At 41.4% G+C, this 272,775-nt stretch overlaps 1 protein-coding gene across 12 annotated transcripts; it reads right to left on the reverse strand.

Moving 5' to 3' along the window:
• Positions 1-6,205: 6,205 nt before the first annotated feature.
• cacna1g (calcium channel, voltage-dependent, T type, alpha 1G subunit) lies at positions 6,206-238,694 on the reverse strand. 12 transcript variants are annotated; one of them, XM_019255526.2, is made up of 40 exons: positions 238,082-238,694; positions 237,868-237,952; positions 236,933-237,250; positions 155,254-155,365; positions 139,615-139,748; positions 124,569-124,666; positions 109,184-109,343; positions 105,545-105,824; positions 104,855-104,947; positions 103,802-104,708; positions 102,569-102,969; positions 88,761-88,912; positions 87,397-87,582; positions 84,271-84,385; positions 82,154-82,309; positions 78,449-78,514; positions 69,631-69,724; positions 68,533-68,714; positions 67,675-68,007; positions 66,617-66,796; positions 66,082-66,182; positions 62,542-62,665; positions 58,137-58,205; positions 55,883-56,067; positions 48,685-48,811; positions 47,221-47,346; positions 47,013-47,102; positions 46,667-46,859; positions 44,963-45,013; positions 28,954-29,105; positions 27,381-27,490; positions 24,991-25,121; positions 22,474-22,544; positions 21,003-21,081; positions 20,497-20,618; positions 18,588-19,016; positions 16,960-17,112; positions 11,457-11,661; positions 11,053-11,222; positions 6,206-7,481 (listed from the first exon to the last, which is right to left on the reverse strand). In XM_019255526.2, the coding sequence occupies exons 3-40, from the start codon at positions 237,241-237,243 to the stop codon at positions 6,462-6,464; spliced, it is 7,668 nt and encodes a 2,555-aa protein (XP_019111071.2). In that variant the 5' UTR covers positions 237,244-237,250; positions 237,868-237,952; positions 238,082-238,694; the 3' UTR covers positions 6,206-6,461. The 12 variants fall into 12 exon arrangements, with proteins under 12 accessions (XP_019111071.2, XP_019111073.2, XP_019111074.2 ...); XM_019255528.2 differs by having other exon boundaries at positions 68,533-68,711; positions 237,868-238,694; XM_019255529.2 differs by having other exon boundaries at positions 66,626-66,796; positions 237,868-238,694.
• Positions 238,695-272,775: the final 34,081 nt, after the last annotated feature.

The raw sequence follows: 272,775 nt of genomic DNA on the forward strand, positions 1-272,775 counted from the left end.
GTCAACTCCCATACAGCATCTACAGTTTCATCTACACATTTTTCCACATATGCATATATACATACATACATACATACATACATACATATGGGCTCAACGAATTTCACTCTTTTGATACTTTCATAGTATTTATACAACATGTAGATCATAATAAAAAATGGAAATCTCACTCTTGGAACCTTTAAAACTTTGAACAGTCCTGCACTGCCAGTTCTTTCCTTCAAACCGCAGACAGTGGAGGTGTTTATGTGAAGGTGAAAGTGAGCTATTTATAAATGTAGTTACATGTTTGACTCATATTTGACAGGCGATATTTCACAATCTAATGTAGAATGCAAAAGCTGGTTAATCTAGTAATTGAATCCAAACGATCCTGCCACATGAGCAGTTGGGAGGAGCAGACATTTAGTTTGCCTTGTTTTGGTGGAGTAAAAACCTCCTCTGGTCTCTCCCTTCTCCACCTACTGTGGCCGACATCCCAGAGGTCTTCTGCCAAACACTGACTTATGCTGGTAAACAAGAATGTCTTGTGTTAATGCCCATCAGTCATTTGTTTTTCCATGCCTCGCTTCTAATTGCGTCACTAATTTCCAGCCCTGTTGCCCAGGAGAAAGAGTTTTATTTTGAAGGTCGTCCACCATCTTAATTTGGTTTAGTGAGGCTGGTGCAGTGTTATTCTGCCTGTTCTCGGGGTGCAGAGGAGGGTTGAATAACAAGATCACAGATGAAAATGAGACATTCGATATAGACAGGGAAGCTCTAATCATAAAGACCTACAGCGTTCAAAAACAAACATGATACAGGCGTTCAGAATATTCCCTGCCGTCAGCCATGAGATGATGAAATGAGAAAATAAAAAAGGACCAAGACAGGTGAAAGAAAAACCAGTTGGGAATGTAACTAAAGACAACAAAAAGAGTGGAAAAAGTGAGAAAAGAGGCACACATAGAAGAATCAGTGACAGTGAATGTAATAGTTTTTGAAATTGATGTTTTGTTTGGTTGTGTCTGACAGTTTATTGAGTATATTCAAAGAAAGGGGTGAGGGTGGAAATGCCAGTCTGGACCATTATTTAATATATTCACCAACATCTGGGATTGGTTTGTCAAAGATTTCAGACTATTTCAAAACAAAGTTAGAGAACTACAAAACATAAGTGATTCCAACTTCTTTTATCTTGCCTAAAAAAGAATGGGGGATAGTATAACCCATACTTGTAGCTTTAATTTCTTCTTCTAAGTGCCTACTGGGGATGTGGGGGAGGTTAAAAAGTCGCTCATTAACTTGTAAGTTCAAGAATCAAAACACTTTGAACACGCCTTCTCACTCTCTGAGCATCATCGTTCACCTACAGGCAAATCTTGAGCCGTTAGAAGTTAAAAAGCACACATTCACACATTGTTACTGGCAAAAAATAAATAGAAAAATCTACATTTGCATTGCAAATCTCCTGAGGATATTCTCCAGACAGGGCAGCCCACAGTGAGCTGTCAGTGTCTAGTGTCGGCTTGCATCTGAGTGCTTGCTGTTGCTCATTTATATGCAGAGAAAACTAGACACTCCTCAAGAGTCCCTTAATGTTTTCATGCATTTGAACAGCTGAATGTGTAGATGTGTAATTTCAATTTTTGCACATTTATCTTACTGAACTTAAATTCAAAGTAGATTTTGTATGGATGAGGACTCAAGCAGTTTTTATCTGTTTTTAAACCCAATGAGGCTTTGCTTGGCACACAAACTGCAGCAACACCGTGCTTGTTTGCAGCTGTCCAGTTCTGACTGTTTCTGTTCTTCCTCAACTACAGAGAGTTTTTAGCCATGCTAGCAGTGCATCTGAAAATGACATCATCTGTTTGGATGGACAGTGCAACACTTTAGTTCAGGCTGAAATATATCAAATATTTGAAGGATGCTGTGATTGTTTGTTTCACAGATATTTTTCATCTAGTGCCACCATTAGATCAAAATAGTGCTACTAATGCTGACAAGCAGCAACCTTGGCTGTGAAATTAAGCCAATTCGGAAATGTCAAAAACTGCAGTTCCTTGAACGGCCACTTGAAGCTGGCTACAGAACAAGTGAATCTCCAAAGGTTCACAGCAGAATTAAACATGTTTACAGGCTGGTACTCTATAGCTAATTTCACCATCCATGACAGCTGTACTAAGTCTGATATTGCCTGTGTGTGCTGATACAGGTGGCTGGTTGAAGCAACCAGGCATCATTTAGCCCGCCTCAAGTCCACGATGATCCACTTCTTTGCTCATTTTTAGATTCGAGGCAGGACTGCCAAGGTGGCAGCAGACAGAGTCACCATACTCTTTACAATGTCTCTTCTAAAAACTGTGGCTGACGTCACGGATACACGTCCATGTTTTATACAATTTATGAGTGCCAATTAGCAAATGACAGCATGCTGAAAAGCTAAAACTACAACTAAACTAAAACTAAGGTGGTTAACATGGTAAATGGTAAATATTATACCTGCTGTCATCAGCATGTTTGCATTTACATTTGGCTGAGCACTATGCCTATAGATGCTGATCTTATTCAGAGCTACAAAAATGTGTCCCGACAAAATAAATAAATAAAATAAATGTTAAATGCTACATATATCAAAGCTGAATAAATATACACACACAATTCTGTCAAGCAACACTTCACTGAAAATACATCGTTTGACTATATACAGATTGTAGACTTGGCTAACAGTTTTGAAAATATTGTCGCTTGGTCCTTTGCAGAGGATGAGAGCTGCAGTTAACTTGGCTTTGCAGAAGTTACAGCCCGGGATAAAAGGAAAAAAGAAAACTTTGTAAACCAGCTGCAGAGAATGAGTATCTGTGACTCTGTCTCCACTGGAATCCAGTGCAGTGCTGTGAATTCAAGCTGACGTCCTCTGTAAAAGATCATAACACAAACTTTTCAGAGCCACATTTCAAGCCTTTACATGTTGAGTAAAGATTTTCACTTCAAGAGTTTTATATCAATTATTAATTTTTGCCTGAGCAAGTGAGCACTTATTACTTATTTTCATTTGTTTATGCACGACTGCTCGCACACTGAGAAATGATTTAAAAAAGCTTATAACAACAAAAAAAGTAGAGAATACTAAAATCTTGCAAAAAGGAAAACAGCTTAATTGTTAAAATGTTACAATGATAAAAGTTGTATTTTTTTATAATTGTATTTTGGTTTCATATTCAGTAAATTGGATATTATTTCAGGATTTATGTATAAGGGCTTTGCTGTTGCTCAGTTTTGATAGTTCCTTAGCACAATGCTAGTTTGAATCACCAAGCTGCTTATTAGGAGTCTCTGTGTTATGGTTGTGCATTTTAAGTAAGTGCATTTTAATATAATGAGTAGCCCACACATATGCACATGCACACACACACACACACACACACACACACACACACACATGCATTCCTACCCTACCAACAGTGGACTGTGATTGTGCACTGACTAAGTGGTGACTGGTGTTTCTGGTCATTTTAAAAATACAAAAATAGAACATCATATTTTGTTTTAACATCTAATATGATATTACTTCAATTGTGCTTTTTAATTGTATTTTTTTTTTTAAAGAAATTGTCAAGTGGGGACAAGCAGTCCGAGTTCTATCTATCAAAGAGGGGACCTCCATATACTACAGTGTAACTATCTGTCTCCATTCTTTCACTGAATGAGAGTTTATTTACTGCAAAGATTTTCTTTGTTTCTTTCACACACAGTGACACACATATTCATACAAGCTCCAATGTAATAACATAGTGTATTATAACATATGTATTACATTTAAGTCATAGAAGTCATAGAACTAAGCTCCAAGTTATCCAAAAAATAAATACACTGAAATCTGAAGGTAATTGTTTTTACAATACTTTTTTTTTTTTTTTACCAGTTCTGCTTTCTTTCTTTCATCTTCCCATGAAACATCAGTGAAAACTAACATACCAGTGAGCTACTTTAAGGGGGGTTGCTTCTAAATTCTTCAGCAGCAGGAGCTGCTCTAAATGATATCAATGTGTCATTATCACTGTTTAAAGCTGCTTTGTTTCTTTGTTTCATTTTCACATCATTATGTGAGTTTCCACAGACAATTGTTTATTAACGACATGCGCCTTAGGAGTTCTTTCTGTGCCTGCAGAGATGTTAGCACTTTCATAATTACGCATGGAACATGATCTAAATCAATCTTATGCATTAAAGTCTGTCCAAATATTTACACTTTGAAGAGCATAAACAAATACAGAGCTCAGAACACTGTGGGTGAGCTCTAGTTTGTGTCTTTAGATTTGAATACATTGATGAAATGCTAATTTGTATAAAAGATTGTTTATATGCTACTGTACTTGTCATGACATCCCACACTGATCATTAACAGCAGAGATGAATATTGTATTTGAATATAATAATATATATAGTGGCTCTTGGATACGTCCTCCTCTGATCAGGTTTGTGTTGCCATGTTTTTTTAATGCTGTTGTTTGTGCTAAACGCTGATGGGAGATTTTAGGCTGCATGACAACACTGGTGCTGGAACATCCGGAGTGAGAGCTCAGAATGCAACGGGTGATACATCATTCTCACTGCTGTACAACAATGCAATTATACATATTTGAATGAGATAGTTAAAATCAAAACATGTAAAGGTCATAAATCATCTTTGCTGTTACAGGGAGGAGAAGACGGAGATGCTGTTTCAAATGGAGGAACCCACGAGACATCAACTTTGATCTGATATACAGCCAAAGCTCTTTACCCTGCTGCTTGCTGATAACAACTGACAAATAGTGCAGAAATGTTAAAATAATGCAGACTGTGTGGAGCAATCATTATTGTGCACTGACTTATCCTGAAGGAGTACAACTGATTTTGGAGAAGGTTTGTCAGGGCTACATGATGACAGCAGAGATGTCTCTTGCTGTAAAGTGTAGACAAAGTTTAGAAAGGTGGAGATGAGACACTGATACAAAATGAACCACTGGGGAAACCAAACCCTTATCTTGGTTTGAAGATGTTATGCGTGATGCAAGGGGTTAACAGAAGATGCCTATGGTGTAGATTTTGATTAATAGTTCAGTGTTGGATTTCACCTGCTGATCCTGCAGCAGGACAACTCTTGATGGATGTATCATGGGCGATCGTGTTGAGTTCTGTTTTAATTCATTCAGCCTCACACTCCTAGAGCTCACATTGGAAAGTCAAAATCGATCTTGGCTCAGCTTCATCTGTTGTATTAATGATACATCATTCATACAGGTGTAGACTCTCTATGCCCCACGATTAAAAACAACATTTTACTTACCAAGACGTCCATGGAAAGATCAGCTCTGTCTCATGAGGTCAAATTTATTATGCATGTGTGTTCATGTGAACAAAAGAGTTGTGTGTCTGCAGTGACAGTCCATTGTTCACTCAGATCAAATGTGAGGAATGGACATCAATCTCTTGTCCAGAGGGATAAAATCTGCTGCAAACACACCTGAACAACCCGACAGCCTGAACAAAAAGTGGGATCATCATGTTCTAAGAAGATAAAAAAAAAAGAAGAAATGAACAAAGACTGTATGATCAATTTGAAATGTTTTTCTTAAATACTTTGGAGCAGACTGAGACACCCAAGAGAATCAAGCAATCAATAAAAAAAACTTCAAGTGGAGACATCATTTTCCTCTAACAATCAAACCCACGACGGTCTAATGCGTGTGCTTAAAAATCCAAGCTCAGTTTAATGACTTGTTTTTTTTATATATATATTTATATATTTTTCCTACAAATACATGGTTTTCAGCACTTTGAAAAACGTTCACTTTCCTCAGTAAACCAAGAAAGCTAGAAATATCCTACAGTGAAAAAAAGAGACAAAGACAAACCATTTTGACAAAAAAAAAGAAAGAAAATCACAAAAAAGACATTAAAATAACGATCAAATGAAATTAAAAAAACAACATCCTGTACAAACACTATGGCCCAATAATTTAAGAAAATAGTGTCTCTAAAACGTTCATATTGCTTTGTACCTCCACTGACCGGGCAAAGCCCACCCTGTGTGACACCAGGCAGTCCAGATAATGACCACAGAGGGCGCCAAATCCTAGGTGCCGATGTCACTCCAGGTTTTGGGGTCAAGCTGCAGCCAGTGGCATGCAGGCGTAGCAGAAGAGAAACAGTCACGTCGGTGTTGTTGTTCCACGTGTTCTCTTCTTCTCTGGTTGTTTTGGCAGTAACAATACAAAGACAAGGGATGGTCACACTACTACAGTACTGTACTCCTTATGAAACCAAGGATGTTTTTTACTGTTTCTTGTAGTTTTACCATTATTACTCTCTACAGCATTATTACTAGAACTATCACCATCACAGATACACAGAGTGCATCATGTGTTTGTGTGTGTGGAGGGTTCGTCTGGCTGTGTGCGTGTGTGTGTGTCTGTGTGTTGGAGTATCAGTGTTCAGTGCTCGGAGCTCGTCTTCTCGAAGGAGAAACTGGGAAGAGTCAATAGCTTGGGGTTGGTGTTGGGGTTTGGCGAGCCTCCATCCTGTCCAGAACCCTCTCCAACTCCAAGGTCAAAGGAGTCCTTGGAGTCGCTGGAGGGCGCTCTCCTCCTCAGGCAGGTGTCCCGGCTGGGTAATGGAGGGGGCATCCCCAATCCCCCGAGCCCCATGCCCCCAAGTCCACCCATCCCCGGGTAGAGGCCAGACTGAGGCTCTACTCCGTCGGGCGGGTCCACCGAGATGCACGGAGGGCTCATCTTCTTCTTGCGTCGGGGTGAGGGCAGCGAGGTCTGAGTTGGGGTCTGGCTGTGGATCTGCAGGCTGTCTGCTTGTGACACGAAGCCGGAGGAGGTGGAAGTGGTGCTGCGCTGGGGGCTGGACTCCACCGAGGAGCAAACCTCTACAGAGTGGCGTCGCGGGTCGTCCAGCCAGGAGTAAGGGCGGGGGCGGGGCAGGAGGACGCTGCGGCCCTGCGTGTCGACGCTGTGGAACCTCTTCAGCTGCCTCAAACATGGATTCCGGCTTTCCTGGCTGTCCGCGTAGCTGCTGTAACCCTCGTTACCGCCATCACCACTGTCCTCCGCCATGATATCGTCACTGCCTGCAAACCCTGTGCACGTAATGAGGGACACTTCCTGATCCACCGAGGCTTCCTCCAGTTGGTGCGGCCTGGCTGGTAAGGGCGGAGGAGGCAAGGAGGAGGGGGACGGGGATGAGGAGGTGAGGCAGTGCTGGTCGTGAAGCTGGGTGTGCACGCTGGTGGGGCGCGAGGGTTTAGGGGAGGCGCCTGGTGTGGCGGGGACCAGGCAGAGAGCAGGTTGCTGATGATGATGGGAGCAGGGTGAGGGAGAGTTTGAGGAGGAGGAGGAGGAGGAGGGGGATGGAGGGAGGCTCAGAGAGGCCACATTCACAAGTCCTTCATTGCTCTCCCCTCCGTCCGAACACAGGGCCTCCTGAGAGTCAGTAGACACCGCAACCTGGAACACGGGGCATGGAGGGAAGAGGAGAGCAGGTGGGATGAAATATTTAGGAGAGAGGGGTGAAGAGGAGGAGGTAAATATGTGATGAGAGGAAGGGAGGGGGAAATGGAGGAGATCGGGGGTATGGAGAGGATCAGGGAGGATGAGAGGGGGAGACTAGTTAGTGTGAGGTGATGAGGATGGAAAGCAGCAATCTGGGTCAAAGTTCACAGTGTGACCGGCCTCAGCCCTCTCTGCACTCTTCACTGGTGGCAGCGAAGGAGTTAAATTGAACTTACAACAATCTTCCATGAATTATATGATGCCAACACACTGCTGGAGCAAAGTTGAGCAAACAGCATTTGGTGTTATTATTAAATGTGTTCTTTGGTTTCGTTTCTTTAATTTATTGCACAGTGCTTCTGTCGAGGGAGAGACATTTTTCTACATTCACAGCTGAGGGGAATAAATGTTAAATCCCCTCCGCCTCCACTCAGAAATTAATTACTGTCGTGGCGTCACTTCTTGTATATTTGAGCTTCACTGTGCAGAATGATGTATTTACACCAGAAGGCTGTTTTCACGTTCGTCTGCTGAAGGGGGGAAAGTGCATGTGCATACCAGCAGGACTTTGTGACATCACAGATAGTTTAGAAGCCAATCGTGATCCAATATGCAACCCGACACAGAGAGTGGACAAGTCTTAGATCTTGTGTACAGCAATTAAACTTTGGAAATCTTTACATACTGGTAGATTCTGGATCTTTTAATGAGGTAGAGTCACTTCAACATGTTTTCACTAAAAACAAACTACAAATTAATTGAACTTTTTGTTTCAAACCCAAATCATTATTTAAAGCAGACTATTTTTAGTTTTACATGTCTGGAAGGAGACAAAAAACACTCCTCTTAACATCATAGTCATGAATCTTTTAGACAAAATGACTTTGCTTTAAGAAACCTTCACCTAAATATAGACTTGCTGCATTTTTCTGTCAATCATGGCTCAATTTACTAGATCATAGACGTTTCTGGATATTACATATCAACTGAATGTGTACGCTGCTTTTTTTTTTTTTAGTTTACTCAGTTGACTGAGCGCCGGCTGACACAGTGAACTCTGAGCATGACCACCTTTAACCTTTGACCATTCACACAAAACCCTGCAGCACAGTTTCTCAGTTAAATTTACAACCAAATTGAGATCAGAGTTTCCATGCCGTCATCCTCACCTCTGAACTAAAACCGTCTGCAGGGTGTGAGGCCAACAGTCAGAGGGTAAACATAATAAATGTAGCTTCTGTTGGAGAGGAAGGGTTAGTAAGCACAATGAGTGCCAAAACTCATAAATTGTCCTCATGAACTCATGACTTGTTCCTCATGGACCACAAACTGTGGAGAGGATATGAACAGTATTTGAATTTAATTGCGTTAAATCGGGTCAATTCAAACATCTTTAATCTATAGAGGAAACAAGGCATGCATGAGTTTTAGGCCACAGCACTTCAAAATGTTTGGAATCATGAGTTTCCCTGCATGAGCCTGAATGGTGTGACCACAGGGACACCTAGTGGTCAAAGATATCACAACCGGGCTAGGCCAATCACCAGCCACGGCAATACAACACCAAGTCACTACTAATAACAGTGCATACTGGAACAATACTTTTAAAAAAAAGATCACCCTGTCAGACGTTTTGAAGCAAAATCGGGTTAAGTGCAATAACTACTGTACTCTGGTTAACAACTATGTACGTTTCAAGCACTAAAGCTAGTCAATAGAAAATTCACAAGTGCTCTATCACTGTGGTACTGTGTGTACAAAATGGCCAAATGCATATGGACAGCACTTGCTGTTCTGTAGCAATCCCCTGAGTTGTATAGTTTGTAGTGTAGTAAGTGCACTGCATTGTGGGAAAACCTCTCAGCCAAATAACATCTGCGTCTGGCTTCAGTACATTCTATCACTTGGCTACCGAATAATCCACTGATGCAATGCTACACCTAGCTCCTGACACTTGCAGAAGAACAGAGAAGAGTTCATGAACTCAAAGTTCCTTCAGGTAAAGATACCTGACAGAGAGTTTTAGATGCTTTGTGGCTGATGCTTAGCAGTAGACCAAAATCTAATGAGTGACAAAAGAAAAGGAGGAGGGATGCCTGTGTGTGTGTGTGTGTGTGTGTGTGTTAAGTCAGTCTGTCTCTTGGAAGATGAACATGGGAGTCCAGTGTTTCTGAAAGGCCCAGTGGTAGCTAAAGTCCACTGTTTGTGGCTGTTCAGAAACAGGAGTATCTGTGTTTGAGCAGTAGCTCAGGGTCGGGCGGCTTTTGGGCCCAGCTGAGCTGAGGTCAGAGAATAACAGATACAGATATGGAGCATGAGCCAGCAGATAAAGTTAGAATACCAGGAATACCAGGAAGAATGGGAGAAAGAAGAAGAGAAGAAAAGTGGAAATGTTTAGAACATGCAAAGAGGAAAGAGATTTAAGAAAGTTCTACACCAATTTTTATGAGCGACACAGTCTCAGGACCACAACTGGGGAGAAAATGTAAAGTTTTGATTAAAAAAACTTGAAATATTTGAAGACAAAAGTTGTTGTTTTCATGAGAACTTCTATAAGAAAGAGTGAGTTCATTATAAAAATAAAGTCGTCATTCGCTGAGTCTCAGCAGTAAGAGATGGTAGGATTACTTTAGCAACGGAAATGTCAGAAGATATAACAACAACAACTGATGCCTGTAAAAGCCTGTGCTTTGATCACTGTGCTCTTGGGCTCAGCTGTCTGGAGGAAACCAGCCAGTGCTTCAACACACGCCCAGTTATGTCAGCGGTAGTAAAACCAAAATGAGCCAATCTGTCAGGAAAGGGGGCAAACATACTGCTGCTGTTTCTTAACTTAAAGATATTCAGAGACTTATTTTTAATATCATTACATAACAAGTATTTGTAAACACAATATATGCATGCATACAATGGTTTACATTTTGAGTTGTGTACAAGAATAATTGTACAATGTTACGTCATTGGTGAAAACAAAAACTTATAAAGTCAGAAGAGTTAACCTCAGATCGTTACAGCCTTCATTTGGACATTTACAGTAAGCTGATAAGACTCGCCTGGAATTATACTGATATTTGAATTTAAATCTTTCTTGTGATATTCCAACTCGATTTCTGAAATATGACATTATTATTTTGAAATATAATTTATGATGACTTTATTCTAATCATAATAAATGTGTCTTTTTCTTCTTTTTTTGTCTGCTTTCTTAAAATATTACAACTTTTTTCTCAAAACTTTTTTTGTTTTTTTTCCCCAACAGTGGCCCTAATACTGCTGTAATTACAACCCAACAGGCTTCACTTTCACCAAACACTCAAGAAGATGTTTCAAATGAGCTTTTTGTCTCTGCTAGAAAGTGCTTCACTTGAAATCAGCCTCTAGCGTTTGGTATGGATTAAAACCTCCCCATCAGGGGGACTAAGTGACACCTGGTTGAGAACCACAGACATAAAAAAACACACAGCGCAGGTACAGACAGGGGGATACTGTAAAAGTGAAAATGAGAAACAGTGATGGTTTTAGTCACCTGTCTGCGGAGCGTGCGGCTGAGCGTGTGTGCGCGTCTGGGAGGGGGTAGTCGTGGTATGCTCTCCGAGTCTGAGTGGCTATGGGGGCTGATGGGTCTGAAGAGGTCTGTGGGAACAGCCAGCTGCTGGGAAAACTCCTCCGGTTGTGAACGCACCGATCCACTGGAGCCTGCACACAAACAAGCACAGTATGATGGGTAAGTAACAACAAAACACTTACAGCTGGCGTTGATACACAGAGCAAATGAACTGTATCTCCATACAGCCATTCTGTTCAAATTTCAAGGCCTCTCATTTCTGTCCTCTTCCTAATGAGGTGTTTCAAATCCTGGATCAAAACAAACAAATACTGTGGTGTCTTAAAAAACAGTAAATCACATGTTCTGGTTTCACTTCACATTACCTGATTGGGCCCTGTGGGTGCCCAGTATGTGCTGGGGCCCCTGTGACTGTGCTAGAAGCTGTGCTGGAGTGGCGGGTTGGCCGAAAGGTTGCGGGGGGAGAAACATGTAGCTGTCGTTGGGCAGGGAGTGTGTGCGTCCCACTGTGGGCTTCCTGACACTCAGCAGGTTGTCCTCCAGTGGCTCCCCGGGGTCGAGCTGCTCTGTCTGGGGGAAAGAGAAGAGAGTCAGGGTCGTCCCTCCTGGCGTATTCTTTAACTCAAGCATCTACACACACCTTCTGACACATTCACAGCTGATATCTCTCTAAGACACAAAGAGACAGTAGTCATCAGCATACACAGAAAACAGGCAGGATCTTTGCATGTTGGAGCTGACTGACGCAGAGCTGCCACAGATCACAGAAACAAGACCGTGATGGGTAGAAAATTCCAAGCACTTTTTAAAAAATCTGTGTCTTGTGTCCGTATTCACCTTCTGAAGTCAAGTAACTTTACATAAGCCCGCTCTGTGATTGTGTGTCAGCTGAGGCAGTGTCCTGCAGCCTGAACCATTACAGAACCAGTTCACATTCATCACAGAGCTACTGGAGCTCCACCAAACACATGACAACTCAGATAGGAGTGAAAACTACAACTCCAGTGGACAGAGCACGAGTACAAACACAGAAGAGGACCGATAGGAAAGGATTACGAGAAAAGACGTGGACTCACATGTAAAGCAGATAGGAAAGAGACAGAAAACTGAAGAAAAGAAGAAGAAGGAGGGAGGACAGAGAGTGAGAGAGAGAGAGAGCTCAGAGAAGACAGAGGAAAGAGAAAGAAAATAGGTAAGAGTAGAGGCGAAGGAGAGAAAACTTCAAACTGGCAGGTGAGGAGGCGCACTACTCTACTGGACTGGACTGGACTGGACTGGAGAATAACACACATTAGGCTGAAAAGGTGGAATGAGAAAGAGAAGACAGAGTTGGGAGCACATGGTTAGATTCGCCAGGGGTCTTTCAGCGCCTCTTGTACTCCTCTACCTCTTCCCCTGCCTCCTTTTCTTTGTATTTGTCCCAGCACAATCTGATTAACAGTGATTCCATGTCATGCGCCGGCCGGGTGTTCTCTGTTTCTGACAGATGGAATATAAATTGATCCCACACTGCATTTCTGGCCTGCGTGGGCCAAGGTTACAGTGACCCTCTCTGGGGGGAAGACATGTGACTGCAGAGAAGTGATGTGATCATTAATGAGTCAACCTGGTTGTTAATTATACCCTGACAACCAGATGACATTCAATTCATTTTCAATTTAAAGGAAGATGTCCTTTTCCACAAAGTCCTCTGGGACAGGCTATCATAGAGGGATGTATCGATTCATTCTGGTGAGGATGTCTCTGTGCATGACGACGTGTCCTGGTGTGAGAGAATAATAATGGAGGAGGTGTTGACAAAGAAGTGGAGTAGCGGTGTTCCTTCCATGAAGTTCATTACTTTCTAAATCAATACCATGAGAACTTAATGCAGCTGACTCACATATTGTTGCAATAAATCAGTGTGTGCACTCACACACTGATTCATGATAGTTGGTCAGACTGTTTACCCTCAGTTATGAATGAAGTGTTCTAATATATGACTTTAATTCATGCCAACGATATCAGACTCATATTCAGGACGAATATGTGAATTTATGTACAAGTACACTGGATAACACTTTATTTTATGGGTCTGTAATTTCCTGGTAATCTCCTCAGAAGTTTCCTGGAAAGAATGATGTAACCTGGAACTATTTCCAGAGAAAATAGAGACTAAGTTCTGATAAAGTTAGAGAAGCTTGGTGTGTTTGTTTGTAAGCAGCAAAAGGCACCATTATATGTCAAATGAATAGTTATAATTTTTTTTTTTTTTTACTGTCTCCACTGTCACTGTAAATAATAACAAATCACACAGTTCTTTCCAGGAACTTTCCTATAACTTTACAGCTACATATGAGAAATTAAAGGAAACTATTTGACCTGTATAATAAAGTGTTAACATATTTTGATATGTATCTGTATCTGTAAATGTCTGAGCCCCCCTCAGTGGTAGGATCAAAAAGACACCTTGACCCCTTTAATTCCTGATTATAGCTGCCACTTTGTAGCTTTATTTAGAGCTAAATGTTTAGCTAAATGCTAAGCTGACTTTATAGATTTATTGAAAATAGCTGACTGCATATGAAAAACTTTGATTGGGGTGGTGAGAGGGAATCAAAACAATAACAGGTCTGAAAAAGGAGCTAAAATAACGTTCTAAAGCTCAGTAGAGCTGAGTTGGGGATGACTTTCTATGGGTTCATTAGGAGCGACAGGTGGGTATGTGCTCCATTATCAATATAAGAAAATGATAATAGCTGCTTGAAATGTTTCAAATTGTGTTGGGACTATGGGTGCAAATTAACTGTTTAGCTAATTTAGCATCCCTAGTGTGTGGCAGTAGTGGGGGGACAAGAGGCTTTGGAAGTACCCTGGGAAAGGAAACACTACAAGAAACTGCAGAGGGAAAGAAAGAGATGGAGAGAAAGAGAGGAACTGTCAGTACATTGCATTCCAAACTGGTTAGAAAGAGGGGGTTAAAATCGTCGGGGGCCGAGTCGTCTGTCAGAGCTAGGGACCAGGATTTCTCAGAGGCCAGAGACAGAGCTTCCATCTCCGCTAGAGGGATCTGGGCAGGGAGAGACAACGGCTTGTGAGCAGAGAAAACAAAACGCACACTTCGTGCACCACAACAAAAGTAAAGACGCTACACACAGAAAAGACCTGTAGCTAACAGGAAAATACATGTTTGAAACGACACATAAAAAAACTGGAAGTGTGCAGCAGAGCGGAACAACAAGCCAACATTTATAGAACGCACATGTTTTCTCACCTGTAGACATTTTAAACTGGATTGCTTGCTCTTATTGCAGTGAGGTTAACAACAGCAACATATTGTCAGGGTACAGACACACAACAAAATGTTACACGTGATGCAGATGAGACAGCCACACTCTCACAGAAACACACAATTAAACAGGAAGAGGATTCATTTACGTAGTATGAATTATAATAGTGGAGGCTTGATGTTGAAACCTGTAAGTGCCTATAGCAGGGCGTAAATATAGGCAGCACATGGAGAGAGTGACAGGCATGTCGCCAGCCTCAAGTGACTGTTCGAGGAACTGCAGTTTTTAGCACTTTCACATTGTCTTCACTTTGCAGCCATGGGGACTGCTGCTTGGTTCAATATCAAGTCACAGCTACATTTGCTAAATCTAAGATGCCAGTTTTGAATTAATTCACATCACTGAACTCTGGATCCTCGAGCTCTGCAGAGTTTTCAATCTTGCAGTGTTTAAAAGCTTTGAGCACCGCTGGCTTCTGTAAGAGGAGCTGCTGTTCATTTGGCCTCGTACGTGCTTAACGGGGGGAAATGCTTTCTGACAGGCAAATGGGCCATCCGAGCAGACAGGGGCACGGGGCCGAAACTGAATGGAAAACATTTCTGCTAACGTATCAGAAGGAGAGAGGTGGCCTATGGCGTCTGATAATGACATCTCAAACCCATTTAAAGCTTTTAGAAGATGGGCTTTAGCGATGCTAATGTAATTGGTCAACATTTGCCTTCAAATGAGGGAAAGAGGCACCCAGATGCATTATTCAGTGACTCAATGATCCACCGCGTATTGATTGAGCCATTACTCTGCAGACTGTGTGTGCACGAGTGTGATCTCCTTGCTTCAGGAATGTCTTTGGTGGGTTATCGCTCTGCTGCGACTGTTGGCAAAGCAAAAAATTCACATACATAAAGACAACAAACATGCTGCACGCACATACAGACACACATAGATGTGTAGAAGAGACAGAGCAAACTCTTAACTGTGTCACTGAGGCTGCTGAACCAGACCAAAACCCTGCCAAGCATGAATGAATATAAGTGAGTGGAGACGTGAGCGGGGGGAATGAGATCATAGCTGAGGCGGGATATGACGCACTGCACTGTGGTGGGCAACAGGGCTGGTTAGAAAGGGAAAAATATTCAATGTGGAGGAATGCCAGTACAAAAATGGTAATGGCTGTAGGGCTGCACGAGATGTACAAAACATCACATTAGCATTCTCAGCAATCTTATGAAATGAACTTTTACGGACAGTGCGTACTGAATTCCCGCATCGCTAACATTGCGGGCCAGAAACTCTGTACTCTACAAATGCTATCCATCTTTAAGTAATTTAGTCTGGTATTGAGTCATAAAATTTCATTTTTATTAAAACAAGTGGTAAATTCTGCCAATAGTGGTGAGATAATTTCACCTGTTTTTAATCAAAATCTATTGTTTCAAGAATTATCTCCATACATGTGCAGTAATCTGCTTTACTTAAACGGTCAGTTCACCCAATTTAAAACGAGCAAACATTTTGTCTAATCTACTGACCCCTTTTTTGTGGGATCATTTCAACCATACTTTTAATAGTAGATCATAGAAGAATTCTGATAAATAAAAATAACTTTTGAATTTTGTCTTGTTTCTCGCTATAACTCTTAAATTCACCTGGTTAACCTTAGATTGTTTTTTCTTTTAGAACCAATTTGATTTCATACACGTATCTGAGGGACAACATGTAAAAGTGTGAAATGTTATTAGTCATAAGATGCTAAATGACAGACATAAAACATGTATAGTAGAAGTCGATATAAATATGTAATAAAATACTGCAAACTGAATCAGAAAAATAGCCACATCAACACGCCTAATTACTCAATCAATGCATCTAAATAATAATAATGTTTCTGCAAATCACAGCCTTCAGTTAACTGACTTTTCAATATTCCAGCAACACCAGCTTTTCAGTTCCAAACAAGATGACACAGTTTCCTCCATGGAGGCTGGTAAAATTGTGTTTTTTGCGGCTCACACTTCTGTAAAATGATATTTAAAACAACAACATCTCTCTGTGTTTCCACTGAACATTGGGGTAATCCACAGAACCGCCTGTGGAAAGTTTTCAAACGGACAATTTCTTTGGTAGAAATTAGTTCCAGCTCTGCAGATTATCCTGAGTGACCGAGACATTGTCTTTGATTGTTGCTGTTTCATCATTATTATGTCATTATTAAATGCAGTGAGCACAACTAGAACAACAACACATTATCATTCATCTGTACTGCATTGGGGTTTGGAGGCAAAAATCTTAAACAGAGTAGATACGACTAAGTGGGAAAATGTGTCCTTTTGTAATTTAGATGAACTGACTCTTCAAAGGCATTATGACTTGTTTTAATAAAGTCCCTGCATGAAAAGGGATGAAGGATATGGATATATTTTGCCTCATGTAAAAGAAGACTGTCTGTAACCTTTCTGGATTTTGTCTTTGATAAAATTACAGCACCAACTACTGCACAGCTTCCATTTTCCCATGTGCAACCCAACATGTTGGAGAGAAACGAGACCCACTGGACTTATGAAATGAAAAATATTAAGTCATCATTCTGCTGATTATTGACCTTCTTGTCGGTGCTGTGCTTGCTGGGCTTGGGGGGCAGCGCGTAGTAGTGGCAGATAGAACCAGACAGGTTGTCCATCAAACTCAACTCTCCCTCCATTGAACCCTGGATGACCAGGGAGACCGAGTCAAACTGCGCTCTCCGCTGGACAAACTTAGATAATGCAGAAAGGAAAGACAGAGCAGAGAGGAAGGAAGGAAGAAAGGGGCAGACGTTTTGGACAAAAGACAGGGACGGGGGAGAGGAGAAGACCAGACGTCAAGACAGAGACACATGAAAAAATGTGGAAAGACAGGATGGATCACAAAGAAAGAAAGAAAGAAAGAAAGAGAGGGAAAAAGACAGTCAATCAGATAGAAACAAAAACAAGACAAAAGACATCCAAGTAGAAGAGGTACAATATACATTAAACTGTAACTGTTTCACTAAATAACTAGTAAAGACTTTCCTGAAGTGCAGAGCAACTGAACAGCCAATTCAGGCTCTCCTGTGATACCGTCTAATCCCACATGGGGGCACTACAAGACTGCGGTAGAGCTGTTCTCCCACAGGGCTGTTATGTTTTGAAAGTGCAGCTGAGGAAGACGGATAACATCTTAGAGGGGAAATATAATGATAGCGAGACCTCTATTTCCTATCCCCAAAAAGTTCCCTGCAGTCTGGAAATAGCCGCTGAAGTGAACAACAAGGCCCTGCAGTCCAGCTTTCCCATGGCACTGTGACCTATCCACGACTGGCATGCCTCGAACGAGGAACAGCCACACACACACACACACACACACACACACACACACACACACACACACACTGTCATGCATGCACGCAAACTGTAAACCATCCTATTGTGGGTCAGTATGGGTTAAACAGAATAATAAATTTGCATTATCCAGATAATTTTCTGGACACTTGACATAAATTCTGACTGATGCAGTTCATATGAGATGATGTCAATATTGAAAACAACCTGTCAGTTATGCCCCTGATTTCTGGACACATCACATGTAAACATATCCATTTATACTCTGAAATGACGCCAGAACGTGTCGTGAATATGTCCTAATATGGTCATATCCGCCATACTTTGTTTTCATATGGATCATGGTTCGTGCATTAGGGGACATTCCTGCAAAGAAATCCATTTTTTCAGAAACCATCCAGAATGTGCTCAGCGAGGCCAAGAGAATTAACTAATGGTTTGGACCAGATTCAGAACTAATGACCAGAGACGTGTGGGGGGTCATCAGACGGGTCGCACAGCCTGGCCCACAGCAGGAAGTGACCTCGGAGCATCTGTCATGTCGTGCAGGATGCTGCGTGACCTTACCTTGACGTTTTCTGAATGTGTGCAATAATGTGAATCATAATGAATATATAATAGAATAATGTGATTAAGGCGTTCATATGCAGCTATAAAACCACTGACATGTGGCATGGGGTTATTGAAAGTATCCTTGGGGATATGCATGACTGCAACTAAACAAACTGCTGTTGAGTTTTACAAATGAAGTGATTGTTTTCATGTAAAGGCAGCTGATGATCATGTTGAAAGACTACTTTCAAAATCACAACCAAAAATGAACACATGTATATTCATAATGTACAAGAAACACACAAAAAAATTGTTTCACCTCCAGTGGGGTCTCCATGCATAAAGCAGGGTCATCTCTGATGTTTACAGAGTCTCTGGTTATATCAGCAGTGGGCGAGTCCATAGGACCGTCCCTTTCCTGCTCTCTGTCCCCTCCTCCGGTGGACCTCCAGGGGGAACCCCCAGAACTTGACCTGTCCATGGCCGGAGTCAGAGGGTTAAGCTGGGGTGATCGCGTCGCCATCTCTGCTGCTTCCGCCTGGAGCCTGTTCTCGAGCTCCAACTCGGCCTCCAGCTCAGCCTCCTCCTTTGCTTCCTTGTTGCTCTCCTCCAGGTGCTTCATCAGGACAGCAATGACGACGTTGACTAGGACAAACTGAGCGGTCAAAACGAAGGAGACGAAGTAGATGGGAGAGACCACAGTGTTGTAGCAGGTGCTGGTCTCATTGGCACAGTCCCTTAATGTGTCCTGGATAAAGCATGAAAACATGAGCACGTTATCTAAAGCTTTACCAGCTGACAGCCAAACACAACACTGATGATGGATGATTCTGGATTATGTTCAACAGCGACAGTTTTGAATGCCCAATGGCAATTTTTAGGCATATTAGCAGCATATCTTTAGGGACGGCAATGTCGGACAGTCCTGAAATATCTCCATAATGGAAGTACTGTCATGACAAACCACCTGAATTCTAACAACTTTTCATCTAGTACCACTATGATGTTCACATGAAATACAGTATGTTGCCCTAACCCCCGAAACCGGATTCTCTATGCTGTTTGTGAGTCTGGCTTCCGGCCAGCTCGAGATGCTTTGTGTGAATTGACAGTGGCTGCTCGCGGTGTCCATCAAAAATAGAACAGCCACGTATTCCCCACGGAGCCGAGCAGAGGCCCGCTTCTGGGATGCTTCGGAAACGGACCGCATCTGTGCCTGGTGGAATTTGGGGGTAAGAAGACTTTGGTGATGAACCTTTAATCAAGCCACTTGCTGGTCAATGTTTTTACTTATCCAGTGAAATATCTCAACATCTACTATATATATTGGTACATTTAGTGCAATAATTTGTGGGTGTCTCCTAATGACTTTGATATCTTATTTTCCCTCTAACCACTGTGAGTTTGACACTTTTACTTTTTAATTAAATGTGTCAGCAGCTGTTGAAAGCATGAATATTTTTCACATTTATGTCCCCCTCAGGATGAACTGTAGTTGTAGTGCTGTTGATCCCCTGACATTTTATCTTTGTAACTTTAATTTGTACTTTACGAGGAAATACCTGCACAACTTATGACATTAATATATATATTATACATTATATGTATACTATACATTTACATTATATCTAAGTACTAACATTAACATGTTGATGTTAGTACTTATCTGGTAAAGCCTCACAGAGCTACTAGCTGCTACTTGTATGGTTAAAGTTAAAAGGTAAAGATCATGATCGTCGTACAAAAAGCCCTAAAAATGGGACACTGAGTCAGTTCTCTGTTGTGAAAGTCGGATGTACTATTTTGTCCATCCATCACCACGACCTCCACACTCTCACTTTCTGCCTCATTACATAAAGGGCGCACCACTACTACTGGCACTGAACGCTGGCATTGGACTTAAGTGCGTTGCATAATCGTCCAATAGCAATGTGATTTGCAGGGATACTGGTCTGAAATAGAACATAGAGAGAAGACAAACAGCCGTATAAAAGTGTTTAAAAACTACAGTCTACACCAGACTACAGAAAAGGCTTGGATTTGCTATTTGGCCTTGGCTGACGGGAATAATGAAGAGGGACAGCGCCGATTTGTAGTTATCTGCAAAAAGAGGATAAGCTGTCTCCATAGATGACAAGTTTTCACCACCAGATCTCCCTCTTGGGTTTTCTCCCAGATGAAAGTGTTGTATGTGTATTCAGGACTCTGAACTGCAGTATTAGTTTCACCTTCATTATGCCATTCCAGTTGTCTCCTGTGGAAACTCTGAAGAGCAGCAGAAATGCCATCCCAAAGTTTTTGAACGTGGCGTAGCGCCCCAGACCTTCACATGGGTGGAGCTCATCGCAGACTGGGAAGACAAGGAGGTGAAGGAGGTGCATGGAGGGGATAAGGAAGAAGCCAGACGGCAAGAGAGACATAGAGGGAGGTTGACTTTGGTGGATTTTCAGCTGTCACAACATAGAGCTTTGTAATGAAATGATAATAGCGGTTATACTATTGTATTACTTACGAGCTACTAGCTTCAATTAGATATCAGTTAGAGAAATCAATAAGGTTTTTCAACAAAAGGTTTAAGAAAGCAATTAACATCAGACAGATTAAAACCACAGAGGGGAGAATTAAATACTTGGCGCATGCCCGTGCATTGACTGGTGTGTTTGTGTGTGTGTGTGTTAATCTTTTGTGTGGGCTTTGTCTGGTCTGTCTGTATGCATGGTGCATGTGTCCTTACTCAAGTCACCAAACAGCTCCACTCCCAGCGCTGCAAAGATAAAGAAGAGGAGCATGAAGAGAAGACCCAGATTCCCCACCTGCAGAGAGGCAACAGGAAAAGAGAGGGGTTAGAAGAAGGAGAGATGCGCCCGGCGAAACAAACCAATAACAAAGGACAACAAACAGCTCATACCAATGAGAAAATAAATGAAGCGCCGTGATGAAGCAGAAAGGAGAAAAATATAAATTATGATACTTTGTTAAACCCCACCCTGGACAGAGATTGTCCAATCAATAACTTAGCAACTGGAACTAGGCGCAGCAGGCCTGTTAAGCTTTGGACTTGTCTTTGTGCTGAAGCATCAGCATGGGGCTGTAGTAAGAGAGATGTGTTTGTTTGGATAGCAGTTCCTTGATTTTACTCTTCCCCAAACCAGAAAAACAAAACAGTTTTCAGACTGTTCCAGGATATACGACATTAACATTATCAGCTCTGCCCTGTTCTATTATCTATAAAGTTTACACTCCATCAATTTCAGCTAAACTTGTTATCCAAGATGAGATCACGGTTGTCAAATATGTTGGTTAGTCTTTTGTTAGTTACACTGCAATAAATACAAGAACAATTCAGTTCCTTTTAAATCGAATATTTATGCTAATGTTAGCTGTCATCTCAGCTGACAAAATTAAAATTAGCTCGAAATGAAAAGCTGCTTTTTGTTTGTATCAAGAATGCAATGTTTAAACATGACTAAGAATCTTCTGTGTAAAGCTGCCTCTGAATGTAAATTTGAATGCAAAGGAGTGACTCACACAAAGGAGTAAAAATGTGAATAGACACATGAGGTGCAGTTAATCCGTGGAGTGAAAAAAATAATTGGAAATAACAGCTTTCCTTACAGAGATGAGTCTAGGTTATGAAAATCTTTGGGGTTCTGCCTCTGCCACTGTTAATGCTAATCAGCATGTGCAACCTGCTCACACCCCCACAACCCTCTATTATCGGATTTATTAATTATGAAAACTTCTGACAAGCTCTAGGAGGAATTGGCCTGGAACAACACTCAATCTCTCTCCGGATGACAGACAGAGGCAGTATCAAAGAACGCTGTGAACATAGACTGTTATTTTCTCTCTCAATTCAAACACTGCTGAAGTTGTTCTAATTTACCAACGCTCCCACCTTCAAATCCACCCACTATTGTTCAAAACAAAACCTCAAGCTACATTCACTTCCCAATCTCTCTGCGGGGGGCTGGTTATGCACATACGGGTCTCTAGAGTTTGCGAAAAAAGCTCATGAGAAACAACAGCGCCCTGAAACAGAAGAATGTGTACAAAAAAAGAAATGCCTTTGGGATGTAATTTTGGGGACAGCTTCTGTGGGATGTGTTAGGAAGTGAAAGATCCACAGAGACAAATACAGATGAGGAAGAAAAAAAAGAACTGAGTGGCTTCTGTGGGTGTTATTAACAGAGTTGACAGTGTACCTGAGGCAGGGCTTGCATAACGGTGTCCAGCAAAGCTCTCATGCCCACCGCCATCTTCAAGAGCTTCAATACTGTGGGGACACACAGACATACACACAGAGAAAATGAAAAAGTGTCTTACCAATATTAAGATTCTTCAGTCTTACATAACAGGACAGGGACTTGTGCCATGATGCCTTCTGTGAAACTGAAGGGATATTTTCCAGACTAATCCTGCTCCGTTAGTGCTGTCACAGATTTCCTTTTACTGAACAACATTAAACTTTTAGATCGCCTGATTGAGGTCATATCTTCCTGATTGGGGTTGCAGTTTGATGAGGTCTCTGGTATGGCGACAGGTTACCAATGGAGGTGCATCAAGACTGATAGATAATGCATAATAATGAAGGGTAGAGATATACAAAAATGTGTTTTTTTGGCCTGGGCCAGTGACTTCCAGGAGACTATACTGGAAGTCAACCTTGACAGCGATGACAAAACTCCAATAAGTTGCTGTCCTAAGCCAAGAAAAAAAAGAAGTCAATTTTACATTTTTATGTTTATTCTTAGGTGTAGGATTAACACCACGTGATGTGTTCATATGTAATATTTGCAGTTTTTTTAACAATTGGACAAAGCATTTCTGCCTGCTTCTAGACTTTGTGTGAAACCAAGCTAACAGCAACAACATTTTTTATCTAGTTTTTTACTAGAAGCAGTTAAGTGTATTTTCCAAATGTAGAATTATCCCTTTAAGCAGGTGAATATTCTTACAATATACAGAAAATGAAAGAAAGAAAGAAAGAAAGAAAGAAAGAAAGAAAGAAAGAAAAGGGAAAAAGGGAGGCTGAACGACGGCCCATTCTGGCAAATGTCAATCACACTCCATCACATTGTACAGTGTGAAGAGTGTGTGCTAATACTGCAATCCATTGCAAGTTGGAAGTCAATAGTTCAGAGTTTCCTGATCTTACTGCATCCCAGTGCATCTAGTTGTGAAAAACTGGATGCCTGCAGCAAGTCTCTACTAAACTTTACACTTTATATGAGACAAGAGGAGTAGGCTAGTACAAAGATATCATTCAAGCCCAAATAAGCTGAATGACAATGAAAATGGCAACTACAAAGTCGTCACAGTCATTGCATATAGTAAAAATCTATAGAACTATATGTGCAACCATATTGCTATGAGGTCAGTTGAGTTTAGGACAGACGGATCTTGCCCGAGTGTCTGACTTAAATGATTGTTCTGTTGCGCTTTTCTGTGTCGGAGGTCTTTTTGTTCGGAGTCTCGAGTGCAATGGATTGCAGCATTGTAGCATATAATATGAAATGCATATTGTAATTACGCACAAAGGTCTAACAATCCAGACACGGCTATTGTTAAGCAGCTTAAAGTTTAAACAGCAGAAACATTAAGAGAAGATGGAACATTGGCGAGGATGATCAAATGTGATTACAACGGAGTCAGTGTGTGAAAGTAATCCAGCTAAATCACATCTACACGCTGTCTGAATGTGAAATGCACAGTGATGCCAGAAAGAAAATGGAGCCACTTACTGTACCAAGACACACACACAGACACACACCACGCATCACGTGTTTTCACTTGGTATCTATGTGACAGTAATCAATAACGACTTCCAGGCTACTTCTTTTATTACACATTGGGTGATCAGACCAAACAGATGAGCTCCCCTCTTGCCCATCCTATCTCCTCTTCTCTCAGCTCTCCTCATCTCTTCCTGCTTTCTTCCCCTCCAACCTTCTTTTATCTTTAATTGCCTAGACAAGCAATCAGCCTGAAGCACACGGGGCAGTTTAGCTTTTCCTCATCCTCGTCTTCCCTCCTGCCAAATCCATCCCGCCTCTTTAACTGGACCTTTCTTCTCCACCCTTTTTCCGACATTTAATTCTCTCTCTCCAGAAATGCTCCTCGTCTCTCCCACCCGCCAACGTACCTTCCCTCCATTCATTTATCTCTCATTATCCTCATTCACTTCATCTCAACTTTTTGCACTCTAGCATCAATTGCTCCTCTTCCCAACTTCTTTCCATCTTCTTCTAATCTATTTTCAGGTCAGAAGGTATTCATCATCCCTGCCTCTTTCTTTTATTTCTCCCCTCTTCCCTCTCTCCTCTCATTTATTCCCTCCATACCTAGTCTCAGTCTCTCACAGCTTAATTCGCTTACTGTCATAATGTGTCTTGGCTCTCCCCCACCCCCAGCTATCTTTCCTCACCTCTATCCTTTCTCTGTCTTTGTGTCTATTTTTCACCCTCACTTTGCTCCCTCTCTGTCCTGTGTTTGTCAGCTGACTGTGCTTCTCCGTGCCATCTGGTCGACTCACACCCTGCCTGATTCCTGCTGAGACCTGCCATGCAAAAATGACAAAGAGGGGAGTCCCAGGGACGTGGCTGTTTTACAAGGCGTCTTAAAAAGTACAGCAACGTGAAAGAGAACAGAGTGTGTATACGTATCTGTGAGAGAGTGTACCGGGGAGGGGTTGGGTGAATGGATGGATGGATGATTCATACCTCGTGCGATCCTCAGCACTCTCATGATGCGGATGATGGTGGGGTTGATAGGCAGAGAAGCCTCCTCGATCTTCTCCAAAGTGATGCCCATGATGGACAGCAGCACGATGACCAGATCCAGCTGGTTCCACCTGCACACACACACACACACACACACACACACACACACACTCATCAATTACTTACACTGACTTAGATAACTTCTGAAAGGTGACTGGCTGCAAAAAGAAAATGTCTGATGAGTCTTTTACTTCGCATAAAGAGAGGAAACAGCTCTCTTCAAAGGAAACAAAATCCACCTACAAGCACCTGTAAAGCTCATTATTTTACACTGTACACTTTACGGTTCTATCTGTACAAAAAACAAAGTGTAACAGTCAAAGTTGTGGTTTTACAGAGTGTGACATTTGCCAGACTGTTTCTTGGCCGGGTGCGGTGACTTTCCAGAATCTGTGCTGGTTGCCTGGCAACCTCACCTGACAAACTATAATGTGATATAATGATAAACATAAGGAGGCTATAATTTGTGGCTTTGTAGGTAGATTAGCTTCAAGAGTTAACCTGTTGTTTTTATGCTAAGCTAAGCTGTGGCGTCATATTGTGGTAGAGACATGACAGTGGTATCAATCTTCTCTTCTAACTTTCTTAAAGCTAACAAACGTTTTTCCAATTTAAGTAATTGGCTCACTAATTATTTTCTGTATTATTATTAATAATAATAATGACTTAATGAGGCCGTTTGTATTCATACAGGCCTCACTGAGAACCATCCACTGGAGCACCTCAGAAAAAGCTCATTTAAGCTCTCTGAACACTGCTTCATTAATAATTATAATAATAATAATAATTATTATTATTGCCTATTGTCATTGTAATTATTGTGTGCAGCATTAGTGAGAAAACATTGCAACATATGTAACTTCTGTTTTGGTTCGTTGACAACAGTAATGTATTTGTAAAATAAAACACACTTTTGTGACTAATAGATAAATCCTCTTTCACTAAAGGTTCCTCCAAAGTCCTGTTGCTTTAAATTGACTTGATCTTTTTTTTAACCGCACATGGCGACAATCATGAAGCCAAGTCTATGAAGCCACACTATATTTTTTTACAACCTTTAAAGGCAACGGTGGTTAATATTTGACACTCAAAAGATAAATTTTGTTTAGGCTTAGATTTTAGTGCTGTATGACTCAGAGATGTCAGAATCAAGCTCTACACAACTATCTAATCATATAAAGTTTAAATTTAACAACGGCCATTTTCTGATGCATGGGAGTGTGAAGACTGTTTCAGTGTTATGAGGCACATTAATTAAAAGCAGCAATGGTATCATTTCACTTTAGTATATCATAAAGACAGATATGGTACTCAGATCAGGAATAAGCAGGCTACTTTCCTGTCTAAACACTGTGACCTGACTTGAGATCAAAGCGTTGGGACCAGATCTAATTTTCCAGCCTCCGTGCAATAAATGTGCTCTGAACAAAGTGTTTGGAACAGAATGCTCGTGTAAAAAGTGAGTGAAGACAGTGGGTGGGTGGTCGTACTAATCAGGTTTGTCAATTTCCATTGCTTCTTTTCCACAAGCAGGTTTCTCTCTCTCTCTCTCTCTCTCTCTCTCTCTCTCTCTCTCTCTCTCTCTCTCTCTCTCTCTCTCTCTCTCCCTCTGTGAGCTCGCCAGTCACTCACGTCCTCATTAAGATACTCCAAGTGTGCGAATCAACACAAGAAAATCAACTTATATTTCAATGAAAGTTCTTGGCTTGATGTTGTGTTTATCTGTGTGTGTGTGTGTGTGTGTGTGTGTGTGTGTGTGTGTGATGAGGTAATATCAAACTGAACCACTGCCAAATCCAAAAAGGATAATGGTCTACTCTGGCAAAGAGAATGGACATGATGGAGCCCTTGGTGGTCAGCTCGGGTCCAGAAAACATGATGCCTCCACTGAGGTGTGTGTTAGTGTGTGTATTTATGCATATGTGATGTGTGCTAGTATACATTTGTGCTGTTGTGATTGTGTTGGTGCATTATTGTGTGGTTTGCAGCGGGACGCCAGGGATTTCAAAGCTATGAAATCATCTAAGGCAGCGTGTTTTATGGGTGTTTAATGAGGCCGTTTGTATTCATACAGGCCTCACTGAGAACCATCCACTGGAGCACCTCAGAAAAAGCTCATTTAAGCTCTCCGAACGCTGCCTCAGATTTTCCACATGACTCAGAGGTTAAAGAACGGTACCTTTAACCACCAATCTATTACAATATCACATCCACTAAAATGTCAAAACCTTGAACAGGGAGGTAAAGGTTTATTTAGGATTTCTTTCTGATCTGTGTCCAACATTTTCTCTTTCTTGGGAAAGCTTACAGCAGTAATTTAAACTACTGACTTGTCCTTGAAGAAACGCCTGAAGCCGAAGGCCACCAGCTTGAAGACGGACTCCAGAACGAAGATGAGGGTGAAGACGTAGTTACAAATCTTCAATGCCTCGGTTAGCTCCTGAGGGTGAGAGAGAGAGAGAGACGTGTTAGAGATTAATAAACTGCACATCTTAACAAGGCAGTAAAGCCAGTATTACATTTTGTGCTATCTTAGCAGAGTGAGCTGTGGCTTTCATTGCCACTCTTTCATTGAAATGTGTTGAAACTACACTGGAAGCCAATGACATGATCTCACCCTATTGCTGTTTTCGCTTTTTAAAAGGAAAACAATGGTTCAACTTGACTACAGTAAATGATTTGTTCTGGTGGTTATTTTTTGCTGTGTAAATATACAATTTTCCTGCATTTACAGTCTTCGCATGAAATACCAAATGGCCCATATTGTAAACTGTCCTCTTCTCCTGAATTAGCCATTCCATTAATAGATCGTCCTCCGCTCCTCCCTCCCTCGTTCTCTAAGAAAAGGCCATTAGAATCAAAGTGTCCATTTTAGCCTGTGGGAGAACTCGCATGTAAAAACTGACCTTTAGCAGCAAAGGGAGAGAACTGGTGGTCAACATGGATATCACAGTCCTCGCTGGTGGCAATTTGTCGACACACTGCTACTTCTAATTTATGATACATTACCACCTCCCACTCTACCCCATTCCAATCTACCTCTTAATCTCTCCTGTAACCTTCTATTCTCATGTTATACCCTGCTGCGCCTCTGTGTCTCTTTTTACTCTTGGAGTCTTGATTTTGTTGTACTTCCACCTCAAGGCTCTGATCAGGCAGGTGGCCAACAATATGTTAAAGTGATAGAAGTATTTCTGAAATGAGACAAATCCCAGCTGGATCCCCTGCCTGGTGTTGATTAACATATGGGCTATAAATCTTAAGTATCCAAACCAGACCTGGGTTATGGATCTGTATTTGGGTTTACCAGATGGGTGAGGTTTACCTAATGTTACCTTACATTTATAGAGTTTGGAGCATTGTTCTAAAACCCTTTTAATATGTTTTTCTCTTTTATTGACTCTGTATTCATCTCATATTTCTTGTTTTAACCTCCTTTTTATAGTAACCACTGCCTTTCTTACCAGACTTTTACAGTTCTTATCTGACATTTCTTTTTCTGTTGACCTGATCGCTTTTCTTGTGCTTGTTGAAAGACCTAGTAAGGGTGTTTTGAGAGCTTATTTTTCATCATTATCTGTATTTTATTATCATTGGCACAGCTCGTATACCTGACACTATCTGTAGTCCTCTGAAGCCATAAACCTGGTGTTCCAGGAAGATTAAAACATTCCAATGACATTAAATTTTAAAGGCAAATGCAGATGCTGATCTTTTTGAGAGCAAAGCCTTTAATAGCCAATATTGAGTATCTTTTAAACTTGGATCATTTTCATGCCAGAACAGTTTGAAAACATTTGCCATTTGCCAGAGTAAAAATGTCTTTGAAACATTTACAAGAAGTTAGGACAGTTTAGTCGATGTAGGGCCGACCCAGTATGCAAACAACCCCCCACATCTGACCTCAGGCTGCTGGTAGTGCTCCATGGACATGGCGATGACGTTGAGCCCTATGACGATGGTGATGAACAGGTCCAGGTAGTGGCTGGTGCACATCTTGTGGATGAGCAGGCGGGTGCGGGAGTAATCAGAGTAGTAGGGCTTACTCTGAGCTTCTGTTGGAAGTGGGAAGTAGTGGGGGTGGGGTGGAGGGGGTGCAGGGAGGGTAGGAGGGGGGAGGAAGTGGCGTTCAAAAAGTGAGATAGGAGGCAATATACTGGGACACTGTACAGTAGACCTGCTGTGCTGGGATGCTGAAGCTGCCTTAAAAAGAGATGTTAGTGAAACATGACACTTAAACATGTTAAAGTCCATCAAGGTGGTAAAAGAAACATCTAAAGAGAGATGTGAAGTGATTCGAAAAGAGGAAGGCGGATCAGATGATGGACAGAGAGGAAGAGGGACTCCAGCCGAGCCCTCCTGTGGTGTGCAGTCATGACTAATGAAATCTCCTCTGCTCAACAATTAACTCTCTGAGTGAGTGTGATGGAAGATAAACAGCACTGCTCCGTGTGTGTGAAAAAGACTCCACGGAGGAGGCTGCTGTCAGGACATTTCGTTCTGGAGATCTCTCGGTCTCTCTGACCGTCACGTGACTCGGCCTCCCCCCTTATTCCCTTCACCTCCCTCCCGTTTGGAAAAGAGCGTAACGCAGGAGAAGTTTTCCATACTCATCCATCACTTTGTTCCTCACCTCTTTTCTCCATCCGGAGAGGATGGATGGATGGGCTGGGAGTAAGGATGGAGAGGAGAGAGGAAGCTCGCCCCATCTATCACCTTATCACTCCATCAGTGAAGGAGAAGCTCGAGGTCACACGGGGAAGGCTTCACGCACACACACATGAACACACGCTTAAAAAAGGGAATGTCCTCTGGGTGTTGGGAGCGCTCCCTCTCTGTCCAATTAGCCCAGGTGTGCTTATGTGGTTGCAGCTGTGCTGGGCTGGACGGATTCCCACGAGTGTGTCGTGTGTGTGTGCAGTTTCATGGTGTGTTTCCCCATTGTAACAGAGAAACTCCACCCATGGATCAGGGAATAACACAGGAGAGCTGAGTAAGCAGAGTGTGTTAACAGACTACCCATCCATCCCTGATGTTAAACATGGACTGTATATCTGCATCTTTTGGGAATGAAATTTATCTCTTGGGATAAACCCTACCAGAATAATCTCAAACTATATGGTAAATTTAGCGTAATGCACATTTCCACAGCACATTTTTATGCACTAATTATTTTAATTCCTTCATCTTAGATGTTCTTTTATCTGTAAAATGATGCCCTGTGAGTGCCCTGAGTTCAAATTTTTAACAGAAAAACAGTTTTAGACAAGAGTGGAGTTAGAAAGATGTGTCAGTTTATCAGGCAGGAATACCAACAATATATCATCGATATCCGATGGAAACCACAGGTGACTCTCCTGTCTATGTCCACCTCAGTTGGTAAACTATCATTATTTAAAACTGTCCTACATGTTTCCACAGAGCACACTGACCCAATCAAAGAAAATTTACTGTTTTATATTAGCCATAATCGAGGTTAATGGCCATCTGACACTGACATGTATCAGGCTGACTCGGTTCAGAGAGATCACAGAGATTGTTGTTGTCTATCTTTGAATCAAAATTCAAAATGTTATTTATCCAAAACTACACTTCTATCTATTTATCCCATGTACATGATGTAACAAACATCTTTTCATTGGTCAATAATATTCTAAATGCTGACTGTAGACAGAAGAGAATATGCACATTCAATATTTAGAAAAAAAAGTCAAGATCATAAAAAGTGGAGATACGTGGTTTCATCTGACAGAGATGATATAAATGCTAACTACTTGCATTACGAGAAATGTATGATCCAGAAATTTTAGGGCAGATCAGAAAAAATTATAAAGAAAACATGAAGCAGGTGAATATTTAGTATTAAGGCCTGTGTCTAATATTAGCCTGTTTCAAGTAAATACCTCTCTGGTTCTGGCTACAGCACTGCAAATTGAAAACTTGTTGAGGTTTGGCAAAGGTCTGCACTCTGCTGAGTGCCTTCGCGTTGATTATTTCATATTTGTGTTCAGGGTCATCTTTGCTGAGAGCTAATTTTGCACCTGCTGGTAATTATTGATATTGACAACAGGGGAGACGAACCTGAATACTGGTAGTAGCGGCTGAACCACAGGGCAGCCAGTGCTGGAGTTTGAATGCTCCTGAACTCCTACGGAGATGTGCGTGCCAGAAAGTGAAAATAACGTGGCTTCTGGTGAGGCTGGTCTGGCTTTTCAAGCAAATGCAGGATGACATACTCAGTCACCTGCTTTGCTTTCCAGTGCCTCAGGTCTTGGACCGCTCTTCTGCAGCAACACTTCTTCATTTTGTCAGCTGCTTTTAATAAATGAGGCTATACTTTTGGACGTTTCACCATATGGCCCACCGAGAAGACAGTGATAAAGCAGGTTTAAAGCATCGCGGGTAAGTCTGGGCACAAGTCTTTGAATCAGGGCAGGTAGGTATAGCCCTTGTGGAATGCAACAGCTTCATTCACTGGGAGTTCCTATTTACGAGATCCTCCATCATATTTGGATGAGCAAACATTATTTTTACTCTGTTCTACTTACTGTCTGCAGGTGCACAGCGAGCAAACGTAGACAGAAACACCCACACATAGTAGCAATCCCTTCGTTTCGCCTCCTCCTCTATACTCCCTCATTCATCCAAATATGCTGCGAAAGAATTTGTTTACTTAAACTGTTTCACTTCCTAGAGATGCGTATCTGCTGTCCCATTAATTATTTAAAAGTAAAATACAAAAAAAGCTAGCTGAAGTATGCTAGTTTGGTTCATTTTCTCCTTAAAAAGTATTTTGAGGAAGTAAGTAAGCACTGCTCTGGATATTATGAATAGGGCAAGGAGGGCACGACCGGACGAGAGATGGGGGGATAAGGGAGGAGTGGAAGGAAGGAAAGAGACAGAAACCTTTTTGCTAAAGCTCAACTAGTCTCTAGAGGACAGGAAAAGGAAAGAAGGAAGGGAAGAAAAGGTGAAAGTTTAGGAAGCTAAATTACTCTGGGTGCCCCAACTCTCCTGCTCCCTCTTTCACTGCTCTTTTCTCCTCCACAGAGAAAAGAGGAGAATTGCTCTTAATGAGCACTAGATGCTTGTCCTGCTTTGAGCCCATGCTGGCATTGAAATGATTATTTTTTGTGTAGGGTAATGGACATGCAATCTCATGAAGTAAAGATCCTCTCCCCTCCTTCACTGATGTGGCAGCCTCCTCTCTCAGCTCTCATCATTTTAAAGAGGACAAAGATGGATGCAAGGGCACAGAGGGGTCAAGATCTGAAACCCTCTCTGCACAGGTCACGATGCCTGCCTGCCCTCTGCATCTCCAGTCTCATATTTGACACGTATTCTTTATACGTTTAACAGACCAACCAGGACAATCATCTCATGTGGAATTAGATCTCATTATGTTTGTTAAATATCTGGACTGTGCAATTTCATGAATCTATTTTATGTTTGCGACCCAAATTAAATACTTTTTTTTTGTGTTATTCTTAGGTGTCCCACAAAAATTGGCTGTTCTGCTCAACAAAACAGATTTTTGCAATATTTTATCTCCAATGTCCACTGGATTCAGCTGCATTGTATTGCGGTTCCATTGTGGCTGCATCTCCAATGTCCATTGGCTCCGTGGATGGAGCACTTTGCTTGCTGCTGTCTTTACATGGCAGGCCTAATTTTTCATCTCTGAAGTGTGACTTTCATTTTTTTTTAAATCCTACATTTATTGCCAATTGTCATCAATATTTAATGATGTTTTTCATTTGTTACTGAGTTTGGTTTATACAGCAAAACAAGCAAGTTTGAGAGAAACAGAGAAATAGAAGAAAAAAATGAGAACGTTTCTCTGCTTCGTCTCTTTCTCTTCATCCTCTTTTGAGGTGGAAAACAACAAAATGGCACATCACAGCCTTGACCACTCCTGGCTCCTATACTCTCCTGCTATCTGTGATCACCTACACTGACTCCTCTGGGGTTAGAACAATCACCCATGATTGCAAAAGCAACTGAGGGGGCCACTGACAGGACCCCAGAGGGTTAATACAGTGAGTAATATATAAAATTGATGACTTAACTGTGGCTCATAAAAACTACCAGCAGTCATTCCCAAGCCGCTGCACTGCATTGCTGATAAAATCATTATTTATATCATTATTATAAAATCACTGACATTTAAAATGAGTAATCACAGCCGGGGACAAAAGGCCACAAAGCTTCTTCTCTCCATTTTATTGAGACAATCTATTGTTGTTCTGCAGAAGCTCCAAGACAAACAAATTAGTGAGGATGGGAGGCTGAAAGAGAGAAATATGAATCTATAAATTTTACTGTTGCTGGCTACCTAATATATACTATGCAGGTGTAGGGTAGTCAGCCACAAAGTATATGTTACTACAGCTAAATGAGCTGCAAAACCAAATTAAATGTGGCAGCTGAATAGCAGACGTTCTGCTTCTGAAATGTTTCCCGAGGATACTGAAACAGAGACGGAGACACAACTGAGCCACAGTGTAACCAGAATCCAAAGCAGCTGGATTCTGTGGACATTTGCTCTTAGCATTACTGAATGACTGTAAGGAGATCTGAAACCCCAGATGAAAATCTGCCCGAGGTCTGTCAGACAAGAAGGCTAGACATTGTTAGAAAAAGAAGAACAAAAGACAAAATAATTCCCTGTCCAAGAACAACCCCAAGAGCCACATTCCTCCTTTTGCCTTCCAGTGGACTCACCTTACCCTTCGTGGACTCACCTTTGTGGGTGAGGATGTGAAGGGCTGAGGGTTGGGCTTATGGAGTTGCTTTTGAACGCGGCCACGCTCAAAAACATAATCCATACATTTCCGAGGCGGTCTTTGTTGGGAAATACAGACACAGTTAGGGTCCTTGGTCATGGGACCAATGAGTAAGAACAGCGCAGCAATGTGGCTCTAATGTGGCTGTGTGGGTTGGATTGGATATGTAGAGAATGGGTCTGGAACACAGTGAACCTACAACTGTCCAGAATGTGGTGATCATGTGAGGGTGTCTTCAGTTTGTGGAGTGGAAAAGGATGTTGTGCCAGCTACTCCGATGAAAAGGAAGCCTGACCATGAATCTCAAAACAACGAGACACTGCTATGACTTTGATTCCTTGGTGCAATGATTTCTGCTTTGCTGGATCTCCTGTTTATGTGTCTGAAGGCTCTATGGGTTTGGTTGCTCCGTCAGAGATTTACGGATGAGTGGAATATTGGGGTGAGGAGTGTGGATTGGAATGACTGAAAGGAATAGAGATGTAGGGATGAGAAAAGTTTTGATCCCACATGATAAAAAGAATGAGCAGGACGCGGGCCTTTAAAGCAGCAACAGTGCACTTTGAAGGTAAAAATCTGGATGGAAATGAGTAAAACGTCATGAGGAACACTTCACATTTCTAAAGCGGTAGTTTAGTTGGATGCGGCTGCTGCTTTTATGCCCTTGTCCTTGATGGTGAATGGCTCAGTAGTAAACCTTGAGACTCAGTGTCTGCCAGAAAAATGTGTCAGCCTTCAATGTCACGGACTGGATGTCCAATTTTTAAAATCCAGCAAACACTGAGTCCCAAAACAAAAAAACCCACAAAAAACAAACAAACAAACATTTATTAACCTAAACAGTTACTGTAAAACAATCCCAAAAAAAGGATTTAACTGGAATTCCCGAATGCTCTGCTGTCTTGCTTAGATATCAAACAGAGAGAAAGAGGCACAGATACAGGGAGAACACAGACAAAAACATAAAGAAGAGAGAGAAATGAATTAAACTGGGGAATAACAGAGAGGAGCAGCAGAGCAAATTGAGGAGTCCAGGAGAAAAGAGGCAAAGAAAACATGACATCATTCAAAATGACAGTGCATGATATCACACACACACACGCACAGACACATCGGCATCCTTTAACACACAAACACACATTGTGCTGGTTCACATGGTAGACTGACACACATCTTTCTGAGTCATACTTGAGCAGGATGGACCAATTGAAATGGGGGACTGAATGGTGAAGGCAAGCGATTGGACGGCGTGAGTGGAGGGCGGAGTAACAGGGATAACAGTGATGACAAAGTGCAGACCGATGACAAGCTTTTCAACAGTATAATGACACAGCATTTTATCCTTTCTCCTTTTGGGGAATCCATCCTTATCACCAGAGCGACAATATTAACACAGTCCATGTCAACAACTCACAACAGGAAAGAAGCCTTTCTTGGTAAAGCAATGGAAAACCCTTTCAGTGCTATCATCTATGGAAGCCATTGGTAACAAATGAGAACTAATCTATTCTGGTAAGTCTAAACTGTCTTCTGTCCTGTGTTAAGAATAGAAAAAAGGTATTCCCTATATTTCTTTGTTTACCTGGGAAACAGATGTTTTTGTCACAAAACCAAAAAAAACAACAACCTATTTTTACTGATTAAAAAGAAAAAAAAAAACTTAGATGAATGATACTGGCAAAACTTTAATAAAAAAGCAAATCAGAAAATGTTTCCCTAACTTGCCTCTCCAGGCTTCCATAATAAACCACACATAAACTAGCTAATATAAATCTTGCTGTCTATTTCACGCAATCAAATATAATCCCTCTAGTCTGGCGGTAAACATGAGAACATATTTTAAGATCACTGAAACCTACACAGACTAAACACCATTTACACGTAATCATATATGATTACATCAGAGTAGATTTTTCTGGATTCTAATAAAATATTGCAACAACAATTGGATTGATCGCTGTGAAATTGAGTAAAGACATCAGTGTCCCCATCAGGATGATTTGTACTACTCCGCAGCCTTGACTTTTTATTTACTGCCAGTGTGAGGTCAAAATCTTGTTGTCAGCATGTTATCATTTTAGCATTTAGCTCAAAGCACCACTGTCAGTAGAGTGTCACAGAGCTGCTAGCATACTACCATCATACTACCATCTCTCCTGTTACTTGACATTAATGATTCTGATTCCAGTCGTGAAAACTGAACAAATTTAATCCAAATCAAAATCCCTCGACACCACACGCTGTTAGATTTTATCTGCTTATTTCCAACAGCAACCGACCCAAACTGAAACAGAGGAGGTCCAACTTGGTCGGCTCAGTTGTGATGCCCAAATTGAAACCACAAACAGTCCAACAGTCTAATCCAACAATGCTTGTTAAGTCCAGCTTGATTTAATCACACACCCAGCTCATCTGCTACTTCAGCAATTGTACTGAAGGCCTGTTCCTAGATATACCACACAGTAGGCTAGCTTTTCATTTTGAACTCCATCACCTCTTGTACTTTTCATTACTACACTCAGTACAGCAGGGCAGTGCTGCTACAGCCTGTCTGCCACTCTGCTCAGTCCATGCTGTTCTCTTCTTGACATTTCTGTGCATGAAATATTTATAGAGAAAGTTTCCAACATGAAACATTTATAGCGAACGTCGTCGGGGCAGTTTTTTCTCCCACAAACTACTTACAGCTCTTCAGGCAGTCAAGTAGTTACTCTATGTTCTTTCACAGCAGTTAAAGCAATTATTAATGAACACTGCCTTCTGTGGAAATTAACGAGCTTTATTACTCATTCTATTACTTTTGATTTTCCTTTTCAGGCCTGTCAATGATTCTGCTGTCACCTATTCAGTACATATCCATCATCAGCCATTCAGGCCTCCATATTTATGGATAATTTAAAACATTTAATGTTTTCCAGGAGGCAAATGAGCTTCATTAACTTGTTTAATCGATGAAGTCACATTAATGCATCATGTTATTAAGTTTGATTTCAAGATACTGATCAGTTGGTGGTACATATCAGGAAACCATGACACCCACTGGCACATCCCAAGCACTTGTGCTAACATGGCTTCCAGGTGCCGCTAACCCCCCAAAAGTCATGAAAGATGCATCACATTTGATGCTTCACTTAGCACTGCTACCTACACCTCGTGGCATCAAACTTTTACGTGTCCCAAGTGGCATCTCTGAGACTATTTTGCAAAGGTTTGTCACCGTCGCTCATACTTTCTCTGTCTCCCCTATGAGTTTTCTTCCACTCCTCTTCCACTCTTATTCGCTCTCTGCCTAACGGACTGGTGTTATTAATTGCGTCTCTACGACGGAGGAGTAGAGAAAAGAAAGAGGGGCAATGCGAAACTTCCGTTAGATTCATCTCCGTTAGCTCTGACCCAGATACAGTTGGGATTGGCTTGTGTGTGTGTGTGAGAGAGCTAATAGATGAAGAACAGCTATTCATGGAATGTCAAGCTGCTTTGCATATACCCACACTTATGTTTTTTTGGATGTCTGTCTGTGTGTGTTGGCTCCAGGGTAAACCATGTGTGAGGAGATGATCCTCTTATCCTCGTCTTGTTGTTGACTGCTGGCCGTGTACTGACAACAGAGATTAACACCACAACATCGGAAATGACTTTGTTTACCCACCTCAAGGTGATGAGGATTTATGAATCTACAGTGGTCACATTGTCCACATCAGCTACTGACTCCATTATCTGCACAGGCGCTTTTTCAAATGGGAAAACCATTAAACATGAAACTGAAGTTTAAAGTGCTCATCCATTTTTTTACAGACTTTAAAACATGTTCCAGCTTAGCTTTAGCTTTACATTTCTTTTGGTGCACTTAAAAAGGTTCAAAAGCTTAGACATGCATTTGGCATTATTAAAGTTCATGATGTCTATGGTGACGTCTATAATAATCCTACATGTAGGGTGGCGTATTCTAATAAGGTTTAATAAGAGGAGACGTTTTAATCCTGTAATTCAAACAGCCTCTAAAATTGTCAAGTCATCACTTGTTTAATTCTAAATGTCAGTCTCTGTCATTTATATTAAGTAAAAAATGTATGCCAATGTGGAGTCAATAAATTACACCCAGTATAGAGAGATAAATATGATTGCTTACTGCAAGCTACTTGTAAATATATGACATAATATGCTTATTACAACAGGCAACAGATCAATCATCTCTAAAGTCAGCCATCTTCATTTAATCTTACTTAACTCTGCCACAGCAGGAATGAAGAACTCATACCTCATCTCTTTATCTCTCTTTATCTGCATATCACAATTGTCCAAAAATACAACAAAATCTGACGTGATTTTGTTGCAACATTTGTCATTTGTTGTGTGCATTGTAGCCATTTTTACAGTTTTCTTCTTTCCTGCCTACGTGGGTGAATTCCTACGTTTCCTACTGCCACCAACTGTTGATCATCAGAGTTGCGTGAAACAAATAGTAAAAATGTGCATCATGTGGCTCCATATTTATAAAAATGGTCAAAACTCTACAGGGTAGCTTTAAGCTGTTTGTGTGTTAATGGTTTAGTTTTGCAGTTTCACCACTTTCCATAAGGTAAAAAGATGCCACTTCCTTCTTTTGTCACACTACTAACATATGAGTGTTAAACGTGCTGTGTGGAGCTTTTGCTGGTAGTAGCTATGGAGCAATGTTTTAAGTCTGGATTCCTGTTTTGTTAGTATTTCATGCATAAAGATATGCTTTCTTTTTCTTTGTCTTTCTTCACTTTGGTTGGCGGTTTTGTACTTTTCCACCAATCGACAGCTGCTGGTGGGAACTAGCTGTGATATGTAGCAATGTGCCAGCAAAGACCAGAAAAGTTAGAAAGCAAACATACTGTAAATGCAAACAATGCAGGGTTTAGATTCATCCAGAAATGAGTTTTACGAGGAAGGAAATGCATTCAGCATATTTATTTATTCTCAAGGATACACACATTTTGGTGAGAAGTAATACTTTGTTTGTTTCTAAACCTTTAAGGTTGTGCTTCCATTGTGGACAGTCAACAGCAGGGAACAGACGTTGCTGGATTTTGAATGGGAAGAATCAGACGCAGACCAGTCTGTACTGTGCTTGAAATTTAAGTAGTAGAAAAGATGTGGTCCCACTATTTTGTCTGGCACCACTGGCAATAAGTACTTAAATATGTGACTTTCCAAAGCAACATGAGACCACCAACAGATGAGGGAAGAGGTTATGGTCTGTGGCCAAAAATAATTCAAGAGTAACAGTCTTCCCAGACTACAATATATATGAAAGTGTCTTCAGAAAGCCAGTGTTTGAGGTGTATACATTATTTTGTCCACGCACACGTGTTGTGATCGAGTGAATTCACGTGGGGGCTGACCCAGACAGAGCTGCTTGGACGACAGTGTTGATCTGCTCAGCCTGTTTGGAAAGTCGAGTGCCATCTGTTAACATGGCAGCACCACAGTTCTCTGACGTACAGGAGTACTCATGTCCCGAGGACACAAAGCAACATGTAATATAACGTAATGTACAGCGCACCCACAGGAAAGACAGCAGGAAAAAAGGACTGCAGGTTATATAAGTTCTCCTCTTTGTTCCTTTGTTCTGTTTGTTTCTGATGACTTCATTATCCTCTCTTCCTTTTCATCATCTCCTTGTTTACTCGCTCTCTCTGCACTGATGTTAAACAGCAGAACAAAAGTCACTCATAAACGCTTCTCTTTTCATATTTAGTTATCAGTATAATTTGTCCCCTGGCTCTATTGAGCAACGTAGTGAAGTGTCAACCTAAACAACTCTTATCTGACATGGTTTATATCATGCTTGCTACTTATTTCCTGCACTGCAGCTTTTGTTTTGATTTAATTGTGAACCCTGCCTCCTAGAAATTACACACATTTACTAGAAAATTGCAACAACATATGCGTTTAAAGGTAACATAATGCTGCTGCACAGTTCAGTACCATATCAACGCCTGGTAGTTAATAATTGCTGATCTAATCTGACCAAATCTACAGCATACAGCCATAATACAACAACACATCCTGCCACATGTCCAGATAAATGATATGCTTCATTGACAGAAGATAAAGTCGCCTGCACGTTCCTCACACATGGTTAAAAATACTTAAGGGTGGGACATTTTTATTCACTGTTATGGGCTTTGATTTATTGCACACTGTTTAGCTTTAATGCACTGACACACACATCTTTCCTCCATCAGAGCCTTGAAAGGTTTACAAAAGTAATATTACATTCAGAGAAATCAGAAACCCGCTGGTCCATGAGCCTGCGTGAATGACTATGATAAATTAAAACAAACATGAAGTTGGATAAAGTCAGAAAGAAGAGGAACACTGTGGTCTGGTTTAATAGTGAAAAAACAAAAATCAACATTTTGTTCATGTTAAACCGCTCTTTTCCTAATCTAAATCAAAGTGATTTTGTTGCCTGAAAACTAAACACACATGGAACTCAGAATATAAACCACGGTCTGTGGTGTTAAAGTCTTGCGTTTTGTACACCCACCATCCGCCCTGACCACCCGCCAACAACAAGACTGTGGCCCTTCGTTCTTTGGAAAAAAACATTCAAACCAAGCATAATCCTGGCAGCACTTAGACTTCCTACAAAACCTAACTGGCAAGACAAACAAGTATGACATAAACAGAATTTCTAGGAAACAGGGTTAGTTCAGTGGCTGTTTGCCATGGAAGGATCGAATGTCTCCTAAGAATGGTTATTTCTTCATAGAGCTCCCAAAGACTTTGAGTTATGGCATTAAAGGGATAGTTCGGGTTATTTGAAAGTGAGTTGAATAAGGTACTACAGTAGATGAGGGTCGGCATAACGCTGGTTTAGAGAGGCAGACCAGTATGGAAGCTAGGCAATGCACAGCTCTGGAGAGGGTCAACAACAAATGTATTTCACCCTGACATCAGACAGCCCTTAAAGAGGGGAAACCGAAGCGTTTATATCGATCTATGCTTTCTTCAAATCCACTTCATTGATAAGAAGCATAATTTCACCTTGCAGAGGTTTCCACTGAACCACTGCCTCGATCATTTAGTCCGTTTGTGTTGACTTTAAGAGTGTGCCGACCACTATGTTGTCTTTGGTGTAAACACGTTAGTTGGAGTGGTTCAATGCAGCCGTAGACTGTACATTTACATTTTTCTCAATGAAGTCTGGTGGCTTTGGAGAGAGTGATATAACTACATCACGGGTGTGAAAATGGGTAAATCCATTGATTACTTTGTGAATGCTTACATTACGCTCATGGATCTATGTTTCAAGCACTGGCTGTAAAAATACAGGTTGCGAGGCTTATATAGTTTTTGAGTGATACTGCTACTGCTGCACATAGCTGCCAACAGCCTATAGACTACTGCAAGCACACTGATAGCATCATTACCCTGATACAAGCTGCTGTCTGTCAAAATATTCAGCATGCCATCTTTCTGATAGCTCACTGAGGGAGGAAATAATATGAAACTATATTTACAATTTGCAGAATACATCATGTGCGTTGTGGTGTAGCTTCTCCTGATGTGCCTGTCGCGAGCAGCTGACTCAACACAACAAGTCGAGTCAAACGGAAAGACACTTCACATTGACATTAACCCTGAGGGGAACTAGTGCTGTATTGTGTGTCTGTTTGTGACTCTGTGTGTGTGTCAGAGTGCATGTATGTCTACCTCTGTGTATGGTGGAGATATTCTTTTTGTGTCTACATGATTACCACCATTCCTTCTTTCCTTATGTGTCTCTTTTCTTCAGTCCCATAGTGTGTGGGTGATTCAGCGCTGAAGTATTTTGGAGCGAGTTCAAGTCCAGTCACAAGTCTTCAGAAGCAAAGTCAGGATGCAAGTTCCAGGTCCCGGAAGGTGTTATTTAAAAAAAATTGATGGCATTTGAACATTTTTACTTTCAGAACTGTGTTAATGGTGATAAATCGAGAAGTCCAAATCCAACTTTCTTTCTGGCCTACAGTATCACAGCATAAAGTGTGTGTGAATGTCGGATCACTGGTTTCACAAAGTTTCACTTTGGACACAGACACATGAATCTGATATCAGAAAGGTTCTGATGGAGTATATCAAGCATTTTAGATCTTAGTTAAGATATTTTGATTTTTGGCAGCTATTTGACAGGATGAACTTTAATAACTTTAATGAACTCTTGATCTAGTAACATCAGCAGGTTTTAATTTGTCTAGTTTTTTTGGTTTATGACCAAATACCTGACAGTCCCATCAGCAACAGCTGCACTTTTAGTGCTAATCACCAAAATAAGGACGCTAACAGTCTAACACTAACATTATATCTGCAGCATCTTCACATTGCCATTGTGAATATGTTAGAATGCTGACCTTAGCATTTAGATCGAAGCATCGCTCTTTAATGGAGTCAAGTCTCAAAGCAGTTAAGTCCAAATCAATTCTTGTGTCCTCACTTTCATGACTTACGTCCAAGCTCTGGTGTGTCTTCATTGAGTGTGTGTGTGTGTGTCCATTTGTGTGTTGGTGTCATTCTACTCCACCCCTACTGTTATGTATCGCTTCTCCTCCTCCTTCCTCTATATTCAAAACCTTAATGCGCCTCCTCCATCATCTCCTCTCCTCTCTTTGTTCCTCTCTTCCTGCTAGCCTCTAGAAAGGGCTGCTTCAGTGCAGTGCACGCTAAAGATAAGAGTCCACACACAAACACATGGTGTGTGGCACGCATGCACTTCCACACACACATCTTATTCTCCGAGTGTTGACCACCCTAACACAAATATAAAAGTGACGCTGTGTTTTATGAGTGTGTTTTCTGTCCTTGGCACTTCTGTAATTACTTTGGGTAGAAATATCAAAATACTGCGAGTACTCGTGAAATGACACAAACCATCAACAAAGGGGTGTCGGGGTCCTGCTCACGTCTCAGACAGTCCAGACTGGGAGGAGAGGGGATTTGGGGATGGGAGCTGCTCCTGCATATTTTACAACCTGTTCTGCAACCATCTGCTCCCTGACACACTAACATATGCACACACATGCGCACACACACACACAAACTCAATAGCAATAGCCCAGTCAAGTCTACCTTCCAGGAATGTGCCCCTAGGTAACAGACACTGCACCTGGTAATATATGGGCAAGCAAAGACATAACCATGAGCGCACAAGCACTTTCATTTTGCAAAGTTAGGTAAGGGGTCATCACCATCCGACACACCTCACAGCAGCTCCCACCTAACATAACAATACCTTAAGTCGATCGTCATGGAAACAAGTTGCCACAGCAAACCGGTCAGAGCGTTCAGACCGCCCTGAGATGACCTTTATGTGCAACAAGAGCCAACTGTTGATAAAAGTATCCAACTGATGCACATCTAATAAACAAAAAGGATTGTTTTCCACCAAAGGAACTATTTAAGGGATCTCTGTAACTAAAACAAACTGTTTGGGACTTAAACTGTGTGGACTGCAGCTCATAAAACTAGATAGACTGTGTGACTTTAATGTATTGAGATTACATTTACATATTTTGGCACTGGGTGACTTAAATGAAGCTTTTAAATCAAGCAAAGACTCAATGGGAAGATAACAATGTTCGTGATTGAATTTCTGTGGTCCAGTGCCCTTTAATGGAGGCCGCTGACCTTTATCTTGAGCATGTTATTAGAGAAAGTTGGCAACACAGAGAATCTGCTCATCCAAGATGGCACCTGCTGTAAAGCCTGATCAATCTCTCGAATCTCTCTAGATTTGATTTATCGTAACAGCGGAGGGCTAAAGAAACAAGACGCAATGACAAAGAGATTATCAGAACTTGGGTCTTATTATTACAGCTTTGGCCATCATTTCTTTTGGTTATAATAACCTTTAATCAGAAAGTCACACAGGCAGTAGACACTAGCAGTGAGAGGATCAGAAAGTTCAGTTTACACACTTTCATAGCTCGACTTTCTTTACTACAAAACTCACCACAGTTGTTGGCCCTACAGTCACACTGTAGTAGTTATTTAGAAGCATAACATTTTGTTCACATATTCATGACTCCCCCAAGATGAATCGTAATAACATAACTTGACGTTTCATCCAGCTCCACCATCACATAAAAATATAATAATATAACTTGTTATTTATCGTTATTCCACTTTGGTTAGTTAGGTTAACTAAGATAGTTAGCTTTAAGTACTGCTGTAGTAGAATCTCACAGAGCTGCTAGCATGGCTATAAGGATGGCAACGTCAGTCTGTTGGTTTGTCCATCATTTCGGTTCAGACTGAAATTTCTCAACAGTCTCTGAATAGCCTATACATTTTAATGGTTCCAAAAGGACGAATTCCAGTGACTTTGGTGACCCCCCTGACTTTTAACATTTATGGGTGAATACAAAACTTTCCCAGGGGATAAATCCTAATGACTTTCATGATACTTTCCTCTCATCCCCTAATTTCCTCCACTGTCACAATGAGGTTGGCATTTCACTTTATCGAACACTATGGTTTATGACCTGCAAAACTAAGCTGTGCTTTGTGATTGGTGCTAATACCTAATGTTAGCATACTAACATGCTAAATTAAGTTCTGTACTGGAGCTTTATTCTTGTTAGAACCTGTCTGATAGCCTTACTGCTAATGTCTCTTGTCTTGTAACACTTTGTTGTAGCAATATCACTGAGTCCCAGATCTAAAATAGATACTTTGGTGAGTACATTATTACAACCAACAGAAAAGATAAAGCCCAATATTTAAAAAACTGAAATTATTCTCTAAATATCTCCTGAAAGAATGACCCTCTCCCTGTCTCACTGTGTCTCCATCTTTTCCTTGCCAACCTAACTAAACAAGAGACTTCTTTTTTTGGTAGTGGTGCAGAAGTGCAGTGCTGTGGACAGTGGATGGATCGCGGACGGTGTGGAAGAGCTGTGAAAGACAAAGCCACGACAGAGAAAGCAGGTAACAGCATGTCCAGAGGACTGAGGGCTGATGGGAGAGAGGCAGGGGGGTGGGGACGCAGGATGGGGCCCTACCTCCCGTGATCATTGAACTCAGAACCCCTAGCCACCATGGTGGGTGGTCGTGGTCGGTGGTGGTGGTGGGGGGTTAAAAGGGACACACAGAACATGCTGAAAACTCTGTACCTTTCAGTGTGCCTTCAGAGAGGGCCCAACTCACCCCCGGAACCAATAAATCTAGAGGAATGAGACCGTGTTAGTCAGGGAGAAGCAGAAGAAAGCAACGAAGGAAGAATGGAGAGTTAGAAACAGAAGAGAGTTGAAGAGAGAGAAAGAGGGAAAGAAGGATGGAGTAAGGCCAGAAGGAAGCGATGAAAGATTAAGCTGGTTTATGTTCCTATATTTTGTCTTTCCAGTGATTCTGAGTCCAGTTCTATGAATTAACACTTTTGTTTTGTAAGAATCAGGAAGTTGTTGACCCTCACACCAAAGTAGACGTTTGCAACCACCTTAAAACTGTCTTCCATTGGGTTACACCGGTGAGATGTCTCTTTCTATAAGCAGCCGTGCTTTTTGTGTGAATAAACTTGGCCCCTCTTTCACCCTGAACAGTTCTGTGTGTAAAAAAAGATTTCCTGGCAAAAAAAAAATATGAGCCAGAAAAAAACAAAGGCAAAAACACAACAGGGGAACCAACTTATAAATATGAAAGGTTTTGTGTGATTTCAAGAAAAAGAGAAGGACCTCTTGAGATATAAAGTGTACGTGTGTTGGACTGTTGGAGTGTGCAAAGGTCGGGGAGAGTTTCTCGATTGGTCGGATACCCTTGGCAGACGCCTCCTGAAAAAAGGAAGATCAATCTCCATCTGTATTTCTCAAGAGTTGGACGAAAACATTTGTATCGTCAAATGAAATTATCATGTCATATTGACGGAAAAACAAAGAGATCTTTTTCAGCTTTAAGAAACCAACGGTGTCCACTGCTCCTTGTAAAAAGTTAAAAAGAAAGTGCCTATGGATTACGTGGGAATACTGTAAGTATAGGCACTAAATTCACAAAAAAAAAGTCTAACGCTAGCAGATGCTAGCACTTGTGTTTTTACGTGTAGGAGGCAGTGGAAAGAATAAAAAATCAAACCAAGCAGTTTGTCACCAACTCCTATACAGCCGGAGGGGTGGGGGCACAGGCAGGGAATTATCTAACCCCTACAAATCTCCCCCAAAGTGATCTCAGAGCTTAGCTACGGGAAAACTAAGGGGAAACTTTCTTCCAGATTTTAGTTTCTCCCTGCCCCGGCGGCTGTACTAAACCACATGCAGAAGAGGGGAAGGGAGGGGGGTCGTCTCGTTATCGTTCAGGGCGATTAAATGATCAACAACTCCCCCTCCCTCTAGCTCTGTATACCCACCACCATGCAAGCCCCGTCTGTCAGCACTCACTGGGCATGCTCCAAGGGGCCATCCCAAGCACGGCGTCTACGGTAGACCAGGCAAGGTAAGGAAGGAGGGAAAGGTAGGGGTGGCTAAAACCAGTGGTCAGCTGTCTTAGCTCTGCAAACTGGCCAATTATGGAAGCTTTTCTTAACACCCAGCTTGATCAATTTGATGCTGGAGTTGAAGAAGAGCCTTCACAGTCTGTAGCAGAGTCTGCAAAGCCAGAACAGGTGACCACCGGACTGCAACAAAAACTAGCCGGAGGAAAAGAGGAGGGTTCTACCGCAGAGTAGCAACTGTAATTAATACTAGCTCGCTAATTGCGTTCTTCTGGATTCGGCCAAACCAAATCAAAAAGCAAAAAGGAAAAAAAAAAAAAAAAAGGCTCAGGCTCAAATCAAGCAGGACTCAGAAAGATGTGGAAAGACTACCGACCAGCCAGCTCCTTCTCCTTACTCCGTCTCTTTTTCTCCATGCGTTTCAGTCTCTTCTCCTCCCTGCGCTTGGCCTCCTCGGCCTCCTGGTGGCGCCGGCACTTGTGGAAGTTCTCCACCACCACGCCCACGAACATGTTGAGCACGAAAAAGGCCACGATCAGCAGGAAGGAGATGAAGTAGAGCAGCATCCACGGGTTGTAGTTCATTACCGGCTGAAACACAGAGGGAACAGTAACGTCTGACTGACTGCTAACAGATAGAATCAGTACATATTTTTGAGTGGATGGCTCTAGACATGTTCGACATATTAGGTTTGAGTATAGATATGTATGTAGGTGTGTGTGAGATACTTTGAATGTATTAACCTGTTGGTCAACTCCTACAGCGTCTAGTCCGTCATACATGATATCTACCCAGCCGTCTTTTGATGCCAGAACAAACAGAGACATCAAAGCCTGTCAGAGGGAGAGAGGAGAAGGGATGAAGTAGACTCCACATTGAAGCAGTTCAACAAAACATCTGTTTATGTATTTATCCATCAGAAATCTTCTTGGGGTATTTCTGAGGCCTCACCTGTCCCAGGTTGTCAAAGTTGTACTTGTGTCTGACCCATTTGTGGCTGGCCAGCAGACAGTCTGACTTGTTGGTGATGTTCCTCACATCTTCTCCTTGACAAACAAAAAACTTCCCCTTGAAGAGCTGGGGAGAAAAATGCAGACATGAATTTTATTTTACACTGTTACAACTAGTTACGGTTCTGTTCAATTATTTAGATGAAGTCTGTTCCCATGTGTATGTTGAAGTATTTAGCACACTCTCCTGCTTCACGGCTTTACAGTCACTCATTTATCTTCACTCAATGTTCAGATCAGCTGAAATGATTTTATGCAGCTTGACTCAAATCTTGTTTCAAGGTCTCAGCATTTTATAAATATTCATGAATACACACACATTCATATATCACAGATAAGTACATACATGTCATATAAAGTATATTTCCAACAAATCTTTTCCCAGTAACTCTACCCAATAAGTTATGTTCTTGGGTTGTTTTGCTTTTAACCGTGCACAGGAGAGCTCTACTCGAGCAACATCTCTGTATATCTTATCAAAAAAAAATTGTGTGGTGGTTTCCAGCAGTACAATTTGATGGTCTGCAGCTGAAGTTAAACCCCAGTGCTGAAATATCTCTGAGATGAGGCACCACTGCAAGAATCAGTCTCCTGAACACAGCAGAAAGAAAACAGCAGAAACTTTCCGAAAAAACTTGCAGAGTAAGATTTGTTAGCGGATTTTTCCAGTTTCAAATCCTAATGTTAAGCTAAGCTAAGCAGCTGCTGGCTGTAGTTGCATTACTGTACAAACATGAGTGTGGTGTCATCGTTCTCATTGAACTATCAGCAGGTTCAGTCACAAACCAGGCTGGGTTTCAGATTGGCTAAAATGTTGGACACGATAAAAATACAGCAATAGCTGCTTGATATAAAGTAAATAAGGAAGAACGGTAGGCAACTGAATGACTCAGTTGGCTCCATTTCAAATGTTTTCAACAGCAGAGTTTAAAGAATGTGCAGTGAATTCCATCAGGATGCTTTTAACAGCAGTGACAGCTTCCAATCACCGCCTCATGGTACCGTCACAGCCATTAACCCTTCATGACACTGCTTCATGTGGACAGATGGTTTATGGATATAAACATGCGGATGCTGGATAGGCAGGAACCTGAACTACACCAAGGGCAAATATCTCGTTGGTATAGATCTGTCCTTGGACTGTTAGTCACTGAATCTCTAGATAAGCATGTGTTATGAGTTATAACGTGGAGAGTGCACAGGAAAAGCCATATTTCTGCTCAGATTTCATGATGCATGTACCTGCAAGATGGGAATTGTGGTAATATTTGTCACATGTCAAACTGTTGCAGCGTGGATGCAGGAGGAGGATAATGTTTCTGTGTCAGGCTGCGGTCTGAGCTGCCTTTTTGTTTTCTCATTATTCCTGTCTTTGTCCTCTCGCCTCCTCACCCTCGCCTCTCACCTGTACTCCCAAGATGCCAAAGATAATGAAGAAGGCGCAGCAGATGACCACGATGTTGCCGATGGGCTTCAGTGAGGACATCAGGGTCTCAACCACCAGCTTCAACCCCGGGGCTCTGCTGATCACACTGGAACACAGCGTATAATAGGATTTTAGCGCACTGCTTGTGTGTGTGTGTGTTTGAGTGTGTGTGTATAGGTCACTTACAGTACAGTGCATACCAGATGGAGCAGAGACGCCTGCAGCGTTCCAATCCGCAACCCCAACACACCCCCAGGCTCTCACCCCGTCTGCACACACACTTCTACACACACACACACACACACACACACACTTTGTCTCTTTTTTTCTTTATGTCACACAGAACTATTGAAACCGAATACACTTGTTGGCTTAAAGACAAACCAACTTCTCTTTTTTTAAAAACACAATTTTCTCTCTTTCACACCTTCCTTCCCTTTCTGCAGTGGAGAAAACAGACACATCTAATTAAGCCAATGGACTGATGAGGATGTTTAATTAGTGCCAGCATGGCACCCGGCTCGGCACTGCACTGCAGCTGAGCTTCTCAGATGGGGTAAAACACACACACACACGTACTGCATAAAAAAAAAACCTGCCAATGCACGGACACTCATCTGCATGAGCTTTGACACAGCACACCAAAATCAGTATGATGTGATGGATAAGATTCAAAGGCCCGGAGCTGAAAAAACAAAAAACAATGCTACACAGGCAAACAGGCTGTCAAGATGATAATTTGCTGTGCCTTTGTCTGTCTTTGTTTGCATCATGTCTTTTCCCTTGAGCCGACGCTTGAGTGAAGGAAGAGTCGATAGCACATTAAGAGAAGACATGAGAAAATAAAGGAGCAGGGCACACTAAGGCTGCTGATCAATAACCCTGATCAGAGCATAACAAGCATAAAGCCACACCTCATCACTTCGCACCTCGCTGCCTGCCTTGATGTTCTATTGGAACCCCATGTTGTGCTGCAGTACCACCGCTGAGCTATAGAAGGTAGTATTGTTCAAGAGCTGCATCTGCATGTGTCTCCTTTCAGGATCGATGCAGTTGTGCATGATGAGAACATATTTGCATTGAATTTCTCTGCCAGGAAGGGATCTGAGTCCAGTCTGTTTGTCTGGAAAAGACTATGTTTTTATTTTAAAAGCAATTATGACACACAGTATCACTATACGGTGAAACAGAAATGCAAAACACTGCAAGGATCGGCTGAAGATGCTTGTTGAATCCATCTTTTTCTTTCTTTTTTTTTTGTAAAATATTTAGCTCCTGGTCTAGGCCAGCTTCACCCTTTCATCCATGCAGAACTTTAGAAGAAGAACTAGCTTGAGGGGAAAGAAAATAGCATCAAAGTGGAACGAGAAAGAGAAAGAGTTTTTGGGGAAGTCAGTGCGAGTTTGCAGATTCAACCGAGGACAGGAACACATCATTTGCAGCCGTTTTCCAGCTCCATCCCTCACATCGCACATTACAACAACAAAAAGATGCTTCCACACATTCCTGCTTTGCATATGAAAACCCAAAGTCGACCCCCTCTCCCTCTTTACATCATGTTCTCCTTTTGAGCCACTCTCTGACAAATATGCTGAAGTGAAAAGGCTTATTAAGGAGGGGAGACGAGCATCTTATTATGAGTCAATACACTCTGATGATGTGGTATGTGAAGGACACACTGCGATGGGCTCCTCTACATAAAGTCTATTTGCATACGACATGAAAAAAGAAAGTAAAAAGGACGAGGAGGAGCTGGATGGAGGGAGCCGGAGGGAGAAAAGTTGGCGTTCGCTTCTTCTAATCTACCTCTGCATAATTTCATCGCAGTTCACAGCGTGTCCTTGTTTTGTGTGCTATACAAAGGATCGGGAAGGAGTCAGCACCTGCGCGCACGCACCACCCATCTCTCTCTCCTCCACCGGCGTATCCCTCACACTTAGGAGAGAGAACAAGTCGGGCAATAACTGGCAGGCATGTTCCCACAGTGCAAACACTGGGTGTAATTAAGAGACGTGGGGGGATGGAAATGGGGAATGGAGGGAGGAGAGGAGGGCTGGTGAGTTGCAGGGATACAGAGGGAATAAAAAATGAGGCGGCTGCTGTTTTTTTTTCTTCTTTTACTCTTTGTCTAAAGTTTGTTTCTCGCTCCACCTTGCTGTGTAAATCTCTCCCCACTCTCCTACAGCTGTCCTTCCCCTTCAGCTGTCAAACTTCTCAGTGTTCTTGTGCCCGTTAGCGAAATGCTAATGTAAACCGTGAGCCAATGAATTCAGGGGGCAGCAAACACGATCTAGACATCTGGAAGAATGGTAATCGTGCGCTGGCTTAATTGGACGACATCAGCACTGACGTGTGGAAGGTGTCCAGAAGAAGAGTAAGAAAGCGCCTAAACTCCCCAACCAACCGCCTTGGGGTAATTACATCATCATCAAGTGACAGATGAGCTCAAAAGCTGAGCCGACGGGGGTCAACCACAGGGAGGATTTATTAATAAACAAACCCGGTTGCTGGCCATGACCTCACAAACGCCACAAAGCTGTTTAGATCAGTCTGCTGCGTGACACGCAGGCACAATTGATGGCTCCATGGTGGTGGGGAGGTGGTTGGGGTTGGGTTTCTAGGTTGCAGCTGAATTGTCGGAGAGGCGTAGGTGGCGTTGGCTGACATAAAAGTGCCATTTGGTGACACAGGGTACTAACTTTCTGGGCTTCCCTGAGGCCGGCCCTCAGCCTGGGTTGTAGGCTTGATGAATGACTGCAGGTGTGTGTGTGTGTGTATGTGTGTGTGTGTGCTGTTAAACAAAGTCGATGCATCATTCTGTCACACGCACAGACACACGCATGCTCGTGCACCCCTGTGGACCCTCTTCTCTTGTACTGCCGGTCATTAATATCTCTAATGAGAAACAGACACGTGCACGTACAGCACACAGAAAAAGTCACCCGCCTGCTGCGATAACACTCACGCAAACACACGTTACAGGAAACTCAAGAATATGAGGATGGCGGTGGCGCCTGCGTGAACCCCCACGTGCAGCGCACTGCCAGCGGGGAAAACACAGACAAGCTCATATTTAATTCAAACAGCCGGCGCGCGCGAAGAGCGGTGACAACGAGCTGATATTGAAACTGACACAGAAGCACTGTGGCTGATAAAGCTGTGACAGACACGAGGTTTGGGAAAAACTGTTTGGAACCTTTTTTTAATTTTTATTCATGCAGAAACAGCAAAAAATATTCTCACAGCCATGATAGCCTCGCTGTGTATTCCTTAATTTGGATTTAATTATGCATTTCTATGAATGACGAATCTAACAAGCAGAGAAAATGATGCATATGTCTCTTAATGTCTTCCTTAGAGAGTTTGAGTTGAACTGGATTTGTTTACACAGAAATGAGCTTGAATGGGCAAGAAGTAAACTATTTGGACAGATTATGACGAGTTCCTCTAAGGATGGAGATGACATTTTTGTTTTTGTTTTTGCAGACTGTATGTTTACGCATCATATTAACTCTGGGCTACAGGTCTGTCTTCATATGTTGATAGTTACAAACAGTTACTTAGCGTGTTTTGCGAGCATGACGTACTGGTGATGCTCTAAAATGCCGTGCCATGCAGAAAGACTTGGACAACACCAGATTTTAAACTGTATTTCATCATGGTAGCAAGTCCAGATGTTGGCAAATAGGGTTGATCTCTGAGGAACAACAGGACCAACAATGTAGCAACCATGACAGCTGAGTATGAGAGAGAGGCTGAGGTATAACTGTATGACTCTTTGGATTTTAATATCTTTTGAAGCAGCTTTTTGAATCACCATGAAGACCCAGTGAAAAGAAGTAAAACTTGTTAGACTCACCATATAAAAGTCATTTCTTGTAATCCATCTGATGCATTTGTGTCACTGCCGGCAGCTTGGGAGATACACTTTTGTTTCTCAATACCAAAAATCAAATCAATCAAAAAGGCCAAGAGAAATACTTTAGATGAGTTCACAAGGACAGAATATTCACCTGTCAGGGTTTGAGATATATATTTTCTGTTTCTAACTTTGCTTAACAACATTCCTTAGTTATGACTTAACGTCCAAACTAGTTAGGGTATGCCCCAAGTGATCAGCAGTTTTAGTGATTTAGTTACAAACTAAATAGTAGTTTCTAAGGTTCTAGTTTTGACTTTGACACCCTGACTTAGGAAAGGACTTCAGACACAACTGGTTCCACCCGGTACAAGGGGACATGTGAGATTCTGTGCCCACTGGGCTAACTTCCATACCTCTGTCCACAGTTCCTTCCTTTTCTTTCAGAGGCATCAATTAGTCACCAGCCTACATCTGGTCAAAATGGGCAACGAACAAACAGAGCCAACCATTTCAATGAATAGATGGGAAGAATTTGTAGCACCAACATGCCTGACTACACGAACGTTGCGTCCCCAAAGGTATGTTTGTTCACGACTTAAATAGAAACATTAATGGAGCCCCAGCAGTGATTCCACTCTGTGTTGTCTCTAACAGGATTTGAAGTACCTGCAGTAGACTACCAAGCCATGCAGTGTACCCACAGCAGCTCACTAATAGCATAATATGCTATAGCCTTAAATGCCGTGCCCTTCCTTTTGGGATGAAACTTAATAACTACCTTAAAAAATGTTTTTACAGGATTGCTTTCACGTAGCTCGTCTGCAGCCTCAGCAGAGGGACGAGCCAAGCAACCAAGCTCAGCTCTTTCCTCTGTCTTTTTCCTTTTTTCTTTCCATCCTCTCCTGTTCCTCCCTCGCTCCCTCAGTCTTCCTAATGCCATTTCTCTGTCTGCCATTTTGCATTTTTCTCAAACTGAAGACGACCCACCCTGGAGAAATGGTTGCCCTTCTTGCTCCTGAGAATATTTCTCCCCCAAACCTACAAAATTTGTCCAATTTTCACGCGTAATTGCTACATATTTTCTAATCTGACTTTAAAACCTTCCCTACTCGACGTTAATACAGCCTTCAGCCTTGCCGCCCCCTGAGGATTAAAAAAAAGGAAGGTCAAACAGCAAAATGGCTTAGAGAGAGAAAATTCAGCTTCAGTTGGAATCAGGTACTCTTTTCAAGTGCTCAGTTTGTCACAGTTGCACCAGATCTAATTAGAAAGGGCCTTCTTTGACAGCAAGTGTGCTCTCTAATGTCACATTAACATTTGCAGTTTTCTGCAGCACAGAGGCAAAACAAATTCTGAAGTATGCTGTGTGAAGTATGAGTATGACCCTCCTCCATCCCAGCACTCACTTGTGGGCTCTGAGTCTGTCTGAATCATCACTCCCCACTCCCTCTCAGTTTTCAGCTCCGCAGCAATCCTTTTCGTTACCTTACATAACATTTACACCGATGAGTTCAACACAGTGAGGTATACAGATTTCAAGGCGGCTGAGCTCTGATCAGCACCTTGTATGGGCAGACTATACACCCTCCCACTCCCGCTGGCAATCTTTAGGACACCTTCACCTTTCACCGATGGAAACAGGAACATTTGTCAGCACATTAAAACATTACATACATTAAAAAAACAATAAACCATTAACCTATGTCAACTAATGACTAACCTGCTACACAAAAAGTTTCAATCCCATTTACAACATTGACAAAGGTGTGTACACGGGTAATGACTCATTACATAATGAGCTCATGAAAGCAAAAACAATGTTAATTGAATCAATAAACACTTCATTTTTTTACCGAACAAGCAACTTATTACTTATCCTCTGAGAAAAACCGTACATGACTCATTTGTAGGTTTGTGGATGTTTCCTCCATCCCGAGCACAAAAGAGGTGCCTGACTTGAGAGGAGTGTGGTTTGCACGCCTGCGTTGATACGGTCTCTGTGTTGGAGGGCTTTATAACACACTCCCACTTAAAGCTAGTTGGGTTGGAATGACACTTACTCTGGTGGATCCTTCACGCTAATGAGCAAACGAAGTGTGAGTGAGTAAAGGGAGGGTTGTAGGGACCTCAGTGGACCTTTCCTATTAGGGGGAAGTTAATTTTGCCACTCCCCACTCTCTGCTGTGCTGAGCTCGGTGCTTCCATGTGTGGATTAACTGGGTCACAGCCTCAAATTAATATTCTACATTCACGTAGTATTCCACATTGGAGTTGGCTGGCTGAAGTGCAGTATGCATGATAGCTTGAACCGGGAAGTGAGTCTGTAAACATAGATGGATGTTTACAGCTGACAGTTTAGGTCAGGACTGTACCGTTCACGTTTGTTTGGCTAAACTGGAGAGTTTGTTTAAAACCTGTCTAAGTGTTTCTTGCCCTGCATGACTTTATGGCAACTTTGCAGCGTTCCCTGATCATTATTTAACGTGGTGAGTTTAGTGTTGCTTACAATAATGATGGCCAAAACTGAGAGCACAAGGCCCAATAGACCTAAATACACAGAAATGTCAAGCAGCAACCCAGTCCACATACATGACGAATCAAAGAGGGAAGTGAGAGTTAAAAAACGGGGGCAGAAGAGATCAGCTGTGTTTAGTGGGTAAATTTGGCGGAATGAAAATGAATATTTGATTTTCCTGCTCTTCCCGAGAAGTCTGATAAATATTCAAGCGAGGGGAAAAGCCTCGAGAGCTCCCCTTCACAAGATGACACGCCAAGCATGCGGCTGTGAGCATGCAAATGGCACACACGCAAGACACACACGACTGAAACCATGTCCAACCTTAGATACTCTTTCTCACACACACATTTGAAGATGTAGGTACAAATAGTCTCCAAATTGGTTATTTCCACCTTATTTCCGCTCAAATAAACATAACTGATCAACTGTGTACACGCTGACAATAACACACGCATGACTGCACACTAAAATAAATGCCTACACACACACACACAAAAATACACACACACAAAAATACACACACATCCACCAAAAAGCTCCAAAAGGTGGTACATGTCAGAGCTGAGAGAAAGCTGTTTGTTTACACCTCCGTCTTAAAACAAAGCATCCACATCAGGCGCTTTTTATCATCCTAGAACTCTGGGAAGACTCAGATCGATATATATTTATGGACTCTTTTTAATGTTGCCCACTAACTACCGTATATCTGACTTGTATAAGATCATATAGTATGAAAGGTAACAGAGTTTCAGGTGTGATTGTCTAGAAGTTTCGTCATCCCTGGGAGAGCCACTTACCGTAGCGGCCTCAGGGTCCTGAGAAGCCTCAGCACTCTGAGCATGCCCAGGATCTTGGTACCAGAGTTGGAGATGAGAGACACCAGGATGTCGATAACAGAAATCATCACCAACATCCCGTCCAGAATGTTCCAGCTGCTCCTCAGGTAGGCCTTTTCTCCGAAACACCAGCCCAAAGCTACGATCTGGACACACACAGGACATGGAGGGATGTTACTGGACTGATGACACAAAGAGTAAACTGCTGTGGTTCCAATTTGGCTTGGACACATTTGAGATTTTATATTAAGTCCAATGAAAATAATCCACAGAGTGAAGTAATCCAATATGCATTATTTTGCCTGCACGTTTTTTTTGCTCGTTATGAAGCCATCTTTTGTATTTATTAAGAGTTGATGCTTAATGTCCTGTATGCACAGCTTATTGACGCTGCAGTGTGATTGTTTACTTGGCAGTGAAGATCATAAAAGCTGCCAGCGTTTTCTGAAGCTCATTTCTAATTCTATAGGTTCCACTCATCTTTTATTCTGCCCATGAAGCAATTTGCATTCCAGAAAATAACAGAGACGAGCTGGCTTTGTGCTTTTTAGCTCAAACCTATCAAATCAGGACGACCATTTTTTCCTTCATGCATTTTTAAACACCTAATGTAACAGAAAAGATGAGAGAGACAGAAGACCATCTACATCAGTCGATGCTAATCAATGCATAACAGAGCGTACTGTATGTGAGTAATGTGGCAGAGGATCATCAAAGAGCCTCATCAAACTTTATCAACAGAAACAGGTCACTGTGAGAGGTCACACAGTCTCTACTCACTCTTTACTTTGTGGAACTGAATTCCTTTTATACCTCAAAATCAAACGTACTGTAATTATATTTTACCTGAGCATTTCTATTTTATGCTACATTGTACTTCTACCACACCACAGAAATATTTCCAGAAATATATATTTTTTTACGTCTTCCGACATGTTTAAGTAATCCAATAATGTTAGAACTGTAAGTTCACACTGAAGGGAGCCATTCTATAAAGTTCTGAGTTCAAAGTCAAACTTACTGTACAGATATATCAGCAAAATGTACTTAAAGTATCAGAAGTGAAAGTTGAAAGCAGCATTTCTCTGTTAGTTTAGCTACACTTCGCATCAATTCTTTGATGTTTTTGAGGAATGTGGGAAGTCAAGTGGACCCAAACACTTTTTTCCTACTGGCTTGTAACAGTTTAATTTTTACACTGTAAATAATTTTTACTAAAAAGTTAAAGCTAAATCTAAAAAGTAACTGACCAAACCAGATTCAGATATCAAATAAATGAAATAGGGTTTATAAAAGGTACAGTAATTGTCTCTGGAATGCAGTGGGAAATAAAAATCGTAGTATGAGGATTACAGTTACTTTCCACTGTTGGCTTTGACTTTGCTGAAATTGTAATAGACATTAAATTCAATTCAATTTCCTCTAAACCCACAAAGACTTGTTTTTTGCACCTAAAGCGATGACTTGAAGATGAAACTAGTTCTCCGTCTGTGTGTGTGTGTGTGTGTGTGTGTGTGTGTGTGTGCAGGCCCTAGGTCAGTCGCACTTGCACCAAAAATAGAGACAGAGACGTTGAATGAGTGACACCCGTGAACTTTCTTCCCCTCTGCCTCTGTTCGCTGCTGCCCACGCCTGCACGGACCTCCATTCAAAGCCAGTCCATTTGAATACCGGCGAGACAATCCTCCGCTTAGTATTATGAAACAGCCCTGAGAGTGTGTGTGTGTGTGTGTGTGTGTGTGTGTGTGTGTGTGTGTGTTCACTGTCTGTATGAGTCTAAGTCTCTCATTCTCTTCATCTCTGTCCTCCCTCTTAGCTCTGTTTTCTTTAGTATTTTAGCGACTCATGGTACACGCAGGCAGACTGGATATTCTCTGCAGCTGTGTGTCTGAGCGGTTTTACAAGACTGGTTCGGGTTTCTCCATCTTGTGCAGAAATTTATGCATTGAGAGTGAACGCAGATGTGTCACGTCGTGTCTCTCTTAAAGCTGGAGACAAATTATGACGTGAGGCAACCAGTTGGTTTTTATGCTACCAAAATAAACTAATATTTTATGCATAGGAGCTGTTGTCAGCTGAGTGAGTAAGAACAGAAGTCGGCGATGACTTCATGGAAGACATACCTTTGAAATGATGACTGTGAGTACACGCAGGCCATTGGGAGCAACTTTCAAGCTACAGAATGAATATAGAACGATACTTTTCATCATCTTACCTTTATAGTCATCTCTGCCACAAAGATCGCTGTGAAGATGTAGTTGGACAATGTTAGGAAGATCCTCTCCTGCAGTAAAGAGAAGAAAGAAATACCTGGTTGAGTTAAGGTATGTGCTAATAGCTCTAATAGCTTACTACAAATGAGTTTTTCTGCTTCTAAGCTGAATAATGTATGAGGGAGCTATTCCACAAACATTTGTCTCTGCTGACTCACTAACGATGGCTGGCAGGCAATTAGAAAGTTTACTACTTATCAGCACTGCAGGAAGTGTTCAAACAAGGCATCTCATCTTAGAATCTATTAGCGTTGAACAAAAGAGATGACAGTGTTATCTCATATCTTTTGTGAATCATAAATAAACAGTAATTCTTTCAATCAGCTGAACTGCACTGTGAACAAGTGGTATTGTATCACCTGTGGAACTCCAGGCTAAGAGAGCGCGTTGCATCAAATCCTTTATTTGGTCATCAGAGATGAACAGTCGGTTCAGGAAACAAGCACCATCTTTGTTTTGCGAGCGTGCACACAACACAACATATTCAGGACTGAGCTATTAGATCTCCATCTACACACACATTACTGTGCTCCATGTTTCCCCCGTTGCCTGAGGCAGCGCGACTCATTGGTGTGTGTGTGTGTGTGCACGCAACAGAGGATGGGAGCCTATTTACTGAGTTAAACAGGGACTGAGGAGAGAAAACAAGCAGGCTAGCAGGAATAAGATCCCTTCGCCGACTGCTTATTTACCCTACTTCCCCTCTGTCTGAGGAGACACAACCCTGTCCTGCCGCTGACCGTCTATGTACTGCATGTGTGTGTGTGTGTGAGCGAGTGTAGGTGGCTGCCTTTCCCACGGCCCCCCAACTAACATCAACCATGCTCCGAGGAACACAAAATCACACACACACACACGCAAACACAGACATGGCAACCCTGCAGCGTTTTTTGTGAAGTCTCTGGGAATGTCAGGCATGACATCACTGGGAATGCTGGCGTTGAGAGGGTTTATAAATTCCAGACTTGACAGCAGCCATTCCTGTTGTCTGCGAACGACTTTCCATACTTTCATTCATTATGAACTAAAAGGCATGTGGCGGGGAATAAGAGAAGGCCAAGGGAAAGTAAGTAAGTAAGTGGGTAAGGGGAGACAGATATGAAAATTCATACTGTATGACTTAATGAGACACGAATTCACCAGTTTGCCTCAATTTGTTGCCAGTCCAACTGCATTCTGGCAAAGGATGGAGAGATTTAAGTGTGTATAATTATGTTACCAGCTGTAGCCTACAAGCTGTTAACTTCAGCTCTGGTGTGGTCCACAAATGTACCACCCTGACTGAAATATTAGCTGTAGCTACAGTATGTTAACCAAACAAACCTGCACAAATAAATCAATATGAACCTGATGTTCCTGTTTGCATGTGTGCTTATACTGTATGTGGCCAAAAGAAGAAGAAGAAAAAAACTCCATTCAAAACTAAGAATTTAGCTCTGTGGGCTGAATAACTTTCCACAGGACAACTTTCAACTTTTTCCCCAAATCTATTTTAGTGAACAGAAATCAACAAAGTGATGAATAAAAGATCCAAAATCTAAGCAAACAATCTTATCAAGCTGGGAAGTTGCTCCACCAATTTGTTATATTCAGCTGTGACAAGCTAAACAAATAGCCTGTTAGTTAGCCAATAAACAGCTAGACTAAATATGTTAGCTTTATAGTTAGCTATTAGTTAGCATGACTTATTAATTATACCTGTATTCCATTACACATTTTAAATGAACATATAAAAGAAACAATGTTAAAGAAAACAAAAAGTTGCTCTCCAGCAGGCTAAACACGGTTTGATAGCTAAAATAGTTAGTTAGTTAGTTAGTTAGTTAGTTAGTTAGTTAGTTAGTTACAGTAAAACACTGAATCAACTGAAGTTTACTGCTTACTTTTTTCATTTTGGCCAACTTAAGAAAACAAAATGATTTTTAAAAAAATCAAATTAAAAAATGCTGAATAATATGTTGCTTAAGCAGTTTCCACTCCACCAAACCACCCACACGGGATAGCTTTTCATTGTGTACTTTGTGTATTTGAAGTTGAAGACTGAAAGAAACTCAGAAGGAGTAAAACAGCTCCCTGTTGTCTCCCTCTCATTCCTCATCTCTAATGGCCATGGTGTTATTCCTGGTTCAACGCCTGGCATACAGTGCGTCTGACCACAAGCCATTAGCCTGAGGAGCCCATTGTAGCTCAGCTTGGTCTGAAGTAATTCGGCAGGGGCCAGCAATGACTTAAACTGCGAGGCGCTTTGCTTAGTTACAAAACAGTGAAAAAACAATAACCTAAACACTTCCAGCAGAAAACCTACAGTGCTTCACTAAACACTGCACGCTGGCAGCCCCAGATACTGGAGAGGTAATATCTCTCTAACTTTTAAGGAACTGTGTAATGATGGCAATAATTCAGTAGGTCACTGTTCAACAATGCACTGTTAGATAAAAATCCTGCTTAATGCAGATTTCAATTATGCAGTAACAAAGCCGTCCTGTGCTCCTGAGCAGCCCACACCTCCTGGAAAGCTTTCATCACGCTCCAGCGTCTATCTCGACACTGTATGGAGCCGATGACGTGGATGCAGAAAACTTAGATAGATTGTATTTTATACTGTTAATGCCGATATAATTCAATTCTGAGCTCGAGACAGTGATGTATTGTCCCCTTGCTCAATTAGGAATAATAAAATTATAATAGGTGGTATAATCATCCTCAATCATTTCCACTGGGCTACAGGAAGACAGTATCCAGGCAACCTCCAGCAGCAAACCAAAACAGCAATGGACTGCACGCCAAACACAAACTGTGTGACATAACTTCTAGGACAGTAAACTAATTATTCAGCCAGCATTCCACACTAAAATGTTGTGACTAAAAGATTGCATCTCTATAGCAATGAGTATATTTCTCTTTAAAGAATATAACATATGCCTTTTGTCTGGTTGGCACCATGGGTGAAATAAAGCAGGTACTTTGGGAGAACAGCAGCGGGGTGATAAATTATACATGTTTGGTTGTTACACACAGCCAAAAAAGAACCAGTGAGTGAAAATCGATTCACAATCAGCTTCATTAATTCAAAACAACCCACGCAGACAAACAAATAGCATCATGCAACGTCAACCACCCGGGCAAAGATCTGGAGCAATGAGCACTGCGGCTCAAACCTGTAATGACTGCTCATTCTCTTGTTTCAGGCTGCTTGCTGCATCATATATTTCCATCTCATTTCAATAATGGCTTCAGGCTGCAGACTGGACACGACGGCCACGGCAGGAAGCTGACAAAATATATGTGCATCCCAAAATACCACTCTCTGATCTGAATGTTAGTGTGGCTGCGGTGGTGGGGTCTTTTATGCATTAACATGTGTTGTTGTATTTACATGTGTGTGTGTGTGTGTGTGTGTGTGCAAAGGTGAAAGGAATGAAATAATTCCATCTATCTGTGTGTGTGTGTGTGTGTGTGTGTGTGTGTGTGTGTGTGTGATCCCCCTGCCCTGATTAGACTGGGCTGCCCACAGGGCGCCCTCCATTTGTTGGAACATCTCCTTTCCTGGACATTAGCCACGTACACCAGCCCACAGATAATTGAATCAATTACAACAGCACCGTCTCCTCCGTGTTTCAGTTGCAAAACAAGCAGAACGGAGCTTTCCAGCGAGACCCAACCGCAATTAGGCCTATCCTTGGAACACCTCGCTCAGCAAGAGAGAGAAAAATAAAATAAAATCAAACAGTGATAATTATTGTGTTTATGCGTGGAGTGGCTGGGCTGTGTTGTGCTGCTATTGTTGGATGTAGGAAAGGACAGAGTTAGATAGATGTGTGTGTTTGTCGCTGTGAGGCATTCAGCCAACCCTCCTCTATGTGAAGTGATGGCGCATTAACTAAGGAGGTGATGGTGTTGATGATGCAGTGCAGTAGATACAGGGGTATAGCACACATTACCCAAAGATACTGGCTCTCAGTCAAACACGAGTGATTTCCTGCTTACACAATGTTCCACTCCATTTCTCTGCAGAAAGCAAACTACAGTAGTAATTCTGTTTAGGGGCGTGTGTGTGAATGTGTGTGTTTGTTAGAACAGCCATCAAGGTTGGACTTGCTGACAGGTACTTTCTCCCTTTTTCCACCATTTCTGTTTGGACTTTTTTGAGCTGCCAAGCGGCTTTTTTTGTGATTGATTCTACACATACATTTCAGAAATGTCAGTGTCTATATATATAAATATATGGGTGTACGCTTCTTTGGCTGTCTACCTGTCTTTCCTCTTTACTCCGCTTCTTTCTGTGAAACACTGCGAAGTCAAGACTCTCTAGTGTGTGTTTGTACTCAAGCATGATTCGAGACTCACAGCGCTGGCGGGGTCGATGCGTGGCCTCTCCATGGCGATAGTGATGCAGTTGAGGAAGATGATGACCAACACGATATGGTCAAACATCTTGTGGGTGATGATCTTATTGCACACGATCCGAAACCTGACAAAAGAAATACAAAGTTCAGTGACACTAGAAATAGACTTGATATGTAAAACAAAAAATCCTGGACTGAAAACTGAAAAAACTGTTTTAACCTCTAACTCCACATTTCAGTAATATCGTTCAAAGTCTTTTCACAAGTTTTCAGAAACTATTTTCCAACATATTTAATGTATTTTGAAAGAAATCTCACAATCGCCTTTACACGGTCTTTAAAACCAGAGGTTACAAATGGCAACACTGTGGTTAAGGATTTTTTGTTACTTTTTTCCATTAAGACGTTTTTTGACATCCAAAGTCGAGGTGGATCTAGCTTTACCTATTTCATATACCGATTCCTTTAACCTACATTGCGTAATATTAATCACATGCCTTGCATGTGAAATCTTAATGAGCAAAGTAGCCTAACTAGTAAATAAATGGACAAATATGTCGAGGGGGGAAAAGTACAATATGTGAACTGGAGTGGGACAGAAGCATGACGTGAAAACACTCAAACACACAAAAAAAGCCTGTCAAGAGTGCAGCTCACACATGTTCTATAAACCCTAAAACAATATGACATGTTGTATGAGAACATTTACTAGACCCTGTGCACACTTTAGTAATGAACGATCTCGTTCAATTTAAGACAGCTTGTCTCACATACAGTAACTCTGTAATGAACCGCTGAAGAATTAGGAGTCATTAATTATGCCTGACTTTCATTACAGGACGTGAAAAGGTTCCCAGGCTTTTAGCTTATGACAACAGAGAGCAAGAAATAGGGAATGCTTGTTATATATTGCACTGGAAAGGATTTAACCGTGCATCAAATCCGCTTTGATGGCTCATATCAGTCTAAGTGTTCAGCGGGGGACAATATTGCGAGGCTCAGATCGGGATTTTTGGCTTTATTTGACAACGCAGACACTATTGTGTCAACACTGCTGAGAGCCGCTGAGTCTGTGTGCATGTTTGTGTGTGTGTCATCTGACTGTAGTGTTCATTATGCATACAGTATACAGATTGAATTCCGCTTTGATATCTGCATGCCAGAGTCTTGATGCTTAGGAATTGAAGTGTTTGGGAGGGTGGACACAAGGCGAACACACGCCTCTGGCACCAGCTCCTCTTCATCAGGGGTTTTTAAAGGGTCTGGCTGAGAACTTTAATGTCAAGGTCAAATGGCCCACAAGACTTACAAACACACACATATACACACCAAAAACCTGAGGAAAAATGTGTCACGACCCGCCCTAGCAAAAAGCAAAAATACCTGTTTCTGTCAGACCTGGGATTTGAAAAAATATCACTGATGTCTTGATACATGAAATGATTTCTGACAAGTGTTTGAAGCTTTTCCCTCTGATGATATTTACTGACCTTCTGAGTTTTCTAGCATCAATGTCTTAACTTCCTCTGAATGACATTATGAATTGACATTATTGACTTAAATATCAATTAAAGGTCGGTGTTGCACTTTTAAAATGTCATTTTTAAATGTCTATAATGTCTTACTAATTCTCAGTTTTTAAAGCTGTAAATCTTAACTTTTGGACTCCTTTTTCCAAAATGTTTGCTGATTTTTGAAGTTTTCGAACCTCTCTTTGGTGCTTTTGCACTGCACTTCCCAGAAATCACCTGCCACTTTGGCATCGTAGGTGGACAGTATGACATATTTGCTTGGATCCTCGGTTGAAGACGTTTCTGTCAGCGGTGCTCAGGCAACGGCGCAACCTCTTTGTGTAGAATGGCTCGAGGAGATAAGAGCCGCTCACGCTAATTACCCAGCTCTTCTTCTTTGCATTCCAAAACAAACCAGAGACATAAACTAAGCTGGATGATTGCTTTCCAGGAAAAGAGTTGACAGATGTCGAGAACATTTTAATGTTTTCTTCTCAAGATAAAGAAAATTTCTACATGAAAACGTCACAGATCATTACTTTCACAATTTACTGTAATTGTGAAACATCCTCCCTGCTGTCTGTTTGTTCTATTCTTATGTGTCTCTTATTATGTGCTGCTCGGATGACCCACTTCCCCAACAAGGTTCCGCATAATCAAATCATGTATTGTACGAGGGGCCACGTGCATGGCCCTCAGTGAGCCCTGCATATCTCTGGTCCCTGTGTTGATAGACCACTGTTCTTACACATCCCGTTCTTGCGGCGAACACGTTTAATCACAGTGACTCCACCACAGTATGCCTTCAGAGCCGTGCCCACTCCTCCGCTCATTTATAACTTCCCCTGCAGTAATCATCAGTAGCAGCAGTAGCGTCAGCGAGCACAAAGGCAGGTTGAGGTGAACTCAGGTCCACGTGAAAGCCACTGGAGTCCGGCCTCCCGCTATGCTGCTGTCTATTGATGTGATTGTGAGCACAGGCGGGCGTCTGCGGAGGTTCAAGGCCAGAATGGGCGCCACGCAGAGCCTGTGTCCTCGGTGTCAGTCTCTGCGACAGCCAAAGCCTGCGGCCCGCTGCGACTGAAAGCCAGCTAGTAGACCGGTTTGAGCCAAGATCCTTCAGTTGTCTTAATACTCTGACAATAATAGACTACAGGGAGCTTTTCCTATTAACCTTTTCCAAATTATATAATACACGGCCAAGAGAGAGGAGGAACCATTCAGAACCTTTAAAAGAGCTGAAATAGATTGACTGCTATGTCTTGAATGCAAATCAATTGTTCGATTGTTCATACTGATGTACATGCTGACTGCCTCCTAATCATTTTACTCTTTCAGTTTCTTTACTTTGCTCCTTTCAACAAGCCTATGGAGGGTTAACATGTTGTAATCAGCATGTTGTGGTGCTGTGGCGGCAGGCTGGGATCTTGGTGTTGCCTTCACAGCCACATCTTCCAAACAAACAGCAGAGATGCACAGATCAAAGCTCCAGTAGAGGGAGAAGGAATGAAGGAAGAAGGGGGAGAAGGAGAGTGGGAAGCGATGGATTCAGCACGTGGCTGAGATAACACACAGCAGTCAGTAGGAGAAACTCCCTTCCTCCCTCTGCTCACCCCTGACATGGCAGAAATGTGCAGATAAAAGAGACTTCTGAAGTGAGAATGTGGGAGGGAAAGGGAGTTGATAGGAGGAGGACAGAAAAAATGCTGCGCTGTGCTCATTGTGGCAAAAAAAAAACACTTTGCCATTACAGTCAGCATTATGGGATGTCAGTCAAATGCAATGTCAGGAATCCTCTTCTTGTCAAGACGAGGGCTCAGTCTTTTCTTGTACGCTCATAAAAAAAAATCATTTATAAAATGTTGTGAACTGCCACAGGGGGAAGCATTTTACAAGTGTTTTCTTTTTGGATACAACAACACAGTGCTGTGTACCCAGAACTTTCATGAATATGTAATATATTACAGAAAAGGAATCTGTAAAAGTGCGTGTGGTTAAGCAGAGTTATGGAGACGAGCAGTGAACACTACCTTGACTCTGGAGGGAAGAGGTAGAGTGACCAGGTGTCTCTCTGTCGACACCACTCTGGCTGTTTCTTCTCCAGCCAGCGGAACAGTCTGGCAAAACGACCCTGGAGGGAGGAGGACGAGTACAGCACATCCATTATTCATGTGTTTACAAGTGAATATTGTGAGCCGCAATTATCCTCCATCCACATTGGTTTTTGAATTTCTCTTTTCTTACAACAGATGTATGAATAAAACATGGTCTGTCATGAAAAGGCAATTTATAAACAAACACAAGGACATCATTTAGATTACAAGAACATGCTAATATAATACAAACTTCATTTAGATTATTTCTATATCAACTTGAAAAACTGAGTTTACAAAATGGTTTTAGGACAAAAATAACAACGGAGGCAGAAACTGAGGCCAAACAAAAGCCAGACGTGTATCTGTGCCCGGAGGAATTTGGGGAGAAGCCCTAAAAACATTTCCCTGTCTTGCTCAGGAGTAGCTTTTCCTTCATGGCAGAAGTACAAGCAAACGTGCTCAAACTGACCAGGCTGACCTCCTCTTCTGCGTTCTCGTCTTCAGTGTTGTCCTCCAGAGAGACATGTGTCGGGCCTAGGGCTGACGGAGAGCCCTTCCCATTACAGTCGCTGTGCTCTGAGGGCCGCAGGTGGCCCAGTGAAGGGGGTCTGGAACTGTGCATACTGGCTGAGCGGTACAGGTAGGGCACCTACACAGGGAAAAGGACAGTAAGGGTAAGTACTGAACTCTTAGTATGAGTGTGTTATCCTCTCTCCTGTAATGCCCTGTGTGTGTGTGTATCATCTCTTTGGCTACACCACAGACATGTTGTGTTGGACAGAAAGAACTACAGCCTGTTTTATCCCATGAAGCAATTTCCTTCCATTACAAAGAGCAAAGTCCTTCCCCCATGTATCCCTGTGAGGGAGCTGTGAATCCAGGTTTCCATCCCAGCCAAACATGACAGCAGGTGAGTTCCCTTATTAACATTCCATCAGCCAGAGAGGAGCATTTATCCAGTGGATACCGCTACTCTAATCTTCTGTTGGAAGGAAAACCTGCAATTGACTTTGTCTGGCATATGAGTAAGGAACAAAGCCATTTGTCAGGTTGCCTGTCAGATTTGACCTAGCAGTAAATGAAGAAAATGCAGCCATTTCTGAGTCAAGTCACGTTTAACCGGCTTAACTCAACTGGTGTTCTGCAGGTGGTTTATCAAGACTAGCTAACATTGTTTCATTGGGTTTTAAAATGTGTGTGTATGTGTCAAAAAGGTTATAATGTATTCAGCGTTGTGTTTGTTCTCACTCATACTGTGAAAGCTGTGTGAGTTCATTGTTCTTCAGCTCAGAGCTACGACTACGGACTAAGGCATTAAAGTAGAATGTCATCAAAATCTGAGAATAAAATTTTAAGGTACACTAAAAGTTACGAGTGTCAAGTGAGCAGTACTTACAGTTTGTGGAGATTGTGGTATAAATCTAGTTTCTACACCTATTGTGCCTCGAGTCAAATGTCACACAGCACTCTTGACAAATACACCAGAGGCTAGTGCAAGGCAGAGACTGATGAATGCAAAGCATCTACCTGCAGCAGAGCATCAGGAGGCAAATCCATGGAGCTCCGGGTCTCCACTGACTCCATCCTCCGGTGTCGGGGCCCCCTCTGCGACTGTGACATGGAGTCCGTTCTGGCCAGAGATGCGTCATCATCCTCCATCAACCCTCCTTCTCCTCCACCTTCTCCTTCTTCCGAGCTAGAGCCACCCTCCCCGGAGAGGAGAGACCGCCGCTCCCCAGACTGCCGCTTCTGCCGTTTGAGCGACGGGGCACGACCCAGGCTGTTCCAGCTGGACCGCCGGCTGGTCCTTCCGCTGCCAGAGCTCCATGGGGGATGGGGAGAAGAGCTCCGGGCACTGGTCTGGAGCAGGAGGGCAAGAGGAGGACAGAGTGATAAAAAGAGAGCAGAGAGAGAAAAAGAATAACAAGAGCGACAGCATGTTAAAGTGTTGCTCTTGACTCTTAGTACTCTGGCGATGTTGTTCTCTCATGCACGTAAACTAAGCCGAATTGGGTTGACTCAGCTTGACGTGAGCTGAATTGAATTGAGGTTCACGCTGACAGGCGGACAGGAGCAGATGTAGGCTGAATTTCTCAGGTCTTTATCCCGATCATCAGTTTGTCAAATAAAGAGTGGCAGTGGCAGCAGTGAGTAGAGCGTTGTAGCCCACACCACATTAATCATCATCAATCATTACGACCTCCACACATCAGCAGGACACACATACAATGAATTCAGAAAGCAAGCCGGGCAGCAGTGGGGATAATTCTTGGTAATTTTATCCTTTTACACATGTATTGATGTTGCCTTGACATCCTGGAACAGGGTTATTACCCTTGATACCTGCCACATGCTTTTAGGGTATGTGAAAATAAATATACCAACCGGTGATTTGTCATAGCAGGCCGGGTCTACGGAGACGTTGCTGCCTCTGCGGCACTCGTAGCCAATGATGGGGTCACCTGGGACGGGCAACTTGGGTACGGGCATGGGGGTGGCTGCCGTGTGGGTAATTAGAGGTGGAGTCAAGTTGGTCTTCAGGTCCACGTGACCATTTACAGGCACTACTAGTAACAAAAATTGTTTGGGTTAGGAGTGGAGGAAAGGGGGTGAGTGTTGCATAGGAGGGAGGAGAAAATGAACGAGATGAAAAGGACGGTGTTGAAAAGAAAGCGAAAAAATGAAAATGCTAAATTGAAAAGAAAACAGGAGGGAGAGCAGGAAAGATGTACCCTCAGTAACGCAGGATGCAGCACAGCATACTTAAAAATGGATGTCTCATACTGTTATTGAGCAACATGAATATTTCAGCATTAATCTTATGGGACGCGTGGGAGAGAATATTATGTTTGGCAGCAACACAAATACACGACATGCGGAAGGCAATGCAACTTTAATAACACTAATTCTTCCGTCTTCCAACCTTTATCCAAGCCCTCCAAGAGGTATACAAGGCTTCAGCTTAGTAAGCAGTTTTATACAGAGCATCTGACAGGGCTGATGGGAAGATGATACTCCATACAGTAGTGTTTCCATTGGGCTTTTCAGTCGACGTGAACAGTAATTAGAGGGGATGGGAACTGGCGTATGAGGAATTATGGATGAGGCTGCTGTACTGGTTTGATGCTGCACAGGGAGACAGTCAGGCACGTGCCTACTGAGTGAGGTTGGAAAACCAATGGGGAAAAGGCTTAGAACACCAGACCACAGACATGGAACAGGTGGGGGAGTGTTTGCACAGGGTATACTTTAAATGCCTTCCACCTTACTCGCTGCTGTATCGCAACGTTTTACATACGTTTTGTCAGAAACACAACACGGTATGTAATCTGCAGGGATCTAACAGAGATTAGGGAGGGAAAATGCCAGCAGTTAAGTGAGCAAATACAGATGGTACAGGTTTTGCCAAGTGTAATAGGGGGTTTTGATAAATCACAGAGGGCTGAGTTCAATCCGCAGTGACACACTATGTGCATGCCTCACCTGCAGAGGCTGATAAATCCTTCTTGCTGCCGTTAACATCCTCCATACTTCGTGCACAGGAATCGATCTCCGAACCCGATTTAGAAGCGTCACCCTTGACACACAAAAGCACACGAAGTGTTAGAGGAAAACACCTGTGAAACATCTCTGTTTCTTAGTAGAGTTAACAGAAAGCAGGTGGGTTGAAGTTGCCTCTAAACACGGATCCCTGGTTAGCCGTATCTCAGTCTGAAAGTCCCGTCAATCCTTGTTCAGATCTGACCTCGGATCAGTCACTAGAGGCAACCCCCCTCTTGTAAGCAGACGGGTGAGGTTGGGGTCTTCCCTGATCCCAAAGGTCAAAGGGTACAGAGATAGGGTGAGAAAGAGTAACTGTGTAAAGTGTCGACATGCAAGGAGGTTCACAGAGAAACCACACTGAAACTCAACCAGGAAAGTGCATAAAAAGCACTTTTAAGACTGAACCTGGCCCGTATATACTGAGTTCACAATGTTGTGGAAAAAGACATTGACGAATGGCAGTTCCTTTTACTTGCCATGACCCGTAAACAGCTACAAAAGAGCTTCAGTGTGGTTGCTAGATCTACAGTTTTCACACTTTCACAAACACACAACACACTCTGAGTGTACTTCATCGTGGTGTCAGGCAATCTGTAAATCAGCAACCCAGTTCGAGTTTTGTCAGAGCAGCAGAACTGTTTTATGCCTTGTTTTGTTCTCTATAATTGTTCCAGACAGCGACGTCAAAAGGAGCCTAAATATAAATAAATATCTTACATTTGCAGAATCGTACTCTTCTTACTATCTTTTCTCAGACTCTACTTTCTTCTAGCCCCTGCTTCACACTGCCTACCACTTTGCAACCCGACTGCAGTGAACCTCAGAGTTCCTGCCTGTATTTGCTGCTCTATGCCAGAGCCTGCAGACTCCATTAATATCTGCGAGGGTGCCAGGTGGATTCTGGATTAATAGAATGCCGACCGGGTGAGTCAGACCTCTGTGGTAGCAAAGTGAATAAACTGTGTGCAGAAGAGCCTCAGGACCTAATCACCATGCACCTCCTTTTAAACTAACAAATTACTTTCTTGATACTTCCCATGAGTGTGAGAGAAAGACAAAGTGGGTGTGGATATACTGAACATTGTATTTGTTTACCGCGGGCGTGTTGTGTGTTTTTTTTTGTTTTTTTGTTTGTATTTCCATTTTTTTTCTTGGAGTTAAAGCCACTATTTGCCACTGATTTCCCCAGACCTGTAAAGTGTGGGAAGATTAGGTAAGGAGAACGGATGCTAATGAACTAAGAGGGCAGTCAACTCAAGGGTTACTTGGAGACTGCAGAGGTTGCCATGCCTGTCACGTTTCTGCATCTACTTATTTAAATAGCAGCTTGTTCCTATTTCAAAATGTTTGCTCACAGCAGGAAACAAGGAGCTCCTGAGAAAGGCTGCTATAAATAATGAGGTTTACACTTTTGTTTTTTACTGAAATATCTCAGCAACTGTTCGATGGATTGCTCTTAAATTTGGACGTTCAAGTTTCTCACGGGATGAACTCATTGGTTAGACTGAACAGGTTTGATTTGTCAGTTGATAGTATGTCCATCTGATATTTTGAATCCAGTTCCAGCAGACCAATCTTCTATTTCTATCCTGACGTTTTAAGATTAGCAACATGTCTGTTAATTTCACTTTGTTATAGACATTACTGTGCGCCTAACAGTAAAGAGGAACCTGTTTTTCTGTAAATCTGCACAGGTTTTGATGCTAAGCTTCGAGTTTCTTTACAATGACTGGTGTCTTCTTATATTCTTGATTCACTCTTGTTCAGAGGAATCTTTGTCTCTATCTGCCCTTTAATTGTTTATTTTTTTTGCAAACCCTTCATACAAAATGACTCTATTTGTAAGGAGGACGTTCTACAACCTAAAAGCATAAAAGACCTTTCAAAAATATAGAGCACTCCTCTCAGCCATCTAACTGTACCGAATCAAGTATTTACAGCAGGGGGATTCCAAACTTTTGAACCGGAGAGTATATTTTAGAAATATTTGGCTATGAAGATTATCCTGCAGACAAATGTTCACACATCCACCATCACACAGACGTACGGCTAACCAAACACACAGCCCACACCCACAACCATTTATCACCAGACATAAATTTAAAAATAAGATCTGGTTTTAACCACAGAGAGCCCCTCTCCCACAGGGCTCATCAACCCACACACAATCAATCAGACAGGACAGCTGTGATAGGACAAACCCAGTGGAGCATTAGTACTAAGCATTGAGGGTGCTCAGCCGTACTGTGTCTCCTCTCCTCTCCCTCTCTCTCTTTTTCAGGTAGGGGGGGAGGAGAGGAGAGCAGGTGTGTTTTTGGTTTTGGTTCTGGTCCCTGCTGAGCTTGTATCCGTGTTAGCCTCTGGTCAGCGTAAAGGTCAGTGTCACAGAGTGTGTCTGTGTGTGTGTACTCACAGAGAAATCAAAGCTAGGCCAGGAGCCTTGTTGTGAGGACCTTGTAGTATAAGCATAAGGAGCAGACCTGACAGGCCCAGGTGATGAGCGACGACACAACCTGACCCTCATCTCTCCTTTCTGAGGCACACAGACAGAACAGCTGGCTTTAAGGGACTGACCCTTGTTTTACCCAGTGAGACCAACAAGTGGTGAAAAAACAAGAACCATCATCATCCAAGTTTCCTCCATGGATTGGCTGCAGTGGTTCTCCATGATAAATCCTTTTATACAAAAGGTCAAACAGTACAAAGGGCAACGTAAAGGTGTGTTCAGACAGGGAGGTGAACTTGGTGTGACTGCAGTTTAAAAAAATGTGCTAATTTACTGGCATAGTTTCATACACAGTTTCAAAACTAAGTTAGATCTGTTGATAATGTTCCTAATTAATCGATAGTAATGGTAGTTTTGTCCAGAAAACTTGTGTGAAAGTTTGATCCAAGTCCAGGCTGACGCCTTCAAATGTCTTGTTTTGTTCACAACCCAAAGAATACTCAGTTTCCTGTCAGAGAGGACTAAATAAATCAGGAAATATTCAGATAGGAGAAGCTAAAATCAGAATTTTGATGTTTTTTTCTTTAAAAAAAATGACTCAAAATGATTAATCGCTTATCAAAATAGTCATCACGTAACTTCAAATTTAAGTTTAAAACGAATCTATGAATCACTGTGGCTCTGCAGGTTAGTTTACATTGAATGTCAGTATATTTAGCACATTGGCTTGGGCAAATATACTTAGACTGAAAAAAAATCTTTGTTTTCTGTCTGAACACATCTTACAGAGTAAACTATGCTAATTTATTTCTTTAATTATCACACCTTTCTAGTGTGGCCATCATATAAAATATGCTGCTAAATATGAGATCTGCAATCAGGTCAATTTTTCAGGTGAATAAATATGTAAAATAGTAAATAGTAAATAGTAAAACAGCATCTTTCTTTCATTTAAACAATTCAACTACTCTATCAGAGATGTTACACTAGTGGGTTAAACCAGACATTCAACTTAGGTAGCCATTTTTAAATACCTGCCCCATCTTAACAATGATTGTTTTCTTGTAGGGTATGGTGTTCAAGCTTAACTTTTCCAGTTTGAGCAGATAGCTTATAAATTCCCTTATACAGGACTAAGACACAAACATAATGTTATAGCAGAGAAAATAGATTATTATGCAGACATTTATCAACACTGACTATAAATTGAGGTTCTCAAAGGTAATTAGTCTACTCTGATTAGATATTAGTCTAATCAACTGTACTCCGAGCTTCCTCAAATTCCTACACAAAATTGCAAAGCTATTTCATTTAAATAAAATGTTGTGCATATTTTATTAGATTTTTTTCATATTTTATTGTTAATTCTCTGTTTTCTATTTATGCTTCTTGACTTGCTAGTACTTGCTTTTTATCTATGTTCATATTTTTCTACTTACTATGTTTGTTATGCTCCACAACACACATTCCTTGTATGCGAAGACAGGTCAAGAGAGAGTAGTTTAAACTTTACAGTCTGACCAACCGTGGCAAAAGATGGAGCTGACCTAAGATCTGCTCTGCTCTAATCCTCTGGTTTCCAGGTGCGCAGAGGGCAATTCAGAATGCCACTGTCAACTGAGGTGAAGTCGTGACACCGCATCACACTGTCAGAGGAGACTAATCCAGCTTGGACCTGATTCTGATCTGCCAAATTTACCTCTCTTTTCCCCTGTTTTTTTTTTTTTTACCCTTTCTTCCTCTAGAACATCGTGTACAAATTCTTGTCGGATGAGCATTAATTCATAGCTCAGCTGTCAAAAAACAAATTCTCTAAAAAAAAAAAAAAAAAGCCAGGGTAAATTAAAAAACTTCTCTGGTAAAATAAAAGACTTTCTTTTCCCTATTTTCCAGAATGAGGCATCTTGGTAGGAACCGGAATTAAATAAGACTGGTGGAAGGAGGAATCAACCAAGTCTTTGGTTTTAATGCTTATGTGGGGGAAAGAGGAGATGTTAGCCGCTGTATTATATTACTGACTGTACACTGTTGGTATGTTGGTGTGGAGTACACTGTGGGTTTGGGAGACAAGTAGAAAAGTTCTCACCAAGCATAAGAAAATAGAGGTTTCACTGGAGAAAGGATAGGTGGAGATGATAACTATGAAGCAGGAAGAGGGGGGGACTGGACCCGGGGGAAATCCCTGGTCCTGAAATAACTGGGTTGTTTGGATAGCTTGTTTACACTCTGCCACCCCAATTTGGGCATGGTGGTGAGAGCAGAAGATGGGCCAGACCAGTCCTGCTGCTGATAGCCAGACAATAATAGACACCAGCAGTACACGGGGGAGCTCAATCACATCACTTCAAAAAGGGTGTAAATGGGAGACGGAGGGTGGATGTTGATAGGAGGTAATTGTGTGCCTGTGTGTGTGTGTGTGTGTGTGTGTGTGTGTGTGTGTGTGTCCACCAAAATTGTAGCCTATCACAGTGTCATTTGAGACCCATCAACCCAGAATTGGATTGGATACCTGTGCTGTAGTAGCAAACCTCTAACACCAAGGCATTGATGACACAACAACAACAATACATGTATGGAAGCCCAGGGATGCCAATATTTAAATGAAGTAATTTCACCAAAGTTCATTTCCCATATTTCCATGTGTGCACACATTAAAATGTAATGATCCAGCTCTCATTTCCATATAATAAAATTGGTGATTTACTGTCACAAAGAAACGAGAGAGAGACGAAAAAATGTACTGTACTTAAAAATGAAATCACAATCTAGATATATAGATATATGAATATATATTTTAAGTATATACTTCTTTTGTTCCTTTCTACTGAAAGTTGATGGAACACGAGTGTACAGACAAGCTAGTGGTTCTATAACATCAGCATGCTAACCTGGTCACAATGACAATGCTCACATGCTGATAATCATCAGGTTTATTGTCTATATTTTATCATTTAAGTCATTGTGTTAGCATGCTAACTTTTGCTAATTAGCAATAAAAACCAAAGAACAGCTGAAACAAACTATTGGACAAATAAAGTTTCAATTTGGGGGAGCTCAATTAAAATGTAAGGGCTTGCCAAAGTCATTATAATTCATCCTGAGGGGGGCATGACTGTCTGTACTAAATTTTATGGCAATCCATTCAACAGTTAATAAGATGTTTCAATCTGGAACAAAGTGGTGGACCGACCCACGCTGCTAACTCAAAAAATGCGTAGTTACTGCCAAAATGGAAACCAAATGACAAACACAATTTGCAAATTATTTTCAGCATAATATAAACCTAATGATAATAATTTGAAATGATAAATTGACTTTTTGGTTTTGAATTGGCAGATCATTTGTACCCTGAACTTATAAATAAAATGGAAATTGAATTTTTGTCAAATTCCTATTTGATTAAAATATTTGATTTTAATATTGGCAGCACTGGACTTCCACAGAAGGCTGGTGAATAAAATGGATGCAAAGTATACAGAGTACAGATATAATCTATAAGAGGCAGTATATGAGAATAAAACTATAAGAACCATTAGGTTTAACCATTAGACCAGCCAGCAGACTCCACTCAAATCTCCATTTCAAGCTCAGGCCCTGAGTGAGCTGCTGTATTTCAAGATGAGAAGATAAAAAAAAAGTAACCTCAGAACAATTTGGAACATTTGCAGGACATTTGAAAAACTCCTGGATCAGTCCTGGATACGTGTTTAACGGCGTAAAATTAGAGGACATGAGGACAAGACTTACAATCATCTGTCCTCATTTCACAGAGTGTAATGGCCTTGCCTTAGGAGTCTGAGTCATGCAAACACAGTTGATCCCCCCCACCTCTTTATTAGCTCTCATCTTCTAGTCCGGCTGGATTTATCTGGCTGTGCCGGGGCCTCCCAAAAAGCCAGCACTCACCCCTTCCCCCTCCCCGCTCATCCCCCTCTCTCCTTCACTTCATCTTTATCCTCCAGCCAGATAAAACAGAGACTGAGAGAGGGAGATTTTTGGCAGCGCCGGTGAAGCGTTCTTGCCCCGAGGCTGGAAAGAAAAGAGAGAGGGGTGGAGGACTGGTGGGAGGTGAGCATTCAAACTGAGGTCTGATGTGGAGTCTGCATTTTAAAAAGAACAAGAAAAGAAAGAAACCACAGACACACGGCAAAGTGATGCAAGTGTTAAAGCACTTTGTTGTCTCTCCTAAAGTCCACTGAACAATCACTCACTGCCCCGGTTAGTCTAAGCAGCTGGGGTGTCATGCAAGAAGCAGGATAGAGGACTTTTACATGATGTGACACATTCTCTGGCAGCCATAATGGAGGTCCTTGTTTCTGAGTGTTATGTTGCTTCCCTGTCTCCAAGTTCTTTTTGGGCTGTTATAGTAAGTTTTTTTCAAATTTCAAAAATGCCCAACATACATTTCCTGTGACCCCTACTGGTATTGACGAGGATGGTTCAACAGAGGTTTTGAGATTTGAATTGCTGATATTTGCACCATCACCCCATTACAGAGGAAGTGCATGAAATTCAATTTGTGGTGCAAGAGTTGAAAAATTACTTTTGAAAACTCTTTCCAAACATATTGTATTTGGTCAGGACAATCCACAGACCACTCCGAGAACTGTTCTCACCATTCTTTCTAAGCTGCAGCTTAAATTACTTGTGACTGAGCCAGTGTATGGCTTGGTTGTTGTTGGGTTATGGTCATCAGTAATAATTATTTTAACTTTGCTTCTGCAAAATCATGTCTCTTCCATCAGTTTGTTAAAGATGGGTGGTTCTAAATACAATGATACCCATTCATGAGCAACTGTTCCTACAGTATAGGGAAGGACCCAGTGATTGTTGCCAATGAGAAGAGTAATAGTTGCCATAATTGTTCAAAGTTGACCCAAACTTGAAAATAAGTGGATTGACTTGAAATGCCAAATACGTGTATCATGAAGTTTCTCCAAAGTTTAAACTTTAGCGGTCATGTCAAGATGGTGTCCCTAGATCTCTCATGAGATCTGTACGCATTGTTTCCACTTCAGAATATTCTTGTTTCGCCAAGTTTGAAGCACATGTGCAGTCATACTAGACATGACTAGATTTGTGGTTTTAAAAAAACAAGAGAAACTGGTAATTTAACAAAGCCAAAGGTGACGTATTATGAATAGCGACCAAGTCCACACAGGGACGTGGTCATGGTGGATGATGGATCACTCACAGGACTTAAACCACAATCCTTAGGACTGGTCAGTGTTGCACGGGAATCCAAAAGTTAATGTTAGCTTAGACTTAGTTAAATTTTTTTTCATTTTTTTAACTTTTCAAATTGTTTTTTATTTCAGTTTGGTTATGGGCAGGTAATAAACTACTTGGTTAGGGCCCAGGAATGATCATGGCTTGGGTTAAAATAATAAGCCAACTTTGTGTTTTGTTTCACATGGGACATGAACAGCAGCTTCCTGGCTGAAAGGCCTGAAGGCAAACTTGTCCCATATGCAGAAACAACGGGGACTGTCACGAGAGTTTTGCTAATCTAGGGTCACCATCTGGACACGTCCCTGGTTGCTGTTAATGGTCCACTCAAATAATTTCAAGCTCTATTGTCTTGGATGTCCACCAGAATTCATGTTTGGAGTTGTAGCTGACTTCTTTCTTTACACTTTCATGTACACAGGTTTTATTTCTGTTTATCAAAGAACCAGATATTTTCCAGCACAGTTTCTCATCTTTGTGCTTATAATTCATTTGGGAGAGTTTGATATCCATTCAAACCTTGGAAAAGCTTCAATTGCAGGTCACCTGAAAGTGCCTATGCTGAAAATGAACTGTACTCTTACTTCTTTGTTCAGTACTCTATTGAACTGAGTTGGCAGCAAGACATTCAGCAGGGAAGATCTCAAAAACCTTGGTGAATTAAATTCAAATGATCTGCATGGCAACAGCACGTTAGAAAATACAGAAGATAATTTTGTCATATGGGTAGAGTGGCCCTTTGAGGCTCTAGTAGCTAGTATCAGCTGGGAATTTATTAGCAGCATTAGTGTATGTGATAAATGATCTTGGCTGGCTTGTTAATCAGCCAAAATTATGCACAAAAGCAAGAAAACTGACCTACATACACTTTGAGTAATATTGTTATTGGTGTATATTCATCCATTAAAAAGAAGAACCTCCAAGCTGTGGCTGCTGAGAGATCTGACACATAACTGCAAAGCCTCTGTAGGGAAGGATGAGGACAACGGGTGGAGAGGGAGGGCAGAGGGGAGGATGATGGAGGGCGGTTAGTCAATTAAATGGAGGGAGGGGAGGAAGGCAGAGCTGCAGCGCTTTACATACCCCTGAGTCTACAGGCAGCTGAATTAGGCTCAGCTGGGCATGCAATTCCTCCCGCTTGGACACTTCCTATAGTGGAAGTGATCGGTGCAGCCGGACAGAAGAGGGAGGCGCACACAGGAAAAGAGGCATAGAGGTGAGTAGTGGAACCACGGCAGTAGACAAGAGCAGAAGGAAAGAGTTAAAGGAGATTCAGCCTGTTGTAACATTTCTGACTTTACCATGCAACAGAGCATATCAAAGCGACTGTCTCGGATCACAGCGCGTAGTCATGTGCATGTGTATTTCAGCAACTTGGATTCTTTGAAAGCATGAGAAGTGAGGACGGCAAAGAGTAGAAGTGAAGAGCAGAGCCACGGTTTACCCTCCAGTTGGTCCACTGATGTTTAGTGTGAAAATCATTGGGACAGAAAGCAGTAATGAAAATGATTTTGACATATAAATTTAACGACAGTGCAGTGCAGCTGTGCATCGTCCAGGATATACTGCGCTCAACATTAAAGCGTTCCTCTGCAGCTGACTTGTCAAGTACGTCCGTGTGCTTAGGTGTGAATTGTGCGTGTTTGCGTATGTGTGAAATGTGTTTCTTGTCACAGTGAGAGGTAATAAAAAAAGAAGAACAACTTTTGTCTCTGTGCCGTTAAGAGGTCTCCATAAAGAAACCGATAGGCCTGGTTGCACTCTCTGCAGCGAATATTCACACTGTCACAACCTGGCAGAGAGACACGATGAGAGAGTATGAAGAGGATGGAGGAAGGAGTTAAATCAAGAAAATAAAATCAGACAAGGAAGACTGAAAAAACATCCTTTGAGATGATTCTCCCCCTCCTGCCTTTATGTCTACAGCCATATGGACATTAGATGTAATACGCTTTATTTTGTGCGTAGCTGTGTGTGTCTTGGCTCCACATCCATACATCTCCCCTTGCTTAGCACACATCGTTCAAGCGCCCGTTACCTAGCAACCCTGACGCAGGGAAAGTTTGGCTGACTAAAAATAAACTTAGTGTTTGCAGAAAAGGATGTTAAGTTGAAAAAGGAGAGGGAGAATTAAGCCGACAGCAATCTGATGATATGGGAGTGCAGAGGGGAAGAACAGAAGACAAGTTAATAGACCATAAGGCTTTCTGTTTGTTTGTGTGTGTGTGTATACATCGTGTTTATGGAAATCTCTCTCTCGCATCTCTTTCCTCACATAGTTTTTAACAGAATTACACATAAAAAAAAAACAAGGCACTATAAACATTCAAACTGATGTTTAAACTCTTCTCAGTTTTAAAGGAGATATAAACTAAAATGACACTGGAGCTATTGTGTCCTCAAAGCATTAGTTATAAAGTGTTAGCATTGTCAGCAGTCTCTTTATAACTTCCAATCTTTGGTGAGGACCGTTGTGCTGTTAAACTTGCAGTAACTCATTTCTTTGGTCATCTGGGATAACAACAATATTAACACGTTATCATCTGTTAAGTTGATGTGGCAAACTTGTTAGCAAACTAGTCACATCCAGCAGATAGTAACATTAGCATTCATTTCAAGGTGTTTCTGTCTACGTGGCAAAGCCTAATATTTATTCTCCTTGTAGCTCAGTTTTTGGTCTTCACCAGCTCCAGAGGGAAATCTTTTGCCACTAATACAAAAATATAGCAAAAATTGTAAGTTTACACAGGGTGAAAGCTAGATAACCTAGTTTCCGAACATTTGTTTGTCACTTGTTCTGTGATATTTCAGAGGCTATGTGTTTAATTTTTGGTAGGTTTCTTCCTTTTCTGTAACCACAGGTTTTTCAACACTGGGCTCGAAGATCTTTCATGGCTACATGGAGTGTTCATCTCACATTGTAGAAAGGGAGGGGGGTGGCTAGCATTAGCTGTCCTTCTTTCTTGGATCCAATTCTGCTAAAGGGAAATGACCAAACTGTCAAAGTTTACAGCTAATGGAAGTCATTGAATGATGATGATGAGTACAGTGCTCAAATCACAGATGGGGCTAAGCAACGGCTAACAGTGTTTGCACTCCATCTGGTTAGCTGTCTGTGTGGCCGTAGGAATTTAAGTGATATTACAAGCTATGTATGGTCCCCCTCCACACAGATACTGCACCAATCAAATTACATTATTCACACCCATGGAACACTGATAAAAGCTGTGCTGTCACTGCAGGAAAATAAATAAAACTTTCAATTCTTCATTTTGCTAATTACAACTTTGTTCTAATTTAGTCACAGTTCAAAACAAACAGCCAAGTAGTAAAAGCTTATTTTAATTACAGTTTGACTTTAACAAGTCAACAGAAATGTAATAATTCCAGTCTTGGACTTCATGTAAAGCTTCCATGCTGCCTTCAGCAGCTATGGACAATGTTTCCCACCTCCTATGCAATTCCATTTTCTATCGTCATGCACTTGATATTTGTACAGCAGATAAGCACAATAACAGGAGAAGCCCATTCCAATTAATCCATATTTTATGAGGCTGTCAGCTTCTCTCTCTGCCACCTCTCATCTATTCTCCCTCCTCTCATCCAAAGAGCTGAAGAGCATCAGAGATCAAAGCAAGGTGCTGTCACCCCTTGAAGAGAGAGAGAGTGGAAGACAAGTCGACAGCCAAAGAAAGGCTTAATACTGTGTGATTTACGCTCTCCATCTTGTCTCATCCTCTATTCCTTTCTTTCAGTCACTCTATCTGTCTCAGATATAGCTCCGTACGCTCCAAATGGGCTGGCTGAGAAGTGAAGAGCAGCTCGATGACTTTCAACTTCTTCATTACTGATAGACCCAAAAACATTCCGGGGGAAACTGTTTTTCTCAGCTGCTGTCTCTAAACAAAAACATTAATCATTAAGTCATTAATCTAGCTTCTCAGCTCTCTTTTTGCTGTCTTTTCTGTCCCAGACAAGAATCACAAACATAGCGTGGCGGTGGATAATATATCACTTTTGTTTTATGACATAGGAAGAGTTGTACTAAGGAGGGGAAAGATCGGGTGGGCATAAGAAGAAGGTATCCTAGCATGAGACCGATGAAACGGGGGTTGTGGGAGATGTGGGCTGCAGCACAGTCTAGTCTAGCAGACATACTTCTCTTATGATGTACTTTATGGCATGACTGCATTGGCAAATAAGCAGAACAATAATGAGGATGACTGCTGAGATAGTGGGAAAGAGTGGGAGGAGGAGAAGAGGCTGACAAGGAGATGAAGACAAAGAGGAGAGAAAAATGAAACGCTGCAACCAGTGTGATCTCATGTCCTCGCATAACCCGCCGCAGAGAGTGCAAGAAAGGTATAGGTTAATGCGCACAGTGTTTATGAATCTGTTATGTAAGTGTGGGCGTGAACATCCATCCATTAGTCTAGTGTGTGATAAATAAGCACCTCACTGAGTAACTTAGCCTGGTGTCTCAAAACCAAATTTTCCTAAGAACTGGCATGAATAATGACAAGAATATGTTAACATCGGTTTCCAAATCGCTTTAACCCCTCTACAGAAAATATTTGTGTTAAGACCTGGAAGGAAGCCAGATTACTGTTCAAGATTCAACACGATGACCTGCATTTAAAGGAAGATGAACAATCAATGGCAGATTTCTCACAGATCCTTTCACAGAGGAAAAGAGACTGAATTTCAAAACAAAACAGATCATTTAAACTATATGTTTGGAATTTTTTATATGGTGGTTTTGTGCATGTGTGACCAGCAACACTATACCTCTGTTTGGAAACCCTCGACCAAGATGGCCACCAGCAAGTTGAAGAGGACGTAGTTGCCAAAGGTCATGAGCGCGATGAAGTACAGGGCAGCTACCGGAGAAGTGGAAGCCATGCCGTTATATAATACCTTGTTCCAATCCTCCTGGGTTAGGATCTGCAGCAGAGGAGAGGGAAGTATTTATGTGAATAAATATATATTTTTATCATGTTGTTCAGGAATGATTCTTCTAGTTTAATAGTATCTTCATAATAATTTACCATTCACGTAGCATCGTCCCCTTTAGATACTGTTTTTATTACTACTTCATTATGTTTCATTACCACAAAAGAGATATGCCATTTGCATTGCTACTGCTGGGTAAGTGGATCCTAGATTCTCATTACAAGCCAGCGCTACCAGATTTATCAGCTGTAGCTAGCTTCACAAGTTTGTTAAGAGTTGTCTGTCTTTTTTGGGGCAGTGTTTAGCTGCTCAGTTGGTAGAGCAGCCGTCCCATGTGCGAAGGCTCAGTCCTTGCTGCAGAAGCCCAGGGTTTGAATCCGACCTGTGGCTCTTTCCCACATACATCCCAGCATTCCTGTCACTCTTCAGCTGTCTCTATCAAATAAAGCTTGAAAAAAAAAAGCTAATGTTTCCAAATGACCTTTTTTTTTTTTTTTACAACAATTCTTATTAGATAGTATTTAAATACACACTGGATGGCTATGTACAAAGGGAACCAGGGAAAAAATAAACAGCTAACGTTACATAGCTAGTGAGCTAATGCTATAGAAAGAAAGAAAGAAAGAAAGAAAGAAAGAAAGAAAGAAAGAAAGCATTGTTTTTGTGTTGCAGTATTCTATGTAGGAAAAATATAAGATCGGACTGTTTGGCTGCTAAACTTACACACTTGGTATTTTTAAAGCCCTTAAACTTTTTGGATGAGGACTGACACTACTTTGGCTAAAGTAACAACATCTCAGGTAACTGGCTGGTGTTACTGGAGTATAAACTTCCCCAAATGAAATAAAACAGCACAGGAGGACAACTAGTATTACGCAAAACTCTGTTAGCATGCAGGAGCGACTTCTATACAGAGAGGGAATACTACAGGTTGTGCTAGTTGTGACTGGGGCTTTATTAAAATGTATTATGTAACCCCACAAACAAATGTAGTTTGTTAACAACGTGCGCCTTGGCTCCTCTGAGTTAGGTTAGTGTTGTAGGTAGCGAGGGAGTTAGCCTTGAATTAAAGCAGATTAAACACACTGTTTACATTTGTTCTTGTGCTTTCATTTGGACCAAGTTTTGCTGTGTCTAGTTAAAATTGCTATGCAATGATTGGACAATCTGTGTTTAATTTTAAGTAGGCATTTTCCTGTGAAAAACATAAAATGTTAACACATTATGTAACCACAAGTTTTTCATTTGAAAAGACTCAACCCTGCATGCACTGAATCGCTGAAGTCGCCATGTGCAACATGAGAACAGACGTGTCAGTTCAATGTCATGTGCGTCGAGACATGCTGAAACTTTACATGGTCCCTGATCAGATGTTTCACTGAATTATGAATGGTTACTATATTAGGGGTGATAACTACCCTACAAGAGGATATGCAGTAATAATGGATGGATGGTTGGATCCCACAGAGGACATTTGAGTCAAATCACTAATCCAAGGTGACATAATGTAAGAAGCAGGCCTACTTAACCAACAGTGTGTATGATACTTGGGAAATTAGCTGAGTGGAAGAAAATGAGGAAGATAGATAAAGGCCAGGCAGTTAGGGAGAGAGGGGATATGAGAACTAAGAATATTTGATTCGATATATTTTATTTATTCAGGAGGAAATTGTCTTTTCAGCCTCTGAATGGGGTGCTGCTTCATTCAGCACAAATGAAGAAGAAAGATGTTCAGTCGGTTGCTTGGGGGCGTTTCAGTGGGTACAGTTTGATCAGACAGGAAGTTCAAGCGTCCAGATGGTAGATGTACTCGCATACCTTTAGGTCATCCCGCCGCTGATTTTTTTACTTCCTCAACAGACTGTGAAGTCGCGCATAAAGCTACAGCTAAATTGGCCATAACACAGAGAAATGTGAATATTTAACAGGGATAAGGGGAGGGGTGTGCTCACCTGGAAGACAGTCACTATGGCCCAGAGAAGAGAGTCAAAGTTCTTCCTGTCTGGCAGGGTGTCTCCATCCCTCTCAGACCCAAACTTACAACCAAACAGATGCATTCCGAGGATGCTGACACAGGAGAAAACAGGAAACAGAGCATTGTTTACATCAAGCCAACCCATTTGACATAGTACAAATAACAGGATATTAACATGTTGAAGAGTTGTTTGCGCCATGCTGATTATACCTGATTATAAAACAGCTGTTGCAGAACATAGCCCACTAAACATTAGTGGTAATCACTGCTGAGAGGACTGTCATGCTTAACCATAACTACAAGTATTCAACTTTTACAACAGGCACTAACTCTAGTTTTATGAGCAGAAATGCAGCAAAGATAACAAAAAACTCTAGTTTTATGAGCAGAAATGCAGCAAAGATAACAAAAAGACCAGGTTTGGTCAGCCATTGACAGGTGAGAAAGAGTCACTGGTTTATACACTGTTTGGCCATAATGCATTGAGGCATAAATGTTGCCAAGAAAGGAAGTGGAAATGGAGTGCATATGCCAGGTTAGGTTCAGCACCATGGAGAGCGTCACACACCCATGGCAGTGACACCTCGTGTGTTTTTACTCAGACAAATGAAAATCATAGAAACCAACTGAGATATGTTTACACTACTCTAGAAATTAAAGGAACAGTCCGACAGTATTTGTTTTCTTTCTGAGAGTGCAGAACTATCCTTGCGCTGTGGCGGGATTAGCTTATGATAGTATGAAGACAGTGGAGAAACAGGTAGCCACACTCTCAGAGCTCACTAACTAACTTGTTGCACATCATTTGTTGAATCCGTACACGAAGCAGTGCTGTGAAATTGATCATTTGTGGTTTCACAGGGAGCCGTATGCTGAAAAAATGTCCTGAATAACAACAGCTCATCCGTCCGCCCAGGTCGTTTGTGCAGTGTCTCCGCTGGTTGCCTGGAAACCTCATTGTGATGACAAGGCTCTGGGAAGTCACAAGTTCTTTAAGAAATAGTCAGAGAATGAAACTTCAGATTGTACAGATTAAACAAATGAACTTTTAAACTTTGGTCAGAGGCAGGCTGGCTGTTTTCCCCTGCTCACTGTCTTTACTACTTTATATGACTACCAGCTCTAGCTCCATATTTAATGCACAGAGATGCGAGAAAGAGCTGCATCAATCTTTTAATCTCACTCTCAGAAATTCAGCAAATACTGTAACTATTTTTCCTGCAGATAGTGAGTCTTTCCCTTTAAAGGAAGAATTCATTATAAATATTGTTTCATCTGTAAAAAGAGAAGAGTTTAAGAGGAGATGAAGTAAAGAGTACAGATACGGAGAATAAAGGAAAAATAAAGGAAGAGCTGATTCGCTTGTTGTGCCATTTCTCTTTAGCTGCTACAGTACATCTTACTAACTAACTAAGACTTATGAGCCAGGTTACCTGTAGCTGGTCTCTGAAGAGTAAATACAAAAATATTTGGAAAAGTGTGGAGAATTACACAATCCACACGGGTATGCATTTCTTTGTTATGTCTACTGTTGTTGTGTTCTTTGAGTTATGTGCTTTGCAAAGATTCAAAGAGAAGGAACCTCGATCAGCATAGCTAAATATACGCTGTGTAAATAAAGACTGGCAGGAGCAAGAGAAGAAAACACACAGTGAAAGACAGACAACTCACAGCTACATACAGTAAGACATATAACCGGGGGTGTTATTATTATGAAGCAGCAGTGAGTCTGCACTGCAGTCTGTCTTCTATTCACAAAAAAACACACTGGAGCTCAACTGGAGCCGAGGGATCAATGAACAGGCCTCTGCTGTGTCAACTTGGCAAGTCTTCACTCAAATCAGAGGCTGTTAATCTAAGGCCCTTGGAAACTGTGTGTGTGTGTGTGTATGTGTGTGTGTGTGTATGTGTGTTAAGGTGCATGTGTGCCCTCTCTTACATGCAATCACAGAGACACACACCCAGACAAGCTGCTGAAATAAAGCAGATACACACACACACACTTTCACCTGCTACAAATATGTTTGTGACCGTACTGTATCGAAAGCACACACACACTCAGAAGGTTCTGTTGCAAACTCCACCACACAGATGCAAGTAATATTATTTCTGATAATGTGGTGTGACATTACTGCGTGCAGCCAACAGGACATGAATTCACTCCAAACGAATCACAATTATTTCCTAATATTTTCAGCTGGAAATAATTGGTATAATTAAATGTTTAATGTTGGAAACATCTCAAGCCTATGAAAACTGTATTTTCTCAAGCTTCTTATTGTGAGTGATGGAGTCCAGACTAATTGAATTATTAATCATAACACACTGTTCTCCAGTTTTGGTTCTTTTACTTTAGAGACATCTGTCGTTCTTTTTTTACTGCTCATCTTTCTGGTACGACGGGGCGGAGCTCTGGTGGAAAAACGGAGGTGATCAGTATTCAGCAACATCTGAGTCTTAAACAGATGATAAGCGGTAGGTATCAAACCACACTGCCACAGGCTGGATAAAGTGATTTAAAACAGATCAGACTGAAGCTTTTGGGGGTTAAACTCTTTTTTACTTTGATCTTCCTTGTCATGAATATTTTATACTATAGAGAAATACCAAGTAAAAGCCAGTTTTCAGGGGCTTTTAAGGGAAATGACCCATTTTTGAAAGAAACCAATAAAGTCTTCCCCTCCACATTTGCATATATTTAGCAACAAAGCCCTGAATATTTTTTCCTGGGACGATCAGATATGTGTGTGTTTGTGTGTATTGGACAAGGGCTGGAAACCTCCACATGTGATTTTGTTGAGCTCAGCCCCAGGCCTAACCAGGCAGAAAGAAGGGCTGCTGACAAAAAGAAGGAATCATTTAAGTCTCATCATCCCATCGACTGATCTCAGTCTTCCTGTCACATGTCTGTGCTGATCTGCGCTTCTCTCAGCCCGTTGCCTCCCGCATTACTGGTCTACCAATTTACTTTGATTCCACACCTCTGTGCTTTCATTCCGTCTACAGAATTTATTTCATGGTAGCTGATCGAACTCCCTTTAGTTTAACTCTACGGTTTTTCTATTTCAGTCTAACAACTGTGTGTCATTCTCCCTCTGGCTACCTGAAGATGAAGATAAAGAGCATGAGCAGCATGCAGAAGGTGGCCACGTTGTCCATGGTCTTCATCAGCACCACCAACTGTCTCTGCAGGGCAGGCATGAAACGGACCAGCTTCAGCACCCGCATTAGCCGGAAGGTCCTCAGCACGGACAGACCGCCACCCTGTTGACCCACGATCTCCCACACACTGAGAAAAGAGACACACACTTTCATGTTAGATCCAAGGTCTGTTGAACAGCCAAACCCCTGACCAATAATCACAGACACCCACCCCCTTCAGGTGTCATCGATCCCTACTGCTTTACTTGCTATGAAAACATGATTTGTTTGAACTGAGATATTGTGCTGCACAGCAAAACTACCTAATGTTCAATAAATGTTTAAACACTGTAAACAGCACTGACAACTCTGTGACAGGGAGCAGCGCATTACTTTTTTATGCTTTATTAAACATTTGGTAGTCATTCATTCATACATGATTAAATCAATATTAAAGCTGCAGCACAGACCTGAAGCGTATGAGACTCAATGATCAACTATCTTACCGACCTGTGATTGGCCAAAGCTTTCCATCACAGGGTAGATTTTTCTAAAACTTGAATACAGAGCCAAGAGGAGGTGCAGAAGTCTAATTCTAGTTCTGGATGACGATTTTCAGAAAGGTTATTGCTACTTTTTGCTCTTTTTTGACCTGCCAGTTACAACTATGTGGTCAATGTATAGTGGGTTTATGACAACTGAAGACAGCTCCCAATACTGTAGCTAGAAATTAAAAATTAACTAAAGCTAAACTAAACTAAAACAGTTTTACTGTGGGATGTGAACACTCAGCTGAAAGATGCTAAAAAGAGCTAAGTGGATCTATAGAGTCAACTGATAGTTCAGCCATGTGTTCATCACAAGCGACACCTTTCACATTACGTACTATCATTTGATGCTACTATCATGAAGAGCTCCATATGTAAAGTGTCATGCACCTTATTTGGGCATGTGTTTCCTGTCTCAGTGAGATGTCCTTGACTCTTTTACCTGCCAAGTCAAGAAAATAGCAACACTTTTTTGGAAACAGAGAGTCTGTTATTATAGTTGTGTCTCATCACTGTGTTTACTACAACACTGCACTACCAGACTTACAAACTGCAGCACTGCTCTTTGAGGCCGTTTATAGTGTTTGACCGCTCTATTTACTCCCTACATTGGGATGATGATATCACATTGTTTTTCAGAGCTTTGGGTTTGGCTAAATTTCTAATGTAGCGGCATCTTTGTGCTTTGTTTGAGCTGACTTCCTTCTGGGTTTATGATGTTTTCCTTGTATAATAACAACCACGTCCTCTATGTGTTGCCAGCGGCTCTGAAGCTCACCTAATGACCACGATGATGCCATCGAAGATATTGTAGGGGTTCTTGATGTAGCCGAAGGGCCCGTAGACCAACACCTTCAGCAGCATCTCCAGAGAGAACAGGCTGGTGAACACAATGTTGCTGATCTCCAACGCGTTGGTCAACTCATCAGGCTGGAGGCAGAGAAGGACAAAGAGAGGATGGTGGTTATTGCACCAAATGAGGAACAAAGAAGCTGCATCTGTCAGCTTGACATCCAGCACCTGGATGCGCGCGTATAATCTGTATAAGACGTGAACATCACCAGACTGCTGTGCCACATGTGTCACGTTCAGTTTAAATATGACAAATCTGTCGTTTCACACTAAATACACACACTCAACCTTTATCTTGCAGCAGAACACACACACCGATCACAATGCTGCTGCTGAATGTGTCTGGGACGTCAAAGCTCATCAGAGAATTGGGCTGCCACTCACACCTACATCAAACAACTGGTGTGTATTGTGCGTGAGCATTTGAACGTGGGTGTATGTGTGTCGAGGGGAGAACAAAAAAAAAGAGAGAGAGAAACAGGCGATGAACACAAACCAAAAGATGAAAAGGTGCGGCACTTCCAAATATGACACGGTATGTAAATCAGACATCCATAGCGAGCATCCGTAATTGTCGGCGAGGAGAAAAGCGCTGGAGGGGGTGCTGTTATGTGTCTGTGGACTTTGTAACACCCCAGACAAGCTTCATGAGGCCTTTCATCTCCATGCAATAAACAGTTTACACAACTCAAACATGGTGTCACACACACACATTACGCTGACATGACACAGAGGATGAAAGGTGTCGAGGACCCGATCCGTGCTTGCATGTTCTTCATCATAAAAATCTGCGCACATATGTGTGTGACTGCCTATCTCACAGTCTCAATATCCCACTGTGCGTGTGTGTATAAGTAGAGTTGTCATAGAAGCAGAGACATTATCCCCAGGCTAAAACCAGGAGGTAATGTAATGTAATGTAAACACAGTGTGTGCTATTAAGCCCATCCTGGTGGGCTGCCACTAATCACTATACGCCGCGACTGTTTAAGCAGCGACGACTCAACACCAGCATGAATACACAGAGAAAGGAATACAGAGATTACCATCACCAAGCTGAATAACAGCTCCTCGTGCTGCATTACGGCACCAGTTTGTCTGGAGCACTTAAGTAACGGAGTCACTTGGTTATCGTGAAATATCTTCACTAGTGTTGCTACGCTGCCTTTAGGTCATATGTGAAAAGAGTATCCATGATGTAATGCAATAAACATTTAAAATGCAATTAGGCATAAGCTTTCATCTGGTACAGTGAGTACATCTAGAGTCTAGACTTTGGCAGCGGACCCAAATTTCTTTCTAAAAAGGGAATATAATACTTGAAGCAGCAAGAAGGAGTTTTGAACTGTTATGGAACAGTCTCAATTTAATGCCCGTGCCTCTGTGTGACCTACATAAGCAAACGAGACCATCAGAGAGAAGATTATATGTCTTAATATCTGTCACTGGGTCAGATTACCCCGTGAAATCAGACAAAATGATTCACACGCATACCGGAAGAGCCTATGTTTATGTTTTCCCAGGCAAAGTTAGGCTGTGAGTAGGATGTAGGATGAGAATTGTGTTCTGACATAAAATTTTGTTAAAAAGAAAAACAAAAATAGAATTGACCGAAGAACACAGAAAGCTAAAAGGGACACATGATAGAGAAAACTCAAGAAATTTAAGTTTCTTCAACAGATGGGGAGAATGGCCAGTTGGCCCTAGGAACATAGGAACATAAAATGTATGCATTTTTATACTTCTTTAAATAAGTTTTACTAAACAAGAGAGATATATGGTGTTAATTATCAAGCTTTAGAGGTACTGGAAGGTGGATTTGTTAAAGATAAAGCTGTGTGAGAGTAGTGTCAGTCTTTCTTTTAACTCTCTGCTCTAAAGTGATTAAGCCTCAAAAAGTCCAAGTATTCTTTTAACTCCTCGCCTTCCTGCAATGATGTAGAAGTGTACTCCTGGGTGTATCTGTATGCCATGACATCACTTTGCACAGGTGCTAAAAGAGCACATTTCAGGTCACACTAAAACACACTAGTCAGTGATGCTAGGTGTGAACAGAGGTGTCACAGATTTGAAACTTTTAACCAAATAGGGTGGTGAATCAACACTTTCAGCTTGGATGTTAAGTTACTAATTTCACCTAAAACAAACAACAGAAACCATTTACGTAACAGAAGCACGACAGCAGAGCAACTACTAATAGCTTTCTGAAATTTAGTGGCTGAAAGTTGAAATGGCTCATTCAGTATGTGCACGTGTGCTCAGTGTACACACAGTCAGAACCGACCACTGTCAACTAAAAACTTCCATAAGAGCATCTTGACAGTGTGTCTGAGTTTGAGCAAGTCAACCCTTACAAGTCGTTGCTTGGTATTAAGTCATTACTCCCATAAGGCTACAATGCAACACTGCGCCCTCAGGCAGAAAAGAAGGTCCAGCAACACTAACACAAAATCTAATATTGCACCATACTTGAGAGCCCAAAGCTTCAAACCTGAATTTCACTGGCTTATGATAAATTACCACACTCACTGTCACTGCTACTTTTAACAAGTACTCATACCTGAGTGATAAAATAGGTTGTCACTGACTTCCAAAAAGACCTATGTGATCTTTATAGAAAATATTCACATGAGTGTGTTCTGATCTGCTGTCTGTTTTTGTTGCATTGTAAACATCTGGTGTGCATTGAAAAACTACATATGACTACGTCCTGCATCTCCTGGTACTTGCAGTGATTGTTCTGTAGATAGACGTGCATCTGACTTCAATGTGTTGTCTTCTCTCTCACAGAAAGTACAGTTTTTTCCAACCGACTCTACAAAGTCAACGAACCAAATGTTAATTAAACATCTGGCCTCCTCTTTTCCCCATGTGCTAATGTTGCTCATTTTGTTTTGTTGCTTTGTTTTTCCTTTTTACAGTTCTTAGGATAGTCTACCAGTACTTCAGGTAATTGGTCTGAAAGTCTGAAGCATCGAAGCAAATGTTTTCGCAATAGAAATGAACCGAACCGCGGATTATTTGATCCAGACCAAGACCACGTCGGATCAAGGTTCAGCTGGGGAGTCTGAGGAAGGTTTTGCACCTTGTAATTTTGGTTTGGCCCAAACAAGGTAGGTGGGTAAGTACGTGACTAGAAGAGACCTGTTGACTGTTGATAGGAGACATGATGCGAACAGTAATGTCCAGAGTCAAACTAAGACATCACTTTTGCCATGTTATCAACCTTGACCAGATTAACCCCCAGGAGCCCCAGAGGGACACAAGAACTGCAGGCTATTATTGACGTCCTGTTCTTTCCAATCTCTGTGCATTGTGTATGAAATGTCTGGCTTTTCAGCACTATTTACTATTGTTTGCTTGGGATGAATACATTTTTGAATTTAACTATAATTTGATAGAAAGAGGTGCTGAAAAGTGATTACTCGCTTTCTTCATTTGAGGCACGAAAAATATAAATTACTTTTTTGAGCATGTTAGGGTAGGCATCATGCAATGCAATGCATGTGCAGTGTTTAATGGACAGAGAAGAGGGTGACATGTTTCTCCTTTCCTCTTGTCTCCTTATTATAAGTATAATTTGCCCACAGCCCACAGTGCCGCTCCTGCCAGGGAACCCCGCTTCCTGGAAAACAAGCTTTTCTGTGTTTCATCTCACCTCTTTGTCTGCCTCTGTCTCTCTTGTGTCTGTCTCTGGGTTCACGGACACAGACGAATCTATCCATTTGATCCCGCTGCTTTATTGTGTCCATTCATTTGTACACTGACGAGCGGAGCGAGGCGGCGGCAAATCCTTTATATGTGCACACGCACGCATTGTGCGATGAAGAAAAGTTCAAAGGGTAAACGAATGCCGGGGCACTTAGATGTTTATGTGTTCTTTCAGATGAATGCTCTCACACACAGTTATGTAGACACACACACACTCATGCACAGACTAGTGTAATAGGACATGTACCCATGAGTTACACTAATAACCGTTTGTACTCACACATCCACAGGCCACACACATAAACCCACACTTTGAGCTCTACTCCCACACTCATTACCATGTATGCACACATACTGTATGCACAAAACCCTGCAAAGACTTAGAACCATGCACGCTGACGCACACATGCACACACAGCTTTATAATAGATGCGATTGATAAGCCAGAACAAGAAGTACAGTTTTTACGAGGTGAGACTTGGACTGCAGACATCTGGCCTTGAGACTGAGGTTCAGGTCATTATTTTTCCCCCACTGTTTCTGCTCTGCTATTGTTCCAGCTTGTATATTAGACATTCCTCAGACATCATGCAAGATTACTGCAAGAGAACGAGACCATAAAAACCTTTCTCACACATAGAAGCGCACACACAAAAGACATGGCGGTTACCAAAAAAAAAAAAAAAAAAACTCTCCCAACTACACACACACACACACTTCAACGCTAAAGGTTCACAGCCATGAGCTTATCAAACAGGAGAAACTCCTTAATTGACAAATGGCCACTGAGGTGCACTTACTACCTAGAGAGAGATGAATGCGTCCATGTGCACGAGTGTGTAAGTGAGAAAGACGCTCTTGCTTTCTAATTGCTTCCTTCGATGGATGTTTTCAGGGTAATGAGGCTGCGGGAGCATTAGGAGGTAAAGTGTGTGTTAGATGAGGAATAGAGTAATCTGGTTAGTGCTAATGTAATGTCGCCTAATCTGATGTGATCTAATCTAAACGGGATGTCGAGAGCTGCTTCGCTCCAGTCTGCCAATGATGCAGCACCACGTCTGGTATGCGTGCAAGTAGGTGTGTGTCATAGTTTAATCAAGTGGTTTGGTTAGGCATGCTACAAAAGAGGAAATTTCAAGCATGAAATGGAGAATGATACTCTTGCCGTAATGGTTGGTTGGTTGTGATTCAATAATAATGATGATTTGTCTCAGATGGCTGAATGATCTGAAAGTCTGCATGACATGAGATGGAAGAACTACACAGAGATAATAATGATACAATCATTTAATTTGGGTTTGGGGCCTCTTTGAAGCATTGATGCTTGACAATAATTTACTGTACAGAAGCTGCAGAGGCTAGGTGTGCCCGATGATGCCCTACAATTGCCCTCTTCATGGACAAAGTAAGTTTGTCATCTAAGAATGAACTTGCCAAGAATCAGACAAGAAAATTGAAACCACCACCACAAACACAACAGCCAGCAGAAACTTTCTTCCAGCCAAAGAGAAAGTCCAGCACATAACCCAGCTTGAAACGGCAAAAAGGTTTTTGCACTTAGATTTTCACGTGCATTAAACAATTGAGAACATGCTAATTAGTTAGCTTTAGATCTTTAATTAGATAGCTTTCAAATGAAACATCACACTTAAGGACAGACATCAAAGTGATTTTCTCATCTAGCATTCCACCAGAAAGCAAAAAAACTGCATTTCCCCTAATGTCAAACTGTTTCATTAAATTTGGTGTTCCTCTTGATCAGTTTTAGGACACTTCATGTCATTTTTAATGTAAATACATTCTGTCTTTATAATTATTTCAGCAAATTAAGCTTCATACACAATCAAACAAAACTACAAACAATCTTCTCTTTGGCCTGCAGAAACTTTAACCTTATCTTTATTCTAACTGGCAGTTCATTTTAATTGCTGTTTCATTTTGAGCAATGAACTAAATCATACGTCTGAATGGCTTTAGTTAAATAAACTTTTGCTCAATGGTAAGAAAACCAAATATCTATAGATAATGCGCTTTTGAAGAAACCACTTGAACATAATTAATTGGAGTAATAATGGATAAACTATGTATTGAAATGATTGAATCTAAAATGGGAAGAACAAATCATGCTGCGTTTCAGCACCACAGTGTGTTTATATCATTGTTTGATTTACACTTGTAAATTAGCTTTGTATAGTTGGGCGAGTAATAGACACCATACAAAACTGCAAAAGATTTATAGTATCAGTTACACCATTTTCCAAATCAACAAACTGCAGATTGTTCAGTTAATACATTGTTATTTCAAATACACTTTGCCCTCTGCGTTTGATTATTCTTTTAGATTGTTTACCGTCATACAACTTGATAGCACTGTGTGAAGGGGATAAAATGGAAGATTCAGAGCAGAAGCTTGAAAAAAGAACTCGCTAAATACAAGCAGCATGTTATTTGACATCTCACTGAACCAGGAAATAACTGAATCCATCATTTGATCACCTCATTGATTCTCCCGTTTTGATTTCATGGCCTTTAGGGCTGGAAAAGCCCTCCGTCTACAAACCAGGATTAGGAGCTGTTGTTTTGCCGTCTATGTCTCACCATCGTACAAATTAGAAAAACACTTTTCTTAGGCCTGTGTTGGAGGGCGGCCAGTGTCTTCAGATGCCAACTCTGCGTTCCTCAGGCAGGGTAGGATAAAAACTGAGTAAATATTGTCTCTGGTTGGAGCAAGAAGCTCTGCGGAAGGGTCTTTCCACTGTCTCTCTGGGTTTGGCAAAGGGAGAAGCAAATTTGTGTGTACACAATACAGCATGGGAAAGCATCAAGAGCCTTTCTTACACATGTAAACACACTGACTACTGTACATAATGTCCATAATCTATACACATTTAAACAAGTGACGACTTTAAAACTACTGTTCTTACAATAACTGGATCTATTTCTACCTTCTACAACAAAAGCACGTTAGTTAGTTAGTTAGGAAAAGCTGGGCCTACTTCATTTTTCAAGCCTTTCTGTTGTGCCTTTGTTCTACTTGTAGCTCCTGTCCTGTTGTTTTAAAGGAGAGTGTCATGGTATTTTGGGGGTTGTTTCTCTTCCTATTATAGGCAGAATACTTTGATTTTGAAATCAAATACCAGTGTCTTACTTGCAAAACTAATGACATTTCTATTAGCAGTTGCATGTTGGATTTTGTTCACTACAGGAAATGGTTGGTTTGCATGCTAACAAACAATTTCCCTACGGGGATTAATAAAGTACTTCTGATTCTGATTCTGAAACTAAATAAAGACAGGAACCATGGCAACCATTATATCTGCTAACCATTAGCAAGTTAGCATCGTTTTTCGTTTATGAGCCAATACCTGCAGAACTCATCGTACTCCCATCAGCCTCAGCTGTACGATGTGTTTAGTGCAAATTAGCAAATGCTGTTATGCTAATATGTTAGAATAATGAGGAACATGGTGAACGTATACCTGCTGAACATCAGCATATTTGCATGCTGACGTAAGCATTTAGCTCAAAGCACATCTGTGCTTCGAGTCCAGCCTCACAGAGCTGCTAGCATGACTGTAGACTCTTGTTAAACTGAATTTAGGAGACAAATTCAATGCAAGGCAGGTGGTGAAACAGCTTTCACTGATATCAAAGGACATTTCCCCTTAATGGGAACTAGTAATGGGTAATGATTCTTGGCTCTTGACCTCATGTGCAGATATCTGCAGCTGAAATGCAATGCAAGCAGTCAATCTCCACTGAATATATGAGCTGAGTCTGATGTCAGTGTGAACCATTATTACAGTAACTAATTGCATTGCTGCAAGGGAATGCATGCTTCTATGTTTCAGCTGCACTTCAGAAGGAGCTTTTCAAAGAAAATCTGTACACCAGTTTAATGATCGGTGTACAGTGATTGGTGCTTGGTGCTTTGAATATCGGTGTGTACCAGCCACAATTGTTTGCACATTTGGTATTTTTGTAACTCTACTTATAAAGTCAGTCCCAAGCTCTTGACCCCAAAGTGCTATTCTTGAAGTGACTCCTGCCCTTTGTTTCTCATAAAGGAAAAAACAAGGTCGAAAACAGAGATGCATCACCATTGAGCAGCACTCTGAAGTTTAAAGATCCACTCCACCATTAGTACTATTAGGCGCATACCTTTTAAGGTTAGTAAATCAAAATGTTGCCTGTGGGAACTGTAGACAAAGTGACCTGCAGATCACGCTGAATCAATATGCATGACAGTGCAAAAAAGCCTCAACAACAATGATTTGCAAAACAGGAACCGTGCTTTTTACTCCACTTCTCCCATGACACTTATGTTTTTTCGATGCCTCTTAACTTCTCCTCAATCTATTTTGGCATCAGCACCGTCGAGTTAATGGGAAGACTGACAGGAGAGACGCAGAAAAAGGAAGCAGGGAAGAAGCTGTCTCTGTGGTCATAATGATGGAAGGAAGTTTCTTATGTAAAGCAAGAGAGAGGTTGACCTTCCCAAGTAAATAGACTATGGGCTGTGTCACATAGTTGGCACACTCACAACTATTCCATCAGCTCCACCATAAATGGTAACGCTCTTAAACTGCACGCAGAGATAAAGCAGACACCCTCTCTTTGCTCGTCCAGCCTGCTCGCCTCCACTCTTCTACCCATCACCCCCTCTATCCCTTCACCTCCAAGTCCTTACACTCTGTCATCCCTATCCAACACTCTATTCAATCATCTTTTTATCCTTCCATCTCAGAGTCGCGCACACATTTGCATTCGCTGCACTTGGCCCCTTCTGCTGCCCCCGAAGCGAGAGCATGTATGCGCCGTTTCCCGAGCAGCGCGGAGTGTTTGCGTGTGCATATTTGTGAGTGTGCGTTCAAGAGATAGGAAGCAGACAGGAGGGCTCTGTTATGTGTCATGCACAGTGAGCGTTCAGGCGCTTTAGCTCCATACACACTGACGGCATGCAGGGTAGCAACATGTCTGTGTTTGAAGGACAAGTGTGTGGATGTACAGTATCTGTTATGGTCTGTCTATTCAAGAGGGCCAGCTTATATCTCAGAAGTCAGGCCACAGCAGTACACACTATACAGACTTATCCAGTGTACCAGTCCTAGAGTTACAAGTCCAAGTTCAAGAGTCAATATCCATGAGGGCATGAGTCACGACAGAGTCAAAGTATTAATGTCACTGTCCATCTAGTGGAAGTCTATTATTTAAACTCTTCAGCGAGTTATTAATCTCGGAACATATTGATTATCGTCTGACAACAATTTAAGTGACAACAAGTTTCTGAGTTTCTGACGTAACCATCAAAAATCTGAGGATTATTATAACCAAAGCCTGCTCAAACATGACTGCTCAAAACAACTCAGACTACAAACAGAAACTAGAACCTTCACAAATAAATTCTGCATTCATATTCAGATATCTGTTTATAGAGATTAACAAGTGTAAGTTTATCTACAGTTTGTTGCCAGCCAGGCAGCATGCAGCTGGTTTTGCACTGAACACACCTGCCTCCTGTAGCTAAAAACAATGCTGATGAAAACGGCAAAGTCGAAGATTTCTGTGGGTTTATCCTCACGAGTCAGAACACTTTCACATACAAACAGTCACGTAATTCAACAAGAGAGGGATGCAACAACAGTCACCAGTTGGAGTTGAACCAGGTACATTTTTGTTTACGTTTGGCATCTTAACCCCTACGTCATACAATAATAATAACTTATTATATTCAGAAGAAGGCTCAGGTGATTAATACATACTTGTCAAAAGTAATTTTTGTATTTTATAGTAAGGTAAACTGAAAAAATAAATAACTATATACTACTACTATATAACTATTCCCTTTTCAAAAATGAATCTGAACCTCAAAGGTCTTTTTTTTTTGGCAAAAATCAACTGCAGTGGAAAATATTGTTTTATGGAATCCACACGCATGCAAACACACGCAGCTGCAGTAACTCTACCTTCGTGACAAATTGTCAACTTGCTCTCCTCTGTTAAATCCACCCATCCTGTTCATGATCAACATAATTCAAAAATAAAGAGGACATCTGAGCAGAAACATTAATTACACAAACGCTGAAGTTTGATTCAGTTTGTGTGCTCATCAATCACTCACCAGGGTGGATGCTGTCAAATTCTCCTTAAGGCGCAGTCAGAACTCCACAACCTTATTTTCAACTGAATGATACATAATACCAGATTTGTTGTGTGTGTGTGCGTGTGAGTGTGTGTTATCCATCTAGAGAACAGAAGGGGGGATTGCAAAATGGGTCAAGTTGATCGATAAGCTGTCACACTCAATGCAGCGCAAACGTAATTTCTTAAAGAGACAGTTTTCCCCAAACACAAACTTTCAGATTTAGCAGATGATACAGAAGCTTGACCTCTATCTATCACGGAGGAGTATGGATTAAAGATGACTGCAACAACCACAGCAGCTCTGATACCTTTATACTGTATGTACAATGAATGATGAATGAACAAACTTAAAAGTTCATCATATGCTTAAGAACTGATACTTGCAGATCTCTGGATTCTTGAAGAAGTCAAAGAGGGGCATTTGAGGGCATCTAAAAATGTATGCTCATCATTTTTTATTCATCTCAAATGTATTTTCATGTTTAAATATTGAAGGTGACAGTGAACAGCTGCTTGTCTCGAGTCATCCAACAGAAAAAAGTCCTTCAACAGTCCCTGAAGACTAAAGAATTAAAGAATTAAAAACAAAAAATATGGTTTATAGAATCACTAGTCTGTATTCTACAGATATACATATAAAGTGTGAATCTCTCAGAAGACCTCCGGTGTCAGAGAAGCACACAAGGTCAGTTAACGGGCAAATTAGTACAAGCACGTATGTTTGGGGGTGAGATGAATGCCATCACCTTGGTCTGAGCAGGAGGAAACACAAGTCAAAATAAAGTACTGAAAATGCAGAGGGGGCATCTATCGTCCATTCATCATCGTATCATTTGTTCTTTAACATTTACTTTGTTTCTTGTTATGTGCCCCTGTGGATCAGACCTGGGGTAGGGTTAACTGCCAGTGCAGATGCAGGGCGGGCCTGAAAAAGGTGCAGGACTCTGAATAGAAGATAGTTTTTTGGGGTTTTATTGTCTTAGAAACAGCTGAAGAGAGACACAAAGTCAAAGCTAAAGAGACAGGATGACCTGAAGTGAACCCAGGCTGTTGCAGTAAGGACTCGTACGAGGTGCACACCTTCGAGTTAGCTCCCAGGGCTGATTTATTGAATGTTCTTAAGAAGAATTCTTATTTTACTCTCTGTATATAGACATATACGATGAAAAATGAGCTGCATTAATGTGTTGCTGATTCTGAAAATCTCAGTGAAGAACTGCGAAACATGCAATCAATATTTTCTACTTGATTTGTGCAGCAAAGAAGCAGCTTAAAAGGAGAGTTGGCTGCAGAATAGGGCAAAAAAACAAAACATGAAATAAGGCTGCTGATACTGAGTTTATCAAAGATGAGAGATGATTTTAAACTCGTGTAGCACAGAACGCAGTAGGTAAGACTCAACCAAATTCCTAAAGTGTCAGCTGCACAGAGTGCACACACTGTGTGCAAAACTCCAGCAGAAAACTTGGCTGGAGGATGTATGGAAATTGAAACCCAGCCTCTCCTCCATGTGGATGCAGTTACAGAGACAAACAGAGGCTTAGTGATCCTTGTGTCTATTGGATGTCGATGAGCTCGCAATCAATGAAGCGTCTCAGTAAAGTTTTCAGCAGCCTGTCTGGAGACTAGTAGGATCCACATTACCCTAACTAAGAAAGAGAAGAGGAGGACAGACTCAAGAGAGAGTGAGAAAGAGGGAGAAGGGAGGTATAAGAAGAAAGAATGGGGACAAAAAGGAAGAGAGAGAGAAGTGACAGAAAAAGAATAGAAGGAAGGAGACGACATAGGAAGAGAAATGGGGGGAAGAAGGAGTAGAATCACAACAAAAAAGAAGGAAAGAGTACAAGGGAGGAGCAAAGACAGGCAGAGAAGGAGAAGAGTCAGGAAAAGTAAGGATTCAACAAAGGTGGAAAGCTATAAAACCTCCTGCGTGTGTGTGTGTGTGCGCGCTACGGATGTTTGGCATCTGGATTTGTTTATAGGCACTGGGTCAGGGACCGAAAGTAACCCCACAAAACCTGGCTCTACTACTCCTACTACACGCCTACATACAGAAACAAACACAATACTTGTGTCACTTACTTTACTCGTGTTATATAACTTTATACCAAATCACACGTGCCAAAAACTCAACACAATAGCCTCAAACACAAAACACATCTCAAAAGTTAAACCTGCGCCTGGCAAATCATTTTATTTAAACCACTCATCAGAAGAAAACTGCAGCATGAAACCATGAATTCTTGATACAGTGCTTTAGGCTGATTAAATACTTTTGAACAGTGGAGGAGAACTAAGTGCTGGAAGTGCAACGCAATACTTGAAGCCAGATAGGGGCCAATGCAAACTAATCGACCTCTTCACCAAAGCAACCCCCTCGCCTCAACGTTTCTGTATTACAAAATCATTCTCCCAGTTACCTTGTGGTGAAAACATGATCGGTTATGACCACAGGCAGCAGGAGCTACATTCATTAACTGCACCAGAGTTGCTATCAGGTTGCGCTTCGTCACGACTTTGATATCAGAGTCTGGGGTTTGCATCGCAGGTCCAGTCTATGGGTCAGTTTAGCCAACAAGTGCTCTTTGGATAAGGTAAGATGGAGATCATGTCTTGTATAGCCAGGAACTATCTGCAAGCTTCGTTTCAGCATCGTAAAGGGGAAACAAACATTCTGTCTTGTTTGCATTTCTTCAAACTGCACAGTCATCTCAGGATGGCGCCAAGACGATGCTGCCTTTGCAAAATAGTATTGTGGGTACTTGTTTTGGTTGAACATTTTCACACAGGGAGGCAAGCACTGGTAATAAAATGGCTTAATCCCTGCCAAAAAATGTAACAGCTGCTAGTTTGTTAAGATTCAAACTGTTAGCAACCGGGTTAGGTGTATTTGCTGTTTTCAGTGGGTAGGTTGCTAACTCAGAGGTTGCTGTTGATTCACGTAGTGACGGGGACAGGAACAGAATGCCAACTGAAACAGTTACCCATTAATAGGCGGACGAGCAGCTAGATTTTAGATTCTGGTCACTAGTTAATCAGAAGCATGGCGGTCTGTTTCAGAAGTGTCCCAGAAGCTGTCCGCTCTGCTCTGCCGGGAATATGTGGTGACGATCACCGCGAGCAGCCCGTGTTAAGAGCAAGTTTACAAAGTGCGGTGAGCATGAGAGTCAGACTACTTTTTGACAGGCAGCCTGAGATAGCAAGGACAGGTGAAGTTCAGCAAACCTTTGAACTTGTTGGGTGGATGCTTCTCTTGAGATTGAACGCTTGCACCTGGTTGAGATCTGACCACAATGCACTCCAGATGACCTCCAGATGTGCTCTGTTGATCGCTACGCGTTGTGCAAGCATTAACATATTTGCATTAATGTGTCTTTTTTCCTAATCCAGATAAGCTTGTCCTGATGCAGACTTCATTGTTTATATCAGCTCTAAATGTGGTTAAAGAGAAAGAACCCTGGAATAAAAAAAAAAAACTGCAGACAGTGAAAGAGAGAAAAAAATCTCTGTCAGATGTTTTGGGGCCTCCCTCACCCATTAAATCACCCCAGTTCCTATTTCTCTCTCTCTGTATCTCATACTCTCTCATTTCCGTTTTCCCTCTCACATGGCTGTAATTACACTCGCGTAAACAATCAAGACCAGAGAGAGACATTAGGAATTCCAGTTGGGCCTGTGGGATATGTGTAGCTTACGCAATCACGCAGAATGACACACAGAAGATCTAAGTTAAACCAACACCTTCCTACAGTCTTTCATTCGGTCTCATCTGACTTCCCATTATGCAAGACTGCGTATTCCCATTGTGAACTTTTTGTAGGTTTGCTGTTACCTCAATGGAGCAGCTAAGGACATACAGAAACACACATGTACACTAACCTGCTCATGGTACTCGATCCCCATGCTCAGAGTGTTGATCAGGATGGCGATCATAATCCCTCGTCCAAAGTACTTGCTGTCCACGATCTTCCTAAATGTGTCGCACACCAGCCTCCAGAAGCGAACAACATTCGCAGCAGTTCTGCTCAGCCTACAGTGCTTCTTTTTGGGCTGACGACTGTCTCTCCTGTCCCTGTGGTGGAGGTCCTGGGTGAACTCGTATACACCCTCGCTGTCGGAGTCTCCGGGGGTCTCATTGCCCTCAGTGCCACCTTCTGATTCGTTGGCCAGGGCCTTGGCGCAGTAGGGGCAACTCTCTGGGTCCAGTGTCAGAGCAGCTGTGTCCATGGCACTGCTGGTGGTGCTAAGATCACGGGCTGACAGCTGGCAGGAGAGCTGGGCTGCAGCCGAGAGAGAAAGGTCAGGTGGAGAAAGTGAGACAAAAATAAAGAAACTGCTGTGAAATCAGCATGATTGTGATAAATTACATAAATGAAGCGGTTTAGACAAACTGTCAAGGCCAATGAATACATAAATGAAGCGGTTTAGACAAACTGTCAAGGCCAATGAAAGAGATCTGTTGTGAACAACAACATTTTTGGACATTTTTGGACTTGCGTGTAGCACGAGGAGTGTGTATGATGCCGTGTGCTGTATGAATAATGCCTTGTCTCTACAGGCTGTGCTGTGGCCTGTCTGGCTGGCTGCCAGTGTTTCCATCGTCTGTACAGACCTGAACAGACCTGGCCTGACTTTTGCTGAGCCCGCTGCCTTTTAGAACTTGGCCAGAGTCGGACGAAGCTGGCTGTGAGCTTGGACACAAGGGATTAACATTTATTGGGTGTAATTAGCACTCTTTCTGTCTGTAGCGAAAAAGCCCACACTCTGGATAGTGTTAAAGTTTGAGGCATAATCACGACAGATTGATATCCTGCTCCACCAAATAGGTGATTGCAGAAATAGGAACACTTCCATTGGCGTGTCACTTGGTTTCAGCATTGATATGGAAATAAAACACTGATTCTGACTAAATAAGATACTCTTGTTGTTTTCAAACCACAGTCTGGTTTCCAGATTTTTTACTTTGTGGCAAAGCTCAGCAAAGCAAACTCTGTGCATCATAGCTAATTCAAAAGAATGCAGCTAATGGAGCCAGTCAAACATTGCATTTATAATTATGATTTGCTGTGTATCCGTAACCACATTCCTGTTAATTTTTTGTGACTTGCCTACCTGTGGGAGTGTGTGTGTCCACCAGACTTGATGGCCGTCTTTCCAGGGGCATGGGTGGGATATTCAGGTTAAAATTGATGTTAGTCAGAGTGCTGGCGGCAGCACTCCCTCGTCTGGACTCTGCCAGGGCTCGAGCCTGCAGAGTAGGGTAGTTCTTAGGCCCTGGGGCCGCAAATGGTACAGAGTTCCTCTTCATGGCTCTGGACATTGGAGCCGGGGCAAGGGAGAAGGGGCCCAGGGTTGACCCCAGGTTTGTGGGCGAGAGGGTACAGCGAAGACTCTCTGCGTGGAATATGCGAACTGAAGATGAATCGGCAGCTCCCACAGCAGGACTGGACAAAATGGCCAGGTTTGTATCAGAGCTGGCTGCTGTCACTGAAGGAGGTGAGGCTAAAGTAAGAATCTCCGTGTCAGTGCTTGTTACAGGAGCCCCGCCGTTGTTGTTCTGACCACCGGCCTCCACATCCCTACCTTCCAGACACCTGATGCTCCCTCCTCCCCTCACGCTGCCATTCCCCAAGTGGTAGTGGTGGTGGTGGTGGTGATGGTGATGATGCATCATGTGATGAACCGACATAGATCCCTGCCTGGAGGACTTCCTCCTCCTTCTCTGGCTACGTTGGGGCTCTGTGGCTGGTGGTGAGGCGGCGATGTTGAGGCCGGCACGGCGAGCCAAGAGCCTGCAGATATGGGCCACCTGTTTGGCCCCCTTACGGATGATGTGGACCAGGTACTTGAGCAGCTCATTGTAGCAGGAGCCTGGCTCGGAGAGGGAGGCCAGAGTGCTGGCATTGGACATGAAGCGCACCCGCTGCTCCTTCATCAGCTGACTCTCCCTCTGCTTGGTTTCTGAGAACTGAGTGGCGATGACCACCAGGCATAGATTGATCATGAAGAATGAGCCAATCTAAGGACAAGGAGGGATAGGTGACATTGTTATTCACAAGTTCTAAATGGACGCTCGCACACCAATTCCCTGACTGATCCACTACACGTTCAATCATCAAAATACACACATGCACACAGCTGTTGGCACCAGGAAGTGGCACTTACAATGATGAGTAGGATGAAGTAGATGAAGTTGTAGAAGGAGTGTGCATCCATCACAAAGTACATGATGTCCACCCAGCCCTCCAGAGTGATCACCTAAAGACACAGGCGAAGGAAAGGAATATAGAGAGATAAAAAAAACTCATCATACAAGTCACAAAAGAAGCCAAACAGAGAGTAGAATTAAAAATAGAAATGAAAAGATTCCATATTTCACAGCCCAGTGTGTTCAAAATACCAAGACTCAGCAGAAGATTAATGCACCGCTTTTTCCGTGTGTGCTTTACCCCACACAGGCAGACCAGAGCACTGGCCAGACTTATGGGAAAACTCATCCCCAATCTGGCTTTCGTCCTCCAAAATGACCCCCCTCAGCTAGACAGCAATGGATGAACACTCCAACAAAAGGCTTTTCAGATCATGTGGAGATATCAAACAAATGGTGTGGAAAAATGAATCTGCAGTCTGGTGGTGTGGCTGTGGCGACCTACTAATCCTGTAAACCCCATTTCTCTGGTACACCAGCCGTGGTGCAATTAGGCTCCTTTTCTCCCTGTTTGGATGCATCTTGTGTTACAAGTTTGCGTGTCAACCAAACCATACTGTATGTGCCCCATTGAACACCTGAGAAACAGACTACTTTTTTGGTCCAGATGTTCATCCATACATTACAGGTGTGAATAGATGGCTTACCTGAAAGATGGCAATCCAGGCATAGAAGATGTTGTCGAAGTTGATGGCCCCCTTAAATGGGTTGACCATACCATCAGAGCAGTTGGTGTAGTACTGGTTCCAGTTGATGCAGGTGGTGTTATCAGTGCTGTTGGTGTACATGTCCAGGTTGCACTGAATTCCACCTTCCTCATACAGCTTGGGCACAGAGTTGCAGTCCCTCATGCCGTTATCTCGGGTCTGAGAGCAGATGAAGGGGTTCTCGTCGTCGTTTTCAGTGTGGTAGTATTTAGGGAGAGGGCTTCGGGGAAGAAAAGGAGAGGGATGATACCCTCTGCAGGGCATTACGGAGTCAATTACGCTAATTTGCAAGCATTAGTTAACATTAGCCCCTGTAAGCTACTGGTCATAGCAGGTAATAAGGCTGTAGTAGCAAAACTACTGAGTTTATTGAAATGAGCAAGGAGGTGTTTTATTGCTTATGAATGAAACTTTTCAGTAATAAAAAGGAACATTATGCTCTCTCTTTAGAAAAGTTACATAATCTCCCTCTAAGATATGCCCAACCTAAAATAAAATAGGAAAAGATACTCTTGGGTCAAATCCTTTCAACAAACCGAGGCATACCTTTTGTATAAAACAAATAGACTTGCTTGATAACCACTACAAGTGGGAATTCTTGTGCATCTCTCAAAAAGTAGACACTGAAGCAGCTTTATGGTGTCAAACATTGTTTTTCTCCTATAGATTTTACCTCCAAAATTTGCAGTAAACACTGACATATCTGTCTTCAGGGAAACATCTTTGCCTTTCAGGCATCACCGTTCAACCGCAACCTGCTTTTGTTGCCTGGTTGAGGCTGTTAAAATGGCTGTTTTAGTATAAAGTAATGATTTTGGGTGTTGGCATACACCAGATAGAATTTTAAGTGGATCAACTTTGAAGCCACAGAGTCTGCAGGTTTTTAATTCCATGCAAATCCTACAGCAGCTGATTTCACTGATTAACACTCCTCCTAACAGATAGGAGGAACTAATCACTGAAGCCAGCTATAATTGTGTTGACAAACCTGAGGCCAAATGGTTGGGGAGACCCCTGTGTACATTGTGTGAAATGAGCACACAAGTCTGCCTGCCTGCTCTGCCACCTCTTGGCATATCCTCTGTTTGGACTAACTGGTATGTGCGTCTGGTGATTGTGCGATATCTGGCTTGTCTGTCAACACACATTCAGCTGGCGGCTTTTAATTAATTGTATGGGAGCCTGAAATACTTTGTGGGACCAGATCAGTTCTTTTATATTTCAGGACTACCTCACACTTGCTTATTTATACATTCCTAATAGCAGTTTCACACCTTGGAATGATCTACAAGAACACTTATTAGTCTGATGAGCTCAGTATGAAACACATTTGATTAATCTCACCCTAAAATGACGCATGTGGTTCCTACCGGGTGCTGTCACATATTCTTAATCAGTCTAAGAAACAGTCACTGTCAATGCCAGTTAACAGCTGTTACTTTGCTAAAATATGTATCAGCAATATGATTTGAAGAGAAATGGAAGCAGGTGTTGAAACAGATATGTTGATGACTTTGGTCATAGAGCTCGGACTTACATGGCGTTTGTCTGACGCAGGAACACGGACCCTCCAGATATATAAAAGAAGGTCTAAAAATTGATGATTATGACCAAAAAATATGCCAGCTCACCAAAGCCATTATGCATGAACTTAAATTACAGCTGTGAGATGTCATAAATCCTATAGAGAATAATGAAGCCAGGGTGACACAGGGAACATGAATAAGTCATGGGTGGCCATGTTCCATATACCATGGGCCCCACATGGTTTTTCTCATTATTTCAGGGCTTGTCGCTTTCCCATTCATCACTGTGATGAGACTTGCTAACCTCATTGACCTAGTTCAGTGTGTGGGGTCAAGGTTTACTCCATGGTATTACCTTGGTCTCCTGAAGAAAGACCGTTTGCAATCTCATCTGTGTTGTTTATCTCAGATCTATTAGAAAAATCGTAAATAAATCCAGTCACCTTGTGCACTGATGGAATAATTATGAATTTGTAGGGCAATAACTACGTCCATATTTTTCAGACTGAAAATATGTTATTTTTGTGCAGCTATTTTATTCTGTATTAAGTCTTTGACCATTTCAAACTTATGATGACATTGGTCTTCTTTTGCCGTTAGCCATTATTTTTAATGACCATGATGGAAATGCACACAAGGATTGGGAAGTAATTGGTAAAATCGGAGAACACACTGACTGACAGGGCGAGAAATGAGCAGTCATGCAGTCAGACAGATTGTAAACAAGCTGACAGCTTTACCAGGTTATCTAAGATCATTGATGGGGAGGTAAAACCGAAAGGGAGTGCAGACAAAATGCTGGTAAAAATCACTGCACAGGAAAACCGTGCATGCAGCTACTGCAAAGTACAGTGGGTCAAAGTGGAAACAGGGAGTCAGTCTGTAAACTGCTCAAATCTGACAGATTGGGTAATCTATTTATTTTTTCCCCAGCACTTTAGACTACTTTTTTTTTTTCAGCTGCATAGCCACTTCATTCACATCTCATTGATTACTTTACAATGTCATCAACACTGAATGGAAACATAGTGAAACCTGTAAAAATAAGATCCAAACAAAGCAGAGCATCGCTTAGGTCCTTACACACTACACCTTTAAATGGTAAGAGATCAAATATCTAATCTTACTGTATCATTGATAGTGAAAGAAGTAAGCAGACACTCTATTGAAGTAAAAGTAGCAATACTGCACAATTTGTTTAAAAGAACCTCTGTATTATATTATATTACTTGATCATTATTATCAGTATCATTATGCAATTGCTACTTTACAGTTGTCAAATGATGCAGAGCTAATTTTCACTGCTTCATAAACTGTTTAATCTCTAACAGTGAATCATATTTTATAAGACAACTGTCCAATTTTAATGTGAAAGTTTTAATCTGAATGGGAACCAGCAGCCAGAGCTTTCAAATAAATGTATTTTATAAATGTAGAAGTAACATAACATGGAAATACTACTCCGTACCTCAGAAATGCAATTAAGCACAGTAACTGAGTTACTTTCCCCCACAGTCTATGGGTGCTTGAAGTCCTTGAAAGTTTATTTAGTATGAGGGAAAAATAAACCTTGAAGGTTTTAAAAAATAGGCAGAAATAAACATGGGTCATTGAAGGTGTGTGAATTTATGTAAGATTATATTTGGTGCAAGAATACTTTTTATTTTCTTTGTTGTTGTTTTCTTACTTATTATGAGTAAATAGGCTACGCTTTGCTCTGTGCATGTATTGGGTCTTTCATACGCCACCTGCCTCAGGAAAGTGCGACTGAAGTCGAATGATGCCGGTTAAGCAGTGAAAAAACTACTGTTGAGCGAACCTCTAGCTGTACCTGAAAATGTAAACTCATAAACAAGTCTCTTGTCTCTATTGCTCAACTTGCACAATATATTGATTTGCTGTGCTGTGTTGTAAGGGAAGTGCCTCTCTCCTTAAATCTGAGGAAATTGGTGGAAGACAGTCCTTGAATTTGATATTTAAGAAGATGTATCAGCGCTGACAACAAACACGTGGACTGAAATCGAATCCACACACAGACGCAAGGAGAACTCACAAGTTGATGACGTCCTCCACAAAACAGCGGTTTCTGAGCCGGCCGACCCACAGCTGGACGCCTACGATGCCGAATATGAAGAAGACGAAGAAGCAGAGCAGCAGCACGTTACCCAGCATGGGCAGGGTGTCCAGCAGCAGGGTCACCAGGATACGCATACCTGACAGAGGAGACAAGGACGAGGTCAAACACAGCACGTAGTAGAAATATACTGTGTGGATTATGTTACTGTTGGACCTGAAAACCTCTTTTACTACAAGTGGCAGCATGACACGTTCAGAGGTATGAATTCTGTGTAGTTTATTGAATACACTGGTCGATCTGAGTACCAATCCAAGTGCCTCTCAATTTACAGCCCATCAAACTGCCTAGTACTGGCCTGTTACAACACACTTATAGAGGCGTAAGTGCACAATTCAGCGTCTTTATTCATCTGATCAACAACACTTTCAACGGTTTAATGAAAATCCAAATAACAATAATAAATGGTAGAAATAATAGCCTACTACACATCACAGGCTAGTTAGCCTCTCTGTGTTTTATATTATTTAAACAGCTTAATGAAGGTCTGTCAAAACAGGGTCATTCATTGTAGCAGATGAAGAGCAGTGCAGTGGGTTCCTTGTAAACAACATGGCGTCTGGCTCACAAGTGATTCAGTATAATCATTTGTCAAGAGAATGTTTTTTTTTTTTTGTTCTGCCACTGGGAGGTTTTGGAGAAAATTAGGCTGCTACCAATAAAGGAGTGGAGCTAAGAGACTTGAAACACGGCTGATGGAGCGCCAATCTCGCTCTCGGGGTGTGCGTCGATGCCATTTTACAGACTTATGGCACTTTAGTCATGTTCCACTGTCATACGCCACCTCACACAGGATTGTATTGACAGTATGTCACTGCTGTGTGAAAAGCAGCACTATTTCCCTGGCAGTCACCACTGTCCACTGACATATTGATGGTATGCAAGTGTCATATGCCAATTCTTAGCGGTATGTCAGTCCTCTGGCTTGTCATGATTCTTTACTGGCATGTGCTGCAGCTGCCTGGTGGTATGTCACCACTGTGCGCCACATAAAAAACATCATTCCAGTTGTGTTTTCACCACCAGTGTATAATGATACTGACCTAGCATCGCACACGGACACAAAATGTTAGAAAAGTATCAAAACTGATGCGGCAGAACCAGAGAAATCATCTTTTTTTATTTTACGCATTCTTCTTTCTTGTCAAAACCTGGTGACGAAATATTGCACAATGCGACTCCACCATCGACACTTCGGTCAGAGATTTGAGCATGTTTGCTTGGAGCACTCCATCTGGAGCCAAAAAGCCTACCTACAAATGATGAATGTATTATTAATTATTAAATTTATTCCCATATGCAGCAGTCCCTGAGGCCTGTGAACACTGATATGTAAAATTGGTGCAGCTCCCATTTTATAATAAGAGTCTATCCACATTGTTAGGCATATGGCTACCATCGCTAGCTTTACTAGGACAGTAGTCTTCATATCAGTGATAATATGCCTAACTTCAAGTGCAATGTTATTATGTTGCGACATACAACTAAGAATCAGCAAAACAAGAGCCACTGACAGCAGTGACAAGTCGTTTACGTGGCACAGACCACCAGCGTATCACGGTCACCGGTGGCACAAGAAAGTTTATGCTGGTGGAAGGTGGTAACTGTCAATCAAGCAAGAGTGACACACTGTTTATCAATGTGAGGTCAAGTCACATTATGTTTATGGCCAAAATCACAAATCACGGTTTGCCTTGGGGGGTGTGGGCTTTACAATCTGCAAAACCATTCAACACCCTCTGTCCCTCCAATGTGTGCTACTGCATTAATAATAAGCAGGCCACTGCAGAAAACATCAAGTGTGCTTAGCAACATCCTCCCTTAGATGAACAAAGGTTAAAAATACATTTGGAAAAGACCCGAGAGTCCTGAGTCAAACGGAAGCATGGAGATTTGTTAGCAGCCTGTGAGAATGTCAGTCCACCTACAGTTTGCTCTGAATTAACGCCCCAGTAAAAGTCCTGCTTTTTTCGCCTTTCATGCAGTACATCCCTGATTCTGTCAGCTCTGGACAGTGTTCCCTCAAGTTTCTGACAACATGCACACACACACACACACATACACACACACTTCCTGCCGCCCACACACTCCCTCTGCTAAATCTGGCTATGTCCCTCTGCTGTTTGCTGCTCAGAATTTGCTCTTATTTTCACTGCTTTTCTCCATTCATATCTATCTATCTATCTATCTATCTATCTATCTATCTATCTATCTATCTATCTATCTATCTATCTATCTATCTATCTATCTATCTATCTATCTATCCATCCATCCATCCATCCATCCATCCATCCATCCATCCATCCATCCATCCATCCATCCATCCATCCATCCATCCTTGCAGGCTGCCCTCCCAGCAGGATTCCGGTGAGTCAGGCGTCAATAATGAGGATCATTTTTCTGATCAGGGGTTTTCTGCGTAATTGGAGAGGCCGGGGTAGTCCCTGTTGGAGCTCCGGCCCAGCTCGTCTGCTGGGCTGACAGCCACTCATGAGCAGAGGGGAACGAGGGAAGGACGCCGAGATGAAGGAGAGAGGAAAACAGACAGACAGACATACATTAGAGAGAGACAGAGAGAGGGAGGAAGAGAGAGGAAAAGATGGAGACTTTTAAGCAGCCAGACTCCTCTGGAGAGAATGCAGGGTGTCTAGCTGTCTGAATATGTAGTATATTGATAAAATATTCTGTTTTTTTATCTGGTTTGTAAAAAGTAATCTCTGTAAACAGATATCTGCATGAACACTTGAAGGAGTATCGGACATGTTCTGCTTTCTGCTTTTAGTCTGAGCAGCATTGACCAATCACATTTGAGCAGGCTCTAGTTGTATGCAAGTAAACAGTCGATGTCAAGAGCAAAATAGGCGAATGCAATATAATCTGAAAATCCATCAGCTATTGACAACTATTGAGTTTTCCATTAGCTTTTATACCTTAGCTTCATATGCAGATATCTGTTTGTGGCTTACTGGAGGGTAAAGGCTGACCGGTGCATGGAAGAGAAAGTCTTGGCCTGGCTATCCATTTTCTGGATATCTATCCCCAAAAACATTGACTTTTGTCCCCAGAGGCTAAATCACCGTCAGCGGGTTCAGAAATGGATAAAAAGATAGGTTATGGTATATAAAACTGCAAACTGCAGTACTTCATTGTATACTGAGTGTTGAAATAATGCACTTTCAACACAGTACATGGTGATATTTATTCAAAATGTGTATATGAAGAAAGTATATTTAAAATGTTTGTAAATTATGTCTTCTACATATGTTTATTCCCAGAAAAATGTGTATATTTGATAGGAAGTTTTGTTTACAGTGTTTTGTTGGATTTTTGCATATGGTGGCATTGATTGAAATCATCTCTGGCTTGGGGCTGTTGCTTTAAATGAAACGTGTTTTTACAAGGCAAAAGTTCCATCCAACACCTTTCATGTATCCTGTGCTGGGAGTGGTGCACCAAACTTTTAATATTTGTAGACAGCCCCTGAATTCTTTATTTCTATTTTTCATGTGGGTACACAGTGAGATAGACACTCTTGGTGTTGACAGATGGGAGGAAAACAAGGAGGATTTTTGCAGATTTGAGGAGATATGGTGAACAAATGAGGCGAAGACAGCCAGGATATAAAGGAGGGAGAGGAGCAAAGGTTCTATTGAAGGACACGGGGATGAGTGACAGTGAGGATCATCTGCTCGTGTGTGGTTTGTTTCTTTCGCAGTATCACTGTGTCTCAAAGGGAAAGATTTGAATATGAAACCCAGCTGGAGAGAAAGTGACAGCAGTGAAAACACAGAAACTCCTGAATGACATCCAAGGCTCTTGAAAAACACTGTTTTCAAGTTATTTCAGTCCGTGCAATAGCTGCAATTGTACAGAATACTCATTTACCAGCATATGTATAAAACACACGGTGTGAGATGAGAGTCATGAAGAAAATCTCTCTGAATCTCTCATCACAGCGTGAAAAGGTTATCAAATGCCACACTACAGCGCTGTTTACAAGACAAACACTGTGTCATGATTCAAAAGAAGCAATCCAGTGCAGGAAGTTGTGTGAAAATTAAAGTGTGAGTTTGCTGGTAGGACACCTGTTTAACATAACTGTCCTGCGCCCCGAAAAAAAAAAAAAAAGAGTATTCTAATTCCTGTGGAGGCTCATACACCCTGACAAAAATGACTCTCTGCCTCCAACAGCAACACACATCCCTTGCCACATCCCTAAACAGCAGCTACTTTAAGTGATTGCCCTCATAGCGTAATGTGCTGAGCTGTTAGGATGCTGCTGAGCTTAGCTGTGAGTCAGTGACAGCAGCTGGAGTCAGCTGCAGGCCGAGGCACACTGACTGGTTTCATACACCGCGATCCTGAGAGGAGATGCGTGTGCACAAAGAGAGTTTAATCCTTAAACTGCCCCATATCCTGATCCTTTGCCACATTGTCAACTTCATTCTCATTTATCATGTAAAGGTGATGAGTTTCATTTTACAATCCTTTGAATGTTTGATTTAAAAAATATCGATGACCAGGGAAAAAACGCTTTTTTTTGTCAAAATCCATAATAGTGTATTGAAAATTGTATAACAGATTAACAAAATAAATATTTGATAATTTATGTTACATTTTTGGGACTGTAAATTGTTAAAGTTATACTAAAAACTATGCTGGAAACCAAATACAAATAATATTTTCATTGTACACTTTATACTGTTTCCTTTCAGATCCAGATTATGTGGAGTGTGTGTGGAAGAAATGGAAACAAAACAAGACAAATCCAATTTTCTAAAATAGCAAATTAGAAATGTTGCTGCTCTTTATATCTTTATATCCAAAAGTTGTTTCAGAAGGGAGGAAGCCAAAATGAATGGAGAGGTGTGCACACGTTCAGGGTTGAAACAAACAAGGGATGAGATTACTGCAAAAACTTTTTTTACATTAAAGGTTAGTTTATGGTTTTATAGTTTTAGGACTGTTTGGTGAGAATGAAAATATGCACTCAGTAAGTTTTAAAGAATGAAACTTTAAAGGTTGTCTACATACAGTTTTTCTCACCAAACGCACTGTGTAGACTGTAACAAATGAATAACTGTTGCATTATTCACATTCACGTCGGCTCACAGTCTTCCTCGTCTGTGTTGCCGCATTGCTGTGTTTTCTTGGTGCATTACCACCACCGACTGTGGACGGGTGGATCAGTGTGAGGTCACTGGCAGGAATACACACACATGTATCACGTCAAGGTTTGTGGTATGAGACCAGAGACCACATCTCAGGTGCATCCTCAGACACCACCATATACAAATAAAACACTTAATAATAAAAACGTCACCCTGTAGCATTTCTGGTGTTTAAATACTCCACATGGTACCTTTAATCAAAAAATATAATAAAAATGATTAAATAGCATTTTTCCCATATGGGGAGGAAAACAAAAGTTTTTGTTTACTGTTATTTTTACCCCAAATAAATGATGTACTGTATGACGAGTAAAGGAGTAATACCAGACAAAATGATAATTTTTTTTGTCATTTTGTATTGTATTTTAGTTTAGTTTAGTTTGATGCATTATAAATAGCAAAGGTTCTTCATTAAGAGGAGTGATGGCAATTAAAGAGGAATCAGACTGAAGGTAGACGGGCAGAAAATATTTCAAAATGTGTTTTTGACTGTTTGTTATTTTGATGGTTGAATAAATGAAGACATCAAACAACACGTGGACTGGATGAGAGCCACGTAAGAGGACAACATTTCACCCAGTGACGTTGGAAATCATGATAAGGACCTTTTTTTTTATCTTCCAGATAAGAGAATCAATCCTCTCCTGACCTGAATAGCTTGCTCATTCCAAGTGATCGACATTTCATATTCAATAACAATCATCTCCTCCTCCGCCTGCGCGCCCTCTCCAACCTCGCTGTGGGCAGCCACTCCAGTCCAACATGGCTGGCAGGCGGGTGGCTGTGTGTGATCAGGGAGCCATCTGTTAGCAGGCAGATTAGGTCTGCTTCCTCTGCTCTCCTGTCCAGGTTCAGCTCCGACCCAGCCAGCTTTGTAATCTGTGTACTATGAACTAATGGGCTTTCTGAGTCGAGGGCCAGAGTACACCTGCGTCTCTTCTTATTTGCTACGAGTGGATGGTAACTAGCTGCACGTCAGCGGTTCCAGACAGAGATGACTAGACGCCCCTGAAATGGAAATGTGTCTCTGCATAAACGAGTCATGTGACCCAAAGAGAGAGTACATGCAGAAAAAATGAAAGCTGATGTCGAGAAAAGAGGACAGGGATCCCGTCTGGACTCTGTTTACCTGCTGTTTCGTTTACCCGAGTGAGTTTGCTTGTTTTTGTGTACACCAATTTGTATGAAATTACAGGAAGTAGAACCTGATCTCATTAGACACGGGGCCTCATTTATCAACCATGCGTATGCACAGTGTTGTGCCCACTGAAAGCTCATTTCCACGAAACTAATTCTTTGTTCTTGTGCATGAGACTGTGCATATGTTCAGAACCACACCTGACCATGTGTACAACACCGACACACCCTCAGTGATTCAGTGGTGTTGATCAGGGCAAACAGATTCATTACACAGTCAACTACTGTATGTGTGCGTTACAGATAGATTGTCATTGATTGTTCAAGAAGATCATTTGTTCTAAAATAAAATAATGCTGTTAATCATTTTGTTCTCAGCTACAAAAAAAATGTTGGGTGCATGGGTGTAGCATTATTTCAACCAAACTCTATTACTGCCCATCATGGAGCACACCACATTACTTGTGACTTGGTCTCACTGACTGACTTACTACCATTTGAATGACGAAGTTAAGTGTGGACAGCTGAGCCACCCTATTTATCTATTTATTTCTGAATATTTGTCTAATCCATCTTGTATATTGTGAGTTGCTCTAACAGGTGAATTTCCCCGGTGTGGGATCAATAAACTCGATCTAATCTTATTTCAAACCCACATGAAACAGTGCATATATGTTTGTTGCTAAGGTATCTTCTACCGTATTGCCTATAATATCTACTTTTCTCCACAAGTAGGCCTAATGTAGTCTCTACATTGCGGTTGATAGGACTTTTAAAAAGAATTGGTTGAACCATGTGTGGCACTTCAGAGGCGTTTCTGTAAAGAAGCCTGTCCGTGCATGAGCATGGATGTAGAATTGTTTGTTGCATAAAAATGTAAAGAAATGTAATTACTACCAATTCTTGTTTTTTAACTCTCGACTGTAAAAAAAAATCATTTTTGGATCTGCACTACCACACTAAGGCTAATTAATTTTCACAACAGAACTAATATTCTAAAGGAAACTATTTTTCCACCTTTTCGCAGCTAGATCATCAAAAGCATCACTTAACACAGCTCAGACGCAAATCACTGACAAACCACGGCTGTGTTGAGGGTATGGTTGCCCACATGTCTTCGGGCTATCTGGAAATACTGCAGCACAGCATGACTCCAAGTGATCAAAGAACTGAATTTCTAACATCAAGACAAACCTTGAACTGAAAATGAATTCATACTGGAAATACAAGTAAAACAGAATCTTTTCATTTTTTAACGAACAAAATAGGATATGCATGTCAAGAGCTGCCGAGGGTGTCATGCTGAGGTTTTACTAACAAGATCTTTTGTTTTTATCAGGAAACGAATTGACAGTGAAGAATGAGGATTATTCTGTGACATTCTTTGCTCCTGGCAAACAACTTCCTCCTCTGAACTCTCTCTAAACTTATCAGTCTTTTTTTTTTTTCAGCTCAACTCATGAACAAGGAGCCTCTGGATCAAACCAGTCCCTTGATTCCTCCGGGCTCTCCCTCTGGTCCTCACATCACAATACAACAGTAGAAGTCAAGAGGTGACTTTCAGGCCTTGTGAATAGAAGCTAGGATGTTCTTGCCAGCTCTTTAATTACAGTAATGAGGCTCTGCAAACAACGGGCTATAGGAAGAGGAGGGCATGAGCACGCAGGGTGCCGGGAGGTCGATGATGTTGCTGTGTTGCTGCTGCCTTTAGGGCTTATCTGGGCAGAAGTACTAGACTGTGTGTATAAACCAGCCGCTGCTCAAACATTGGGTCTAACAAAGCGTGGAGAACAGGATGAAACACTCCGAATTACTGATGCATGGATAAAAGTGTACTGCGGGTCCGTGGGCATGTAAAAGTGTGATGAAAATGTATGTGTGTGTGTGTGTTTGAAAAAGCTTCAGGGAAAGGGCACATGTTGAGTCTAAACAATAAAAAAGCATGCATGGGTTATTCAGGACTCATTTGCATCCTGTGATAATCACCTATTGACCGCTGCCTGTGGCTTATCAAACACAGCCTCATTTAAAACGCAGCTTACTCACAGCGTCAACACTCATCAATTCTGCGAGAGATAAGCATGTTCGTGTTTTATTCTGTGTCTGTTGTTCATTTGCAGGCCTGGAGCGTCATGTCAACACCACCCTCCATCCTGATGCAGTGCATCTTCATTCTTTAATTAGTTCTCCATGAATCAATGGATCCTTTAAAGGGGTAGTTCGATGAATTCAAGTTGGGGTGCTCATGTGTAGACTTCTGCTTCCTCTCCCAAAACAGGACAGATCCTGACACAGCGTTGGGTGTCAGGTTCGGTCTGGGTAGTTTTGTTGCGTGAAGCGTCTGTAAAGCTTTTTTAGCTCACACCCTCAGACAGCACCCAAATATACTCCAGTTTCCAGGATAATGGAAAAAGCTTGCTTGCACTTCAACTTAAAAACTTTATTTTAACCCACCATCATTTTCTCATGATGGCCAATCAGTCCTGCACATGTGCATCTCTCTGCATCTCCCTCCTGAGCTACTGTCCGTCCTGGGAGAGGGATCCCTCCTCTGTGGCTCTTCCTGAGGTTTCTTCCACATTTTTTCCCTGTTAAAGGGTTTTTGTGGGCAAGTTTTTCCTCACTCGAACCGAGGGTCTAAGGACAGAGGGTGTCACTCCCTGTACAGATTGTAAAGCCCTCTGAGGCAAATGTATTTTGTGACTTTGGGCTTTACAAATAAAATTGATTTGATTTGATTTACTTTAATCACTCATGTTTAATTCTTTTTACCAGTTACCAGATTTACTAGCCTAACATGGCATTTTACTTATTGTTGAGCCCTGAATGAAGTCAATGTGTTGCGTCGATTTGCACAGATTTGGATCTCAAATTTTGCATTTAGGTTCCACTGGGTTGGGTTCTAAAGACACAAGTAAGGGCCAGGTTAAGGTCTTGGATTAATGTATGCAGTTGACTGATTGGTCAATTAAAGTAGCAGATACTGAGAATGACTCATATTATTGACTTTTAGTATTTTAATCTAAAAGTCCATAATATGGATCAAGCTTTAAAAATCCTGCGACATACACTTACCATAATGTAATCACTAGTGTCTTTTCATTAGTCCCTTCCTGCCTGTTAAATCCTGTGTCTGCCAGACTCCATGCCCTCTATACTTTAATATTTTTACAACTGCTGTCTTTGCAAAATAGGCTTTCTGCTCCAAATGTATAGTCTCCAAGCCCAAGCCACTGAGGGGTATTTTCTCAGACGCTATAGGACAAAACTCCTCTGATGCAACAAAAGACATTATACAGATGTATTCAGGAGAGTATAACTCCCCACTGTCTCCTTAACAGATCTTTATGTATGGAGGTTTTCAACAGAAAATGAATTAACCCTCAACAGCAGGCAAATAATGAATTAAAATATAATTGGTATATCTACCAAACCAAGCGCTATGGCAGGTGAGTAGTCATCATCCTGACGTACTTTTCTATTCCAAAACTATGTTTGGCTTGAAAAAACAGTAGCTTTTGCTGGATAGTCAAATAAATGTGTCACTTTAGCCAGAGGATAAAATGTTATTTTCCGTGTATAACGATGGCACCTTTACTCCGACAAACACAAGACAGAAAAATTATATTTCAGCCTTCTACAGTCTGTATTCTAGGTTTCTGTGCCTTGAGGCCTGAAACTAAAATCCATTTAAAACAGCTCCTCACTTCTATTTGCATATTATAACAGCTGAATCAAGGTCACAAAAGTAGCATTTGCTGACAATATATTCTGAATGTTAAAGTATGCAGTTATTTAATACTTAACAGAAGCACCCTGAGCTTTTAAGAAGATGGAAAAAGTCAAACCCAAAGGGTTTGGGGTTCTTAATAATTTACAGAATCTAGATATAGAATTCTTCTTTCATCTTTGCTGTTTCCATGTACTAGACATACTATACTCATACTCATGCAACTCCTACTCTCATCACAGCACCATGTCCAATAAATAATTCTTTCCTTCCAGACAAGAGGATCCTCCTCTGTCACTCATACTGTAAAAAACATTCTATATACTGGACACATGAGTGGCCAGGGCACTCCCTTTGAATAATATGACCCACACAGAGGAATGTCGCAAGAAGCTGTCATGTCTACCTTCATGTGGTCGATGACAGACCCGGTATAAGGTCCCTGTGGCCCGGTACTGGACGTGAGGGTAATAGCCAATCAGGTGGCAGACGGTGGGTGGCGATGCGATGGTGACACAGCATGGGCTTTTTGGTTTTGTTGGCAGCCGGTGGATCAAGCCTGCGAAATGTATCTGTCACTTCCACTGGCAGGACTGCCATGTTAGCGCATCAATCAATGCCAGAGCCCAGGACGTGGACACCGGCCCAGGAACAATGTGTTCGTTAATACAAGTATGAAGGAGCGTGTATGTGTTTTAAGATGAGCTCCGGCCTTCTGTTCCAGTACAGAAGAGGAAACAGACAGAGGGAGTGAGTGAGAAAAGAACTATGTGGAGTATGTGAGCACTTACAGTTTCTACATCTGTTGATTCAGCTTCAGACAGGCAGCAGTGGACAATTATCAACATGAAAGACAACTAAGATGGAAATGTTTAAACCAGGCTGGACTCATGGATTGAGTGAACCTGCTGACCTGTAAGAGCAGAGTTATATGATCTGTTTAATCAGCTGTGTATCAGCTGAGGTGTGCTACACTGTCTGCATCTTCAGTTATATATCAACCTTGGCTCCGTTTGCACCTGGCATGAATATGCACCTCATATCTGTTCTGTGTCAATGTATGATTTACCGGATGACACATAATATTGAAATACAGCTACGCCTTCAGTATGCTCAATAAGAATACATTTCACCAAAGCAGTGATTATTATACACATTGTTTCCTCTAAATAGGATTTATGATGTTTAAGAATGACAGCTCCCTTCCATTCTGGACACTCTATCTATCCATGCTGATGACACACTGTTTTATTTATGTGCTTTCTAGTGTCCTGTACTATGAAATATGCATTGTGGATATGGTTATGGATGTTCCTTGCATTACAGTAACTGACGTCAGTGTGCCAAGTGATTTACATCTTATATTAGCTGATCTCACTCATTAACATATACGTTAATGCACATGTTAACTGTAAGCTACCATGCTGCTGTTTCCACAAACTACACAAGGTTGCCGAAGGAATCAAAAGACTGTGTCCAGATATGATTGCAACATAACAGGTCTCTATGCTGAGCACCTACATGCTTAAATTAACACCAGTGAAGTTCATTAATAGCTGCCACTGCAGTTTCCATTGTTTTCAACTCAAAAGATGAAGAAACAAGTAGAGAAAACCAAAACCATGGTCACCCCGTATTATTATGTTGGCAAAATATGAAACAGCAGTGGAATTTTTTTAGCCATGCTAAAAGAATTAGGGATGGCATTGTCAATCCGTTTGGTTTGTTGGTCTAGAACTTTGGTTTGAAGGATTATGTCCCAAATGCTGGATTCCAATAAAATTTGGTAGAGGCATTCGTGGTTGTAATTAGGGATTGACATTTCAAGCAAAAACAATGACCAGGCAGGCAATAACAACAATGAATAATCTATTTTTTAGGACAAAATGATATCACAAACTATCAAGTTTTTATCGTTTAATGACAATGTGAAAATCTGAGAATCACAATCCATCCCTAGTTCTTATAGGATAAATCCAAATGGATTTGGTGATCCCCTGATCACTCATTTAGTTTCACCAACAGGTCAAAACTTCTACTCAGCTGTCACTGAATACCCCCAAAACTCATTAACAGTTAACTAATTGACTTATTAACTAATATTCAAGTCAAAGTTAGTCTTAAACAATACTCACATTCCTTTACGTGCAGTTCATTTAGAAAATTATTGGTTGCTATAATCATTCCTCCTGTCCATAGTGGCTCTGAAATGACCCCTTGTACAGTAACGTCAATGCGCATACAGTACATGTCACAATTGTACATCGTAGATTGATAGAATTGAAAAAAAAAAAAAAACTTCCTTCAACCAATCCTTTAAAAGCACAGAAGAAATTTAGTAGGTATTATAAGCTCAGAAAGCTCCCACATAAGACTATTTCTGTACTGAGGGATACCCTCTTGTAACATGCATGACTCAGTGCGGCTGTACCTCTTTTGTAATGTTGCTGTGCCAATTAGCCAGGTCAGACTTCTTGTGTAGTACTTGGCAAACTTTGAAAGGGCACACTGAAGCTTTTCCTTTTTTCCACCTTGTTTTTCCAACCAACTTAACAACGGCTTAATAATGAAGGAAGAAAAAAACACCTGAGTCTGTACCACAGATCCAGTCAAACATGTATGAAATAAATTAACGGCTACCAAGACTTACAGCACCCATGTATTCAAATCCTATTGAAGTGTGCCTTAAAAATAGCTCCACGATAAACATCCCCAGCCATAGTCACCATGCTGCAAGCTTCTCCGGAGAACTTGATTAGGCTGGTGAAGGGACAAAGGAAGGGGGAGTCTAGAAGACAGATATCAGCTACGCCAACACTTAGGGACCCCCCTCCCTCCACTGTCACCACCACTCCACCCAATACCCAATGACATTTTCCCTGCAGGGCCAGACCCAGACCAAATCACCCTACCATTAATGCAGCTATTTGTCCTGTGATTAAGATGAGGAATGGTTGGATGCCTAATGAGCGAGTCTGTGCACGTTGCTGTGTGCTCTTTGAGTGTGTGTGTATCTAATGAGCATCAGTGGACCCCTGCAACAACTCTGAGTGACAAGCGAGTGAGATTACAGTACAGAAGAGGTTTGGGACTGTCATCGGTAGAGGGATGGGAAAGATGGGAAGGGAGTTGATGTCCCATTCATGCACCTATACGAGATAAACACCTGCACATACACGCACAAACACACACACAGACACACACACACACACACACACACATCATGGGGATCATTACTCAGTTTGCCTGCAATCTCCTATGAGCAATTGAGGAGCTAATGACATAATTAGAGTCTGTATTTAAATGAAAGCATTGCAGGGGGTGGAAGCAAGGTAAAATTGAACGCGCAGACTGGACTGCTGGGTGGGTGTGAAAATGCTTATGATTTATTTAAACATTAATGTGTGCATTGGAAATTCCATCTGTGCTGATTAAACTCAGCTAATTGAGACTAATGGAGGAACAGCGAGGGAGGTACGGAACTTTTTTATGTGTGTTTATGTCGCGATGGACAAGTCTGATGAGTGTGCGAGTGTAGCGATGAACTACAGTCGTTTAATAGGAGGCGGTGAGTTGGAAAATTGCATATAAATCTGTCTGAGACTGAAGCTGACTGGTCTGGGGAAAGCCAAAACACAGAGACACAGTAAAGGCAGCATATTAAATGTGGATCAGCTCATCCCTGACCTACATTCCACCGCTGCGTAGGAATCCAATCCACCTGCGCGATCACCAATTATAGCGACTACTATGACAGGAGCAGGAGTCCATTATATTAAGATAAGGTACAACTTTACAGCTAATATCTCCTGCTGCCAAGGCCAATTAATCCTAAAAAAGAAAGACATCGCTTGTTGGACACCGTGATGGGTTATTAACTGCCCTTTGAATCTAAAAACTGTGCAAACTTTGTACTGTAAAAACTTTGCACTGAATCAGGGTGTAAGGATACAAATGTGGGCTCTTTCAGGCCATATATGAAGTTCCACGTCTGCGTTAGACATACAATGTGACATCTGAATTCAAATTATCATAGAACGCAGGTTGACGTTTTTGACACTTTATACTGCCACCTGTCATTGTGTCGGTTTGTCAGACACACATTTTCATTTTCATGCTTTTGAAAGAATCTGTCCTGCATCATAAGTGATTATTATGTAAGACACCAAATGCAGAGAAGTGTAGTGAGGAGTACGATTTGTCAGCCTCAATCACCACATACTTCACTTTACTGAACAGATATAATAATAACTTATGCTTATACTGCATGGGCTGTTATAACAAAGCCAGAGTCTTTATTATAGTTGATTGTTGAGGTGTCAGGGGCAGGGGCATCCAAATGACACATCTATAACGTTTCATGACTGTCGATAAAGTCATAAAGCGTTATGTGTGTTTATGAGTGTAGTCATGAAGCATTATAAATGCATTATAACTGAATGCCCCTATAACACACTGTATATGTGTTCTCATACTTTTTCTTGAAATGTTTGGTCTTTAGATTGCCTTTTTTCAGTGATTGGACCAGAGTGAATGCACATGCACAAACTGACGACCAGAACACATGTGGTCTTTGCAGTCTGCTATGGATGTCACACACTTCGCACGTTCAACCACTAATAACTATGTGGTTGAGTTCCGTCACATTACCAATGCTCAAACACCAGAAAATAGATTCCTACATTATATAACAAGTTGTCTGCTGTGGATTAAAAAGCCCTCCAGAGCCCCGCTATAGTGTTTGGCGCTGGCAACACCCGTCCTTTGATCTATTATCCAAAAGAACTGAAATGTTTTTTAAACTCAATCTGTCCATTTCAATGATGAAGACAAAGCAGTGTTGAAACATTAAAACTGCTGCAGGATAAGGCAATCTTTTTTTTTTCTTAAAGATGGAAATAATTTTTCCTTCCATACTTTCTATATAGACTATTTTCCTCAGTCTGCATTCAGCTGTTTCAGTAGCTTAGACTATGGAAGGATATCAAGACGTGATCAGATCTGAGTAAACATCTGAAACTCATTACTATCCGTGTTTTTCACACCAAACTTGTACTGACAACAAAAATCACTCACACTAGAGCAATAGTCAACTTAAAGCTGTACACAGTGTATAACTTCAGTATCCTGGCTTTCATTTTAAGCTCAGGAGTGTGTTTGTCTCCAGAGGAAGCCAAAGTGTTGTCATATTAGAGGACATAGCGTTCTTGGATCCAGAGTCTGTTTGGAGAGCTGAAGTGTGATAGGTCAGTAGGTCTGAACTCACTTGGCACTCGGTTGATGGCTCTCAGAGGTCTCAGCACGCGAACCGTCCTCACCGCTGACAAGCTGACGTTCTGCAGGTTGAGGGAGTACTCCAGCATCCTGCATCGTAAGGATGAGAGAGAGAAAGAGATGATGTGTGTGTGGATACAGCAGCAATGATGCTTTATTTGCTCAGACTACAGAACCCGCTCCATCACCTGGGAATAAAAACAGAGGATGCAAGGGCAAAATTATGTAGCCAATTATATGTGGCATGTATTACATGCTCTCCCACTCTCACTGGGTGAGTGGTAATTAATCCTCTAATGTCCCCAACCACATTTACATTCTTGCCTTTGGAGATGACTGCAATACATGTGTTCTGGCAAACAATATGCTTTCATTTCAACGCTCACTGGACTGCGACTAACAGACCAGCAAGTTAGAAAAACAACACACACACACACACACCATGCGTGTATATGAAGTGAGGCATAAACGCGTTGTTTGTGTGCCCGGGCAAACACACACACATACATTCACACGCAGCCTCGCGCAATGAACCTTCAAAGGAGCGAGCGGCATATGTGCGTCCCCCCCCTCTGAGAAACGTCAAGAGCAGGGTGAATCACTTGTCATTGAGGGGAGGTTGTGGCATCCACGGTACATAAAAGAGCAGCAACAGATCAGTCTGCCTCGTAACCTTGAGACGGCACGCACGAACACACACTCTTAACAGCCTCTCCCCGGCAGCTCTTTAGAGGATCTCTCAGGCTGTGATGGGAGATTAGAAGGACAGCACTTAGAGGAGAGAGAAACTGCAGAATGCCTGCAAAAACGTTTTTCTTGTGTCTTGATCAGTGTTTATCAGCATCTCTTCTCACTCTCTCTCCTTGTGTGTGTGTGTGCGTGTGTGTGTGTGTGTGTGTGTGTGTGTGTGTGGAGCAGATGCTGAACACATGTGCAGCTTGAAGGGGCGTGCAGATGAAGGAATTCCCTCCTCACACTAAGTCCAAGTCTGTCTGTCTGACAAATTTGCAACACATGTTGGACGGTGTATGTGTGTGTGAGCGTGTTTGTGTATGTGTGTGTGTGTGTGTGTGCATGTGCGGTTGGTCACCTTAAGTGCAAGAAATTCCCTTAATGAATCCACAAATGTGTGTGTTCTCTTTCAGCACTTTGAGTTGTCCCAGTATGAACCTTTTGTTGTTTTTTTACACCAAAGCAACACTATAACAGGAGTACACACACTCTTACATACATAATGTATATAGACACCCACACACACATCACATACCCGCAGCAGACAGATGGCCTGCGGGCTACAGAGGGAAGGTAAATGGGTAAACAGTTAATAGAACAGCACAGAGATGTCGTCCTGTCACCGGCAGAGCGATGTGGATCAAACGGTTCCTTGTACTCCCTGGAAACATCGGTGCATCACATCAGCAGCTGTGTAACGTTCTGTCATTGACACTCAGGTCAAAGGGAATCGACTTATCAAAGTGCGACCTGCACCGAAGCCAATTTGTGAGCAGAAAAGTAAAACGGAATGACACATAAACGCCTCATTACAATCAGTTCCAGCAGAGAAATAATTAAGTTTCATATCATAAACCACAGCAAATGAAGACTAACAATAAAGCAGCACTCCTAATATTACATGTACAAGTCAGTTCAATCCAAGTAATCTCTTGGGGACAGGGAGGACCCAACAAGAAGATACCTTTGAGTTGTGTTCTATACTTCATTCATTCATGCTGGAAACTAAAAGTCTAAAAGAATATTTCAGCGTCTGTCGCCTCAGTGACCTTTTTTCTTCTTCTTTTTTCTCCTTTAAATTCATTCTGTCTCTTGTTTGTCCCACGACTTTATAGAAGTGCAATACTGAGTCAGTGCAGTGACCTTTAAGTTTAGTTAAAGCCACTGTAGGATAAAGATACACTACACTGATACAGTAGCTACATGTCACCACAGATAAAAAAAAATGTTTTATGATTTATGTAAGACTTGGGCCTAAAACTATCTGCTGATTAATTGATGATTCAAACAACAGAAAATGAATCAGTCGTGAGGATCTGTTTCTTTTCTCTGTTGTAAACTTTAGATTTGGATTGTTCTTCAGACAAAACAAGATGTCTAGAGACGTCATTGTGGCCTTATTGTACAAATATCTAATTTGTCAGCATGATTAAGAGCTTCATCTTGTGTACCAGAGCCAGAAACGAAACATATTGTCTTTAATTATGAAGCTGAATGAATGAATTATGAAGCTTTTGTTGTAGAGCCAGGTTAGCCATTTGACCTTGTTTCCAGTCTTTATGTGAAGCTAAGCAAACTGTCGCTGTAGCCTTATATGTGACACATAAACATGAAACCAAAATGTTGAAATACTGAGTTAACTGCTCCGAGCAGTCAGTTGACAGGACAAATCCACGAGTCACTACAGATTAGTTGGGTCAAAATAACAAACTCTTCCAAACAGAAAACAGCTAATATGAACACAATGTCAGATGTCATTTCAGTCTGATTATGAAGCTATAGGATATAGAGAATATATAAATATATGCACCATTGCATCAGTGATGAAGAGAAAGGTCCCTATGGGAAACCTATGGTAACATAACTACCAATGGGAAAACCCAAGCTTCAGTACCAAAGACTTGCTATAAATCCCCAGAGCAATATAACACAAATATTAGGGTGATTTTTCGTCAGACAGAGTTACATAAACAAACTTAAAAGCGGATGATGAATGATGTCTGTTGAAAAATAAAAAAATCCATGCAAAAACACTTGCTGCCCCTGATGAGAGCCAGATGAAGCTCGGTGCGCTCTGTGAAAACCGACCCATCTCCCCTCATCTGGAATGAAGAAACAGCCGAGGAGAAATGGAGTGTATCAAACAAACGATGGAAACGACAGGAAGTCGTGCGCTGTTTTCGTCAGAGTCCGTGCCAGTGTTGATGATGCTGATACAAGGAACGGCAGAGCGGGAGGTGGACTAAGAAATGAGAAGCAGGAGAGGACGGGGGAAGGCCCGACCTTTGAGAGAGTTTGCGTGAGGAGATTTCCCAAACTAAAGCACAGGAAGCAGATCAGCACAAGGGGACAGAGTCGAGGACGAAAAACAGTTTTACATCATGTCATAAGCATCCATAGGCACCCTGATACACATGTTGATATGGAGAGATCCTTACAAGGACAAATATGCAGGAGAATGTAATGAGATTCCTATAAATCATGCAATAAAAAGCACGCAACGACAAAGACAGCATGCGCAACCTCACAAACACACTCGTCGGCTGCTTGCTTTTTAGCTTGTCCTAACTCTAACACAGAGGCTGAATGTGTGTGTGTTTGTGCCAAAGCAGCCAGGAACATGAAGAATGGTATACATACAGCCTTCTAGATAAATCTTCTCCAAAACAAAGGTAGCTTGGAACAGGTTGCAGGAGACATAATGCCACCCAGAAAGACCTATAATAGGAAAAGTACGGAAGGCAGCTCAGGAATGTAGAGCACTGTCCAATGTTTAACCCGTCCTGTCCTCACCTAACCTTTATCCGTCTGCCTTTCTGGTTTTATCTGTCTGTCTGTCCATCTTCTGTCCATCTCAGTCAGTCCACACATCTGTCTTCCTGCAGCGACTACACTGTTCTAATGTTAAGCAGCAACCAGTCCTATACCTGACAGCTGGACAAGACAGAATGGATTACTGATAGATGGACGGAACAACTACAACAGAGTGAAATCAATGGTGAGACAGATATAAAAGAAACCCAATGACTGCATATTGCTCCATCATTTCCCCGTCTGGGTTTCCATCTCTGTATTTTTTATGCAAATCATGATGGATAGACTGAGAAAAGATGAAAGGAATTGACAAATTGTGATGGAGGCACCTCGGTTTTCATGCTCGATTTGAGGCTGGGGAGTTTGTTTTAACTGAGAAGAATTATGTGATAAATAATATTGGACATATATTTGCAGAATAACTGATGAGATGAACTGAAGGCGTCTCACTGTGCAGCAAGTTGACAAACGGCTTTAAGTCTTCTGCAAGGTTTTCAGTTTCGTGATGGCAAAACAGACACGATGCACGTCCAACGCTATACCCATTGATCATCCCATGTAGAGTTGCAGTTTCTAGAGTTTTTAGTATTTTGTTGCTCAGAGTTATAGGACTGGTAAAGAAAAGCTGGAAAGAAATGCATTTTTTATGTTCTGTTCTCTAAACATGTGTTTTTTTTTCCATATTCATAATACATCTGTGTAATATGAACATAATGACGAAGCAACCGCTCTGCACCTTTTTAGCATCTATTAGCACATTGTTTTGTTTTTTTCGCCTGCAACTCCACTCTCGTCAACATCGTTTCAGGCCACAGCCGGCAGCTTTCTTCAACGATAAAGCTTTAATAAAGCGACTGTCCACAGCATTTAGCAGCTAAAGAGCCAGATATTTCCCTCAGGAACAACAAAACAAAAGGAGAATGAATATTGAAGTTACAATTGCCAGGCTAGACAACACCAAACGAATTCTAATGATTGTCCAACACATTTAGACATATCAACTTTAAAAGTCCATAAAATATCACATTTTCCACTTGGAGGAGAAATAGCTCCAACAAAAAGCTGCAACAAAAAATACACATTATCATGAACACATCATATAAAGCTATTTATTTACTTCAGCTGTATGCATAAGTCAAAATTGTTGACTAAGTAACATCATACTAAATTACATAATACTGTCTTACACCTTAAGGTGAACACTTAAAGTAATAGCCAATTTTTTCACACTTACTAGAAATTATTTTGAAATTCATACCTTCTAGTTTAATCATTCATACCATCGACTATGCAAACCATATAGTGAGTAACAATTTGTTTCTTTGTTTGATTTAGCTCTATACAGAGCTAGATCTCATTTTGAAATTTGTTTGAGGCTAATTGACCAGATTCAATATTTGCATACAAAACACTGACACCCTGGTGTGAACCCATTCATCCAAAAATATTGAGTCATAGTTATAAAAATTGCGTTTAGTTAGCCCGTATTTGATGTTTTGAGGAATCAAACTGTTTCAGAGCTCAGAGTTCATTTTTATCTTCAGTCATTACACCAGGTGACTGATCACAGTCAAAGAGCTGCTTCACCTGTTTAACCCCAGTTATTATTACATCAGATAATGACTTTATTAGATTATCAGATTATGCCGCTGTGGCTGCACGTCCTCCATCAGATCCTGTCTTGTCAGTACTGACTTTTTATGAGCTAACCAGTCATCCGTCCTCTGCTCTGATATTCCTTTAGTCACATATTGTTTGCATTCTCTTCGCCTTCACATCGCTGACAGACAGGCTGTCACACTTGATGTTCCTCAAACGATGAATTGTGAGTGACAGATCTCTGAGTCCATGTGTATGTGTTTAGGGGGTAGTTTTCAGCACAGTGCATGTGTGTAGTGCAAATATGACAGAACGCGTACCATAGAAGCAACTCCTACCAACCCTTGCGTGACCACACACATTTAAACAACTATGCATGGTCAACAGTTAGTGATGAGGGCCGGATAATATCAAAGCAAGTGCATGTAGTGTCATTAAGGAGTCGTGGAGAGAGGAAAAACCACAGAGAACAGACAGATGGAGTGTTTTCATGCTGAATCAGATTGAAAGCCTTTCATCAGCAACACTTTCTGCCATCAGCCCACTCTGCTGCTTATCTAACCCAAATGTTAACCAACTTATTCTTCACAGTCATGGCTGATTACTGAATATCTCTCTTTCTCTCACAACAATCTGATAATGTGGAGGAATTCTCCTTCTCAGAGGTCTTAGCTGCAGAACTGTACTCCTACATAGGGTAGGAATTAAGTATGTTATACTGCAGGTCTGATGCGGTGCCAATAAAAACACACAAAATACGCCAGTGAAATCAGCACATATTTAATAAAACATAACAGTAATAAAGTTATATGCTTACTATCACCCCCTCAAGGAAACTCATTACTTTGTAATTCAAGCAAACTACATCTACAAGACTGCTTGCAAACTGTGACAGTGTTCTCTGCATGTAAAAAAGTCTGGCTGTTCCCAGGTTAAAAAAAAATCAAGCTCAACAAACCCACTGTGATTGTGCTAAAGCCCGAGGGACTGTCTTCCTGCTATCAAAAAATAATAAGCGTGCTATTTCCTGATAACTGCAGAGCTCGGCATCCCGCTGATGCAGTGGCCACTTGAAATCAATCAAAAAACGAGAACTTTTTCATCTCGCATAGCGCTTTAAATATGAACTATCGATTTCAAGCTTGTTGATAGTGATGCTTCTCCACGACACATGCCCATTTCTTATCGCATTAGCTCCTACAGAACCTCCAAAATCTGTAACAGCAGCAGAAACATCCAGGCTTCATTTTTCAATACCCAGAGGTCCTGTAACATCATGTCAGTACCTCGCAGAGATTAGAATTTTGTTTTTCAACCCTGTCAGTGATCACAATAGCAAAGAATCAAGCGAGCGCGTCGTTTTCACTGGAACTGAAAGCCACGGGTTTCAGTTTACTCGAAAATCTCTCATCCTCATCGGACCATCCAGCTGCCAGAATCCAGATGAGAGAAAGAATGACTGAAAATGTTGATACGTCTATCTTTGTTCAAAGTTACAAGCAGTAGAAAATGCTTTGAGGGTTATGTTTGCCAATGGCTTTGACTTGCACGTAACATGCAGACTGCCCTTCCTACATTGCGACAGCACAACATTCAGTCGGTGCATGGAGTAGAGTGGCGACTGAGGAGGGTGGGGAAAAAAATGGACAGTGCTGGAGAAAAAAGGTGGAGCTGAGAGAGACAAATATGCTTACAGAATTCATATTATGTTTTCGAAACATATATTAAATAACATCAGCACAACAGGAGATGTGTATGTATGAAATTAGATTGAATATTATTATTGTTATATAAGGGGGAAGTACCGCCAGTTACTCAGAACTACCAGAGCTCCATGATTCCAAGTAGGTGGTTTAATAATAAAGTACAGTACAATAAAGTATAACTAACTTCTGACGCTGAAGCCACTGACAGCTGTATTTAAAATGCAGAATGAGTAGGATACTCTGAAAAAACAATGCATAGACTCAAAAATAATCCCTCTCAATCATCACTTGTGACTCACTAGCAGTGTGTGGTAGTGTCTGTATCTACAGAGATGCTGCCCTCCGCCTGCATTTTCTTATTCTGTTGTCTTGACTAATATGGATGTTTTTTTTTTGTTTGTTTTTGTTTTTTTGTGTGTGAGGAAATAAAACTCAAAGATATATCACTAAACAGAAACAATTTCTCAACAAAGCAGCCGCAGTGTGGCTGGTTGTTGCAGCCTGAGAGGGAGAATGCCAATTCATCTGCGTGTTTCATTTAATCTGTGACTGGATTTACAATATTAAACTAAATATCTGTCGGAATGGAACATCAGTCAAACATAAAGCAGTGTTTGTCAGTGCTGAGATTTAAAAACAACATTAATTATCATAAAGTATGAGCTCGCTATCAAGGAAACTGAACATAATTGAATTCTTATTGGAAGGCATGATAAGCAAATTCATGATAACCTCATAATTTCATTATCTTCTTGGTAATGAGACAGAAAATCATAATAAGACATGGGTGAGTCTATTCTGTGGATGACCGCTTGCACTCTAAGGGTATTTGCTTTCTGTGCACGGAGAGGGTTTCCCACCAATGACTAATGAAGGCAGGATTTCATCTGGGAACACAGGGTGAATCAGCACAGGCTGCAGGATGCTCCTCTTTCTTACTCTATTATCATAATATTGGTCGATAACATGGGCAGAGTTTTACATGCAAATGGTCCCTTGTGTGGCGTTCCGCTCAGCCTTTTTCATCTTTATCTTCCTCCCCTCAGCGTCCCCTCCCTCCCTGTGACTGATAATCTATGGCCGATCTGCTGATCCACTTGTAGCGGGGAGATAATCTAGCTAATGGAGGAGAACGCAGGTACATAAGGACACACAGGACAAGACAATACAGCATTTTAAGCTCACAGAGAGGAGGGGGGGGCTGACAGTGGTCGGGTTGTTTAATGGCCATCATTGTTCATGGATCCTGTATCCTTGTCTGTGTCCTCTCTCTTACTTTCTCCTCTGGACTGCAACATCACCCCTCCACACTTTATGTCTCTCTCTCTCTCTCTCTGCTTTTAAATTCAAGGAATGGGTCAACAGTCAAATGCTTTCTGTACGAGGGTGAGATGTGGAAATTGGTAGCAGTCTGTCTGCGTAATAAGGACAGAGCTGCAGTCAGGACGCCATTAATCTAGTTTATACAGACTGGACAGGTAGCCTGGCTCTGCTCGCTGAAAGAAATGTAACTACCAGCACCTGCAGAAGCCTGGTTACTATGTTGTATCCTGTTTGTTACATGAATGCAATTTTGGATGTGAAAATAACAATTTGTGATTTGAGCATGAGCTGCGTATTGAGGCGTTTGGCAGTTGTTAAAGTGTGTGCAAAACAACTACGATACAACATGTGACAGTTTGTCAGCTTTCGAGTTGGTCGTAGTTGTATTATTTGGGCTTTGCAAAGAGTTAGGCTAACAGTTTCCCTCTACTTTCTGTCTTTATGCTAAGCTAGGCTCACCATGCCCTGACTCCTGCAGCCTGTTTCTAACAACCCTCTCCCTGCCTCTCTTACAGTATCCACACTTCCCATTTTCTCTTTCACCTTGTGCATTTATCTCTCTCTAATTTATTACACCTGTCCGCCCACTTTTGTCTGTCTCTCTCCCTTCCTGTAGACATCTCTACCACCTTCGCCTCTCTCCCTCCATCCTCACACCCTTTCTTCCTTCCGCCGTCCCCTAACCTGGGCTGGAGCCCATCCAAAGTGCCATCAATAAATCATAAAGAGAAGAAAGGGGAAGGCGCTGAGGATTAGGTTCTGTGCGTCTCTCTCACCTCCTTCAGTGTGACTCAATCACAGGTCTGAAATCTAAGAGGATGTGTTGAATATTTAAAGGCACTTAAAGGTGCTAAGCTTGCATTTTAAATATCAATACATCAGGGTAAAATAAATGGTGATGCCTTAATTACCATCAGTAACTGGGACCAGGGTCAAGAAGATGGGTGCACCTCTGTTGTTGTTGCTGTTTTTAAATATACCGTAAGACCATACACTTCTTTGCTTCCTTTTACTTTAATGGAGAGAAGAAGTACATTGCAGGCTGATTGATTTTTACCTCTCTACTTCAAATACCCAGAGCTTTGAGAAGCTCTCAAACCTGACTTATGTCTCAATGTCTCCAATTCAAATAGTACTAATTTATTAAGTGGAATGTTGAACAAAGGGTTTGGGTTAAGGGGGCAAACGGACATCCTTTGTTGCATGTCATCGCCCATCTCTCTCATTTCCTGCCTGTATCACTATACTGTCACTTTCCAGGAAAGGCATAAAAAAAAGTGAACAAAAGAATCATCTAAAAAAAATAAATACTCTAAACAAGAGTGTCTGTGGTTATAAAATAATGCTATTCTTTTTCTTTTTCTTCTTCTTCTTTGGTATGGAACCCCAAAAAGAGGTCTCAAGAAAAATCTGAAGGGTTGCAAGATAATTCAAGACAGACAAAAATATTTCTGTTGCACAATTCTGTCTTGTTTAAGATGGCAGTGATAGTTGGTCAGTCCAGCATCAAGCATTTTGGTCCAGACTGAACAACTATTGGAAGGATTGCCATGAAAAAATAAATAAATACAATCATAGTCCCCAGATGATGAATCGGGTTGATTTTTTTTGTCAAATTTTTTGATTATTTCATGGCTTGCAATGAAATTTGGTTAACACATTCATGACCGCCCTCAGAATGATCTGTAATAACTTAGGTGACCTCTTAACTCTTCATTTCATCTCTTTGAGGCCATAAATATCCTTCAAATAAAAAATAACTCACAACGAGTCATGAGGGATGAAAGGTCAACTATAAATGTTTGTGAGCAACTGTTCTATTTGATTGCTTATAGTTCTAGCTGTGTACTGCAGGGGATGATTACAGAGGATATTTCATCTTGAGACTATGTTTTCTTTTTTATTTGGTATCAGAATCAGAATCAAAATCAGAAATACTTTAATAATCCCAGGGGGAAATTATTTTTGTTACAAGTAATCATCAATTACGAATAAAATATAATTATATGTATTGTTTAAATTAAATGTATTAATTGTAGACTCAGAAGGTAAAATATTAACTTTCTATAGATTACCTATTTGATCGATGTTTCTTATATGAAATATACAGCAATACAGAAATTGACCAATTCAATCAAAATTTGTATTTTTAACTGTGGTGTCCAAAGAAGCCATCGACCCGACTTTCTCAGCTTCTCTCTGTCTGCCATTCTCTTCCTTCCTCCTGTTCCCTTCCCACCTCCTTTCCTTCTCAGTTATCCTTTCTGTCTCTCTCCAGGAGGAATCTGGCCACAGAGAGAGTGTTAAGTCAGATCGATGTACTATGGATAGGATACCCTGTCTGCTACAGTAAGTGCTTGCTGGTACACTCTGCTATTCAGACTCCCTTGGTTATCGACTGGGGCTCCGCTGCACCGATCGATAAATAAATAAATACATAAATGAATGAAAACACTCTCTTAACAGGTCATTCAATCTAGAGCTGAATCTAAAATGGAAGTTAATAGAAGCCAGTTCTCTTATATGCAAACAGACTCTTTCTTTTACAGTTTTACAAAATGGGGCTTTTACTTGATATGATTAGATGAAGCCTTGGTCAGAACTGTCTTGTTTAATATAAAAATCCCTGAAATAAATGGAACTGCACAAGGAATAAATACAATTATTATGCTGTGTCGCAATTAGATTTTTGTGCTTCAGTCGGTGGCTTCAATCAGCAAACTGACTTGCTAGAACAATTAAAGAGTTACTTTTGGCTACAGCTGAAAAAACTACAGTCAATCATAGTGTCAGATTCATTATGCTGTCTGCACTCGGTTGGAATGGATAGTTCCAGTTTATTCTAAGTTTTGTAACAGTCTCAGTAATTGCTGAGATGTGGGCAAGAAAGGAGAAGACAGGTTTAGACCTGAATATCAGCAAAGCTTAGTCTTTGCACAGATAAACTGTGCGCACACATGTACAGCAAGTATACTGCACGTTAAAGTCAAGCCACTTGGCAATCAATCCGATAGTGAGTTATTTCAGTCTGGAGCAAAGTGATGGACGGACTGACTGACAGACTGACATTGCCCTTCCGAGAGCCATGCTACTAGAGTGGCTAAAAATAAGACTCAAGTTTTAATAAACCAGAAATGTTCTCTAAGATCAGCTGTGTTTTTTTGTCTGTTTGTTTTTGATATGTGGTAAAATAGGATCAGAAAGTAAGACGTTTCTGTTTTCGATTAATTCATTTAATAGAAAACAGGGTTTTTCTTTCTTTTTTGCCTGGGTTTTCTGAACATAAGTGAGGGCATTTTGTTGTAATATGAAGAGAATCCTTAAAGGTTTGCCAAGTTTAGGATGAGATAATTGTTTGAAAGTTCAGAGGTGCATTGGTATTAATGAGGCAGTTAGTTATAGGTCTGGCATAGTTTTGACAAAATCTTGGATATCACACAAAAACAAAGAAGGAGAATGTAACTAAAACCAAACCTCTTCAAATTATTTCATGATGATCAGATGACATCATGCATGAACAACTCTGAACAGTCTGACAGGTAGAAAACTTTATCTGCATCCATCATCTGGGCGCTGTCATCAGCTTTTTCACACTTCACACACGACGTGACTGAGAGTAAGATAAGGCATGTCCAGTGATGAAATTACCTATGTGATGACATTTTCTTGTGAAATGAAAATGTGAGAGTTTCTATCCACCACCAGAAATCTGATGACACTTTCCTTTCAAGTAGGAAACTTCTATGTACTGATTTTGTCATTTTATCGTGTGAATACAGCAGCACATCCACCCTGCACTACCTCCACCATTCACCAGCCAAAACCTCCTCTCTCCTTCTCCACAATCCACCCGTTTCCTACTACCTTCCCTCTATCATTCCCTCCTGACAGTGAGGTGATTAAGAGGAGAGAGAGCAGACCTGCTGAAGAAGCAGCTTAGCTGTAATTATCGTCTCGGAAAGAAACAAACAGTTCATCAGAGCCATCCTCCACAGACTTAACAACTGTTGCCAGGATATATCAAATGCTCGATAACCAGCTGTTTCCTAGGTTACCATTGTCTCGGTATGGCTTGGGGCTCTCCGTACAGATGAGATTTTTTTTTTAAATTTGTTCAGAAATGGCAACATGGCATAAACCATGAAACACCCGAAACATATTAACACATCAAACTCTCAGATGTGAGCCAACATACATGCAGACATCAGCACATACAGACATTAAAACACTTAATTTCTTGTGCTGTGTTTTTTGCCACGCTTCATATAGTTCATAGTCTGATACACACACATGCCAACCTTTTCCTATAGATTACTTTTGTGACATTCCTGTCAGTTGTTACAGAGTAAAGAGTGACAGAAAATATGTTCGTGGAGCCATGTTTGGTTTCAGACTGACACATCAGAGTTGCATGTTACAGCACATGCAGACTGCTGAACCACAACACAGCCTGAGCCCGTGCTGGCCTTAAAAGCTTTCATCAATAATGCTCTGAATACAAGCATTAAGAATTGTGTCCATGTTCATAACATGACCACGTTCCGGCGCTTATTCTATGCTGTGTAAGAGCAGCCATGTCTCTATATATTGTTCCTAGTCTATATTTGTTTTCAGGGCTCTGCAACTTAAGACACAAACGCCAGCGTGGGCACACTAAGCCATTTTCAGTGGCTCATGAGACAGCAAATTCTATTCTAAAATATTGACATATGTCACTACTTTGTTAAATATTACATTAGTGCAGTACCATAATTACAAGCTGCTAAATTAGGTTAGTAATAAAACCGATTAGACCAGCATGATGAATTAATCACTTCTCTTTGCATCACAAAAGAGAGACAGGAGACGGCAGAGGCAGGTTAAAATGTGTTTGCTTGAATCAACTGTGTGAACGTGCTGCACAAACAGTCATCAAGCTTGCTCTACAACAGTGTAGGTATCCAATGGCAGCAATCTGGGCACGACATAATGAGCAAATATAGCAGAAGTCTTTAGCCCAGCTGTACAATGGAGACTGTTGCAAGAGGATATTGATTTTGTTGTAAAAATGTGCTGTGTCGAGTAAGGTGTAAAGCCTGTCATTTTGTAACTAAGCATGGGGAAAACAAAGACATACAAATATAACTGAGTCAATCAAGATGGTGTTAAAATATGCTCAGCAAAGTGGAAATGTGGGCGGCTGTCTATTGCTAAACATGACACATGACAACATCCCACATTTCCACTACATGGTTTTTAGCGATGATCGATAAATCAAGAAAAAACATCCGATTTGTCACTATCGAAAAGATATGATGCAGCCCTAGATGCAGCACATAAAAATGAATGGGTTTGCCCATTGTTTCATTATGAAATTCCACACTGTAATATTTCATCTAACGCCTATTCCTTATGCATAACTTATCCTGCACTGCAGCAATGACCCAGTTTCCCCCGAGCAGTACATCATTGTTTCATCTGAATGCATCTAAGTGGAATATCTCTATTCATCACAGTTGTAACTCCTTCACTGAACATTGTGATTACATTTGTTTTCATTGCCTGTTGCTATAGTTCAAATTTGAAGATCCTTTTAATGGCCTTCTTATCACTCAGTGGATTAGTACTTTAATATAAGACATTAAGGTATTTCCCATCTAGTTTCATCTGGTACTTCTGGCACTGCATCAGTTGTTCTCTGGAGAAGCAGCTTTTACTCTCTCTGATCTCTCAGATATATGATGTAGGTATAAAAGAGAGCAGATGAATTAAATGAACGAGGGCTGAGAGAGAAGCTCAGGGTTGAAAAGACCAAAGACGGCGACCTTCCACTGTAGAAAACAGGTGCTGCTCACTTGCTTTACAGGTGTGTCGCTGCATAAAAGTAGGTGAAGTGTAACTCATCCCTGCTGCTAAAGGACATACACACACATAGTCACACACATTGAGACGTGCTCAGAAGGAAATGTGTCCTGTTCCCACTGATGGACAACAGAAGCTGTGGCAGAAGGGTGGCATTAAAAACCAGCAGGGGATGTAGTGTGATGAAAATGTCAGACCAAAACCAGCAGGCTATGTTCTGTAACATGTTTAATCAAATTACAGTGTGTGTGTGTGTGTCACTGTGTGAGTCTGTGTTCGCATACAGTGTGCATCTGCAGTGTGTGTTAGCCTGTGAATATGTATGCATCTGTTTAAACACTGTATGTGTTCGTTTGCGAGTATAATGTGGGCCAGAATTTGTGCATGCAGCACAATTCCATGTGTGTTATTGTTTTTTTAAGCAGAAAACATGCTAAATCAACAAGTAAAGCATAAGTTATTAAGTGTACAAGTGTACAAGTGAAGAAAGTCAGTCAGAAAATCTCTATGAACTCATCTTAAAACCTGATTTCACTTTGTTCAGCTGTTTGACACAATCTGAGCACTTAAGAATTTAAGAGGGTACTTGTTACAAATGTTACAAATGTCTTGTTAAAAGGCTTTTACGGGACATTTTAATGAAAATGTGTTTAATGAGAAATCGGTGGAGAACACTGGGGAGTAGCCTGATGAGACTTAGAGAACTGGTTCTAACAGGTTTGTGTTTCAAATCCAAAAAAGTCTTTTGATCTGTTCTGGGGGCAGCGAGCATAGAAAAACCCTGCGGTGACAAAATTACATTTACAATCTGAAAACATCACGCTCATAATTCTGTCCTTGTTCATGAATCTGTCCCTGCACTCCCAAAGATTACTCCTCAAATTTGTTGCATGTGTGTGTGTGTGTGTGTGTGTATGTGTGTGTGTAGACTGCTTCTTGTGCAAGCCAGTGTTTATGCATGGTTATGCTTGGCCACCTGTGTGTTTGTGTGCGTGTGTTTGTGCGTGTAATTGCGTAACTCACCCAGCTACCACTATGAAGAAGTCCAGGCGATTCCACGTGTCTCCAAGGTAACACTTCTTGCCAAAAATCCCCAGAGCCACCATCTTAATCACCATCTCAATGGCAAAGAATGCAAAGATGAAGTCATCGAAGTCCTGCAGACACAGAAAGTACAATTTACTATTGTTATGTAAAGTAAAAAGTATGATCTCATGATGGCCCTAGATATGACACGAGAGAATCACCAAAGTTACTACAGTTCATCCTCAGGGGAACACGAATGGCTGTACACGATGTGTTTTAGGGAAGTCTTTCCAATAGTTGAGACATTACGCAAAAAAACACAAATGGCAAGCTCATAGTGTCACTAGTGGAAAAGTCAGCGAATCACAAAAAACATCAGGATACATCATCAAGGAAAAATGAATGTCTGTACAAAATCTGATTCCAATACATTTACTGTGTAAGATTGTATTGAATATGTGAAAACTTGGAACTGTTGGTGGCACTAGGAGAAACATCAGGTTATTACAAAAGTCAATAAGCTTCATTCTCTGAGAACCACAAATTACTGTATACATTTTATGATGATCCATAAAAAGTTGTTTAGATATTTCAGTATGAACCAAAATGGTGGAGCAACCAACAAGCCATCAGACTGATAATGCAACATACATAGTCTTTTTGATGACTTATAACTTATAAAAAAAAATGCCATGAGACTCGACTTGGACTTGGAAGTTTAGGACTTGGGACATGATGACTAGAATGACTTGTCTGTGTTCATTTAACGTGACTTTGGACTTGACTTAGCTTAAGTAAGGACTGGACTTGAATTTACTTGACAAACCTGTGACTTCACTTCACTTGAAAAGAAGAAAAAATGACTTGCTTGAGACTTTGACTAATTATCTTGAGTCACGTCTGTTTTTGAGATCTCTAGAAAATTTCCAACTGTGAGAATTTTTGTCAAGTTGCTATTTTTAAGCTTAACTTCTAACATATCTTTGCATTTCTTAACTGCAGTTTGTTATTTATTGTCATATACGTTGTTTTATTTTGTGCCAACATACACGGCAGAGATATGAAGGATAATCTGTGAGATGAGCTAATATTATCTGCCATAGCCATGTTTAGTCAGGCTCTAACAGCAGTCATATTTGATGTTTCAAAATAGCCTAGTGAGAACCTTTGACAGTAATATGATACTTTATTAATTCCTGCAGAGGAATCCTCTTTTCTCTTTGGCCTGCCGACAGGAGGTCAGGCTCCCTGTGGAGGAGAGAGAGAAAAGAGCTAAAAGATAAAAGCCTTCTTGTATCTGCAAAGGATTTAGGTTGGGTTTCCCTCAAGGGCATTCCAGCAAGCCAGACACTTGCCAATGATATGAGTCCTCAGGCCTAATAATGGTTTTGCACACCATGAGGCCACCTTGCTGCTTTAACAGGGACTCAAGTGATAAATGGCTTCCGATCCAGAGTACACAAAGTAGTGCTCATTGCACTAATCAGTATTCCTGACCTCAATGTTGTCTGTCTGGCCGTCTGACTGAGCTTCAGCTCTCCAAATCATTATTAAACTGGACATGAAATAGAAAACAAGGGCATGGATGAGGACGGAAGTTGGACAGGAATTAAATTAAATGAAATTAGTATAACCTCAATTCTGAAATATGAAAATCAATACATTAAAAAAAAAAGGGAGAAGAGATGGAATTGGAGATGAGGAGAGAAAAATCCAGCTCAAAGTAAAAAAATAAATAAAAAATAAAAACAAAATCCTGGAGGGAGATCAAGGCACAGGACACCCACTGATAGATGAGTCATCCAAACATGAAGAGAGAAATGTATAAATATATCAAATCCTGTTAGCTTAGGCAGAAACTAGCCTCGCGCTGCTTGAAAGTTTACTGGAAATGAAATGCAGAAGTTCACACGGGAATGTATGTGTGTGTATGTGTGTACAAGGCAAAGTTCTCATCCGTCCCATCTCTGGACAGCGTTCATGTAATGTGCCTAGAAAGTCTGAATGTTTTACGCGACATATGGGGTCACACTGTTGTCTTTCCAGGGCACACAATCTATCAGACAGTTGGCTGCCCCAGGTTAACACCCCAATAGTGCCCATACATCACTCCAGATGTTTTACACACCACTCATTTACTCCAAAGAGGCAGAAGAGCCTCGGAGCAGATTGCTCGGTGATGGATAGTCCCCCAAAGGAGGAAGAAAAAACATTGCATCCAGCCGTTTGATCTAAATTTAATCTCTCTGCTGGAACCAACTTTTCTATGATGTCGTACATGAGGAATGATACAGTGATAAGCATAATATGCACTGTCATCCCGTAAGCATCGCCAACACAAATACCATGACATTAAGCACAATAGAAGTAAGTGAAAAGTGAGTCGAATACAACCACGTTACAAATTAATGCAAGGTAGTATATCTCCTCTTTTACACATAATCGACTTAGCTTCTGTTCACCTCATATTCAGCTTTTCTCTGTTATTAGGGGAGTTATTTTAGACACTTATTTCAGGAATTTTTCAAACTAATACATAAAAAAAAGAATTTAAAAAGTCTATAAATGTAGTCATAAGAATAAAATTCCTATAAAGTCAATGATGGATGACAGGGGGCACGGGAACTGTTTTAAGTGGAGAGCATATAGCAGGTATTGTGTTCACTCTCTATCAGGTGATAATCAATCCTTGTTAATTGATCGTCACCTGATGTCTCCTTTCCATTTGGAACCGGCACCATGGTTGACTTTGACCTTGGGAGTGACAGGCATCTACATCCATGACAGGTGGTACTGCCAACTGCCTCTTTTCACTTGGATAGAGACGAGATTTACTGAAGCTACAGTGTGTATGATCTGTTTACAAAATGTGACAGAAGCAGAATATAACATGCATAACTATGTTTGTGTGTAAAATAAGAATAGTTATGTTACCCGACATCCTAAAGGCTTTGTCAAACTTCCTAGATTTTCCAAAACAATCTGTTGCACTTTGGAACAACAAATGCAGTCTTGGGTTTTTCCTAGGACGACTGTAGATGTTTAAACTTTTGCGAGATAAGGATATTCTGAAGGGGAAACAACACGTACAATTCTCCCGAGCGTTCTGCAAATCTGCGGTTGTCATCTAGACAGGACCCTTTGAAAGAAATATTTCCAAATCATGTAGTCATGGTAGCCCGGCACCAGTGGAGACTCCATGGAGTGAGTGTGACTTGGAAGTTCCAGCTCTCGTTAAACCACATCTTGTTTTTTACGTTTCTGTTTGTGCTCAGATTAAACAATGACATGCAAGTAATTAGTGAGTTTAGATAGGAGTACCTTTGAACTTTGGACAGAGCTAGCTGTTTCCCCTCTGCTGCCGATCTTTATGCTAAGCTCGGCTAATCACCGCTTGGCTCCAGCTCAATATTTAACACACAGACACAAGAGTGGTATCGATTTTCTCACCTTACTCTCAGCAAGAAAACAAATAATTAGATTTCTCGAACACTGGTTGTCAACCTGTGGGTCGGAAACTCGAAGCGGGTCAGAAGATAATTGGGGTTGGCAAATGGTTGTGGGGAATACAATAAAATAACATAATGTGGCAAGCAGCACAGAATAAAAGACAGAAACTCCTAGTACAGTCTGTGTTTAATATGGGAATGTATTTCTCTCTCATTGATTATGAAGGCACAGTTATTTCAATAAATCTAAAAACACTAATTAAAGCCAAAATTGCATTAATTGTTGGTCTTCCTGTGTGATAAATGTTGAGAAGCACTGCTCTGGATACTAGATAATACTTTTCTTTTGTTATTTGCTCCAGTATATTACATGATATATTTATAGAAAATGATATTTCTGTAGTGCGTGTTTCTGTAATTTTTTAATCTTTTGCAAGAGATAAGTTTGGTGCATGAAATCCACTGTTAAGTATGTGTGAAGGGTTTCTGTCTGTCTGCATATAGAAGCCCTATTACACTGACAGCAAAGCAGCCTGCACTTGTTAGTAATCAGGCTCTTCAGAAGATGCTTTGCACATTTTGGATGATAGATACGGGGCACATCAACAGTCTGTTTGGAAAAAAAAAAACCCAAAAACAGAAAATCCAACTACTGACAGATGTTAGAACTCAAGATGCATAACGCAGCAAGAGTGAGTGCTGTGTGAAATAGAGAAGAGCAGAAATGTTTACCGCCATGCCGAGCATAAAATGACTGCAATGCTTTCTCCTCTAATACCCCATCCTTCTATTCCTGCTCACTTTTGTTTAATGAAGGAGACATTCCTCTTGTCTCTGCTGGGGAGTAATTACTCATCTATTTTGCATTAGCTGAAGCCTGCATGCCTGCGGAGCCCATAATATAAGAAACCCTCTTAAGACTCATGGGGAGATGATAAGGACATCTTTACTGTCACACACACACACACACACACGACTTCAAACACACTCATTACACAACACATGCATGCTGTGACACATACGACATGGGAGCAAGCATACCTTTAGGGACTGTTGCTAAATTGACATTGAGCTGATGTCAGCTGGCCCAACCTTCCCTACTGTCCACACACACACACACACTCAAGGCACAACAGAGTTTCAAATTCATCAAAGTTAACAGGACATACTGGCCCGAGGCATTCCCAGTGGGGCATACTGATGTGCCTGCAGCCTCTGCAATCAGAGTATTGATTCCTGCAAAAACTTGCGTCACACATCAGCGGAGCGTGAAACATGCCGCGTGACTATAAACATGGATTGGATTTAATATCTAAACATACAGCAAAAAAAAGACTCTGTAGATACACCATCACTCACAAGCTAAGGTCTCCAATGGTTTCCTAACAAGCTGACCATTTACCAAACTGGAAATGTGCATGTGTGTGTGTTGTCACTATGGTTCACTGGCTGTTCACAAGCCTAAGACATCCACACACACACATGTCTGCCTCAGAGGGAATAGACGCCAGTGACCTGTGCTGAACGGCTCACTGCTCACACAATCCCTAATTCCTTCCCTCCGCTGCTTTCTCTCCCTGTGAAGAGACTTACAGAGCAGCAGTATATTTTAAGTCCATTGAAAGAAATTTCTGCAACTTTTGGTAAAGCTCCGGAGAAGAACGAGACTTTCACATAATGTTAAAACAAAACTGAAAAGTCAATTGTATTATAGCATCCAGCCTAATCCTGGTTCAGACAGGCGAAACGAAATTGGCTTTCTTTCGGTGTGACAGTCAAAGTGTGAAATAGGCTGACAAATGACAGCACACAACCTGTGGTGAGTCAATCCAATCTAAATCTGTGTAGTAACAGTAATAACAACTTAATGCAAAAATACTGTTGAAGCAAAATGAAAGGTCTGGTGTGTCAGATTTCTTACTTAGAGAATATGTAGAAGATGAAATCTCCATAACTAAGTTTTCATTCACTTGAAAATCAGAATTGTTTTGTCTTTGTTACTTTAAAATGACCTTTTTATATTTACAGACATTGTGGGTCCTCTTCCATGGCGAAGTCCATTATGTTGAACCGCTACGTTTCTACAGGAGCCGAGAGCAGACAAACTAAACACTGACTCTACACAGGGCCTTTAGTTACTACTGTAGCAGTTACAAGGAGGAGGAGGGGGAAGGAAAGGAAAGGAAAAGGAAAGGAAAGGAAAGGAAAGGAAAGGCACAGAGGTTGCAATAAACAACTACACAACTAGATGCCACTAAATCCTACACACTGGTCCTTTAAGTCTTGAATCCGATGATGTAAGGGCTGTTTATGCAATATTCTTGGGAGAACTGAAACCCTGTAATCAGTCTATCATAACTCAAAAACAGTTCAAAAAGGCCAGCTTTTCATTCAGGATTTATTTCTTATTTTCTTGTGGTGGTTTTGGCTCTGCATCTCTCAGAGATCATTTGTCAATGAAGCAGTGTTGGCAACACTGTAAAGTCTTTGTCTTTTGATATTGTGTAGGTGGCAGGTAACACTGCTCATGCTTCTATATTTATTCCAAACAAACCAGCTGCTGCTGCTGCCAGAAATGGAAAAGCCTTCACTTCCTGTGCACCAGACAAACCCTGGAAAGACTCAGCAGACACTCGCTGTTTATAACAGCAATTGTAAAAGCTTCAAGCCATAAACTGTGGGTACAGGATTAATCACTGGTAACCAATATAAATTCATTTTCATATATCCAAGTGTTGCATGTTACAGGCCTTTTTGATGCAAAAAGCACACACAACAATGGCTCCTTTCTATAGAAGTCATGACAGTGTGACAGTGAGCCAGCATGCACTAACCCTGAAAATGAACCAGCTAAATGGAACTATTCATTCTATATTACAATATGTGTGCCTGTGCTTTCTGTAATGTGACATCTGAAAATGTAGGGCTATTAACCCATGAAGTTTATTCTTTACAGTTATTAATTACATTTGGGCTTTAGTTAACTCGTCAGGTGTGCTCAAAGTGGCTAAACAGGCTCAATTGGGTTGCAGAGTTGGATGAGTTCACAAAGATTTTTTATCATTAGAGTCAAAGTTAATATAAAAACATTCATTAATATAACTTGTAAGTTGAGCTTTGGCTTCTTTTTTTTTAAAACTTGTTAGTCTCCCACACTGTGAAAATGTGATAATTACATTTGCCTGTCAAAGATGGTGGAAAGCCATAAACCCAATCCAGATTTCAAAATATCCCTTTAGTAACCTCAAGGTGATGGCATGGACGTGTGTTATGAATAGCACTGACAGCCCACATGCAGCAGGTTCTCACTTCACCTTAGATAAACACATAAAATTTTGTTTCATTTTCCAATTCAAGCTAATATTAATATTTCTCCACTTTATGCCAGTGAAGAAAAAAGCAGAAGTGAGATACACTCGTGTCTTTTGCCTTCTGCTATCCTTATCTACCCTCCCACTCTTGTCTCCCTGCAGTAACAGCTGGACGGGATTCCTGCAGTATGTGAACTACTGGCATCCCTCCTCCTTCCTCCTCCCCCTCCTCTCCCCCATCTACCCGTCTCCGTCTACCACTGACTTCCATCTCTCTCATCTTTATCTCGCTCTTATCTTTCTCTCCCGCTTCCTCCGTCTCTCCCAGGGAAGGCGTATCACTCCCCAGTTACTGTGATTGTGTCTCCCACAGTATCTCAGTGCGTGCGTGGCTGCAGTGTGAGTGAGTGTGAGTGTGTGTGTGGGTAAGGATGCATTTGCGTGTGTGTATGTGGTATGTGTTATTTTTTGTATGTAATACATTTTTAAGTGTATTTGTGTTTGTGTGTGCTTCTGTGTGTCTATCTCTCACACACAATTACACTGTATAGACACACATAAAACATTCAGACAGTTTTGTTCGCCCTCCCTCTCTCTCCGTGGGTATTCGGTTTTGCGCGAACCTCTCAGCCTAAACAGTGACACCATACACCAGTTTAACAGCCCCCTGTGTGTGTGTGTGTGTGAACGCCCATGTTGCTTCTCACATTGCCTGAGAACAAGTGTAAACACACGTGTCCACCAGGCGCGCACAGGCATCGGCGAGCACAGCGAGCTGTATTGCGTGTTATCAATGCGTCAAGCGAGTGCCAGCATTACACGCCCTCTCATCACCTCCTGAGCGGTGCCTTTATGTTCTAAGTGTACTTAATCACTAATGCTGAGTACACTCAAAACACTCCCCAGTGACTTGACGTGGCTGGCTAGAAATCCGTGAAGTGTCAAAGCAGTTATTAGATACAGTATAACAGGAAGGGACGAACAATCAGGATCTGCAGATCAGAAACATTCCTGCACATGAGCGCAGGCGACTGTGGTAAAATAATGCGCAATAGGGGGTGCGGAAGGGGGTCCACAGCAAGCATCCTGTCAAAGTGTCCTTCAGAAAGACCCTGAGAGCCTGTTCTTGACCTCTGACCTCCACAGAGAGGGATTCATTCCCAATCAATTAAGAACAGTGTCATGACACTTTGACATGGGGATTTCAGCAGGAAGTTCCTTGTTTATTATTGATTTTTTTTTTTGGTCAATTAATGGATTAGTCAATCGACAGAAATATAATCCTAAACTGTTTTCATAATCGACTAATGGTTTGAATCATTAATCCATCAAAAATTGCACTACGTTCTCAGGTTCCAGCTTCCCAATTTCACATGTTTGCTGTCTTTCTCTGTCTTATTCTATAATAAACTGAATATTCATTTCAAAATTACAATTAATTAGCCAGCCTTTAAGAAGGGATTATAATTTATAATTAACGTCTTAATCGGTTAGTAAGTCATTTACAGATGAGTCAAGCAAAAAAAAAAGAAAAAAAAAAGAAAAGAAAAAAGGTTAGGTTGTGAAAAATCCTTCTTTAATTCTGGTAACGATGTTGTTTTAAATGTTGGTATTCCACTCTTAAGTATTTTATTCTGAGACAAATCTTTGGCCATTTTGTTTCTGTGGCAAAATTTATTTAGTCATAACCCGTTATTACTCGGGTTATTAACAGGTTATAACTGATCTATTAAGCACTTACCAAGAGGCAACCTCCGGTGCTGGAAAAGGAAGCCAATTTTGGAAGTGCTAAAAACTGTAATACTTTGAGCAGCCACTTAAGACAGGTTCCAGAAGTGAGTTCATCTCCAGAAGTGCCTGACTTCACAGCAGAAATAAACATGTTTACAGCATGGTACAAAAAACTGTTTTGGTCTCTATAGCTAATTTCCCCGTTCATGACAACTGTGCTGAGGGTGAATTTTTATTTACCTCACCCATTCAGATGATATTGAGGCTTAAAGTTAGGAATAATTAACAGCGTGGTAGTTGTGATTGACAGTTAAGTGCCATTACAGATGGCTTATTACACATGCGTCATTCGGCCCGTCTCAGGTCCGCCGGTGATCCCCGTGTTTGCCAATATCTAGATTAGCTGCGAGGCATATTTTCAGCGTCAGGAACCTATGGGTGATGTCACTCCTGCTCTGTCCATTCTTTATACTGTCATTGGCATTTACTCATTATAAGTGGGTAACAGCTAGAGCTAGCCAGAAACTTTGGATATATTCTTGACAGTTCACTGCTGTAAAAGTGAGTGCCTTGCTTTCTCTGCAGCAGAGAAGCCCCGGCTATTGAAGCCTGACTGCGGAAAAAAAAAAAAATCAGCCTCTTCTCGATGACTGCTGTCTTTGTCCCTACACTTAACTAAAGGGCATCTTAACAGATAGGATCTGAAGTCGTATGTATAACTGTATATATTCTGCCCAAAAAAGGTGCCATCAGTTCTGCGAAAAGATTTGCCTGCAACCTCTCTCAAAAATAAATCTCATCCACTATGTATGCAAATTCTGCCTGTCACAAGTCTGAATGCTATTATGGCAAGGGGTCAGATGCTTTCATCATGTGCACACACACACACACATGCACAGATGCAGGCAGGCAGGCAGCCATACGTGGCGGTGAAGGTGTCACATGCCTCGTGTGGCGAGGACAATAGGGCAGGCAAACTGTAATCTGCCATTCAGTTGCGATCCACTCCTCACAGGTGGAGGGAGATAATATTGTGAGAGACTTTTCAGCTCAATCACGACCATTCATGGCAGTCGCGCGCAAACACGCGCACAGACACGAGTTCTGGCATTTCTTCATCCTCCAGGCTCATACCAGTGTGTGTGTGTGTGTGTTTCTATTCAGGCCCAAAAGCTACCTGCAGTTCCATGCAGCAACAGCACTCAAATGTCAGCAGCAAAGTCTCTGCTAAGAATTTAAAATCTTCTCGCTTCTTCTGTTTCTGCAGCTCCTTCCTTCTCTCTTCCTCCCTTCTCTCTCTGTGTATCTTTCTGTAATCCTGTGTTCCCATTGTACTGGCAATTTTTAAATTTATTAGCTTTCCACAGACATCGTGTCATACTGTAGCTGCAGGGGGACGGCGGAAGGTTAAGTGTGTGCAGTAGCATTCAGAGCAGAATGAGTTCCATTGAAATCTCTCCTTCTGGGGAAATAAAAGAGACAATCCTTGTTGTTGGAGCTGCCACATTGTAGAAAGAGTTTGACATTTCCTTGAAACTACTGTCCGTTAGTACATTACTAATCCCTTTTTTTCACTCTTATCTGTAGTGCTCTCTGATGTGCTGTCTTCTCTATCTCATCTGTAGTCTGTCCATGTTTGTTTAGCAACTTGAGATTAAGTGTTAGAAGAGCGATATGCCACATTAAAGCAAAACAGTGATACTATTTTCTTCTGTTTTATTAGAAATATATATATGTATTAAAGGTCCAGTATGTCAGATGTAGGGGGCGGTATTTATAGAATATGGCTTCAAAAGAGTCCACCATGTTAAACCACCAGAACAGATGGACTAAACACTAGCCCTAGATAGGACCTTTCACACACTTCCTGATGACCATGGTTTCTACTACATACGTTGAATGGGAGGCTGAATGCGAAAGCTCTGCAATCAGCAACTACACTGCAAGATGTAAACTCTACTGACTGGTTCTTTAAGGTGTCATAAATGGACTCTGAAGGATAGAGTCCTGACCCGATGTTGACCTTATGTTGCCGATATGTAACAAGAAAGTGGAAAAAAGACGGACTCCTTCTTCAATAACCATGTTCAAGAGATCTTTATCAAAAGTGTTTATGTTGTCATGTAGATAAAAAATGTAGTTCATCATATACGGTAATCTCTCAAACATTGAGATCAATATCAATACTTAAATGTCCACGGCCACTTGATGAGATTGTGCTTAGGTACAGTGGTACTTTAAGTTAATGCTAACATCAGCTAATGTGCATGCTACCATTTGTTACTTAGCACTAAACACAAAGCACAGCTGAGGCTGATGGCAATGCAATGATGTTTGTAGGTATTTGGTAATAAACCAAAGTTTTGAACAAATAAAAAGTCCGACCCAATGGCCAACTCTAGAGACTCACCACTATCACGGCTAAAAGTAGACTTTAAAAAACTCCTCAAACAATACAGTTGTTGATTAAATGGCTACTTTGTATGTACCCAACAATGCTCTAATGAAGTGAATTAAAGTGGCTTTCAAGCATCATTAAAACATGTAGTAAATAATTCCTCTGGGAGACTTTTCAACAGTACTGACACAAAAAATCAAGGGTCATCTTTGTTTCCACCCTGCAGCTACACAGTGGCCTGTGACCATTACAGTAGCCATTAGCTTTGTCAGGAGACCAGAGCTCATTTAGATGAAGGCCACTGAGAGGCCTGGTTGAGCCCCCTCATTAGCACTGATGTTAGCATGGGTATGTTAAACACAGCCCTAATTTGAGAGCTCACACACTATCACATGTAACACACTGTGGGTCACAGTTGCATTAATGTTGTGCTAGGAGGTATTTTATTATTTATTTTGATCAGGGCACGTACTAGAGAAGAGTGTCCCACCCTACCTAAATTAGACACTTTCTTTCAGATTACAAATGTAACTGTACTGTTGATCATTAAAATCCTTTTCTGGAACATTAACCCTTATATCAACATAAGAGAATGCTGCAGACTATTTCTGATGCTAACAGATTATCTTATTACACTTTTTGTTTGATGGTTCAGTTATTTAGATATTTCTTGATTGACTTACCACTAAGGCACGCTGACAATCATTCACACAGTAATCTGTTCCACATGATGTTGTTGTTGTTGCTGCTGTTGTTGTTGTTGTTGATGTAATTTCTTGCACTTTGTAAATTTTGCACTTGGTGAAATCTTTGCACTGACTGGATGGCACTTTTAATTTCGTTGTACAGGTGACAATGACAATAAAGATATTCTATTCTATTCTATTCTATTCTATTCTATTCTATTCTATTCTATTCTATTCTATTCTAACAAGTAACTTAATCAGCGAGAGCTAAAGGATTCACATCAAAATCATTCCATTTGTTAGCACGAGTGAATCATGTGAACTTACACTGGCATACATTGTGTTCACAAGTGGAAACAGATAAGTACATATATGTATGTACATATTTATTATAGTTAGGATGTATTTATTTTTGTATAATGTTATTAACAATTAGTAATTGACCTGCCATGATACCCATGACTTGAAAGTTGTAAAAGTCCATTGTGTAACATCTATCTATCATTTATTTGCAGGAAATTGATATCCATAGATATGTTTTCAGTGGTGTATAATTACCTAAAAGTGACAATCATGTCATGTCATGTCGTAGCCTAGAACAGACTAACCATACACTAGCTCTGGATGGCACCTTGTGTGGCTATTGTAGTTTCTCTGACACGCTTGGAAGCCTTACACTATTTTGGAGATTCAGTCAAAAATATGCAGACATCCATCTTTTAGCTACCTACTTAAGAGTTTGTTTTTGAGGTTTGGAGATGGAATAAAGATCAACCACACAAAAGTTGATTTTGCTCACTTTGGCAAAGTGAGACTCTAACATGTGTTATGTGTTCTTTCACAAGAACAAGTACAAAGAAGTCTTCTTTCTGTTTGAGCCGAGGCTCTGTCTGGGCTGCACGCAGAACAAGCACACTAAGTGAAACAATTTTCACCACATGGCCTAATTCTTCTGTTACCACAATGCTATGCTATCAAAACCAATTCAAAAGTCACGGAATAAGATAAATGTTTTACTTAAGGTTGTGAAGTCAAACCAAACAATTTTCCAATAATCAACAGATGAGAAGAACAGAGGGACTGAGAGGGGAAAAGAAAGGGCATGTGAGAGTGTGTAGAAAGTGGAGTGTGTTCCAGAGTGTGACAGATCAAAGACAAACATGCATGTGAGTGTGTAGGTTATGTGCCTTTACAATCTCTCAGCGTATCGATGCGGAGACTGAAATAAAGCACACACAGAACTAATGAGAATACATTTAACCTCTAGGCTGTACATCCAGCTGAGCTCCGGAGAGGAGATCTGCTAAATAAAATCACATCTCATATCCCTGCTCAGGCTGCCCTGGCAACAGCAGCCTCAAAACCTCCACTTGACTGCTCTTCATGCTTCTTTTTTTTCATCCGAATCCACCTTCAGTATTCTCCTCTCCATTGTTAATTCACTTCTTTCTCATTTCCTCTTTCTAACTGTACTTTGCTCTCATATTCTTTCCTTTTCGCTTCTCTCCTTTTTTATGCTCCTTATTTTTTAAACGTGTTCTCCTTCTTCTTTGCTCTCATTTTCCTCTATCTGCCCTCCTCACCTTCCCTTTGTTTCTTTTCCTTACCTCTCCTTACTTTACCTCCTTACTGACCTTCTTCTGTTTCCTTTCCATTCTTTTCTCTTGGATTCCTTTCTTTTCCTCTTCCTGCATTCCCTTCTCTCCTCCCTCCTTCCCTTCCCCTTCCTTCCTTCTACACCCTTTTCCTGTCCTGTCATTTCATTTTCTTCTCTCTTCTTGTTTCCTGTCCTCTCCTCTCCTCTCCTCTCCTCTCCTCTGCTCTCCTCTCCTCTCCTCTCCTTTTCGTAAGAAAATAATGTGCATGCATTCACTTTTAGAAAAACTGGAAGTATGATTATATTTTAAAAAATGCTTCCGATCAGTAAATGTCTCAGACAGTAAATATGATTTGATATGATGAAGAATATCCTTACAGTAGAACTTCATTTTTTTTAAATTATAGATGTGTCATTTTGGAATGAAACTGCTCAATCTTACTGAGTCAGTGGACAAGAAAATAAGAGGACTTTGTCCTGATTCAATCTATTTGGAACCACTTTGCAGGCACATTATCCCCCCGCTGCACAAAATGAGCAGGGCCAGATAGCACAGATCTGTTTTAGTGCACCTCAGCTCACTTCATTCTCTCATTCAGCACAGAACAAATGTATTTTCTATCTTCTGCGTTTAACGGAATAAACAATAATGCGCCTCCATTAGTGTTTGTTCAGTGAGAGGAGGTCAATAAATTAATGGAAAAGGCCTTCACACAATATTATTGTTTATGTTCCATCTGAGTTAATGTAAATGTTGAGAGCTGCAAAGGCCAGATATGCTGGGAAATATTGTTTCAGTAGATCTCTATCAAAGGCACTGGTTTAGAAAATTGTCCCCATAACTCAGAGTTTCAGTTCTCCTGCTCTCTGTCATCTGTTTTGCTGCGTTTGAATAATGCCTGTGCTGTCTCATATTCTGCCATGCAAACTGTGGTGGTTTAGCCGTGCTGTAATGTCTGATATTTTCCAGCCATTGCTCTGCACTTGTTGCCCTTATCTCCTGGTGTCACATCAACGTGTGTGAATGTTGTTTCTATAACGTGTCTTTGTGTTTTCCTTTTTTTTCCCATCTTGCTCATCCCAGTGGAAGTTTGTCACTGGCTTGTACTTGTCTTATTAAATAAAGATCAAGGAAGATAAATGGATGCAAGTGAAAAACATGTCTGCTGTCATGTCTTTGTGTTGTTTCTTTCAACGGGACGGCTCAGACGTAGTTTCAATCAACAGTGAATTCACTGTTTCAGGGTACAGTAAAATTCAGGTAACCATAGCAACAGTTCTTCTGCCTCTCAATTCTCACTGGTGAAATACAGGCAGCTACACTAATCAACACAACTGACTACTAACACACTTTAAAGGTGTACTCCACCTATTTTACAAATCAAAGTCGATGTAGCAGCTTTGGGGAATACTACTGTAATTAGTGAGTCAACACAGCAGGACCTACATTACACGCTGGATGTGTGAAATTTGAAAGATATAGGCATTTACCCGACAGGGTGGGGCTAAAAAGACAATGATGGAGTTGCATTATGGGAAATGTAGGACCCTGCAATTTTGGAGCTTGACTTGAGACGACGAAGGGTTCACACGTACTCCCAATCTGAACAAAAATCAGGTAGTTCCTCACAACTCTGGAGTTACCGGAAGATCTTGTTTCCTTTTAGCTGCCTCCCTGAGTTCCAGTACGCACACCAGACCAATACATCCCAGACCAGTCTCCCCACTGAACCAGCTACTAGTAAAACAGCCAACAAGCTCACCCCGCAAACAGTTGTAACAGAATTGTAACACCATAAGTGAACTGAAAATTGAATTCCTTTACACTGGTTAAAAAGTAACCATCTCTACATAACCAATTACATATAATGTATTACTGCCCAACACTTTCAGTATGTGGTTGTTGTATCATGCATCTGTCTTTGCTTAAACTCTAAACTTTGCCTAAAATCATTTTTGTGTAACAGGTCACCTTGATGTGTTACTGTACCACCAGCCTGTTTTGACTTTATGCACTGCGCTTCAAACTATGGCGCTGTGGGTACCTCAATGACGTCATTTCTGAACACACCAATCTGGAGTAATGTTTTGATGTGCCGTTGAAGTCATGTGACCCAGAATAAAGAGATGAAGGAGTCTGGAATGGATGGAGTTAAACAAAGACAGGATTTTAAGCAAGGAGACTGATGTTTGTGTCCTGTGTGCAACAAAAAGTCAGTGTTGACATTGTATATTTATTATTTTTAACTTGACCAGATGTTGCATATTAATTGCTGCAAACTTGACTGCAAACATGTGGTTTGAAGTGCAGGACCACTGATTGTGTTTGTTATCACTTATCATCACATATTGCCAGTCCTTTAGGGAAAACAATCAAATATCTTCCCTGCATTTGGGAAATAAAATAAGAGATATGTGAAAGAAAACACATAATACCGCATATGAAGCCAAAAAGCTGTCTTACCTGCAGGATCTTGCACCTCTCAGAGTCACAGTCGATGTCCTCACAGGGATGAAACATGCCCAGTGTCACACAGTTCAGCAGGATCACCAACATGGACGCTCGCTCGAACCATGTAGAGAGCAGTAGTTAAGGTATATGACAAAGTAGAAAGTAACAACTTGCACTTTTACATTTTACAACATTGAAATTTATAAACTCCTCTGACAAAGTGTTGCGCATTTATCTCCTCGACTCCATTTCACAATCAGAGGAATGTTTGTGAGAGTAAAAATCGGCCACAGAGGAGTCTGGGAAGTGGGAAAGCCCACCTGTGGTTGTTCTGAGTGGCAGTCATTGCTCCCACGTCACCCTGTTATCCAAATATCTGTTTGCAAGACGTGTTGGGAAATGTTGAGCTTGTTAGCGAGTATGCCAGATAGGTACTTCAAAGAGATTGTGTAAAGCACAAAAACAAAACTAAAAATGACAACAGAGAAAGATGCTGAGAGACCAGGAGGTTGACGAAGAGTATCTGCCTTTATAGTCAGTGAAGTTACGACATCGTGATGCATCCTGTGTGAATTTTATTGACCGTGGGGTCAAAGTGGGCATTCCTAATCTGGTTAGGTTAAACGCCAGCCTGAGCTGAGTGTGACACCAATCAATGATGAGACCAAACACAGATTAGGCTAATACTGCCTCGGTAAGTACACACACACACACACACACACACACACACATTATGACACAGATATGTGGGCTGCATGCGTACACACAAACACACACCCACATATATTATAGATTGCTATTGCATCCACAGTCAGCGCCCTGCGTCCAGCCTGGTTAACAATGTTACACTGAATAGACTGTTTGTCATCCAACATGTGTGTGTGTGTGTGTGGGTGTGTGTGTGTGCATACAGGCTCTGAGGACAAATGACCTGTCCGTGTTTTATCGCATTAGGCCCCTCTTGCTCATTCATCCAGCTGACCCATAATGCAACTGTGTCAGTGTCAGTCGACAGAAAAAACAAAAAAAAAAAAAAACATGAGTGCGTGAACAATGAGACTCGGATTTATTTATGTTTTTCCGTACGTTTTAGGATCTGAATCTTTATTTGGGAATGAAACATTCATTCAATAGCAGGTTATATTCGATTCAGTGTTTTTTTGTGGTAATATTTGGCAATATAGCATCACTAGAGGAAAGAGAATTTAATGTATGCACAGCCAATAGCTGTCAAAACACCAGTCACAACCCAAAGTGGTGGTTCAGGGGAAATAATGGAAACATGACATTTCAGAGATACCAACATTTGCTTTTCTTTATAAAACAGCTGCATATCATGCTGAGCGTTTACATAACTCCGCGTTAAGGCTCAGTCACACCAGCATTTACAATAGAAACATTTATTCGTTTCAATGGAAGCCCTTGTTAAGTGTGGCAAAGTAAATTCACAGAAAGCGAGAGCATACACTTCAGCTTTGGAGTTTGACAGTGCTGACTTGGTGGTTGGAGATTATAAAATGGAGTGAGCTTTCATGCCAGCTGTGTTGCTCCATGCAATATAGATAATGAATGGGCACTTTGGCAGTCAAATCCAAAGAATAGCATTAAAGTGCTGAAGAGTATAACCAGACACTACATTCATATTAGTATTAGTGAAGAATATCTTGAAAATGTTTTTTAAGGATTTATTTGTATGGTATTGACACATGGCAACTACATTTGGTTATGGTTGGGAAATGTTGTGGATATTATAAATAACTGGGTTGGAATCGAAGCCATGTCATTAAGGACTCTACCAGGTGAGTTGCAATCCAGATTCTTCTTGACGAGAACAAATTGGAAACAGAAAGTCTGCTTGACAAATTGAAAGAGGGTGTGTCCATTTAACAGGCAGCCAGGGTCTAACTAAAGACACTACTGAGTTGCATTATGGTAGCCCATACAACACTAACCATTATAAAAGGGTAGGATCTATGGTTTTTGGAGATCGACCCATTACAACTTTCACCATTATATCCTGTCTGTCATGACTATCCCAACTTTGTGAGGGTACTACATGTTATGTATGTTTGTTAAACTAGACTGTCTTCCATAAAAGTCAATGCTCCTCCACGACCTCCAAACGTCCTTTATACCTCGCCAAACAAAGGGAAAACCGCTTCCTGTGTCGGCTCTGAACATTGGCATCTGCCATAAATCATGTGCCGCAGAACCATACAATCTGAATGTAATTCCAAGGGATACTGCACTAGAATGTGAAACTCTGTGGTGGATCCAATATTATATTGAACAGAGATATTGAATAACAAAAGCAGGCTGGAGGCAATTTGAGTCTGTTAGCAGAAGGAACCTCACTGTAGCATCACTTAGGTAATGATGGTTGCATCTGGAAGGCGGCACAAGATTATGTTGCACACCGGAGGACACAGTCCAAAGGGATGTAATTAAAAAGATCAGTCAGTATAGAGAGTGAGATCATTAAACAGGAAACAAAAGCTCAGACGCTTGGGCCTCTATGTTTGAGAGCAGTGGCACTAAAAGTTTTAGATAGAGCAAACAGTTGTTGGCCCAAAGTGGTAGCATCGGCGAAAGATCGCAGGAAAGGACAGAGAAGGTGGGGCTAATTAAAAATAATGAGCTGTGTGGGGTGTCTGTGGAAGCTCATCACCCGCCTTCATCGGGGCTAAACGCATTCAGTCCAGCAAAGTTTTAGTTCATCAGCAGGGTCCATCAGACTCCAGACAAAACACATCATCTCCAGTTTTATCCAAAAATCAGGACATTTCTCCAGCAACGATACAGTGAGCACTTTACTGTATGCTATTAGCTATTAGCAATTAGCTTATTTTTAATTTATAAGCATGACATTTCTAATAGGTTAATGTATTTCTGTGATATGCATGTAGTAGAACTGCGTGGAAATGGATTTTACTCACCATGAATAACCCAAAACCTTCTGGTACCTAAATCATAAAATTTAAAAATGATAAGAATATTCCTAAAGTACTACAACACCTGATATCCACTCACTCGTACTCTATACCTTGCCATATTATCTGTTATTAGTTAGTTTCTGCATCGATATTTTTCTTAAATTGTTCCGAATAAATAAAATAAATAAAGAAGAGAGAAGTTGATCATTGTTAGTCGATCATTCATAACACAAGCAGAAACCACAGTACCAGTAATATATGTCGCTTCAACACACATCTACACTTATCACATAGAAGACATTTTCATATTGTGCCATTTTACTGCCAACAAACTAGTCATGAATGAAATCTTTGGTTTCCTCTAATCTCTGTTTGCACAAGACTAGTCTAATAAGCAAAGTTTAAGCTTTGCTGAGATCACAAGTGTTACAAATAGAAGATTTCATGGAGTAATTGGCCTGCTTCTAACTCACAAGAGCAAAGAAAAATGTTGACAGTAAATGTATTCAGGACCTGTAGATCCTGTCTGCAGCATAATAGAATCCGAAGTTGTCCTCATTAAGGAAATCTGCTTCCTCAACAAAAATGTACAAGCAGAACTAGAGCACCCAGGAAACAGAACCAAACCTAATACTGTATGTTGCACAAAGGAAGGCAGGTCTAATGCTGCGGTATAGCGTGTGATGGTCAGTTGTACAAAGCTTTTCCCTGAGTGCCTCTCAGCATACTGCACCTGCAGCAGAACAGAAGCACGGTGTAGTGATGGTGGTGTGTTAGCTGGGCAGTGTGTGAGATTGTGTGTATGACTACTCGCGTATGAATTTCTGTGAGAATGTGTGCTGGCAGGCCAATTGTTTTTGAAGCTATTTAGGCTGTCTTCAGTTCAAATGTTTTCATAAGTGACAGAGAGGAGACGGTAGAAAGAGATATAATGATATAATATGATTTTTTTATAGTGAAGGCGCAGAAAACACCTTGGACAAGATATTGGACACAACGCTCTGCAGGCTGATAGAAATCATAAAACCAAATCTCAAAGAAAAACAAAACAAAAAAATAAACGACCACGAATGCCAGAAAACTCTGCAATAATTAGAAATCACTGTATGGATGTTTTTGCACTCAGCATTCTGCACAATGTTACCAGACACAGTCATCACAGCAAGGTTTCAACATAAATAGTGATGCTGAGAATCATTACTGTCTGCTGCTATGGACAGAGTGCTTCGCTGAAGGGATTACATGGTCTGTTATTTAACGAGGCTGCTATCTCGCTGCGGTAATAATCAATAGACAGACAGGTTGGGGAGTTGGAAAAACTGGAAGATGGACTATTCATTGTATTCACATGGCAGACATTTTGCTTGGACATCATGCGCATGGTGGGAAGCTCAAATGTCAAACTGTTGTGTTGAATCTGACAAATCGAAACACTGCTTCCCGACTGATCAGCAGCTGAAAATGGTTTAGTGGACGTTAACAACAGCTTTAGTTTGAAACTAACTACATCCCAGTGTGTTTTACTGCAGGTTTACCTTAAATAAAGATGTGCATTGATGTTTGAGAATTCATTTACACCTTCCCTATCGTATCCTGTAACACTATCAAATGGTACTAGGAATGATATACAGCAGCAGTGCTACATTTCAGCTTAATTAAGAATTTGCCGGCAGACTAAGAGGAGATTTAAAAGTGACACTGTAAGTTTGAAAAGTAACAAATCCATATTGTTACATTAACAACAGATCATTTTACACATTAAGACTCTTCTCCACTGAGTACTACTGATACACTACATGCTAGCATTACCATCAGTCTGTAATGACCCCCTGCAATACTGCACAATTCACAGAATTATTGAAAAGTGAGTAATCGTGAAATACGTCGTTTACAGATGGATTTCAGGACTCAAAACTTAGCTGCACTCAAAATAATAGAATAGAATAGAATAGAATAGAATAGAATAGAATAGAATATATTAAGCTGAAAAGCGTCAAATTTTCAGGTTCAGGGACGCAGAGAAAACTCAACTCTGGCTGCAACTGACAAGGCAAGAAGTGTTTTTTTAAGGACGAATGAGTAAAGTACTGTGAACCTGGCAGCCTCACCCACTGCCCTTGGACTCACATGTAGACAGCAGACAGGTTTTATTAGTGCGCTTCAGACCCTGTCAACTGATGAAGTGTATGAAATGCACTGTTTACTGGAGGTCTTACAAGCAAATAAAGAAGGGAATTTATTAACAGAAGGATATCAAGGAGAAGACGGAGGGGACGTCTTGGGCAGAAGGATGGAGACAAAGCAAAACATTAAATATGAATAATCAGACTAATTCAATCAATAACTCTTCCTCTCTTGCCATTGCTCTCTTCCTCTGTCTCCCCAGCTGGTGGGCTATAATTAAACAATAAGGAAAGAGTGTTTGCAGTGTTCTGCCTTCAGTGTGCATGCACACACGCATACACACACACACACACACACACCTTCATGGTGTCAGCATATAAACAAGCGGTGACGCCCTGAGGGATGGATTCAATTAGAGGAAAGATACACAAGGATATGCTCTGTCAAAACTCTGAAAGCGAGAAGCCTGTGCTACACCACAGACACACGCGAGCAACACAGGCATATGAAAACGCACACAGCAGTGCTTTCATCAGAGAGGCAACATTATCGAACTCATCAACACCTCAGAAAGTATTCTTTTCTCTCTTTCTCTCTCTGTGTCAGACACACACACACACATGCACACACACATTTAAAGCCCCTTTCTTCTTGCCTAACGAAGGGAAAATCATATGCAAGCCTTATGTCCTCCCCTGCATCACACTGCTGATTCACTCTGTCCATTAATGATGTGACACCAGAGACCACAAACAACAAAGAGAAACACTGCATGTATACGTATATGCATATATATATACTGTATGCATATATTAATACATCAACAGGGAGAAAAGAAGAAGAAAAACAAGGTTTCAGATTCAACAGATTCAAAAGAGCAAAGTTTGGTGTAAAAAAAAAAGAAGTTTCAACTCATCTCATCAAGTTCTCTCCAGCTCTTATTTCTTTCATGAGAGTAGGGGAATGAATCATCCGCAGGAAGAGATGAGCTGCACACACACACAAACAGTCCGAGGGCGATCGATACAGACAAGCCTCTCTGAATAGATTATTCATTGTGTTTACTATAACTCACACAGGACGTGGTTCTGTATCTGTCTCTGCTCTGCCCGTCTCTCTCTGTACGCTTCAAATCCATATCTCTCACCAAAGGGGCCGTGCATGACGAGATTACACGGTTTCATTGAGAGCTGCCACTCACAACGCTGAGCTTTAATAAAATCAGCAGTGTTCATCATCTGTAATATGTTTATTATATATGCTATTTGTTGTAGAAAAAGAAACATTTGTTACACAGAGCTGCAAAACCAGAATACATCTCAGAAACTGTCTCCAAAATATGCCATTTTCCTCATCAGGTACTGCAACCATCAGTGAATGTTGAGCGAACATGAGATGCCACCTTCTCTACATTCCCAAATCTTGTTAACACTTAAAACTAGGTGTTGCAGGTATATAATACTGCAAGTTTTTGCAGCTGCACGTCTATATCACACCTTAGATTGATCTGATAACAAAGACTGTTGGATAAAATTGAAAGAAACGTCTCTTTCTGCCATGTTTGCCAATGCAAAGATTAAAAACCGGCCTGAGTGAGAGGTTCAGTATCGGTTAGTTGAGGTGGAAAGGTTCGATTATAAATAAACACAATAAAAACAGACTTGAAGAATGTGATTTCTGACAGCCAAAGAAAACATCAGATCTGTGTGGCATGATAAGGTAACTTTTTCTATGAGGTTTTCCACCATTTAAGGTTCGACCGGCACTCTTTCAATGACATTGTTGTGACATGCTCTTCTGCAATTAGCGCCACAATCCTGGTTATCTCGGTGAACCACCTCTGATTCACATCATAGCGTGTATTTATTAGCATTTTCTGGAAATGATATCAAAAAGTTTGACTGTGTTTGTGTTTGGATAGAAAATTGACTCCAAACTGTTTCAAATCAAAACTACACTGACAGCTGTTCAAAGGCGTGGACCCTTACCCCTTACACAGCATCTCAACGTTGTGAATCATGATGCAATCACTTTCCTCGATGTTTGGAATTTCTGCCTCGATTGCATGGCCAACTTGATCTGACGTCTTAAGGAAGTGGTGCAATGATTTGTCAGGCTACATTTCCATGAAGAAGAATGATTGGTTCACCCGAAATTTTTGGTATATTTTGTTACCATCACTGTCAGAATTCTTGATTGCCTCCAAGTGTTTCCACGTTTCCAGCATATACACCATTGGTAGCTTCAACTCCCAAATGATATTCATTAGAATTCAAAAACATGTATGAGACTAAGTTAAAATAGCATTAATATTGCTTACTCTATAGTATTTAACCAAGACTCTCTGTTTGATGCAACCTGGTGAAATTCTAGCCTCACAGCTCCCCATTATGATCATGAAAGGTTTTCAGATCAAAGCACAGAGGATGTGCAAGGACACTTCTTATCGGACTCACTCTGCCCTGAAGTTCAAACGTGACAAAGGCCGAGTCCCGCACCAGTGAGTGCAAGGTGTCAGGGAAGTACAGGTAGCAGCTGGGACTGTGAGCTGGAGGTGGCACAGGTGCATTGACACTCACCCGTACGCCTCAATGCGTGCATGCGTTTGCTCATTAAAATCTGTCAGTGAGACTTGCGGGAAAAGGACAGGGTAGACTGGAACGGCGGGAAGAACTGGATGGATCGAAGCACAGACAGATGCGGGGATAAAGAAAGGGAGGGATGGATGTTGAGAACAAACTGCAAGATGGGTGAGAAATTGGGGATTTCTGGTGTTTTGACAGATTGTTTACTGGAGGGCCCAAGAAAAGATGAAAATACTGGCTTCTAGCAGTCTTGTACAGTGACATGTGAACTGTCATTATGTCAGGTCTGTTAGGCTGCTGGGCCACAAGGGGATAAAATACACTATGAAGGACAGACTGAAGAACATTAATATGAACAATACTACTGACCACTGCCCAACGCTCTGTTATTTTGTAACCAGTCACAAATTAGGACAGCCCTAAACGTCTGCAAGTCTTAAAGTAATGGAAAGTCGGGACATTTGTATTCATCCAGAAGTTAGTTTAAAAAACTCTTTATGTCTGACGACAGGAAATCATTGGACAGTCTTATAAAATGGCCGCTGTGAAGAGGAATGCTGACACTACAATCACTCCCGCCTGTCTTAGTTCTGCTTCTCTTCAGTGGCATCACTATTTTACAAACCATTTTCTTCTCTTTTACCACTCATGACAACAGCCCCCCCCCTTTTGTCTTCCTTCCCTCAGGAGTGCAATGTCTTCTCTTCAGAAGACAAACTTTACAAAGAAAGATGCGCAAAACAGGACGGAAGGTAACTCAGGGTGAAAAGTGAGGTTTATCTCTAAAGTCAGAGACAGCTGCTGCTGCCTCACCTTTGCTGTTCATCTCCCATCAATCCATCCTCTCTCCAAACCCCTCAAAGCTTTTTTTTTTTCCCCCTCTCTGATCACTCACTTTTCCATCTCCTTTCACTTCTCTGTCTGTACTGTCGTACCCCTGCTATTTTCTGGGAGGAGAGTGACAAAAATGAAACTTTTTTTCAGAGGAAGAATGCTGAACATGCCAGAATAGGATAAAAAATGGACGGGATGTTCATGAAATATTGAGGGCAATTGCTGCAGCCCTTTGCAATGTGCGATCCGTCACTGTCATTGTGCTTAGATGTGTGCATGTGGGCTCATGCCCATGAGCGCGCATTCACATCTGTTTTTATTTATTTGTGAACCCCCTACATAAAGAAATGTCACTCTATCACAAAAATACGCCACAGTTCTCTGCCTGTCTCTCTGTTCCTGTTCTGAGCAGGTGAACATTGAAGTACTACTGACTATCCCTGTTGTCACTCTTTTATTTAATCTAACCATTTCTCAGTGAATGCTTTCACTGCAGAGGGCAAAATCTGAGTCAGGCAGAGTATGTATGTATATCCACGTATGAGACACAGAGATACAAAGTTCAAAAAGTGGCCCTAATAATCCAGAAAGCAGCATCTGAACGCTATTAGCTTCATTACTGTACATGTTTATTATCTGGTATTTGCCAGTAGGTGGGAAAGCTTGGGATAGACATAAGCCCCACTTATAAAGCCCACTGGGAATGTTGCACTGTTATTTTGCGGCCATGGAAGACACGGAATGGGGGAGCAATGTTGTTCCGGCACTAAGCCAGCAGTGAAGGTAGTAATAGAGCTGAATCGACTGTTTCATAACTGCGGATTCACATTCATCCTGCTTGAGTTTAAAGTAGAATTGTGTTAAGTAACACTGTCATTCCGTATTTGAAAATGCTAGAAGACGCAGACCATCTTTGATTAAAGCTTTATTTGAATAGTAAATTGGAAAAACCTTTACCCTTTTTGTGTTCAGTATCAGGACCGAAGTTGTGACTGTCCAATGGATCCAAGTGATGTACAGAGCTAATTGGACATCCAAGATTGAGGATGCTGTTGCTCTTCTGGTGATGACAGACTGCAGTTGGGCCAATTGAAGTTCAAAGGTTCAAAAAGAAAGCTACTGTTACTGATGAGTACCTGCATTAATCTGCAGCTGCTGGAACAGTGCTTCGTTGGCTTTCCTCCTAAATAATGTATTTTATAATTAATACATATGCAACTAATGTACTTTTACTGTGTCTATAAAAAGTTGCAATCTTTCCATAACCCAGAGAGGTAAGGGTAGTGTTACAGTTGTCAATAAGTGGTTGTGAGTTTAATCAAAACTATATGACTTGAAATGAGTATTAAGCTTGTAAATAAGCTGCTTCAGTGACATGCTGAGTGGAGCGACTCTTAGCAAAAGGCCAGCGTGTTACAGCTGGGCATCTCTACTCGTGGCGTGGAAAATCCTGCTGGGTATAACACCGCATATCCCACCAGCTCGCTGACACGGCTTATCAGTAGCCTGAGTCAGGAGCCAGGGAGTTAGGAGGTTGAAGGAAATAGCGGCATATTGTTAACTCCGGCTGTATCAGTTCCTACCGTATGAAAGGCGGGTAGAAAAAAACGGGCGAGAGCTGAGGGAGGATGGATGGGAGAGAGAGGGGGGTGGGGGGTTAAGACAGAACAAGAGGAACATGTTGGAGTCCTAGCATGTGTGAGTGAAAAAAAAGAAAACGACACAAAGGAAAGGAGCGACAGGCGAAATGCAAAAAAAGAGAGAGACAAAGCATGTGAGGAAGATAGAGCTGAATGTCCTTACAAGGCAACACAGTGACTGCATTATCACGTGTGTGAGAGTGTGAGTGTGAGTGTGAGTGTGTGTCGGGGGTTAGATTACTGACCTAATGATTTCTCGTGGGGGAACGGCGACAGCAAACACCATTAAACTTTTACCAGCTTACATTATTGATAAATTCAGCCTCGCTCCAAGATGCTGTCCATTCAAATAGACAGCAACTTTGCCTCATGCTCCCTGCTCATGAATATGGATACATATAGCACACCAACTATTATACTGACACAATGGGAACACTACGGAGGAACTATATGAAGAGATCAATTTTTATGTGAAGATGCCCAAAGAAAAGGCTGACTTCACAATCTGCTCGCCTCCTCAATATTCAGAACAAAACCAAGATGTCCTCTTGAGGATACGGAGCATCATTTCAGCTGCAGACGCGGTGAGCTCGTGAAATGCTGCCTCGTGCTTTTAAAAGTGAGTTTTACATATAAAATGTATGCACCAGGGAGGGTTCCTAATGGGCTCAATGCACAGCACAAACAGATTCTCCCCACACACACACACACACATACACACATCTCTCTCATCAGCCAGGAAACACCCCTGTATCTTGCCACTGCGGACTGTGAGTTGCTAAGCAACGCTGGCTTTCATTGGGAAGTATTGTGAAGTCACATCTCTATTGCTGTGGTGTCTGTAGCTGAGGTGATGGGGCAGAGCTTGTCGCAGCTACAGAGCAAAACTTTGAAGGAGACGTTGGAAAGTCTCTGACGCGTCTGACATTAATTTCAGCAACATCATCAACCACGGAAACGGCCCGGAACATGAAGAATTCTCGTTTCTATCCTCAGCCTTCTGCTTAGATCGAGGCTCTTCTTTGTCATCTCAGCTTACTTACTTACAGGCGATCTCTCGCTGCTCGCATAGATTTCAAACTGTCAGATCTTGGGTCATTGGTGTGCAATAGGACGGCAAAAAGCACGGCGTAACCAAAGGGTTGATCTGCCACGCTCTACTATGCTTTAAAATTAAAATGCCAGCAGGCCGGCATGTGATTAGAGAGAGAAGACAGTGAGAGGAAAAGAAAAGGGAGTGGGGCAGAGATTTCACACTTTTGTAGGTGCTGGCACGGTGACGTAATATTAAGAAATATCCCTTTCTCCACTACAGTCAGCAGGAAGGTAGAAGGCAAAGACTACTACAGTATCACATACTGATACAGTAGCTCTTGCTGCCATTTGGAGCTTCAGATATGCTAATTCCTGCAGTATAGTTTTATGATGTACATTATTTGCTCAGCAAAAGGCTTCTTCTGCTGCACAGATCTCAGACAGTCAGATCAGCAGCTTTATGGAGCCGAAGTAACTCTCTTGTGCGCCACTTATGTTATCATGTCCAAATCTTTATAACCCAGTGTGATGCCCATCCCCAGCAGCGATTAAACTACTTTGCTGCTCACGCTCGGAAGCTAATCGGGAGGTGTTATTGTGTTTACTGGCGTGAGTACACCCAAGGTGAAAGCAATGTACTTAAGTCATCAAAGTCTATTGGCAGAGAAACACACACACACACCCGTCATGAGACACGAGAAGATAACCTATTCACCAGACAGCAAACTGATATTGGACAATGCTCCAAAACTCTGAATTATGGTCAGTGACAATGTTTCTAAATGTGCAATGCCAACATTTGTTAAACTGCTTATTTCAAATGGAGGAATGCACAGCAGCTCCACTACAGGCGAAGTAAATTTAGAGGAAAAAATGTATTTGTTGCTATGTTACAGAACAAGAACTCTAATTTCTGGCATGAAAGCCAGACCTCATCATCTTTATTTTCCACCCAAATCCTGAGAGCGCTGAGAGTTGGACGTTGAACGTTGGGTTTGGGAAAGTTGTGCGCTACACCTTCATTCATCCAGTATGAACACATTTTCTGGGCTGGTCGACCAACACGTCCAACAAATAACACATTTTTATACCTAAAGGTCAGAATAGGTTGCATTTCAATACCTTCCTAAAGAGCCTGTACAACATTTCAACAGCTCATTTGAGCTTTTTTCCTGATCTGCACTCTCTTACACTACAGATACGTGTCAGCGGCTAACAGTGCCAAAGGTTTTTCTTGGCCTTGGAAACAACAGCTGAGAAAACGATGGAGCTTTCAATCATATCACATGATCTTCATCAGCAGATGGAGTTTGTCCTTGGGGTGAACATAAAATTATGGACGTCCAAAGGACTCCCCATTCAAAATCAACTCCTGACCTTGGAAACCATGAAACCTGGGCAATCCCCATCTCCTGATTGAAAGCATGAAAACAGCTACTAAACGAGATGAGATTTTTCTCAACTATTGATTTACTTAATAAAATGTTGCTTTCAAGGTCAGATGAGAACAAGACAAATTGTACAGGGGGGTGCACGTAACCTCAATAGAAAGATGCAAATGGCTTCACACACAAATTTGCTTGAGGAACTGACGCCACAGTTCTGCATCATACCATACAGAGACGAGAGGAACAATGGGGGAGATCAAAAACTGGAGTTTGGGTAGGCGAAGCGGAACGCCACACAACTTTGTTCTTGGCATCTGAAAGAAGACAGTCATCTGTACGACCATCGGGAAAAGGTTTAAGCAGGAGAGTCTGCTCTAAACGTTTGAAGTAACAAACCAGGCTGTTGTGTTGTCTCGGACGAGAAACACTGTACAGAGACACAGACAACCACTGGAAATCACAACTGCTTTTCTTCACACACAGACAGATATGGACACACACATTAAAGCACAGGGAAAATACTGCACAGACACACAGCCACACACACACACAGAAACACCTGTGGCCAGCAGATGTCTGTTCGTCAGGCAGGATACAGCACCACATCTGTCATCCTAATTGACAGAGATGTACTGGCCAGTGTGTGTGTGTGTGTGTGTGTGTGTGCATGTATGTGCAGGTGCTTGGTTATACAGTATGTCTGTGTGTGTGAGTGTGGAGAGTCATGGGGAGCAGAAAGCACATATATTAGATGTTTGAAGAGAGGATGAACTCCTGGAGAAATCACTCCAACGGGTGTGCACACACTCATATTTCATGTCGAGATCTTGGTGTGTAGAATACACATGAACTGGGCGGGGTGGAGGACAGTCGTAAAAAAAAAGGCTATATATAAAAAAAAGAGAGAGAGATTGGAAGGTGAGAGAAGAGCAAATTAAACAGGCAAAAAGCAAGGGAGGGAAAGAGAGATAAGGGATGAATAATTGATCTAAGGGCCGTGTGAGGCTTTAATCCCCAGCAGAGCGTTGGTTTTTTTTACCAAACATACACATATGCAGAGAATATGATAGCACCAGTGCTGACTGCTGCTGTGGGTTGACACATACACACATTCTCAGATGTTGTTAGACGCAACTGGTCTGTGAGAAAGTGTGTGTGATCGGCGAGAGAGGGAATTAAGAGAGGGCAGAGGTCGGGCAGCGTTTCAATTCTCTGTAGCGTCTCATTAATTAAGCATTGACTGGATCGCTCCCTCGCTCTCTCTCTCTGCCTCTTTCAGTCCATCCCTCTCGCCCCGGTCTCGAGTCTGCCACCGCTGCCATTTCAATCAGGACCGAAGCTATTTAGAGAGCTGCTTCCATTCAGCGGAATTAGAATCGAATGCACATTCAGAAAAAAGAAAAAAAAAGAAACCACACTCATATACCAGTGCCTGAGGAAATCCAGTTAAATGCCACGGCAAACAAATATGCCCTCGATTGTTTCAGGAGAGCAAACAGAGAAACACACCTCGTGCTGCACTGACAGGTTAGATAGAGGTCAGCTGGCTAAATGAGAGAATGAAGAAAAAAAGGAAAGTAAAAAGAATGCCCGGACAGAAAATATGCAAATGGGGTGGGGGTTACGATATGAGAAAAATGCAGCGCCGCGCCAAAATCAGCGTGATTAACATGAGGTCAGCTTTATCAATGTGGCCCATCTGGACCCGGAACAGAACCCGGGCTAATATTAGTGAAAGTTTAGCGGAGGCACGCTACTGTGGTTTGCACGCACACACAGACACATGTGAGCTCTCGTACACACACACGGTTCCCACACAGGATACTCGTGTTAAGCTACAGAGCTAATTAGCAATCAGCGCTAACAACGGGAAACAGATCTAAACTCAGTGCAATGACGACATGCTCGTGTGCAGGAAAAAGCTTGCAAAAGGTTATGTGGACCCTCGAGTGCCGGAAAAAGCTGAAATGAAATGATTTGAATCAAAAACAAATCAAACATTGTTCGTTAAAGGACAATTCCACTTCATACCGACAACTCGGGTCTGATTTTCTACTGTTATGCAACATTGCTAACTGAGAATAAAAGTAATTTTTGACTTTCGTGAACTGGTATATGTGTAAGAAAATAATCTAAAATGACTTTTTATGGTTTACTACCATTTCAGGGCTTTCAACCACATCTCAGCATTTTTTTTCAGGAAATGGAGCTGGCCCAGGCATATTCATCGTCTTATCACATGACCAAAAATCTCAAGATGACGCCTGATCAAGCCCCATTTGTTGAGGAATGCCATGAGTTTCAGTTAAAAGCCCTGGAAATGGTTAGTAAGTGGACCTAGGGTTGAGATTCTTTTGTCAAACTGTGAAATATACTGTACACCAGAAGCAAGTGGGTAATTGTACAAGTGTGTGCTGTTCTTTGCTGCTGTACAACAGTCTTTAGATGTCTTGATGCTGATTCATTTCATACAGTTCACTAGTTTTCCATGGAGCCCTGAGAACATGAGTCTGATCCTAAAAGTTTCTGAGACGAGCTTGATATTGTACCTGTTCTTATACCTGTATAAGTGCTGCAGCTGTAATTGTTCCCTCTGTGGCTTTCCATATTTTTAGAAGAACATACAGTAGAAGAACCAGTTCCTACAGTTGTCTCTCGTCCTGTTCTGGAGAAGAAATAAAAGTATAATTGAATTTTATTCGGCTTATGCCAGCGTGGATGAGCCTGTGAGGCGGAGGCTGACTGGCTGGAGTAGCATGAGGAGGCACGTCTCAGACTGCAGACGCCAAGACAGCGGCGAGGTTTGTTTTTATTACTGCTCCTAAAATTTCAAATGTTGAGAGAGGTGTACATTTAGTCCAGAGTCTGTAGGAACATCATGGTAGTGTGTGCACACACACACATTTATACACAGACACTTATAGATAGGCATCTCTGTGTGTGAGTAATGTCTCTCTGGATGAGTGTTCACCCAGACATTCAGTTTAAGTGGGATACCACTAGAGTTTAGCCACTGATGGTAAGTACTAACACAGTTACATATAGACCTACGGATCAACTGAAGCCAGCAGGCTCACTGTGCAAGATTGTATGTATAGAATATGTCTGAAATAGAATATCATAACTATGTTCATCACCTGAAAATGAAAGTTGTTGTGTTTCTGTTACCTTTAAATAAACCGTTTATATCTACAGACAGATCCTCTTCCACAGAGTCGGCCACGCTGAGCCTTCATGTTTCTACAATAGCTCAGAATGAACAAACTAACACTGACTGTAGACGGACCTTTTACATTTTTTGCACGTTTCTTGGACACCATAGTTTCCCCTACATGCAGCTTTAAGTTTATGATGTTGCTCAACAGTTTGCTGTGAGACTTTTCTAAAAGCCAATCTGATGTAACTGGTAGTTCCTTAAGGCATGGTGAGACCTTTCAGCTTTTATCTATTGTCAAGTTAATCTACAGTGACAATGAATCAATGAATCAATGTCTATAGACTTCAGTACAAGATGCTAAACATGAATGAGATACACACTGAATCTGAAATGAGGGACATTAGAGCCAATGATTTCTGTATTAACTGTAATTTAACCTGAACTGAGATCTCACTCACTTCATTTTCTAATTCCAAACACACAAAAACTTGGTTTGTTACTTATGGTCCTCAGCATTACCTGAGGACCATAACTACATGCCACCAAGACAGACACCAGACACCAAGTTGGTCTTGTTGCAGGGACCAGCTTTTTTTTTCCTTTACTGGCACATATGTCCCCATAATGTAACTGTACGTACATTGTCCCCACATTGTGAGTTGTACCAATCACACACACACACTCTCTCTCTCAGTCTAATGGTGTATATTAAGTGGGGCAGTAAGGGTGGTGTAACGTCTGGTGTGTTCTGCGTTTTGTCTGGTTCTCAGTGTATCCCTCAATCTCCACTTTCCGCTTGGCTGCCACTCGTGACCACTGCTTCATGCACGCACACACACATAAACACACATAGTCATCACAATGGAGACCTGGCGAAACTTAGACCCAGAGCAGCAGTCTTCCCTGAGCAGAACTTTTCTTTGTCTCTCTCCCTTGACTCCACTTTCTCCACTCCCTCGGTCTCTCCTCAGAGCAAAGCCAATCCTCTGGCACTGAGTGGCCCATTATACAAAGCAAATAGTCCAAGGCTATATAGGCTCCAATAGCTTCTCAGAAAGGGAGAGCGAGGTAGGCAAGGAGTGTGTGTGAGGGAGAGAATGAGCCCATAAACCCCAGTGACTCTAAAAGCTTCGCCAATCTCAAAGAATGCCTTGTGGATATTAAGTGTTGGATGACTCAAAACTTTCTCTGTAGCTTTAGAAAAATCCCAGGTCTATGTTTTTTGGCTCCCCAGACATCAGAAACTGAAAAAAAGAAACGGAGGAAGCGAGGGAGACGATCGCCAAGGAGCAAATGCAACAACAGCGAATTTAAACCCTCGAACATAAGCTCCTTCGGACCGTCTACGCCTGCCGGTGATGTCTTTGTCGCAAAGTTCAAGCGTGCAGGCAAAACCCAAACAAGAACAAACAGTTATTGAACAGCAACCCTAAATAACCTCTCCCAGACCTACGCACCAACACAAAGCCACCATCCGACGCGCTCCCGACCACAACCTCTTGAACATGTTGAGTCTGCAGGAGCATTCCTCCACCTAAAAGTGCACCACCACTGTGAGCACCGTAAATTGCTGCTGGTATTAATATGTTAAAAATCCCCAGACCTTCTTCCACGCTCTCTCTTTCACACACCCTCAGGCAGCACATCAAGGTCACACACACACACAGTAGAAGCCAGTATAAAAATCTGAACAAATACATGGCATGCAAGCTGTGTCCATTTCTCCATGACAACAAAGAAAATGTTTACACTCCCGAGAAGGCAGCTACTTCTCATTGGCTGCAATCCGGTTTCTATGGCGATGGAGACGGCATCTCTGTGTTTGGGCATCGTGAGCTGTGAGTGTGTTGATGTTATGTACAGTACAGGAATGTGTACACATATGGCTGTGATTACGCAGACACACACACACACATGCAGAGATGCAGCAGGAATATCATGTGTCGAGAAAATTGGGAGTTTGACCAATGGCTTTTCTTTCAAGGAGCAGCGAGCACTCTGATTGGCTGTTTTCATCCTTCATTTAATTGATCAGAAATCCTTTTTTCCAGGACTGGGATGGAATTTAATGATAGTTAAGTCATGCCTAGATGAGCTGTATGCTCTTATTTAAGTGGTTACATTTGTCATAGCCTGATAAAGACAGGTTAACATAAATCTCTTTAAAACGCATCTACTTCCTTAAGAAAAATCAGAATAATGCAGGATTTGTCATATTTTTCCTGGCCACTGAGCAACAACAACAAAAGAAAAAAAAAATCAAACACACACCAAATCACACACATGCACGCACACAGCTAATCCGCGTGCTGCCCTCGCAGAGCAGTGCAGCGGGAAGTAGCCGTCAACAAGCCCCTGTAATGAGGGAACACCAGCGAGCGCCAGGGGAAAAAAGAAGCGGATGGAAATAAAGATGGATGGAGAGAGCTGGGGAAAGAATCAGAGACGGAGGAAAATCCAAACAATAGAAAACAAACAAGGAGGGAGCCTCAGAACACAACAGCTCCGTTGAGAGATGGACAGAAAGAGGCTGAAGCCTGTGGAGAGGGGCAAAGGGAGGGAGTAACTGGATCAGGATTTGTTTTACAAGCAGTTAGGAGCAATTAATATTTGTGCAATGAAACTGCCAACATGCTATTTTGTTCTCATATTGAAAATCTGTTTTTAATGCGCTGTTTTTCAGGCACGGAATCCAACTCAAAACTTTCCAGGTGAAACTTTCCAAATGGTGCATTCAAAGCACATGAATCCATAAGGTAACTGTATTAGCACTGACCAATAAAACAACATAAAATTGTCCATAAAAATGAGAGTTACATTATCTATCGGAAGTTCGGTTCAAGTATTTGCAAACTGACTTTTATACTGGACATGAAACCAGTGGCTGCCTGGAACAATGATATAATGCACAATGGTGAATGGTTGGCATGGGCCCTCTTAAGATGCTCGAAGTGCCTCCAAATGTTTTTCTGAAACATTATAGCCTGTTTAAAAAGAACTTAAAAAGTACCCCAAGCTTTTTACCCTGCGCTGTGTGTGGGCAATGAGACGGGCACAACACAACACACATGGAATAAAGAAAACAACTATTTGATGATTGTACTAACAGATAATTTTACTGGCACCATTTGTGCCTCTGCCATGTCATGCAACAGCACGTTAGCTCCATTTACTAGTTCTGAAGCCGCATCACACGGTCTTCGTTTAGCAAATGGCTTCATGGTTCCACAGTTAGGTCACGTTATGACACGTGAGGCAGCTCCATCCGCTGACTGAAGGGGAAGAAATGTGGTTAAAAGCTCCGAAAGCTTTTAAGACATTAAGTGGACCTTAAATTGTTTTGTTACGTGTTTCCAAAAGTAAGGAATGCGCTACTATGATCCAGTCTGAGATTTTTATGACAATATGATTCGATTTAAAAGAAAAATAGCTTCCATCTGACCACTGTGATCCATCATTTTCATAACGGCACTGTTTAAAACAAAAGTACTGATATAAATACTGGTTAAAGCCGGTTCATGTCATTAGACTGAACCTCGTTTTTGATATGTCGACATGTTTTTTTACCTAAGCATGAGGACTAACAGGATAACAATGCATAGATACATACAGAGCTGTGGTAAGATGCTGCTAATTCAAATGGAACATCCTACTGCTGCTGCTTCACACTAAAAGCTTTTAACTAGAGAAACACAGATTTGCTTTTACTGTGAAGCAGCCCCATGAAATGCAATCTATTTATTGTCACAGTTAGCTCTGACTGTGAGTGTTGATCAAAAATGCGAGACATGGATTATTTTCTGCATTTTCTTCATCAGTGGATAATGGAACAAGCTGTCGTATAAAAAAGTGCACTTGCAGTTACCACGGAAACCACGGGCGTTGCCAAATCAACCAAGACTGAAATTGGAAATTTGAGATACAGAGTGTTGTACTGAGAAACTAATGCAAGTAAAAAAATAAAAATAAAAAAAGGTGAAAAGCAAGAACTTGTGGAGGAATAAAGGAGCCAAGTGAGGAGAGGAGTAGTGGGTGAGGCTCCTCAGTACACAGCAGGGGAATAAAAGGTACAGGAGAGCTCTCTGGGGAGCAGGAGCTGCTCCGTGTGAAGTGGCCGGTGCCCTCCCTGGTGTCCTCGGCACAAACAATGTGCCTTTCACACAGAAACAAAGAGACCAGCAAGAGGGGAGCGGGACGAGGAGTCGCATCCACAGCACATTCGGAGCACAGCGGACCTGCTGCTCTGACTCAACACCGCGATTTATTTTGCCACAACAATCAAACAGTAATTCTACTGTACTTATGATTAGCTATCTATCTAGTTTATTAAGTCAGTCCACTTGCAGAAGAACAATAAAACATCCTTCACTTTTAATAAGGCCGTGTAATGAATGTGCAGAACGCTTGCAGGGAAACAAAGGCAGTTCCCTCTAGTGGCATTTTACCACCTGGTCGTCTCCAGATGTGATTTAGCACAGTTTCAATTCAAATCAGTGCTCCAATGTGCCTTTCATACAAACAGTGAAATCCAAGCCAAACCAAGCACATCGCCATCTCAAAGGACACCTTAGAAATACATCCTTAAAAAAAGACACTTTGTTTCAGATGTTTCATCGCATCAGTGACAGCAATCTATTTTCCGCGAGGGTGTTATTATCTAAACTGTCGACCACCTGTTTGATTTGCATCGGTTTGATCTCGGTTTGATCTGTTTCGACAGTGTTTATGCAAGGAATGGAGACATGTGGCATTAACACCTGTTAATACAGCCAACAATAGTTCTGACCACCACTGGTGCTGGTTTGGGTGGTGTACAACACCTGGACTTTTTTGTTCTGTCTTTGTGGATTTAAAGTTCGTGTCATCTGCAAAGTAAATATATAGTGTTAACGACAGATGTGTGGACTGATGGTGAAGCGACTGGGATTGATTCTAACCATCCCTGAGAATACAAACTGTCTTAGCTTGTGTGAAACATCATTGCAAATGCGGCTAACTCCCGTAGAGTTAGACGTAGATTTCAGCAGGGTTTGATGCACATTACAGATACATTTGCGAGCGTGGTGGCTGGTGGATGGAGAGCCTAATAACAGAGTAAAAGAGCCAGCTGGGGAATGCTAATTAGCCACATAGGCTAACAATCAGATCTAATGGGTGCTGAGTAAATACCAGCAGTTGGCTAATAGCCATTAATGTCCTACAAGAGAGCCAGATAAATGTAGCATCAAGCTATTACGTGTGTGTGTGTGTGTGTGTGTGTGTTGGTTTTGTCCTTGTGAGGACCGAACATCCTCTGAAGCATGATGCGAGGAAACATCGTCACATTTCTGCAGACGCTGTGTGTCAGCGTGTCATTTACAGAGAAAATAAAGCTTCTGTTTGTAAAACTGGTCATTTTAAAGGTAGTTTCCTTTAGTCTATTGAAATGCAATAGTCATACGTCATATGTTGAGAGAGAGATTAGTTGCTCTAATCATCTGTGCTTTCCAGACTGCCTGTAGGACATGTGTAAAAATAACCAAAGTTTAGCTGAGGATAATATGATGTTTCAGCAGTCTGTCTCTTAGACAAATCAGAAGCATACACTGAACTACCAGGAAGTGTGTGAGGAGACAAAACTTCATTCTGGACTAAAACTAACTTTGAATACTCATTTTAGGCAAGTATGGATAGAAGGAACGACTCCAGCAACCAACACTGAACAAAGTATAGTGGAAGTATAGTATCAATAGACTTTAAATAACAACTTAACAGCAGCTGAAAATCTTGTTTATGCTGACCTCTAAAAGTTTCACATCTCAGTGTGGATTAAACAAATGATATAGCACATTAATAGTTAGTTTAGCATAAATGGCTCCTGCATATTTGTTACACTTATTTAAGAATGGTATCAATCTTCTCAGCTAACCTTTTAAAGAAAGAGCATTTTAAAATACCAATCTACTCCTTTAAACTGCTAAAGAAATCAACTTTCCTTTTCAACTTTGTTATTAGCATCATTCAAGAACTAAACTCTATGTGTGCTCATTAATACGTCTGACGTTGTGTTCCTTGAAAAACCACTTATCTTTTGCATGATTTGACGTAACACAGGAAACACGCTTTGCATGAATGATGTGTGGAGCTAAACTACAGTGAGTGAAATGAGCACTGACTGCACAGTTACACAAATAAACACTGCTGATCCAACTAAACGTAGTGGAAGAGAAAAATGACATCGATTTTCTGCGAGGGGAAACAGCAATTTTCTGTGAGTAAAGTAAGTATCTGTGATCATTTTGTGGTCTAATTAAGCAGTGAGTGTGGTCTCCAAAAAAACCTGAATCAATACACAGAATGTGCAACTTAACAAAGGTGAGTAGACAAGTCTTTTCTTCTCTACACTATGAGGAAAGAACCAGCGGCCCTGTTTTTCTTGCTTTACCACATCTGGCTGCCTCTACATGTTGATGACTTTTCTCTACGATCATGTTCTGCTCTCATGGTGAAAAAAGAGCTTAGTCCTGACACTGTTTTCTAAACTCCTCATTAGTTTTTGATATATGCCCCTCTTATTACTACAGGTGCTTGGTATATATTACCCCTCCTCTACTCAAGAGCATCCAAATATTTTTGGCGACTGGAGCAATAAATACTGACTCATGATTGGAAAGCAGGCCTGGAATTAGAGGCATATTATTTACAGAATGGGGTTTTGACCAGACATTCAAACATCCGGTGGACTCTTCGTCCTGTTAACAGGCGGTGTTTATGAAAGAACAACAGTCCAGTTGAAATCAGGACATGTGAAAAAGCCCAACTGTCCGCATGCTAATCTCCTGCTGTCTATGCTGGCAATGAGGTGCAGTAGCATAGCAACATGAAAACATCCAAGACACGGGTCTCCATGTGTAACTGAGCAATTGTCTTCTGGATTGCGGTTTTTAGAAAGCGAGGGCTGTTTAAGTGACTCACGCGGCTCTTAATTGGCACGCCGGCAGCAGCTAAGCTAACCCTGTTAAGTTGTTTCAGATTAGCATCAGTAAGACGGCTTGATTGCAACTAATTCACTGGGATCACACAACACAAGACGCTAATGGAGCTCCTAATGAGTGATCCATCCGCAAATGAGAGCTGAAGGCCACTTTGCTAACTTTTAAAGGGCTGTTGTGTTTGAGGGGGGAAGGAAGAAAAAAACAGGAGGCAAGAGGATGGGGTTTGAGTGAGTGGTAGGATGGTAATTCACTGGGGATGCTTCGAAAAGATCGTTTTTACGAATCATTTAAGGGTCGTGCTTGTGTTAAGTAACGCTTTAGGCTGCGACCTTCATTGTGACTTAACATTTTAACATTCATGCCTCATTATTGCAGTTTATTTTTTGTAAACAAAGAAGATATTTTGTCTGTTTTGGTATCAGCAATGTGTTTTTTTTTTTCAAAAGATGTGTACATCTAATTACTTCCATAATTACATTATCAATGCTTTCCCTGTGAGCACACACTGTTGTGCTGTCTTGGTCTAAGGGCAGCGATCTCTACCTATTTGCAGTGGCACAATGGAGCAGATCGATCAGCAGGGGTCCTGCTCCATCGCCTTGTTGAAATGTCACACGGGGCCCCTCAGGAGCCATAGCTGGTTCCTCCTAACACGAGATGACAAAGCAAACACGCTAGACCTCACACAAATACAATATTCAGATAGTCGCGTGTGTATCTTCCACTGGAGGTTCTCGGCGTAGGCTGAACTTGGAAAAAAGACAGAAGCATCAAAAATCCATCAGCGCTGACAAAAGTATAATTAGAGATTGTTTGTAAAGTGACAAGTAAAGAAGATGGAGGTGACAGCGTATTGACCATAACATAGACAAAAGAAAAAGCCCACACACATGTGAACGCACACACATTCTCCCCCTGTCAGGCTTAAGTATCCCCCGGCACCTTGGGCAGCCGTAATCAATTCCTATTTGCATTCAAGCCAGAGTTCCCATTAAACTGCTGGTCCAATTTGTATCCTCTGGGACTCTGTATCTCTCCATCACGTACTCTGTATATCCCTTTCTCTGATTCAGAAGGTGAAGAGTGTGTGGTTTAATCCCTGCATCGCCTCATTCAGAGGCAAACAGACGGAGGCAACCATTGATCTGCACACACACTCGCAGTTCCATATAGCTACAGCTATTTGGGGAAATAAATGGTGTGTGTACAGTGTATGCAGTGTGAAAACAGCTTTATTTCCTCTCACACCCCGCTACGATGATCCAAAATGCCGCCATTTATGCACATCTACTTATCGCCTCACCGTTAGTCCATTAAATTAACAGCATGCGCTCCATGTTTGATCAATAACTCTTTCGAACCGAAAGGCTTGTGGATTACAACCGTTAGATGGAAGTCCCTGCTTGCCAACATTTATATGTACCACTACACCACTAAAATCAGTCTCCTGTCTTTTCTACACAAGTAGTAAATGTGTGTGGGCAGCTACATCGAAGCGGTGATGTGGAGGCTGCAGGTATAAAGCTGTGAGGGCCCTGAGGCGCACTATGCACTACCACTGCAGGGATGAAACATGCTTAGACACTAAAACTCTGTGTTCCATTAGCTCAACAAGCATCTGGTCCGCACAGAGACGCCAGATTCCGAAAAAAAAAATCTCCCATGCCTCGCACAAGGTGAATCCTAATTAACTGAGGATTCCCATTAAGCTTTGGGATTTACAGTCAGGCTTGTCAGAAACTCTGAAACCACGTCGGCTAATACGCTGAAGGAAGAGTGTGGCATGTGACGGGAAGAGGGGAAGACAGTCTGGTACAGAACATAACCTTTCTTTCAGCTCTTCTGTTGTGTTGTATTTCTTTTTTTTAAATCAGCTAACAGCCACAGGAGACCTTTGTTCACTTACTTGGAAAACAAAACAAAAAAAAAGGCTCTGGGCATCGAGTTCTCCAGGTGAAATGGCTTAGAGAAAACTGTCACTTCTGATTACTGAAAAAGAATTGAACATATTGAGCTAGTGAGACCTTCCCACAAACACAACAACTGTCTATAGATTCTATGTGTTGTGCTGCCTGCATCGCCACAGTAGTCAAACCAAATGTTTAGTGACTGCAGATGTTGGGTTTGATCATGGTTTGCCCCCCGTGCAGAATAAATGTAGTCTATTTGGATGTGGAGATTATTTAGCCTTGAAACAGCTTGAGAAAAACAGGAACCTACTACATGACTGTTTGAGGTCTGCTGAAGCATCATAATTAAAGTGTTTTTGGTGCTTCCACAGTCAAAGTTTTTGATCTAAAATACTTTCTGCTGTGAAAGAATTTTGTAATGTGTTGTGTCAACTGGTCTCTGATGAAATGCGTGGTTTCTAACATTGTAATCACATGGAATGCATCATAAAAGTGGAAAAGAGTATTTCTCTTATTTGTGGCCAGGAAATATTACAAGACAAATACAATGATCTTGAGGATATCACAGAGATTAGTTAAAAGCACGTTACACGTGGATTCTATCATCTGTTTCGTTTTTTTTTTTTTCCAGAGTGGAAATGTTACAACAGCTAATATATTCACTTTTTAGACGTGCATGATACTTACAGTGATTGATTACATCCCTCCCCAGGATATATATTTAACCAAAAGCTCTACAAAAGTTCTTCAAAGAATAAAGGCGCTGAAAACATGTTATGTCAATAAGTATTTCACGATGAGTAATGTGGTACTGCCCAAGTACAAAATCATCTGCCAAGTTATTTCACAAGAGATTTGTGTATCCGGGTGATCGAGTCATATACTTATTTGCACCCATCAGAATTCAGAAATATTTTGAAATGTTTTCTTATTAGCCAACACTGCTTGTCAAATCTAATAAAACCGCACCCATGCAGTCCAGATGAAGCACATTTGGAGTGTTAAAGTGACTGTAATCTATATTTAAATAATAACAGTGTATCAAATAACAATGTGACAATGTGAAAGGGGTCACTCGTAGTAACGACTCAACAAGAGAATTATCACCTGAACCTGAACCTCCCCTCAGCCTGTCCGGTCCACAACTTTAGTGTTTTGGTTTATTCTCAGTGCTTTCATGGTCATTTTGTCATTTCAGACCACAGCAGGCAACTGTGCCTAAGAAATGACTGTAGCTACCTGCTCAGCACCAAACGGCAGAGTTAGCAAGTAGCTGGTGAACTTAGTGAAGCATTCAGCAGCTAAAGAGCCAGATATTTCTCTCAGAGTTGGTGGAGACCAAAAATGGAGCTAAAAGAAAGCCAATGTTTGACTCCAAATGACTCCTTAACTTCTGGATGAGCAACTGTTTGCTAACAAGTTTGCCATATCAACTTACACACACACATACACTCACTAAGAGTTATAGTTTAGTCCATAGGGATGTAACCTATGTCACTATTTTTACATCAGAGTGAGGCTGTCCACCTCCATGCTGCCACTCTAGATAGTATGGTGGTCCTTCTGCCCACTGCACATGCTTCACACAGATATAAACTTTGTGTACTAACAATCATTGGCAAAGGTAGGAGCATATAAATTTAGGAGTCAAGGCTGCTGCCTTGCACTAATTTAGGCAACTGCTTGCCCGCACACATGGCAATATTTTAATCTTGACGGAATCCTGTCAATACCACATGATACGCCTTGATGGAATTATACCATGCAGTGATCAATATCTAATCTACTGTAACTTAATGGACAGATGGACACCGTTCCTTCGGGAAATACTAGAATGTAGAAAAGGTCAAGATGCAAACAGTCTCCACTTTTGACATTTGTACAGGTGCACACAAAGAAAACATATTCAGGAAGACATCATTTCCCAAAGAGACAGACACAAAAGCAATAACGCTGCAAACAAATACAATTTTTCGCACTCTCACAGGTCATGAGTTCTCGTCTTCATCTCAAATCCATCATGAGCAACCGCAGAAGGACGACGAGGTCTGAAGTCCCTCCGCCCCTTTGTCTGACTGTCACATTCTATCTCTGTCTCCATTCATCCCTTTCCCTCCTTTTCAACGCCTGTCTCTTCTGTCCATCCCTCTCTGCATCATCCTCCCTGCACAAGTTCTCCTGGCTATAGCTGGAGAGGTCACTGCTTGTTTCCATGCATACTCCATTCCCTCGCTTTAACTTTCACTTTCCACTTTCAGACCATCGATCATCCGATGAAACCTGCCACGATCAGTCAACCCCTCTAAATGAAGTAAATCATTTGACACACAGAACAGCTTAGGCCCAGGTGGTTACTGTTATTCACCACTAAAGTCAGATAACTGTGAATGAATGCTTCATTTGTGCATTTGTGGGAAATCTGTGCTCACGCGTTGAAAGAAAAGACAATCTAACAACATGATTATAATTGCGGATGGAATCAGAAACAGCTCCCTGTTTCCCTGAGAGCAGCAGTCAGCCTGTTATATGACTGGCGGAGAGAAAGAGGCGAACACATCCACAAACGCCCACGCAAACACACTCGCACATGCACAGATTGATTCACTTTATATTAACTTCAGCTGCCCTGTGGGATGTTAAGATCCATCATATAGTATACAGCTGCTGTGTGTGTGTGTAGGTGTGTGTGTGTGTGTGTGTGTGTGCGAGCAAGAGAGAGAGAGAGAGAGAGTGTTTAATCATTCCCAAAGTAGCCCAGTGCTGAAAGCATCTCCAGACACCATCTTGGTTCAAATTGCAAGTGTGGAGGGGAAGTCAAATATTTTCTCCAGGCCTCTGATACATTCCCAGCAATGCTAAGAGCAGCGGTACAACTAAAGTGAAAGGGGAAAGTACTGCTGTTACAAGAGTTCAGAGCGTATAATTTCATGGCATTCATAGGTTTTATTTTTGTTGACATGAAATTCAAACCTCAGAATTGACTCCCTCTAGGTGTTTGGCACATTCACTACTTTTCTCAGCTAAGCTTGCCATATATTGTTATTTTCAAGATACGAGCTACTTAGGCTAAAGTTAAAAACTGAACTGAGGCTTCTTGCTTGCATATTTATGCAATAGAGGGGAGAGTCCCGTACAAGAAGCATACTGACAGGACATTCTGTGACTTCATGAATCAAAACCTCTAAGAGTCTTTAGTCACACTAGCAGCTCAGTCGTATGAGGCTGTACTGTGTATATAGTATACTTTGAGTTAAATGCTAACAAGCTAATGTGGGTATAATGTTTAATATGTTAACTAACTGAGTTCTGTTGATTTGTTTATGGACACTAAACAATATTTTTGCAGTTCATTAACAGAAATTTAAATTTTGCCCTGGAGATAATATTGCCAAGGAGTTAGCCAGTTTGGCTTCTTTTTTCTTTTTTTTAGTTTAGTTTATCTTGTTTAACTTTTGACACATTTGAACCATGGTTATACCGTTCACACAACGACCTCTTTTGATATTTGAAATAAAGTCAATTTTATTAATTTAAACAAGCTAACCTATAAGATAACACATGTGTTGTGTGATTTCTAAGTGGATTTATGTAAATGTATACTCCGTAATCCATGGTGGCTATTAGCTGGAAATAGTAAGTCCAAACTGATTCCACAGTATGTTTATGACGGCTGTTTCTTGACGTTACTAAGCTCTGACTGAGAGGAGGTGTTGCCATTTTTCATTCATTGTTTTGTGTTCAAATACACAGAATGCAGCGTTTTGCCTTTGTTGGCCATTTCCCTGTGCACTCCAGCACATGTGTAGCTAATGTGGAAAGTCAGAATATGAATTCTGAAATGAGATTTTAGAATTTGGAGCTCTATTCAGCCTCACGCTGAGCACCACAGCTTCAAAAGAATCTAATTGCATGGAAGCTTCAACAAAGCGCTCGCAAAAACTCCAAGATGAAGACAGTGTGATGATGGTTTTTGACAGAGAGTGTCAGAAATGACTCGCTGCATAAGTCCAGAACAATGCTCAGTGTGTGCGTGTGTGTGAGATGTTTCAGAAGCAACCGAACGAGGGCCTATTGTGGCTTTTAAAGGATGGTTATGAGGAGAAATAAGGAATACGTCTCTTTCTTTCACCACATTTTCGAGCCTCTCTTACACTCTCTGGTTCTCGCACAAAGAAATCTGCAAGCTCTGCATCTCTTTTTCCAAAAAGGTAAAAATGTTCATTACGCGCACGAGCAGAAAGTGTGTATCAGCAAAGAGGCATTTGCAAAAACACATACAGTAGACTTAAGCAAATACAAACGCACATACACACACACACACACTGAGACACTGCCCAACTGCATCTGGTTTGCGTTACCACGTCGACGGTGGAGAAGTGCATTGGCGCCCTGCTCCCATTGGTTCTTTGCTGCCGGCACTGCTTTTAATTGGTCGTCTTAGTGCCAGACCCTCAAGCTCATGCGCACATACACACTCACCCACACGAACACACACACACACACACACACCCCTAAGCTGGGGGCTGTGAGGGGGAACTTTTTTAGAAAAAAAAGGGGGAATGGTGGCCAAAGTTTCAAAGTTGAGCTAATTGGGAACCATTTTCTCCTCCTTCTCCCGCTCACATATAGACGAGGCTTTGGCTATATATTCTGCACAATTAGCAGAACTATTAATACCCCAAGGTGTGTGTGTGTGTGTGTGAGAGAGAGAGAGAGAGAGAGACAGAGAGAGAGAGAGAGAGAGAGAGAGAGAGAAAGTTTGGTAATGAGAGAAGGGTTAGGTAAGAACGGGATAAGAGTGAAACAATGTGCAAGTAATGCTTCCTGCAATGAAAGAACAAAGTTACAGTGTGTCACAGGGTTACCCCCTATTAGATACACCCACCCACACACACACACACACACACACACACACTCATTTGGGGTCTCCCTGAGTCAAAGCCAGACACTGTTTTTTTTTTTTTTTCCTATGGTCTGAGAGATGCTGTGAAGGAATACACACAACACAGCTGGAGACCACATGGCGACTGGCTCGAGGCTGAACCCGGATCATGAGCGCAAAAATTGGAGTGAAACATTTAATCTCACAAACAACGCATTTAGTTTAAACTCGATTCCGCTCATAAGAGCATTTGTAAACTCCCTTCTTCCTCGCCAGGCTTGTTATCGTGCGCGACTGCGATTCGTCATCAGAAATGCCCTGCTTGGTCATGACAAGCACAAACTGTCCGCTCCTAGTGAAACTTCCCCTCAGTGGAATAACTGCAGCCCTCATCTGTGAGGGCTGTGATTCTCTGGGGGCAATCCACACGAGGACCGATCGATATCCGAGATTTGGTCTGCGGCCAAGTAGGGCTCAGTTACCCCACTGCATCCATCAGCTGAGCCTGTGAATCTGTCTCTATCTCTCCTCTGTGTGTGTGTGTGTGTACTGTAAATGTATAAAGCAGAGACGGTAGGGAAAGACAGAACAGAGATTATAAAAAGAAATCTGGGTTCCTCAAGCTGTTCTGCACGATTGTGGAGTGGCCACATCCTTCCTTATTCTGTCTGCTGTGCCCTGTCCATGTGCCGTATGACACATGGCCGATAACGTCGCCACCAGCCAAAAGATTACAGGAAAAATCGATACTTTGTGCGTTTAATATTAACCTTGCTGGCACTGAAAACTTTCTAGTTTGCTCCTTAATGAAGGATGGAAGGCGTATATAGCTTGGATTCACAGAGTTAACCCCTCGACACCCACACCAGTAGCACTACAGCTGAACGCTCCGCCATGCATTGCTCCTTGAAAACGACCACAATGACAGGAAACATCTAGTCTAATCGATTGATAACACATGTTCATATTCCTGTGACGTAGTAATGGCAGTCCATAGTGGGTGCTATGGAAACATTAATGGATGGATTCCTGTGGCATCTCAACACCCAGAGTCATAGCTAAAATACACAAATAAACTTTTTAAAGCACTTCTGCAGCATCATCTGCTTCTCTCCCGTGAATCCATATGTTCAGTGAGCTCATTGTTTCTGCTCTCTATTACCTCTCATAGCTCATAGTTTCACCACGGGTAGCATATTCAGTGATGCATTGGCAAGTAGAGAGCTGTTTCGACTAATTAACACACGTATCAATGTCAGTGCAGTGAATTTTGTTTTAGTTTTTGAAGCATCTGTGGATGTTTTGATATGTTTGACGTGTTTTGACAATGGAAACCGAGGGCACACTCGTCAGCATTCACAACAGAACAAAGTCTCAGATGGAAATCTGAAAGATGCCCATAACAATTTCTCAGAGCCCATGTGTTGACTTCAAATGTCTTATTTTGACCAACAGGGCAAAACCCAAATATGTTTAGTTCTCTATACTATTCTGTATAATGAAGCCATTAGCTATTGTCCAATGCTGGCTTAGCCTCTGGGAGTAGCAGCCGGTGTTTCTGGGCTTCTGCTGTAAACAGCGGATATCTGGAAAAACATAAGACATCATTGATATGCGAGAATCACGATAAAGACACAATTCTGCTCATTTCTCTGAAGAGATATCTGAATATGAATGCAGATAATGTTTAATAAAAGCTAATACAAAGCTCAATATTATCATATGATTGTTCCAAGGCTGCGTTCCAGTCTCTCCTGCCATTTGACAAATGTCAAAAAAGCTTCCCTCGCTTACAGATTCCATATTCATATAGAGAAATATGTTTGTAGAGATGACTATCGTAGAAGACAAAGAAAAGCAGACAATTCTTATGTTCAAGAAGCAGGAATTGGTGATTTTTTCCTACTTGTGTCAACTGTCTGGACTTTTGAGGAAACAGAGACAGATTAACTATGTTGCAGCATCCATTTTTATATAGCCATCCTCTGACAGAGTACAGACTATCCATATAACATGGAGAAACTATCATAGAGATGATGAACGGTCTGTAATTAGTGAGGAGAGCTTCCAGCTATTTTACCATCAATTCAGTGTGCCACTTTTTGGTGTGACCAAGCGCAAACTGCAGTGAATCCAAACCGAGTACAGCTACTGTTCTCCACGAGGGAGCAAGCTGCAAAGTTTTTCGAGTCTTATAAGCCTGCAAGTAGACACAGGTGAGTGTTTGAAACACAAAGGAAATGTTTTTGATGGAGTATTCCTTTAAAGGATCACACAAAGCTCATTATAAGCGTTTTCCCTCAGATTCAGCCGAGTGAATAAAACATCCTCATGAAAGAACAGAGGAAAATAAACAGGAATAAAGGGTAGAATAGAGAGTGGAATTATAGAGAAGGCCATAAAAGGACAGAGGAAGAAAACAAGCCCCAAAAATGAAAGAACGAGCAAAGAGTAGAGAGAGGGGGGACAGAGAGAGAGAAAGACCTCTTTGAAGTGTCAGGCTGCAGGCTTGGCTACTGGTGGCACTTCTAATGAAGGCTGGGCTGCTTCTGCTCGTGTGTGTGTGCATGTGTGCGTGTGTGTGTGTGTGTGACGTGCACCAGGCAGACTGAAAGGTCTGTGCAACGCTTGACTCTCCATAAAAGTTCAACAGCCACAGGGCTTTGGAGGAGGGCCACGCTACACCACAACACGCTGGCCCCCGAACCTGCCTCATGCCTGCTCCAAACACCCACTCACTCAAACACACACACAACATCAACACAAGCCCACAAAGCACGCAATGCTGAGATCATCTATAAAGCCACAAATATGGGCAATCAAACTTTAGGAATAAAACACATCGATACTGACATGCACACACACACACACACACACACACACACACACACACGTTCCCAAAGTACAGCCACAAACTTGGCAAACGGCGAGGATCTCGTCATACGGTCGGAACCATAACACTAATGCAAAAAAGATGGAAAGTATGACAATCATACATCCCCGACGAGTGGGACAAAAAGCGGAGTGCATTAAAAAAGTAGCACATAAAATATTAATAGAAGAACAGTTCGACCAAATGCAAACCAACGCAACGGCAGAGACAAACAGCTACACTGTGTTTGCCTTTGAACAGGAAGTGCGAATGACTCAGACTGCTGCTAACTAGACCATCATTCACTGGATGCTCCAGTGTGTTGCTGCCTCTGTCTTCACCCTGTGGTATCCGCAGGGTGTTTGGGTGTGCATGTGTGTGTGCATGTGTGTGCATCTGCTTTGCCTTAGGGCCGAACTCAAAGATGATGCATAATACAAACACACGGTCACAGATCTTCAGTATTAAGCCAGGGAATTTATTCTATATATGCAGCCTTCATCATCGCCACATCTTAACGGAACTGAACACCTACAGACGATTTCAGAGCGAAGTATTGGACAGGTATCATATAGGAAGTGGTGAATGAATAAATGAGGTAGTGACTTCAGCCTATGTTGGTCTATCCAGAGCACAACGGTAACTTTTAGAAGTGAAGCTGGCAATCAGGCATCAGACATTTGTGTTTGACTTCACAGAGTTTGAGTCTGAAGCTCTTTGGATTTCGCAGATCCCTCAAAAATGAACTGAACATGAGTAAATGCACCAATGGCCATGCAGCGATGTCTGGTTCTGGTTCTGACTGTGACAGCAGTAACAGTAAGGCATCAAATATTAAAAGTTTATTTATGTTGGGTTTGCTGTTCCTGTATGTCTTACCAAAGGTCCATAATTGGTTGTCAATTTCTCCAAACCATGATTGTCAGGCCCTGCCATCATATAATTTGACTGTCACAATAGCAGACTAAACATACTTACATTGAAGAATGTACTGTGGAAAAGTATATTTAAATGTGTGTTGAGAGCTTGAGAAGCTGAGAGTTTCTGAAGGGGATTCTCTGCAGTCTGAGATTTTTTTGGCATTATCGGTACTTCCAAATTGGCTTCCGCTTGCAGCCATGACTGCGGACGCCTGGTCGAACTTGGTGATGCTGTCACTGCATGTCACCGTCAGTCAAACACTTCCCCAATCTTTCTGACATTTGTACGCACACACGCACAGGCTAAGACAGTGACACAAACAGATGCAGGAGAAGATGGAGGGAGAGGAGGGAAGACGGAGAAGGAAACAAAAGCAAAGGAAAGGAAAGGGAAAGAGAGAAATGAGAGAAAGTAAGAAGAGGAAAAAAAGAAAAAGAGCTAATTAAGAAAAATATAAAGGCCAAAGATTCAGGTTAGTGAAAATGAGTGAACGGACAGCCATTCCCAGTGGTGCTGTTTACATGGAGCCTAATGCGTCTCAAAGGACTTAAGATAATTAAGATTATTTGTAATAAGTCATCAACTGCTACAACACAGCACCTACGGCCTCTGCTTTCTTTTACTGCCCGCTCTTCCCCCTCCTCCTCAAGATGGTATTTTCGGTGAGTCGTTCTGACAGCTGGGTTTGGATATTGAGATGGATATTTGCCTCGATTTCTATTGTAACCATGAACAGGTCTTTAAACTGCTGCCCTGAGCTCATTGTAACGTTATCATGGCGGGACAAATCCGTCCGCTCATAATAGAGAGCTAAACACCACGTTAGCTGCCCATCTGCTCACACCCGTCAGTCAGTGGCCTGCAGTACTTTCAACCTTTCTGCAGACCCCGTTCCCCACAAAGCACGATCTGTCTGCTGTAATGACACAATTTGTTCCTAAAATTTTCGATGATGGGGAAAACAACAATCATAAAAACCATGTGGCTCCGCGTTTCGAGGCATTGGCATGTTAGTGCATGCAATGGACAAAAAAATCCATTAAAGTCTGTCTTTTGTTACTGAGGCTTGAAATTAAGATCAGTATATGATTCATAAACCACAGTAATGGATCCTTTGCTTAGTACAGTTTGTTCTTTCAATAAAACTATGCATGCAAATATACACAAGTAAACCAATCCTTACTCACTGTTCTGCTTTGGTCCCCTTAAGTAGTTTTTGATGGGTATTTACACATTGTTAAAGTGGGAGCTTGCAGGTGGGAGTCACCAGCCAGGCCTTGAAGCCAGGGACTGTAATGATGAGACTAATAGCTAGATAGGAACCCTACAGGCTGGGGTCAGGCCGTGTTTTATGAATCAGTTGTAGCCAAATAAATGAGTCATTAAACAATATAAGCCAAAAAGATTATAGCATTTGACAAAATAATCTTAAATCAAGGTCAGTTTCCGGAGCTTTGAATCCTCTGGTCCCTACTAGTTGATAGAGCGTGCTCAATTGCCATTTCATGAAGTCTGATGAAGAGAGACAGATGTGATTAAAAGCTCTGTGAAAAGACAGCAAATGGACCTTTTCAAACTGCTACCGAGGAATGTAGTTTCACCATCAAAGATGAAAAAGAATTGTTTGGGTTTTGTTTTCTGCAACACAAGGCTTCATGTTGTCGTAATACCCAGAGGGCTAGAAAAACCCTAGAACAGAAAACAATGATGGACAATATTTTTAGTACACCAAAAAGATCATTGTGCTTGTTTGTGTTACAAAACACAATGAGAGAAACAAAAAAACAAAAAATGAAGAAAACTGCGCTCGGATTTCTCACTCACTTTATGCTGAGAAGTACGGTCGGTTATGGAGCCATCAGTTACAGCTAAAGATCATCATAACTTGTTATATCTACAAAAACTGAAGTATCTTTGTTTTAATGAGGGTCATGTAAAGGACCATTTCCTGGCCAGGTGCAGTGACTTCAGTTTTAGATGTGCCTGTAGGTGACCAGCAGATTCTTCAAGTGTCTTCATCATTACATCACTGAATTAGAAATTATGAGAGATATGCTCCGTATGTTAAAGGAACACAACCAAAAATGTGTCTGTAGGCCTCATAGGTGGTTCTTTTGTTTGCAGATTGCTCCTTCATGAAAGACAGCAGCTGTAATTAGTTTGGACAAAAACATCTGATTTCTCCACAAAATAGTCAAGTATACTCTCCAGAGTGGAAAGTAGTATTAAGCAACTGTTGCTTGGAACATACTGAGCATATGGATCACCAGCAGAAAAATGGATTATGCTCCAGGAGTGGCTTGACAAGTCCAGATTTGACAGATGAGCTTTTTCGCTGCGACTCTGGGTCACCATTGGAATCCATTGTTCTCATCAGCCCGTCATTCAGGCCTACAGCTGGTCGAGAATTTTATACTCATACCCAGCACTTTTTTGTTGGAGTATTCCTTTCATATGTTCCTCTTACCATAGAATTTATATGTACAAGGGTTGGCTGTAGGAGTGGATCACATGGTTATCTTGATTAACACAGTAAAACAGACGGTACAGTGTAGGACAGTGTTTGGGAGGCTGGTGTTTTAAAACACTGGGGATTAGTGAGGTGAATGCATAAAGGCACAACAGCTAATGTAGGAGGGCTCTGCAGTGTTTTCCACACTGGAGAGGCCGCTAAAGCACTGGGAGATTCGGGAGCTGGCAGCAGTTCCCTGGAAGGTGACGGTATTGACGTTCAGTCTGTACGATCCAACCTCACCCTCTTTTTTTTACGCCTACCCTCCTTTTCTCTTTTCTCACCCCATCCGATCCCAACTATACCATACTTCCTCCGTTCTCTTTGCTGCTTTTGTCAAACTCGGGCAGCTTTTTGGGAAGCAGCAATTAGAAGAGAACAGAGACTTTTTCGGGGAGGGGGGTACACACAGCCGTCTTGAGCATTCTCTAGCAGGAGCGACCTCAAAAACTGTCCTCATCACTTTGGGTAATTCATTCTTAGAACAGAAATAACCCACTGGAGCTCTGTGTTCTACCCGGTTGGATTTACATAAAACCCCACAGTTGAAAACATGATGAGCAGTGCTTGGGTTTATTTAGATTTTTCACAGGAAGCTGCTGTCGTGTGCTCCTGTGTTGCAGCTCGTACAGTATTCCTTCATACCAACGTCCCCTTATGCATGCAGACATGTGTGTATATTCCTTTTTCCCATACATAAACGCGGGTCTCCTCCCACGCTGTCTCTTTCTGTCATACATATCTCACAGCGGTGATGTAACATGACCCATAGCATGCCCTATATTCCACAGCACCAAATCCATGATTCATATAGCAGACGGGCAGCGAGCATGACCGCGCATTTGACACACATCGCACCCTGTGACCCCAATCCAATGGGTTAGTGGACTGTCAAATGGATAACACAGAGGGTGGTGACTGTGGCCAAGCCGGTTGTTTTTTTCGGGGGGTTTTAAGTAGCTGCTCGTCTGCCACCACTTTTTGTTTAACTTTTTCAACAGAGAGCTGAAATAAGATAAATTATTGATCTCTCAGGGGAAATTGGGCACAGAGGCAGGAAAGAATTGGAGGTCAGAAAAAAAAGCAATAAACTAATAAGGACTACTAATGATATAAGAAACGGAAATGGAAAAGAAAGGTTGGAGATGTATGGGATATAAATAAGTCGCACTAGTCTGAAAGATGGTTGCAGTTTGCAGGCTGAGTATTGTCAGGTGAATTTTAAAAAATCCATTAGGGAATCCATTATTGATTGTAGTGAATCTCTCTACGGCAGCAACAATGTCCCTACAGCCCACGTGGGATTACAGAATGAATATGCTGTGGTACTTATGAGCGGCGTCTCAGTATGAGAAGAAACTCATTTACCAATACAGAGATTGTTTTTGTTTTACCAGCAACTCCTTCAACACTTGCAGGCAACACTTGGAGTTTGCTGGGAAGAAAGAGGAAGGCATCAGTCTCCTTCATCTGCCCCGGAGGAGAGCAGCTCTGACATGGTGTGAACATGCTAATGGTCTCACTTCTACAGCCACACCTGGGCTTCACACTAACACACACAGCACATATATAGACACACACGCAGAGTGGAGAGCATGCAGACAAACATTTGACACAAAAACAAGATGTTGACAACAACAAAAGCAGCTGTGAGTGCTCCAATCAGCATCACACTGACAACAAGCCTCCGACAAACTACAGTCAGGATGCTTTTAATCTCTAAAACTGAATATAAGTGAGTTCATTTCACTCACGACTCGAATGCCCACACACAATCTTAACTCCACCAAATTGAAAAAGAGAAAAAAACAAACTGTAAACTTATTTAACCTGGCAAGACTCAAAAATCATGACAACAAAAGCCGGATGGAACGGACCACCACAGACCACCAGGCAACCAGCAGCAGTATATGACCATGGATGTAATGTGAGATACTCATGCAGCTTCCTCCACTTGGTTTGCTTCCATGGTCAAAACATTTTAAACATCTGTTTTACGATATAAAATGATTGTAGCATGGAAATGTGAAGAAAAAAAAAAATAATTTTTGCATCTACAGGGTTTAAAAAAAGAAAAAAAGAAAAAAATTACTCTGGGGACAGCAATCTAGATATAGCTCATGCTAATTTACTCACCTTTTCATGGAATTATAAAACCCAAGTTGTTGCTCCAACATCATACATGTAGCAATTAAGTTTCATATAACACTAAGGCAGTAGCTATAAGTAATTATAATAGGGTCAGGAGGTCAGGAATATCCTGCTAGGCTAGTTAAAAGACAGCTAAAAGATAACTACTAGATAGCTACTTTAAAATGATGTACTTAAATGTCTCACAATATAGAATCATTTAACGAGGTCATTAGTTGAAATGGAGTTAAAGAAACAAAGTCACATTTTTGGTTTGTTTTGCTTTTCTTTAGTTTTTCTCTGATAATGATTCCGACAGATTAAATGTTCAGTGAATGTTTTACAACTCAGACTGTATATGTGGAGCCTTCAAACTTCAACTAGTTTTAATTCGACTTTTCTTCTACATGGTGTCTCTGTGCTGAACAAGGCCAAAAAGGACAATGACAACCCATTACAAAAATGCTTATGGTCAGCTTCTTAAGGCTGCACTTGACATCCACACACATTAAATGTTCCACGGTACAATAGTTCAGTCAGAACGTACTTGAGTAGAAGTGAAATTCCTGACTTCGGCTGTGCAAAAACGACACAAGAAGCTCCTCAGTCACAGTGATACAAGCAGGTAATTCTTCATTTCCTCTCTTGCCAATATGAACATACCAATTTTCACAGTGCATTTATTTTCAAAACGGTCCTCAATGTGCGAAGCCACTTGCTGTGAGAGAGGAGGGGAGGTGGATGAACACCGGCGAGTTAAATGGAGACAAGTACTCATTCATTTGTTTTGGTTCACCAAGTCAGGAGAGATCTTGGCACGCAAAAGATTGAAGCCCACTCCACAGCGATGAGCTACAGCCAATTAGAGCCATTAAAAATCATGAGATTCATATACATGCTAAAATATGCAGAGTGCTACTGGATGTGGAGAACCTAAGGATGGAGGGTGTGTGTGTGTGTGTGTGTGTGTGTGTGTGTTTGTTGTGAGCATGTTCCTACAGTAGGCTGGCTCTAATACAGTTAAGTGCTTTTTTTTTTTTTTTTGCTGAAAACAAAAGAGGAATTAAAAGTATGAAAAAATTATCTATTGGCAGCCCATGGCTTTGTCTGCCACCCCAGCATTGACTGTATGAACAAACAACAGCTATTTATTCCTATGATTTCCCCTTCAACCCTGTCGGATAGCAAATGCAAACAAATACACATCTCTGCTGCCGCCTTTTGTTGCTGCCACCCACCCGGGCAAAAGCACTGATACATGATTTTTTTTTTTTGAAGCCGGAACAATTATGAGGGATGCTTTGACTATAGCAGCCTCCCACTGGGAATAAGATACATCTCATACAATCATTGTCATTTACTCTAGCACAGTGAGCCTTAAAATCCTATATTTTCTTAAATCGAATGAAAAATCTGCCCAGGGGTTCAGATAATTCCACTTTCTTTAGTCATTTTGTGCATTGTATAATTTGGAAGAAATGCTGCTGCCACTTTCCCATTTTTTAATTTTAAGAAAGCAGCAGCATCTAAACTGTTTTGTTTTTTTCCCTCAAACGCCGCAAGGCTCTTGTGCTGGAGTGACACTGAGATCAGAGGGAGGTCTAGGAAGCACGGAGGAAATAGAAAAGGATTTGAAAGCAAAAGTAAAAGTGGAGAGAGTCAAGGTGAAGAGTGAAGGAGAACGTAAACAAGATAGGGCTGAGGGGATTTACAAAGAAGAGAGTTAACAGTAGGCATGCAGAGGATAAGAGAGGAGGGTGGCGGTGGCGGTGGGGGTGATGTAGTGAGGTGTGTGTGGCTGGTTTACGATGATTATATTGGATGAAGTTGGGACAGAAGGTTTAGAAGTTTTTGGTGTAGAATAAGACACTGTGCAGCTCCCTCTGTGGTCTGTTGCACTGAGGCTGCCCAGCAACATAAACACTTCCCTTAATGAACAGCTCGCTGCCTAACAGCAAAGGAATGACTTCATTAAAGTGTAAGGCATCAAAACATCCCTGCATTCAATGTTCACTGTTCCTCAAACAAACTTACATACCCCCTCATGCTGAGGTTATAATTCCATCATAATAAGTGCGGCAGCAGGTCAAAGTTAAACAGGAAAGTTCTCTTTGAGTTTGGCTAACCTGTGTGAGTTTTTTAAACCTGCATGATGTTCATGTTTCCCAGTCGACTTCTTTTTAGAAAAAATGTTGCATTCCCATATCTCAGTGGTGAACTTGGTGAGAACAATGGTGTTATTACTGAATGATAGCCCAAAGACAGTTTTGTCTAGGACAGGTTTATATTAGTTAGATTGAAAAGGGAAAGAAATAGCTCATTGTTTATTACGTTTTAGCAATGTATTTCACAAACTAGACATCTGCTAACCGTGAAGACTTTGCAAACTTTACCAACTAGCTACCAAGAGAACTACCACCTCTGTTAACGTTACATGACAGAGCCACTGACAGAGCTCACACTACAGGTTTGACGTCGCTGAGAGTTGTTTAATGTTGTTTAATGTGCCGAACGGATTGTAATGGAGAATGCCACTTTAGGTCCTACCTGCGGAGTAAAGTTTAACACCAAACCCTATCAGCCACCCCACTTTTTTTCTACAAACACTGCCACAATAAACATCTCTTCATTAAAAAGTTATAAATTATATTTTTGCAAACAGTTCCTTAATTCCTTGGATTACTGTACACAAGGCAATAAACCACAAAATTAAATTCATCCTTACACACAAAGACACTTCTCTTCAGGAATGTCTTTAAATCTCTTCACTTCAATTGCTAGATAAAAGATAAGACAAGATACTAAATCTTAATTGGGCACACAAGGACTTCTGCTATCTCTGTTTAATTGTATTTAATATGGAGAAAATCCAAATCCTTGCTTTATCCCTATGTGACACCCATGTGTTATTCACTATATTGTAGAATCCTGTCCAATAGACCTTTTACTTTTTTTTTTTTCTTATAAAATTTGTCAGTCCTCATGTTTTCCAGACTCCTCAAGTTTTTATTACCGGAGGGCAGCAGTATAATCCAAATCCCTATTCCCAAGACAACAAACAGTTGGGAAAGAAAAGCAAGTAATGTAGGAAAAAGGGCAAAATATTACTGTCTTTATGAATAATGCATTAAACCACAAATGGGCTTGGCCGTGTGTTCAATAATAGACCTGAGAGTTCAACTCAGAGGTCAGAGGTCACAAGAGAAATAAGACATGAGTTACATGAAACTGTAAATATGTGGCTCTGGAACTACTTTGTTAATCAGTGATTTATTTGTGGTTACTGTGATGGTTTAAAAGTTTCTTGGTGGGGTCTACTGTGAAAACGATCTCGCACTTGCATACAAAGTGTTGCAAAGATTGCATTGACTTTGGTGCATGAATAGAGGTCTGATATTTGACGGGTTATGTGGAAAAGTAAATCCATCAGCTGTGGGAACACTGTGTGAGACATTATTAAATGAGTGCAGCGAAACTTTCCCCTGCCAATAATTCAGCCCCACTGTGGTTAATCAGGTGTCGAGTAAACAAAAACTTTCCTTTTTAAATACGAGAGGCAGAGATGAATAATTCATAGAAGGTGTTTGCATGTGTGTGACCTAGTTACCTTCCACTGTTATTTTCAAAAAGGTTGTACAAAGTACTCAACCAACATCTGAACTTTGCCCTGACAGTGTGAGTGTGTCCTGGTGAGCTGGTTTGATTCCCAACCTTTGCTTTTTGCTTTTTTTCCGCAGCCCTGACAGATTAATTTATAATACATCTTCATCAACTTCCCATCATGTTTCAAATGTCATTGTGTCATTTAAACTGATTTCAAACTTGATGTTATTTGACACTTTTACCTATATAAAATTAGACACTGTTAAAGCGTTTGTTCATTTTGGCCAATCCCTCACTTTTAGTTTGGTAACTGTTAAATCATGCGAAAAGTGTCAGAGGCCAACATTTCTCCCATTTCATTCACTCCATATTTCTATTTCTATTGTTAAGCCATTACTTTTAGCTGACTATTTCCATCATTTCTTTATGTTTTTAGTGAAAGGTAAAATGGTTTCTGTGGCTCAGAGTGGCTCAGAGTTGCTCAAGGGATGTCCACTAATGAGAAGATTGGCAATTCAACCCCCGGCTCCACATGTCAAAGTGTCCTTGGGCAAGATACTGAACCCCGAATTGCTCTTGAAGGCTGTGCTATCAGTGTGTGGGTGTTTGTGTGAATGATTAGTTACTTTCCGATGAGCAGTTGGCACCTTGCATGGCAGCCTCAGCCGTGGCTGTGTGTGTGTGAATGTGACATGTAGTGTAAATCTCTTTGAGTGGTTTGAAGACTAGAAAGGCGCATGATAAATACAAAGTCCTTTTACCATAACCGTAACATCTGAACTGTTAAATCTTTACATTAGCTATCTATTTTAACCTCTCATCCAGTGCTATTATTCGTTTAGATCACTTGGTACAGCAAGAAGCATTTCATTTAGAACTATGAGGCTGTAATGTTTTGCAGTACACAGGTATATAATTCTTTCCTTGCTGTTTCCAAGACAAGAGTAATTATTTATTGCCTGGGGTTGAAGTTTTTTATCAATTCATTATTAATATAATTTACAGTGGTTGTGGAGGCAGTTTAATACAAGTTGGTGGAAGTTATCACACTGCACAGCTGATGCTATGTGTGAGTGTGTGTGTGCCATTTGCTCCTCTTTCTCACGACAGCTGCTGTACAAGTTTGGGATTTTGTTTTGTGTGAAGTGTTTGCGGCTTGGCATCACATACTGTGAATGCAGTGTTTTTTACCATTGCCTCAAAGCCACCGCTCTTAACAGTTTGGGTGGGCACCGTGTCTTTACATACATGCACAGTTCTGGTGTGTTGTGTCCTTCCACCACTGGCTTTTCTTTTGATAAGGACAGTGACTAGTCCGTGACTCAGAAAATCATGTCTGCTTTGTGTTTTTGTCATTCAATGCCAGCACCCGTGCTTGTGTCACAGCCAGAGGACAAGGACATGTTTTCTCATGGTTTGGAATTGTCTGGAACTGTTTGTATCTATTCTCCACACGAACAAAACAAAAGCCAAATCATTGTTATGGTGCTGCTCAGTACTCAGCCCAGTATCCCTCAGAATTTCATCCATGATGGACAATTACACACCTCACGACATACGTTTACTGCCAGGGTTCAGTATGAGTGCTTTCATTATGTGGCAAGGTAAAAAGTAGTGTCCTGTCCTTAACCAAGTGTTTTAGTTAACTCATTAATTATAGTTTATTTGCCACCACCATCATCTTCAATAACTTTACCATACTGTATTTAAAATGTTTGGGCATTGCCTGCACAGAAATGTTGTCTTGAACATAATGTGGACAATAAAATGCCCTATAAAGCTTAATGTAGGCTTTTTTTTCTGTGCACAGTGTCACATACTGAATATATTAAAGAAGCTTCTGCTCGCTCACGAGGCTCATGACTCTTCACGTCTGTTCGGCCTTTTGAAATAAGAAACGAAGAACCACATAGCGTAGTCAACTCCAAACCACTTTCCAACGGATGCTGAGTGCATATTTGAGTGCAGCTACTGTATGTTCATGAATGTCATGCTCGAGGCCTTCCTGGCAGCGCCTCTGTACGCCTTTCCTCCTCGCTTCACCGTCTCGTCTTGTTTTCTCCGCGACGTGTCCTCTTTTTTTCCCCCCCCTCTCGTTTTGTTTATGCTTGACTTCCATTAGCGAAAACGCCAACTTCAGAAACTCACTTTTATCATTCGACGTGGACAGCCAATGTTTGTTACCCTTAACAACATGCTACTTAACAACAGTCCTAAAGCATAAACAGTCAAACACCAGACAGACTCTGGGTGAACACAACATGACTGTTGTGCCAGGTTAGCACCACTTAATCCAAGTGAAATCTTCTAAATTTGGATTCGAGCAACAAAGATGTGTCAAAAGCCATTAAAGCAAGAATGTGAGTTCCTCGCTCGTAATGATCTGTGTAGTTGTCAAGTGTGGGCCTATTAAAATAATGAGTCCTTGACCAGCGCAGGATATATAATCAAGACAACTCAATAAGGGCACACTGACCATGACTGCCAATTAACTGCAAGAGCAGCCATCAGGAATAAATCATAGTGGGGTCAGAAAGCCAAAGGGCAGGGATCAGTGAACACAGTGATCTTACCATAAAACATACAGTATCTGCTTTCTCTGCATGTGCGAGTCCATGTGTGCATATTTCTCCATGTTTGTCTGCGTGCATCTCCATGTGTGTGGTTTAATGTCTGTGTCTGCGCTCCAGCTTGGGGAAAAAAATGTAACCCAAATCAGAACCATATGCACTGTATTCACAACATGCAATAAAGTCCCGGGTTCTAACCAATCGCAGGTCTCCGAAAGTCATATATTACTCAATTTTGTGTCTTGTCTTTGCACAGTGGCTTTACAGAGAGACGCAGCCACAGCTACTGACAACATGTTAATCAACTGGGACTGCACCACAATGCCACCATGAAGAGAGGAGGCTCTAAAATGGCTGCCAGCAGAAAAGGGGGGGATTACTACTCCGAGCTGTTCTCTGCTCGAGCTGAAAAGTTGCATTTGCTTTGTGAGCTAGAAAACACATCACCCCACGTCAGACGAGTCAGGGTGCTCGGAGACTTTCTGTCAACAAGTAGATAGTAAAATTGTCTTATGAATGCGGAGGCAAGCCATGCTTGTCTATGTGCTTGTGCCCGTGTGTCTCTCTGGCCCTTTCTTTTCCTCAAAGACACACCCCCCCCCCCTCCTTCCTTTCCTCTTCCCTTCTGCCCACCGCACACATACACACACACACTCAGTCATGGCAGTGTTGATGCGATGCCGCACTCAAGGCTAGTGTATACACACTGTCCATCCTTGTAGCCAGCGAGCCTCTGAGAATAGCAACAGATAGCATTAGCAGAGAACAAAACAAATCACGGCCGAGCCGGGGAAGTCAAACAGAGAGAGAAGGAGGGATAAGAGTAGACGGGGGGAAGGAGTGAGAAAGAGGGACAGTGAAGTGCAGCAGAGGAGAGCAAAACAAATCTCTCCCTCAGGACTTTCCCACTGTTTGGGACTCGGTGGCGCATTGCCTCCATCTGTCTACCACAATGCCTATCATCCTCTCCTTCACTGCTCCATACGGCCTCTATTTGCCTGTTTGGGTCTAAAGAGCAACAGAACTGATTTAGCGCTTGACAGTGAGGCGAGATCGATCTATGAGGCTCGGCTGGACAGAGACCAGATCTGGGTTTCCAACGGAGTATTTTATGCTAAGATTGAGGTAGTAAATTAGAGAACACAGCAGCACTTGGCTGGCAAAGGGGCAGGCCATATACTGAACAAGCAATATGCAAGACCTGACTCCTCAGACACAAGAAACACGTGCAGTGCTGGTCCGGGGACAGCTGTTTTTACTTGTTGCCTGATTAGCTCTCTTCTCAGGACCCCGTGGGTGTCTACATAGTGTATTTGAGTGACGTTTCCCTGATTTCCCTGAAGTTGTGTTGTACCTGTTAGGGCTGTGCAACATACACCTGCAGCTCGCTAACCTAAATCTCTCACTAACAGTTCCAAAACATCATCAAATCTGTGATGTGTGCAGCAAGTCAAACCACATTTTTAAACCAACGTACCGTGTTCTGGATGACTACTGCAAATATTCCAGACATCTTCCTCTAAAATTCAGCCGGAATCAGTTTTGAAATACTAAAAAATGATCAAAAGTCTCTGTGATGTGAAATATGTTGAGGTCTATACAGAGAAAAGAATTACAGCTCCCCTCGGTGCTACAGAGATTATTTTAGCCTCTTTTAGCTTATTGTTTTGGTTGTCCAGCCACAGACTATGCTCACGTTCACATGGTTTTCAGCAGTATAGCAGCTTTGATGAATCCACTGTATGCTACCTGTCCAGCACCAAACAACTGACGGACAAGTGGCAAACATACTGGACAGAAACACAACTCCGAATGAAAGCCAATGTGTCTATAATGTGGAAATAGTTATATCACACACTAGAAAATAAAGTTCTGTGTCCACGCAACATGACTTTGTAAAGATAGACCCGTCTGTGACTGAGTTTAACGACCGGTGAAACAGAGTTGAAGTCAGTCAGACAGAAACATATTTCGTACTGTAACTGGATTTTTCATGCCAGAGCCTTTCATGAGGGGTGAGGCGTGATGTGCAGTGTGTATACATGCCTACACAAATACGCCATCCTCAAATGAGTGAAAATTTGAGCAGCAAAGCAAAACAAGAGCCGTAGAAAAATGAAAACGCCGAGCACAAAGAACGCTAAATCTCCTCGAGCGCGGTCATCTGACAGAGTTTAGGCATGTCTTGTGAATTATATCCTTTGCAGGATCGAAAACTAAACAAGTCAGACGTGTGGGGACAAAAACAGAACGGGAGAATTTGCTCAACCCAGAATCCCCCCCTCAGCGAGTCCTGAATTTGGCGCGTTGAGATGAAATGTGACATATAAAAATATTAAAAAATACCATTTTAAAACTGCCTCTGATTTCAATTAATTTGACCCGTTCTTATTACGGTTATTTTTCGTCCGCGAGCAGCACATAGGAATTAAAGTGTTTACATAAAGATGTTTAAACGAGTGACATGGTGAGGATAAATCCTGGTGAGCTGTAAGCATTGTCAGGACGAGAGGGAGGAGGAGAGGGCGAGTGAGTGATGATCTTTATCTAGATTACTGTGGGTGCGCGGTGTGTGTGTGTACGTGAGCATGTGTGTGTATGTGAGATGACTCATCCTCAACCTTAAACACCCCCTGTAATCACAACATCAACACAGCACAAGACGCTCGTGCTGGCACAAACATTCCCACACTGATCTGACTGTTGATGGGGACGTGAGCGCATGTGCGTCTATGCAAAGTGTGTGTGTGTGTGTGTGTGTGTGGAGCAAATAGTTCTGATGATGACAGCTCTGTTATTGTTACAGTTTGGGTTTGCTTCAGGGATTATCTAATGCAGTTTTCACCCAACAGAATTTCCTCTCCATCACTCTGAACCTAAATAACTGCTCGTGTACCGCTGTGCATTTCTGAGAAGTTTAAGTCTTTGATGCATTCAGGGAAGTCATACTGAATAAAATGTTCTTAGTGATGGTCATCACTGGGCAAAAACAACAAAAAAAATTCTTCCAGCAAAACTATTTTAAGCCCTTTATCTCATCATAACCCAATTCGTGATCTACATACATCCATGTTACGCACTTCCAGAGATGCTAGTATGGTATAGATCATCACCATGATGTTAGGAAGGTGGAGCAGGGCTCAGGTGCAGCCCACAGCTATCAGGATTTATGGCAACTTTAGACTGCTGCATCAACCAAACCATGATATGAAGTGTAGAGTTCAAAGATAACGGAACTTTCCTTTTATTCTATCAATACATTTTTTTGTAGAGCTGCAGCTAACATTACTGAATCATTGATTATCTTGCTGAAGAACCATTTAGCCTAAAATCTCAGAGATCTGTATTATGATCATTTCTCGAATCCTAAAAATGTGTCTGCAAATTGCTTTTTTTTTTATCCTACATTTACTTTTCTACCACATATGCGGTGGAACCAGTGAAAGTTAGTCATTTATTTCGATTATCAAAATGTTCTGTCTGATTTTTTACAAAACTGTTCATTAACACAGTTCTTATATAGCTGCAGCACTGATACTCTCCTCTGGACATTAAATATCATATATTATATATAATATACATTAGGTATTTGCTGTGTTGGAGACCTCTGGATATAAAAAGTGTGCTCATACAAGTGTGTGAGTAGACATGTAGCCTGTAAATAAAAAGGCCTGACAACTTAACAAACACAGCCTATGTTGAAAGGGTTAAAAGGTTGGCATCGTCCAACTAAAATCATCTTACACTGCCGCCTATGACGTATACATCAATTCATCTATATACTCCATGGAAGTGCTTCTCGTCTGAATCAGTGTGTAAACTGGATTTTAGTCAGTGACTATTCTTCTTTCTCCAAATGTGAGTGCTGCCTCTATAGATTAGATTTGCACTGTGTGTGTGTGTCTTCCTATGCATCTGTGTGTGTGTGTGTGTGTGTGTGTGTGTGTGTGTGTGTGTCTTTGTCATGTCTGGCCCAATCATCCCTTGCCTGTGTGTCCCGTCTGCTGTTGCGGAGATGCTGTGTGTTTGTTGTGGAGATGTGGCGGTGCTGTGAGTGGACAGTGACGAGAGCCATTAGAGAGAGACGGCGGCTGATTAGGGCTGAACTTCTCCCCTACTTCACTTATCACACACACACTCACACACACACTCGCACGGAGGCAGACAGACACACTCCCCCCTCAGATAGCAGGTATTAGTTTATTAGCCTCTCGTGCCACTTGAACATGTGTGTGTACGTGCATGTGTCTAAGGGCAAGTGTGCAACTGCATATGTTTCCTGTGCATTTTTACGTCCGTGCATGCAGGTTTGTGTGCGTGAGTGTGTGCACAAATACTTGTGTCAAGTGCATATGTGCATACATGTGAGTGTGTGTTTGTGTTATCAGGGCTTCTGCAGCTCCTCTCAGGCCTGGAGAGTGCGGACTGAAGGACTGAAGTTGAGGCTGTGGTGATTAGGAAGAGATAAACAGCCAGGAGACACACAACGCTGTGGTGAGACACGGCAACGGGACCCACGTCTTCATCATATCTGCCTGCTTTAACCTTCATTCAGCCAGGGAAGGTTAACAACACATCTCTTCACATTTTTCTTCACAAAGATTTTCTTACCAAGTGTCAAAAAAGCTGCACTACATCCGTCACAAACAGCTCTAACTAACTTTTATGAGCCTTTAAGGTCAAAGGTTGTGAGTAGACTTTAGATTTCAAATCAACAGAAAATAAACCTATTAATGCCTCGAAATGATGTACAGTCCACTTATGTGGCAATGATAACATGTTTGGACAGTAGATAAACGCAGACATCTTTTTTAGGCGTTTTGAAGTTCTCCACTCTCTGTGAAAAAAAAGGAAAACGTTCTATTAAGTGGCACTTCCACTAGACCAAAATATCTCTTTTCTATATGCAGAGGTTATAAATCAAGCTGTCTTCTCAAGCATGTTCCCTCTCGGTGGTCCTGACAAGCCTGATCAGAGTAAAGTGTTTCATCTTTCATACATCAAGTCAGATCAGATCACAGATTTCTGTGTCAGCAACAAAACACTGTCACGGCTGCCACGGCGTTCCTCTGCACGTTCAGCTGGCATCAGTTTCGAGTTGTGCTGCGGCATTTAAAGTGCTACAGCAGAACTCTACGCTGTTCTGGCACCTCGGCACTGTTACTTTATTTAAAAGCTGTCTGTTTTGCTTTTTGCGTGGGCAGGGACTTGTTCCCAGCGGGCCACGACTCATTGGTCTCTTCTCAGAGGTCTCCGGGGGGGGGGGCGGAACCAGAAATAATGACCTGTGACCTTAGAGGCAGATGATAGAGCTTGTGGGACGGCTTTCTGACGTCAAAAAATCTAGATAAACCGGCCCTGTTTACTCAGCTGACTGACTGAAGATGGAGACGGCAAATGGAAGTGAAGCAAGAGGTAAAAAACAAAAAAAAATGAGGAAAGAAATGGATGGTCCCGGACAGGGGCACAGAAATGTAAAATCACTCTCAAATAGCGACGGAGCCAAATAGCCAGACAGAGAAGAGAAAAGAGGCGGGAGAACCAGAAGATGAAAGAGAAAGTGGCTATGATTCAATTGACCCTCTTAGGGACGTGAATGCGACTGAACTTAAGGCTTTCCACTTTGATCATGAGAGATGGCGCAAATCGCTGCAATATGGGCTATGAAAATGCAATAAAAAAAAGTTAGAGTGGCGATGGGGAGAAAGAGCGGGAGGGACGACGGTATACAGAGGTCACATACCAGCTCAAGGCCTGAGAGGGAGGGAGTATGGGAGAGGAGAAGGGGTTAAGGCAGAGAGGGAAGGAGTACTGTACAGTATAGAAGAGGAGGGAGAATAAAAAGGGCACGCAGAGGAAAAAGAGGCAGAGGTGGAAATAGTACCCAAACAGAAATGCACTGATTTCACCTACATTTCACTACAGTAGTGAAAAATGAGGAAAGGTGAAAGAGATCGTCCACAATGTTCTTGGAGAAAACATGCTGAGTTAATTAATAGAGAAAGAACATGGTTAGAAATGATTTTTATGACTTCAAAAAGCTAAAAGGACAGAGTTCAAACCATATTGTTTTAAGTGGAAAAAATGGAAAATTACAAAATGCACAAAGTAAAGCCAGATTTCTGTTCTTGGCTGACTAACCGTTCGCTGGTAATAGCTCCAAAACTTTTGCCAAAATTGAGATGCTTGTGGAAAGCCATCAACACTTGTATTAATTACCCAACGTGATCTGAGGGAAGTATATTATGTCAATAAAAGCTTAATGAAGTTAGTGAGTCAGTGCACACAAATTCTAGTGAAGTTAGTTACTTCTACCCACGAAGACACATGATGGTTTAGACCTCTGAACAAAGGAAAATAAGTTGTTACAGTCTAATTATGTTGTACTTGAGGGAAATAGCGTTCTTTTAAATGCTTCAGGTTTGAGTAGTGAGCTAAATAGAGTCTGTCCTCACGAGAAATGAAACCAATGGTTACGCTTTCACTGTTACTGGCGGAGTCCGCCACTCCCATGTGGCATTCAAATTGCCTACACACACACACAAGGGATTCACAGGAAACAGTGCATGCATGTGCTTCTACATTACTGTTGGTGACTGTATTATACTGCCCGCTGATCAGTCATCGATCAAATCAGAGCTGCATTACGTTACTGCTAATGCAGACTGAACGCTTCCTACTGCTGCTGATTCACATTAAATTCATAAAAATGGCAAACCACAGGGTGGATTTTATTGTGAAGCAGTCACAGGAAATTCAGTGTTTGTTGACAAGGGGAATAATTGCTTTCAGAGCACATGTTTGGTGCAGTGTGCTAAACTGAGACCGTTGATAAGAGATCAACAAATCGCATTTATTGTTTGTTTAAATGTTTACAACCCCGATTCAGCCCAGAGGACATGGCGAAATGTGGAGTCGTTCTGTTTCTGGATATTGTCGATATATGGCTTTTACTTTGCATGGCAGAGTCCTAAATTGTATTTGCAGATGCAGTGATGAACTGTGTTTAACACGACAATTTGCAACATGTTCCAGAGTGCATGTAGTCATATCATGTTGTTTTTTTATTGACTGTCCAATTGTCCATGGCTTGGGAACGTGTTGCATATAATTCAGAATAAGTATTTATTATATATGATACAGTCAGCGTTTTAACCAACTATCTCTTTTAACCATAAGAGCAACCCCTAGCCTAATTAATATTCTTACATTAAATTAAATCATTTAATTATTATTAAATTAATCATTTTGTAAGTTTGGAAGCCACTGACAAATAATGTTGTCCCGCTGATAGCACCAGATCAAAATATGGTCAAACAGTACAGGTCATTTTTTTGTGTATGTTTTGGAGAACTAAATCTGATCTTGCAGCAGTAACGGTTTCCCTGATCAAAACCTCGGCTGTTCTTTTCGATCAATTCATCTTGTGATCTGGGAATCTACACAACGCTTTAAACACTGTAAATGAATCGATGGCAAAAAAAAGAATCAACAGATATTTCCTCTTGTTCAGCTTGTTCAGTGTGCTCAGTCATCTCCCTTTTGGCTTCTTTGCATAATCCTTGCAGGCTGCCATCTGTAGCTTTAACATGGTTCTCACGCCACACGGGGACCTTTCTGGGGTTTCCCCCCCTCGTCTCCCCAACACAGGGCACTGCCTCCCTCTCCTCTTTCCTCCATCACTGTATTCATGCTGTGAGAGTATCTCCAGAGGCTTGCTTAGCTTTAATTCATTCAAACCAGTGGTCCTGAGGCTCAACTGGGAGGTAAAAACCAGCCGTTGTGAAGTGCGCCATCACTCATACGCCTACACCTTTCCATTTCCTCTTCTGCTTTTGTCTGTCATTCTTGTCGTCTCTCTCCTGACCGAATTTATCTGATCCTGTCCTCTGTGCTTTTTCACCCTCTTCTCTTCTGCTCCAGTCCTTCAGCCTCTATCTCTATCTATACCAGCACATCAAAACAAACTATAACTCAAGACGGACCACCACAGCCTCCCACCAGTTCCCATAAAAACACAGCCAACAGAGAGGAGAGGAGAGAAGAGGAGAGGAGAGGAGAGGAGAGAGATGAGGACTGGGAGGGAGTGGGAGGTTTGGGAGGGAACAAATCGCCAGATAACGCTGACATAATGAGAGAAAATGAGAGAGATAGCAGGAGAGAAAAACAGGAGGTGGACAAGGAGGAGAAGCAAGGATGAGCAAAAAAAAAAACAGTTGAGCTGAGAGGCATGGGATGTGCTGCAGAGTTGTGTAAAAAATGGGAAAATGAGGCACATCGAATAGATGTGGAGAGGAAGAGATGGGAGGTGAGGGTAAAAAAAAAAAAGAGAGAGGGAGAAAGAGAAGTGACTGACTCAGGAGGGAATTGATTAGTGGACTCGAGCTGGGGAGACATTCCTGCAAAGCCGAGGAACCACAGAGACGAAATAAGGGAAAGGGGAAAGAGAGGAGACAGAGGGGGTGAATGAAAGAGAGGGCCCGAGCGCGGTCAGAGGGGAAAAGCAGAAAAGTGAGATGAAAGAGTAAATTAAGGAAGGGTTGGAGGGGAGGGAGGATGAGAATATTGGCAAACAGTAATTTAAGGCTGGTCATAGGGGAGTAAAAAAATGGAGAGAGGTGGTGGTGGCGGGGGCTGCAAAAATAAGCATGCACACACACACACACATACACATACACAGCTTTGCTTTCATAATAAAAACCGAAGTGATCCAAGGCAGAGCTGCCCTCAGACAAAGCACAGCCTCTCCCCACCAGTCAACCAGGAAGTGTATCCAGGCACAGGATACAACAACAGCCAAGACTCTGCAACAGTGGCTCTCAATATCACGCCGCATGCATTCGATAACACAGCTGAAGCTCACCGTCAAGGTGGAACCATCCCGCTGCTCTCCGCTGCCAAATGATATCATTCGGCAGCGATTTAATCAAAAAGACGGTTTATTAAAACGTGCACGTTTGGAGTTTTGAAAACAAGGTGTGCGGCGGAGATCGTGCTCTGCACAGCGAAATGGTTTGAAATAAGCAGTGATGTCAGGAAGCCAGACTTTAGCCGCAGAAACAGCAAGAGCTCCACTGCTCAGTGAAGGAATCTTGTCAAAAGTAGACTTTATCTTCTGCAGTGACAGCTTTTACTATCTTTTATGAGGAATAATCCATCATCTCTGTCTTGTTCTGTCATGCTGCTCAGACTCCATTTACTCTTACAGTACACACAACCAGATGCTGCTGTACGTGCTCTATTTATTTGTCTTTGCAGAGGAAGGACCCGTCTATAGCATTTTGGCAGGCAGCTTGAGATAACAGAGGAGAGGCAGGATCGGTTGACTTCCTATTTGTTTTTCTAAAGGATGTGACCAAACTGCACTGGCTGAATTTACACCTGATCCGAGACAGACCACCTCCAGATGTAGTCAAAACCAGTCTGATGATTCATGTCCAGATATAGATTGGGGGGGTTAATAGCTGTTGTAGATGGTGACATATAGTCCAGCATAGCTGTAAACACTGGATCCTACACATGCAGCTCAATAACATCTTTTTAGCATCTGATTTGAATGATTTCCTCAATTTTCATTTAGCGCTATATTCTGATCAACTGTTTAATTAGACAATCCGAAATGCTGAACATGATTAACGTGCTAAATAAGAGCACGTTAACACTGTTATTGTCAGTATGTTAGCACAGTGGTGTTAGCGTTTAGCTCAAAGCTCCAATGTGCCAATGTACAGCTCACAGAGCTGTTAGCATTGCGCACAGGTAGCATGAGCTAGTGCTCCTTCAAGATTCATTCAGGCACTATATGGAGTGTTATGTGTTATGCACAAAACAAAGTCACTGCTGCAAAAACAGACTTTAAGGCACTAAAAATGAGCTTTATGTTGCAGTTCCATGCATACTGCAGTAAGTAAAGTGCCTGTTTAGGCAGCTGGATTGTTGAATAGAAGCATATCTGTGTAGACTCGCTGTTTAGCCTTGTTATTAGACACTCCTGGGAACCGTCAAACTCCACGTCCCCCAGTTTGTAACGCAGGCCTTCGGTTATCAGCTTGTAATCTTCAAGTCCAAGCCACGATTACCCAAGTGATGTCCGCTTGTCGATTTTCCCAAAACTTGAAGCTTCAAGCTCCTCGAGAGCTGCAGCACACTAATCATACTAAGTGTTTTCACAGGCTGAAACTTTGACATGTACAAGTCACTCTAATGCTTTAACTAAACTAGCAGAAAACGTCAATACTAAATTGCACTACAGGGTCAGGTGATAGACTTTGTGTCGAAACAGTTAGATGATTTCAGCCCAGTGTAAAGCAGAATTATGCAACAACCTGCAGAAAACCGATAAAAGGTTTCGATTCCCAACCTCAGCAAGTCATAATCCTGCAGGGATATGACTTTAATAGCTGTTTCTATCAGATTATGAAGCTTCAGCCAACACCGCGACGGGGGTCTCATGCTAGTGGAGGGGCAAGGAATGTTGAACGAGTCAGCCCAGGCCATGAATGAAGCTGAAATGAGGCTGATTAGATCCCCTCTGCTTTGTTCTGCCCTCCAGCCAAGGAAACACCAAAATGACTTGTTATTCTTGCACCACAGCCAGAAACCGTTCAATGTCTCTTATTTTGGACGATGATCTTTCTTTCCCGACTTTCACATATCACAGCGGGGTCTCGGGTGGCCTTGAGACGCGTGCGTCAAAACTGCTATAGACACACGTGCACGCGAATACACGAAAGGCTAAATATGAACATAGACATACACACAAACACACACTCACTTTATCAGAGGAATGTTCTGGGCTTAGAGGTATTTCCTGATATCAGGGTATGATTCGATCAGATTGTGAGTGTGTATTTGTATAAGTGTGTACATCTGTAAAGTGGCCCTAAGAGAACAGAGGAGAGGAAAGAGAGCACAAAGAAGAGGAGAAGGAGGAAGAAGAAGAAGAGGCCTATGTAGGGAAAGAGACTGGCAGAGCCCTCGTTTAAAGCAAGCGAGCAGGTTTTACAACCAGCTGAGGAATGTAGACATGAATCGACTTTTATTGTTTTACACAGAGCAGCGGTGGGCTACCAGCAGCAACTATCTCTATTTCACCACATTTAAAGCTTTCTGCTCTCTTTTGCCTTTATTTTTTTCTTCCCTCTCTGTTGTCCTCACATCCACCTCTCTACTTCTGTACTCTGTACACTTCCACAACCCTGCCTCCTACTAAAAATACATGTATATACTACTAATTAAAGGAAGTGTGACATCCTGTACCTCGGATAAGTCACAAGAGGTCAGAGTGGACGACCAGGGCTCACAAAGTGCAGGACTTTAACCCTAGAGACGAGGTTTTTGGTAAGCTATGGAAGGAATCGACGGTTGCATCTGGTCTTTCAAATCAATGTAGACTTTTCAATATTCAACTACGAGACATTCCTCTGGGGTTTAGATGTCAGATAGAATAAGCTCTGGGCTTTGGAAGATTACAACGGGCACTTTTAACACAAGGTGTGTCTGCAAAAAACTGGATATAGCATTAAAAAATGGCATTCAATCAAATTTGCTCACTCAGAAATGATGTTCAGGCTGCTGTATTTTTGAGCCACGTGCATTGCATGTGTACATTAAGCTGGTTTAGAGCATGTGCTGGAGAGACTTCCTGTTGGGTCTCTGCCAGTGGTGTAGTGCAGAGTTTACACAAGTATATGGAATCTACACCATCGTCTCCATTAGGTATGTGCACACCTAAATCCCCTCTGATGTACGTCATCAGTCATGTTACCTATGTGGGTCAGTATTTATTATCAAATCTGCACCTCTCCTGTGGTTTAGGTTAATTTCATAATGAGCCTTAGTTCTTCAAGTAAAGTGTGCAAATTTATACTACACTGCAGCACTGCTTCCCACACACATGAGTGGCGCGGAATGGCTTTTATCAATACATTCTCATAATACAAAGGTGGTATTTGTCATAAAAATGTATATCTTGTCTTTCTTTTTGTCGTATGTGTGAGAAATAATGTGGTCACTACATCCAAACCACCTCCCAGCACTCTTTCTGGGGGCTTAGCAAATGAACCGGCGCTGTAATGTTCTCATGGAACATCTATCAGCTTGATATTACATACTTAATACATCTGTATACACAAAGTGAATAACAGCCTGCTCAATGTAAAAGAGAAAAATGATGAAACTGTGTTTAGCTGGGTAGATCTCAAGTATGTGTGCGACTGTGTGTTTTGTGTGTGTTTATTTACTTTTATGTTTCATTCCAAAGTGCTTGTGAGTATCCCCATACAGCGTGTTTGCGTATTCTATAGTATGATATATGTTCCCTTGCAGTATGAGTGTGTGTTTGTGTGTAGGTAAGTGTGATGGATGACCGTGTCTGAGCAGGAGCGCTGAATGCTGAACCGGGAGTGTGTGTTAGGGGTCAACCAAGGCCGTCTGCTAGTGATACACTCTCTCTCTCCCAGCCCATATAGTAGCACGTCAGCTATGATAAAGCTAAGCTGCACAGCGCAGAGTTCCCTCAGGTATACTTAGCAAGGCAAACCTGCCTCACAGACACACACACTCCCTTGTATGCACCCCATCAGGCAGCACATACACCATACATTATGCTCCATTGCAGGGACACACACACACACACGCACAGAGGCGGAGGAAGTGAATTGACTACACAGTTACTCATCCATATAGAATAGCCCCGGCCAGTTGTCTGTGGGACAGCAGGGTTGTGTCAGATTTTCACTGGCAGTAAATGATGGAATCCCCTTACACAGGCGATCCATCACACACACATACACACACAAACACACACATCCTCTCTGTTTCAATTGAACAGCTCTTTTCTTATATCTAGAAATAAAGATATGTTTAAATAAAAATATATATATACAGTATTTCTCAGACGTTGAGTGAAATTGTGTTTTGTGTACTTCTTAATTTTTGTACTGCATTTACAAATTTGAGGCACTTTAGTGTTTCCACTTCAGGATACTTCACCCCTACTGAGGAAAATATTTGGATTTTTACTCCACTACATTTATTTACAGCTATAGTTACTTTACACGTTCAGACATACAAACATATCATCAGTTTAAAAAAAGTTGTTATGAAATAAACTAACTTATAGTTAGAGTATCATCTGGTGTTGATTCTGGTGACCTCTGTGGACAAAAGCGGTACTGCTTCCACCGCCTCATTTTGTCTGGTTTTAAGGGAAATCCGACCTGGTGAGAGTCATTAAGAAAATCTATAAAGAAATAGCCAATCTTCTTACAGATGCTCTTGTCTATTTATATAGGTCATACAGAAACATCAGTATTATGAGACGGTTTTATAACCAATTAAAAACTGAACGTTTTTAGTACGTATTGGTTAGTAATGAGTCTCAGGACATCTTCATCTTCAAGCTACTGAGAGTCTTAACAATAGAGTTTGGTATCATCTGCAATGTTTCAATACGCATACTCACTATGCACAATATTCATTTTTTCTGACACCTTAACTTAAGAAATTGAACTACTGTTAAATGTTGTCTAAACCCAGCCAGTACAAGAAATTTGTGGCAATAAAAGAGTCTAAAATGAATACAATCTTGGATCTCAGGAACTATTTGACTAAAGAATAACACCAGCATTTAGTACGTGAAGGTTTCTCATACTCATTTCTATGGACATGTTTCAGTTTCTACCAAAAACAATAATGAGCTTCCGTTCCCATAAACAATAATTTTGTTAGTCTGAACACATCATCAACAATTTTTACTGGAACTGCTTTCTACTAAGGAAATAGTTCCACCAGGAAAAATTATGTTCATTTCCACTGTATCGGGGTGGCGGCATAAATCTCAGAGCCAGATATCATAAAACTTGGACGCATGAAACCAAAACTATCTGCGCAGTGAAATACCATGAGAGGTAAGTGAGAAAATATGTTTTCTTTGCAATTTAGCTCAACCAACCCTTTAACCAAAAGGAGGCAAGATGCTGGACTTCCTCTTATATAAGAGTATAATAATTACAGTTTATCAGGAAAAGCAGGTTCTCACATCTTACTTCATCATCAAAATATGTGACTGAGTTGGCGAGTTGCTAATCTCTGGCTTTTCTTAATTTCAAGGCAGAAAAATGGGGCTGACTGGGTAAAACAGCAGTCAGGCTGGAAGACGTAACAGTGTTCGTTAAAATCACTGCGTAGTCCTGCTATTCATTTAATCACAAAGCTCTTCCCATCCATCTCTACACCTCTTTATCCGTCTCTCATGAACCATAATTTATGCCAAAACAGATGCTGCTACATCCGTTGCTGTGTGTGTGTGTGTGTGTGTGTGTGTGTGTGTGTGTGTGTGTGTGTGTGTGGGTGTGCTTGTGGGAGGTGGAAGCAAGAGAAGCAAATAATAAGGATAATCACTAATACCTGAACAAGGGAAGAAAATCCTGCACACACACACACACACACACCCTCACACAGCGATCCTGCGAACATGTACTCAATCATTCCTGCATTCGCATGACAATGATGCATATTTCATGAAACATCCACCCACACATGTGCTCTAATATTCTTCACCCTCACTGACAGTGATGCTGCTGACTCAGGTCTCTTGCAGGGTTAAAGGCCTTTCGTGTTGCTGAATGGGCTCCTATAGGACGCGCAAACATGAACGCACACATGCACTTATATGCACATGCAAATCAGCAGGCGTCACCTGAGGGAACAGATGGATGCACACTTTCTATACCTGTCGTAATGTGACATTTTTTAAACTCCGGACTCCATTTGCATGTGTGTGAGGGAAGACAAACATAAGGCTTTGATCATAAAGCTCCATGGAGGTTGCTGATGCTTCTCCCTATGTTTGTGTGTGTGTGTTTACACATGCATGCGTGCATGCGTGGGTGTGTGCACGTGTTTGTCTGATGGGCAAAGGCCTTTCATGTTGTTCAGCTGTCTGCATAGCGGAGCAGCATCCCGAGATAAATATAGCGAGGGAAGAAATATCGAAGACCGGTCGTCGTCTTCTTCACCTTCGCAGCACCTCGGCACACGATTTGCAAACACACATCCCAGCACACACACACATAAAGTCCAATTTAAAGAAGGGAAGATTCAATTAAAAAGTCAATACAAATTCAGCAATTCAACCATTTGTGGCTTTAAAAAAATGATTGTCTGCATTTTCTTTATTGATTTAACTCTAGTACTACGCGAGAATGGTTAGGTCACACACACACACAGTTACTCCCTTGCTTCATAAAACCTCCCGATTTGCGCGCCCACCTCTATCTTTTCCTTTCTTCTCTGCTTTTGGTGCGTCTCATTTTCACAGCTTCTCTTCTCTTTATTCATGCTTTTATATGCTTTTGATTTGCTTGAAACGAGCGTCACTCTCACACCTACATTTATTCAGTTTGTTTCAGCAAAGCCTGTATCATAATAAACCAGTTGTACTGAAGGCCAAAATAGTCCAATCCATCTTAAGTGGAAAAATAGAGACCAGTGGTTTGGGGTTAAAAAAAGAATCAAACGTCGTTCTTTACAAGAAAAGCCACTCCAGTGTTAAATATTAGCCTGATGTCTAATGCATGTCTGGGTGTTGCCTCACTGTGCTGTGTGTAGGGTGTCAGTATCTTCTTTCACCCTCGTCACCATTGATTTCACATCTTTCTTCCAGTCAAGCTTTCGTCTTTAGTGCTGGTTTAATGTCTGTGGAAGCCTCTTCACACATTATTACCTTCCTTTTTTATCTGACGTGACAACTTGGACCATTGACCGCTCATGCTATAGCTTTAAAAGAAATCTAATTAAATCAGATGATACCTTTTTCCTTATTATAATTCTGTACTGTACTACAATAACAGTTGTTTTTGTTATGTATCAAAGATATTGAATAGTCTTTTCTATGTTTTCATCTCTTGGAGTTTTTACCTACTTGTTTACATGATATTGCTTACTGTATTTCCTACTTTTGTTATTTGATGTGAGTTTTTCTATAAAAATTAATTGCACTGCTGCCAGCAACCAAATCTTCCCAAAGGGAACAACTAAGTTTCATCCTAATCTTATCTCTCATGACTGAACTCACTTCAGTTCATTTTAGCTTCACGCTGCCAAACCTCGATTCCCACATTTCTCCCTGGACGGGGTTTCCCTCTTTTCCTAAACGCTTTTCACTCTCTAAAATTGCATTCTCCCCTTGCTGCTCCTTCTCACTCCATCCACCTCCCTGTGCGATGGCGTGCTGCGCCCACAAAACCCTGACAGACACACAGATAGCTTCACACACTGCGCAGAGTGCAAGACCACTGTGCACACACTCCAGTGAGTTCCACACACATGAGCAGACTGCGATGAGGAAGCCGGTGTGATAGGTGGGCGGACGGATGAGAAGAGCTGAGGTAGACAGAGACGGGGAGAGAATGGAAAAGAGGGAGGAGGAGAGGAGGACAGGTAAGGAAATGGAGAGAATGAAGCTAAATGGGGGTAAGATAGAACGGCTGTAAAATGAGGGGAAAATTAGATGAGGGAGGTGTTTACGCCACATCAGAGAACGATACCTGTCCATCCCATGTCAACCACACCCACCCTCCTGCTCGTTCAGAGAAAGAGAGAGCCAATAAACACACATGGCAGCTACACCACCTTAGCCCCTCCGAGGCAAAACAGTGGCTGCATCCACTGCATAGAAAAGCAGCCAGTCAGAAACAAAAGACAAAAGAAAAACCAGTAAGGGTAAGAAAAAAAAAAACATTGGAAGAAGCTCCCGGTATATAAAAAAACTCACATCACCATAGCAACTCTGGCTGAAGGGGGAAGGTAGCATACCAGAAAAATGGAAAGAAAAAAAAAAGAAAGAAAGAGGAGAGAGAAGGGGGAGAGAGAGAAAAGTGCCCCTAGAGAAGGGCTTAATAGAAGATCTGATAGAAGATCAAAAATGAAAAGATAAATGGTGAAAAAGTAAGGCTCGTCAGCAAAGGTCAACAAGCTGAAGAGGTCGATGCTGAAGCTGAACAAAAAAAGTGAAAAAGCAGCAGCATGTAGCTTATAACAAGATCAAGAGTCTACAGCTATGCTGTGTTCAAAGTACATATGCTCATTAGCTTTAAGTTGGTGTCTTTGGTAAGTTACATCAGAGGGATTTCACATGTTATGGGCATGAATGGGTTACCACTGTATAGCTTAGAGTGATGTCACTTGAGTCAAGGTTTAAAAGCTACAAGTTTGAAAATGGCAAAGAAATAAGTGAGCTTGCCAGACCTCTGTAGCCCCCTCCTCATCTCTGCTTAAAGCTAGTATCTTGAGGCTACATTAGCAACTGCTAGCCTAACATACAGGAAACTCTGCAGTCGAGTTGCATTGTAGATAATGTTGACAGCAGGTTTTAACAAGAAAAAAGGAATTAAATAAAAAAATGACATCTGTCCATGCTGAGTCCAACAATGTCACTGGAGTGCAATGCCAAATCTGCAAAATCCCTAAAGTACTCACTAAGTTATTTTATGATATAGGTTATTTAGTTTAGCCTGTTCGTATGCTAAAATTAGCTAAGTAGGACAAAGTAGCGCTGAGATTGATAGGAATGTCATTTAACTTGATGAAAAGTCTGGGTATCAATAAAGATCACAAAGATGGGTGTCTGCACCAAATGGTAATCCATCTGAAGTGATTTAGTTTTTTCCTGTGGGTACCAAGAATGCCCACACCAAGTTTCATGGCAGTCCATCCAAGTTTTTAAGACCTTTCACGAAAGAACAAAACAAACTCATGGTGGCATTAGAGGGAAAGGCAGGGTATCATTGAAGTCAGTAAGATTCATCCCCTGGGGACCAAGCATATCTGTATTAAAGTTTAATGGCAGTCCATCCAATAGTTAAAAGTGGTGGACCATCCATACATTAATAATTGTTTTACTAGCTTTTCTCAGCTAACAGAAACTTTAGGCATTGCCAAAACCTACTTTTTTAAATTTTTACAAATTAGGAATTTTATACAGCACTTAACAATCCAATTTCCTTTTAATCCCCCAGTCAACCCTGTTGATATATTTCTCTCTGTTAACCCCACTTCTAAAGTGGAAACCTATTTCTAAACTGCACCACTCTTCAATGGCAGCTATAAGAACTGCTTACATACCCTTCTTGGTATTTTATGAGAAACCTTCAACAATAACCCCCCCCCCCCCCATTTATTTTTTTCATGTATTTCACCCTTTCTTGAAAAAAAAGTGGTGGACCGAGTGACAAACAAAACAACCAACCGTCCCTCTGGCCTTGTGATAGCATGTCTAAAAAAAGAGAAAATCAAGAGCATATAAGAGCTATCATTCTTCAGTAAGCACCACCAACTTTAAAATCCTGTCACCCATCTTCAGAAAACCAAACACCTCCCGCCATCTCTCCTCATCTTTCGTTCACCCTTTCCTAGCTTCAAGCGTTCCCTCGCCTTGCAATCTCTCACCTCTGCCCCCTCTCTTTTTTTCCTCACTCTTTCATCTTCGCTTTATTCCGTTTCTTCCCTGGTGGTCATATCTACCCCCTTTTCTTCTTTTTTTTTCCTCCTCCATTTCCTTGGGGTAGAGATGTATTGAATAATTCAGAACGGGGCCTGATTTATAAGAGTGCTTGTAGTGCCCAGACGTCTCAGTCTCGCTCATCAGTCTGGCGGCTCATTATGGCTAAAGAACGTCATGGCGGCATAATCTCCAATGACATTCCGCTGTCCCCGAACGGGTGTACAACATCAGCACAGTGTGTTCAAAAAGCACTGGTGTAAGCAGGCTTTGCGGCGAATGGCAGGCCATGATCCGTCTCTTCGTATGTTATCGCAGTCGAACAGCCTGGCACAGTCTGTCTCAGAAATGAATATACAACTATTGTCATGTGTTGATTGAGATGTTTCATGGTCTTATATAGGTTGAGAAAATACTACTAGTGGACCACATCAACGAAGGAGGAGGGAGGCATTACCCATTTCGTCTCCCCTGCTGACGTTTTCCCAGCTGCTCTGTAGATCAGAGTAAGCACCGTTCCAATCACAACCCTACTTCTTATAAAAACAAGATAAACATGCATTACAGACTGCCATTTGATAGATTTTTGCCCCAGGGAACCCTCATATGGGAAAATTTGTGTTGCTGAATTGTAACCGTCTGAGCTGTACGTGGGGAGATAATAGTAGTGGGAGGGAAACTTATGATTACAATAGCCATTCTTATACACTCATTAAATTGGATAATTTGAAGTTAATTGAAGTATAGGGAAATTGAACAATTACTCATTACACTGGAACTTCCCCTCAAGGACCCCTGAGAATCCCAACGATCTGAGAGCCCTTGACAAAAGCATGGCCAATCATGATAACATATACTAGGTAAAATAAATATATATGTATCTAATGTGCAATATAAAAGCATAGCTGCATTAAGAACTATTAAATTATTACACCTAAAGGAATAGTTCTATATTTTGCATTATTACCAGTTGAGACTCCAACAAGTCACTGTGTCCATCCATGAAATAGTGCAACACAAAACTTGTCTTTTTTACACTTTACGGATTTCATGAGATACAGCACATTAAGATTAGATTAAGATAGCAATGATCTTAATTAGACTAGAATAAAGACTGGAGGAGAAACAGCTAGCCTGGCTCTGTCGAATATTAACCAACTAGGACCATTAACTAGGACCAGCTGGTTGAATCTGCCATTTAGACTAGTAAAAGTGATGGTTAGTGCTCGCGCAGAGTGAGAAGCCAGCTGTTTGAAAGTATATTACATTAGTATTTGCTATTAAATAAAAGTTAGGATAAGTAAGATTTGATAAGAGATGCAAATCCAAGAATTTTACCAATGTGGAACCAAATTAGAGGAAAATTTACGGATGAGATGTTCAGCTCAGCCACATGGCCTTTGATCTATTTCATGATTCCCCTCCTTGTACGCCCTGCAGGTGTTCTGTGTGTTAGCAGTGGTATAGTGTGTGCGTAGCGAGTCACGTCAGCTGGTCATCATACCAAGGTCAAAGTATCATAGTGTCAATAGTTCAGAGAGAGACTGACAAGGATCCTAGATCAGGTTCCAGGTGTCAAAGATGATACTTCCTGGAATTACAGGGTCCCTTTACTCTCAAGGGATGATATGTAACATGTCCAATTAGACCTGCTTTATGAGGGATACCATCCTCAATTATGCAAACACTCAAACAGATGCAGACTTTTCCGTATACGGTCAGTGTTACCATTAGCTTTTCTACTACAGACAAGCAGTGAACATGATACCAGCAAGCTAACAGCATGAGGGTACATGAGACGCAGGCTGAAAGCGGGGAGATATACTTCCCTAACAGAGAAATGACCAATGAGTTGCTCCACTGAACCAAAACAGCCTATCAGTGGAACACTATCATTATATTTATATAAAGGATTGTCTGCTTCCTGTTCATCTGCACTCCTTTATCCCACAGCACAGCTCATCTTTTTTCTCACTTAAATTTTTTTCTCAAGTGTCAAAATTTGCCAAAAACATATATTTTTTTCCACCAGCAGGACTGAACAAAAAAGAACAAGCAGAGCAGATGATGTTTCCTGCATGACTGACTTTGTCAATCTTTCCCAATCTCCTTGAGGAATTTCAATCAAAGCAATTTGACTCCAGCCATGGTAGCTGAAACAACAGATGAGCAAAGAGGGAGGAGGAGGATGAAGTAATGAGATGTGAATGTGATCAATGAGAGACTGGTCGTGGCAAAAGCCATGTAGAAAGAAAGAAAGAAAGAAAGATAAACGAAATAAAACTTAGGGTAGATATTTGCAGTCAAATCATGAACCTTCTGGATAGAATCATGACAGTCAACTAGTCTATATAAACAGATTTGACGCTCAGACACCATTCCTCAACACCACCCACATCTCGCCTGCTACCTTTATAGCCAGAAGCAGAAGCTCCCGAGCCTTCTCCTGTATTAGCATTAAGAATGCACACTCAGCGTGTTCATTCACTGCATGCATGCTCATTCATCTGACCTCATGTTCATGGAAGCATTGTGCATCAAAGATTCAGCTTTAGGGAAATCTGCAAGAGTGACATGTTTGTGCAAATTCATTTTGGAACAACGTTGCATATGTACACTTGACAAAGATTTGTTGACAAGCGTCCTTGATTAAGTGGCAAATAACAACATGTGTGTTTTTTTTTAACAAAGCCGAGCAGAAAAGATGTGACTAGACGAGCTTATCTTGCAAGAAATATTACAGTGAGTAAATTACAGGCGATGTGGTCTTCATTTTTAGAAACCTTACAGCACCATGCCTACCACAGGTGTCAGGTGGTCGGGGTGGATGGTGGGTGCACAAAGCACAGAATTTTTTTTCAATACTAAGCCAAGACCATGATCTTACCCTAATATAAGTGCTTTGAGTGCCTATACATAACTGTGAAAAACTTCAAATCATGGTGTATTTGTTCCAAGCGGATATTGAATTCTAAGAGTGGATGATGGAGGAAAACAAATGAATACGTTTTATAGTACTGTACATTCATTTTGATATTGTTACTCACTCATTCTGCAGCTCAGAAATTAGATGAAGATGACTGCAGCCTGGTTACTTTTGTTCGTGTTAAACACACTACTGTATGTTTGTAATAGCTCTGGTTGTATTACAGGCATTACTGTAAATCAATGAGCATGACAGCTTTATGGCTAATTTTTGATCTGAAGGATTTTTGCATTAACATGATGAAGCATTTTCATTTGTTCTGCATTAAATTATGTCAATGAACACATATTCCCGTCTGTTATTTTATCCATTAAAAAATAATTGAATTTACAGTAAATTTACTATCACAATATATATCGACAAAGCAATACAGAACTGCAGATTTCTTCCATGCTGCCTGTCCCTAGTTCATGCATACATCTTTACTAATAATCAAAGAATCTCGTCAGATGTTACTGTTCGCATCAGATGCCACGAGACACTCACATTACAAAGATCTAACGCACTAAGTTGAGTTGGACCAAACAAGAACTACATTCATATACATAGTGTTTTATCAAAAGAGAGGAGAACTAGATCGGCTTTTGTTTCAACACGCATAAGTACATAAGCAGGATAAAGGCAAACAACCAGAGCTCCCCTGCAAGCCACAGACACACGGTTTTATTTATGAATTTAATTTGTGTTTTTCTTAAAGAGGCACTTGGCGGCCTGCCTCGACGCAGAGGGGAGTTAGGACCCAGAGGAGGACAGCCAGGGAGCACTTTTAAATTAGAAGCAGACATATCTCTCTCTCTCTCTCTCTCTCTCTCTCTCTCTCTCTCTCTCTGGTGTCTCTCTCTCGTTCTCAAAAGACAAAGAGACAAGGAGGAAGTGAAGGGAGAGGAGAGAAGAGAGAGACACACAGGAGTCTGGAACTGGTTTTGTAGCCACATCTTGTAGGAAATCCTGAACAGAGCATGTTAACGAGGGACACCGAAAACCACGAGCGCAGAGACTCCCCTCCTTGCACTCTGTGTGTACATATGTGTGTCACAAAATACAATACACACTCTCAGATAGACTACATGTGCCCACTGATCCACTGCTGACAAACACACAATATAAAACACAGCCATACTGTACACACAGACACACATATGGCAAGGACTGGCAGCTACACAATGTATCAATACAGGTTAACACACACACACACACATACACACACACCTCTCCAGGGACCAGACAGGGTTTCCCTCTCAGTCTACATCTGCAAACTGTATGCAGCTACCCAGGGATGATTGCAAAACTCTCTCTCACACACACACACACACACACACACACACACACACACACAACAGAGCAGTGAGACCTCCCCATGTGCTTGTATATCAGACCAAGCTATGCTGTGTTGGCCTATATGAAGACTAATAAAGAACAGATCTTGCCTAATGGTACGCAACAGTATGCACACTTGTTAGAAACACACACACACACACACACACACACACATGGGGAACAGTGGAGATCAGGGAACAGAGGAGGATGATATAGTGGTGACTAAGAGAAAATATTAATCAAGACAAAAAGCAGATATCTCTCTCTCTCTTTCTCATCCTGCATGTGGGATGGTCTGCACCCTCGGGTGGAGCACACGCATTTTTCTCCCAGAAATGATATTGCCACATTTATGAATGTGTGGGAGCCTCTGAATGCAATATGTGTGATGGAGGAAGAAGGTTGAACTGTTTGCATTTAGATATCATTTGTATCTGTGTGGGTTACAGGTATCTCTTTCTTTTTTTGGCTTTTGTTGCCGTGAGTGTGTGTTTGTGGAAGCCGGTGGGCTTTCAAGACATATAGATTTTATTATTATTACTTTGTCAAACTTTTTTCATTACTTCTCTCTTCACAATGGAGTTCCTAATCTAGCATGACTTCACCTGAAGCAAGAATGCTAAGCAGTATTCACGCAGTACAGTCTAGGAAATGTGATGTAAATTCTGTTTTCCAGTGTAATACCCTTATGCAATCTGTTTAACATATGTTGAGATGGTTATTTAGTTGAAGGTATGTAGTAAGAAGCTGTTGACTGACATATTGTTTCCTGTGAGACAGCTAGGCTACCTGTTTCTGATCCCATTCCAAATCTACCTTTCTCACAGCAGATATTTTGACTTGACATAGCAGGAAAAGCACAAGTGTGAATATTTTCACATCAAAAATCAGTCAAATCACTGTGTTTAATGTGAAAGAGGCCGCTGGTAGTAATTGCTGCTGGTACTATAAACATCAGACTGCTCAATGTTTGATTTATACCTCCCACACAAATCTACTATTGGTTCAGTTAGCCACTTGCTAGTGAACAGTGGAGATTTTAGCAGCTAAAGAGCTGGTAGAAACAGGAGTTGGTAGAAACCAAACAGAGATGAACGTAGAGTGAATACTATGGCCAGAAACATGACTCCATGGTGCTGGTGTCTGCTTGATGTGTAACGTCTGCTTACACACTTTGCTCTACAATGTTATGAACTGATGAAATATCAAGGAAACGTTTGACATCTTAAGAAATATCAATATTCACTTTCTTGCCAAGAGTTAGATGAGTTGATATCATGTCTGTATGCTAAATATGCAGCTAACGTTAACCAACACCCAGCAGATGGTTAGTTTAGCTTTTCAGTTTAGACAGTTAAACTGTGTTAAAAAACAACAGTGTTGCAGAGGAGGTTATGTGTTGGACTACTTCTTGGTCAGGTGCAGTGATTTCCTGGAGTTTTCTGGCACCCGCACAGTGACAACCAGATTCCTATAACATGTTGATTTATGAGCTTTAGGAGTGCTGCTTGGCAGATTTTGCTCTCTTTGGACAGCAGGGTAGCGTCAGGTCTCTTGTTGACTGGCTGCTGGCTGCAGCTTCATATTTACCGCGCAAACAAATAAGCATCTTTGCCTAAATGTAAAGCAGCAATCTTTTAAGTATATGGAGTGTGGTGACCTTAGTGTACTGTCTGCATAGAACAGGTCTAAAGCCAGGTCTAATCAGCCAGAATAGCCACAAATGAATGTCCATAATACTCCATAAAGGCCTGAATCCTGCTTTCATATTCAAAACTTGATGTTTTATCGTAAATTAAAATGTGCTGAATGCCATTAATCTGAATAAGACATTTTCAGAAGCCAACACTAAAGAGATGATGATGGCTCTGTTCCATTTTAGTGTCACAGTAAGGCATGCCAGTGAACCAGCATGCTCACTACTTGTCTCTGAAACTGGAAGTCCAAAATGAGTTGAGTCTCTTTTAGTGTTTGTTAATTACACCTATGCTTTTCCTGCCTTGTCATCAGATTCCCATCTCAGTACATGTACATGCGATTAACATCTTTTGTTAACCTTCTAGATGAAACGAAACTATGATTAATACTAAAAATAATTTACTTCAAATAACATTTCCAATAAAGAATGCAGCTGGCAGCCACACACAAATCCAAATCTTATTTTCTCCAGTGCTCACATAATTCACTTAATAAATATAAAAAAAACAGCTGCTGTCGAGCCCTGTCACAAGGATGACACTATCATCAGGTTAATGCACTGATCTGTGACATTAGTCAAACAGATTACACCTGTTCCACCTGACCTTCTAACCGCCTTTAAATCTGGTAAGCCTCAGGCTCCTGGGACTTCATCCCATTCCTTCCTCAGCTGATCCCAGCACAGGTGCAGCAGTTACAAGGATGCTGAGGCTCGGCACTCTCACAAACTGCTGCGATCTGATTCTGGAGCAGCCACTATCACACAGTCACCCCTGGGACATTAAGCTCTAATGGCTGCGAAACTGTAAATGTCACAGTGATTTGGGCCAAGCGCCAAGGGGAGAGAGCCCAATAGAGTGTGTGTGTTTGTGTGCGTGTGTGTGTGTGTGTGTGTGTGTTTGTGTATACATGTGTGTGTGTGTGTGTGTTTGTGTATACATGTATGTGTGTGTGTGTGTGTGTGTGTGTGTTAGTCTATTGTCATGTCAATGCCACTGCCAGAGCAAAACAGATCGCAGTGAAAGGGCATCGAAGTGAAGCCGATTAATTATAGTATGATAAAACAACAGACAACACACACGCACGCACGCACGCACGCACGCACACACACACACACACACACACACACACACACACACACACACACTCCATCCCATATATAACCTGCATTCAGGCCCACAGCACACACAAATATGGCAAATACATACACACACATTTTATTCATGTTTGTATGTACACTAAAGGCCTGTGGGTCTGAAGTCCGACTTAGATTACTGACCGTTCATTCCGGCCTGTCGCCCCTTTGGTTGTTGTATAAAGTACTGTACCTGTTCTCACACAGCACATGCAGTTTACAGTGATAATGCAGGAAAGATTTTATTAGCAATGAAATAATGATGTCACCAGGTGAGAGGTAAACTAAAGCAGGCTTCTCATTTGTCAGTTTCCCAGCTGAAATGACAGCTGTTGCTGTTGGAGAAGCAGGACAGAGGTTCAAGAGGCAATGCTTTTAGGATGAGCACTGACCATTGTGTAATGGTACCTTGGATAACAAGTTGCTGGAACAAAAACAAAGGTCGCTGGAGTGTCAGCCTTCCCAAACAACACTGCTGCTAAGGAATTTTTACTCTGCTTAACTCCACAAAATAACACAGTATCAAATGCTCATTGGTTATGGGGCCATGCTAACATTTACAGTTTTTGTTTAATGTGTGTTTAATGTAGCACTCTCTCAGCTCAACACTTCAATAAGCAAAGAAAGTTTGACAGACTGCCTACTCACAGTTGCTGAGCTATGATTGGACAGTCTCTGCTGATGGGAGGGATTCAGGGAGTGGTCACCTGGACTGACCGAGCACTCACTCATGCACACAACATGTGCTCATCGATACACGGCAGTGCTTTAAAAAAAAGTGCCTCCTTCCTCCTGTAGGCCGCTTCGTAATTACGCACACCGCAGGGGGACTAGACACAACAGACGTCCACAATGACTGAAGCACAAACACACATCCCCTCTGGTGGTCAGCCCACTGTGCAGACATGGCTGGTAAAGTTCATTAGCTACCAGTCAGCCTCTACTGTATCTGTATTAATTGGAATACACCAGGCTTACTGCACATGTTACACTGAACGCTGCAGCGAGCTTCAGGCACAGTGTGGAACTAGAACGCTAATTGAGTGAATAACTATCATGTAATTTGCTAAATGATTACACCATGTAATATATTACATTAATAGGAGAGATTTATTAAAGCAATGGACATACAGGAGCTAGGGACGAACAAGGCTTTGGACAGGCCACACAGTCGCACAGATGTAAGCACACACAGACACTCACACATCTTGCACACAGGCGGGCTGAGAGGCCAACGGACATATCATGACTCTTATATAAGCTCCCCGCCCCCAGAGGTATTTATATCCCTCGTTTGTTATCTATAATAAGACATCTCTCTTTTTTTCCTCACTCCTTCACCACACTCTCTGGTCCTGCTGCGGGAAAATCCTGATTAGTGTCCTGATGACTTGACAGAGAGCGATCGAGATAGAGATACAGAGACGGAGAGGGAGGGGGAGAGAGGAGGAGGGAGGGAGGGACAAAAAAGTGCAGAGAGAGCGACAAGAAAGATATTTCTGTACGTGTCTGCATGCGTCTAAATTATTGACAGTACAGGCAATTCTGCAGCAGGCTGATTTGACAGTTTACTTGTTTTTCTTTTGGGGAGTGTGTGTGTGTTGGTACTGAGATAAGGCCAGCGGTCAGATCTGGTGTGTGTCAACACCACCTGAGTCCCTAGTTAGTAACATGGCCTAAAAAGAGTACTTCTGTCAGACATGGAACCTCCTGTTGTTCTGCTCACTTATCAATCTGTCTGAGGGGAAAAACAGGTGGAAAGGAGGAGATGTAGTTACCACAGGAACTATGGACAGAAGGTGGAAAAGAAAGACAGGACAGGAGAAGAGATTGTAAAACCCATTCTCATTTTTCTAGTATCTGTTGTGAAAAGGAGAAAGGGCCAGTATTTGGGGAAGCAGAGGATTGAATATGTCTGTAAATAGAGAAAGCATGAAAAGACTGGAGTAGGTGGTGGGCGCGAGAGAGGCAGAAGAAGAGAGGGGAGAAGGAGAGGCGAAGGAGGAAGGAGAGAGACTGAGGTATTGGCTATGACGTGGGGGACAGATGCAGACGCGGTGAGACAGTTAAAGATAACTCGATTCAGGTGCGCAATAAGATTTTGCTGTGTAAGAATAAGTGGATAGCGTGCCCAACCCCATCCTCATCCTTCTTCTGTACCCCCACCCCCTTCCGTTGCCACTTTGTGCAGCCAAGCTCAAGTCTTCTACAATGCCCTAATGAGAAAAAGCTGGTAGGAAAATCCTGGACTGAGTCCTACATAAACTTACAGCCATCTCACGGAACAGCCCAAGGAAGGGGGGGGGGCACATTGAAAGAGAGCAACAAATAAAACAAATCGAGAGAGGTCATCTCCTCATTTTATTCTGTACTCCTCACCTGTTAGCATAGGCTGTGATTAGAATTATGAAAAACTACAAAATGTATTACTTTATAGTTTGTATAGTCATTAAAATAACTAGTTCAGTGAGTTTTCACTGCATATGTAAGAGTAAATGAAAAGTTTAGACCCTCTAAAGCCAACAAACCAACTGATCTCTCAATCAACTAACCACCCAGCCAGTTAAACACCCAACCAATCAAATACTCAACCAATTAACACATCAATTAGCCAACTACATTACCAAAGAAAAAAACAAATACCTAACCATTCATCCAACAAATCTCCCAATCAATCAAGAAATCAACCATTAAGGGCACTGGTAGATCACCTGGTAGAGCGTGCACTCCATGTGCCAAGGCTGAGTTCTTACCTCAAGCCCTCCCCTGTTTCCTGTCTATCCTCAGCTGGCACTATCCAAATAAAGGCATTTAAAAAGCCCCCACAAAGAAACCACCCAATTAATGACCCAACCAGTAAAACGACTAACCATCCAATTAGTCAAACAAGCAAATAAAGCAGACAAGCATCCCATCAACCAACCAAACAATGAACCAATCTTACACCCCACCAGTTAACCAACCAATCTACCAAATGACATTCTGACCAAACTTTTCAAACCAACTCAGTAAACCAACCACCAAAGCAAACAGCCAACCATAAAACCATCCGACCTATCAACCAGACCAATCATCTAACCAGACCTGATAGTTCCTGATAATTAACTGCAGATGACAATGGCAGAATTGTTTTGTTATTTTCATGCATCTTAATCATGTCATGCCGTTTTCTGAAGCAGCGGTAATTAACTGCCGGGTTTTATCTGCACTAATTGTTATCCCTGTGCAAATAATTGATTGAAAATCAGTGACAAATTTGCTGTCTGGAGACACACACACTAACGTGACTGCATCTGAAACCACAGACAATATGAGAGGGGAGACACTGTAGCTGGAGGCGAGAACAAAGATTATGAGGGGGTGAGAAAAACACACACACACACACACACACACAGTCAAGTGCTTTTTACAGGGCCGCAGACAAGTTCTTGAAAACAGCACATCTGTAAAAGTCTCCCCCTCCATCCCTCCCCCTCCATTTCACTACCTCCTGTTATCAGACGCCTCTGCTGTTCCTCTTTCCTCCCTTTCCTTCTAACTCTCCTTCTTTTTCCTCTGTTGGGGAACTAGCCTGTGGTTTTTACAGGATTCACATTAATTTGTTAACTATGACCACCAGAGTCATGGGGGTGGAAGAGCACAACACGTTCTGACGAGAGAAATTAAGCAGTGCAACAAAATACAAGTGTGTAAAAGACAGATATAAAGCTTCCACTAATTTCAATGATTCATATGTAAATCAGTCAAGACAAATCTGGAAACATTAACAATATATTCATACATTCACGCACAGGCACACACATATGCTGATTCATGCACACAGCTAAACACACACACACACACACACAGACAGTGAGAGTGCTTCCTGCTGCTGTCTGGCAAACTACAGTGGAGTTTGCGGTTTGCCCCTGAATCACTGTGGTCAGAATCTCACCGGGTGGGTATCAGGTTAGCCAGTCCCCCAACCCCCTGGCAACACACACAAACACAGACAGGAGGCTGCCAGGCCCGGCCCACAAACACAGTTGTAAGTAACCGGGTTACTCAGAGAAACCAGGTTATGCAAGTAATCAGAGAATGCGTAATGGCTTTACCAGAAACAGCCATAAACCACAGCTTCAGTCTAGAGAGCACCACTGTGAATCCAAAGACGCAGAACTCAGATTCAATTTATTCCCGGTTTTTAGATTAGGCTGCCGAGGCTTTTTCACTGGTCAGACGGGCAGACACCTCAGAGACACACTTGAGAACTTTCCATCCATTCTGATGATTTTTAGTTGCTTGATAATTTGTGTGTGAAGCACCATGGCATTTTTTTCTTGAACTTTCTGTCTATGGTCGTCTTCTACAGCAAATATGAAAGTGGAAATATGTCTCAAATAATAGCCAACAAGACAAATATGGTACGGGTAGAATTACCTGTAGTCTAGTACAAAGCCTCAAATGGTAAACTCATTATAATATACATTTCCACAGGTTGTATTGCGCCAGTACAACAGCAGAGTCATGTCACACTTCTTCCTAACATAAAGCGAGTCCTTCAGCATGAACATACACTACGAGTGACGTCGAGTGCGAGGAGGGGATGAGATTCTGGGGGGGTCACCCAGTGATTTCTCCCTCTGCGAATGAGTGACTAAGTTATCTGTTGCTAATGTAATTCCCAGTTCCCATCATTTCGTCAGCTAGAAGAACTGACTCAACCATGTTAGTCTCTCATCATCAGTGTTGACTGCTAATCTGAAGGGAAATGGAGCACATCTGCGTCAACGTCAACCAATGAAAATAGGTTGGAGGTGGAGCAAGTGCAAGTTGAACTTCGCAGAGATAGAACGACTTAGTCCATACGCTGACACAGACAAGAGTTTGGGAGATCTTCATTGGAAAAACAAAACAAATTGTCTGACTGCTTCTTTGCTTGTTTACAATGCTTCTAGTTAGTAAGTGGTGTTATACTCACTGCTCCTGCCAGTTTCTCTATACTAGTGTTATTCACTTATTAATTCCACTCCCTCCATTTAGCTGTTTTTCCCTATCAATATCAATAAGCCAAATAGTGTCAGTCAAAATCAATAATGCCTGCAATTTTTATGATAAAATCTGCCAATAAAACTAATGTGTAAACTCTGCATTCTCAAGTTTCATTCACTGAACAGGTAAGACACGACACAAATGGTCAACGTGGAGGAAGTTTTGAGTATGCATTAACTGGAGAGCAGCCGAATATGAGAGAATGAAGGCTTGTTTATAATATAAGCCCTGGTTCTCCAATGGGTTTGCCCATGAGGTACATGAAGGCACCAGTCACTATTGAGAATTTCCAGTATTTGTTTCCAAAAAAGTGGACAGTGTTAAGTATGAAGTCACCATTAAAGCACCATTTCTTTGGATGAATGATACATTTTCTCCCAAAGTTTAGCAACGTTTTGAAACAGTCCTTCATGTCTAGCATACAGTAGATACATATACAGTATGTATACAAGTTTTTTATTTGGATTATAGTTGACATTGTATTTACAGGTGTTATGACAGAGCCAGAATAGGCAATGCCTCGATTTTATGGGGGAATCCAACTAACAGACTTTCAGTTCTGTTTTATTGAGTTTGCTGTTGAGACTCAAATCAATACATCCTTGGTGTAAACTGAATGGAGCAGTGACATACAGAAATAGTACAGTGTTCCAAATAGACTTCAGCACATCAGGAGGGGCATTTTGCACCAATATATTTAAACTGCTGATTTATGTATGTTAGAAAAAGGAATTCATTTGTAGCAACAGCAGTAGCAGCAATTTGCAATACGATGCTAAAAGGCATTTTAGCTGGACGAAATGATGTCCTGCTGTAAAATACAATAAATGCACCACTTTCTGTGCGCTAAAGGAAGGGTTTTTCCCAGGGAAAGCCTGCCAGGTGTGTACAACAGAAAATGTAAAAGCTTTAATGAGCCGACTTTAGGCTGAAACTATGGTTGTGTAGCAATCAGTGATAGAAAGAAAAAAAATGAGTAGCAGGCTGAGCACAAAGAAGGGTTTTCTTTGTGCTCAGTCTGTTTGCAGTTTAACAGCTTAAACAAAGCTCCTCATTAAGAACAGGCCTCATACTGAGTTGTCTACTCACACCTTAGTGCAATCTGAGTTCTGCCACAGCCTTGCTCCTTTTCTCCATCTCTCTCTCGCTCTCCTGCCACCTCTTTCTGATTGTCACTCTGTTATTCATCAATAATTGGCACTTTCAACGTGGCGCTGGCTGAATCACTAAATTTCACACACAAACACACACACACACGCGCACACACACATACAGACACACATTGTGTAGTGTGTCAGGAGTTTGTCATTGCCAGTAAACGGATCTATAACTGTTGTCAGTGAATCTGGGTTTGGATTGGGTTCAACACATTATTCTGAAAGAGCCTTCATTTTATTCAAACAACCTTGGTGCTTGTGTGAGTGTATGTTGTGTGTGTTTGTAGACAGGCACACAGAGTAAGGTGGCACGATAAAGACAACAAAACATCATTACAATTATTCTGGTTTTATTACGACTGATATTTGGATTTGGATTTGATAAATACTCACTCATTTCCTTCTGCTGAAGCCAAGAGCAAAGGCTTGATGACTAACAGAGATGAATCCCTACCAACTACTGTAACATTAAATTCTGAATGTAACAAAGATTTCCAAGAACACTAACAAAGCCCTACACCCACACATGCCGGCATGAATACCAGATACAGTCAGTGTTCAGCATTCCTGACCATAGCTGTGTTTTTATTAGAGTTTAGTGAGCTCACAGAAAGTGTCATTGGACACGTATGTTGCTGATGTTGCCATGTCCCCACTTTACCTCTCAACTTCTTAATGATTCCCTAACATTTCCCAGAATGCCTTTTGTTCGCCCATGCACCTGAGCATTTTAGCACAATCATTTTGGGGTAGAGAGCAATAGTAAAGTAGGTTTTCTAGATGTGAAAATCACAATAAGTCTGCATTGCATTCTGGCCTATTGAGTCTATAGAAAGCAGTACCTCTGTTTGTTTTCCACCCCACCAACAGCACCAGGCAGCAGTTTTGAACAACAAAATTCAGATAAACTGACTATACACTACCTGTCCAGCACCAAACCACCCACAGACAACGTTAGAGATTAGCAGGTGAACGTAGCTGTGTATCTCAACGCTAAAGAGCCAGAAAGCATCCTCAAAGCTAAAAGTGAATATGGGATCGACACAAGACTCCAACTGAATGCTAGTGATGCTCTGTGGCTGCTGGTTGTCTTGACTATTCATAACATGTAGGCCACGAGACTTCAGACAACTCAGTAACAACTCCTGATTGGTCAGTGGTGGAGTTATGTCAATGCTGCAACTAACAAGGGAGGCTTCTGATTGGGCAACAAAATCCACATTTGAAGAGTTGTTTTACACAAACTTTTAAAAATCTCAGCTAGGAATATGCTCAATTCACCAGTTTAAATTTTAATCATGATTGTGTGCGCAGCTCAAAAATATACACACAAAATACACACACCACACGCAGATACACATCCTTCGCAGCAAGTACTTTACATGTAAAATACATGTAAGTCACATCATATGCTCAGTGAGACACGTGGATTGCAGACTAAAGTCCCGTCGTACACACACTAAAAAGGTCTTGCATGGGTAAGTCAATGAATACTTCATCATACATGATCTTTCAGTGCACACACAGTGTTCATGTCAGACTCCCAGTGAATATAAGAGATATACAGACTGAGTTTATATAGAGAATAAAGAAAAAGCACACTAAATCTCACACACACACACATACAGTATGCATCTTCTAAAGAGCAGACAGATGATCACACACACCTATGTTAGAAGTTCAGATAGAATTCGCAATGAGGATCAAACTCTCAAACTGAGAGGAGTTGGAAACATCTGAAATTCTCCAAGGATGTGGGAGAGGTGGGTGAGGTGGGGGAGAAAATATGAAAGTAAAGTTGAAGGCGGGTACAGGCCTACTTTTTCACCTCTTAAAAAATGCTCTCTGAAATCCCACTCGGCTCTCCAACTGAGTTTTTATTTCATTTTCTCCTTTTTTCCCCTTTCCTTTTCTTTTTTTTTTCTTCTTCTCCTTCTACTGGTTTTGGAGGCTGTCAGAGATGGCACACACACACATACACACCCCTCCTCACTCTCCAGCCAACATGAGGCTTTTAACTCCAGAGGAGGAAAAAAGCGAGGGGTCCGGGAGAAAGAGAAGCACAAGAAGAGGAGAAGGAGGAGGACGAGGAGAAGGAGAAGGAGGAGGAGGAGGAGGAGGAGGAGGAGGGGTGAGGGGGGAATAGGCGACGGGGAGGGCAGGAGACATTTTCTGCTGATTAAGTAAGTGTTTGCTTCGGCTTCCATTATTTGACAGACACATCAGAGCAACGAGCAGGGAAAAAAAAACACAAATCAGTGGCTTATTTCGCCAGAATCCCTCCATTCCCAGAGCGCGAGCGGTTTGTCTAACTTCCAGTGAAGCTATTTCAATGTGATGACAAACACCTATTCTGGCCAGGTGTCCTCCCTCACTGTTCTGGGCCATGTAATCCTCTGCTTAAATCAGTGTGAGCAAAGGATAGAGAGCGCTGGACTCATTCCCAAACTCCCCTCCTCCTCCTCCGTCTTGGCACAGCATCCTGCTCCCCGCCAGAGAGGAGACACCTACGGGAGTCCTGTGGAAGTGTGTCTATGTGTGTATGTGTGTGTGTTTGTGAGAGAGAGTGTGCACTGCTTACACAACCTCACTGACTCTCACACACACAAACAAAAGCTCTCATCATACACAGATTCTGCAGGAATCATTAGCAAAACCAGCAGAGGGAATTTCACACAGGCCGGGCAAAACATCACTCAGAGTGTACACCCCAGGGGTCTTCAATTAGACCCTAAATACCTCAGCGAGCATCCAGGGGTCCTAATTACTTCAGACTGCTGAAAATGGCCGCAGGCCGCCTAAGGCCGAGGGCTTACCAAGGATGTGCCTGTTTAGAATAGATTCTGGCCCTGAGATCAGTCGGGTTTTCCTGTGTTGTTGGTCTACAGCATCAGACAGAGGAAGCGGTCTCTGTGCATCAGAGCCGAGGCAAAGCCAGCTGCTGGTGGTGTGCTGTGGATATATTTATAGCAGGAGAACAAGAGACTACAGCCGGATTAATTCTCTAACCAGAAAGCAGAGAAAAAGAGAGACAGAGGCAGAGGAGGGTTACCGATCAAGAGAGGAAGAGTTAAAAATATAGCAAAAGATACATCTGCTCTCTGGATGCAAAGCATCAGTGTACACACAGATTCACACACCAGAGCGCACACGCACAGGGGACACAGAGACAGATCGATCTCAGGAACATTACACTGCATTACAGAAGCAGTGACCTTTTCCTAAATCGCCACGGATAGACATTAAAGGGCACACAAGACGTCTAAATACATTCCTCACAGCCCTGGAGATTTATGTACACACACGCAGAGAAACATCATCACCAATTACCCAGCAGTCATTTCAATGCGTTCAAATCCTTCTTTCGTTCCAAGCGGGCTCTGTGAAGCTTTGTCAAACTGAAAAAAAAAAAGTAGGACTTCATTGCAGCCAGGTGTCGTAAACCAAATAAACATACAGAAAGACTCCAGAGAATTGTCCGATTTCAGGTCAAACTATCGTGCATTCCATCCAGACTGCGGCACAGCCACGGGTTTCACAGAAGATCCACAAAATGGGCTGCGACTTCAAGTCAGCATTTATCTTGCAGGACGCGCTATGTATTGCAGCGCATAAGCAAACACAGCACTTACATCATACCGGATGAAAGTTGCGAAAAACAGCGCAAGACTGTGAGCGGTGACAGCAGCTGCCTTCATCAGATATTTCATTGGAGCGTCCACGTTCGAAAAGGTTCTTACAACGACTGCTCATTTGTTTGAGCCAAAAAGCCAAACTTTACCTACTTCCTGCATCTCAGTTGTGTGAATTTGGCGATAGCAAATTCAGTCTTTCAGGTTCTGGATGATATCGGTTGGAGACATTTTAAAAATCAAACAATTCATTAAAAAATAATTGTCAGATTAATCAATAAAATGATTGTTAGTTGCAGCCCTAGTTCTTGCCATTTCACTACTATGAAAAAAACGGAACTATGACATGTCAATGTTTAAAAAAATGTTTAACTATTGATCATGCATCGTACCGCGGGTGAAATTATCATGCAAATGTGATAATTATCGTACACCTAGCAACACTGCACAACATGGGAATTTCAGTATATAACTGTATAAGCATTGCATCTTTTTTTTTCACGTAACTAAATAATTAAATTAAATTAAGTTTTGGCAGATATCGTCCATCTCTGATATATTCATGATTTCTTACTCAAGTTCAATAACTGGGGTGCAACTTTGTTTATATTACTGTGTGAGAGGCTATACAGCTGGTAAGATATCTCACTTTGTGACACCCAGTCCCGAACCATCCCAACTGGAGTTGGAACATGTAATGTAAAGAATAGTGAAACTAAACAACAGATTAGAACAATTAAAAAATCCTCACAGCCAAGAAATTTCACTCACAGATACAATCTAAAGGCACGGGGTCAAGTTCTTATGACACTGGAATGCGCTGAACAAATATGGAGCTCCCAGTGGGGGGTCCGTGAAATGAAAATGTTTGAGAACCCCTGACTTGGATAATAGTATCAAGCATCGCCTTTTCTCCCTGAGGAGCCACGGGGGACTCATAAGCCCCTGCTGCTAAAAAAAAAAAAAGCCTATTTGTAAGACCTTTAAAGATCTGACATTTACAGACATGGAAATCAGCTGTGATCAGCTGGGAGACCGACACAGAATAAAGAAGGGAAAGAAAAATGAAAGAAGGGCAAAACAGCAAGAGTGAGCAGCATTGTGGACAATGTTCCTGGGGGAAACAAGGAACTGTTTAGTTAGCATCTCAATTCAAACAGTAACAAATGAGGAATGGGGGGGGGTTACGATGTCAAGCAACAGACAAGGCAGAAGGGATGGATGAAGGGAGGGCAGAGGAGGCGTGGGAGGGAGGCAGACAGGGAAGAAGCGGAGGTAATGCGAATGACATTAACACACACACACACAGCACCTACAAGAAAAAACACAAAGGCTGAAACCTCCGGAGCATTGTAGTATCAGCCAAGGAAGCATTCCTTCCCATAGCTCTCTCACATCCATCCACCAAAACCTCACACACACACACACACACACACACACACACACACACACACACACACACACACACACACACGTTGCCTACACACCAAGGGAGAAAGACAGACACTGAGAGGCCGCGTCTCCAGCGCCTCCTTTCTCTCCTCCTCTACAGAGAGGTGAATCAGTGCTGGTCTGTACACTTATGAATCAATAATACACTTCATGGCAGGAATGATTCAATAAGGCTCTGTGACTCGCTGAAAAGAAAAGGCGACCGCTCAATAAACAGCCACTCCAGGTGTGTATCAATAAACTAATTATAACACGCAGACCCTCCCTGTAAGCACAGTCGTGTGAGGTCAATAGATTTTCATCACTCACATATTCGTTATGAGTAATCGATCGTGAAGCTAACACAGGCTCAGAGGAATCACAGCATGACGTGGGAGCAGTGAAAATGGAGAGGGTGGGTTTGAGGGGAAAAACACACACACACACTGGCAGGTGACTGTGGGTGCAGCTCCAATGGGACCAACACACACATTTGGGTCAAACACACCTGAGATCAACATGAGGCACACTCACACACGGATATATGTCGAAAATCTGTGTGTCTAAGCAGGCCATGTTTTCATTCTTTGATTCCAGGTCTTGTTCAACAACCCTTGAGGTCAACTGGAAAAGCTGCTCAGCTGAGCAGGTGTTTCTTACCTGCCACAGGTGGAAGCGCGCGCAAGTGCGCATGACGCGGGACTACTATCTCAAAAGTTAAAAAAAGGATATGGGTTGCAGACCATCTTCAGACACCAGCTCCGAGGCCGGGTGGTTTGTTTCAGGTAGAAGAAGACTACGGGGGCCAGGGTGGGGTAGGGAAGGCTCTCCCCGCCGCTCGCTGACGCATCCTCCCCGGCTGTAGAGATCCCGTCAGGCGCTGGGGACGCCGGCTCCACCACCACTTCGCCGCGCTCCCCGCCTCCTATCCCGACCCCGGACAGGTCGTTGAGCCGGATGAAAGTCCTCGGCAGAGAGGAGCGATCCTCCGAGCCCCTGGCGTCGGGGGCCCCGGAGAGATTTCCCCCATCCTCGGCCATCATTCACCTCCTGTAGCAAACATATGATGAGATACAGTAAATATAGCTGACACCCGTGGAAATGCTCAAGTGAGCGCAGCAGCCAGAGCAGAAGGCATTATTATGATTCCAGAAAATATTATTTAAATCTGCTGATTTTTTATTTTTCAACGAAATCTGCAAACTTTACATATAATGAAAAACACCCTGCTGCACAAGAACGCACGATTAAATTTAAATACTGGAGGAGGCAACAGTAGGAAGCAGTTGTTATTTTAGGAAAATATGCGCACACCCCCCCGAAAAATGATTGCATTTTCCCCCCTTTTGTATAAAAATGTACCAAAAGGATTTTTAATTGAAGAAGATCGACTTAGTACATATTTGCTGCCACAAGCTGGTAAATAAAATGGAGCTCCTAATGAGCCTCCAAAAATTCACGATGAAAAGGACTGGCAGCGCATTCCTTTTCATCAAAAACAATGCCAAAATCTCCCTCATCAGCAACAACAGCCTGTGACTGCTCTAATTCATTTCCAAACTTCAGCTTTATCAATTACCCATAAACAATATGTTCATTTTGAAGTGATCTGCAGCAGCTGTTGCTCTAAATGAGTGCAGGAGCATCTTTCCATTCGATTTATTTACCTGCAATGGACTCGGTAGATGTGCCCAAAGCGCGCTCAGTCATCGCATGATCAGTTTTTGTCGTGGCTGTAAAGTCCACACCAGCCTGAAGAAAACAAAATCCCGGTTGGTAAGAAGGAGAGACGAGGAGGGAAGAGATAAAGAAGAGAGGAGCAAAGGAAGGGGGGGAGAAGAGAGAGGAGAGGGTCTTGTGGGTTTGGTGCGTCTGGCGGACCGTATAGTTTCCAGGTGGTGCGCTGCTTGCTGCTGTTGCTGCTGCTGCTGCGCGGGTCCGTCTCAATAGACGCGGTGCGCCCAGGCCCCGATCTCCGGTGTCCAAGCTTCTCCAGGGGCCTCACTAACACTTCATAACGACCCCCCAGTTAGAAATAAAGAAGCCAACCGTGAGATGTGCGTCTACTTTTGCAGCGTTCACCCTCAGGTAAAATATTAACGCCGCGCACAAACTTCTTGAAGGTTCCCTCCTCCTCCAGAGCTGATGGACAAACCCACCCAAAAAAGGAGGAATAACGACAATTAGTGATCTGTTCGTTTCCCTGCGCTTTCCTCCGCTGTTTCTCTCCTTCAAATTAAGAATCCAGTACTTTTCGTTGCATCCACAGGCGGTTTTCGGCGCATATCCCGCATCAGTGTTTTAAAGATCCATGGAGATGCTGCTGCGCATCCTGTCGCTGAACACAAACAGGCGCCAAGAGAGACAACCTTTGGTATTCTCTAAATACCACGAGCACCACCCCTCTCCATTGTTGCGCTCATGAACGACCGGGCGCTCCTGTTGTCCCTCTTGTCTCCTCCAGACTGTATTCGGTCGGTTCCGTCCATCAGCAGAGCTCACACAGCTGGATGGGGGATCCTAACTTCTCATTCCCCGCCCAACGAGCGCCCGCTGTGCGCCAATCACAGCGCGGCCTGAGTTGGAGCTCCCTCCTCACTGGCTGAGTTGGATGTCGATCTAAACTGTACGGCGGGGAGGGGGAGGAGGAGGAGGAGGGGGTGAAACAGCTGGAATCTTATTGTCAGCTGTCAGCCAATGAGACGCAAGAGAGCGACGGCATCCAGCAGCATTGCTGTGTGATTGGTGCAGAGCTTTATTATAGGGAATTTTGAGGGGGAAAGTTGCCAGACTGTGAAATTAGCAGAGAATGAACAGTTAGTATTGGCTTTCAGTGATGGTAGAAATTAAAAACAGGTAAAAGAAAAACAGAATTTCGCCATTTTTATGTAATCATAGAAAAATTTAATGTAAAATTTAAAATAATTAGATTACTTTTTCACTTTTAGGTTGCCAGATTTGGGGACCCTGGGCCCTGGAGGAGTGCTCTGGCATGTATGTCGATGGCCACTAGGGGAAGATGTTTCCCCAGGCTTTTCTGCCTCTCTCTCTCTCTCTCTCTCTCTCTCTCTCTCTCTCTCTCTCTCGCTCTCTCTCTCACACACACACACACACACACACACACACACAGTCAGAGCACCTACAGCTGGTTTGGGGAGTCATACACCCTGAGGCAGAGCAGAGAGTTGTACTCTATAGATTTTAAGTGACATAGTGTCTCTGAATTACAATGCTGTCCCCTGTTGCACCTCGATCTGTTTTCTACAAGCCTGGTGCACACACACACACACACACACATACACACACACTCACACACAGTCTTACCACATTACTCACAACATCACCGTGGCATACTTTATTTTCATTACAGTGTATGATCATTGATCTGGGTGCAGGAGCAAATCAATGAGGAGGACCAATTTCTTTTTTCGTGGCATCTGTCGCAGCCAGCGCTTGGTGTGCAGATATTAATCACCTGGGCTGTTTGCGCATAGCTCATTGCGAGAGCATGAAGACTGAGAATCACACGTGCACACATGACCTGGAAAAAAAAAAGAAACACCTGCATGTGCAGACACGAGAGGAGGAGACGCAGACAGAAAAAACGACTTTTTACGGCCTCTGTCAATAGAGCTTGTTTGAGCTGATCACTTAATTGTGTACTATCTTAACAAAGTAGCCATTAAAACGTATTGATCCACCACTGCTTGTGCCTATTAGGCAGGAATGAGGGAACGTTCTGAGAGAAAAAGTAGAACACAATTAAGACCAGGTTCTGGATGAAGCACACCAAAAAGTACAAACACAACATTCATTAATAATAAGCAATACAATTATGCATCTATTATTCATCAAATGGAATAAAGCAGTGGCAATTCAGCACTGAGTGCCCATGAACACTTCCCAAGGCGTGCTTTTATGAGTGCTTGATGAATGATGTTTGTTAGTGCTGGCCAGTTCGAGCTAAGACCCCAATTTATCAGAGTGAGTGATCTCAGCTCTCCGGGGGAAACTTTCTCTTGTGGCTACTCTGCAGGCCTCCTGACCAGCAGCACTGTTTGCATAGACACAGTTCATTTATACAGCTCATCTTCAGCTGGCTGTGATGATACAGATCACAGCCTAATACAGGGGAGGTTAATAAATCAGTGAAGTGTCTCTCTTTACCCAACAAATACCTACACACCAACGGAATTATAAAGACTTCCGATAGACAGAGTAATATGCATTCCTGTGGGAAGAAGCAACATTTCAAATTACATGGAAACTAATGATTGTACTTTACTGAAGATAGGTAGGTAGATAGGTAGGTGGATAAACAGATTCTTGAATTGCTACTGCTTTTGCACTGTTTATACTAGGCATGCAAGACTCTAAGGATCCTGTGTTTGTCTGTTGTTTTGCCAATCAGTCCTTTCCCCATTTTGATGAATGCTGACATATCTCAGCAGACACTGGATCAATTGCATTTACATTTTCTCATTTGTCAAACACTTTTGTCTGTAGCAATGTAGAAATTATGTACTATCCAAGTCACAGGGTTTTATATTCACATCCATGGTCCCCAGTTGGTGAATTATATTGACTTTGAAATTTTACTGAAATGTCTTGGAAGTATTGGATGGAATGGCCAACATGTTTGTACAGACATTCAGGGTGTCCAGAGGATGAATCCTAATAACTTTCATTTAACCCTATGCACCAGAACCTAGAGATTCTGGTAAACTTGAGATGTATTCTTGCAGCTAATGTCTGTACAGTTGTTACACACTGTATTGTTTAGCATGAATAACTATAAAAATGTGATCATTCTTAGTTCCCAAAGGATGATCCCAAATGTTTTTTTCTTCTATTCAAGAGGGTCAAAATTTATCCTTGACCAATACTTTGATTACTGAGTTAAGTTATCTCCAGATCTCAAATATTCATGGTCCCCACAGGATATATTTGAATAATTTTTCTTTTGTTTTGATCTTTCCCTTAGCACCACCATCAGCAAACATGTCTAATTGTATACTAGAAATAATTCCCCTTTTTTTGGCAGACTCCAGTTCAGTCAAAGTATGTATAAGTAAAAGGTACATTCATGCCCCCAGAGGATAAACACGTCCCATTTTGGACATCCATCTTTAATACCACCTTCACAAAACACACCAGACTTCTTATAATATAGTAATTGCTATGACAATTGAACACATTTATCCATATAGGAGATAAACCTTTTGGATTGTAAAACCCTCTGGTGCCATGCTCAGGACAAACTGTTTTAAAATGCTCAGTATGCAGTTATTTTTAGCCATGCTAGCAGAATAGCTTTAGGGATAGGCAATCTCGGTCAGTTGGTCCACCACTTGGGTCCAGACTGAAATATTTTGGTCCACCACTTTGGTGCAGACTGAAATATCTAAACTACTACTCACTGGCATGATTTTGGTACAGGAATTCATAATTCTTGCAGTGTGAACTGTAGTAACTCCCTGACATCTAGCACTATCTTCAGGAAAGATCAAAACTCAAATAAAATATTTATACCCCAGACTTTAGATGACCCAGGAGCTTTCACAAATGTGTCCTGTGTCATTGATCTTTGGTCATATTATGTTTTATGCATCTGGGTTGTCTTAAAAACACAATAAGCATTCATGTCAGCAAACAACACTGAAAACCAACTTAGAATCTGACCTTCAATCGCTCCTGAGACTCAGAGACAAGCCAAAAAAGAGCCTTTGTCTACAGAAATAAATACCTGTATTTTTTATGTCAACCATAAATTGATTACTATTTGCATTATCTGATGCCTGATAATCACAGATTATCATACAATAGTACACTGTTGTGTGTGTAATTATGAACGTGTGACTCCACTCTATCCATGTTATTGAACCCTCTTTAGTCCAACCCCAAAGGTGCTAGCAGTGAGCATTGTCCACAAGCAGTAATTACAATATTGATCATTTAGTCATCCTCTCCTTGCGTCAATATTGTTCTTACACTTAACCCTTTACACCACAAGACAGGAAGTTGTCCAGTTACTTAACACTTTGCCATACCTCTGCTGTATACAGCCCCTCAAGTTCCTTTCACAGCACAGGACCCTAATTCTCTTCATCCTGTCAAATAGGGACATTCAAAACGAATGATTATTATTGCTGTCATGAAGAGAACTGGCAGCAATAAGCCAGTGATTCCTGGCAGGTCTCAAAATATTAAGGAAATTGAAGCAGACCTCTGTTTCTTTTTATATATGACGGAGTGAAGTTGATGCGAGGGTTGGGTCAGGTATAATATCACGCAAATAAAATCCTGTAACTGGCAACTGGCTGGCTTGATTTGGATTTGGGAATGGTGAGATCAATATCGGTTTTGAAGAATCAGTGATATGATAAAGAGAACTGTTTGTGTAAACTTGCCACAGGAAAAAGGTCTTTAATAATATTTGTGTTTCTATGTCCTCATCAGAGCTTCCTCACCACTGATAATAACAAATACAGTACTGTGGTACATAATAAATCAACCAAACTGCTTCTTTCTCATGAGATATTAATTAAGTATACTTTCCGAAGCAGGGGAAGATACCAACAAACCAAAATGGAAATAAGGACAAAAACAGTTCAATTTAACTGATGGCATGTTGACATATGTCAAGCTGGTTTCTTTTAATCAATAAAATCAGCTGAGGTTGAATATGAGCTCTGTGGTCGCTGTGAAATCCAGGACGTTGTTATTCACATATGCTGTTTAACTTTGCGGTATTCATACTCTGGACAAGCAGCCCATTCCTGTATTTAGTGCCAGCAAACCTGCACCCATTTAGAGCAAGCAGTTGATAATATTTCGATTTAGAACATTAAAAGGCTCTAAAAATTCATTGCAACTATTTTTTTAATAAAATAATCTTCACAACTTAATAAGCAAGACTTAAGAGTTCAGATTTAGGAGAAAACCAACTGTAGAATTTAACACTCAAACTGTGTTTGTGTACGTTTTAGGAGGCTCTGTAGAATATGTCAGAAATGGAATACATTATGTATAACTATGTTTTCATTAGTGTATAATCACCTGAAAATAAGAAATGTTATATCTTGGTATCTTTTATATCTACAGACACTGCATGTCCTCTTGCACAGAGTCTGCCATGTTTCTACAGTAGCCCAGAATGAAAAAAACAAACAGTGGCTCTAGATAGGGCCTTTCATGTTTTTCGCATGTTTCTCAGCCGCTGTAGTTTCTCATACACACTTGGAAAGGGAGGGTGAGGCGCACAGCTAAATATTACACACTGGTCCTTTAACATGACTGTGTGGGTGTGGTTTGATCACACTGTCCTGACATTGCTGGCAACACAAGCAAACAATCCCACAACAGACATTAGGTTTTGATTTAAATTGAAATAAGTTATCCAACTGAGCCCCACCCACTTCAAAGCAGAGAGAAAATCAAGAACAAAAACAGAAATACAGAAATAACCAAAAGTGACCCCATGGCTCATAATAAGTAACTGACAAAATAGGTTCATGCACAGGCCTGATTTCTCCTTCTGGCCTGAAGCAAATTGAGCCTGATTTGCATGTAGATAGATTTCAATCAGATTTGTGATCTGACTGACGGAGTATGTCTTAAATGTTATCTGGATTCATCCAAATATGAAAGTGACAAAAAGTGTAAACATATACCAACACATACTTTGATACAATAAAGTCAAAACAAATGGTAGAGTATCATAAATGAAAGAAATATGAAAACAGTAATAATAATATATATATATAATGATAATGATAATATATAATGCTAATGGTGTCTTAATAATATGGCTGGACTGTGGTCTGACTGCTTTCCAACAACAATCGATATACACCACCTATACACTCACCGCGTGAGAGACACTCACTTGGCTGGACAGGATGGCACTGGGCTGTCAAGCAGGCGCACGGGGTGATTGCCTCTAGTCTCACTTTTCTATTTATCTGCTGGATGATACATAGAAGAAATGAACATGTCAGTTTATTTTAGCCCGCATGCAATCTAAAACAATACAGTAATACAGTGCACTCCGTGTGACTCATGTGGCGTGTCCGTGTGTGTGTGTGTGTGTGTGTGTGTGTGTGTGTGTGTGTGGGCGTGTTATGGGAGCCCAAAGAAGGTCAACAACAATATCAGTCATTTATAAACAAAAATCACTTCTAATTGAAAAATGTTAAACACAAGACTCCAGACTATACAAAGCTTGAAGCTTTTCCATTCCTACTTGCCCACCTAGAAATCACACATGATTTCAGTGATACTGATTCACATGTTGGTAACCTTGGTTACAGAGCAGAGCCACTCGGAGAGGAACATTTTCAACACTTCATAAATTATATGCCTGTAATGACATGGAAGCAAAAAAGGAAAAGGAGGAAGGAGAAGAGACTGGAGGGGAAACAAACTAGAACAAGAAGGAAAATTAAAGAGGAGGAGAAACAAGGGTGCCTAAAGGAGAGGATGGTGCATGTAGGAAAAGGAGAAGAACGTATCCAAAGCAGAAACAAATGGAAAGGAAGGGAGGAAGAAGAGTGGTAGGAAGAAAAGTCATGAAAAGAAAATAAGGGAAAGGAAGGTGAAAGAGGGTGAAGAAAAGAATGTGGATGTAGGCCTGAGAGGCAGAGAGAAGAAGATGGAGGAGGAGCAGGAGGAGTGCAGAGGGAGAACAGGTTAAAGAAGAAGTAGTTTGGCAATGTTGTGCAATGATGACTAATAGATAGGTGCTGAGACGGGGAATGCACACTCTGCTTTTGTTTTCTCTTTGATTCCCTCCCCCTTCCCCTCTGCGAGCCTAATTAAAAGTGCATTTTTCTTTTTTTTTGCAAACGTAAATTGATAACAAGGAGCTGCTATTGCAACATGACAAAACAGAGGCAGAGCTGGGAAAAAGTTGAGATGAGTGAGAGGGGGAAACAGAAGGGGCCCTCAGCGCTTCCCTCTTTGCCTCTGCCTTTCATCTCTTTCCTCTTTGAGCGTCCTCCAGCTCTGTCAGCGTCGGCTCCTACAGAGCTCGGCGCGCTCCCACCGGGGGTCCTCGCGAGTCAACCCAGGACGAGCCGCTGTCCCTGGGGGTGAGGCAGGGCTGTGCTGGGCCCCGCTCTGGTGCCTGTGCTACTAATAGCTAAGGCCACAAAAGATTTAACATGGACATACTGGGACAGTCCAATACTGTCATAGTGTGTGTTTGTGTGTGTGTGTGTGTGTGTGTGTGTGTGTGTGTGCGTATCATGCCTTTGCAAATCCGTGTGTACAAATACAAAGAAAATACATAAAAGTGTATGGGTGCTGAACATGTTGTGGCTCTATCATAATGAATGTTTACATGCACACTAACAGATACAGGTCATGTTCTATAAAATCCTATTTATGAATATTGCTGCAAACATGAATAAACAGATTATTACTCTGGAGATTATGAATAGAATATTCCCGGGGCCAGCTACAGTATTTTGGATTTGTGTAAGTCCTGTATTATCATTATCCATTCTCTGTGAATAGTATGCAGCGTTTACAGTGCATGAACTGAGTCACAGAGGAAATGCATTGAAGAATACAGTACACACATTACTGCACTGATCCAAGCAGCTTTGTGCTCAGGATAGCGAGACTAAATCTACATGCTAGGCATGCTGTGAGGCTGTACTTGGGCACAGCAGTGCTTTGAGCTAAGCACAAACGTCTGCGTCATAACAGGTATATATATATATATATATATATATGTGTGTGTGTGTGTGTGTGTGTGTGTGTGTGCTAGAAACATCTGAATTTAGATGAACAGTCAGTCAAACAGGCAAATGTTAACTTCACATTGAGATGAGAGGAAAATCAGAGTGTACATAATCTGAGAATCATTTTTATTGGTGCATTATTCTGAGCAGTTCATTTGGGTAGATACTGAGATAACTGAATCTGTGCCATGTTACTGGTCTGCTAGTGGCACTTAAGGAGATGTCACGCCTAGGGCTGGGTATCGTTTAAAAAATTTCGATACCAGTACCCTTAACACGATAGCGATACCAATTGAGTACTTCATTCGATACTTTTTTTCAACTTCATTTGATATTGATCAAGTGAAAAGAAAGCGATCGGTTGCAAAGTGCTAGAGTTAGATATGGAGTGGCTCGTAGTCACCACTGAACAAAGCATGGCTGCGAGCAAAACCATAGAAACAGTATTTTTTTCTTGATCTGGGTACAAAAAGAACCGATTGCAGGTATCGTTTGACAGGCCTAGTTTCGATACTACTCGGTACTGGGTTGTTTCGGTCGATACCTGAAAGGTATCGTGTACCCATCCCTAGTCACGCCATGCTTCCTCTTTGGAGACCATGAATATCTGTACCAAATTTCATCCTAAACAGTTATTGATGAGACAGTTCAATCTATAACAAAAATCTCAAATTCATGCCCAGCGGAAAAGTCAATTGATTACCAAAGTCGAGGACCACGAGATTTCAGCCTGGATCAGTGGTGAACCAACATTTCTACCCATAGAGTTCATACATTCTAGTTCATCCAGTTTTAACCACATGTGTTATTATCTTATTCAGGCTAATAGATCATGAGAATTGTGAACAGCACACTGAGGTTATTATAGGTCAGTCACAAATGCAATAGTAACCTGAATCATATTTAGTTCTTTGATTAGAGGATTGCGTAATGCAGCATAGATTATTCTTTTCACATCCGACCAGCTGCTAAGTGTTTGTCTGATGGTCGGTGTGATAAACAGAGCGAGTGTCAACTATTCAGACTGATGGTCACAGTCTGGTTATGTGGGTTAAAAACTAGCTGTGCCTATTCACACAGGAAAAGGGAAAACGATTGTGGCAATCGATCACTCCCACAGGGCGAGTGTATTGACAGACACAGACTCTGTACACACATTTTTCATATACAATGAAAACACACACGCACAGACACACACTCCTGCTAAGCGACTTATTTGATTTCCTGCCTTTGAGAGGGAGAAAAATGACTTATTGACACGCCTCTCTGCTTTCTGTCATTCATGCAAGTGTTGGACAACTTTCCACCATCTAGTTTGGGAGTTTTGTCGAGACATGTGTCCAGTGCTTTTTGGATTTCTTCATTACGAGGACTGGGTTAATAAGGTGGCCTGACACTGTGTGTATTTTAAACCTCTGACCTCAAAAATGATCTACAGCTGCTACCTGCCAAATGTACCTGACAAGCAGTCTGTTCACCTGCCTATCACATGTCCACGCACGCCCACACAGTAAGCAGATAGATGAATACACACAGACTCACATCATCACACACTCAGACACACCCCACACACTCTGCGATCACATGACTACACTTTTCTCTGCTTCACCTCAGCCTCAAAAACAGGCTGATACCGCTTCATCAACAAGTCAGAGGTGTTTATGTCCTGTACATGATTGAAAAGCCTCTTGGTGGCCTTCCCCTGCAGTGCCGAGTTCGACCAGACACTCATGTTTCCATCCCGCACGTCTGGAACATCAATCATCCTTTTGAATGTATATATGTTACGTAGCGAAGATTAAATGAAATAACAGGGCCCTCACATTTGTCTTAAGCCATTTACCCAAACCAAATGAGCAATTGAAAGGGACATCCATATTTCCATTCGCGTGATGACTTGGGTGGGTGTTTTGAATTATCTGAATGATGAGAATGTATAGGGGTTGGGAAGAAGAGTGTGTGTGTGAGAAAGATAGGAGAGGAAAGAAGAAACATAATGAGAGGGGGAGGGATTGCTTCACACAGCATCCATGCTGTTCATGGATATATTTCTAGGTGATTGAATTTCCACCTCACACCATTATAGTTCACCAGCTTCCTCTTATTGCATTGCAATGTAATCCCCACATCCCCCTCTCCTTCCACTTTAATTAAGTGCTTAATAAAGGGTGGAAACTATGAACTCCAAACTGTATCCTTATGTAACTTACCACTGTTTTCTGCAACACAGCACACTCCAAATATGGCAAATTAAGACAAAAAAAATAATAATAATAAACAAATAAATTAAGAAACATTAACTAATGTGGATGCATCCATACAGGACACCAAGGGTCATGTAATGATTTGATGAGTCTGAAAATTACTCACTCAATTAAATCTCAACTCAACTGAACGCCTACCAGGGGTCATAAGGTAGGTCTCCACAACCATCAAAACGCCAAATGAGGGAATATCTTTAGAAAGAATGGCGTTCATCACTCTTATCAAAAATCTATATTTTTGAGAGGCATCGAAGCTGTTTTGCAGCTGGTTGCACCAGCTATTGGTCAATCTCTGATGCCTGATAGCAATTTAGCCTCTGGAGGGGGAACAGCAGGGCAAAATTCAGCAAAATGAATAACAGAGATAACACAGACTTCCTCTGCAGTCTGATGAGCAACCTGATACATGAAAATGACACGAAAGACACATTTCTAAATCTTTATAAACAGGTATTTGCATATGAATGAAGATTAAAAGCTAATACAACATAAATGTGTTCCATCTCTCTCCACACAAACCAAAGCCCCCAAACTCAAAACTACTCAGACTATGAACAGAAGCCAGAACCTGTCAGTGCCAAAACCTTGGTCTCTTGCCTCCAGATTCTACATTCACATGTGGATATCTAGTCATGGTTTTGCTTATTTTGCTGTTTGGTTTAGTCTCTGTGCTTTTCCCTCCTGTGTCTGTCTCCCTCCCTGACAGTGAGGGCGTTCTGGTCACACCTGTGTCTCGTCAGCAATCACTCCTGTGATTAAAGACACCACTGCTTTGCCATATAATCCCGTGCCCGTACCTCGTTACAGTTCGTTCTCGTCGAGTCCCTGCTGATTTAACGGCATTACTCTTGTGTGTCCAAGTGTGTTTTTTGACCGCGAGTTTAGCAGTATCCTTCTTTTGTTTGCATCGTTCAGGCGACGCCACCTACCCTCTTTTGTTAAGTCTCGCAATAAACTGCAGAATCTCTACATTTTTAATCCAAACACAAAACTGAAAATATGACATATCTGTTTATATGGATTAGCTATTGATAAGCAGAGGTTTAGCCCAGATAGACCTTTTCCACAGCAGCCATTTTGACACCATATAGTATTTAAACACAGGTGTCACCAATGATACTAATTAAGGCCCCGTTCCATTCAGCTCAAACAGAGTCAGGGTGCTGCTGAGGTGCGTGCTGGCTCACAGAAAGGCTCTGCTGCATGAAATGGAACTGGACCTTAATTTGCATCACTGGCAGAGGCGGACTGGGACAAAAAATCGGCCCTGGCATTTTGGACCAGACCGGCCCACAACATTTGATAACACACCTTTTCAGTCTTTTCGGTGCAACTGTGCAAGTCTTTAAAACAACATACCTTGAGCCATGCAATGACTTAAATACTTCCAAACTTGTCATTTATTAACACTATACTACTACTACAACACTATTATTTAATTAATACACTGCACCACTCAATCACAGTAATGAATATGAAGGCAGCATTCATCCTATTGGGTGTGCCTATGTAGGGAGGGAAGAAAAGAGAAAGAGAAAGAATAGTGATGAGAATGATGGATCAGATCTGTGGGGTGAGTTTTATATATACACACACATAAAGATGCAGTCAGGTCCAGAATTATTGGATTCTCTGGTAAACAAACACACAGCTGCATTCACACAGTCTTCCGGACAATGAAACTTACAAACACACAGCTGCATTCACATAACACTAGCAATGAACAAAATGATGTCATTATAAAAAGTGTTATTTTCTTTCATTGTTTTCTTTCATTGCAGGCTAACTTACATTGTCTTTAGCCACCTAGCTACATAAAACAGCCCATTTTTTCCAGGCCTAAATAGGAGCTTACCCAAGGACTACTAGTTGAACAAAGAAATTCAGAGTGCTGACTCTTCACTTTTCACTCACATTTTTGGTGAATGGTGGTGGCTTTAAATATGCCTAGGCTAGAATTACTGGAATGTACAGATACCTGCAGCTGCATTCACATAAAATAGACAAAATTATATAATTTTAAATAAAAGTGAGATTTTCTATCAGTTATGTAGCCTACATTGTCCCTACCATCTAGGCTACATAAAGATCTGCTATACAGTATCTGCAGGACAAAAAAGCAACTTAGCCAATAGGCCAGCCTAGCACTCACCCCACAAACAATAATAGTCTAATAAGAAATTAGAATGCTGCCCACTGACTTATTGTTATTGTTGGTGAATAGTGAACAAGTTTTCTCATAATAGACTATTTTGTTCAGAATGAAAGACATAAAAGTAGGCTACTAAACTAGGCTTATTTTCTCATCCAGCCAGTGTAGCCTACAATGTCTTACAGTCAAAATAACACTAATGCTCATTTCACCTGCATTAAACTAACCAACTTGGCCATAGAGCAATAGACAGAATTATTTGGCTTTATCCTACTCGTTTCATTTCATCCATGTTCTGACAGTAGTCCAGCTTACCGCAGGTTCAACAACATGCTCCTGTTGAGCAGTTGCCACTGCAACCGGCACCACCGTCATCAGCGATGGGAGCTGATGGAGGCCCTGCTGTGGCAAACATGTCAGTGATTTTAACTGATTTGAACTGAGTTTTTCTGCGCCACCTTTGCGTTTTCTCTCCATCTCTAACTGATAACGTTTCACCTGCACACCGGCGCACCAAGCCAAAGGGGGAAGGTGTTTCATGATATGATTGGGCCGGTCCCCTGTCAGTCAGCGTGTAATGGCCTTTTTTTTTTTCTTTTCTTTTCTTTTTTTTTTTTTTTTTTTTTTTTTTTTTTTTTTTTTTTTTTTGCCTGTAGGCGGGACCAAAGCGTACAGGGTGGTTGTTCAACAGTGTGTTTGGGCTGTGTGATATACTGGTTATCAGACTTATCGGCCCAAATAGCACGTCGGCCCACCGGGCAAATGCACGATATGCCAGATTATCAATCCGTGCCTGATCACTGGAAACACCTTTGTTGACCCGAAATGGCTGCTGTGAAATTTAAAACGGGTACCTGCACACATACTAGTTCAACTAAAACAGAGAAAAGTGTCACCTCTACAATTTGGACCAACTCACTAAAAAGTGGAAAACACTAAAAATGACCCCTTTAACATTTTAACAGCAAAATAATCCGGCATACCCACCATTAGCTAAAATAATAGCATTTTTGTTCACTTGCAACAATGATTAAACTAGCAACTACGGTTTAGCCGCCAGTTTGTTATACTGCCATGTAGCTGACATGTTTGTACAGTGTTGCGGCTTGTCAGCTCTTCCGGATATTATCTTATCTAGTTAAACCGAGCTGAAGCTAAAACTTTACGTTAGCTGAACTGACTAGCTTTCCAATTAGCCAAGTTTCTCGGCTTAGTTAACTACAAAGTTACTTACCGCTGACTTTCTTTATCAGTTTGATAAAAGATAATTTTTACTTAAATATAAAAGTAGTATTTACTCACCAGTTTAAAACAGCTACATTGTCTCAGTCCAGTCCCAGGGCTGTCAATCATTGTTTTGGTTAGCTGTAGCAACTCAGCTCTACATTTTATTTTTTAATGATATTAGAGTTTTTTATCGCCTACAATATTTAAGAAAAAAAAGTATAATAAAAAAAACTCTGAACATTAGGCTAACATCAAGCTATTCCAAGTGTTGTGGCTCACATTTTCTGTAAAATGACAAGATAATTTTTGGTTCTTAAACAGCATGCTGCAATATGGTCGTGACTCAACCCACAGACAGTTTGTTGCATCTACCCCACCTGCTATAAACTGAAACTGTTTCTGTGTTTTGCTTGTACATGGCCCAAATACAAATAGGCCGAATCCACTTACAAACCAGTGTGCTGTCTTAGTTGTCTGGACCGCAACAAAACATCACCACTTACCCTGAAACCAGCATGCTGTGTATTTGCCACATCTGGCCCATATGACCGTTCCTATTCCCAGAAATGAGCTGACACTACCAAATCTGGCCCACATGTGTGCGCAGATGCATAGTGTTGGTAAGTAATGTTCATCTTGTTGGTTGGGTTATTAAATATCTAAATAATCTAAAATATTCATTTATATTATTCCACTCCAACGGACCAATTTTAAGATGAGATAGAGATTTTCCTCTGACAGCTGCCCCTGGGAGCACACTTTTTGAAATTATTGTGGAAAAATCTTTTAAAATCAGTTGTGGAGTTGCTAATGGAGGTGCTAATGGTGCTACTAGATGAAAGACAAGGGCTTATTCTCCTGACAGGATCTGGCCGTAAGATTTTAACATTTTGCTTGGGGAAAGCTTACGTCAAAACCCATTCATGGGAATCTATCCTCTGATAATCATGGATATACACTGCACATGACCTTTTGTTTTTAAGATATCTTATAAAGCATGATCAGTGAAAAATGAAAATGTGACTTGATGGTGGCAATAGACCAGGGGGTTTCTAAGTCTAAAACTGTGGGCCTCACCTCAAACAAAGCTTGGAAGAAGGCGCCCCTTCACTCCCCCTTACTTTATTGGCTTTCTCTCAATCCCTGGATGCCTATGGGATCGTGATTATGTTATTTGATCCCATTCAGATATTATGTTTGACATGCTTCAGGCTACACCTAATACATAAAAAGGGCTGTCCTAAGACATTTATTAGTTTTTCTCTCAGGATAAGTGGAGAAAACTGTAAAACCCCTCTCTCTGAAATCTCTGAATTGTCTCTTAAACCAAACCACACAAATTTAGGCTATTCTATGTGATCTCCTTTAGATATATAATGTAATAACTAATGTAATTTTTTTTAAAGAGGTAGGCTAGTTCTTAGGCTAGGCTAAGAAGAACACGATTTTAATCTCAGAGTTGTGTTTATTTATTTTAGATACAATTAGTATGCTAACTAGGTCTCTGCGAAGAATATGTTATTCTAATAATTATTTTATTGTATTATTAAGTTTAGCAAGTAATTTTACATTTCTTTTCAGCTCATATAATTGATGTGTTTTGATTTTAAGGTCCAAAAAATGATTCCCTGTCAGTGTGCATGTACAGTAGTTTAATTGCACATACTTAAGTGTCCTGGAAGATATCTTAGATGGCATGAAAGGACTGGAAGACTGATGATCTTTCCTTGAGCATAACCCCACATTGTCCATCTGGAAGCCAAAAGCAACCAGTCTGTCCAGGGCCTTCAACAAGCACAAGGTGGGCACTTTCTTAAACCTGACCAGTGCATACTCTATGACATGTATAGTTTTGAGGCTTGAGATGATTGGAATATGTAAGCAAGCTCCAGACAAGATAATGCTGCCAAAGGGCTGTGACAGATTGAGACTATGACCTCCACCAAGAGAGGTAGCCTAGTGACTGTTAGTGTCATGGTCAACACAGGGGAATTCTATTTTCCCTTTATTTATTTACCTTGGAAGAACCATGACGGACTGTCTGGATCTGTTGTTGTGGCCTCTACTCTAGGATGGAGGCAATCTGAGGAGTTTTTAATTGTCCTGCTCTATTTCGCCCCCCACATGTAGAAACCACAGAAGTCAAAGGTCCTCCTTTTATTGGATAACCATACTTCTTATGTGTCATTGTCTGCACAAAATTTTTGCAAGCAACGCAATGTTGAACTGCTGACCTTCCCATCTCACTGCACACAAAATCCAACTGGACAGAAATGTATTAAACTCTTTCAAAGGTTTGTGCACTTTGAGCACTGGATGTATCGGTTCAACTATCCATGCCCACTCTGCTGAGGTCAGGCACTTACCAAGGGCTGGATACCGGAAAAGTGTTGCCAAGGCATGGAAGAGGAGTGTAAGCGCCATCCTCGCAGACATTCAAATCAAACAGGCAACAGAGAAAGAGGAAGAGAAAAGAAAAGTCGCTCAAGGCCAAGAGAAAGATCTTGAGAACAAAGGAAAAGAAAAATGAAACGAATCAGTCCTCTGAGGACTGCCTTGTGTTCTGTGACGATTTTGCCTCCTCCGTCCCGGGGGAGAAATGGGTGAAATGTGTTTTGTGTGAGGAGTGAATTGTGCACTGAGGGGTATGAACATTACATTTGTCATGCCTGTAACAATCAGTAAAACTTTTCATAAAAACAAGGACAGGTGCTATCATTGATATGAATCTTTGGTGACAAATGAAACTGGTCTCAGAAAGTCTGAGTTGCCAAGGCTAAGGGGCTAAGTGTGAGTGAATGGCTGACTGAATTGAGTGGGCTAGGGACAATACTGCTTTAAGAGGTGCTTTGCATCTAAAGAAAGATATTATACTAAATAAAACCCATCTTAAATAAACTTCCTGTTTCCTCTATGTATAGGCCTCTGTAAAAAGTGTCAACTGCGTTGACCTGTTTATTTTACAACATTGCAAGATAGACATCTTGGTCAGCTGATTAAGCATATTTTGTTCCATATGTTGACATTAACTTAGTCCAGGGTGCTCCCTGGAGATTTATCCATAACCGCTAACCCTTTTGATGCACATATGCCCATTGTTAGTGTTTGTCATGTTTGGTCATTTTGACCTTTCTCAGGATTTAGGTTTTTTTTCTCATATTGAACTTTGTTAGATTTCTGTCTCACAAACAGTGTTGTTTGGCCTGTTAATGTGTTTTTAATACACAATTTTCATTTGTCATCAGTCCATAGATGATAATTTAGTGAAGCCTTGGCCTTAGTTTGTCTCTCTGGCAAAGGAGCCAACCATGCTTCACTTCATTCCAGTAGTTGACTGAAGGGATGAAGGATCAATGAAAACTGATCAAAAGGATTTTTTGTTCTTCTTCCAATCTTCCAAAAAAGTTGGGATATGGGCAACAAAAGACTGGGAGGAGGTTGTGGAAGTTGTGTGATGCTCAAAAAAACATTTGTCTGGAACATTCCACAGATAAACAGGTTAATTGTCAGAGAAAAGCTCAGTTGTTCGCAAGAAAAGATGGGGCAAGGTTCACCACTTGAAAAACTGCATGGGAAAATAGCCCAATAGTTTAAGAGCGTTAACCCACAATCTCTGTGAATTTCACCATCTACAATCCATAATATCGCTAAAAGATGAAAAGAATCTGGAGAAATTGCTGCATGTAAGGGGAAAGGCTGAAAACCAACATCGAATGGCTATGACCTCTATCCCTCAGGCAATACTGCATTAAAAACCACCATGACTGGATAGAGGGTATTACTGCATGGACTCAAGAACACTTCAAAAAACCATTCTTGGTAAACACAGTTGGTCACTGCATCTAGAAATACAGGTCAAGATTTTGTACGAGTTTGACAGATATCGATAACATCCAGAAACACCGCCAACTTCTCTGGGCCTGAGCTCATCTTAGATATACTGACGGAGAGTGGAAAAGTGTGCTGTGATCTGACGAGTCCACATTTTCTATTGTTTTTGGAAACCATGGACGTCACGTCCTCCAGGTTGAATTTACATTTTGCACAACATCCCAAGTTTTTTGGAATCAGGTTTGTAAGATAATATCCACACATATCTGTCCCTGTATCGACCTTTCAATCCGTAACAGATGGATGGTTAGATTAGAGATGGATAGATGAGTGGCTATCTATTGTATAAAAATCCACAAGCAGTATTCACCTATAGTATATAGATACAATTGTATTTAATGAATTGTGCTCAAACAGACTTTTGTGTAGTGCTCCAGCAAACTGTCTGTCTGCCCTTGGATTCAGTTCTAACATTTTGGTGCAATTAATTGAAACCAACTTAAAGTGTACATTTGTAGCAAAGTTGTGTATGTTGCTTTTATGAAATGATAAAATATTTGTAAAAGTAATGGCATCTCCATCAGCCTTAGGTGATTGACTTTGTGACTGTTAGCATGCTAACTGTAGCAATGTTTTACATGTCCTAGCACATATTACTATATAATCATAATAAATGCTAAACAACTGCATATTAGCTTTGTCATTATTAATAAGCATACTGCCATTAGCAAAACTGTGTCTCTAGCTGCAGTCTTACAGACTACACCTCATGCCTGCCTACTACACAGCATGCCCCTCGAGGTAACTTCTTTGATTATCATACCTATTTTAACTCAAGCCATCATGTTTTTTGAAGATTCTTTTTTTATATTCATAAATCTAACCAAGTATTCAGTTTTTTTGTACCTAAACCAAGCGGCAACATTCGTGGCTCTGAACTGAAGTCAACTTGAAAGTGCCAAAAACTGCAGTTCCTCAAACAGCCACTTGAGGCTGGCTGATGAACAATTCGATCTCCATAAGGGTACATTCATACAGGATCCGGTGTTGCAGCGAAAACAGTTTTCCCATTCATTTGAGTGGGTGTAATTGCGTTTTGGCTGCAGTGGTGCAGGATGCAGGGTTGTCCGTCAAAAAACTGAAACTGAGGCTATCGAAGTGGATTCATGGACTAAACTATGGCTTTGTTTATTTCATGAACCCAGCTTCTAAATCTGTATCTAGCTTGTAAATTACACTGCAAAATAGTTATATGGGGGCAATATGCCTGTACATGATAACTGTACTGCAGTTATCATGTATAATTAAGAGCGTGGCAGCTTTGAATGACATGTGGGTGCTGTTATATCTGGCTTGTTTGAACAACTAGGCTTTCAGGCTGCCTCGGCTCAACCCACGCTCCACATCTTTGCCCATTTTTGGATTAGTGGGGAGCCAGCAGAGGCAGGACTGCCAAGATGGTGATGGCTAGAGCCACCAGACTCTGAACTTGCATGGCTCTTCAGAAACCTGTAGATGATGTCACAGATTCTATGTCCTAACCATGACCTAACCAAACTCTCACCATTTAGAGTGTGTGTCATGTAGTAAGCATGTCCTGTAGTACCGTGTACCCTCAGATAGATGTGCTTTGTACAGCCACACAGAACTGCTAGCATGTCACTTTTCATCTTGCCACAAATCATCCTCTGAGGTCTATTAATATGCAAATATTAGTCTATGGAAAATGGTACAAAGGTGTCAAGATACACTGTTGTGCCACAATGGACAGAAGAATGGACAGAGAATAACAACTTACAAACATTAACAATTAACTTCTTAAGATACTTTAGTGACCTCTGCAGTAAATCTGTCCTTTTCACCCTAAAAAGAAAAAAAAGGCATCTCACAGAGTTCAGATGGCCGTCCAGAGCAGTTTATTATGTAAATGAGGCTGTCTCATTCATCATGGGACTGTGATGAAGCTGGCCAGACAGGAATGTCATCTGGACGCAGATCAGACGGAAGGAGGGGAGTGGTACCAGGGGAACAGATGTAGTATCGTAGGTGGGAAGAACATTTCCATAAGCCACTAAAAACTCAGGCGCGTGCGCACACACACACACACACACACACACACACAGATTCAGGACAGATAACATCAGATAGACTGAATCGAGATATTCCTGGATGCCTGTGTGTGTGTTTTCTTTGGAAATATGGAGGGTGTAATCTGCTCCTCAGTGGGTTCTCTGAGCTGGTCTCTCCTGTCAGAGTGGTCACACTTCATTAACCTGAGAGAGAGAGGTAGTGAGAGAGCGAAACAGAGATGTGTGTGTGTGTGTGTGTGTGTGTGTGTGTGCGTGTGTGTGTGTGTGTGGACCATTTGGCTGGCCTTCGGCTTTTTCTTTTTTTTCCCCCAACGGTCTGGAGAGAGTTACGGCCACAATAGCGAGAAGCCACGCAAGTGTTCGCTCTCTGCTGCAAAATGTCCAGAAGAAAAATGATCTGCAGCTTTTATCCATGTTCTTTGTGGTCACAGCGCTGTTTAGAGTTTAGATGTCTCATCAAAAAGGAATTCCACTTCCACTTTATCAATCTTATTTCAAGGGGCCAGGAGCCTGTGAAGTAGCTTGCAGATGTGACATGCCTGCCGAAGCCTTAGCCTCAGACCGTCATAAAATATAGCAGATATTACGTAGTGGGTTATGGGTGAAATTAAGTTTGTGTTACTTAATGGAACACTGCAAACACCCAATCATCCAAATGAATTTAAAGGATAATTCCAGTTTATTCCAATCTTATATTCATATATATTTCCATTTCCTCTCCTTATACTTCCTTCTGGAAACCACATTTCAAGTAGGGGTTGTATTATAATCAAGGATTCGACATTTTCATATTCACAAGACACTTTTTGAATTTTGCGTCCTGTTGTAACACCAGTCTCTCCAAAAGATCGTCCATTATGGGTTGTTTGTAACCTTAATGATGCTGGGTTAATGAGTTTCATCAAGTACATTAACAGTGTGTGTATTCATCATCTCTAAAAGTGCCACAGGACATTCCGACATCTCATATAATGCGTTTGGCTGCCATAGAGGAAATACATTTCTGATGAGCTGAAGCGTCTCCTGATGTATTTTACTCCAGAAATGGACTGGTGACTGAATCATCTGTCAAGCTACCAAGATAAGAACTGTCAATGTCTGTCATGATGAAGAGCTCAGACAGGTAAAAACAACGTCTGGAAAGTGCTAATTGGCAATTAAAAAAAATGATTCTGCCCTGCTTCCATGAGCCTAAAATCTGAGAAACAAGATCTGCATTCACATCTGACTTACATTGGACAGGTGGTGGGTGCTCTATGTGCAAAGAGACAGTTTATAGGAAACCACCTTCATAAGGTGATACACTCTTTAGGTGAGGTGATGTCACTCTTGTATTAAATGTTGTGTTGTGTTTACAGCTTGTTCCGCTGCCCTTTAGATCAAAATGCCTAATATGTTTTAGAGAGAAATAATAGTTGCCTCCATCAAAATCGTCCCATTCTCCAAATGCAAGAAAGCCACACAGTCAGCACCTTTTCCAAATCATACAGTCAAATTAATATTTCCAATAAAGCCTGAAATACCGCATCCTGACGATGCTGAGTAAAAAACCTCCAGTGAACCCTTGGCAATGAAGTGTATCTGTGTAAGCTGCAGTATGAGTCTTCTCATTACAGAAGCCATCGCAGCTACAGCATGACAGCAAGTCAATGGAAATGCAACAGTAATCAAATCATCAATACACTGCGCGCCGCTTGCAGAATATCAAAGTTGTTATCTGTGTATGTATGAGCAGAAATTAATGCAGTAAATCACAGAGGGCCTCGGATTTAATAAGAAGCTGTTTGTTTGCATTCTGAGCAAAGCAAGGCCACCTATTCCTGCAAAGGCACATCAAAGCTGCTGAAATGATTTTCACCTGGATGGATCGTACTCATCGGATGTTCAATCATCAACATCATCTTTGATAGCAAGTACAGTAAGTTAATATTTTCATTGGCAAGAGCAACTTTTTTCTATTTTTGTTTGTATACAGTATATACACTGTAAAAAATAAAGAAATTAAAATTGATTCATTTATACATGTATCAACATTACATTACCAGTTATTTTACAGAAATTACAGTTTTCTTTTACAGAGCACAGTACTTTACCATTTATAATCCTGCAACACCTGCCTCCAGGCAGTGTCTTCCTAGGCAGATGAGCCAATTTAAATATGTCATTGTCCTCCATCTATTCTTTATTCAGCCTTCTTGGTTTAGTATCTAAGTATTTTGTCATAAAGTGATAAAACTGAAATTTTGTCAAATAGATCATAGCCAGATTACAAGCTAGAGATCACCAAAGTTATTGCAATTCATCTTGAAGGGGACATAAATGTCTGGACCAAATTTCATAACAATCCATCCAATAGTGTCAACCTCATAAAATGTAACTATTTTGTAGATTGATATTTCTCAGGATGAGTGTAAAATGTGATCTGCTGGTGGTTTTACATGAAAAGTGAGTGTAAAATGTGATCTGCTGGTGGTTTTACATGAAAAGTCCTCTCATGGCCATGTAAGTCAATTTTATAGCAATCCATCTGATGGTTGTTGGTAGATTTCAGTCTGGTACACAGACTGACATCCCTCACACCTAATGCAACCAGCATGTCTAAAAACAGTCTGTCCCCTATTTGCCAGTTGTTCTCTGTCACACTGTTCACATCTTCTCAGCGCATAATCACTTTGGTGCAACATCACTGCTCCCTTATACCATATCTAAGCTGGAATCCTTCCTCTGATGAGTGGGTGTGAGGCTGTTTAAGGAATTTGGCAATGCTGAGTGTCTATATTGGTCTTTCACTCGGTTACAGCGGGACTGAATCATGGAGCACCATATGCTAACAATAATCGTCTGTCCCGGCATCTGTCATACAAAATCTGTTAATATCGTTTCCATCAGAGACCTGGTTGCAATTTTACCGACAGTGTAGGAAGAACTTTTGAAAGGAATGTCGCTTTCGGTGATTTGCCGCTGATAAGGAATCTAGTATGGGAATTGCATGCAAGGCCATGGTACATTAACTTCTCTACAATTAAAATTACTTCAGCAATCAAAAGTTTAAAAGGATGCCAGGCCACATGTGTTTGTACACATGGAATAGCTGTTATATTCCTGTAGAATGTTGCTGAATATTCTTTTGGTGTTTCTTTGAATCTTTATTTAGTATTCTCTCCTTAATCAAGTGTTATCTGCTTGCTTGAGGTTTCTACCTTCATAAGGCTGCAACTTTTTTTAATCGTTTCATTTATATGGCATCACCACAAGTTATTTCAATAAAAGGAGACACTAAAGATGAAGAGAGAAAATAAATTAACTAACAGATATCACCATGAAACTACCCCAGTTGATTGCTTATATTAAGGCAACTATTTTTTGTATTACCGGTTTCCTCAAATGTTATGTTTAAATATGCAAATGATGCAATATCTCATTAAAATGCACTCATTTGCATAAATCACATATGTTACAGCCATCTTGACATTCCTGCCTCCACCACCCCCTGGCTAATCTGAAATGGGCAAAGATGGGAGCTGAGGTGGGCTGAATGAAGCCTGCATGCTCAAACAAGCCACCCTCAATAGCACCCACTTTAAGTCTTAATATGATTTATACAGGTGAGTTATATAAAAATTCAAAATCAGTACAAATTAGGGGAATGGGGAAAACTTTTTTGTACCAGGCTGTAAATATGTTGGCGCTTATAGAGATGAACTCATTCTGTAGCCAGCTTCAAGTGGCCGTTCGAGGAACTGCAGTTTTTTGGCTTCACTTCACAGTCACGAAGGTTATTGCTTCCAGACCACTGTCAATCAAATCTGATAAATAAACTGAGCATATTACCTGAGTTTTTGAATTATAATCTAACAGAAAACTTTCATTTTACTTAGGACTAATAAAAGAGTTTCTGGGGCTTTATTGTTTAGTCAGGGGCCAGTTTATCGTCAGTGAAGATATAAACTGTACCCTGACTCTGAGCCATGACAGCAGAAATGAGCACTTTTGACACTGTCCCACAGTGCTGGAGCCATAACAACAGATGGCTGGGGCCTGTTGACATTTGACCGTCACTATTCTCCTTCCATTTTTGATAAAGTGTCAAATCCTGCAGTTTACATGTGTCCACAAATGTCATCAAATGTCGAGGAAATGTCAAGGGCCCGGACATGAAGACGGGCGTGGGTACTTGGATTCTGTGTATGTGTGTGCACAGGCGTGTGTGTTCGGTTTACCTCTGCTGGCTGCACAAACAAATGAACCATTTTAACAGATTTTTCTTTTCTTTGTTTTCCTTTATTTCAGGAAGCATATCACAGCAATACAACAGTAAATATGATCTAGACATTTTAAAGAGCCAATAAAACTGCCATACGCAACATAAAAGAGTATAATAAAGACTATATTTACCTGTACTGATCCTACACTCAGTTACTCTACACCTTTAAGTGTATTTTACACTTATTGGCACCAGTTAATGCAGTTAATGGCAAACCGATAATTATTATTATGTCACCATTATTGACAATGATTCTAATTTAAAGGACAAAATGAACTGCAGGAAGCTTGTAATTAACCAGCTGTCTTGCGCAATAGCTCATTTTGCATGATGCAAAACTTTGACACTGAGTGAGGGGGAAGAGGAAGGAACCGGGGAGGAAAATGGGGGAAATATGGAGTTGGGCAGAGGGGAAGGAAGAATTTAATGAGCATCTCTTTCTCTCTGCTTTCATCTAACTAGGCTAACATGATGAACTAGTCGCTTCGTTCCCCCTCAGCCTCCATCGCTCTAGTTACCTCCCTATCCACCACACAAACCGGGTCGGGCAACACATGATAAATCTGTGGGAAGTGGAGAAGAGAGGGAGATGGAGCATGTGTTCACTCTGTTGCGCTGATAAAATGCTGATTAGCTCTCTCATGTTTCTTCTTCACCCACTTTTTTTCTTAGCGTCTTTGCCCATCAGCAGCTATGAGTGGATATAGGAGACATCTGCATTTATTGTCCTTTAAAAATAAATCTGAATCACAACATGGATGACTCACGGCTACCGCTGAAGTACTCTGATGCCATTCCAGTCAAGCCCTGCGTGGAATTTGTTTTTCATCCAATAACAATAAAACACAAAGATTGATGCATTTCTGTTTCACAACGAATGGGAAAATATGAGATCAATTTCCTTTCTTGATAATGTCTGTTTTAAAATTTCATAGCATGCATTCAGCTCACTCATTAAAAAGTGACTTGCAGTAAAATGCAAGGCGAGTAACATTAATTTCACTTTCCTATTATAAACATTTCTAACTTGGGTTTGCAGTGGGAGTAAACTCTAATCAATAGCAGCTCTAATTAAACTTGGCTGGCTGGGAATGCACAGATGACGATAGAGTTACTACAGCTGAATGACTGGAAAGAAACCCATTACTACATGGATGTGGAGCATATGAATCAAAAATGCTAGTTTACTGTAAGTCTTTTTAACACTCTTCACAAATGACCTGTGGTAACACTATGGAAGACCAATTCTGCCATGAAAATCCAAAAAATGGACGAAACATTAACAAAAAGATTATGATTATGGTAACTCAGTATCATGACTTCATGAGAAGAAATGGTTTAGCATGAAAAATAAGCTTCATTGTTTCTTGCCAAGAGTTAGACGAAAACATTGATACCACTCAATATTTATCAAAAAAACTACCAAAACTTTTTTTTGTTCAAACATATTTTTATTCAACTTTTTTGCAAAGCATTTGTAGAAAGGAGCAACATAAACTGTACATTAGTACACATACACATACAATAATAACAATAATAATAATAATAATAATAATAATAATAATAACAATACTAATAATAATAATCATAATCATAATTAAAAAGAAAAAAAAAAGGGGGGAGTTCAGGGAGACTGATCCTTTTCCCAGGCCAGTTCTATAAGTCCTGACCTCATCCTACGAAGTGCAGTGGTGCCGAGATAGACAAGAAATGGATCCCATGTCTGGTAAAATAAAAAGGGTTTATCCTTCAAAGCTGTAGAGTAGGCTTCAAATGGTATAATACTAGTCACTGTTTGTTTCCACTGATTGAGAGTGGGGGCTTTATCTGAGATAAGAGGTCTCTGTTGTGAAAATCTGCAGGTAACTCGTCCTCCAGTCCCAGCAGGCAAGCCCTTGCACTCAACTGTAGATGACTCTTAAAAATCACGTTCAACTGTTGAACTAGTACAGTCCAGAACTGCTGGATGAGATGAAAGCTCCACAAACAATGAAAAAGTGACACAACAGCAAATTGACATTTAATACAGAGCTCAGACAAAGTTGGGTTTATTTTGTGTCTGTCTTCAGGGGTGACATACAGCCTATGTAAGATTTTGAATTGCCTTTCCCAAGCAGAATTAGACACCAAGACCTGTCCTCCAGTCCCAGCAGGCAAGTCCTTGCACTCAACTGTAGATGACTCTTAAAAATCACGTTCAACTGTTGAACTACTACAGTCCAGAACTGCTGGATGAGATGACAGCTCCACAAACAATGAATAAGTGACACAACAGCAAATTTACATTTAATACAGAGCTCAGACAAAGTTGGGTTCATTCTGTGTCTGTCTACAGGGGTGACATACAGCCTAGGCCACCATTGGAATCTTTCAAGCCACGTTAAATAAAGCTTCTAACCTGTAGGAATTTAACAAAATCCTTATCGATGACCCCAAACTTACTTTTCACTTCCTGGAATGTTAGAATTGAGCCTTCCTGAATCATGTCCCCAACAACTTTGATACCCTTGAGCTTCCAATCCGCGAGGCTGCTCTTAAGTCCAGGGTGAAAGTCCAGGTTCTCGTGAATAGGGACCAAAACTTAAATAAATCATAAATAAAGTTATGTTGTATAGACTGTGGAGCTGAAGAAACATAAAAACAAAGAGGATTACTTTTGTTAGACCAAAAACAAAGGACATTCATCTTTCAGTACGTTCACAGCTCATTTGCTCTTCTGTCTGGATATTGACCGGTTGATTGAGTTTGCTACTTATCTCTTCTACTCCCTGCACACAGTCCAGAAAAATACAGCTAAAAAAACATTGACTGAGAGATAATGGCAATTTCCTTACGAGCTAAGAGTAAAAGTCTGAAAAGTTCCTAGACACTAGTATTTTTTTAGACTGTTTCCGGAGCTTCTTATCTAGTGTCCTGATGAGCTCCATCCACTAGTGGGTTAGCTTATTGGTCCAAAGACATAATTGGTTAATTAGCGCCAGCAGGAGTGAATGTGAGTGGGAATGGTTGTTTGTCGCATAAAATGCAACATAAAATAGTTGTTGTGGCGACTTGTCAATGGTGGACACCACCTCTGTCAGCTGGCATAGGCTCCAGCCCTCTTTCAACCTGATATAGAAAATGAGATTGATATTGATCAATCCATCTAACTGTAACTGTTGCTTTAACTTTTTTTTATTTTTGTCATTTGTCAACATTTCATGCATTTATTTTTCTGGCAGTTATTGGCTTCCATACAACCCACGCTGTATGGATTTAAAAAATATATATAATACACCTGTCTGAGAAACAGAAGTTTCATGGTAATAATTTATGGAGCAGTGTAGTGGCTCTGAAATGGTTTTCCTTGCTCTCAAGAGGGGAAAGGAATCTCTGCTCACATTGTTTAATAATATCTCTACTGGAGCGGTAGTTTATATCCACTGGGCAGCTTTATGGTGCAGTGTAGCAGCTGGAAAAAGGCAACACAACAGAAGGGCTGTGATAACGTTCATACAAAGTGACTGAACGGGAGCAATAAAACAAGTTACAGTAGCTCCCACCTCAAACAGAAGGCAGCCAGTATTCTACACAGTACTACAACCATAATAACCTGAGGTACAGTAATAAAAATCCATACCTCCCACCTCACTTTTTTTTTGCTTGTATTACTCTAAATAACCGACCTCTTGACTCTTTCTACCTTCATTTGCACCATTCCTCTCAGTCTGTCATCTTCTTCTCTGTCTTCACACGTACATATTATTACTCCTCTCCCTGGTGTCACCTGCACAGAGCGCCGAGAGACGGCGCGTACTGAGCTGCTATTAACCAGCTATCATGAGCTGTCCCATTCAATATTAGTTCATTTGAAAGAACAGAGTCATTTTAACAATGACTGAAACTGTAACTTTACTGAGGTAAATGCAGCAAGCTGACATGCTATAATGTTTTCAATGTAATCTATATTAGCTGGGTTTGCTAGCATTAGTTAATTAGGATGATAGGAATGTCTTTAGTTTGGTCAAACCCAAATACTTAAAGAAATTTGACCTGATGATGACGCCAAATAAAAACTGAATGGATCACTAAAGCTGGTATAAATAGCGTTGTGTGCATGACCACAACACCCCGGTCAAGTGATGACAACTGTCTGTTGTCTTTTATAACTAATCATCTGATAGCTGTTGAGACATTTCACTTAAAAGCAGAAATGTCATCCTTAGGGGGAAACTTAAAGATTTCCAAAAAACACTAGGGTTCATCGTCTTAACACCACGAATGACTGTGCAAACATTTGATCCATTTAATCCAGTAGATGTTGAGATATTTCACTGAATAAGTGGAAATCGTTTCCTGCAGGTAGTGCGGGATAAGGTAGAGGGTCACCAAAACTAATAGAATGAATGAAACCCAGTGAATAAATCATCTGTATGGCAATCCATCCGATAGCTGTTGATGTGTTTCAGTGTAGATCGAAATAGCGGCAGTAGCTCAGTCCATAAGGACTTGGCTTGGGAACTGGAGGGTGGCTGATTCAAGTCCCACATGGACCAAAAATATGGAAGGTGGACTGGTAGCTGGAGAGGTGCCAGTTCACCTCCTGGGCACTGCCGAGGTGCCCTTGAGCAAGGCACCGACCCCCCATCACTCCACCATCTCTCTCCACATTTGCATGTCTATGCCGTTGTACTGCGTGTGTGTCCGGGTTAAAATGCATGTAAATAAAAAATAGAGTGAAAAAAGAATTTCCCCATTGAGGGATTAATGAAGTATTTCTTTTTCTTGAAATAGTACACCTCAACTGACATTACCAGTCCTAGGGCCACACTGTTACTGTGACCACACTGTTGCAGATGTGACCAATATGTACACTATGTTTTATCACCTTTCCTTTGGGGGAAAGACTTCCCAATACAAAACTAGGTTTTCACTGCTGAGACTACTTACACCAGTTTGACATTCAGGACACTTACTAAGTGCAACAATAAAAAAAAAAAGTTAACACTCCTGAATCACCATAACTACAACTAACCAAAAAATAAGGGTCTGAATACATGCACATGGTGTTAAAATTTCAAAAACACAAAATTTCTAGACACTGACGATTACTCTATTACCTCTCCACCTCCACCCTGGATGTTAGTTGGCCCGGCAACGTCTGGCTGGATGCACTCCGCTGCTCGTGACTGCTTTTGACATGCTGCTGCATCTGATATAGCCTGAGCCATGACCCAGCACGGGCGCACTCCTACTTCATACATACAACGTTGGCGAAAAATGTCACAGAAGAAGATCAAGACAAGAAGGAGGACAGACAAGAAAGGTTAGTAGAGTGAGAAACAGGGTGTCAGACATAAATACATGCTGCTGTCTTAGTACTATGATGCTGTTAAGTTGAAGTGTGTGGGTTTTATAGCTTTGTTGTTGATGCTGTGTCTGTTTCCATCTGTCTGGTCCTCCCACTGACACCAGAGAAAGTGATGATGAATGTGGACAGACAGATCTTTCTTCACCTTCATCACCACCTCATACAGCAATAGTCCGTGCTTCATGTGGGTCATACAGAAACAGTAGCAGAAAAAAAAATAGAAGTGGTCAACCCTGGTATTTGGAAAGAAGGAGGAAATAAGAAATAAACTGGTTTGTCTAACTTTCTTGCTTAAAACTGTTGAATTGAGGGCACTGTAAAAATCAATAAAGTCATCAGCACAATCCCATTAAGCCTTTAAATCTTTATGGCTAATTAAGGAAGTGGGAAGATAATTCTACTCCAAAACTGAGCAAAATCAGCATCTGTTCTTTCCAGAAAGTTGTTTGATGATGACTTCAAGATGCTGGGGGCTACGGCTTTTTACACAAGGCACAACAACGGTTTCAATGTTTTTGAAGTGACTAATGAGAGTTGGTTATAATGGTGCCTTAAAGCTGCACTACTCAATATTTTATACTAATAATGGATCAAATAACGATGTGTAATATCAAAAGGGTTGCTTGTAATGGCCAACCCACATAGAATCACTACACAACTCTGCAGTTTCTCTCAGCTCTACAGAGTCTTTCAGCTCAGGGTTTTGGTTTTCTAGAACCGTCTTAAAGGTCTTGGTTCAGCGTCAGTCTTATCAGCAATCTTGTTTCCAGCAGCAACAGGAAGATATTCGAAAGCAGCTGGTAAAAAATTGTTGTTGTTGTAGCAGGAGCTAAAGGTGGACCGAAACGCAACTCCATATGTGAATGCTAATGTTGCCTAATGTAACTGTTTGCCATCACTTTTAAAATGAGATAAAATTGGGTTCTGTGGGTTCTGCTGCCAAGCGGCCAAAACACTTACAATTCTGTCCATGCCTTGGCTGAGAGACATATCAGATTACACAATGAAGCAGTCATTCTATAGCTCTTGATGTGCAAAAGAGGAGCATGAGACAGATTTACAGGGTGATCCAGCCATGGCGTCTGAAGGGAGCACATAGTAAATGTCAAACAAGAAGACAGATAAATTCTCACAGGGTCGTCTTTCTGTCGTGACTTTGAGAAGCTTTCTAGATGCAGAATTGATCATCTTGACTATTACATGGAGACTGTTTGAAAAATTGCAGGCACTTTCAAAAATTACTTGGCATGAACCAGTCTCTCTCCATCCATCAACAGTCAAATTATTAAACCGTATAACATAGTTAAACTTGTACAGGTGAGGATGTCATCATGGACATCATGGGCTTAACTGGGGTAACATATCACGTGACCGAGACATGTCTTAAGACAGGTTAACCTGTGTCAAGAGGCACAGACGAATGTAATTGGGAGAGAATCCCAATTTTTTAAAATATTTTTCAAAATAAAACATCTTTCAGACTCTGATTATCAATAAAATGTTTGGGTTTTTTTGCGGCTCGGTACCAAATGACCCACAGACCGGTACCAGTCCGTGGCCTGATGGTTGGGGACCACTGCTCTACACGACTTCAAACCCCACCAGGAGCGTCTCAGAAGCGGAGCGTTTGTTTACTTGCTCAGATTTAGTCATTTTCCTGGTTTGTGTGCTTCTTAATATGTTTCTACATGTGTAAATATGCTACGTAGTTAATTTGGCAGTTTGCACTGTGTATTTCATTTTGAAAATCCACAGATTCTCTATGCGGTTTCTGTGTCTGGCTCTCGCCAGCCCGTGCTGCTTTGTGTAAACTGACACGGGCTGCTCCCGGCGTCCATCAAGAATAAAACAGCCACGTATTCCCTGCGCAGCATGTCCGTCCTCGGTGGAATTTGGGGGTTAGGTCTGGACCACTGTGGCTTGGACACATTCACATACTGTAGCTTGAAACCTGATAAGATGGATTCTTACATGATTTCATGAGCCCTGCATGGGATGAAACAAATAAATGAATTTTCATGTCTGATTCCCATTTTCAATCAAGAAGAATCATGTCTTTTGGTTCAGACAAACATAAAGCCAGAAATAAGCTTAAAATAATAATCAGCCTTTGCTCTGTGGCCATACCAGATCAACAGTCATCGTTTACACTGAGAAGATATGATACATCAAGACATTTTGATTCCAAGGACTCCTCTTTGTGTATGTGTATGAGTGTGTGTGAGTGTAATCACCAAGGTTCCAGCCCGGGTTGATGAGCAGATGTATTGATTTTTTCCTTGGAGTTTCTTGAGCTTATCAAAAAGGCACTGGTGGGATACCTACTCCGACTCACACACTACCACACACACAAATGAAACACCCACTAGAGTGATTACATACCTCTGATATATGAACATAATGGACTTTTGCAACTCATACTTTTTGAATAAAAACAGAAAAAGATTTTATCGAGGTTCAAACTTTCTTTATCTAAAGTTTGATTAAAAGTGAAGTTGATTAGAAAGTTGTGAGATGTTCAGGAAAGACAACAGCACAAACACATTCCTTTAAGATGCATCTGGTTTTTGAGCCTGGTGATAGAAGAGTATCACACACGTACCCTCTGCCTCTGAGTGTTCCCCCCTCCCTCCGAGTCAGTGTGTCGCTCTTCTCGGCCCCCTGTGGCCTCATTATCACACACACTCAGGAACACAGCAGCCACATCTGATAGCGAGCACAATAGCACACAGACAACCTCAGATAGCCTTGCTCTACAGGAACTTTCATGCAAGGCACCGATTCTTGCAGTCACACACAAGGAGACTGTGGCATGCCCAACAACGTTCCAATTCAAAACCAGAACAAAATGATTAAATAAACACACGCATGCTCATACACTCATTTTAAAGCAGATGTTCTGTATGTAACATTCAGCCAAATACACATACTGTATAGAAAAATGCTGAACAAGCTTCAGTTGCCTCATGTACAACACTTACTTGCAGTGTACCTCAAGGTTCAATCCTGGGCACATAATTACAAGTCACTATAAGCTGTTTCATTTTTTACAGTTGATCCCCCACTGTAGACTGCCATGAACTAGATATAGCTTATAGACACATCCATGGTTACCAGATGATGTATCTGTTGGAATAATGATAAACTCAACTCCTCCTCTAAAGACGTTGTAGTTATGATGTTATGCAGACAACTACACAGTTTAAATGGACTCCACCAGTACATTAAATCAAATCCCTTTACATTTAAAGAACTAATCATGAAAATTAAAAAACTGTAAATTTTCTCCCTTCCGATGTCATGCCAGAACAGGAGCTAGGCAAGCGGGCAATGTAACAGCAATCTTACTAATAATTTCAGAGGAGAAAAGACAGAGAGGGACTGAGATGCAGGAAGAAAAAAAAAAGAGAGAGTGGCCGAGCTATAAGTTGTCAGACGAGAGTAAATCTGAGACTGACTTTCAGTTGTTGGCGAGAGCTTTATGAAATAAAAGGCGGGAAGACAGATGCTGAGCTGATGCAGTGTTGCTTTAATATGAAAATATTGTCCTTAAACATAAAATATATACAGTATATGATAACAGACATATTCATCACACATAAAACAGCAATTATGCCATAGTAGACTCGCTCAACGAGCCATATGGTCTTAGAACATTAAACATATATAAAGGAACACTGACTAACCACGAAAAACAAAAAAACATCAAGTGAGGACAGCAGCCTGGTTAATCATTAGAATTTAACAATGAAACATCTGCTTACAATCTTCATGAACACAAACTCATAAACAGTCTCTTAATGACTGTGATAAAGAAACTGCTCAGGCAGTGATATACACTTGGGTTGTTCGAACACTGTAACCTGGAGGTTCTTTCACATTACTTCCATAATAACTAAAAAAAAATAATTTCAGTGATTGTACCCACAAGATTACATGGTTATTAAACTAACAGGGAATTCAGCACAATATTCAATTGACTTTGGTGAGCCTCTTAATTTTACTCTAGTGCCACCAACAGGGCAAAGTGAAATATCTTATCACCTACTACTGTTGATTGGTGAAAACATTCATGGTTCCCAGATGGCGTCTCATAATAATTTGGTGATTCTATGGATTTTTTTTCCAATTAGGGGTTAACATGTATGATTTAAAAACAGCTATTTTATGTATTGCCATGACTTGTGATTTACTACAAGATGATGCCCTAAATTTTCATCTAGCACTGACATCTGATTAACATTTACATGGCCAAATATCTGCAAAACGAATACCATTCCTATTATTGTATGTATTTCATGCTTTGGGCTCATGGGAAAATGTTAGTGTGTCAACATTAAGACTGTGAACATGGTGGACATTATACCTCTCAACATCAACATGGTGTTAGTATTTATCTCAAAGCACAGCTGTGCCTAAATACAGCCTCATGGCTGTACAATCTGTCTTTTTACCACTTGAGAAGTATCTTTAAAATCAAACTATTTCTGTCACAGCTAGAGAAAGTTATTCATTCCTTAATTTCAACTTGTGATTATATCAACTCTCTATAGTCAGTGCTCAGTAAAAAAGCCCTAAATTGCCTTTAATTGTTCAAAAACAAGACATTATCCCTTTTTAGTTTTTTTTGGCTTCCCATTACTGCCTGAATAAAATTTACAAATCTACGTATTGCTCCAGAGCTATATTTCTAACCTATTCAGCCCATATGCACACTTAGGTCAGCAAAAATGGCTCTTCTAGCTCTTCATTAAGTTGCAAATTAGGGTGACTATGCATTTGCTACCATGGAACCTAAACTGTGATAAGAATAACTGCACAGCAACTCCTGCATTTTCATTAAGTGAGCTGATAACATATCTTTTTAGAACTGACTTTTAAAAAGGTCCAGTGTGTAAGATTTAGAGGGCTCTATCTACAGACAAGAATGTTTTTGTTACCTTCAAATGAGGCTTTAGATCAACAGACACCATGGGTCCTCTTCCAAAGAGTCTGCCATATTGAATCACCATGTTTCTACAGTAGCCCAGAAGGGTCTTTTACAGGGTTTTGTTTTATTTTTCAGTGAAATGGGGGGGTTGCAATTTGCAACTACACTGCTAAATGCCACAAAATACTACACACTGACTTATGGATCTCCTGAACAACATCAAATTATTTATTATTTATCTCATTTATCTGTGTTTTATGGTTTTTACGGAAGCCCATCTGTCAAACAGGTGGGGGAAAGGGTTTGACACATTTTCTTTAACCTTTTTTCCTGGTTTGTTGTTTTAAAATTCATTTTGGCCACAAGAGTCTGAAATGCACCACTGTGTTGACAAGTAATGTAACATTACTGTCATGTCTTTCTGTTGGCTTAGGGTATTTGACTTTTACTGAATCATTTCATCAGTCTTTTCGTTTGAGTGTTGCTTTGAAAAGTGTTTTACAAATAAAGTTACGCTCATCTGTGGCATGTAGATTACAGCTTCATTAGCGGGCCAACAGGTTCGCCAGGGTCAGCCACTAATCTCAGCTTGACAATTAACATTTAACTTGTGCAGCTCATCAAAACAATTAGTGTGGAACAATAATGAGAGGACTGATTGAATTCAAGAAGGGAGGGTGATGGCAAATGGTGTGTAGACATTTGTGTGAGGAGAATG

Source organism: Larimichthys crocea, chromosome XVI (genome assembly GCF_000972845.2).
Source record: "Larimichthys crocea isolate SSNF chromosome XVI, L_crocea_2.0, whole genome shotgun sequence".
Taxonomy (NCBI): domain Eukaryota; kingdom Metazoa; phylum Chordata; class Actinopteri; family Sciaenidae; genus Larimichthys; species Larimichthys crocea.

Coding starts and splice junctions, on each gene's coding strand:
- cacna1g (XM_019255526.2), bottom strand. CDS start 237,243: ATGATGGCCGAGGATGGGGGAAATCTCTCCGGGGCCCCCGACGCCAGG. Junction 155,366..236,932: donor CTGAAGATGGTCTGCAACCC/ATATCCTTTTTT, acceptor ACTGCTCTCTAC/ATGGTTCGAGCGAGCGTCCA. Junction 105,825..109,183: donor GTGGAGGACGTCATCAACTT/GTGAGTTCTCCT, acceptor TCTTCCCCGAAG/CCCTCTCCCTAAATACTACC.